The following is a 246,107-nucleotide window of genomic DNA, read 5'->3' on the forward strand; positions in this document are numbered from 1 at the left end:
ATTGATACATTCTGTACATATACACATGTTACACATATACACACGATACATATACACACATGAAACATTCTACACATATACACACATGTATGATACACTGATGTCAAGGCTTGGGATAGAACCCGGTTCTCTGGCTTGAAAGGTGAGTGACTTACCCACTGAGCTACTGGGGACTGAAGATGTGATGCATTATATACATATACACACATGATATATTCTATACATAGACACAGTTACGTGATACAATCTATACATATAGGCAAATGATACATTTTATACATATACACACATTACATGATACATTCTATACATATACACATTCTATACATATACACACATTACATGATACATTCTATACACAATCTATACAAATAGGCAAATTATACATTTTATATATACACACACACATTACATGATACAATCGATACATATAGACACATTACATGATACATTCTATACATATACACACATTACATGCTATTTTATGCTTATACAAACATGCTACATTTTAGACATATATAAACATATTACACATACATGATAGATTTATGCATTCCATACATATACACAGTTACATGATACAATCTATACATATAGGCAAATTATACATTTTATACATATACACACATTACATGATACATTCTATACATATACACACCTTACATGATACATTCTATACATATAGGCAAATGATACATTTAATACATATACACACATTATATGATACATTCTATACATATACACACATTACATAATTCATTCTATACATATAGGCAAATGATACATTTAATACATATACACACATTACATGATACATTTTATACATATACACACATGATACATTCTATACATATACACACTTGTATGATACACTGGTGTCAAGGCCTGGGATAGAACCCGGTTCTCTGGCTTGAAAGGTGAGTGACTTACCCACATGATACATTCTATACATATACACACATTACATGATACATTCTATAAATATACACAATTACATGATACAATCTATACATATAGGCAAATGATACATTTGATAGATATACACACATTACATTATACATTTTATACATATACACACACACACACACAAGATAGATTCTATACATATACACACATTGCATGATACATTCTATACATATCCACACATTACATAATTCATCCTATACATATAGGCAAATGATACATTTAATACATATACACACATTACATATTACATTCTACACAAATTACATGATACAATTTATACATATATATTCTATACATACACACAATTACATGATACAATCTATTCATATAGGCAAATGATACATTTTATACATATACACACATTACATGATACATTCTATACACATACACACCTTACATGATACATTCTATACATATAGGCAAATGATACATTTAATACATATACACACATTACATGATACATTTTATACATAGACACAATTACATGATATAATACACATAGGCAAATGATACATTTTATACATATACACACATGATACATATATACACAAGATACATTCTATACATATATGTCAACGCCTGGGATAGAACCCGGGTCTCTGGCTTGAAAGGTGAGTGACTTACCCACTGAGCTACCAGGGACTGATGATGTGATGCATTATATACATATACACAGAGGATACACACTATACACATACACACATTCTTTACATATAGGCAAATGATACCTTTTATAAATATACACACATGATACATTCTATACATATACACACATTGCATGATACATTTTATGCATCTACACACATGTATGATACACTGATGACAAGAACCTGATTCTCTGACTTGATAGGTGAGTGATTTACCCACTGAGCTACTGGGGACTGATGATGTGATGCATTATATGCATATACACACATGATACATTATATACATATATAAACACATTACATGATACATTCTATACATATAGGCAAATGATATATTTTCTACATATATACACACACACACACATTACATGATACTTATACACACATTACATGATACATTTTATACATATACACACATTACATGATACATTCTGTACATATACACATTTTACATTCTATACATATACACATGTATGATACATTTTATACATATACACACACATTACATGATACAGTCTGTACATATACACATATTACATTTTATACACAGATTACATGATTTATTCTGTACATATACACATGTATGATACATTTTATACATATACACACACATTACATGATACATGCAGTACATATACACATATTATATATATATACACACGCATTGATACATTTTGTACATATACACATGTTACATGATACATTTTACACATATACACGATACATTTTATACATATACACACGATACATATACACACATGAAACATTCTACACATATACACACATGTATGATACACTGATGTCAAGGCTTGGGATAGAACCCAGTTCTCTGGCTTGAAAGGTGAGTGACTTTCCCACTGAGCTACTGGGGACTGAAGATGTGATGCATTATATACATATACACACATGATATATTCTATACATAGACACAGTTACATGATACAATCTATACATATAGGCAAATGATACATTTTATACATATACACACATTACATGATACATTCTATACATATAAACACATTACATGATAAATTTTATACACACAAACTTACCCACTGAGCTACCAGGGACTGATAATGTGATGCATTATATACATATACACAGATGATACATACTATACACATACACACATTCTTTACATATAGGCAAATGATACCTTTTATACATATACACACATGATACATTCTATACATATACAGACATTGCATGATACATTTTATACATCTACACACATGTATGATACACTGATGACAAGAACCTGATTATCTGGCTTGATAGGTGAGTGATTTACCCACTGAGCTACTGGGGACTGATGATGTGATGCATTATATGCATATACACACATGATACATTATATACATATATACACACATTACATGATACATTCTATACATATAGGCAAATGATATATTTTCTACATATACACACACAAACATTACATGATACATTTTATACATATACACACATTACATGATACATTTTATACATATACACATTACATGATACATTTTATACATATACACATACATTACATGATACATTCTGTACATATACACATTCTGTACATATACACATTCTATACATATACACATTCTATACATATACACATGTATGATACATTTTATACATATACACACATTACATGATACAGTCTGTATATATACACATATTACATTTTATACACACATTACATGATATATTCTGTACATATACACTTGTATGATACATTTTATACATATACACACACATTACATGATACATTCTGTACATATACACATGTTACATTATATATTTTACACATATACACGATACATTTTATACATATACACACATGATACATTCTATACATATACACACATGTATGATACACTGATGTCAAGGCTTGGGATAGAACCCGGTTCTCTGGCTTGAAAGGTGAGTGACTTACCCACATGATACATTCTATACATATACACACATTACATAATACATTCTATACATATACACAATTACATGATACAATCTATACATATAGGCAAATGATACATTTTATACATATACACACATTACATGATACAGTCTGTACATATAAACACATTACATGATACTTATACATACATTACATGATACATTTTATACATATACGAGACATTTTATACATATACACACATTACATGATATATTCTGTACATATACACATGTATGATACATTTTATACATATACACACACACATTACATGCAGTACATATACACATATTATATATATACACACATTACATGATACATTCTGTACATATGCACATGTTACATGATACAATTTACACATATACACACATGATACATTCTATGCATATACACACATGTATGATACACTGATGTCAAGGCTTGGGATAGAACCCGGTTCTCTGGCTTGAAAGGTGAGTGACTTACCCACTGAGCTACTGGGGACTGAATCAAATTAGAATGTCTGGATAAACTGATCTGAGATCGCTGCATGTGTTGTGAAGGACAGATCTATCGATCCTCGAAATCATGATCAGCAGTGCAACGATTGGCTGACGGCACAGCAGCGTAATGACATCATCTGATTAATATTTAATTATCCATGTGAGCAAAATTACATCAAATTAGCAGTAAACGGCTTGTTAAATATGACACGCGATAACCTTCCACGTTTGTTGTGAGCTGCAGGCTTTACACTTTCATGCGTCAAGAGTATTCATCATGTATTTCAATGCAAATCAATGTATTTAGTTCTACATTTAGAAAATATTTTCTTTATTATTGTAGCCGTTTTTTTAATCGGTGTAAAGAATAACTGGTTGTTTATAAGCATTTTGATATTGGTAAAGGCGTCTGCAACTTTTGTGAAGCATCAAATCACTGGCATATTAACTATAAAAACATGTTTATGACTGCATAAATGTATTATTACTTTTAAAAAAAGTGACATATTGTGCATTTCTATTATACACAATTTGTAATAAAGCGATCTAAAAAGTTCATATAAATAGGTTTTCTCTTTGCACCACCAGGTGACAGTCTTTGTACTTTCATTTCGAGGTTGCAGATTGCATAAGTTTTATTAATATGTATAACTTTATTTATTTTATTAATAACTATAACTTTATATATATAGTTAAAAAATATGTACCATTTTCCCAAGTGTGATATACACACATGACACATTATATACATTTAGGCAAATTATATATTTTCTACATATACACACACATTACATGATACATGCAGTACATATACACATAATACATTTTATATAAATACACACATTACATGATACATTCTGTACATATACTCATGTTACATGATACATTTTACACATATACACATATTACATTTTATACATATACACACACACATTCTACACACATTACATGATACAATTTATACACATTACATGATACATTTTATACATATATATTCTATACATAGACACAATTACATGATACAATCTATACACATAGGCAAATGATACATTTTATACATATACACACATTACATGATACATTCTATACATATATGTTAACGCCTGGGATAGAACCCGGGTCTCTGGTTTGAAAGGTGAGTGACTTATCTACTGGGGACTGATGATGTGATGCATTATATACATATACACAGATGATACAGATGATACATACTATACACATACACACATTCTTTACATATAGGCAAATGATACCTTTTATAAATATACACACATTATACATTCTATACATATACACACATTGCATGATACATTTTATGCATCTACACACATGTATGATACACTGATGACAAGAACCTGATTCTCTGGCTTGATAGGTGAATGATTTACCCACTGAGCTACTGGGGACTGATGATGTGATGCATTATATGCATATACACACATGATACATTATATACATATAGGCAAATGATATATTTTCTACATATACACACACACATTACATGATACATATACACATATTACATGATACGTTTTATACATATATGATACATTCTGTACATACATTTTACATTCTATTCATATACACATGTATGATACATTTTATACATATACACATATTACATTTTATACACACATTACATGATATATTCTGTACATATACACATGTATGATACATTTTATACATATACACACACATATTACATGTAATACATATACACACATTACATGATACATTCTACACATATACATACACTCATGATACATTTTATACATATACAGACATTACATGATACATTCTATACATATTCACACATGATACATTCTATACATATAACATTTTATACATATATGATACACTGATGTCAAGGCCTGGGATAGAACCCGGGTCTCTGGCTTGAAAGGTGAGTGACTTACCCACTGAGCTGGTGGGTATGATATATATAATGATATATATAAATATGATATATATAAATATGATATATTCTAAACATATACACAATTACATGATACAATCTATACATATAGGCAAATGATACATTTTATACATATACACACATTACATGATACATTCTATACACATACACACATTCTATACATATACACTCTATACATATACACAATTACATGATGCAATCTATACATATAGGCAAATGATATATTTTCTACATATACACATTACATGATACATTTTATACATATACACATTTTACATTCTATACATATACACATGTATGATACATTTTATACATATACACACATTACATGATACAGTCTGTACATATACACATATTACATTTTATACACACATTACATGATATATTCTGTACATATACACTTGTATGATACATTTTATACATATACCCACACATTACATGATACATATACACATATTATATATATACACACATGATACATTCTGTACATATACACATGTTACATGATACATTTTACACATATACACGTTACATTTTATACATATACACACATGATACATATACACACATGAAACATTCTATACATATACACACATGTATGATACACTGTTGTCAAGGCTTGGGATAGAACCCGGTTCTCTGGCTTGAAAGGTGAGTGACTTACCCACTGACCCACTGGGGACTGAAGATGCGATGCAGTATATACATATACACACATGATATATTCTATACATAGACACAGTTACATGATACAATCTATACATATAGGCAAATGATACATTTTATACATATAGGCTTGGGCTTGGGATAGAACCCGGTTCTCTGGCTTGAAAGGTGAGTGACTTACCCACTGAGCTACTGGGGACTGAAGATGTGATGCATTATATACATATGCACACATGATATATTCTATACATAGACACAGTAACATGATACAATTTATACATATAGGCAAATGATACATTTTATACATATACACACATTACATGATACATTCTATACATATAAACACATTACATGATAAATTTTATACACACAAACACACAAGATAGGTTCAATACATATACACACATTGCATGATACATTCTATACATATCCACACATTACATAATACATTCTATACATATAGGCAAATATAAATTTATACATATATATTCTATACATACACACAATTACATGATAGAATCTATTCACATAGGCAAATGATACATTTTATACATATACACACATGATACATATACACACATTACATGATACATTCTATACATATATGTCAAGGCGTGGGATAGAACCCGGGTCTCTGGCTTGAAAGGTGAGTGACTTACCCACTGAGCTACCAGGGACTGATGATGTGATGCATTATATACATATACACAGATGATACATACTATACACAAACACACATTGCATGATACATTTTATGCATCTACACACATTTATGATACACTGATGACAAGAACCTGATTATCTGGCTTGATAGGTGAGTGATTTACCCACTGAGCTACTGGGGACTGATGATGTGATGCATTAAATGCATATACACACATGATACATTATATACACACATTACATGATACATTCTATACATATAGGCAAATGATATATTTTCTACATATACACACACAAACATTACATGATATACATATACACACATTACATAATACATTTTATACATATACACACATTACATGATACATTTTATACATATATACACATACATTCTGTACATACACACATTCTGTACATATACGATACATTTTATACATATACACACACATTACATGATACAGTCTGTACATATACACATATTACATTTTATACACACATTACATGATATATTCTGTACATATACACTTGTATGATACATTTTATACATATACACACACATTACATGATACATGCAGTACATATACACATATTACATATGTACACATATTACATGATACATTCTGTACATATACACATGTTACATGATACATTTTACACATATACAGACATGATACATTCTATACATATACACACATGTATGATACACTGATGTCAAGGCTTGGGATAGAACCCGGTTCACATACACATACACACATTCTATACATATACACTCTATACATATACACAATTACATGATGCAATCTATACATATAGGCAAATGATATATTTTCTACATATACACGATACATTTTATACATATACACATTTTACATTCTATACATATACACATGTATGATACATTTTATACATATACACACATTACATGATACAGTCTGTACATATACACATATTACATTTTATACACACATTACATGATATATTCTGTACATATACACTTGTATGATACATTTTATACATATACCCACACATTACATGATACATATACACATATTATATATATACACACATGATACATTCTGTACATATACACATGTTACATGATACATTTTACACATATACACGTTACATTTTATACATATACACACATGATACATATACACACATGAAACATTCTATACATATACACACATGTATGATACACTGTTGTCAAGGCTTGGGATAGAACCCGGTTCTCTGGCTTGAAAGGTGAGTGACTTACCCACTGACCCACTGGGGACTGAAGATGCGATGCAGTATATACATATACACACATGATATATTCTATACATAGACACAGTTACATGATACAATCTATACATATAGGCAAATGATACATTTTATACATATACACACATTACATGATACATTCTATACATATAAACACATTACATGATAAATTTTATACACACAAACACACAAGATAGATTCTATACATATACACACATTGCATGATACATTCTATACATATCCACACATTACATAATACATTCTATACATATAGGCAAATGATACATTTAATACATATACACACATTACATGATACATTCTACACAGATACACACATTACTTGATACATTTTATACATATACACGATACATACTATACATATAGACACATTACATGATACATTCTATACAAATACACAATTACATGATGCAATCTATACATATAGGCAAATGATATATTTTATACATACACACACATGATACATATACACACATTACATAATACATTCTATACATATACACATTCTATACATATACACACATTACATGATACATTCTATACACAATCTATACAAATAGGCAAATTATACATTTTATATACATTTATATACATGCTGCAGGAAATGAGTCTCCGCTGATGTCAAGAAGATGGCCAGAGAGGTTACTCCCCACCACAAGATACCTGTCTGCAAGGCTACATTTCTAAGTGTCCTTCGGAAGTTTATTCTTTAAATAGTTTCTGTGAATACCGAATGAGAGGATGATCAATTGCGCCTGGAAACGCAACTGGTGTGATTGGTTCTCTTTCAAATAATCTAGAAAAAAAACTTATGCTCATGCACCACACAGTCTTGCTGCTTTCAAGAGCCCCAGCACCGGTTGATTACGCTTTGACCATTCTTTGATCAGATTATTAATTGGACTAACGTTAACTGTGTGTGTGATCATCCTTTCATTATCGCACATGGTGTGTTTTTCACCTGCTTTCTTTTACTTACAGTCAGTTTTGTTAATATGGTTTTATAATCATTCTCTAACATAATATTGCTCAAACATGAGATTAGCTCCCTATTCATTTAACTGGTGATCTGGGACCTTCAGCCCAGACAGATTACTGTGCATATTTTAGGTAAATGACAATTATTACTTTTTTTAAATGTCACTTTTTTAAAGAAATGTTTTGTTAAATAAAAAGTATTAGTATACAGCTTGTCTTGACATATTTAAAATTTGTGGCTAAAAAATAATTATTATTTATGTTTGGTGTGGTCAGAGATACATTTGGTAAATCCTTTTTTTTGAGCCCTGAAAAGTGATGTGAAATAAAAGCTAATTGTAATTTGACACTATGAAACCATGACCCATTTGCTCATGCTGATTGAGCAAGCTCATATGCGACACACATAAAGTTAAATAAATGAGGAGGCATGTGGACATAACAAAATATAAATCAAGTAAATTTACCATGATAAAGTCAGATTTATGCATATTAAATATATTTTCCCAACAACATAATTGTGGCTAGTGAAATTGCTGAGTGGCTGGTAATGTTGCAAATCTACTATCCACAGTGGCTGGTGATCAAAAAAGTTCATGTCAAGCCCTGATTATTACAGTGAAATAATTTATTAAATATGACGGGACAAGGCGAGATTGTGTCACAGACTCGGTACAACAGAGACAAGAACTGTGACACCGCGGTTCCGCCCGCTTTGATCATACAGGTTTGATTTTCAGCAAACACCGTTGGAAGGAGCCGCCCTCCACTCTTTCTGTAACTAGCTACAAGTTGTTTATCTAACTAACTTAATCTTACTTATCAAACAAAACATTGATTCACTAGCTTTTCTTAAACGTATTACAGTAGTAGAATATAGCCTTAGGTGGATAAGGTGGAAAAAAAAAGTTGTTATGTTGCGTTGTGCACGTTCTGGCTAAAACTCAGAATCGTATTATTATTATTCAAACTTTGTATATATTATTCCATATATTTATGATGTATTGTTTTTTTTTTTTTACCAAATTAAGATGTTTGACAATGTTAAGATAAATTTGTTGCATTTTGGCATGGTTTTTGACTTATTTATGAGCTATTTATGGACATAAAATTAAATGAAAAATATCCTGGATTTGAAAATATTGTGTTCCTGGCCTTCACTGAGCTTAAGTAATAGTTTAATGTACAAAAATTGTGAATGAACTTGACTGTTGATGTCTTAAATAATAATGTCAAATAACCAACATTCCTCAAACTGGATATATCTCGTTTTGCAACGAAACTCTTTATATGTTTAAATCTGTTTTTCTCAGTGGGTTTTTTTTTATCATGTCTTAAAATACATTAAATCACACAATAACCACATTATTATTGTACAACACGTATGTCTGTCATTGAATGTGTGTGTGTGTGTTTATTTATTTACTTGTATTATTATTATTATTATTATTACATATTATAATACTAGACTATTATTTACTGTGTTTTTTAAATATGTGATCATTTTAATGTAAACTTTATAAATGCTTTTGCAATACATTTGTAAAACTTGTTATGCCAATAAAGCAGTTATTGAATTGTGTGTGTGTGTGTGTGTGTGTGTGTGAGAGAGAAARAGAGAGAGAGAGAGAGAGAGAGAGAGAGAGAGAGAGAGAGAGAGAGAGAGAGAGAGAGAGAGAGAGAGAGAGAGCATGAACGCCCCCGCGCGGTGATGTGAGGCAAACCTGTCTAGACCAGAATTACAGGACTGTGATATTGGACATTGCTGAAGTAAATTCAACTGCAAAAGTATAAACACACACACACACACACACACACACACACACACACACACACATATATATATATATATATATATATATATATATATATATATATATATATATATATATATATATATATATATATATATATATAAACATCCACTGCATATTACGACTATGTCCTCGCATTGAAGTCACGTAGCCAATCATTCCACTCTGAAGCGTTGTCAAGTAGACTGTACAACAGGCTGGGCTGCTCGCTGACTAACCCGATCTCGTTAGTTCACAAGGGTTTCGGTTGAAGTTAGTTACCGTTGGCAGTGCACTGACCTGACAGGCACACCTTCTTCCTCTCTTATCTAAGAGGGCGTGTCCGAAACGAGTCTAGTAAGCGAGGAATCACCTGAGCTCATTACAAGCAGCAACGCACAGGTGTCAAAATGGGCAAAGCAGCAGGACGCTGGGACTTTGAATGGGTGTATAATGAACAACCGCACACGTGGAGAAGAAAAGAAATATTGGGTAAGTTTCAAGTTATTGACAGAAATACACAATAAGTCAAACTAATTAAAACATGCTGATTAGATGTGATGTAATTTGGTTAACCGACTTATTTTAACTGAGTTTAAATATCCACTGAACCATCTGAGAGCGTGTTAGATTTTTTATCGTGATGCTAATATAAATAATACTCAAATGTCAGTTAAGCACTTTATCTTAGCACAATTAAGTGTCTTGTCACAAAACAAAACACTAATATTAAACGATGAATATGCTATTTAATGGATATAATTAGTAAAATCTTAGTTACTTCAAAAGCGTTTAATTTTGAACAACAACAACAACAACAACAACAACAACAACAACTACAGCGTTATTGCTCATTTTCGCCGGATGAAAGCGTGCGTCTTTAAGTTACAAGTCTGGGTGATCTCAGACAATGGCTTCAGGGGTGATAATTTGTAAAACGATTCCTGGCATCATAAGTGCGTCTTGTTTGGTAACAATTGTCTTGTGACCATAGTTCTAAAGATGTATGTCACGAGCTCAGTTGCCTTATAAAATACATTTATGAGCAGAGGCGGACTTAGTGCTTGGGGGCCCTAAGCAATTGCAGGTATGGGGCCCTTGCAGTTAAACTCAAAGCACTCTCTTTCTCTATAGATTTTTTTTTCTCTGTAGATTCTGGATTTATTTTTTTTAATTTTAATTTAATTTAATTTATTTTTTATATTTGGCAAATAAAGTCCATTGTACAAATATATTTTGAGTGGGACCTTTATATTTTAAATGTAAAAAAAAGTACAGTTATAGTAATTTGCGATTAGATTTTAATATTTGCATGTGCACTATGGAAGCAACGTTCCGCTATTCATGGGGGCCCCCTGTTTTGGAAATAAGTAATAAAAATGGGCTTAACCCTTTAACTGCCCCGAAAAAAAAAATGTAATGGCATTTTTTAACTCCTAATGTCATTAGTTAACACACTCTGCATTTTTTTGAACACATCCCATGTGTTGGTTTATTGTAAAGCACCTGAATTAATACATATACTATGAAAAATATGAAGTTTAAGACCAATTTATTCAAAAACAATCAAAACAAAATATTTTCAATACCAAGACATCTTTGTTTTGTTTTTTTCAGTATGCTTTAAAATATTTCAGATTCTCATTTCACATATTTGCTTGTTTGTTTGTTTTTACAATAAAACCAAAATTAAATGTACTAGAGCAACAGGGTTATGATTGTTTGATTTGTTTTTTTGTAAACCAGCAATGTTATATAGTGTAAACCTCTATTTAAAACAGACATTTTTTAAATTACTTTAACACTCGTTATTAAAAATGGTAAAAACATGATCAGCCATTTGGTAGACCAAGCAGTTAAAGGGTTTAAGGAGCGGACCATGATGAAATGACTAATTCTCCATCTGGAGCATCCAGCCCCTGACACAATCCCACCCCTCCACACCCCAAAAAAGCTAAACAAAACATGGGTAGGTTTACACCTGAACTCTTTAAATATTAATAATGTATTCTTCCATCATCTTCAGACTTTTCCAGACGGAATGTCGACACGGATACTATTTACAAAATATTACGTAGTATAGTATTACATTAATCCAAAAAAATGTGTATGAAAGAGTTCAAAACTGCTTGTTTTAAAGCAATTTTTACAACAACACTATCTAGGGTTGAACCGGCATCTGTCAGTGCAGTTTATGGTAATTTTATTTACACACTTTATGGCGTTTGGCTATTCATTACACAGGTGAACTTGCCCAGTGTTTAAAAGCGGTGCGTACACACTGTATTACCTCAGGCTCAAATATGACTCCCAGGAGCTGCAACAGGGGTTGTTCTTAATAAACCTGTTTGAGCGTTTCCGCGACAATAGGCAATGACGGGTGTGATCTTGCTCAGCAGATACTCAAGGAGCAGCAAACGGGGCATCCAAGTATCTCCACATGCATTTGTACATGAACATTATCAAACTTTAAAGCCTGGTGCTGTTGATGGCCACAGCTGTGCTTGTTTTGTATGGGCCATTTGTTTGACCAATATGTAAAAATTTAAAGGGGGAAACAAATACATGGATAATTTGACATCTGGAAGAAAAACCAGGAACATTTCTGTGTTTAATGATAATAATAATTTTCCTTCCTGGCTAATGTCATAATCAAAGAATGATTCACTTGCTAATACAAATTAGTAAAAAAAAAAATAGCAATGTGAACACTTTGCAAACAGACATTATTCAAATTGCATGAAAAAGTGTTATGGTAGATTTGCATCTGGGTCACATGTAATTTTACAGGTGAAAGTGGTCAGTGAGTCTCTTTGTGGAGCCTCTATGAAGAGATTCTATAGCAGAGGATGATGGGTAAACAGAGGGTTAGCTGGGCAAACAAATCTGCTAATTAAAAAAAACGCACTCTGCTAAGGGAAGGTCTCTCCCATGTGGGGAGGATTAGTAATTACCTAACTACCTATGCAACACTGCGCCTTAACATGTTTGGTTACCACTAGCAACTGTAATAATGTGATAATCTCTATTAATCCTTTAAGTATATACTCTCAAATTCGTTATTGCAAAAAAAAAAGTTATAATTAAATAAAGCATCCTATAGAAAATATTAATCTAAAAGAGTTGTGTGACGTGTACTCATTTATGCTGAACACTGTGTATACATGTATAAAAGTTAAATATTATTTTTCTCCTATTCAAAGTATTATTTTGAATTCTAAACATTTTGTTATCTCTCTCTCCAGCTAAGTATCCTGAAATCAAGTCTTTGATGGGTCATGACCCACAGCTGAAATGGGTGGTGTCAGGAATGGTACTCACTCAGCTCCTGGCGTGCTACATGGTCCATGAGCTCTCCTGGAAGTGGGTGTTGTTTTGGGCATATGCGTTTGGTGGTTGCATCAACCACTCTTTGACCTTAGCCATCCATGACATTTCTCACAATGTGGCCTTCGGCACAAAGAGGGCACGCTGGAACCGCTGGTTTGCCATGTTTGCCAATCTCCCCATTGGCCTGCCATATTCCGCATCCTTCAAGAAGTACCACATCGACCACCATCGCTATCTGGGTGGAGATGGCTTGGATGTGGATATTCCTACTGACCTCGAGGGCTGGTTCTTCTGCACTCCGGCCAGGAAGGTGCTCTGGCTGTTCCTCCAGCCTTTGTTCTATGCGCTCCGGCCACTGATCGTCAACCCAAAGCCCGTGACCAGGTTGGAGATGCTGAATGCAGCTGTACAGTTTGTGGTAGACATCATCATCTACTATTTTTGGGGTCTGAAGCCCATAGTCTATCTCATCTCTGGCTCTATACTGTGCATGGGCCTGCATCCAATCTCTGGACACTTCATTGCTGAGCACTACATGTTTACGAAAGGTCATGAAACGTACTCTTATTACGGCCCACTCAACTTGATAACCTTCAATGTGGGATACCATATGGAGCATCACGACTTTCCCAGCATTCCTGGAAGCAAATTACCTGAGGTACGATTTGGGCTTTATATCAATATTTTTATGGATGCATGGTAAGAAGTTGTAAATAATAAAGGTATAGTTCACCAATAACTGAAATTGTATCATCCTTTACTCACCATGCACTTGTTCCAACCATTTAAGTTTCTTTATTCTGTAAAACACAGACGATATTTTGAAAAATTCTTAACTTGTATTGTCTTTCATAGTGTTTGTTTTTCCTACTTTGGATGTCAATGGTTATTGGTTTTCAGCTTTCTTCTAATATGAATTAAGAAGCTCAAATATTTGGAACCACTTAGAGTAAATAGTGAGAGAAAGTTTTTGGTGAACTTTCCCTTTAATGGCAAATATTATTTATGATTATACAATATTTAAAAAAATATAACGTCCATATTTTCTTCCCAAACAGAATACAAAGAAACTTGCATTGACCTTTTATATTATGCACAATAAATTTAGTTTGTTGGATAAAGCAAAGGCAATCTTAATGCAATTGAGAAATGACAGCTAAATTAATTTCCACGTCTAACCAATAAAGTACAACCAAATATGGTACATTGCACATCCCTATTGACCTTTCATTTTCTCTGAGAGCCATTAACACAGCACCCTTTATCAACTACACACACAGTGCCTGCTTTTTATGAGCCTAAAAACAACATTTTTCACTTCTTTAAATGAGAAAAATTGTAGGTTTTACAGGATTTTTATAATGATTTCCAAGTCTTCGTAATGTAAGCTGAGAATTACTTGAAAGGTTACATTAGAAAGTGATTGCCACCTACTGGTCTACAATGCATGTGGTTTAATCATATTAACAAGCCCATGTGAATGAGAATAATTTTCAGAACACTAGTGTCTGTTTGCAAACTAAATAAAATAACCCTCAACACAAAATCCCTTTCGCTTTTACTACTTTGTTTTAGTGTAAATGCAAAGGTGGTCTATACTGTCAATAAAGTGCCATTACCAAGAAGAAACCCTATTTTTAATACACCTCAGGAAGTTTACTTTTCAGTCTACAGCTGAAGTGGAAATGTCATGGTAATGCCCTGCATTGATTCTGGCAGTTACTGATTAAGAGAAAGAATTTGACATTTAGTTCCATGAAACTAACAATGAATTCAAATATTTGCTTAATTTCCCCCTCAAATTACTACTTTGTCCATTTTAACTGTGTTAAGAGATTTTAGAACTCATAACTTCAGCATAAAAGAATCATGTCCTATCTTTAAACTGATTACCCATACAGTACATTTGTTTCTGTTAATGTTTAAACCTTGAAATAAGATATGACGACAGTCAGGAACCTGACCACCGCTCCACCCTCACTTTACACCTCAGCTGCTTTATTGTTCTTCATTCTTAAGACTTTATAGTTTGCATAATGCATTTCATTCCTAGACATTTCCCAATAAGTATTTGTTTATTTCTGGATTTTCTTTTTGTCCAGGTGAAGAGGATTGCAGCAGAGTACTATGACTCACTCCCTCAACACACGTCCTGGATGCGAGTTCTGTGGGACTTTGTATTTGATGACTCCATCGGCCCCTACGCCCGAATTAAGAGACAATACACACTTGGCAAAAAGGAATAAACTAGGTGTAAGACTACTAATCTAACCAAACATGCTACTGGGTATATACACAATATATTACACAAATCTGCAAATGAGACATAATTGCTATTTGCAGGCTCTTATTTGGGACTTATTCTAATCCATTCACAGTCGCTGCATTTCATTGCATCGCAACATCCTTACAATATCCAAAGATTAATTTCACACTATCGTGTTACAGTACATGATCTACTATTTGGGTGTATTAAAGCACTTCTCAAAATATGTGCATACACTCATTCATTCCTAAAACGTGAAACTTGATGTGCATCTTATCAAATACATGTACCAGGCCATTGCAGTTTTTGTTTGTATTGTCATTTATCACCACTCTGTTCTCTCAATTACTGCGTCTCAAGAAAAGAAGAGCCGAGATGGAATGGCGGACTTTAAAAAATGCCTTTATATCAGTGAGGCTTTTTTGAAAACAGAATGTTCAATTTTGTGCGCTTTTGTGACAAAGTTCATACTTTACGTTCTGTCGTTTGCACTGTGACAGTTTAACACTGAACATTATTGTGATGTTGTTGTAGAATATGTTTGTTTAGCTTAACTATTTCAATAAATCTCTTTCTTACAGCCTTACTCTGAAAGACAGTAGATTTCACAGGGGAGCAGAACTGTCTGTTTTAATATCTAATGAAAATATGAGTATTATTATTCATATTTAAAAAAAAATTGAACGAAACGAGACTTTATAAAAGGGGGAAAAGCTTTTAAACTTTTAATTACATCAATCTCACACTCTTACCACGTGTTTAATTCTCATTTCTGTGAAACATTAACATCAACTTAAAATCAGGATCAACCCAATTAAACCAAGATACATTGTACGTTCAAACAATTCATCCAATACTTTATGCCACTTCCAATAATTGCTCACATTTTCGTGTGTGTATATACTTCAATATTTCCATGTCCATCTCTTAAACTCATCGAAAGAGTATTTATAACCTTATTTATTCATACCAATGTAAAACACAATTCAAGTGAACTTCAGCAAAAAGGAAAAGAAAAAGTTGCTGGTCGTTCAGCACAAACGTGTCCAGCTTGTACTTAAAACCAAAGGATAAGAGGGGTAATATAAAATATAAAAGGCTGACAATAACTGTCGTGCAACTTTGTATCTCTCTTATTTAATATAATACAATAATAACAATGACCAAAGAAACAATATAAACTTAGAAAACAAAAATATCTTCATTAATTTCCAACTTGTTGACTTTAAAGACTTGAAAGAGCGAGAGCAGCAAGCTGCACAGTGGACTGTCTCAACGTTCATACTGGAGGAAATAGAAAATTCAGTGAGAAGGTCTATATTTCCATCTGCTCGTTCATTCATACACAGTCACTCACTTTCCTCAGCTTTTCTTTTGTCCTTCTTGGTAATGCCTTGTGTCTGTGCAACATTTCTGCAACTGAGGTCTCCGTCCCGTTGCAGACATGTTGTCAGAATTGTTTCACGTGCGCTTTCTTGTACTTCCCCGAACCTTCAGCCATTATCAGTCGTCGTCGTTGACATTTCATAAAACTATGTGGAGCCAATTCTCAGCAGTTCCCTTCTAATGGCTAAAAAAAAAAAAGATAACATTGTTAACATTTGCAAGATATGAAAAACTTTTTTTTTTAATAATCCTGGATTCCTCAAAACCTACCATCAATTATTTCCTCTTTTACTTTCTGCAATTCACGAACGACCTCCTCCAAGATCTCCTTGTGAACGCAACAGATTTTATCACTGTTAGCCAACCAGTCCGTTCTCATTTTTTTCCAGCGCAATACACAGTACAGTAGTAAAGCATGATATTCTCAACCAACCTGTTTCATTCTGTCAAAGTCGAATGACTCTGCGTCACTGGTGCTTCCGAGTGGTTTTGCCCTGTACAGTGTTCATCAAAAATATTTAAGCGTCAAGAGTTCACACTTCGATATTGCTTATTAATAATAGCAGGTTTAGCATGCTGTCAAGGGAGAGAAAACCCTGAGCTCTGAGACGTCTGGTCAATGAACATGTACGGGGATATGAGTTAGTTCTCGAGAGCTCTCCCTGGAGATGGGGTGGATTCTTAAAAAATGATAAGGGAGTAATGCTAGACGGGCTATTTAAAGTGAGTTTGGAATAATCCGATTGGCAAACTAATGATTACAGATGAGAGGCCAGCCACGATCAATCAGATCAAGTGCTCCTCTCAAAATTAGTTTGTGAAACTTCACGCGAATGATCAAATATTTACCTGCAAGTCAAGCTTAAACTTCTAGATAAAGTAACTATTAACTTTTTGATGTTTACTGATGTAATCTCAGAAGCTGTTCAAATGACATTAAAAAGGTTTCATGCATTATAGTTTTTAATGCCAATTTTAATGACTGTGGTGTTTTGGGGGCTTAAAAAGCTTAATTGTGAAAACGTTTCTGAAACAAATTGCTAATAGGAAAAATTCACAATAAAAAATTAATAACAAAAAAGTATCCAAAATCAAAACAAATCTGCTGCTTCTGTGAATAGAGACATCAGCCTTTAACTTGAAAAGTTTTTGTCATTAACATCAGTCATATTTATATAAAATATACATTTTGTGTCAGTATAATAATGGCACATTTGAGCAGCATTAGTAAACTTTTCACAAGACTTGACGTGTTTAACGGTCATTATAATGTTAAATCCTTGAAAGTGTATAATATTTAGATAAAAAAAACTGCATCAATATATGCATTTATGCATGCATTATCTCATTTTTGTTTCTAATTACACATTTAAAAAAAAAAATTACCGCTTATGCACGGTGTTTCTAATGCAGCGTCTATGGGGCTTAAAGTTTTTCTGAAAGTCTTGATAACACCATCATGAATTTTTTCTTTTATTATTTCAACAAATGGGACTGTAAAAAAATGTATTGCACTCTCCCATTGACTGCACCGTAAGTTTACCCAACTATGGCGACTTCTGCTGCTAAGAAACCCTGAAATGTGAAAAGGGTTCATCATAATTTTTTAATGATATGAAACATCCAGTTTTTTCTATTTAGAATGTGTTTTTTTTAAAGTTTTTATAAGAATTCTGTAAAAAATGTTATTGTATTTATTTTTGTATGTTATTATTTAGGGAGCATTTATGAAGAAGAGATCTGACAAGAGTCCGCTGCACACAATTTCATAAATGTCACATCTGGAGGAGAAATACATACTCATTCGTATTTTTCACACAAACATTTTTGTGAAAAGATCATACAACAAACTCAGAATAGTTTTTGCACAGCATCAATGAGGCCTTGTATGTGCAAATCCTTATTGTGTTTCTTTAGACACCAACTACTGGCCTGACAAACATGTTATAGCAATTTTAGTCATTTTGCCAAATCTGCGTGAACGGATTTTAACAGCGTTTTCCTTGTAGAGCAGAGCCGCAGAGGAAATGTTTTCTGATATTAGTACATTGTTGTCATAAATGTAGCCTCGTATAGGCTCATTTTCAGAGTTATTTTCTCTGTGTTTACCCTAAACATAACACCTATACTTTTCTAGTCGTCTGAGAGCAAGCAAAACCGGCTTTGTTTGGATTTAGGTCATTGCAGGCTCATGTTGCATGGGTTTTACTATGGCCTTAACATGACCATTTGTACAGCCAACCAAGACATTTAGAGAAAACCTAGGCTGGATTAAATCTGTTATTTCACTGCGATCCATCAAGGAATGCTTTAACAAATGGCAGTATTATAAAAAGAAACATCAAAAGCCAGAACACAAAGAACTCACTGAACAGGGTCAAGAATGTGATGTTTACTGAAGCATAAATCTGTGAAAACATACCTTGACACAGCTGAAGACTTGTCTGCAGAGTTCGCCCGTTCCCATGGCTTTTTTACTGGATCTGAGAATCAATATTTACATAAAGGATGATGCATCTGCTCTACGACATTGAATACAACTTGGAATTTACCTTAAAAACTTTTTTAGTTTTACTAATTTATAGTATTTTAATTTTGTAATGTATATTTTGAATAATAAGTTTGCAGTAGTTTGTAAAATAATTATGCAGCATTGTTAATAACAACAACAACAACAACAACAACAAAACAATGAATATCATGCATTAATATGTTCAACAAACATGTTTTGGGCAGACTGAAAACGCAAACTTTGAAAAATAAGATATAATATTATTGTTTCACTATTTTTTAAAGCATTAGTGAAGATACTTATTTTTAAAATTTTAGAAACAGTACTATACATTTAATGTAGTAAAAAAGAAAGAAACAAACACCTGAGTTTTGTCCACGGGAGGAAGAAGGGGATCCATTAGACTCTTCCTGCAAGAGAGATATACAGTACAACACTAATGAGATGTGATATAACACACAACAAACATAAAAAACTTATATGAACAGCATGTGTGTGTATTTTTTTTTGACAAATAATATACAAAAGTCCTACATTTTGACTGTCTTCTGGTTTCTCTGAGGCCTTCCTCCTACAGAACAACCATAGTAAACAATCAAACTTTTGTATAACCACAAACCACAGATCAAATGATACAGATCACAGATAGCAGGGCTGCAGGGAAATCTCCCATTGCGAAAATTAAGTTTTTCTGCAAAATATATTAAGATGAATACAATTTCACCAGATAATTTGAATAGCCTAATTTGACAAGAATTCATATGTTTAAACTCATTGGCATTAGTAAGGAGTGCATCTGTATTAAATTCCATAAACAAAAGCACAGGTAAAAGAAGATAAGATAAACAAAAATGATCAAGTGAAACAAACAGTGTGCTTTATGGTTTTCTGGGGAGTGGGAACTGTAAAATAAAACGGTATAATCTTCATTGTATAAATTACTCTATAAAATGAATCTTTATTAGAATTAAACTGTTACATTTATTGTGTTTTAGAAACTCTTAAAATGCTCACATGCATTAAAGGGGTGGTCCACTACGATATCATATTTTAAACTTTAGTTGATGTGTAATGTATCTGTATGAACATACACAACATCTCTAAATGTAATGCAAAGGGAGACACTAGCTTTTACAGAGTTAGCTTAGCAAAGCCTACAGCGAACAAAGTTTGGGGAATACATCCGGGTTAGTGAAATCACAAACGCTTCAGGTTACACGTATTCACCACAAGCTTACACCCTGTGCAGCAAAGGGGAGTGGCCAGAGGTGCTGTAATGTAGCAGAGAAAGCTAAAATGCCATCCAAACGCTGCTATTTCCACAGATCTTCTTCGGTTTCTGTATTTGGGCTTCCAAAGGACATGACACACAGAGAGAAGTGCTTACAATTTAATTTTAATTATGTTCCAGAGAATTATAAAAATATATAGCTAGCATTTGACAAAGGACAGCTTCCAGAACCGCTCCCAGTTCAGTACTGAAACTCCTCAGAGGAGCAGCTTCAACCATAATAGATGAAGCAGTGGATTATGAGCCACAACCTGGAAGTATTTTTATTTGTTAAAATTGATCTATTACTTGCATAGTTTCTAGTGTAAACAACTTTCAGAGTGACTAGGAAATATGTAGTTTTGATGTTAGCCGAGTAGCTGTATATAATAAAGTAAGATATATGAAAAAATAATGTAGTTTTTTACAAATGTAGCATGAAAACACATGACTTTGCATCTTATAAACACAACCAAGCTTTAAAATTACACAAAAAAGTCACCACCCCTTTAATAAACACATGCAAAATATATTATAATTTGATTTCATTATTTATTATTATTTGACTCTATCATGATTAGACTCCGTAGTGACTCTACAACTCCTATGTGTTCTGCACTGTGGCCAATTTTAATCCCAACTTAACATAGCACATAACTTGATGCTACTATTGCAGATGCACACATCACAATGTCAATGTTGAAACAGAATATCATGCAGCCAGAACACATAGTATGAAAACAGGACATGGATTAAGTCAGACCTCCTTGCTAAAAGGGCGTTCATCTCCTGCATTAAACCTTCTCCACCTCCACCACTGCCACCGCTGGAGCGACTGGCATCGTTCTTACTGTTGCTACTGTTGTTGCTGCTGCTGCTGCTTTCTTCTGGCTGGAGGAGATCAAACATTAAACAATCAATCAGCCATAAAGATCAGAGTTTCTACAGGTTTCATCAAGTCAAATTTAAGACTTTTTAAGAGCTTTTTATGATGGCTATGAATGAACTTTTAGACATAGACAAGGCTAAACGCCAAGGATTTTTTCTAATGGCCCAGTTAAAACATAAAAAATGTTCTTGAAAGGAAGATAAATAAACCATATTGGTAAGTAGAGTTAATAAATAAACTTTTGTTAAAACTTTTACTGAGCTGAAATGTCAGTGATCGGATGGGTGTTGGCTTGATTGGGTAGCTTTACACGGACAATGAAAAATTAAACCTGTTTAAAATTATTTAAGACCAACAACAGTAAATTTAGGACTTTTTGAGGGCAAAAAATTAGTTTTTGATATTTTTAAAAGTCTTTTTAAGACCTCTTGGATAAGACCTCTGAAATATACTCACAACTTATCACCTTAAAGATTATCACACCTACTGCTAAAACAATTATTGACGTTTGGGGAAAGAATGTGCCGCTCTCACCCGCTGAACTTTACGTAGCTTGGCACCGGCTAGTGCTGCGGCCAGACCTGACGGAGCAGGACCTCCACCAGCCGGCAGTGGAGGTGGCGTTGGAGGGGGTCCTGTGACAGGCGGCGGTGGTCCAGGTGGAGGCGGACCAGGCGGAGGTGGACCGGGAGGGGGCGGCGGGGCTGGTGGTCCCACCATGGATGCTGAGGTAGGGGGGTGAACAGGAGGGGCGGCAGAGAGCATAGAGGGATGACCTGGTGGGACGGGAGGACCTGCTGAAAGAATGGAAAGAAACACTGTTGTATTGTAGACTTAGGGGTTAGTTATTAAAATGCAGAAATGAAATTCACTGGAACAAGGAACATTTGTGTTGACTTAAAGGTGAAGTGTGTATGTTGTGTGATAGGAACCAGAACTGCAAACAGGTTTACAGGACTCTCACTCTGTCTGCTACTAGTCGAGTAAATGGATAGACCCGCCCTAGACTCACACCATCGATTCAGGAAGTATTGCAGAGTGGCTGGTTGGGATGATCAAACAAACACTGCAAATGTTTTGATTGCACTACAGTGTGTTTAGTTTCTGGGAAATCATACTAATAAGGGCTCAGCAGTAAGAACTTTTTATTTTTCTGCCGGCTTAGTAGAAACTAAGTCAAGAATGAACATTTACATCAAAACATTTCTGAGTTTCTTTCTTCTGTTAAACACAGAAGTGGGTATTTAGGAAAATGTTAAAACCTGTAGCCACTGACTTCCACTGTAAGAAAAACAAATACTATGAATATTAATGGTTACAGGTTTCCTGATTTCATCAGAACATCTCTATTTGTGTTAATCAGAAGAAGGAATCTCAACCAGGTTTATGAAAAGTGAGGATTGAGTAAATGATGATAGATCTTTTAGTTTTGGGATCCTTTTAACTGAACTAATGTTTGTTCTTAAAAAAAAATAATGAATATGTATTTTTGACAGCATATTTTTTTGTCAAATGTGATTAGGTATAAATAATTTAAAATATTTAATTTTAAATAATGTTTTCTTTAAAATGTGTATCTTATTATATACACTGTTCAAAAGTGTCGAGTCTGTAAGAGTTGTAAGAAATTAATGTTTTTTTTTCGGCAAGGATGATTTAAAATTGATTTAAAGTGTCAGCAAATACATTTTTTTTTATATACAAATGATTGTAAATTTGAAAGGAAATGACTTTCTCTTCATCAATGGGTCTTGAACAAAAATATTTAAAATAGCAGCACAATTTTTTATCATGATCAAATTAAGAAACGTTTAACATCATATTAAAATGATTTCTGAAGGACAATGTGACATTAGTTGTTTCCATCCAAAGATGCAAATTAAATTTATGTGCAAATCTGGAATATCGCTTAAAAGATGTGCAAATGAAGCAGCGTTTCCATCCAATGAGTCAAAGAGATAAAAATAGTCACTTCCTGATTAACTGGAACCAAATTTTAAAAGTAAAAACCAAATTTGCAGTGGAGAAGCTGCGTGAATCTTTTCCTTATTTATTAAATTACTTGCCCCTCTGAAGACAATGCTGACACGCATTTTAAAGACATGAGACCCTGAGCAAAGATGCTCTTGACAGTTCTGAAGGTAATTTATAATATAAAAACACTAATGCTGAACTGGTTAAAGCATTTTAAAATGACCAAAACAACATTTCAGATGTTTTACAATGTGCTCAGCCTGCTGGTTTGTCCATTCACACATATTTTTATCACATAATGTCTTATAACAAAATCACATGACCTTTTTAATGTGCATACTGGAATTTGTTTGGTAAACATAATACCATCGTAGTGTGTAGAACATATTTTTTTGTCAAATAAAAAGTTTATCTTACTTAAGTATGTGTACATGTTTTTAATGCACATTTTCAAAATTGATGCATATCTTGGCATTTCCATCAACTGTTTTATGTGCATACTCAAAATGCACACAAAAAATAGGTGGATAGAAACATAGCTACTGAAGTCATAAGTAATGATTGCTGAAAGTTAATTTTTCACAGAAATAATTTTTTTTTTCTATATTATATAACAGTAATAATCATTTACAAATAATATTTGTACTGTATTTTTGATCAAATAAGTACAGACTTGGTAAGAATAAGAGAATCTTTATGGGGAAAAACCCAAAACATCTGCATGGTGATATGTGTGTATATATATATATATATATATATATATATATATATATATATATATATATATATATATATATATATATATATATTGAAAAAGTGTTTATGAATTTACATAATGATTTTGTGTATATATATATATATATATATATATATATATATATATATATATATATATATATATATATATATATATATATATATATATATATGTATATATATATACACACAAAATCATTATGTAAATTCATAAACACTTTTTCTAGAAAAAAAAAATTGCATAGAATGCGAAACATTATCAATTGCCTTTTAGTTCTTGCATACTCCAAGGCATTAAGCAAATTTGACAAAGCCTCATCCATGTTAGCCAGCTAGATGGTGTTATCTTAGTGACAAACTGCCTGGATTTGCATTACAACACATCACAGAAAACCAAGCATTCAAACTTGCAAAGTAAATGTTCAAGATCAATGAACATTCAGTGCTGCAAGGTCTATAGGCCACTGTATCTATTGCCTTTTTCTGATCTTTCATTCAAATATTGTAAAATGACTTTGGGACAGTAGGTGGTATTTGTGGTAAAAAGTTCGTTTTGGTAATCTTTAATCAATATCTGACTATTTGTTTCTGCATTTGGAGTGTTGGTGCTTGTGTTGACATTAGTTTGAAGGCTTCTGCCACAATATTCTTGCCCCTACCAGCATGTAATGATTTTGCCAAGAACAAAAAACAGCATTTTTGTTCATACCTGTTCCCTACCTGTAAACCCAACCATAACTGTAATTTTTCCCCAAAATCAGAGAGGAATAATAGTATATCAGGATAACACTTGTGTACACTGTAAAAAAATATATGATCAACTAGTCCTGTAGGCATATGTTTTTAGGTCATTGTAACTTATTGAACTAAGGTAGTCATGTTTTCTAACTTCATTTTCTAAGTTGTGCAAACTGTTTTAAGTCAGTTTAACATAATACAGGTTCAATGACTCATAAGGTTAATTTGATTCAGCTTAAAAATTTAAGGCAACAAGGATTTTTTTGCAGAAACCTAACCGTAAGCCTAAACATTAATCAAATCACTTAATTCTGATTGGCTGATGGGAATTTTGTTCAAGGATCAACATAGATATTAATCCAGGAACATATCCTACTTGGAGAAATCAGGTTGGTGCCTTTTACCATTAGTTTGCTATGAGTGAATGATGTGCAAAAAGAAAGTGCCGCTTTCTACTCAATATTCTTTTCAGATGAAAGTACATGAACATGCTGAAATAAAAGTCTCAGCATCTTCCAGTTCATGTGGACATTAAAGGGGTGGTCCAGAGTGTATTTTTAAGGCTTGGTTGTGTTTATAAGTTGCAAAGCAATGTGTGCTCATGCTACATTTGTGAAAAATCACGTTATTTTTTTTATATACATTACGCTGATTATATACTGCTACTCCGCTAACATGAAAACGACTGTCATATTTCCTAGTTCCTCTGAAAGGCCCACCCTCAAGAGGCTCTGATTGGTCAGCTAACATAATGTGCTGTGATTCGTTATATGTCTCCTTCTCATATCTTTTGCTAGTTGGTTATTTCAGATGTAGAACTCACAGTAAGATGCCGTATAGAGAGACACTGCAGCTGAAGATTGTGGCTGTTTACAGGGGTTTGACTGATAAATATGAGTGCCAAGCAGCATTTCATGCATGTAATTGATAAATTTTAACACATAAAAATACATACAAGTTGTGGCTCACAATCCACAGCTTCGTCTATTATGGTTGGAGCTGCTCCTTTTAAGAGTTTTTAGCCAAATCCAGCTCTGAACTGGGAGAGATTCTGGAAGCTGTCCTTTGTCAAATGCTAGCTGTATATTTTATTATAATTCTCTGGAACATAAATGAAATTAAACTGTAAGCACTTCTATCTTTGTGTACTGTCCTTCAGAAGTCCAAATACAGAAACAGAACAAGCTCTGTGGAAATAGCAGCATTTTGGACGACATTCTAACTTTCCATGCTATAACATTACAGCGCCTCTAGCCAAGCCCCTTCACTGCACAGGGTGTGCGCGCGAGGTGAATGCATGTAACCTGAAGTGTTTGTGATCTCACTAACTCGAATGTATTTTTTGTAGTCCCTAAATTTAGTTCGCTGTAGGCTTTTCTAAGCTAACTCTGTAAAAGCCAATGTCTCTAACTAACTTTGAGAATATTACATTCAGAAATGTTGTTTGTTCACACAGCTACATTACACATCAACTAAAGTTTAAAGTATGATATCGTTGTGGACCACCCCTTTAAAACTGATTCATTCAAAGAGAAAAAGCCAATACGATCAAACATAAAACCAGGGATTAGTGTAAAGTGTGATGCAACTCTTAACAAATCACTTTTGAGCAAACACACATGAACATCACTGCAATGTACATGTATGTTTACTCATAAAATCTTAAATCATCCTTCCTCTATTCAAGAAAAGAATGACGGCAACTTTTGAATTAGCTTCTGTGATTCTGCGGCATGACACATACAAAAGTCAACAGCATCCCTAACAATGCAGACAGGCCAGTATTTGCATATGATTTTAATACAAAGATTGTCCTGTTCCCTTTTGAGATTAGCATATCATCGGCTCAGGTAAACTCAAAGGATGTGAGAAAGTCTTACGAAGAAAGTGCAAATCGGGGCAGCTGAAATACTTACTGCTGGCTGCTGCTGCATTCTGATAAACTGGTGAGGGAGACGTCTTGGGCGTGGTGTGAGAGGTGGGCGTGGTTTCAAAAGGGGGTGTGGTCTGGTATAGCTGCTGTGGGTGGAGGCCGGGGCCTTGGACTGGCTGGCCAATGAGAGGTGGAAGGGGGCAAGACGATTCTTGTATGGGATAATGTGGGTGCAGAGGACCTCCAGAAGGGCTTTGATACGGGTAACACTCCTCCGCCTGGCCATTGGACGACTGCTGGAGGTGCATTATTGGGTCCAGGTGGGATGTGTTAGAGGGAGCTTTGGGGCCATTATTTAGGGGTGGCAGGGGAAGGGCGACAGGCAGGCCAGGTTGCTTGACTGCCATTACAACTGGGGGCGATGCAGCGGGTAAGGGGGCATACATGTGGGCAGAGGACCAAGTGGCGTGTTTGAGGTCCTGCTGGGATGTTGGAGGGGAAAGAGGGATTTGTTTGATGTTGCGAGGTGGAGGGACCACCCCTTGCTGCACAGGGGAGAAAGCAGAAGCCAGAGAGGTGGATAGCTGGGAAAGCTGCTGGGCCTTTTTTTGAGGCGAGTCCACCATGTGGTAACCACCCTCCTGGAGAGGAGGGATGGCGGTATGGGCGGAGGATGCAGCAGGGTTAAGGTGAGCATAGGAAGGGGGCAGAGTGTTAGCCCGATATTGTCTGAGGTCATGCAGAGAGGTTTCGGACTGAGAAGCAGATGCTGACACTTTAAACTGAAGGGTGGAGACTGAGAAACAGAGAAAGAGACAAAACGGTTCAACACAAATGACAAACGAAAAGAGAGAAACGTGAGAGTGATGAAAATCAGGCATCAAAGTGTACAAAGGAAACTCAAAAAAGATGAAATAGGAGCAAAATATATGACTTTTTTAAAAAGCATGTCACATCATATGCCTTGCAAACAGGTGAATCTCACAAAAACTGTTTATTCAAACCATTATTCATAATCAGTGTCAAACTTGTGAGCATATTTTATAGTTATTCTTAAAGGTAATTGTCAAATACTCTGAAATAATCATAATTTACTCAAACCCATACCAAACCAATCCAGTAAATCCAGATCAATTTCAGGAGAAATAAAGAATTTTCAGGTTGCTAAACAATTCCTTTTTTTTATTTGAGGAAGAAATATCATTTCCACATGTATTTAAGACATTTCATGAGATTCACCAAAACAAAACTTACAAATATGAAAGATGGCTATCTCAGCTGAACTGATAAATGCTTAAGCAGAAACAGAAAGAGAGCATGTGTTTATGAGAGGGGATGGACAGTGTGAGCTGTTTGGACAGGGGATCTGTTTTGTGGCCAGAAAATTTGATATTCCTCAATGTTAACACTTCAGCAGACAATGAAGTCTGTAGGGTTATTCTCTGAGTGGTTGTGTGTGTGTATTTGAGAGTATGTAGTCTCATATCACACTGCACAGGGGTGCAGCATCTTCAGTCTACCTGCAGAGCCAGATGTTCGTCGTTCACGTTCCATCTGCATCTGATGCTGGTCCATCATTTGCCTAGAAATAAACAATTACTTGCGTTAAAGTTAGGCTAAATTAATTATCTCTTAGTCCTCTGTATGTTTCTGCTTACTGACACAAAAGCACGCTCATTGCAAAGTTTACATTGATGTTTCCATTTAAGCTCACATTCACACATGATCTTGAATGAATTTCTTTTCACTGTGTTTAACCCCATTTTACCCCATGTAGAGAAACGTTTCCCACCTGCAATTTAGAGGCAGAATTGAAACCGTTCTTTAAACAACCTTTTTATTCAGTTTTAACTTAAACATGTACCATGCAAAATGATGCAATGATATAACTGATATGCATATCATGTCCATCATATTCATTCGAGTGGAAAGATTTTTAGTCCAAAAAAGTCCATTCATAAACTTGATAGTGAAACAGCTATATACAAATCATATATACAGTATATATATACAGTATATATATACAGTATACACACACACACACACACACACACACACACACACACACACACACACACACACACACACACACACACACACACACACACACATATACACATTATATATACACATCATACAAATGATTTAATATTATATTAGTCTTCATTTGCTGGATTCATCCAATCAATGACACTGACACACACAGCAAATGATTTAAAAAGTGTGTTAATCCAGTGTTTAGTAGTGTACTGTACAATGTGAAGCGTCAGTTTATAGATGTGCTGAATTAATTGATAACCTTGGGTAAGTACGATCAGTGTAAAATATAAAGCAAGGTACCTAAGGTATTTGTTTACCTGATCTCATCATTTACTATTTCAAACATGAAAACCCCTAATGAGTTTAAAAATGCCAGACTGCTGCTCGTCATCTGACCACTAGATGGCACAATCTTATCTAAACTTATGTTTTGACAGCAGTCATGACCATCTTCATGACAGCAAATATGTGAACATTTCAAGTTTAAAATAAATCACATTCAATTCATCCAATTCATATGAACTAATTTCCTTAACACTTCTGACTGGCTTTTAGAAAGTCCTGTAAACTCATGTCATTGGTTAAGCCACTGTATCTTAGACTTTACAGACCTGAAACTTGCCTATAGCACTTATTCATTGTTGCTCTTATAGTTGTGTAAATTGCATCCTTGTCCTCATTTGTAAGTCGCTTTGGATAAAAGCGTCTGCTAAATGACTAAATGTAAATGTATCTGTAAAGTGTCACAGAGAAACTGAACCTTTCAAGGGAGTCATAAAACAGCATTATATAACCTGAAAAATCAGAAATAGTCTGTAATTCAGGCCAATGCCCAATGTTTTAAAGCTTGATAAAAGTGTGACAGATGCCTCAAAAAAAGCTAATGTCATCAGAGACTCTCTTCGCACCTCCTTTGAGCCTCGCCATCATCTGTCACCGGTCCGTTCTGACGATGTGCTCCTGGACCTGAAAAAAAAAAAGAAGAATGTTTAAATGTAACTGTCTTCAGGACCTTTCCCACTACTGGGATGGGACTAGAAAGGTCTTCAGCTGCATAAATATATGCCAGAATAGTTGGCGGATCATTCCACTTTGATAACCCCTGATAATTAAAGGACTAATGCCGAGTTCAGACTGCATGATTTTCAAAGTAGTCCTGTCATGGATGTTTTCATACACTGCATGATTATCTGGGGTAGCCTTCTATCGGTGCTGTGTTTACACTGTAGGATGGATCAGCGAATGGTGGTTTCACACTACATGACTTTAAAATAGGAAGAATCGCCAACAACATTGTACAAACTACGTCTCACAATGGGTGACATGGGTGCTCCTGCAAAATTTCCACTACTTTTTCCTCCTTTTTTTGGGGCCAAATAAACTAAAAATTTGTGCTTTTAACTTCTCCCCCAGCCTCCTGCTGGCCTGTAGGTATCCATACTAGTGGAGGCTGCTCTTTTATTGGCTGTAGGTAATCCCTGATGTTATTTTCAATCAGAACATATTTTACACAGCATGATTTGAATCACCGACAGCTCCAGATATTTACTACGGCAAATATCTCACGGGTGTCGGCGACTCATCTGCGATTCTCTCAGGTCAGATCTTTGATAGTGCATACTGTGTGATTGTTATTCACGTGAACAAGCACAGATATGCCTGTGTTTTCAGGCATTTGTCTGTGATTTTTCAAAACCTGTCGGCGAGTCAAAATCTGGGCTAAAACCATGCTGTCTGAACTTAAGGAAAATGCTGTCTGGCATAAGGAAAATGAATGAATGAATGTCTAACAGGAGATGTAAAACAGGATTTAGTTTACCTTAAAGTTCCCTGATGCTGTTTTAATGGTTCCTTTAAGGTCTGTTTTGTTGTTCTTTTGTAAGCTTTTCTACTTATAAAGTGGAGAAACAATCTTTCTTTTAAAACTTCTCCTTTTCTAAGACCTACAGTACTCTGCTCTGATTGGTCTTCTCAATCCGTTTAGATTGGTCTAAAGCAGAGTTGCCCAAAATAAGGCCCGCGGGCCAAAGTTGGCTGATGTAACCTTTAATTTGGCCCACCATCCCATCTGAGAGAAGAAGTGAGTGTGATGGGGAGGGTTGAGGTGAATGCTTTTAACACAGAGATCCTCATTTTTAATTTGACGTAACCTTTTTTGTTTGTTTTATTACTGAGCTAAAAAGCCAACTGACATTAAATGTTTCATTTAAATGTTGTAAATGAATCAGATTTTTAAGAAATGTAAATACTGTCACTCGATGGGTAGAGGACAATGCACAAAACAACGACAAGCAAATCAAGGCAAAAACTAGTGCAATTCTGTTTTCAATTAGATTATTTTGCTTTTTATTGTAATAAGTGCATTATTAAATGTAAAAAAAACTGTATTAGTTAATATAAAGCAGTGTTTTCTAGTCATTTCTAAACATTATTAAATAAACTAGGAAATTACCCATGGCAACTTTATTTACCTTCGACCCACTAGCCTCAATCAGGTTTGGATTTTGGCTCTTCTTAAGAAAAAGTTCAGGCACCCCTGGTCAAAAGCTTACCACACTAGTCAGAAACCAAACACACAACACTGTTTTTAAATTTAAATTTCAGCTCCAAAGACTTCCAGTATCCTAAGAAATTATGCAAACTAAAGAAAAGTAATTAATTCAATAGTGAAATATCAAAAAACTAACTAATCGACACAAACCTCCATCCCAAACAGGATTTGAGAAGGAAATTCCTTAATGGTAAGTTACAGCAAGTGTACAATAACCAACCACATAATTCTGCTGAGATTAATGAAAACGCCAGACTTCTGTTGAGCACTGAATTTTGTGCTTCAGCCAATTCCCTCAGAGACAACACAGTGCATATATGATTTAAGTAAGAAATTTATTTAAAAGCTTCAGCGATACTAATAGGAGTTGAATATCCTTTTCTTATATAGCCCTTTATACAATACAAATTGTGTCTAAGCAGCTTTAGAGAAATGCGCAAGAAAAGCAATAACAGAAAATGTATGTGCCGAGGTTTTATATCTTTTTTTGACTAAATATTAAAGTCAGATTTTCCCTCAAACCCAACACCCCATTACTTATAGACTTAGCACAGTCATTCCATAATGGTTATAGGGTGTTAAGGAGCTCTGCTAATAATGGTAAACATGGCTCTCGGGTTACTGAGAAGATGACTATTTACGTCATATGACATTCAGGCACTCAGTATGAAGCATGAGAGCTGAAGGGAAGAAGGAAGGCCCATAGTGTGGGCAAATCTAACGCGCTTGATAATCAATGGTTGCTAGGTATCATCAAACACAATTGAGTTTAGCCTGTCAAAAATCTGTCTGCTGTGAATATAAGGTGGCAAGTTAGAAAGCGGTTCAGTATGATGAGGTCTTTAAAAGTTCATTATTAAAAGTTAAACAGTTTATTAGTGGTGTAAGGATTACAAATCTCACGGTTCGAATCACGTTATGGTTTTTTTGTCACAGATAGGACCATTTTTTTGGTTCAGCCAAAAAGAGGAGATGAAAAATTTTTATTTACTTTCCCATTTATTACAAAAACAGTACTGCAAGACACTTCTGGTTTTAAAAAACAGAACTTAGAACTAGTAATTTTATTAAAATAAAATGAAGAAATAACAAGCTGAATAAAAATAAATAGTAAAATATTCAGTACTGTGAAAAATTCACTGTCACTCCTACTGTTGCTGATAACGCTAAATGTATGAATCTAACATTATAATTTGTACAACCCATATTTATTTTTATTTTCACTCACTCAAAACTTCATATTTCATTGCTGGATGTGTCATTTTTGAAGAATTATTCAGTGGCATATTTTTGACGACTGGTTGTCGCCACCTATTGATTAAATAATGTAATTGCTGCCAACTTTCATTTTTGAGCATCAAGTTAAATGCATATGATGGTGATTTTAATCTTAACCAAAAACATCAGTGATTTTATCTAAACTATAAACTGTTTTCCCAGTACTTCTGTATTATTTCACTGTTTGTAACTTCATAACTAACTCAAAAGACTAAAGACTGAATCTCTTTCTTGATTTTTGCATTTTTCAAACACAGAATTTGAAAGCAGCAATTGGAAATTAATTGTGCAGCTTACACTGAATGCATTCATGCAGGCTAACCAAGTAGTGATAGAAAACACTTTTAATGAAACCTACCACATCCCTATTAACCTACCACAACTTCTCCCGTCATCATTAAATATTACAGGAAAGCTTAAATGCTTTCATACATGTGATTTAAATGATGTGAGAGGCGATCTTTCAATGATTGTTACAAATTTAGGATTAATCTACAAGTAAAAAAAAAAAGTATTAATCCGCAGGTCATGTATGTTCCGAACCTTGGGTTGTGATCTGTACGAATCACCGATCAACCGTAATCCGTTACACACCTACTGTTTATACACATGGTTTTAAAGGTGTTTATACAATTGAAAGCTGACAAAAAAGAGCAACATTTACCTGTGTTTAACAGTGTGTATTAAATTGCAAGTTGTTTACAGGCGAATTCATAACAAGATTACAAAATATAATATAATGTTGGATTATAGCAGTTCATTTACACAATAATGGCATTTTGAAAATAATTTTAAAGCACAAGTGAAAACATTAATTATATAAACATTTATAAACAGAGTCATTTTCATCCGATCCATGTGAACGGGAGAACTTGTATGTGAAACTAACATAAAAACTCTTAAAAACATCATAACTCATCCATTTTACATCAGTTCATTTTTATGTAAACAAACTCTACTATTTTTTCAGGTGATAATGATAAACAACCGAATTCATCAGTCAATTCTCAAGTATTTAAAGCTGCAGATGACAAAACAGCAGCGAAAAAAACAAACAAACATAATCTTCAGCAACAATATTCTTAACTACACCCTTTTTACCATTAGCTTCTGTGAGGTAAGGATAAGCAAAAAGAAAGCCCCGCCCCTACTCAATATTCTGTCTCCGTTGAAAGAACATACTGAAATAAATCTCTCAGCATTTTCCATTTCATGCGGACTATAAAGTGATTTGTCTTATTATGAATGGACTTGAAAATTTTGGTTGTGTTACTGTAATGATAATCACAAATAAATACACATTCAGCCATCAGCAAAAACAAAATCATCTTTAAAAACACAAGCTAAACTAGAAAGGGATTAAAGAAAGTGCCCACAGAAGAATTTTCAGCTGTCTCCTAAATATCATCAGGGATTTAGCATTAAACATGGTCTCAATGCAATCTCAGCATTAATCCAACACTCAAAATCTTCACTTCAACAATGAAAAAACAACCATCAGCCATCTAGGAGAGAATAAGAAAAGTTTATTTATAAACAAATGTCGAGAGGATCACGTGCTTATGATTGTTCACAGCTGTTCCAACTTTAGCTAATGACTGATTATCCTATCGGACGATCCTTAACTCACTATAAATAACCAGACTTTACTGATCTCAATATATTCGTCTTGAAGAAAACCCCCCACCCAACCCTACTTTTCGTCCTTTCAAACGGGCGTCACGGTGGCCAGCGATTAGCGCTGTTGCCTCACAGCAAGAATGCCCCTGGTTTAATTCCTTTCCAAACCAGGCGGCATTTCTCTGCGGAGTTTGCTCGTTCTCCCTGTGGTCGCGTGGGTTTTCCCCAGGTCCTCCGGTTTCCTCCCACAGTTTAAAACAATCACTCTAAACAATTAATCCACAATATTTTAGCTAAACTCTGAGTACACCTTTCAGCATCCATATCTGACACTTAGCTACAATAAGGAAGAGGGGGAGTCATCGAGATCTACCTGAGCTCAAACTCCCCTCTCGCCTTGCAACGGGAGGGAGCCCAGGGCTCGAGGATTCTAAAAGCTCAGGGCTCTCTCCCGGGACAGCACGCCAAACTAGCTTTATTATCAATCATCAGCTAAGTGTGAACTCTTAAAAGAACATTAAGCGATAAAAATGACTAACGGAAGTAACCAAACTAGTAAAAGCAGCAGTTTGTGTTTTCCATATTACATTATTTAAACCTCAGGGCAGCCTTATTGATCATCAACAAAACAAACTCCTCCAGTGCACTGAAGGAATACCTATTATATAACAAACAGTAAATACAGTACTGCATGATTAATAAGCCAGAGAGTGACGTATGCGGTTTCTTTCAATGGTTCTTACAGGCTGAGTAAAAGAGAATGATAAATGAGACCTTTACACCAGCACTTGTCAGCAGGCTCAGTCTGAGTCTAAACAAGCTTGAGAGGAAGCAAACGACAGGTGGGACTCGGCTTTCACATTTAATGATGAAATGATCCATGTCCTTAAGGTGATTATAGGAGTCGAAGCTCACTGAAGCATGCATCATATCCAAAAGCATCATTCAAATTATTGCGAGATCCACATTTTAATGAGAGTACAAAAATATCCCTGTCATAACTCTCAATGTAATGAAATTATGCATACATACAAAGCTGAAAAGCTAGTGTGCATGCTGTTTTTACATCTACGAGGGAAAACACAATCAAAATCTGAACATCCACAGAAATAAGTACATTGTTCATGTGAAGCTGCTTTTCACATTTTCCCAAATATGCAATTCACCTGAGGTCCTGTCTGCAGCAGATGGTCACATATCACCTCATCCTAAATCACTGATAAACTTTATACCACATCTGACATAACTAGAGGTTTAATGGCACACAAAAACAATGGTTCAGATCACAAAAATGGTTCGGATTAAACTGTAAAGTTATGGGTTGGTATAGCTGGGGGAAAGCTGAACATAAATATTCTACTTGGTTGATAAAATTGCGTAACAAAACAACAACAAAAAAATGGTTTATTATACAAAGTATAGCTCTGCCTTTAAATAACTTCAATTGTATTTATAGTTTGCCTAAAATATACACTCATCGGCCACTTTATTAGGTACACCTGCTTGTTAACGGAAATTTCTAATTAGCCAATCACATTGCAGCATGGTCAAGACGATTTGCTGCAGTTCAAACCGAGCATCAGAATGGGGAAGAAAGGTGATTTAAGTGACATTGATGGTTGTTGGTGCCAGATGATCTGAGTATTTCAGAAACTGATCTACTGAGATTTTCACGCACAACCATCTCTAGGGTCTACAGCAAACGATCTGAAAAGAGAAAATATCCAGTGAGTGGCAGTTCTGTGGGCGCAAATGCCTTGTTGATGCCAAAGGTCAGAGGAGAATGGCCAGACTGGTTCGAGCTGACAGAACGGCAACAGTAACTCAAATAACCACTTGTTACAACCGAGGTGTGCAGAAGAGCACATGAACACATCAAATCTTGAGGCAGATGGGCTACAGCAGCAGAAAATCCCACCTGGTGGCACTTCTGTCAGCTAAGAACAGGAAACAATCCCCAATTCAATTGTGAGGCTACAATTCCCACAGGCTCACCAAAACTGGACAATAGAAGAATAAAAAATGTTGCCTAGTCTGATGAGTCTCGATTTCTGCAGCGATATGCAGATAATAGGGTCAGAATTTGGCATCACAACATGAAAGTACGGATCCATGCCGCCTTGTATCAAATGGTTTGTTTTTTTAATTGTAAATTTTCATCAAAAAGTATATAGTAAACATACATGAATATAATAAAAGTATAAAAAAAGTATTTATTGTTTGAATTTACTGATAAAACAAACTGTATTTGTTTATCAAACGTAACAACACAAAAAGCTTATTGATAGTATTAAACATGAAATGTTCTGTAAAATGTCTAGCGCAGCCTAAAAAACTTACATTAAATGTTTAATGTTGGAAGAAGTAAAAGATTAAGAATGTTTGATAGCTAAAACTACATAGTAATGCATACTGAAATGAAAAACCCATACTGGACATTTTAGACATGAGTATATGTTTACCATTACACCCCTAAATATAAATACTAAAACTTCAAATATTGAAAAGAAACATGACAAACATAGATCACTACAAAAAAGCTTAAATAGGTTAAATTATATAACAAACAAACTTTTAAATCTGAAGATCCCATACGCTTGTTTGATTTTTTATTAGTTTTGTTGCCAAAGAAGGGCAATTGTTGTTTCCCTGAAGATTCTTTTTGTTGAATAATTCTTAAAAGAACCAATGATGGTTCTTCAAAGACACATAAATGGCTTTCACAATTTTTACAATAGAACGACTGGGAGAAGTGTATTTGCCATCTTCACGTGAATCACGTCACAGGAACTGGGAACAATTTCAGTTAATGATTCACCATTTTGGGGAACTATATTAGCTACTAAATCAGCTCCAACTTTAAAGCAGGATCTAACCCATCACAACAGGAACTGCAGTAATGCAAGTATTAAATAAATAGTCATTTGCATGTCATATAAAAACACCAACAGTGTTACAATGCATACACATTGAAAAAGCTAATGTAAGTGCAATAATTTGTCTAGTGGAATAAACAGTGGAATAGCTTTGATGATATATTGTAGCCCTATAAATGGTCAGAAGTGATGCAGTCTCGCTTTTTTATCTTTCAACTTATACCTTATTTCTAGAGAATTATACTTTTCAGACTTATACTTTCTTATCTTTTTAGATTAGTTCTATCTCTATTACAATGAAACAAACAAAACACAATAAAAACACTGCTTCACACTATCCTCCAGTTGTTTTTTTGTTGAAGGTCACACTTGCAGACATTTAGTTCTTATAAATAAGCCCCATTAACACTAGAACTACGGAGGGTGTCATTTTGACCACTTTTAATTTTTGGAATTTAATTACTTTTTTAAAATAAAACCAATATAACTACAGTACCCTGATATTTCCTACATTTCATTTTAACATTGCTATTTTTTTAACATTACAAAACAAAAAAGGATTATGTCTATTTTCACCTTGAATGGCCACTACGCTCTAATTTACTGCATGTATTTTCAGCATCCATTGCTTATTCCCATGCCTCTGAATATGCATGCCTCTGTCACCTAGCAACTTTCTGCTAACAAAAACATAACTTTCAGACATGTCTTTCAAACTATCAAAACAACATTTTTACAGTGTTGAAAAAACCTGCTTGCTGGACAAAGTGAGATACGCATCTTCTGGGAAATTTAGAAACTACAAAAATTTAGGCAATATTACAAAAAAAAACTCTTCATAAAATATGATGGCAGACATTTAAAGCTTAATTCTAAAATCTCAATAGAAGATTTCAGTGTAAAATTGACAAGGACAAAAATTCAATTCAGTCTTAAGCAAATGGTCAGAATGACTACTATGGCCATTTAAAGTAGTCTCAGTATTAAGGTCCTATTACGCCCCATTCACACATCAGCGTCAACCAGGGCCGGAGTGGGACTCCTTTTCAGCCCTGGAGTTTCAAGCCTCAGACCAGCCCACCTCAGTTCACGACTGACTATATTAAAATAAGGTCATTTCCAATTCAGTTTCTAATTACACTATCACGTCTTTTTTATTTTTTGGAGAAAACAGCTGCTTTAGAACTTCAAATGTTCAACAACCCTAACAGTATTATATGTCTTAATAATAAAAATGAAAAAAATAAATTACTCAGACGAGGATCAAACCCGAGTCGGCGACGTCAGAACCTAACGTGCAAACCACTGGACCACAACAGCTGTACATTAAGAAGTGACACATCTGAGTTATATCATCAATAACCTGCAGGCTGCATCTTGCTCACGAGGCTGCGAGAAAATAGATAAAAAGAGCAGAGCTGCAGTAAAATAATGAATAAGAAGACTGTGGTCAAGTAAATAAATTAATTAATTAAAAAAGTGTGACTGCAGAGAGAAACAGATTCTGGAGCTAGGGACACCGGCCCTCGCGGCCAAAAAACGGACCGGCCCACCGGGAATTCTCCCGGTCCTCCCGATTAGCCAATCCGGGCCTGGCGTCAACACTTCCCATTCACTTTGCATGGCTGCTGGCAAGCATTGCTGAATTAAATTGTGGGTCCATCAGCGCAGCTTCAGCAGCTTTGCTTGCTGCAAAAGTTGGGAATTTCTCAACTTTTTAAGTGCCAACTGAAGCGTCAGCCAATTAGATTACTTTATGCAAATACTTCAGCACAGATCTGATTGGCCAAATTTAGATAAACAACAAATCCATAAAATAAGTGTTTACAAACTAATTTAGAGAGGAGCATGTGATATGATTGATCACAGCTGGTCTCTCATCTACAATTATTAGTTAGCCAATCAGATGACCAATTGGATCAGCTAATCAGATCCAAACTCACTATAAGTTGCCTGGCTAAAACTATTCCCTTATCTTCATTTTCTGTAGACACCCCCATCCACCCTATCTCCCCCTTTCCTCCTTTACCAGGGGGAGCTCACTAGAACTACCTGATCTTGCATGCCAAACCTGCTATTATTATCAAGCAATATCTAAGTGCAAACTTTTATAATGTAATTTTAATTTATCATACTATTATCGTGATGATGATAATTTTAACATATATTGTGCAGCCCTAGCCCCTGCAAATGTCAATTTAGAGCCTTTATTTTTAAAAGTGTAAATGAGATAACACTGGTTATCAGCAAACACTCCAAAAGCATAAATATCAAGCTCATTTCTATTAAAACAGATAATAAATATATACTATATTTTAATAAAAGTTTTCATTTCATGAGACTCCATCAGCACTACAAAACATCTTATGATCTACAGCAGTGTTTCCCAACTCTGTTCCTGGAGGCACACCAACAGTACATATTTTGGATGTCTCCCTTATCTGAACCACTCATTTCAAATTTTGTAGTCTCTTCTAATGTTCTGATGAGTTGCTTCAGGTATGTTTGATTAGGAAGAGGTTGAAAATGTGTACAGTTGGTGTGCCTTCAAGAACAGGGTTGGGAAACACTGATCTTCAGTAACTAAAGACTGTTTGTGGGGACAAAATCTATGTATATTCATTATACAAAAAGATAAATGTCCACTTGCACTCCATCAACCATTACTCCAATACCATCTAAGCATTTTCTGAGTAATGCATAAATGTTATTTTCACGATTGCAGAAGTAAGAAACTGCATTATCGAGCAGCTTGGCTAATGAGAAGTGTGTGAAATATTTATTTAAAAAAACATAATTCTGTGTTCTTTGGGTTCAACTATAATTCTTCATCTCATTTAAACTCTGCAGTGTCAGTGTGTTTCCAGAAAGCATACAAAACATATGATATTATATCTCTACTGCAGGTTAAGGCAGTGTAATATGATTTATTAGATTAACATGATGATAAATGGCTGCATTTGGAGTGTATTAAAAAGGCTGATGTGACTGATGCTGAATAAACTTAATGGATTCTTAGTTTTAAAAGTCTCTCGAGAGTAAAATCCAGAGCACTGGATGTGACTGTGAAATATGGGCAAAAGCTTGGAAGAGAAATGCTGAGCAAATCTTAAGATTACTTTCTGAGGAAATCTTTGGAGATTAAATATATTGTCAATATTTGCAGTGGTTTATGACGCACATACTTTATCTTTTGGTGTTTGCGTGCAGCAGTCGAGTCCCTTTGGACCACGTACACATACCCTGATGATCAGTGAGCAGAAATGATGATGTCCACTGAGATAACAAGTGGAAACACAGATATAATCTGATTGGGTGATGTAGCCGCTGGTCATCTAGTTAATAAACTCTGACATTTTCTCCTTATAATACAATGTTGCATAATATAATTAATACATATTATCTGTAATGTATTTTTTAATGCTAATATTGACTTGGGACAAAAACACAAGTTTAACCTAAATTTAAAGGTTTGATCAGGTAAACCTGCTCTTTAAAATACCAATTGTTAATTATAACTATTGTTTGTTTGCTGTTACCAGCCTCAACCACGGCGAATGAAGCTCTGCACAAGACTTTTGGCCAGCGGAGAAATTAAAATGGTCGTGCCCAACTGAGTCTGGTTCTCTCAAGGTTTTTTTCTTCACTCCATCAGGTGAAGTTTTTTTTCCCTCTCCGCTGTCGCCACTGTCTTGCATGGTTCAGGATTGGCAGAGCTACGCATAGATGAATTTGCTCTTCAGTGTTTGAACTCTCAGTAATAATTATATCACACTGAACTGAGCTAAACTGAACTGAACTGAACTTAAACACTAAAACCTGGACCACACTGTTCCAGTTACTATGACCATTTATGTGAAGCTGCTTTGACACAATCTACATTGTAAAAGCGCTATACAAATAAACTGAATTGAATTGAACTGTATTTATTTTTTTGTTTGTTTTGTCTGCTGCATACATTTAATATTCTAAAGCACTAAGCATTAAATCACTTCATAAGTTTAATTAATCATAATGATGTAGCAAATGTAAGTATCCTTCCTCAAATTCAGTTGTGTAGCAAACTATATTGTAAATAATATTTTACTAATGTTCTTCCACTTGCATTTTAACTGCACTGAATAAACATCCTTACATTATTATTTGTTATAAGAAACATTTTTGTTCAATGATTTAAAATTTTAGCCAATGCTGAGAATTGTTTTTGCTTTAAACAATATTTATCAACAGTCAAAAATTTTTATTATTGCAAATGCAAATGATAAAAAAAGCATTTAAGTACCAATAACAAAATTATTTAGCAATAAACTGACAATATCTTAACTTTGTTTTATTTAAGATATTGTCGGTTTATTGCTATTAAATGTTATGTTCATGTTGTCAAAATTCCAAATAATAAAAATAAGCCCTGATTCATAATTAATAAAATTCATTCATTCATTTTCCTTCCTTAGTCTCTTTATTCAACAGGGGTCACCAAAGCGGAATGCAACCCAATACTGTGGAATACCTTTACACACTCATCACACTCATACACTATGGCCAATTTAGTTTATTCAAATCACCTCCTGTATAGTGCATGTCTTTGGACTGTGGGGAAACCAGAGCACCTGGAGGACACATGGACACAGGGAGAAGATGCAAATTCCCTACAGCAATGGCAACTGGTGCAGCCGGGATTCAAACCAGTGTCCTTCTTGCTTTGAGGCAACAATGCTAAACCCTGAACCACTGTGTCGCCCATAATTACTAAAATAACTTAGTAAAAACAAGAATTGCTTTATTATTTTATATTTAATTTAACAATTTAACTTTATGTGATTATTATGGATTGTAATCTCTTTTTTTTATTTAAATTAATAATATTATTTATTTTCATTTCACTTAGTCCCTTTATTAATAAGGGGTCGCCACAGCAGAATAAACCACCAACTTATTCAGCACATGTTTTTTACACAGCGGATGCCCTTCCAGCTGCAACCCAACACTGGAAAACACTTACAGCCAATTTAGCTTATTCAATTCACCTATATGCATGTCTTTAGACTAGTAGGGGAAACCGGAGCACCCGGAGGAAACCCACGCAAACACGGGGAGAACATGCAAACTCCACACAGAAATGACAACTGATTTTTTGTATTTATTATTTTTACTTTAGAACTCTTTGTTTTGTGTGCACATCCATATAATAGCAGGGCAATTCATTAAATTATATTATATATATTTTTAGTATTTTAAATAACATTATTAATATTTTTGTTTATTTTTCTTGTTATTATTATTATTCATTCATTTTATTGTCATTTTATTAATCCAGGGGTACCACAGAGGAAGGAACCGCCAACTTATCCAGCACGTTTTTTTACGTAGCGGATACCCTTCCAGCTGCAACCCATCTTTGGGAAACATTCACACACACACACACACACATACACACACACACACACACACACACACACACACACACACACACACACACACACACACACACACACACACAATTTAGCCTACCCAATTCACCAGTACTGCATGTCTTTGGACTGTGGGGGAAACCAGAGCACCCGGAGGAAACCCACGCAAACGCAGGGAGAACATGCAAACTCCGCTCAAACCAGCGACCTTCTTGCTGTGAGGTGATAGCACTACATACTTTACCACTGCACCGCCATTATTATTATTATTATTAGTATTATAATAATATTATATTTTAGCTTGATGTGGCTAAATTTGATTATTGTTTTGAACCAGAAAATGTTTTATATTCTAATCTGAATTGTATGCAAAAAATAAATGAACGATCATAAAATCTGAATTTATATGATTTTATTTAAACAATATTAACAACATACTTTGTGTAAAGTAAGTTAGGAAACAGTTTTGTTTTGAACTAGTTGCACACAGTTGAAGTCAGAATTATTAGCCGCCCTTTTGATTTTCTTTCTTTTTTAAATATTTCCCAAATGATGTTTAACAGAGAAAGGACATTTTCACAGTATGTCTGATAATATTTTTTCATCTGGAGAAAGTCTTATTTGTTTTATTTTGGCAAGAATAAAAGGAGTTTAAAAAATTTTAAAGTCAAAATTATTACTCCCTTTAAGCTATATTTTTTTCGATAGTCTACAAAATAAACCATTATTATACAATATCTCATCTAATTACCCTAACCTGCCTAGTTAACCTAATTAATCTAGTTAAGCCTTTAAATGTCACTTAAAGATGTGTAAAAGTGTCTTGAATAATATCTAGTCAAATATTATATACTGTCATCATGGCAAAGATAAAATGAATCAGCTATTAGAAATAAGTTTTTAAAACTATTTTCTTTACTGCTGAAAAAAATCTTCCTTCCGTTAAACATAAATTGGGGAAAAAAATAAACAGGGCGGCTAATAATTTAGAGTGACTAATTTTGACTTCAACTGTATAATTATGCTATAATATGCTTTTGTTGTTAATAATACAAAAAAACATATAACATGTAACATTGGTACTGTAAAAATCGACATTTTTACACATTACAAAATAAGTTGATGCCAACTGTAAATCAAAACTCAGTATTAAATCAAAATATCAATGTTAACATCATGATATGTTAAAATAAATGTGGCAACCAAACAAACAACCCAAATCAGCCGAGCACTAATGATAACTCATCAGAAATAGTCCCAGCAAACACACTCGACCTCCCAAACCCGCACACAACACACCTCGTCACGAGCTACTGACCGGCACCCCGCCAAAAGCCACTGCTCAGCTTCCACAACCACATCCTCCATCAAAACCCCACTACGGCAGCCCATCCTAGCCTTCGCAACCCATTATTAACACACTTCCCATAAACAATACTCACTGCTGAGCTTTATTACTGTAGAACTGATCCTGCGGTTCGGCCCTGGGGAAAACTCCGGCCCAAGCATCGCTCCGCGCCCTGCTCAGATGCCAGCAAATCTAGCCTCAGATATCTACAATGGTGCACTTTGAGCTCCTCTAGCAGGTGGGAAGCGGTAATAACAGTCAAGAGTTTTTGACTTCAGGCAGGTAAACAGTAGCTTCTCTCTTCTTTTCTGCATGCTCCACTTCTAACAACATGTCTAATATGCCCACCCCGGAAAGCCAGAAACACTGAGACTGTTTGGCTCCATGGGTATTTTAACCAAGGCTGAGCACCAATGGCAGACAAGCCCCCCTCCACATACGTCTTATAAGTAGCAGCAGGCTGAAACCAGAGAGGCTCGAGTGCTGTTCTTAAATAAGAGTTATAGTACACTTGAGGGCCTTAAACAGACCTAAACAACAACATTTTCTGAATCTGACTATGAGTTTGTGTACAATAGTCAAGTGGATCAAAAATGTTTTTCAGAATTGTCCTAAGACAAGAACAGGTGTTAGCTGAAAGGTTTGATGGACTTTAAATGCTGGCTGCTTTGTATTTATATGCAGATAGTTTATTTGGAATATTTAATTGTAATTTGGGTGTAAATCTAACTGTTTGTCACTATGTTATGGTACCTAATAACATTCACTTTTCTGATTCTTATTTTAATGCAATTATGTGCAACATTTGTAAATCTTCTTAGAAAGATTAATTATTGTGAAAAGCTCAGTACAAATAAACCTAAATCAGTCAATTTAATATGTCCATCTGATATTAATTCTTTAATGTAGCGGTGTGATATTTGGGCATACATTATAAAATTTAGTGAAAGGAATGTGGTTTAAATGGATAGTTCACTAAAAAAATGTACATTTACACACTGTTTGCTCAGCTTCAAGTGTTTTCAAGCTCATATGAGTTTCTTTTGTTAAACACAAAGGAAGATGTTTAGACTAATGCAGAAATATATATATATATTTCTTATATATTTATATATTATATATATATATCTTAAATATTATATATATCTTTTTATATATATATAAATGGAGAGATTTCTTAACATTTCTAAACATAATAATTTTAATAACTCATTTCTAATATACACAGTATATATATATATATATATATATATATATATATATATATATATATATATATATATATATATATATATATATATATATATATATATATATATATATATATATATATATGTATATATATATATACAGTAAATAAATAGTATTTTTATTATTATTTTTTTAAACAAATTTTATATATTAAGAATTCATTCTAATCTCACGATTTGCAGAAAAATAATTGATTATTAACAATAATGAAAACTTTTGGGCTACATACTATTTTGCTAAAACTGTGATGGTTTTATCAGGATTACTAAATTAATTAATTACTTTTTAATAAATTAGAAACCTTTCTGGTGACACTTTACAATACAGGAAAAATACAGTAGGTAATGTTATTTAATGTATTTACTAACAGGAAACAACAATGAAAAATGTTGTACAGCATCTATTAATTATAGTTCAACATTTGCTAATGCATTTATTAATGCACTCTTAGTTAACATGAACAAAAAATAAATATTGATAAACAATTAACAAATACACATTAATGAACTTTAACAAATACACTTACAAATAATCATTAATGTATTTTCATTAACTAACATTAACAAAGTTTAATAAATACTGTAATAAAAGTATTGTTCATTTTTCCGTTCATGTTAGTAAGTACATCAACTAACATTAACTATGTGACCCATACGGTGCTTGATTTTTAAATGAATAATTTCCAGAACAAAACCAGGAAACAAAAGTTACCATGACTGATGTCTGCCATACAATTTCATATTTCCCGGAACATGACTTTACTTAGTCGTTATATCGAAAAAAGCATATTATATGATATTTAATTATTTTGTGCAATACAGCGTTATGGGTCAAACACTGTTAAAAAATAAATAAATATGTGCCTACAAACATACATCGCATGAAACATCACTATTCACGTCACTTCACTATTATGTGCCAAGCGAAAATGACTCACTCTGTCTAATATTCAAGAAGAGCCCCCAGTTATCTCTTCCATCATGTTTTCTGGCTGACTTGACTTGCTTTGCTTCCGTCTCCTGCTATTCTGATCCAGGGGCGTGCTTTCGATCAGGCTCATTATCAGATTTACTCGTGGTTTTAAAAAAAAATAATATATGCTTGACTGTCTCTTGGGCATTTTGAAAATACAAATAATATTTAGCCCGTGCCATTAGTTAGAATAAATACAGGAACGCAAAACACGAATATCTGACATTTCCGGAACAGGATCCGGCAAGATCCATTTTAAATTAAGCACTGGACCCATATTGTAAAGTGTTACCATCTTTGTTAATATTGTAATATTGTGTAAATATCTTTATTGTCTTTACTGTCACTTTTAATCAATTTAATGCATGTTTTCAATCCAAAATCCTGCTAGCCATGAAATCCAAAAGACTTGCAATGACTTTATATTTAAAAATCATGTCAAGCAAGTCTCTAAAAATGATAATAAACCGAAATGATCCAAATAACTCTACATAACAGTAATGCGTGAGACACAGTGGTAGGAAAAAAACGGGTTTATGTAAAAATTACCTGCATCTTGAGAGCCCAGGACATTGAGCGCAAACAGCATGGCAGTGGAGAAGGTGGTGGCCTCCTCTTTGCTGGCAAAGTTCAGCCCGTAAACTTGCCTTGCATCACGCCATTGGTGGAACGTTGGTGTGGCCTGGTTATATTTCAGACCCTTTACAATGGAGTAGTTTATAACGACCTGGAAGAGTGGGAAATGCACTTATATATCTGCATCGGTGACATTCTTCCTGTCATCAAACTTTTCAAATGCTCATATCCATCTAACTTATACATATATAATACTGTATTTTAAAAACCACCCTACTTCAAAAATAACACAACGTGTAATAAGGTCTGAATAAACTGACAATCATAGCATTTCTTTTTAAATCAAAATTCTGAAATTACAACTAACAAAAATTACTGTGCCGTTTACCAGAGATTCTGATCAAATGTTAACTGTTAAAGTCAAATATTTCATTTAAATGAATTATTTTTAAAAGTTCATTTGAATGAAGGATTCAATGATTCATGCACCTATAGTAGACATGACTAGTTTTAATGCTGTGTTTATTAGCATTTTTGAATGAATCAATTAAATAAATGATTCAGTGACTCACTCATAAATACTTAACTTCATCAGTAGATGAATCATCATTTCTGAACGATTGTCTTGAATGAATGATTCAGTGACTCACACATAACGGCTTCACTAGTTTCACAACTGAATGAATCAGCATTTTGAATGAATCTCTTGAATTAATAACTCTATGACTGCACTTAACCAGTTTCATTAATGGATGAATCTGCATTTTTAAATGAATCTCTTTAATAACTGACTAATTGAATTATTCATAAAAAGTTTTTATCGAATCACCTGAATAAATAGTTCAATGACAAATATCAATTGATACAATGTTAAACAGAGTCATTGAATTGAATTCTAAAGGTGCTTTACGCCATTTTGATTGCTATAGAGATTAGTTCTATTTTTGATTACTATACAGAAATTATGTGTTTGAAAAGATTAAAGACTGTAGCTGTTTCAAAATTCTTTATCCATAAACTTTGCTGTAACACTTTTCTAATTTTTAACAGCTGAACTCTTGTAATTCAATAGGATTAAGAGAGTGTGTTATGTCAAATCTTTAGTGACAAAACTAATCAAACATTCAATAAGTAAACAGTATTTCTGGGCAAATTCATTTACTGTACAGTCTTATGCAAAATATTGGCCACCCCTGATTATTTTCATTATTGCAAGCCATAGAACTGCTGGCCTTTTAAATCAGCAATTTCATGCAATAAAATGTAAGCCATAACAAGGGCAAAAATTTGGCCACCCCAACAGTATAATGACATCAATCTTAAGTACAGCCCCTTTTCACTGAAATAACAGCATGTAGACACTTCTTATAGTCAAGGATAAGTCCCTGAATTGTTGCTGAAGGCCTTTTAGACCAAGTCTATGGACTAAGATGGCCATTCTAGAACAATGTATCGTGTCTAATCTTGAATTCCTTGGTAGATCTGGAACTGTGCTTTGGGTCATTGTCCTGCTGAAACATCCGACCCTGCCGTAACTTCAGACTCTTGACTGATTCCTGAACATTATTCTTCAGAATCTGCAGATACTGGGTGGAATTCATGCGACCTTTAAATCACCTTTAAATGACAAGGTTTCTAGTACCTGTGCTTGCCACACATCCCCACAGAATAATGGGGAAGAACCTGTTCCATCATATTTTACAGTAGGGAGCAAGTTCTCTTGGAATGTAGATTTTTTCTGCCATGCAAAGTGCCTAAGATTGGGGCATCTGTCCACTGACTGTATATTTTTTAAAAATGATTGAGGCTTGTCCAGATGAGATAAGATAAGATGAGATGAGACTGTAAACATTTGAACCATTTTTCGCCTTTGCCTTTCAGATATTTTTCTTGGTCTAGTACATCTTTTCTTCACAAGAACTTTTCCTGTTGCTTTCCATTTCCTTATATTTCTTACTGTGGAGACTTTAAACCTTTGTTAAAACTTTTTGCATGCTTCTCCAAATTCATGTTGGATTCAATTATCCGAGTTTTTTAGGTCATTAGGGAGTTATTTTGAGGTTCCCATGTTGCTACTTTCAGGTTCACAATAGGGAGAAGCACAACTAACAATCAGCTATCTTAAATATCCTTTTTATGATTGGTTGCACCTGTGTTGGGATTGTTAAGGTTCGAGTCACTCAAATCATTTTTGTGTTGTAATCAATCAGTATTAAGTGACTACAGGTTTTGCAATCCACAAAAAAAAGAGAAGGTGCCCAAACTTCTGCACAGCCTACTTTTCAGTTTCAATTTAATTTCACACATCTCAATACTGCTACACTACGTACATCTGTCTGAAAAACATGACATTATCCAGCTTTCTCTAGAAACCGAATGGCATTTCACTGCGATCTTCTCTTATAAAGAAAGAGCACATTATTATGCAGCCACAAAGGGGTGCCCAGATTTTTGCATAAGACTGTATGTGATGGTATTTTAAAAGTCATGAAGAGCTTTTAAAATCTTAAAGGGGTCATAACAGCACCAGGATTTCCTCTATCACACACAAATGAAGATCTACAAGGAGACAACTTCTGATGCCTGTTTTGAACTGTAACAAGCAAAAAACTAGTACGCTTGAGCACCGGCCACACTTCTAAATTATTTTCCTTCCCACTGTGTACAGTAGGATCATATAACACACTCTCTTCTCTCTGTGATGTTGTGCCATGCTTATTTCTCACCTGCTGGTCCTGCAGTTTGACTCCCACCACGCGGAAGCTGTTGTTGACAGTGTTGTGGTAGATGTTGATGCGACTGAAGCCCTGCTGACCCGGTTTGACTGGCACCCATTTTTTGCTGGTGTCATCATAGATCATGACAGAGGCTCGGGCTTGACATATACTCTGTTCACTGTGAGGAGGAAACAAGGATGCTGGTTAACCATTTACTGTGCTCAACAGTAAAAACCACAATGGCAAATTACGACGAGACAATGATATACAGATGTCAGACTGAGGCCCCGTTTACACTAGTGCGTTTTAGTTTTAAAACGGCGTTGTAGAATGAAAACGATCCGCGTCCACACTCGCGTTTTACCCAGCATTTCTGAACTGCTCTCCGTCCACACCAAAACGCTGAAAACGCACAGCACGTGACCACACACACACTCTCGGGCAAGCGCTCCAGCATTTCTACCCAGATGAGAGCTCTGCTTCGGACTGCTCATCACGCATCTCCCGCTGGATCTAATCTCACTATATTTGCTAAACGTGATATTTCATTCATGTTGTTGTCTTTATCTAATGACATAGGCCAATTCCCTGACTTTGATCATTGGAATCTATTAAGTTACTTGTTCACGGGTAACATGTTTTGGTTAAGCGCAAAGATAAGTTAATGATTAATCCAGGTACATTGACTGATCGCTCGTCTTTATTTCCTACAATGTATAAACTTGTATGTTATACTTTTATAATTATCGATTATTAAAACTGATATTCAGCAAAAGAGAGGGTGTGTTTCGTATTTTCACTGAAATTGAAAGGAGGCAGTTGTTATCGGCTCCGTTTTGTTATAAATATCCACACAGTGAAGATGACGCTCATGCAGCACAGCACCTCAACATTTCTGCTGTCTGTTAAGTTGCTAATATTAAAAAGGAAATAGGCAGTTCCTTAAATCATGTTTACATTTTATTGTTGAGAAAGTTAAACAACGTAGCCAAGGTGATGTGAATGAAGTTATAAAGTACACTGTTCCCTTTGAAGATTTACCCGTGTCCTCGGTATGTTTTCCATATCAAACTGGGAAGGGGGAGACTGCAGCCTTGATCAAACTTGCGAAGTCTTAACTTACAAGAAGAGGTTGCGAGACTGAACTGTGTGTGGGCTACTTAATATTGAGGAAAAGCCCCAATCAGATAGGCGAACGTTTGCAGCCCCGCCTCCGTTTTTAGATGTCTCCGTCTTTCCCCATCCACACTGAGACGGAGCATCAGCGTTTTAGAATGAAAACGGCCTCTCCAGCGTTTTCAAAACGCTCCGTTTTCGGCGCTCGAGAACTCCGGCGTAGTGTGGACGGATGGCGTAACCGTAGCAAAACTTCTGCGTTTTCAAACTAAAACGCATTAGTGTAAACGGGGCCTGAGTATCATAGAGACAAAATTAATGTCAAAACTCGCAACTATCTGTGTGTGAGTGCATAATATTTAGAAGCAATCAACATCTGCATGAGCTTGCGATCGCAGAATTTAAAGCAAAATCAAAAATGATGCAAAAATAAAGAGTTTGCCATTTTTTTTTGCCATTTTCAGATTTTGAGCAACCTTACATTCATCACTTGGCTCACATTCAGCCAAAGCCATTTTGAAGTAAACTGTGTGCTCTAATGCAATCACTCAACATTTCTTTAACTGTGATACAAAGAATAGGAATGAAAAAAAAAAAAAACTGCTCAGTATTACTTAGTGGCTCAAACTGGGCCAAAATAGCATATGACCACAAATCTAAATAAATAATATTTACACAAGAGTATAATAATAATAATAATAAAAATAACAATAATGCACTTTATTTTTGAATGCATGTTTCTTAAACCCAAAGGGCTAAAACATAAAAACAGTACAAAATAAACTATTTACTTAAAAACAAGCTCAAATAAATGAGTCTTAATCAACTCTATAAAGTAATCAAAAGTTTTGCAAGACAGGAGTGTAACTTGTTGTAAGTTGGAGGCATAACTTATCAAGATCCCATTGAACCATGCGAGATGTCACAACGAGATGTTGGCAAGATGGCGGAAACACTTACAAGAGAACATTTTCATCAAGTGTTTTCATGAGTTTTCTCCAAATTTATCCACAATCAATTCATTTGATATATTATTATTTTCATTCATTTAGCAACTCTACTCGCTGACTTCATCTGCTTTGTTGCCCCCTGTCTTTGCAAACAACAATGGCGATGGGTCAATTATGAAAGCCTCCACAACTCACGGCTGTATATGTTAATATCTATGATGGTTGAGTTCCGGGTTGAGAAAGATGTAAATGAAAAAGCTCTTGCACTTATAATCTTATAAGCGTTTAGAAGACTACATACAATGAATGCATATCAACATAGTTCATTTCTCTAAATCTCCTAATTTTCTTAGTAAGACAAAATTGAACTGTTTAGTTTTTATGATGAAAGCTCAGTAAATTTAATTACGTTCGATAAAGCACAATGTAATGCAGTACCCTTACAATACTGCTTGAACAAACAAAAACATCATATTTATTAAGGAGATTTAACATGGAAACATTAATATAGAAATTCATTTTTGTTATTTAGAGTTCTTTGTATATCAAATGGAAAAAGATCAAGTGACACTTTAAATTCTCTCTTTGTGTTTTCAGGGTTTCCATTAAATAATGTTTGTTGAGGTCTAAAACAAAATCAATACCGTTATCATTTTTTACAGCAAGTCACAAAATAAATTCTGCAATATAAACATAGCCATAACAAAAATCACAAATTTTAGGCCACAAAAAATGTGACTGAATAATCAACCAACAACAGACTTAAATAATCAGCGATATACTACCCCTAGCTAGTCAGATACACATCAATTATAAAAAGGAAATGTTTTATAGAAATGCTGTAAAAAAAAAAAAAGTTTCTTCCAAAAAGACATAAATTAGCCAAACCCACGACGAACACTTCAAAATGTCCCTTGCCCCCTCGCTGTGGTATTACTGCACAGTAATTGCTCCAGTGATTTTGTTTGAAGACGGTGAGCGAGAGGCGGGTTTGTTTTTGCTACTAATTATATAGTGTAATAGGCAGCTAACGAGAGAAGCAGGAATGCAACTGTGTTGACTGCTTGATATGAGACCATGGTTTAATTAAAGACATGAGCTTCTTTAGGTCTCTAAATAGAAATCTTCTGTTGTCAGGGTGAACAATTAACATAAAGAGAGAGCAAAAAGTGTGGACTGTATAATCTTATCTATTGTTTAACTCTATTATGACACTTTTATTGTTGTTTTAATAGATATTATAATCATTAAATAATTTTTCTTCTTTTTTGATTAGTAATATGAATTACTAGGAATGGAATTTGAAAAACGTTAAAATAAATGTTCTTAATATTTAGATTTTTTTAACTCTCGCACTCCAGATTTTAAAATCTTGTTCAAATATTATCTATTTATAACAAACTATACATCAATGTAAAGCTTTATTATTTAGCCTTTAAAGGATGTATACATCTTAATTTCACAAAACTGGCTTAAATATATATATTATGTTCCATGTTAGTTTTTTTATGTGTATTTATTTTTCTCACCCTCTTATTTTCCTCAGTTTTACTGTGGTAATTTGAGTTTACTTGTTAAACTTTGTTGGCTTTAAGTAAATGCTTTAATTGTTGTTGTGTGATTCTAAACTGAGCCTTATGACAATTGTTTTAGTTTAACTTGTTTTTTTTTTGTGAAATTAGCTTGAGTGTTTTGCCCCCTTGAGTGTATAATTTTAAGTTTGTAGTTTAATTAGTTTAGATCAGGTGTCGTGTGCACTGAAGATATCAGGTTTCATTTTCATTATTTTCGTTGCCTAGTTTAGACGTTAGACTTATGGATTGTTTTGTTGATTTTTTTGATTTGGCTTACACTCATTGTTTTCCTTTAAAGAGAATATTGTAAATATTTATTTCTTTTTTCCATTATTATTGATATATTTTTTGTTTAAACCATTGAGTAAAAAGCTTAAATTCAGAATCGATTTCTGGCTTGATTTGTTGCATACATTGCATTTTTTTCACCAATGTTACAGCATCCCTTTTAAACATCGTAAACACATACAGTTGAATTATTAGCGCCTCTGTTTATTTTTTCCCCCAATATCCGTTTACGGAGAGAAGATTTTTTTCAACACATTTCTAATCCAAATAGTTTTAATAACTCATTTTCAATAACTGATTTTTTTTTTATCTTTGCCATGATGACAGTAAACAATATTTGACTAGATATTTTTCAAGACACTTCTATACAGCTTAAAGTGACATTTAAAGGCTTAACTAGGTTAATTATGTTAACTAGGCAGGGTATTGTAATTAGGCAAGTTATTTTATAATGATTTTATAATGTTTGTTTTGTAGACTATCAAAAAAATATAGCTTAAAAGGGCTAATAATATTAACCTTAAAATGGTGTTTAAAAAATGTAAAACTGCTTTTATTCTAGCTGAAATAAAACAAATAAGACTTTCTCCAGAAGAAACAATATTATCAGACATACTGTGAAAATTGTCTTGCTCTGTTAAACATCAATTGAGAAATATTCAAATGAATTCTGACTTTAACTGTATATATATATATATATATAGATAGATAGATAGATAGATAGATAGATATATAGATAGATATATAGATAGATAGATATATAGATATATATTGATATATCATTCATTCATTCATTTTCATTTTCACAGCTGAATGAACCGCCAACTTATCCAGCAAGTTTTTACGCAGCGGATGCCCTTCCAGCCGCAACCCTTCTCTGGGAAACATCCGCACTCACATTCACACACAAACTCATACACTACGGTCAATTTAGCCTACCCAATTCACCTGTACCGCATGTCTTTTTTCACAGTATGTCCGATAATATATATTTTTTCTTCTGGAGAAAGTCTTATTTGTTTTATTTTGCTTAGAATAAAAGCAGTTTTTAATTTTTTTTAACTTTTTAAGGTCAAAATAATTACCCCCTTTAAGCTATATTTTTTTCGATAGTCTACAAAACAAACTATTATACACTAACTTGCCTATTACCCTAACCTGCCTAGTTAAATGTCACTTTAAGCTGTATAGAAGTGTCTTGAAAAATATCTAGTAAAATATTATTTACTGTCATCATGGCAAAGATAAAATAAATCAGTTATTAGAGATTAGTTATTAAAACTATTATGTTTAGAAATGTGTTGAGAAAAATCTTCCTTCCGTTAAACAGAAATTGGGGAAAACAATAAACAATGGGCTCAAAATACTGGGGGGCTAGTAATTCTGACTTTAAATGTACAAACAAATATTTACTACATATGTGTATCTATCAATATCATTTGTCAGTTTATGTATTTTATTGTCAGTGATATACTATTTTCTGAGGGCACATATCCAGGAAAGCCATCTGTCAGACAGCACGTTGTGTGAGCAATAAACTTTTCTTTAACATCTTTAAACTTCTCTTAAGCGTCAAATACACACAATGGCAATTATTTATGGTGATTGTAAAAATAAAGTGCTGGATTTTATATGATCTGCACATCAGTTTTCAAGTACCATTTAAAAGTTAATTTAGTAAAATGAGTTCCCTTTAATGTATGTTTTTTTAAATAATCATTTTATGAACACTAGCCATTAGATTAATAGAAAAATAACTATTCATTCATTTTGCTATACTGGTGAATTGTTTTCTCAAAATTTAGACTAATTAAGTGAGTTCGGAAAAGGATTAATGAATACTGAATCCAATTTAAAACAAATTTTAAAACAAATCTCTAAGTCTTTCACAAAAGTCAAACACATCAAGCATCTGCAGATGTTTACTGAACTGAACTAAGATTCTCAAACCCTGATTGCTTTGGCTTCATGCTGGTGTGCTAAGTTAAGCTAGGCAGATTTCCACCCTGACTCCTTTATACTCCAAAACACACAGTACACCACCACACCCTTCTCCCACAGAAACACCCAATTCTAGCCACACACTCCTTACTGAAGAGCAGCTGCATGTCACCAAAGCAATCCTTACAACACCAAAACCAACCAATAAATGAATGCAAGATGAATCACACTCACCGCTTTTCTGACATTACACCAAAATCTGAAATTCACACTCTGAACTTGAGAAAACCAATACATGAATGGACCTTATGAAAAAGGTGGAAGATAAAAAACACATCACAAAGCAACAGGCATTAAGGAGAAGTGAAAGAAGGGAGTTTCTTTCATTTTGTTTTTTGGAAAGGATGTGTTTGTACAAACTCAGCTCAATTGAATACAGTCTCGTCACTGCATGTTTGACTTTCAATGACAATGTCAGGACAGACAGACAAACAAGAAAAACCCAAAACATTGACCCAAATATATACTTTCCACTTATAGTGGTCAAAAGTGGATAAAAATGTGTCTCCATCTTAAAATGCATTTTACTAGCAGGGACTAAGGTATTTCTCACACTACCAGACAATTAACTATGGATTGTTACTACAACTTGAAAAGCACACCACCAATTCAAATTAACAGAATTCATATTACATACAGTGCTCAGCCTATATGAGTACACTACTTACAAATATCTCTTTTAAATTCATATTTTAAATAGGAAGCTATATAATATTATATTTGTTCATTTACATTAGATTAGTCAGAAGCCAAATCTGGAGCTCATCTAAGAAAATAACTTATGATAACGGTTCAAAAACAAGTACACCAAAATGTATATGTTATGGAAAAATATTAAATAAAAATTTTAAAAAGAAGAAAAATCAAGAGAAGCAAAACAATTGAAAAGTTTTGCTGAAATTTTGTTGGTTGTCATTTTTTTTTGTTGTTGCAATATTTAGCTTGAATTTAATTATCATTCATTTATCTTCTTTTCGGCTTGGTGCCTTTATTAATTTGGGGTCGCCACAGTGGGATGAACCACCAACTTATCCAGCATATGTTTTACGCAGTGAATGCCCTTCCATCTGCAACCTACTGTATCACTGGGAAACATCAATACACACTCATTCACACCCACAACAGCCAATTTAGCTTACCCAAATCACGGAAACCGGAGCACCCTCCACACAGAAATGCCAACTGACCCAGCTGGGACTCGAACCAGTGACCTTCTTGTGTGAGGCAATTGTGCTACCCACTGTGCCACTGTGCTGCCCCTGAATTTAATTGTATCGTCTTTCAATTTCTTAATATGTTTGTTGACTAGGATATTATTTTATAAAATATATTTGTTTAATAAATCTGTCTTGTTTAAATGCACCAAAATACATTGCCTCTACTCACTGAGAAATTGAGAAACATGTCCATTTTCAAAATAGGATGTACTCAATTATGCTAAGCACTGTAAATGTAATTAATAAAATTGATATTGTAACAGGGCTCGCAAAATTTCAAAATCCCTGGCAACATTTTGGGCAGGAGCAATTCAAATTCAATGCAAATTCAAGCAGCCCAAACAGAAAAGACATAAAAAAAACACCTATATATACTAAATAAATTTATAATGCCATTCATTATAGGCTACATGTGTATTTTTGTTACTATATGTGTTATTATTGTCTTTATAACTAAAACAAATCGTGTGGAAAAACTGCTAGGTTTATCTTTTTATTTATATTTTAATCAACTTAGTACTAAAGTACCTGTTTTTTTTTTTTTTTTTTTTATACTTTATTTATAGAAGTTTTTGTAAGAACATAACACCAAATAATGTACATCATATATATATGTTGACAAACTTGTCTCAGTGTTATTACCTTATACTAACTAGAACATGCACCAAAACACAAGCAAACATAACAGCAATTTTACAGCACCATCACAAAACAATAAAGAAATTTTAGCCAGACTGATGGAATAAGAGACAGAATAGAATAACATGTAAAAAGGAAGTGGAGAGAAGAAAAAAAAATTACCAGAAAAAAAAAATATTACAGAAACATTAATAACCTATACATCTGAGGAAGGGGCCCCATGTTTTGTCATACAACTTTTGTTTGCCAAATCTAGAGAAGCGTATCCTTTCCAACTTGAGGGCAGAAACCATTTCAGCTAACCATTTAAAAAAATTTGGAGGTGTTGTGGATTTCCACTCCATCAGAATCACTCTCTTGGCCAACACCATGCCAAACATAAAGGAGAGTTGTTGATGTTTAGGCCAAGTTAGAGCCTGGTCTGACCATCCAAACAATGCTATTTCTACATCAATTTTTATGTCCATTTCAAAAGCCTGGGAGTAAAGTCCGAAGATACTTTTCCAAAATTCAGATACTTCTGGACAGGACCAAAATATATGACCATAGGTCCCGACTGCGCCTTTGCATTTATCACACAGAGGAGAGACAGAAGGATACAGCTTATTAAGTTTGGCTTTTGTATAGTGCAATCTATGCATCACTTTAAATTGAATGAGCTGTAGCCTTACATTTATAGAACAAGAATGAATACGACTCAATCCCTCCTCCCAGGTAGAGGATGAAATGTCAATTCCTAATTCCCTCTCCCAAGAATCTTTCAGATGTGCAGTAGGGACCGAGACGTGAGAAGAAAACAGATCTATAAATTTGGTCACTAAATGTTTCTCCATTGGGCACTGCCTCAAAAGCTTGTACAAATCATGGTCAAGAGAGACTTCCTCGCACTGTGGAAAGTTGTGTTTGATAAAATGACGCACCTGTAAATAACGAAAAAAGTGTGATTGTGAGAGTCCAAAAGTTTTATATAAGTATTCAAATGTGGCCAGTTTGTTATCTACATAAAAATCCTTTACTGAACGCAGTCCTTTGTTACTCCAAAAAGTGAAGATCTTATCAAGTTGTCCAGGCACAAAATCATGATTTTTGCAGATAGGTAAATAAACAGAGGGATGCTCGATCTTTAATGCCATTTTCACTTGATTTAAAATTTTAATAGAATTAAGAACAATAATATTCTTACATTGAACTTTTTTCAATGATAGAGCTTTCGACCACAAAATTGCAGCCAAAGAACTGTTGCCAACTGAACAAGCCTCAAACTGTAACCACTTAGGACATATATCTGACTGATCAGAAGCAACTTGATCACACTCATGCCAAAACATCATAGCCCTCATGTTAGCTGCCCAATAGTATTGACGGAATGTGGGCATTGCTAGCCCTCCCACTTCCCTAGACTTTTGCAAATGGGGTTTTGAAATTCTGTGTGCCCTATATCCCCAAATGAAAGGAAAAATCACAGAATCTAACAATTTAAAAAAGGATTTTGGGAGAAATATGGGTAAATTCTGAAAAAGATAAAGAAAACGAGGCAAAATAACCATCTTGATGGCATTAATTCGGCCTATTAATGATAATGGAAGAATCCTCCACTTCTCGATAGATAATTTTAATTTGTTAATAGCCGCTAGAAAATTTAATCTATAAATATCCTTAAAATGTTTGGGGATAATTAATCCCAAGTAGGTGAAATGATTATCTACAATTTTAACAGGCAGAGATTTCAAAAATCCAGAGTCCAAGCCATCTCCCAGAGGCAAAAACATACTTTTTCCCCAATTAACTGAATAACCAGAGAAGGAACCAAAAATATTAAGTGTTTCCATTAAATGTGGAAAAGCGGTGGATGGGTCATTTAAAAATAATATTAAATCATCAGCATACAAAGATAGTTTAACCTCGAATTTTCCACAGGGCATACCTCGAATCTCAGAATGGGTACGTAAGTATATAGCCAAGGGTTCTAGGGCCAGATCAAACAGCAGCGGACTTAAACAACACCCCTGTCGTGTTCCCCGCTGTAGCTGGAAAAATGCAGATCGATCAGAATTTGTGAGAATTGCAGACTTAGGAGCCAAGTAAAGCATTTTAATTAACCTGATAAAATTTTCACCAAAGCCGAATCTCTCTAGAACAGAAAACATATAACTCCATTCAATTCGGTCAAAGGCTTTCTCTGCGTCCAGGGAGAGGATTGCTGCCTTAGATTTTTTTGACTGATTGTTGTATAAAATGTTTAATAGGCGGCGTGAGTTACAAAAGGAGAACCTTCCCAAAATAAAGCCAGTTTGGTCGGAATGAATTAATGAATCCACATGTTTGTTTAATCGAATAGCCAAAATTTTTGCGATAACCTTTTGATCACTGTTAAGAAGACTAATTGGTCTGTAATTAGCTGGCTCAGTATCATCTCTGTCTTTTTTCTTCAAAAGACACACAAACGCTTCATATAAAGAGTCAGGAAACTTATTTAGCTCAATTGAGTGATTTAACATACGAAGCAAGAGAGGAGCCAATGTAGATGCATTTGCTTTATAAAATTCAATTCCATACCCATCTGGACCTGTGGCTTTTCCACTGGGAAGGGAATTAATTGCTCCCAGCACTTCACTAAGATCGAAAGGTTGTTCTAATTCCTTTTTAGCACTATCACTAAGCTTTGGAAAGTTCACTTTATTGAGAAAGCTATGTCCCAAGTCACTCATTACTGGACTGGTTGAAGAATAAAGATGCTCATAAAATTCTGTAAAGCAGTCATTGATTTCTTTAGGATGCGTTACCAAATCACCATTTTGAGCTCTAATTTGATGAATAGCACGACTGGCCTGCACCCCTTTAAGCTGACGAGCAAGAAAAGTATCTGCTTTGTCACTGAGTTCAAAATGTTTCTGCTTAAGCTTCAATAGTACATTAGAGACCTGATCACTCAGAATTGAATTATATTCGTATTTCAATTTTAAAATTTCATTAAGGTCTGATTGAGCTTTGGATTCTTGAAAAGCTTTTTCCAAGGAAGGAAGGATATTTTCAATCTCAAATAGTCGTTTGCGTTTTTCCTTTTTATGTGCAGATTCAAAAGCAATAATATGTCCTCTCAAAACAACTTTACAGGTTTCCCACAAACATGAGTCAGATACGTCTCCTTTATCGTTGGTCTCTAAAAATTGACTCAGCTGATTTGAAAGAAATGAGGTAAACTTTTTATCCATTAGCAAGTTAGGGTTAAAACGCCAACAATATTGGTTCTTTGGTAAAGACAAACTTAAACCTAGTGAGACGGGGCTATGATCCGAAATTAGAATGTTATGGTATTTAGATTGAACAACGTCTTTTATAATTTTGGAGTCAATAATAAAATAATCTATACGAGAGTAAGATTTGTGAACTTGAGAAAAAAAAGAATAATCCCGACCAGTAGGATTCAGTAATCTCCATACATCCACAAAATTCATGGACTTAATAAGACTATTTAGAACCCCAACAGACTGGATAGGAGAAGGAACACGAGCTGAAGAGCGGTCAAGATAAGAATCTAAATAACAATTAAAATCTCCCGCGATTACTACGTTAGTAGCATTGGTATCTGGAAGGAGTCCAAATAATTTCCTAAAAAAAGCCGGGTCATCAATGTTAGGGCCATACACATTAACACATGTGATTGGAACATTATTAATACAGCCCGATACAATAACATATCTGCCCCCTGGATCTGATATTACTGAATGAGAACGAAATGGAATCGACTTTTTGAAAAGAATAGCCACACCTCTTGCCTTGGAAGAAAATGTTGCTTGGTATACTTGAGAGATCCAATTTGCCCGCAGTCTTAACTGTTCATTAGCTCTAATATGAGTCTCTTGAAGAAAAATTATATCAGCTGATAAAGACTTTAAATGTGCAAACACTTTGCCACGTTTTATCGGGTGCCCCATTCCTCTTACATTCCAACTGACAAAATTCACATTCATATTTTGTTTCTTCTAACAATCATTATTATAACAATCAGAAAGAAAACATCATAAAACCCGTCCAGCTTATTTACATAAAAACTTATAAGTGCCGTAAACAATTGGTGCAACAAAAAAAAATGTGGTAACAGCCCCAACCCCATCCCAAACCCCAGTGCAGAACAGCATTTCCCCCCCATCTTCACGGAGCCAGCAAGAGGACAAAGCAAAGAGTACAAATCTTACCTAGGACTGATAAAAGAAAAAGCAGCCACACAAAAAAACTTAAAAAAGAAAATAGCAACCTTCAGTAAGGGAGAAAGAGAAGAAAGAAAAAAAAAACTCGAGAGGGTCCACTCTCTGCAAATAATGTTATTAGTCCTCTACCTCGCGTGTCATAGTCATTGGTCCATCAGAAGAAAAAAAAAACTATCAGTCTTAGTCTAAACATTCAGGCGTGATGGTCATAGAACTTCCTGACCAGGGATCAGATCGAAACATTAGGAAGTACATCCACAAATTTTTTTGCCTCTTCAGGAGATGTGAATGACATCGACTTTCCATTATGAGTCAACATCAATTTTGCTGGAAAGCGCAGCGACCATTTCATGCCAGCTGCGCGTAAAGCTCGCGTGATCGGACCAAAAGCACGGCGCTGCGCAGTGACCTCGGGACTGTAGTCAGGAAAAATATATATCTGGCTGCCCTTGTACTTCAGCGGGAAATTCTCCCTGCTGAGGCGAAGAATTAAATCTTTGTCCCTATCATGATGAAGTCTTGCAATAATTGTGCGGGGTCTTTGACCCGCAGATGGCTTTGGTAGAAGGGCACGGTGTGCCCGATCGATTTTGACGGGCTTTGGAAAATGTTCGTTGCCAAATAGTTCAGTGATCACGTCCGAGATGAACCGCGAAGTGCTGCCCTGTTCCTCCCCTTCAGATATTCCAACGAATTTTAAGTTGAGCCTTCGAGATCGGCCTTCCAAGTCATTCAGCTTAGTCCATAATGATTTGTTCTCAGCTTGCAGTTCCTGGCACTTTTTTTCAGTTTCTCCGACGCGTCGGTCCACCTCATTCAGTGCTTCTTCCACATCCACTAATTTTAGATTAAAGCCAGTTTGTTCCGACTGCAAATTAGCCATCGCCGCATCCAGTGTATCCAGCCGACCACTCAAAGCGGTCATCTTCTCGTCAATTAATTTCTTCAGATCGTCACCTTGCGAGTTTATTGCAGCCAGTATAACACTCACATTTGCCTGAGATAGAGTGTCACACGCGGCGATATCATCCCTGACAGCAGTCACGGTTTTTGAAGACTTTCTAGACGCCATGATCGAGCACGCGATGAATCAAGAAAAGTCGGTAAAACACCCAAAAAGTTACGAAAATAATTGAAATCTTACTTCGAACTATTAAGAGTAAATCCAAGATATGACTGATAGTTATTAAATAGAATAAAGACACGAAAGATGGAGTTATATTCGAAAATCAATGTTATTAGAGAGCAGCTCAAAAAAACTCGACTACTCCATGCTTTCCGCGCATGCGCCCCCAAAGTACCTGTTTTTTGACAACACCCATTAATTCAAACGCGTATTGATAATGTGGCTCCTAGATGCATGAAAATTACGTATAACATAATTAACCAATTTGTAAGAGAATGCAACTGTTGTAAATATTACTCAATGTTTGAGTAAAAAGTAGACCTTTCAAAAATATTCAAGAGTAAAGAGTGTTACGCTGTAAAAAGCTGATGCATTTAACGTAAATGTAACATTCTGTAGTGCATTTAATTGTTGCATAGCAGGCACACAAAGCCATACGACGTTAATATTAGGTTAAATTTTAAAATTTTATGTCTAGTCAGCATCTAAGGACAACATCATTTTGATGTCCAATAACAATGTCAAATGAAGTTGCTGTTTGGTAGAGTTTTTTTTTATGATGACGTCAAATACTGACATTTATTCGCCAGGTATGGCAGCTTAAATCCAACATCTGATAAACGTTGTCCACACAATTTCATGCTGTAACATCATTAGACGTTGATGTTTGGTTGATTTTAGGTTAGACATTGACATCGGCCTAACATCGGGTTCTGACATCAACCCAATATTCATTACCAAATAAAATAACGACGTTGGGGTACAATGTGAATCCGACATCATGTTAATGTCTTGTACCTGCTGGCTGTTTAAGCCCATTAAGGTCATCATATAGTAAACATCCATCATATTCTCATCAGTGACATGCATGTAAACACTCTCTGAGTCATTGCGTGTGAAGATTTTGGACATCTCGAATATTTTTACTTCTTCCAAACAGTTTGCTGCAATTATCATCCATGTCTTGAGGTAGTTTATTATGATTTGATTTATCTTGTGTGTGCAATTTGATTGGACAAGAAACACAGGACAGATTTTTCCAACAAGAAAAAATAAAGTAGTATCTGCATGTTGAATAAAAATAGTCGTGTAAAAGTACCAATACTGCATAAAAATGTTCTCAGGTGAAAGTAAAAGTTTACGTTTTTAAAACTACTTAGTAAATGATAATTTATGAGAAAAACTTTTCACCGTAATTCGAGTGTTTGTAATTTGTTACTTTACATCACTGGCCCCAGGATGTCAGGCTAGTTTTGCAAGCCTAGTATAATGTAAATTTTAAACCAAAAACTTGACATTGATACAATAAAAACGCATCAGCCAGCCTCATTCAACATTAGTTCCACATAATGTTACTCTTTAAAGAGTGAAAAAGCGTATTTGTAGATTTCACAACAACATTTCTGTTAATCACTGCTCTCAGTTCTTCATTCTCGGGTCTTTCATGCTTGCCTTACGACAGAGCCTATTTCTGGCACCCATCTGGGGTTAGAGAGCAGAACAGCGGCTTCTTCTCGTGCTTATGGTTTCATTTCTCCCCCCTAAAGCAAGTCTCAAGTAAAGTGCATGGTCTTTCGTCCGCCGATGATGCTTGCTCGTCATAAATTACATCCTGACGGCTCTTTGCTTCTATAAACATCCAATATATTTAGACTCTGGGCTATCTCAGTTTACTTCTCCTAATAACACATCATGCACGGCCTCTCTCTGTTACTATTTATGTAGGAAAAACATGGAAAACGGTGCCAGCGTTGTGTCGAAGGGAGCAGAAATATTCATTATCAAATAAAATCAGCATGCCAAGAGTTTCCAATAAAATCTACACTTCTGAAGGGTCAGAGACTAAAATTTCCTGCAACTGCAATCTATAAATATCAGAGTCAGAGACATACAAAACTTACAAAGCTTTAAAGTTTGTCCCAGAACTAAATAGAGAAGCAACTGAGCTGAGTTTTGATTTTCCGAATGTGAAACAGCAGAATGTATTTCAAGTGCTCTGACGACAGTCTTTTAGCAAGTTTGGCAGAACTTATATATTAGCTCAGTGTAGTAACCAGTTACAATAAATACAACTCAATATAAATCACCTGTAAATCATATTTATTTATTTATTTTAATGAGAGGATGCCAATATTTTTGTGCGTTCTTTTTGACATTGTCTTTTTCATATCTTGATCATGATGGCTGTGCTATTAAAATAGAATACACTTTGTTTAAAATTCTAAACTTTTTTAAGCTGCCACTTATGACAAATACAACACTTCATTATGTTTACAATACAAACAGTAGAGTATAGATTACAGATATTTTAGAAAATTTGAGAATCTCTGGTTCAGAGCTCAGGTCTAGAGCGATTAAGTGTGACATATACTCACACTTTAAGCTTAGAAAAACATTTAGGAAAAATCTAAAATATCTATATCCTTTATCTATGAAATGGCTGTTAATCAAGAAAGCAATTTGATGGCTATAGCATCTATGTCTTTCTAAATGTTTAAAAAAAGTACATAACATTTTTAACTTTAAAAACTGCATACTGGTAATGTTGATTTAGAAACATGGGACCGAATTCGAAGAGTACATGCATACTCTGCTGATGACGAAATCTGCATTAGCATATAGCATACAGCATATGCATTTATGGGACATTCTGCCAAAAAGGTACATTATCTGTCCCTAAATTAGAAATGTAAATACAATAAATAATAAATATTTCATCCCAAAAAATGTCTAAAATGGACTGATGGTTTATTTCTGAGAGTTGTTTTGTAAAAGAATATGTGTATTTATTTGGTTGCCAGATTTGTTTTCTTTACTGAAAACAATTTGCAAATGTACAAACAATTTCATTGTCCTTGTAATCAGCCCAATTGAACCTACAGCTTTAATAGTTTTGTAATGCCAAAGAACTTTTATTTAGAAGAATAAAAAAACGTAAGAAATGGCAAGTTTAAGTTGTTATCATTCACATTAGTGGCGCCTACAGTCATACGGCTGTACGCACTGTGCATACCTACCATAAAAGTGCATGAGTTAATGCCCCTTATTTATTTATGACAATTTAAATTGATTATTAAACAGTATACACTACAATATATTGACAAAGCAAGAAAGTAGAAGAATAAATAAAGGTGTGCAATTGTGTGTTTTAAAGTGTGAGTACTTGCAGTGGGAGAAGGGTAAAGAAATCTACTGGCTTTAGTTTTGCTGGTAAATATAAATAACGCTTCCCCACACGGGGTGGAGAGAGCAGTCTCATCCGCACCTGATCCGGGTCAACTCCAGGCCCAGCCAGTGGCTGAGCAGCCTCCTCACATGGAACCGCTACCATCCAAGGTGTTTTAAACAATTTTATCTGAATGACTGGCACAAAAAGGCAGACATCTTCATTCTCACAAAAAGTTAATGAGTTCTCTCACCCTTTCAAAAGACTTTGAGACGTTTCACCTCAGATGCTATTCGTTATTCTTGTTTATCTAGTAGATAACTGACCAACCAAAAATATATTAAAATTAGGATAGTATGATGTGCTTTAATTTTCTCGGTCTCACTCGTGGCAGTGGTTGGTGCTGGATATGTGCGTACCTTTGAATAAAATCCTGCAGGCGCCCCTGATTCACATCAATTGGTTTGAAAACATGAAATTATATATAATTTCATTTAAACATGAAATAAATACTACAAATACATAATACAAATAAATGTACAATTGTCCCCATGTTTCGGTCAGTCTTGACACATTTGCATTAAATTTAACATAAAATGTGTGCAATACACCTTTAAGGCTATGACTTGGAAATGACATCATTTGAAGGAGGAGAAGCTGACAGGGATCAAGGATGAGTTCTATCATTGAATTGTATGATTCTTTCTATGCTTGTTTTTTTTTTTTTTTTTTTTTTTTTTTTTTGAGGACGACAAGTTTAAAGGTCAGGCCCTGCCACAGTTTTTGTAAGTGAATTTGTACATTTCTGGTAGAATGTCCCTTATGCTGAAGTTTATGTTAACCTTTATGCAGCCTAATGAGAACAAAGATTTGATCACTGTTTCTAGAGATTTGACTTAAAACTTTTTGACTGAATCTATGGTGGCCTGCAGGCAAGAAGCTGAAATCAGGCCATGATCAGAGTCTGATCTGATGCTTTTACACCATCAAACCTCACCATGGGACTGGGTTTTCCAGCTATGAGCCCGTTAACAGAACCTCTCTCTAATGTGCCTGAATGTGAGTAAACTTGTGTGTGTGATTGAAAACCTGACCTTGTGAATACGCTACATGATCTGAATGTGGCTGAATATAGTTCACACGTCACAGGGTGTTTTCTGAGGGCTCATGGTTGGGGTAGGAAAGAGCCCAGTTTGAGTGAAATGATTGTTGGCTTGGTCAAAGCCATTGTTGGCGGACAGTGACTGGTGTGATCAGGTCTGCTGAAAGTGCTGGAACAGGCCAGACTACATTGTTTGTCCACAACACACAACAATGTGGTGAATAATAAGTATTATATGCCTTTCATTGTCACATGTGTTAATTCTAAACTGCTCTGCGCAACTATGGAAGTTTGATCTCAACACATAAGCTGGGTTTCCATCCTAACATAAAGCCAAAAAATAATAACAATAATAAAATAAAGTTAATTAGGTGCATTTCTGTCACATTGTTTGAGTGGAGTATGGTAACCTAGTAACCAGCAGTAAACAAAGCAAGCATAATAGAGAAATGATTGTAAATTTTTTTTTCTTCTGTCACTTGTTTCTTTTGCTAAATATTAAAATGTGCATTAGCAGGCTGATGGAATAACAGATAAAGTATCACAATTGCGAGTACACTTGTGGAAAATGCATGATTATATATATTTAAATTTGTACATTTTACATTATATTTTACTTAACAGTTTATATATAATGATTTGCACTTATTAAAGAGATGGACATGGTTTTTTAAAAAGATGGCCATTACTCAGGTATGCAGTTGCGTTGAAATAATGCTCAATTGGTACTAATGAACCCAAAGTGTGCCAAGAAAAAAATCCCCCACACCATTACCAGCCTGAACCAATGATACAAGGCAGGATGGATCCACACTTTTATGTTGACACCAAATTCTGACCCTACTTTCCGAATGTTGCAGCAGGAATTGAGACTAGGTTAATGTTTTTCCAATCTTCTGTTTCCCAACTTTGGCTAGCCTGTGCGAATATTAGCCTCAGTTTCCTGTTCTCAGCTGACAGCAGTGACACCCGGCGTGGTCTTCTGCTGCTGTAGCCCATCTGCCTCAAGATTCGATGTGTTCCTCTTCTGAATACCTCGATTGTAACGAGAGGTTATTTGAGTTACTGTTGCCTTTCTATCAGCTCGAATCAGTCTGGCCATTTTTCTCTTACCTCTGGCGTCAACGAGGCATTTGCGCCCACAGAACTGCCACTCACTGAATTTTTTTCTGTTTTTCGGACCATTCTCTGTAAACCCTAGAAATGGTTGAGCGTAAAAATCCCAGTAGATCATCAGTTTCTGAAATACTCAGACCAGCCTGTCTGGCACCAACAACCATGCCACGTTCAAAGTCACCTAAATCACCTTTCTTCCCCATTCTGATGCTCAGTTTGAACTGCAGAAGATCGTCTTGACCATGTCTACATGCCTAAATGCATTGAGCAGCTGCCATGTGATTGGCTGATAAGAAATTTGCGTTAACAAGCAGTTTGACAGAAGTACCTAATAAAGTGGCCAGTGAGTGTGTGTGTATATATATATATATATATATATATATATATATATATATATATATATATATATATATATATATACATACACACACACACACGCAATACACAATAAAAATACATATAAAATACATAATACAAACTTAAATGAGAGAATGTGAATTTTAGGAAATAAGCTGAAGGAAAGTAAGTGAGAGAGAAATATGTTTCAAATATTTTATATATATATATATATATATATATATATATATATATATATATATATATATATACATATATATATATATTGTTTTTTTGTGGAAAAATTAAATATACAAACTCAAAATATATTGAAATATATATTTGATAAATATTTTTATATCATATGTGAGATTTAACTGAATAAACAAGACATGAAAGTCCTACAGGAAAAATATGAAAGTAAATCATTAAATGATTTCCAGTCATCATTTGACTATTCACCTAACACAACTCACCGACTAATACATTTTAAAACTGTCGTTCATCATGTTCCAAGCTCAGAGTTCTTTCTACACTCTATGAAAGATGAACAAGTAAAGCTGTTATCGGCTTTAGACTCCCAGCTGATAAGCCGCCATAATTAATAAAAGCTGTGAAAAGCCTGGCATTTCCCATTTGGCTTCTGCCATCATGACACCCTGACTGAACCTGGTCTCAGCTCAACCAAATACGCAATAACCGAGAGACAGAGCCAGACTTCTTTTAATCTTATGTAAAAAATTACATTTTGTCTCAGCTCAAGGCCAAACACAAGGTCCAACTCTGCTTATGTCTGGTCACAAGATCTTCAGTGGCTCTTCTGCCCAGACTTCAGTGGAAAATAACTGAGTGTGCCTGAATTGGCTCTGAGCTGGCTGCATCTGCATCTGGACACATGCCTGGTGCGTAACACTCCTCTTCACCATCATTTGATCAGCATTTGATGAGAAACTATCAGCAGATATACACAAACATATGCACTAGATTCAATTACCTCCACTGTCTGCGTTCAGCGGGTGGAAACTAGTAGAGTTAATTGCACCAAGCACATACTGAGCTTTGTAAGGTGCAATCTAAAATAATTACAGAAAAAATAAGCACGGTTTGGTTTAAATGACTGACTCCTTTTAAACAGTCAAGTGTTGGCACTATTCAGTCCAAAATTAGAGGACAACCTACAGTTTCATCCATTTGAAAGTCAATCCTGTGTCCTAAGGATAACAAATCAGTTTATTTTACATACTTCATAAGTTGAGCACAGACACAGTACAAAAAAAGTCAATGAGATTAGAGAAAAGAACACTTTTTTACCTTTATTTAACCAGGTAAGTCAGTTGAGAACCAGTTCTCATTTGCAATGACGAAAAGCAGCAGTGACACAACACAATACCAATTTCACAAATGCAGATAATAACATCTAAAACCAAGAAAAAACTAAAAACAAGCACTGTGATCTTGTACTATTAACTTTTTGACTTTTTAAAGGATGATAGTGGAATAAAAGTGTTGAGCTTTAAGATCTGCTGCAGATGATTCCAAGCATCATTAGCAGAAAACTGAAAAAAGTTGTGACCAAAGTGCCAACTTTGGGTATACAAATGTTAATAAAACTACAAGAGCGCAGATATTGACATGTTTTCGGAATGTTAGGAAGTGATTGTAAATATAGTGGAATTTTCCCAATAAGAGTTTTGTAATTTAACAGAAACCAATGAATCTGTCGATGTGATTGAAGAGAAGGCCATTTCAATAAAGAGTACTGTTGACAGTGATGAGTATTAAATGGCCAACAAATGTGGGCCACAGTTGGTAAAGTGGCTCACATGTGTAAGTGCAAATGTGGCCCAGTTATCTTAAGACATATGTGTGCCAGTTTTGACAAATATTTGGCACAGTAAGCTCTGGCTATTGCAGCTGTGAGCCTAATGTGGCCCAGTTATTTGAAAACATATGTGGACCACTTTTGGCAAATATTCGGCACAGTAAACTCAAGCTAATGCAGCCGTTAGCCTATAGTGGCACAGAGAAAATATGGAAAATGTGGCCCAGTTTTCTTAAAACATGTGTGGGCCACCTTTGGCAAATATTCGGCACAGTAAGCTATGGCTAATGTTGATTTGAACCTATAGTGGCCCAGACAATATATGGCAAATGTGGCCCAGTTATCCCAAAACAAATGTGGGCCACTTTCAGCAAATATTTAGCAGTTAGCTCTAGCTAATGTGGCTGTGAGCCTAAAGCCGCCCAGAGAAAATATGAGGCCCAGTTATCTTAAAACAAACATGGACCACATAGACTAAAGTCACCATAATGGAGAAAAGTGTTTGCTTTAGTTGGGCTCTTAGCCCTGAACCTCTTAATATAAATTTTCTTTTGGACTACTGTAACTTAAGAACTTTGCTTGAAAAGATTATTCATTACAGCAAACAAGCCAAGTTAAAAAAATAAATAAAATTAAGTGAGGCACAGCCTGTGATGAAATAATATAATTCACTGATGTTAACAAATATTTAATTCATGATTAGAAGTAACGTAATAACATGCTTGCACATGCCACAAAATTATAAAGGTTTATAAGTTAAAAAAAATTATATGGTTCAACTTCTGCTTACAGAGACATCAATAATTAGAGTATGAACCTCAAGAATGCTGACAATTATAAAATTAACAAAACTCACAAACCTCACAAAAAGGAGACTTAAAGTGACAAAATCAACAAAGTCAACATGAACAGCAGAATCAACAGCGAATAATGAAAACTGGGGCATCAAAAAGCTCTAGAATGTATTCATACTGCAGTGCATGCTGGGATTTTTGTACCTTGCCACACCCAGCAAGTCTAAGGTGTGGGCCAGATCTGGGCCAAAATAAAAGCAAACTGTGGCCCAGAATAGGGTCCGTTCTGGTTTATTTGGTAGAATTCTAGCTAATATGTGGTATTGCTTTGGCTTATTTGTGGCCCAAATCTGACAAACAGGAGCAGAACGCCCTAAAGCCATCATTCTATTCAGTATGTGGTCCAAATGTAAGTAACTGGTGTGGGCCGGATCTGGGCCAGAATAAAAGCAACCTGTGGGCCAGAAAAGGGTCAGTTCTGGTTCATTTGGTTGAATTCTGGCTGATATGTGATATTGCTATGCCTTAATTTGTGCCCCAGATCTGGAAAATAGAAGCACACCGCCCAAGTGCCATCATTCCATGCAGTATGTGGGCCGGATGTAAGTGTCTGGTGTAGGCTGGATTTGAGCCACATGAATTTTGCTAGCTGGGAAGGCTATGGTTAAGAAACACTCCAGCCAGTGTACAGTGAAAGATAGTGAAGAAAAGCTCATCAAGATCACAGCAGAGACTATAGAGATGAGCTGAAGTTATTCCAAGCAAGGTGCTTTACACTTCATACTCATTTTTCACTTTGGCAACCTTCACATACTGTATTTTAGTTGTAATCATTCTTCATGCTTCAATGATTATATGGTTTTCCACCAAATATAGGGTTTCTGTTGAAGTGGAATGTTTTGTAAAACACTGTTCTAGCAATATGGTACAGCCACCACTAAATGTACTGATTGACAAAGATTACACTTTTAGGTCCCACTTTGTATTAAGTGGCATTAACTACTATGTATTTGAATCAAAAAATAAATACAATGTACTTACTATGTTTATAGTGTATTGAAGAACACATCTGGTGCTCTTGAGGTGGGATACGGGTAGGGTTAGGGACAATTTTGTGTCATTATGTGTAGGTTTAGGATGTAAGGGATAGTCAAAAGTGTCATTTAAAGTAATTACAGAAATTATTACAATATATAATGACATGCATCTATTTAATCAATCATAAGTACAATGTAAAACATGTATTTACACAATACGCACATTGTAACAAATGATTGTGCAAATATAAAGTGGCACCCATTTTATTTTCTGAATAAAAAAATAAAGTGTTTTTTAAGACCTTTTCTAATTCTAATCTCCATGTAGCACCTAGTTATTGATTAATATGCAGGTTAAACTAAGAAATGCAAATATTTTGAAGGGAATGAAACAGATACTTATCAGCAGCACACACTCAAAATTACAGTCAGGGTTATTTTCAGCTTATAGCAAAAATGCTACACAAAGTGAGCCCTGTAAATGTTTTTAAAGCGAGTAAAATATGGAAGTCCCCTGTTATTAGAGTGTGGGAGGATGGAGCTGAATCAAATGAGAGTTTGTCGGAAACTGGGGAAGCATTTCTTTAGCTTGTAACCCAGTAATCATTTTGGGAAGGGTGGGAACTGCTCTAAATCTCTGCCTGTGAGGAAACATTCCCACTCACAGGGAGCATCTGAGGCCTAACAAGCTGGATTACAGACTGACTTGCAGCAAGATCTGGACTTCTAGGCTGCGATCTAAATTACAGAGGATTTAAAGCCTCCTGCAACACAGTAATCTCAACACACAGTGAGTAAATGCCACTGAGCATCGAGGAACAAAATGATCTTCTTCAAAATCAGACCAACAGCCAATCGCTAGGCCTGTCATCACGATATCTATTTTTTGTTGTACGATATATATTGCACCAAAATATATTGTGATAAACGATATTATTGTCATTTTATACCACTCATTATATATTGCTAGAATGACAATGTAATATCATCACAATGCAAGTACACTCTTCCGAAGAAAATATATATTCAAGAATATTTAATTATAGTCATTTTAACAATTTAATAATTAGCCAATGGAATCAGAAAGTGAAAACGCATGTGCAAAATAAACAATAATAGGCGAGGTAACAATAAACAATAAAAAAAATAAACTATAAAAAGGTGAGGTAAAAAGTAACAGAGAATGCTTTGTCTGCAAACAGATCTGCTTTCGTTTGTAAGACACTGACATGAAAATATACTAAAGTCATTTACAGTAAATACTATAGTGTTTTTTAACCGTACTGACACTGACAGCTCCATGTCGCTTCAATCAGCTAAAATGTAGCTAGAATAGATTTTTTATGTCTGGCTGATATATATTGCATCACCAAAAATGATTGAGGTCATGTCCATGTGTTGTGCTATAAATCGACATGTTGATTTTTGTGGCAGGCCTACCAATCGTCAGACCTTCTATGGGTTAACAACAGCTAAACTAAATTATCTGAACTGTACTGTAGTGATTATTAAGACTCATTTGATTAAATAATTGATTTAAACATGTATTACCGTTCAAAAATCTGGAGTAGGCAGGATTTTTTAAAATGTTTTTTTAAAAAGTCTCTTTAATTTAATAGTTTAATTCAAAATACAGATAATTTAAAACATATGCTGTGTTTGTTAAATGTGTGTGTGTTCATTTTTATGATAATATTTTTTATTTTGTATGTTATTCATTTAATATTTGTGGAATCATTCAAAATAACTTTTAGGGTTATTTGTAATAAATATGGCATACAGACTTACTAGCCAATTAAATCAGCAGTCCTTCGTTTTGCCCAATCAGAATTGTTCAACCGATCTATGCAGAACGTTCACAATAGGCATGGGCCGGTATAAGATTTTGATGGTATGAAACCCTTGGATAAAAATATCATGGTTTTACGGTATCACAGTATTGTGCTCATAAAAAACAAAAACTTTTTCCCCCTTTGAACACAATATGTTTTATTTTCAGAAACATTTAAATTGTTTTGGAGCAGTAAACATGTCAAGCTGAATAATTCAAACTTCTGCTGTCTTCATTTATTTAAAAAATACAGATTTATTTACAATTTAAAATGGCATGTTCGGATATTTTTTCTGCTGTTGCCTTTTTTTTTTTTTTCAAAACCCCAGTTTACCTTAAAAACGGTTATCATCCTATGCCTAGTCCACAATAAAACAAACAGGAAAGCGATGGGATGGGATCTGCCACTTCAGAAGCATTAATAGACTAATTCATTCATTATATTTTCAGCTTAGTCCGTTTTTTAATCCAAGGGTTGCCACAGCAGAATGAAGCGCCAACCTATCCAGCACATGTTTTACGCAGCGGATGCCCTTTTAGCTGCAACTCATCTCTGGGAAACATCCATAAACACTCATTCACTACGGACAATTCATCTTACCCAATTCACCTGTACCACATGTCTTTGGACTGTGAGGGAAACCAGAGCACCTGGAGGAAACCCACGCGCACGCAGGGAGTACATGCAAACTCCACACAGAAACACCAACTGACCCAGCCGAGGCTCGAACCAGCAACCTTTTTGCTGTTAGATGACAGCACTACCTACTGCGCCACTGCGTCGCCTAGACTAATTCATATCAAAGAAAAACAGCACATTGCTAATATGGGAATATTTTGGTTTTAAAGTCACAGACACTGAACAAAAACAGGTCATTTGTAAGAGCTGTTGAAATTGTTGCCACGGCACGTGAAAATACAACAACCAGCACCTAATAAAGCACCACGGACAGCTATATGAGGAGCAGCTTGCGAAGAAGTCAAGTAAAAGTATTGCCATTGACACTCAATCTAGTCGCAAGCAAAGTACGATTTCAGAGTTGTTTGCAAATATAAGTTGATATTGCTTCAGTTCCACTCACCTTATTTTAGCTGTAAGAAGCTACAATACAGGTTATTGAGTTAAAGCTTGACTACAAAATTAAATCAAAATGAAATCGCAATTTTTGTCAAAATATTATTAATAATAATAATAATAATAATAATTAATTAATTAAAGTTATAAAAAGAAAAATCGCAATTAGATATTTTCCCCAAATCACACAGCCCTAGTGCATAGTTTAGTGTAAAATGTAAAAATAATTCCAGAATTGTAACTTTATTTATAATTCACAAATAAATTTTAAAAGTAATGAAAATGGAGAAAATGAATACTAAAATGTAATTTGATTTATTCAGTGGCATTTACAAAATAATGTGTCCACACACCACAAACACGAATGTGTGTCAGCTCCTAAAGCACATCACTTCACTTCAATATTGTATGTGGAACTTTCCCTTCCCCCAAAGGCCAAATCCATACACACACAAACACACACACACACACACATATGCCAATGCTACAATAGTAGAAAGCAGAGGAGATGGCCTAATGGTCTTTTTTGCCTCTGAAATAATGTGCTTAAGTACTCAGCTAAATGTTTCAGGCAGTCCTACGAGGTTTATAAAGCTAGATTTACCCTGAACATTGCTGTCATTCTCTAAGCTGCACGCTTTCAAATAAAGCCTACATTTAACCGTTCTCAAGGAGATATATTTAGGGTAAATCTTGCTAATTTCACATATGGCTTTTGGGGAGAAAATAAAGCCTTATCTGTCATACGAGAGAAAGATAATGTTGAAAGAATGTTCAAAATAAAGCTGGAGAAGGCTGGGCCGAGAGCTGATGCATGTCTTGTGTTTTACTGGAGGTACTGCAGAATCACTCTGCACATCTCTTCATGAGAGCCACTGGCCTGAAAGCGAACATCTACCCCGCAGCATCTCTTTCTTTAATAACGGCATAAATTAAACATGCGCCCTCACAGAACATCTTCACCGAGTTTCCACATGAACCACAGCCCTTCATAATAATTCATCAGTGAGCATCGTTTGTGCAGCAAATACTTCAAACGCTTTACACTGGGTCACAGCAGGGATGGTAGAATAAAATAAAATAATAAAAATAAATAAATATTAATAGGTGGTTCACTCCGCTGTGGCGACCTCTGATATATCAAAAACTAAGCCAAAGGAAAATGAATGAATGAATGAATGAATGAATGAATGAATGAATGAATGAATGAATGAACGAATGAATGAATGAATGAAAAAATAAAATAGGTGGTTCGTTCCGCTGTGGCGACCTCTGATAAATCAGAGACTAAGCCAAAGGAAAATGAATAAATGAATGAAAAAAATAAAATAAAATAGGTGGTTCATTCCGCTGTGGCGATCTCTGATAAATCGGAGACTAAGCCAAAGAAAAATGAATGAGTGTATGAATGAATGAAAAAAATAATAATAACAAAATAGGTGGTTCATTTTGCTGTGGCAACCTCTGACAAATCAGAGACTAAGTTAAAGGAAAATGAATGAATTAATGAAAAAAAAATAGGTGGTTCATTCCGCTGTGGCGACCTCTGATAAATCGGAGACTAAGCCAAAGAAAAATTAATGAGTGTATGAATGAATAAACTAATGAAAAAAAAAATAGGTGGTTCATTCCGCTGTGGCAACCTCTGTTAAATCATAGACTAAGCCAAAGAAAAATGAATGAATGAATGAATGAATAAATGAATGAATGAATGAATGAAAAAATTAAAATAAAATAGGAGGTTCATTTCACTGTGGCAATCTGATAAATCCGAGACTAAGCCAAAGAAAAATATATGAGTGTATGAATGAATTTATGAAAAATAAATAAATAAATAAAATAGTTGGTTCATTCCGCTGTGGCGACCTCTGACAAATCAGAGACTAAGCCAAATAAAAAAGAATGAATGAATGAATGACTGAATGAAAAAAATTTAATAAAATAGGAGGTGCATTTCACTGTGGCGACCTGATAAATCCGAGACTAAGCCAAAGAAAAATGAATGAGTGTATGAATTAATGAATAAAAAAAAAATAATAAAATAGGTGGTTCATTTTGCTGCAGTGACCTCTGACAAGTCAGAGACTAAGCCAAAGAAAAATGAATAAAGGAATGAATAAATAAAATTTAATAAAAGAATATAGCTGATTTATGCTGCTGTGGCGGACTCTGATAAATCAGATACCAAGCATGAATGAATAAATGAATGAATGAATGAATGCTTGATTGAATGAATGAAATTAACATAACATAACATAAAATAAAAAAAAAAAAATAAAATGACAAGAGCATTTTAGATTCAAGTGCTTATTCAACAGGAAAAATATTTCAACTTTTAAAAAAGAGGAGAAAATCCCATATACGTATCTATTGACATCAAATCAGCACTTTGGTATTTATCTCATTCATCTGTCAAACACTAAATTCATTCAGTCTAAACTAGCAAAACTAACAACTAAACATGGTAACAAATCTATGAAAAAGTTGAATGTTTTATGACATTATTGAAAAGGATAAACCAAACAGTAAAAGATGACAAATCAAAACAGACTACATTAAATATTGATTCACTTGAAACAAGGATATACATGAATTGTGCCATCCACAAAATAATTATTTATTTAATATATTTAATATTAATCATCTTTAATGTTTGGTCTCAGAGGGCAACTTTGAAGAAATGGGCTTTTAAGAAAATATATTTAATGTATTTAATATTAATCGAATTTAATGTTTGGTCTCAAAGGGGTGCTTTGAAGAAAATTGGCTGCCTATACAGTAGAGTAAGTGAACAAAACATCATTTATCAATTTGTCTTATAATAAGGGCCTATGGGTAACAATGGTATGGGTAATAAGGGTCGCAATGGTATCAACAATGATCAGAGAAATGTTTTTAAAGCTGAACAAAGGACTTCAATAAAATGGCTCACTATTTCAAAGCACTCAAAACTCTGTGTTTGTGTATCTGTGTGTGTGTGTGTGTGTGTGTGTGTGTGTGTGTGTGTGTGTGTGTGTGTGTGTGTAAATGTAACTGTATAAATGTAACAAAAACTCCATAAAACATACATTAAAAACAGTTTTAAAAAAGGCTTTTTTCATTTAAAACATAATATCCTGAATCCAATTAGCAAATCGCCAAATATTGCTAAACATGAAGTGTCTGTATAATGTGTGATTATAATAATTTGCTGGCTTTGTATTAATTAGGTCGATAAGAGACAACTACTCTTTCTTACAAATTTATATAACTGATCCTGGATCCAGTGAAAACCATTTTTGTTGCACTATGAACCAACTTCTACTTTAAATTGAAGCCTTTAGAGAGTTATAGGCAATGACTAAGCATGATAAATATTGTAAAAATCTGAAAAACTTTAATGTTTTTAAGCATGATTTCAAAATTAAAGCTGTAGGGGAAAACTGAAGTCATTTATGAATTATTTTAGAAAAGAAACCTTTAACCAAACTTTCTGAAGCAAAATGCCAATGCACATTTCAGATCCCCAAAGTAATATCCACCTGCACTGTAAAAACGCAATTCATAAAATTTACGGTAAAAAAAAATCCGAGTATAGCTTACTGTTCAAAACACTATAGATACGGTAAAAGAAATCAAAAAGTTATACTTTAAAGGTAAACTACCCTATCTCTAGGCCCACACGGAATCTGCGCGCGCAGAATTCCACACATTTTCTGCAGAATTCCGCAGATTTCTGCAGATTTTTAGCCCATCAATAATTCTGTTTATGTACTTGAGTAAATGTGTGTAAATCTAAATTCAGATGGTTTTAATTAATTACAGTAATGTTATTGGCTAATATGAAAATGTTCATCTGATTTATGTACAATGCAGTTTGTAAAGTAATATTTTCTGTCTTTTAGTAGATATCTTATATGAGACTCTTGCTTTGTGCAACCAAATAAAGTGAATCTAATTAGATTTGCAATTTAAACATTAAATAAAAGTTTAAAATGTAATACTTTTTATTTCACATATTAAGTTTTTAGTTATTATACTCCCAAAATAATTCCGTTGATGACGACAACATTGCCATAGCAAACTGTGAGATATGTAAACTTGAGATTGCAGGAGGTAGAAAGGAAAAGGCTACATTTAACATAACAAACAAACAGAGTTGTTGAATTTTAAAATAAGGCGAGTTAAATGAAAAATAAGGAACATCCTGGATCTGTTTCTTCGCTCTTCTTTATTCTTTTTTATGCATTGTAGAAGTATCGGATCGGGTTTCGGTATTGGTAGATACAAAGGCATAGATTCGCTCTTGACATTGGTGGGGACATACATTCCTAGAGGGCATGCCTTGAACAGCACAAATTCTGAATTTTGATTGATTGAACAGCCTTTGTTAATAGTATTACAGTGGACTCGCAGAGAACTTAACTTCTTGCATGTGTAGGTTAACATTATTTTGAAGTCGATTAAAATATCAGTAGGGACATTTCAGTAAATGGTGAACACGTCCCATCCATTCATGGCAATTCTACACCTTTGGGTAGATACTAAAAATCCAACGACTCGGACTCAGACTTGAGGGCAATAAACCTGATCTGGACATCCCTACAATAAACATTTTTCATCAACATTAGATCTAATATTAAACTCTAACCCACATACCTAAAGAGGAAAAAAAACTAAATCGAACCAACAGTAATGTCAACAAAACAACATAAATAGGGAAGTGTTATGCAGGGAATTCTGGGGAAGTTAATTCATGGTTATTCAAAGTATATACTAAGAAAACTTATTGCTAATCATTTTTTTTTACCATTGAAATCAAGGCCATTTTTTCAGTGTGTCCATAGGCAGGGATAGGGAACTAAAATCTGCTGCTTTGACAAAAGTCTGCCAGATAATGCAATTTGCATCAAATAAATGGTTCTCGGTCCAGGAAATATGAAGTATGAGTAAACGTTGTTCATTTACTAGTTTACCAACTCTACAAAGCAGGTTGAAAATTGTTAAGTTAAGCCATTTTTATTTATATTATGAGTTCTCTTCTTGGACGTCCTGAAGCCAAAAATTGTAAAGATGGATCAGTCATGTGAGAGAGCTTTATATTGTATACACAAACACTTTCGTTCAGTTCGTTCCAGATCTAAACATAAACAAACGCCAACTGATGACATTTCTTCAAGCCAAAAGAAACATCTTCAGACATGTTCTGCAATCAGTGTAAATGTTTTCAGACCTCACATTGATGTGAGCATGAAATCCCACTGACCTGATTTTGCATCCACTGGTGTGAAGACCAGAGTCACTGTGGCTCTGAGGTAAGCAGAACTGGACAGAATGAGCATCCATCTCTCAAATGCTTCCACAAAACAGATCCTTACTCTACGTCTGATCAAACCGGCTTTAATTCATCTCAAACACACAGACGTGATGTAGTACGGCACAACAGATGCGTGCTTCCAACCAAACAAGCTTTAAATCATCTAGGGGAGCCAGTCCAAGATTAAATAAGCATTTTCAAACGTCCTAATCCCATCATATCCTCAAAAAAACAAAACAAAAACGAAAAAAAAAAACAGGCAAATGACAATCTGTGAGGTTGTATGATCTCAGCTGATGTCACAAAGTGAGGAGAAAATAAAAGAGATGAAGAGAAACATGGACAGTGAGTGGTCAACAGTAGGGTCCACTAACTGACTAACACCCAGGACAGGTTTTTCTGCTGTGAGGGGATGGCCTGACAGTGGATGTGTGTTGTTTTGTCTAACCCTGAGGGGGATTACCTCATGACGCCCAACCCCCCACCCAGCTGTGACAGAGCAATCGAAAACGGCACAGTGCTCCATAATACTACCGCTGCTGCCGGTACCCACGTTTTATGCAGTATTTCTAGCTAAGGAAGCAAAGCTAGAGGTGCACTTTTATTTTGGCAACCAAAAATAAAACTAAATTTATTTATTTTTCGGCAGAACCTGTACTGGACAAGTAAAATTGCTGACTAAAATACTGCAATGCATGTCTAAAATACTGTCTATTTTGTTTTAGATTAGAACCATAACTTTAGATTTCCTATAAAGCAGCTCTCCTCTTGTTCCTGTTTTCACTTGTGTCAGACCTTGATGGACTGAACAGAAGAAGTAAGATGGTTTTTGATTCAAAGAAGGCAGATTCTTAAAGCAATAGGTGTAATATTACACAATTACCACAGTCCATTGGTAGTTCAAATGGTGTTTCAAGCCAGCACAAAACAAGGCTCTTAGGGAAATCTTTTCTTTTTTTTTTAGCCAAGCAGCTAGTTTGAACACCATAAATGAACCACAAATGACCTTTACTTTGGCCTGATTTTGTTTGAAATCACGTCATATGGTTTGTTATTCGACTTATATTGATAGACTATACCATACTGCCAACACCACCAACACTCACAACCATACTGCCAACACCGTTTTTCCTGTGAGTCTCCCGTATTTCAGACTCATCACCTGCCACCCTCCCGTTTAGTTATTTTTCCCGGAAAACTTCTGTAACTTCAACCATCCCCCCAGTCCTCAGCATTTTGGTACGGCCTGCTAAACTCCTGGGTCGCCAACATTGGCATAGGCTCTGATCACAGTGGCCGCCCGAAACACGCTTCATAGTACAGTTACTAACACCGTACCCACAGTAGCCAGTTCTCAACAGTGGTATTCAGGCCCCGTTTACACTAGTGCATTTTAGTTTTAAAACGAAAGTTTAAAAACGTTTTAGAATGAAAAAGATCCACGTCCACACTTGCGTTTTACCCAGCGTTTCTGAACTGCTCTCCATCCACACCAAAACGCTGAAAACGCACATCACGTGAACACACACACACTTTCAGGCAAGCGCTGCAGCATTTCTACCCAGATGAGAGCTGTGCTGGTCGGACTGCTGGATTTAATCTCACTATATTTGCACTGTTCCCTTTAAAGATTTACCGGACATTTCCTCGAGGTTCTGTTTTCCATATCAAACTTGTGAAGTCTGAACTTACAGGGAGAGGATGCGAGACTGAACTGTGTGTGTAAGCTACTTAATATTGAGGAAAAGCCCCAATCAGATGGCGAATGTCGGCAGCCCCGCCTCCGTTTTCAGATGTCTCTGTTTTCCACCCATCCACACTGAGACGGAGCAGCAGCGTTTTAGGATGGAAAGGGCCTCTCCAGCGTTTTCGAAACGCTCCGTTTTCGGCCCTCAAAAACTCCAGCTAGTGTGGACCGATGGCGTAACCGTAGCAAAACTAACCTAACCCTTACTGCAAGACCGTAATCTATATGTTGCGGTGCCTGTGTGGTTTATGTTATGTCGGCAAGATGAGTAGGCCTTTAAAAATTCAGAAACTCACATTTTTGAACAACAATGCGCTATTCGACATTATGATCCTAGAAGTCCTGTTGCACAGCATTTCCCAGTTATGAGACATCCTGTCTCTACTCTACATTACAGATTAGGAATTGAAGTTGTGAAGTGTCCACGTCGGGTTGGATATCATAATAAATTGCTTTTCCAACGTGAAGCCTTTTGGATTTTCACTCTAGATACATGGTCTCTAAGAGGTTTAAATGAGGAGTTTGACATTCTTTAATGTTTAATTAGGTGTTTGGGTAACGTTTTTTGGCTATATTTTGTTGTATTAATTTGTATTTCCTTATTATATTCTGCTTTCTTTAATTTGTGATGTAATATTATTTTTAAATTTTTTCTTGTTGTGACATAATAGCAAATCATGTGATCCAGAAGTGTACAAAAAGGAGCAACTTATTGTGAGGAACACTGTCTGATATAGAGCTGTGTGTTTGAAACGTTACATGCTTTGTGTCAGCCTTTTTTAACTTAATAAATTGGCATTTTTAGAGCTTTGGTGTCGCTGCCTTTTTGAATATATATTTTGCCAATGAATAAGTGCAATAATATTTTTGCTTTGTTTCTTCTTACAAAAAAAAAAGACAAATTCTGTAATTTTGACAGTCTTTGATGTGGCATGAAAGATCACTGTTGTCACCACTAGTAGTAATTGCATAAAATAAAAGAAATAAAAACTTACTGAAATGTCTTGTTTCATTATTTCACTTATTCAGTGTCTCAACTGCAGAAAGATGTTAATAAAACAGCTCATAAACAACATAACATTTCAAGTACATCAGAAAAACATATGCACTGTATTTCAATAACTCATTTTTTTCTTTAAATTTTCAAACTTGTTTAAAAAATAAGACTAAATCTGTAGGGCAAACAAGTAGCTACAGGCACTATTCAATAATTATATTTAAGGAATTGTAGGAGGAATAAACTTATTTCAATAAACAAGCTGTTTTACAAACTGTTTTGTGTGCAGTTTAAATGTTTACGTAACCATGCTGATATAAAATCACCAAAATCTGCATGCTTTAACAGATTGGATTTTGAAAACCTGAATCAGATGATGGATTTCGTGACAGAATTTGACCTGAAGTGAATAGATAATTTGTTTTGCTGCTTAGGATGTTTTTTTAAATTTAAGATGAATTTTGTCAGACACATGATGGCTCTGCATTTATTAGAAAATGTATGTGACAGGTCACACAAAGGACAGTCAGCCAGGCTGCCACTGACACACATTCAAAGACAAACCAGACGACATGCTAAAAAACATACTAGGGTCAGCATTTCATCACACAAGCTTGGCTTTCAAAGAACTGACAAAACGGGAGAATTCAGCACTGGAGAGCAGTTCCACTTTAAATGATGACACAAGATTTTGCAGTTTACAGTGATCTTAAAGCTTGACTACTTAATGCTGGTTAGCATTAGTATTTAGGATGTGGATTATATATATATATATATATATATATATATATATATATATATATATATATATATAATATATATATATATATATATATATATATATATATATATATATATATATATATATATATATATATATAGAAAATTATCATAATGTATTAACTAGGGCTGAACAATATATTGTTTGAACATTGATATCGCAATGTGTAATAAAAACATCACACAATTTGTTTATTTATTAAAGATTTAAAGATATTAATTATTATTCTTTAGTATTATTTACACAATGCACTGTAAAAAAATATTTGACAAAAAGTCATGACGACAAATATTAAGTTACTTGAACCTACTTTAATAAGCTAATCAGGTTTAAACTACATTTTACAAGTTATGCAAAGTTTAAACTTAATATTAAGTCAGATTAGTTTGATTGATATAAGTTGAGATGACTGCAAAAGCTCACTTGATTTAACTAAAACAATTAAAGCAGCAAGTGTTTTTTACAGTGTGATCGATGACCATTTATTCATTTCTTCTCGGCTTAGTCCCTTTATTAATCTGGGATCGCCACAGCGGAATGAACTGCCAACTTATCCAGCACGTCTTTAAGCAACAGATGCCCTTCCAGCCGCAATCCATCTCTGGGAAACATTGATGACCATTTTATTTACATTTGATTGTTCAATTTCGTACTTGAAACTGCAGAAAACCATAAAGTGTATATACTGTTTATTTAATTTTGCTTATTAATTATATTCTATGCAGATGCACTTAATAGAAAAAGACAAAAAAAAAACACTAAATTAATGAAATCTTTTCAAATAGGGGTGCTGAAATCATCTGGTTAAATTATACACAAATCGGAATATATACTGCAGCAAAATCAAATATCACAATATTATATTTTTCCTGTTTCGTGCAGCCCTAGTATTAACCCTCAAATATATTTAGGATAAATAATGGGTCCTAATAGAGGGAGACGATAATCAGGACTATTAGTTATTTTATTCAATTTATTGCAGTTCGAAGCAATAAATTGTTTAATAAATAAATTTAGGGATGCACCAAATTTTTGGTTATTTCAGTTTTCGACCAAAAAACAAACAAACACAAAAGTAACCTAAATAAATACGGTGCTAGCATACTTTACTGAGCAGCATTGCCAAGCAGTGTTCAGCATGCTGATTTCACTCTCCCTTCAGCCATTGTCACTGTGTTACTCTGCTTTCACACAGGATGCGGAAAGCGATGTGCTATGAAACCCATTAATTTCAACGGCTGCACAAAAGCGGAATTTTCAAAGGATGGCACATGCTCACTGAAAAAGCTAAGTCGGCTCAAACTGACACGCCAACCAGACATTATTTATTATACTTGTTCTTGCTGCTTGCAGTAGCTCTACTGTGTTGCAATTCCAACACTGGTAAAATTTAAAAATTTTACTGAAAATAAAATGTGGTTGTTTTATTGGTTTGTGTCTTTTAAAATTTGTAATGTATAACTCAAGTTCATTCTTTCATTGTCTTTTGGCTTAGTCCCTTATTTATCAGAGGTCGCCACAGCGGAATTAACAGCCAACTATTTCAGCATATGTTTTACGCAGTGGATGCCCTTTCGGGTGCAACCCAGTACTGGGAAAATTATTCAAATTATTGAGTTCAATTGAAAAAGTCACATTTTTAATTTTAAACAAAATTACTTTATGTTCTTTATCAAAATAATAAACAATTATTTAAAAGCATTAATGGTTTTTGTAAGTGCATCCAGAATTTTCGGTTTTGGGCCAGAGCTTTCATTTCAGTGCTTTCCTTGATATATAAAATATAAAGAAATAAATCGGTACAATAACAAAGTAAAGGCAGTTCATAAATAAACCTGAATACAGCCTCTGCTCATGAAAGAGCTCCAAGATTGATACAAAAATGGCTTTTTGCAGTGTCCAACTTGTACGTTACATACAGTACCAAAATGCTCTTCAGATACTCTCCATCATCCCTAATCAACTAAATCAACCATTAAACAATCTTAAAATAGGCTAAAAATTTCAGGTTTTTATCACAACTGAAAAAGCTGCTTCTATGAGTGACAAAACTCTTCTCTCCTAGATAAGCCTTGATATTTCTCTATAGGCAGCAGTTTCCTTGGTTATGATGAAAAGCCAAATGTCCCGCACCCTTCCCCCACCCTCTGGTCATGATAAACCAGGTGCGGGACACTCCGACTAATCCTTATCCTTAGAGGAAAATACTGAGAATTACCAGTGCGATAGCAATCAGAAACCAAAATAGGCTTGTATTAGGTTACACTCTTTTTAAAGAGGCAAATATAGAAAGAAATCAGCCCAAGACTTAGAAAGAGGAAGGAGCTGTTTAGTCAGCCTAGTTTCAACAAATCTGTTTAGCCTGGTTACTATATGCGTATGGACTCTAATAACATTAGTTTACCTAAAATACCCACACACCACTATCAGTGCCATCCAACATGCTGTCTATGAAGCAAAATAAAGAGCTTTAAGGGAAAAGTTGAACACATGTTTGCTTCAGCTTTAGATTCAAAAGATCCCACATTTGGACTCAACCACACAGTTGTCCCTACATGGCACGCGACTCCAGCTGGTGTCAACTGCCTGGACTTATTCCCAGTTGTGGGACATCACATTTTCGTTTCCTGAAAACTGTCTTGCCAAACTCATTTCTGTTCCAATGTAACTGTATATCTCCATTAATCTAAAAAATCTTAAAGACATCTCTTCTACATGCACATCCACAACATCCATATGTATGAATGCATTATATGTGTAAATATGTAAAACAGCATTTCAACCTGAAAACAGTCTGCAATACACAGGTCTAACAGCGCTATAAAACAAGACTCCAAATCCCAACCCAGTGTCCTGGTTTCTTATTTAAACCTGTGCCTATTTTCTGCTTTTCCTTCTAAAATGCTAAATGACTCAACAGTAAAACATGGAGTGGGTTTGGGACTCTGTAGCAGTTGAACCCAAGCATGTTTTTGTAGATTAATAAACTCATTCCACTGAGGGAACAGCTGCTGGGGAAGAAAATCTCAAAGTTAACATAGTTAAAGACCCAGATTGTTTGAATCTATGAAGCTTTTTTACCCCTAAAGCAAACTTGAAGTAACTCAGAATCAGTAAGTAATAATAAAATCCATACGGGACAGATTCTTACCCATAGTCATCAAAGGAATACATATCGCCAAGTTGAAGCTCTGAAGACATCAATGTGAAAGAAGAGTCCTTATAGCCAAATGAAACACAAACATAACAGGGAAAAGGACGGGGGATAAGACTGAGAAAAGTCTGCACCGCCTCATCCTCTCAGCTAGGTAAAACACAGAGCTCGCTCATTTCTGAGACACGATAATGCTAGAACAGGGAGTGTGGGACAGAAAAAGGACGTGAAGGAGGGAAGGAGAAGAAAACGAGAGGATGAGAGCAGGAGAGAGAGAGAGAGAGAGAGAGAGAGAGAGAGAGAGAGAGAGAACCAAGCATGTGACAGATATGGACCAGTCACCTTATTCTGCTCACATCCATTCTTATCCACTCAAAGGATTGGAAGGCGGTCTGTGCCTTAAAGGAGTCTCTCTACACCACAGAAATACAGCCACATGATCTCTACGACACGCACACGCGCTCATTCATGCAGCCGGCTAGAAGAAGCAAAGAGACTGCTGGTATTTCTTTGAAGAAAATATTTGTTTTGAAACCCCCCCGAGACCTTTGCTTGTCTTTAGAATACAAATTAAGATATTTTAGATGAAATCTGAGAACTCTCTCTTCCCTCATAGACAGAAAAATACCAAAAAATATCCTCAAATTGTGCCTTCAGTGGTTCAATCGTAATATTATCAGGCTATGAGAGTACTTTTGTGTGCACATTACACAAAAATAATGACTATTCATCAACTTTTTCTCCTTAGTGTCAGTATAGGGTGCACATTAACGAGAGCAATATGCCCTTTATGACTAAATTACTCATTTTCTATTAGCTAATGTCAACAAAGATTAATAAATATTGTAATAAACATATTGTTCATTGTTTGTTTATGTTAGTAAATATATTAACTAATACGAAATTATTGTAAAGTGTGACCAAAATGTTTTATTTAAATTATCTTAATTAATCTGAACGCATTGTCATTGGAATGAATCTTTATTAACCAAATGGCCTCTCTGATATCAGACTTGTCTGTCTCCTGAGCAAGCATGCATCTTTTTTAAGAAGATAGAGATCTTTACGGATGCAGAGTTAACCATACATACTGACATTAAGGGTGCTTCCACACTTGTAGATGAAAAATAGGGATTAAAATTGGTACAATGTTTATTTTTGTTCTCAGTGCGGTTGCTTTCTAACGGAAAAGTTCATAAATGAACCAAAACAGTTCAAACAAGTCACGTGCGAGTACACTCTCCTCACATTGGTCAGAGTTTTAGGGTTTATTTTTTAGAGTCCCGTGGGTTCTGCTCAGCTGTTATACGTTGTTATTTTAATTTATGATGATTAGCAATACGACATTATAAGCAAAAAGTTACACTTTAATTTTGACACCCACATACATCATCATCAGAGAGGTAAGAATTTCTCATACAGAGACTCATTTTAGATGTCAAGTTTTGTAGAAATCTATCCATTGAATCAATCGATCTTCTACTAAAAAAAAAGCTAACTAGAATTATGCGTTATATGCTTAAACTTTAGAGAGAAATAACAGTTGGAGAGTTTGTTTCACCTCATCCAGGCAATCTCGGACCAATTGTTTTCAGGATTTCTGGATTCACATACAGTATGCCAAACAAACTGCGCTAACTGAGCATACAAGACAGGTTCCGAAACAAAATTCTAGGTGTATAAGCACCCTGAACTTTTCATGTTTAAGTAAACACTATTTTTGATTACATTTTGTTTGGTTATGCTTTTAAGATTTTGACTCTGTTAAAAAAAAAACTACAAATTGGAAAACATAGATGCAATAGAGTATGTAATCTTGCTGAAACTAATTTTATAAAATTGGTATTGAGAAAACTATCCAGTATCAAATTTAAAGTACTGGTATGAACATTTTTGAACGATACTAACTCTAGTCAAATGTATTTGATTACATTAAGTTATTTTAAGGTATTTAATAATCAATAATAAGTCCCTAAAACTATCATAAGTGTAAAAAAAAGAAAAGTTGTTGCGTCATACCAAACCATAACGTTCATTTTACCTAGAAACTGCAGTCAAACGTATGTTAAAGTATGTTTTTGTGATTACACAAACATGTAGGCTGAAGCACAAATTTTTAAAGAGCCTGTGTTAGTTAAAAACTTCAAGTAAGTGCAGTGGAGAAAAAAAAACATTTATTTTTTCAGATAAGCAATAATTTAAAGGCTGATAATGAGACTTTCGAGAACCACATAAACACCGTGGCTCAATAAGACACAAAGTGGCACGCTGTAGTAAAAATGTGTTTGTGCTGGCAGATGAGCCTTTGGGTTCATGGAAAAATGACAGAATAAATCACGGCAGCTGGATTCGATACATATTCAGATCAATTGCGCAAGTGGAATTACTACCAGGAAATACACTTGCTTCAGCTCAAAATTATCAAAAAACATCCTCACAAACAACAGCAAACAACCTGAACATAGCTGAAACTAAGAAAACATGAATGTTATTAATTACATTCAAATTTACCCGAAAACAGAACCTTCTAAATACTGTTCACAGAAATGAACTCATATACGCAGAATAAACACAATCCATGCGTCTGAGTCTGTACGATTCGCCAGACCAACAGATCTCATACCCCGAGTGTATTAGGAGCTCATTTCATACACTCACTGCTTCCTGCCGACATGGGAGTGAATGCTTTACCCTTACCATGATTACCACTAGTACTAAAAATAGCCTACATTGTGAAGTAAAGAATTTTTGCTTAGGGAGTCAAGGGTTGAATAAATCATTCCACTCAACCAGTTCCTCAGTTTCCTGCTGGCGAGAATGCAAGCCGGTCCAGCACAATTTAAGACTTCCTTCTAGTCCAGACAGAGGCAGAACAAAGCAAAGGGAAAGTGGACTTAAAGGCATAGTTCATAAAAAAATGTTACTGCTAATTTACTCACCCTCAGGTTATTCAAGATGTGGATGACTTTATTCTTCAGTATAACATTAAAGAAGATTCCTAAAGATACACTGAGGTCTTGTGAAGAAAATGGTTAGTCTATGTGCATGTAATAGGTGATGTCATACAGAATGCTTATATATTATTTGGACTGTTGCAATTAATGAATCACAAGTGACCACAGTCTCAGCTAAAAATCTTATTTAATGTTGTACTGAAATAGCCAATCAGCTAGACATGGCCAGGGGCTGAAACAGCACATTTTCATTTTTGGATGATCTATGAAAAGCTTAAAATAAATGCACTTATATGAAGATAATGACAAACGTATGTGGACCTTCTTGCCGTTGTATGCAATTGACTCTCTATGCAATTACATGGAACTCAAAGTGTAAACAAGCCTATATTTAGTGTACACAATTAGTGATTTGCCTTAATAAGGGACTAAAATTAATTACAGAAATCAAATTTGCATAATCTAAAAAATCCCGTGCTGCTTGGTCTAAGCATGTAAGCATGTTTTGATTTCATCAGGCAACCAATTTAATAAATGGCTATTTATTCATACCATTCATAAAAACTATAAATCTGTTCCAAAATTAACTTTATTTTAGGATTACAAATATAAATACAACATGCTCGGTGCTACTGTAATTTAATTTTCTAAATCACAATGAACATTTTTGTTTCTAAATCACAAAGCATGAATCTGGAAATCTGAACACACCCAGTGAAAATCCACTGCATGGGTGAAATGAGACATGCGCATTAACTGCTCCGGTTGCTTTATGAATTCAATAAAACGCTTCACGCTAATTCCCACGGACAGTTCCGTTTAAATTTGTCATGGCCATCGGAGTCTATGCTCAGCATCTCGGTGCACTGAATAACCGTCACACACTTCAAACACTGTCCCTCTCTGCTGATGTCAGCAGAACAGAAACCAGGTGAAGAATCTGCACACTCATAACAGCTCGTGCTTTCAGTGGCTGTGTGCCAAAACCTGTAAGTTGACTACCCAGAAAGCATTTCTAAGAATCAATTTCTGGGTGTGTCCAAATGATCGCTGGTGCGTGTTTATTAGCGAATCAGAGCTTTGAAACAATTCTTTAACTCAAGGAATCTTATTATACTTATAATATCCACAGTAGGATATGAAGGTTATGACCATCTGTAATTTGAATGTGCGAGACTACCGGTTTCATCCTACCTGAGATATTTTTAGATTTCTGCTGCTTTATATTACAAACTAGTAAAGCCTATTATTTTAATGTATTGCCATACTTGTAACTACATGGTTTATCGAGCAAATAATTAAACATGTAGCTAATGAATCTGAGGTTGTGTGCATTCTATACTTTTACAATACAAATAATGTGGATAATATAAGTACTGGGACATTTTACTCATACAATGACAAACATTGATAACGAAGTTGAAATAATCATTTAAATTCTAAAAGAAAATGTAAGTCTACCCACAATAATAACACAGTAACAATATCATTGGAATCACTTTAGGAACAATTATTTTACTAGTTGATAAATAATTATATTGACAGCCTATCAGAATCCGTTGCTAAAAATGTATAATTTAAAGCACACGTGTATTGTCTGGCATAGCCTTCGCACAGTTGCATATCCTTTGCCGTGGCTGACCTCTCAAAAAGTGTAACTACACTTTGTATCGACGCATAGCGCAAGTCTTGGTCGGCTTGGTATCGGTAATGACCGTAGGCAGTGCTTAGAGCCATGAACTCGATGGAGTGAGTGCTTAACAAGTATCAAGTCTCGTGAAGAAGCTCCAGATAGAAACTTTTATTTTGTGTTTACCTTATGATTAAGGTCCGCCAGTTCACACCTCTGAATGAGCGAGATTTAGCTTGCAGCATTCAGAAAAAACACCCGCGAAAAAGCTCGACAAAAAGGAACATAAAAACTCTACCGCCAGCTAGTGTTTCGGACGTGTTATTGCAGAGCAACACAAACAGCACACAGAAGTATAGATGCATGGCTATGCACAAGGCAGGTGTTGTGGGTCACGCCAATCACTCGACGCAAAAGTATAAATCCACCTTAATAAACAATTTACCGTTTCTTTGGATGCTAATGATTAAGTTATTGAGATTCACTAACATTTTTTGTACTTAATTTGTAGATTTTCAACAACGTAAACTGCACAGCTACTTATTTTAGCATTTATTTGATTAATGGTTCACATAAAAAGCTTTAACATAAAATTACCTAGTCGCCCTCTACTGGCATAATGACAAAACTTCCAGACGAGTGAACAAATCTTTTAGTGAACTGACTCAAAAGATTCTACTCAATGAATCAAATCACTGAGAGCTCACCCCATATGCTGTCAGTGTCTTGGGCGCACACAAGGTATGAAACACACCCAGTGTCTGCGAGTGTCATGTGCTGTGTAACATAATATATAAACACACAAAATGAAACATTTATAGATTTATACATTTTAGCGAATGAATGCATATATAACGTTACATGCAGTGTCAACAGAATGGGCAGCTTACCTCATTTTCTGATGATGTCCGAAATATGTAATAAATAATTAAAAGATGAGAAAAAAGAAACTCAGCAAAACCTCATAGGCGAGCCGCTCTATGTAAAGCTATCGGCGCATAAATATGTATGATATTGAGCTTAAATACAACACGTGTACTATTGCATATAACAATGGTCAGCCTGAATGTTCAATGCTCATCCAGCGATGCACAGCCGGTCTTCGGATCAGAAGCAATGCAGATGTCGGGAAAGGTCTACAACATATCGCCCAGTGTCACCACAGCTGGATAAAACATATCCCATGTTCAGCTCATGGTCGCGCCTACAACATCGATCTGAATTGCGGTCTGCAAACGCGCACTGGAGTTGCCATTTTCCTCAGTGTTATGACAATGAGAAAGCAGCTTATAGGGATAATGTAAAAACACAGGCAGAACAGCGATCACTTGTGGCCAAAATGCCGCACTGCAGCTTCCTCCGGGCCCTGCCTTTCTCCTCGTCGGGTTACTGTTATTCCTCCTCTTCCTGTTATTCGGGCTCATTTGGTGATGTGGTATAAGCAGGCGTAAACAAATTACCTACGTTCGGTGATAAATGATGTTTGTGAATACGTGTACTGCTCTGAAGGGCATCACTGTGAGAAGCGAGAAGGGTTTATGACAAACAGATGTAGAATGTTTTGCCATATGTCTTCAACGTTCTCTTGTTATGCTTGGATGGTTGTTTTGTGATTTTTCTGGCTGTTGGGTAGATTTTTTTTTCACAGGTCATTTTTATTTTCCCCTGCCATGATGTTATTTGATATTTAATCATATCAGTCACTTGGTAGGACATTTTGAAGTAGACATTAGTGAAATAGTGTGAACCTCGTTGGTTAGGCCTAATGTAAAACTAAAGCACATTTTACAATATTGGTACGAAAAAACATTATCAGATTTAGACTGAAATTGAAAGAGTCAAAATATGTCTAAAACATATGTACACTACCTGTCAAAAGTCTTGTCACCTATCCAAGTTTTAGGAACAACAAATAACTTGACTTCTAGTTGATCAATTGGTATCAGAAGACATTTTTTTGACCAAAATAAGATAGATCATGCGTTGATTTTTTTTTTTATTAGGATAAATAATATATTTATTGAATATTTAATTAGGACAGTAAGGTCTGACTTTGCTCAAATAGAAGTATTGTCACATAACAGAAATAATGTAGGGTATAGAATATAAAGTCATGGTGCAGTGGAAAAAGAATTAATATTGTGTATGACTTCCATGACCTTAGAGCACAGGTGTCAAACTCTGTTCCAAAAGGGCCACAGCTCTGCACAGTTTAGTTCTAACCCTAATTAAACACACCTGATCAAACGAATTCAGTCCTTCAGGCTTGTTCGAAACCTACAGGTAAGTGTGTTGGAGCAGGGTTGGAACTAAACTGTGCAGGGCTTCGGCCCTCCAGGAATTGAGTTTGACACCCCTGCCTTAGAGGATCTCTGCAATGACTTAAATAACTTATTAATAAAATCATCTGAAAATACTCCCACAGTTCATCAAGATTCTCTGGATTCATCTTCAATGCCTCCTTCTTCATCTCACTACAGACATGCTTAATAATGTTCATAACTGGTGGCTGGGCTGGCCAATCCAGGAGCACCTTGACCTTCTTTCAGGATCTTTGATGTGATGGCTGAAGTATGGGAAGGAGCACTGACCTGCTGAGAATTTGCTCTCGCCTGTGGTTTGTAATGTAATGGGCAGCACAAATGCCTTGATACCTCAGGCTTTTTATGTCTTACCTCCATTCTGAATGTAACCCCAAACCATGATTTTTCCTTTACCAAACCTTACTGATTTGTGTTAGAATCTTGGGTCCATGCGGGTTTCAATAGGTCTTCTGCTGTGTTTGTGATGATTGGGATGCAGTTAATCAAATTCATCAAAAAATCTACTTTCTGCCACTTTTCCAAATGATCAACTAGAAGTTCTTATTTGTTGCTACATCTGGGATCGATGACAAGACTTTTGTCAGGGAGTGTATAGCTTAGCAGAAAGATAAAAATTGCTACAATAGTAAATAAGTTGCTGTAAAATTTGAAGCAATCCTTTTTACAATGTACAGTACACATAGATTTGTAACAACTGCAACAACCAAGAAGTTATTCACAAAGAATACATCAAAACACTCAGTGCTGTAAAACATGCAAGTGTATAACAGTCATGCACATCCCTTAAAACAATTGGAATATAAGATACTGTTTAGTCTGTAAGTGAGTTTCTACACACACATAATATTGAACAGTTGTTCTGCACTGCACATGCGGTTCTGGATGGACACGGTGCTAGCAACAATGAATTTGCTCTTCAGTGTTTGGACTCTCAGTAATGATTAAATCACACTGAACTGAGCTAAACTGAACTGAACTTAAACACTAAAAACTGAACTACCCTGATCCAGTTACTTTAACCATTTATGTGAAGCTGCTTTGACACAATCTACATTGTAAAAGCGCTATACAAAAAAGCTGAATTGAATTTTCATTAAAAGACATTTAAGTTTTGAAGCTTATTGAATCATAAGTTTAATAAACAATAATTTTTTTCCTGTTTTTATTTTTTTATTATTGCGTTTATTTTGTGCTTTTGCATCCCAAGATTCTCTTTAGTTCTGTAGCTGATTGTGACAAAACAATTCTGCCAGTTCAAAATAAACAGAAAATGCAAGCACTGGGATTTGTTTATTTTCCTGCTGTACTGTAGCTGTATCAAATTGTGACCCTAAAACCAAAGTATGCATTAAACCCTGATTTCAGGGTACCGTTGTAGCCCTAATATTTACTAATGGGAACCATCTTATAAATCAGTACCAGTATTTTTCTAAGGTAGTTCCTACAGGATAAAGTCTAGTACTTGTATCTGTACACTGGTTTATAGTAATACTTGTAAATCGTAAAATATACCTGTATCTAAATGTGCTAACCAGTATTCTTTATATATGAAATGTCTAAATTGTCTAACAGCAAGAAGGTCGCTGGTTCGAGCCTCGGCTAAGTCAGTTGGTATTTCTGTGTGAAGTGTTTGCATGTTCTCCCCGTGTTGGTGCGGGTTTCCTCCGGGTGCTCCAGTTCCCCCCACAAGTCCAAAGACATGCGCTGTAGGTGATTTGGGTAAGCTACATTGTCCGTAGTGTATGTATGTGACTGAGAGTGTATGGGTGTTTCCCAGTGATGAGTTGCAGCTGGAAGGTCATCCGCTGTGTGAAAAACATATGCTGGATAAGTTGGCGGTTCATTTCGCTGTGGCAACCCCTGATTAATAAAGGGACTGAGCCAAAAGAAAATGAATGAATGTCTAAATGATCTGCCATATAGAGGGACAGAGTCAGTGCCACCGTTGCCTATTTGTAGCCTCACCACTGATTCATATACTTTGGTTTTGTAATAGGCTTCAAATTCTGCTGGTGCTTCCATTATCTTTTACACTTTCCATCCAACTTTTATCCAACAATCCAGTCAAAAACAAGCTCATATTTAACAGAAGAACTAAACAAAGTTTTCTTTATTTTGCCACACATCTGACAGCGAATATGGAAAAACAAAATTAGGTTAGACAGTGACAAACTCGTGCATGCTTAGTTTTATTAATACTACAGTCATTTGGTGGTAACGGTTCCATCCTGTTTCCCAAGCAGAGGTTATGAAAATGGAGCTCAACTCTAATGTAAATGTGCACTACATTATGACGTTCAAGTTAAGCTAGTTGATGCAAACAACAGAGTGAGGATTGAACTAAACCAGTGATCAATGGCCTTAATCTGCAGTACAGTCACTTTTTCATCCTTGATGGCTGATTAAGTATTATTTTTATTTCTATTAATTTAAATAGAGAAAACAATAACATGTATTAAATAATCAAAGGACAATTCCGTCATCATTTACTCTCCCTTTCCTTCCCTTTCCTAAACACAAACGAAGATATCCTGAAGAAAGCTGGAGACCTGGAAACATTGACTTCCGTATTATAGGTTTGTAATGATTGCAGGTTTTAGCTTTCGTCAAAATATCTTGTTTTGTGTCCAACAGAAGAAAGAAACTTATAAAGGTTTATAACAACTTGAGGGTGAGTAAATAGTGGGGAATTTGGGTGAACCACCCCTTTAAAACGCGGGAAGGTAGCTGCAGTCCCCTTACTTACCAGCCGGTGGCAGCAAAAGCTAAATAATAATAATAAGATAAGGGAGAGAGATTTCAGTATAAAACAATGTTTAACGTGCAATTGTTTAAAACACAGGTCTTTTGATACTGTTAATAGATGTTACAGTGTTAGGATTGGTCAGTGCTTTGATCATATACTGAACTTGGACAAATTGTTCCTAATATGTTCCTTCATGTGCTTTGGCATCACATTTGTCCATTAGATCGGCTATTTTAGTTGGTTATTCAAAGCAAAAGAGAAGGGTTTTCCTCCTAATCCATCTCTTTAACAGCCTAGGGAGTGGGTGAGACAGTCAAAACAGAGTCACTTCAAATATCGGTGTCCTGAGATAACAATTAAAGGCGAATAAAACTGAGACTCCACTTTAGTCTGTAGTCAATGGCCCCGCTTTAGCTTTGCCAAGCCACTTGTTCCCAGAAAATCAAGAAAGTTCAATGTGGTGGTGGTCATGTTACACCACACGCCATTGCATTATACTCATGTCCTTTCCTCCGGTGGAGACTAAGTGGCTGTCGTCAAACAGGAAGTTAACATTGGTGACGTGGCTGCTATGTCCACTGTAGATGTGACTAGGCGCCTGCAGAGAGAAACAGGACAATGTTTTATCCTTATTTGTCACCCGGATGAATCATAACAATATTTATAAGATCTAGAAGTGTTTCGTACCCTGGACTGAGAGCAGGGGAATGAAAAGAGGTGAACTTTGCCAAAGTCGTCTCCGGTCACCAGCAGTCTCTTTGCATATGAACTGCACACAGCATTGATGTCGGTACCGTCTGAGCCATCTGGCCACAATCCTGATGAATAAAACAAACACTATATATATTTATGACTGGACATTTACATCTTCATATACAGTAAAAGGCACTTTGTGTAGTTACAGTATAGACGTGCTGATATATATTTAAAGTTAAATGCGTGGCTAATAACTTTATAGGGATGTATTAATTTATTAACTGTATTAGTTTAGTATTATTATTATTATTTTCTTTCACTTTCGTCAATTGGTGAAGTTTATTCCTGTGGCCACTGGTTTGGGAATTGTGGAGCTGCGCATCGATGGATTTGCTCTTCAGTGTTTGGACTTTCAGCAGTGAAATTTAAACCACATTGAACTGAACTAAACTGAAATTCAGCTCTGAAAATTGGACTGAAACAGTTTCAATTTACTAGAACTTCTATGTTAAGCTGTTTTGACACAATCTATATTGTAAAAGCGCTATAGAAATAAAGATGAAAATTGAATTATTATTATTATTTCACACCGCTAACATTAAGCTTACCAAAAACATGGAAGCCCAGAGTACAAGTGAAAGTGGCCCATTCAATATCCCGAGTGGTTTCCACACTCACAACTTGCTTACACACAGAGGGAATCCCTGAAAGACAACAATCATTAACTGAATTTATAATGTGAATTATTGGATTTCATAGAGAAGCCAGTTTAAACAAACAAAACAAAACACTTTGCAAATACATGTCAGCTTACACCAGGGGTGGCCAACCCTGTTCCTGGAGAGCCACCTTCCTGCAGATTTCAGTTGCTACCCATATCAAACACACCTGAACCAATTAATTAGGACCTGAACACCACGTGATAATTACAGGCAGGTGTGTTTGATATGGGTAGCAACTAAAATCTGCAGGAAGGTGGCTCTCCAGGAACAGAGTTGGCCACCCCTGGCTTACACTAACCCTAACCCCAACCTACATATAATCTATTGAGAATTGGTTGGCATGTAGATGCAATGTAACCTAAAATCCAAAAACATATTAAAGGCACCATCAAAATAAAGTGATACCTAAAACAGACATTCTTATCCAAACCTTTATGGGTTTTATTAATCTGAAGATATACTAAAGAAAGCTGAAACCCTGTAACCATTGAATTCCATAGTAGCAAAAACAAATACTATGGAAGTCAATAGTTTTACATTTCCAGCATTTAAAAAAATATCTTGTTTTGTGTTAAAGAGTGGAAAGAAGCTTTGAAACCAGTAAAGAGTGAGTAAATAATAATTTTTCAATCATTTTTCGTTTTTTTTTTTAAACTATGGTGAACTATCCCTTTAAACTAAAGCAATAAAAGATTTGAAGAATCAGATCTTGGAAAAATTGCATATATGAAGATGCCATATTTTAATAAAGTCTAACTTAAAGACACAGAAAAGTATGTCACACTTTGAAAACAGTGCAGGTATTTGTATGACAAACTAATATTTTTATTAGAGGTTTTATTTCTGTGTCTTGACTAAACTACTGTCAATAATTAATAACACCTAAAAAACATGCTAAAAACATTGTATCAGTCCTTACAGTACAGGATCTCATAGTCCCCTGAGTTGGATACCAAGTACTGAGAATCCACAGACCAATCCAGATGGGTGATGAAACTTGAATGACCCTGTGAGCAATAACAGACAGTGCAAACAAAAACAATTTAATTTCAGAAGGCAGAGACATTGAATAATGGTAGTTTTGTTTTAAAGTTTTTTTTTTTAACATATGATTTATAAAAAAGCTAAATAGACTATAACATAAAATAAGAAAAAAGAGACGATTAACAGAATTAAAACAAGCCTACATTTAAAGCAAAATAAAAAATAATACATATATAAAATGTAATAATAAAAATGTAATTTGAAATATTAGGTCATTTAATAGTAGTGGCTCAATTAAGGAAATGTATTTTCAAGCATACAAATAATGTATACTTTTAATGCTTCTTTCTGATGACTCTAATGACTGTAATATATACCATCATGATTTTTGTAAATCATACATTTTTATCATGATTTACAGGCATGCAGTATTTACAGCAAGAATGAAACCTTAAAGTAGACACTACCATGTATATAAAAAATAATTTGACGCATCCTTTGACCAATATAATAAGTCAGCTTTTTGATGTGGGATCTATTACAGACATTACTTATACAAAAGCCATATTGTTGCTTTTAAACACATACTTACTGAGCACTTTCCAACTCTGCTGTATTTCTTGCCATTTTCTGCCACAGCATAAATGTAGATGTAGTTGTCGTGAGACCCTATTGCGAGGAAATTACCATCTGGAACAAATAACCAGGGTTTTTTTTCAACTTAATCAATTGTTAGAGATTTAAAAGAGTGCAAGTTCTTGGCTAACATCCTAATGTTTTCCCAGCAAACAGAAAAAAAAAGCTGCAGGGAGAAGTAACTCTAACCTGGAGAAAAGCGGATCACAGACAGCTGTTCATTCCCATCCGTGTGAACCGTGACGAGATCCTTCGATTCAGTATCGAGCACCAGCCACCTGCAAATAATCATAATGAGTAAAAGCACAAGATTAAAAACACACAGGTCTGAAGAAACACACATAAATATAGCTGCAGGCAGGGATTATTGTGCTTAGAGGTCAATAGAATTCATGTAAAAAGATTATTTAATGTTTAGTAACCCATAAACACTTAAATCAATGATGAAAAATGCAAATATTAGCCATTTCAGGTGAATTAGCAGACAAATTCAGTATTTTTGATCTTCATGATTGTCATAGCACCACCGGTTCTCCAATTCCATTTAAAAAATGTCATGATGATCTATCTATCTATCTATCTATCTATCTATCTATCTATCTATCTATCTATCTATCTATCTATCTATCTATCTATCTATCTATCTATCTATCTATCTATCTATCTATCTATCTATCTATATATATATACTCAAAGTTTTGGTTTTAAAACAGCGTTTGTTAATTTTTTACTTTATTTATTTATTTATTTATTTTTTTTAATGAAAAAGCTCCTTGTCCTTTTCCATTTTTACTGTTTCAGTTTCTACATTATACAGCCTTAAATGCATAGTACGTGATAAATTACAACCACTGGGTCTGCGCATATATTGCCTGCATATGTACATGCTGCCTACAGGATGTGCAATCATCATGGGTAATGATTCATTTTCAAAAGTCACCATTTCAGTCCATTTACCCTGAAACGTAACACCAGCATTCACATAACAAACCAGGGTCTTTATAATATAAAATAAAACGCTCTGTTTCCACATGTCGAAGATGCCAAAGTACTGTGGACATAAATTTAAGTTTTAAATGTATTTTTTAAAACAAAAGTGCAGCTAGTGTAAATGGCGCCTCATACGGTTGCAACTGTAGTAGCTCCACCAAATTGAAAAGTTTTGGGGATGTAAAGTTGTTTTATAAATTCTAAATTGAAAATTCTACTATTTTAAATAACTTGATATTTAGACATAACTGCACTGGATTTGATTGGGCAAAAAAAACTAAAAAAAAAACTAGCAGTAGCTTGCAAAGAGCTACATGAAATTAAAAAACATCCTAAAAATCTCAAAATGGCGAAAAAAGTGCATACTAGAAATGAAATCTTAAACAAAGATAGACATTATATTTGCCTTGAACCAAGGATTACAATGATGTAAGAAACTAGACTGGACAAGAAACGTTGCAGTTAAGACTGTTCATGTTTTGACCAATGTGGTGCCCCCTATTGGCCCTATTCTTGTATCTTTGCATGATCCCTTTTAGAGAAGAAAAAAAATCCTAACAATCAAGAGCTTCATCTTGAGCCATTATCAGGACTCTTACAGAAAAAAGAAATCTTAGACGGCTGAAGAATGCCTATGGAACAGTGCTATTGTATTCCTGTTTGGCATTAGCATAATAATAAGTGTTTGGCTCTTCAGTGTAACACTCTATTAGACCCCTATTCCCGAATGGAAATGATGTGTCAGGGACCCCGTTGATGAAAAGAAATGGCTGTCCTCACCTGCCTGTCTGCATTCCTACAGCCACCGTCGCCCCAGAGGGGTGAAATCCAGCCGACTGAGCTGAGTCCTGAACGTGAGATGAGAAACATATAGATGAGATCAATCAAACATCCTGTCAACACAAACTCACTTACATCTCGGCCTGAGGAACTGCGGGGCTTGTTTCATTTTAGCTGCAGTAGTAACATGACTTTCAATAACAGGAAACTGATGCGTAAGCTATCAGATGACATTATAGCAATGTAAAAGGATGCTCACCTCTAGTGTCTTGGTCCAGATCGGCTGATGGGAGTCTGAGTCCCACAGGTAGATGTGTTTGTCATGGCCACAGGTGAGGAACTGGTGCTTCAGAGGATGGATAGTAAGGCCCCATAACTCATCTGTGTGGCCCTGGCAATCAAACAGACACAAGACGCAAATTAATTTTGTTTGAAGAGAACACTGAAGAGAACAAACATTGCTTCTTACCATTTAATTTGAATTTGCTAAAGATTTAGTTTTAAAGTTATTATTTATTAAAGTCAAAGTCAGCTTTATTGTCTATTCAACCACACGAACAGGACATACAGAGAATCAAAATTGCATTCCTCTTAGATCCTAAGTGCTTAACATATGATATTAACCCTTTGATGCACTACATGGGTCTAAAGTGACCCGTCTAAGTCTACATTTTTTCTATGTCTATTTTATAGCTTGTGCATCAAAGGGTTATTACAAAAAGTAGAATTTGAAAAAGAAATTACAATAGATACAATTACACAAATAATATAATCTAAAAATATAAGGAAAAATAATTTGTAAACATTACAATTGCACTTAATGGCACATGGCAAGGACAACATGGCACATTTATTTAATAATTCAATTATTATCTAATTAGGAACTTCAAAATCAGGGGTGGGGCGATGCAGTGGCGCAGTAGGTAGTGCTGTCGCCTTACAGCAAGAAGGTCGCTGTATCAAGCCTCGGCTGGGTCAGTTAGCATTTCTTTGTGGAGTTTGCATATATATATATATATATATATATATATATATATATATATATATATATATATATATATATATATATATATATATATATATATATTTGAACTACTTTAATAAAAAACTACTTTAATAAAAAAAAATCTTAAAACTGTAATTAAAAAAAGAAAAACAAAACAGCAAGATTAATTTACATACTTTTTAAGGATTTTAGATTGAACAATGATTAATAAAATAATTATCAATAAAAGTTATTCTTTTAATCAATGTTATTTTTAAAAAATGATCATTGTAATAAATATTAAAACCAGTGTGCGAATTATCATTAACATTATGATTTAAAATACAGAACAGAGGGAAACATTTCTCACTATTAAGAAGAGTTGACCACCTATACATCTTGTTTTGACCTCCTTCAGGGTGGATCAAGGGTTAATGCCCCTGAAACCCCCCTGTAATTCACAACCTGATTAAAACTGATAAATAATTATATAAATTATATTTATATTTATATAAGTATCTTACAATCTATATTTGTCATAAAGCAGCAGTTGTCACTGTTTCCTATTTTCTCTCTTTACAATGATATGTTAGTGCCATTTCTTCGTAAATGTTTTGTTTATAAAAAGTTTGATGAGTATAAGATGTCAGCAAGTCTCTTATCCAAAGGTAAAAATTAAGAAAATTAGAAAAATATTTATGCAATATCCAACTTCAAACAGTACATATATAATTATGCCATACTGTAATAATAATTAAAAAATACATTTAAAAAAGTTAAAATAATTATATGCTGTATATTATAAATCTTTTGAAAGACCCCTTGGAATATTAGTGACCTTACCTGGGTAATGGGTATGAACTCTCCATCCAGACTGCCTTGTAGGACATAGTTTTTGGTGGTGCCAATAAGAACCGTTTCTCCCCGTCCCTCAGCCACAGTGCGAACAGGGCCATATAACTCTGGCACCTCATAATAACACACAAAACTTGGGTTAAATTGTGACCGCCTGCTTGACCATGGTAATATACAAATAAATAAAAAAAAATCCTTACCTCCACTGTTTGAATCTTCTGAAAATTTTCATCCCATGATATGAGTTTACGATCCTTCCCACCCGAGACCAACGTCCCATTTCTCAACATGCAAAGTGCAAAAACGCTGGCTTCATGTGCTCCCTGAATGGCCAAGCTAATACGGTTAGACCCTGTCAAGCATGAGCACAAAACCAGCATTACATAAACCCACTGAACCAATCCAGCCATTAAAGGTGTTCACAGTCTACATGAAAAGATTGTATTGATTTGTGTTAAAGGGCACCTATTTTAAGATTCAAGAGAAGTCTTTTGTGTCTCCAGAATGTGTCTGCAAAGTTTTAGCTCAAAACACCCATCAGATTATTTATTATACCTTTTGAAATGTTGGATTTTTTTTTTTTTTTTGCTTTGAACACAATGTAGCTGTTTTTGTAGGATGTGCCTTTAATGCTAGTTCTCCCCACCCACCATTCTCATGTGCCTGTCAGAGTGTGCTTTATTCTTCGGCTGCCTTAGATAAACAGCACAGTGACAGACAAGAAGGAAACAGATCTCACGTAACGTTTGTGAGAAATACTACAGTATGAACTTTCCCAATAATTATTTGATGTATTTGTTGTGGCGTTAATTAGTCAATGAGAATGAGGAGTCACACACAATGTAGTTATAATGTTCACACACACACACACACACACTCAACGTCACTTTGCAGTAGGCCTCAAAATGGGAGGGATTTGGATGCTATTTTAACATAAGAAAATAAAAAAAAGAGACTTGTTGTCTTTATATAACTCCAATATGACTGTGGACACACTATACCTACACACAGTTCTGTCCAAACGGCTTACAAAAGATGATTTTCATCATAGGTGCTCTTTAAAATAGAACATAATCTCTCACCTATGATCACTAAATTAAGAAGCAGTAGGTTCACCCTTAGAAAACACAGCTGTACAACACTCATTCAAATGAATTTACAGAGTTCCATGAAGGTAGACTTCTACAAATCATTAATATCAATCAATAAGTAACTCCATAACAAGAACAAATGTTTTATTCATTTACCTTTGCCCCACACAAGTATATTTCCACTCGAGTCTCCAGTGATGGCGTCACCATTTTCTGAAAAAGTCACACACAATACAAACTTGGGCTTCTCTTGTTTCTGCAAGAAACATAAATATAACTTTATTTTTAAAGCAGAAATGCAACAGATGTATCACATTAAACACAGAGCCAATACAAGCATTTTATACAGTCTACAACTACACAGTCCAAGTGAACTGTTTAGACACACATGACTAAATCAGACCCAGAGTGTATACAGGAATCAGAGAGTGAAATTCACTACCCTTTAAGACCTTTTTAAAGACTCTTTCAATATATTTAAAGACCTTATAACCACTTTTCAATCAAAAAAACTGGTGTTATTTTAACTTACAGTATATTTACAAAATATTAATGTAAGAAATTAATCTAAAACTAAAGCTTTATTCATATACTGAATAAAAACATATTCAATCTAGCTACTTCAGCAGGTTGGCGTCTATAAAAATGTAGAAATAATGGTCTTGCCTTGGTTACTGCGATAAACAAAGCAGCATGATGTCAAATCTAGTAGGAGTTCATTGATTTTATAAACTACACAGCATCTTGATATTCACAGATTTAATTCATGCAAACTTAAGCATACAACCATTCATTGCATCATCAAATTTGATTAAAGAAAATGTAATACCTTGCAAAATAGCATTTAATCCTTTTAATACTTTTTAAGGCCCTTAATTTTCTCTACATTGATTTGTCAACTTTTAATACTTTTTAAGACCTCGCGGACATCTTGCAGACCTTAAAGAGACATTTCACTCAAAAATGAAAATGCACTAGTAATGTAATACTTCCATGTGTGTGTTTTTGATCATAGAAGCATAAAACAGTCGCATTAAAGGATGAGCAGATGTCTCTACATTTTACCACATGGCACTCATGATGCACATGCACATGTTTTTCCGAATAAAATAAAAAAAAAAAAATCTGATTTCATAAAAATGGTCTTGTGGCTTATGGGAGATTACCTCAAAAAGACCCTGCTTTTTCACAAGAGACCCCTTTTCTAATGACCAGAAGCACAGATGTGATTTCCCACATGTTACAATTATATTAGCATCTGTCGGGTGGAAATCAGCAGCAAACACTGACTCATTGGAGCACTAAAAGGGGAGAGAAAAAAAGACATAGATGCGCAAATCAGGTTATTTCTGCACTCCCAATGCTGACCCAATGTAGACAATGCTAATAAATCTATGCTGAATACTGAAGCGCTCACCTTGACTTCAGCGAGTCTGTCTTCCCTCTGCCAGTCCCACACAGAGAGCATGTGGTCATTGGAGTCATCCACAACACACAACCAGCTTCCACCGTTCTGAATGTAATGAAAATTTTTTTTATAACACTGAAGCTCATTTTGACAGATAAAGTTGAGGTCAGAATTATTAGTAACCCTGTATGTTTTTTCTCTCATTTCTGATTTTTTCAAAACATTTCTAAACATAATGGTTTAATAACTCATTTCTAATTACTGCTTTATTTTATCTTTGCCATGATGACAGTAAATGATATTTTACTATATAATTTTCAAGCCACTTCTATACAGCTTAATGTGACATTAAAAGGCTTAACTAAGTTAAATAGGGTAACTAGGCAGGTTAGGGTAATTGTATAAAGATGGTTTGTTCTGTATCGATCAAAATTTAGCTTAAAGGGGCTAATAATATTGACCTAAAAAGGGTTTTAAAAATGTAAAACTGCTTTAATTCTAGCTGTAATAAAACAAATAAGACTTTCTTCAGAGGAAAAAATATTATCAGACATACTGTGAACATTTCCTTGCTCTGTTAAACATCATTTGGGAAATATTACAAATATTTTGACGTCAACAGTACATTTAAACTGAGCAGGCTACAGAAAATACCTAATAATTCAGGTCTGAAGGGGTTAAATTAAATTCAATTCATCTTTATTTCTATAGCGCTTTTACAATGTAAATTGTGTCAAAGCAGCTTCACATAGAAGATTATAGTGCCCAGACAATAATAGCAAGGCAAGAAATTAGTTTATTTGTACCTCATGGCAGTAAAAATGCCTGTGTATGTACTATTAATGAGACAATTGATTTCCCTTTGACAAATAAATGCTGGCAGGAGAGCTGGGACTGACTGACAATGCATTTTACGCCTGGTAACAACAAATATCTATAATGCCTATGACCTTAAGTTTTTTATTATGTTTGATTAAATGTTACCTATCTTGCCTATCCTGTAGCTGTTTGTGAATTTAAAAGCTGTGCAAAGTTTTGTTGCTGTTGTTAATGTCTTTGATTTTTTTTCTTTTGTTATGGTGCCACTAATCAACTCCGACTGAGCATCAGGAGAAGAAGCAGCATCTGGAACATGATGTAAAGCTCAAATCTAATTGAACAACCAATTTCTCTGTGGGGGGACATGGAAAATAATTGACAGACTGGTTGGAAAAAATATGCCTTGTCATACTGATTTATAGCAAGAGTCTTTGTTATTGTGAAAGGGCCTTAACACTGTCAAACTGTGTGTTGACAAGATGAAATTGCATTGATTTTGACTTTTGGGTATGATAATAGTTTTTTATGGTTTACTGTGGTTTGGAAAAGTCACGGTTTTAAAAACACTAATATTTTCTGCTATACCGTTTAAAGGTATATATGTAAGTTGTTGTTGTTTTGTTGACAAAGACTATTTAATTTTATTTGTTTAGAGCAGCAGTAGCAAAGAAACATCCAAATCAAGAGCTACTGGTCAGCCCATGATTCAACAAACATCTTTAAAAAATCACTTGCACACCAACATCCTGTAGACCAATAGACCTGAACCATGCAGTGGCTTACTTTATATCCACAGAAAAGAAAGATATCCAAAGATAGCTCTTTTAAGTTTTAAAGAAATGTATGTTTTTTTTAACTAATGAAAATAGCAGAGGTCAATGATTTATTTTAATTATTTAGCCTGACATGTTTACTGCTCCAAAATATTATAAATGTTTCTCAAAATCAAATATATAGTTTTCAATGGGGGAAAAAGGTTGCTGTTTTTTACCCAGACATTTAAAAAGAACATATTGCAGAGCTTTAATCATAATACTGTAAAATAATGTGATATTTTTATCCAAGGTTAACGTACCGTCAGAATCTTACACCGGCCCATGCCTACATTTGTCTAAACATCCTCCATTTGTGTTTTACACACATATTAGTGTATGAGTATATTGCATGCTTGGCTAGTAAGATCGGACTGCTCTACTAAGGCTTACACATTCGCAGTGAGTTTATTTGCACTAAACAGATTTTCTACAAGATAGCAAAACTAAACTAAAATGGCAGAAATAGAACAACAACAAACTGCAGAAGATAGTAGAAAACAACAGACATGTTGAGAAGTACACACAAGTGGATTAATAGGAATCGTTTAAAGATTTTAAAGTTTAAAGACATTTTATGACTCATATGTTTGTAGAGGTAAACTGGACAAAGGTTAATAATTTTTAGAACGCATTTGCTATCTAAACATGCTATCTAATGAGGTATACTTTAAAAAGCTGATGATTTAAAGCTGAATCAAATTACATTGAAATGGAGGACATCTGTAATTTCTGCAATGCAGATAAAGACAATCTTTTTTATTTATTTTTTGAATGTAATGTTGTAAACAGTTTTTGGTAGGATCTAGCAAAATATATTTTTAAAATAACAAAACTTAGTTATTATTTCACATTAAAATATATAATTTTTTTTATAATGAAAACACATTTAACAAAAGTCTAGAATATATTGTTCATTTCTTTATTTTATTGGCAAAATTTCACATACACAAACAGAATTTGCTAAGTCATCTCCCACATTAACAGTTTTTTGTATCAATTTTGATTTCTTTATTTCTACTGTGAAATTGTTGAAAAGCAAAAAAAATCTGAAATATGTATCAATTATTATTCACTTTTTTTGATTCCCCCGTTAATTCTTAAAATCATTGGATGTTGAAATGCTGTAAACTATGCTTTGTGTATTTATTTGTATTTTTTGTTTTACATTTGTTTATTTTTTACCATTGTTATATTAGTTTTTTTTGTGTTCACCTTTTATATTGTGTTGTATGTACAGTATGTTCTTGATGGTTTGTACAATTAAAAAAAAGATTCAAAGCTGATGATTTTGCTGTGGCACATAATAATCTTCATTATTATCATCAACAGAAAGTCTCTGACTCTTACCGATTTTGAGAAGGAGAGACAGACCAGCGCTCGATCAAAGAAACCGCTTCCGAGGATGTGCAAAGTGTTCAAACTCACAGAGTCCCACACGCGCACATGAGGAGCCAACTGCTGCCAGACAAAATCACAAAAAATCACACAGATTACATTTGATCATTTGTTACGACAGACTCTTGAGGCACATGCGACAACATTCAGATTTATTATGACAGGTTTAAGCTTATTATATTAGCAATGAGCTATTTCGGTTATAAATATGTGAGCTGAAACATCCGTCTTACTTTTCCATCTGAGGATGTGCCAGCCACTTGTCCTGTTGCTATGGTGATTTTATCAGGATGGACAGCGAGGCTGCGGGGAGGAGAGAAGAGGTGAAGGATGTAGAGGCGATGACACAGCAGACAGGGCACATCGCACATTTATACATCACAACACAATGACTCAGAGCTTCATGTGTCACAGTGCCGGTCATAAAAACACTGGAAACATTTTTATTACAGGTCGTTTGTTACTGTTTTTCAAGGTCTTTGAGTTACAGTGAACATTGCAGTGACATGCTGCAAAGTCCTGCAAAGAATAACAAACAGTATAATAATAGAGATTATTGTGTGATGCTTGGGTCTTTTCTTTCAGCCTGAAATTGGAGGTCAAGTGGAAATGTTTACTTTGTCTTATTTACTTTGTATCATGTTATACTCAATTGAGTCTTTGAGGCCCAGAAGTCACAGATGACATACATGCTACTATTTGATGGTTGATGGCCTCTTGTGTTAACCAAGTATTATTGAATTTTTTTTTATTATTTTAACGCATTTTAAAATGCAATGTGTACTGTAGAGTAGTCAACATTTAAAGTGGAACATCATCTATCATCAAAGTTATCCTAAAACTATTGAACACCCATTATTGTCTTAGGACAATTTTTGAAAATGTTTTTGATCCGCATTAAATGTTGACAACTGTATATATGACTAGATGTATGTGTATATTCTGTATGTTCATACTTTACCTGACAAAAAAAGTCTTGTCACCTATCCATTTTTTAGAAACAACATATAATAACTTGACTTCTAGTAGATCATTTGGTATCAGAAGTGGCTTATTTGAAAGGCTAAGGCCTCTAGATTAAGCTTATTTTACCAAAATAAAATACAATCATCCCTTTATTTTTAATTATTTGATTAGGACAGTAAGGTCTGACTTTGCTTAGACAAAAGTCGTCACTTAACAGAAATAATGTACAGTATAGAATATAAAGTTATCGTGCAGTGGAAAAAGAATTAATATTGTGTTTGACTCCCATGAGCTTGGAGGACTGCATCCATACATCTCTGCAATCATTAAAATAATTTCCTAATAAAGTCATCTGGAATGGCAAAGAAAGCATTCTTGCAGGACTCCCAGAGTTCATTAAGATTCTCTGGATTCATCTTCAATGCCTCCTCCATCTTACCCCAAATATGCTTAATAATGTTCATTTCTGTTGACTGGGCTGGCCAATCCTGCAGCACCTTGACCTTGTTTTCTTTCAGTAACTTTGATGTGGAGGCTGAAGCATGAGAAGGAAGCGCTTTCCTGTGGTTTGTAATGTTATGGGAAGCACAAATGTCTTGATACCTTAGGCTGTTGATATTGCAAGACTTTTGACAGGTAGTGTATATATGCTTTATTATTATAATAATTATTGTTATTATTATTATAACTTTGTTCAAAATATTTAAAATCAATGGTTTTGATTTTTGGGTATATTTCATTTATGTATTTTATGCTATAATAATCTAAGTGTTTCCCAGAGATGGGTTGCGGCTGGAAGGGGATCCGCTGTGTAAAAATGTGCTGGATAAGTTGGCGGTTCATTCCGCTGTGGCAACCCCGGATTAATAAAGGGACTAAGCCGACAAGAAAATGAAATGAAAATAATCTAAGTATTGCTAAGCATCTTAAAAAAACAGAGCATCTACTTGAAAATATGAATCTTTTGTAATACTGTAAATGCCAATACATTCTTTTTAGATATATTTAATGTATATATTCTGAATATAACATTACTTGCAGTGAAAATATGGTTATGTCATTTTGTGATGTCCTCATTATAGTGTTACATTATATTAAAGTATTGACTAATAATAAAAAGCTGTGTACTACTGTAATTACACTACATGGTTACAATGATGGTGAGGTTTAGCGTTAGTTTGGTATATGTAATTATGCATAATTTAAAGCTATTACTATAATAAAACATGAAACAGATAAATTGTTCCCAAAAAAACTTTTGAACAATTATAAAGTAATATTTTCCATGACTAAATACAGAAATTTTGATCAACAAATTAATATGAACCTGAAATTTCAATTATAAATACAATGTAACAAATTTTATTACATTTTATGTGTAATGCATGATTATTAACTAATTCTGAGCTTGTAAAATGACCTTGAGGTCTCTCATACATACCAAAGAGACAAAATACAGACTCAAGGATGGCAATGGAATGAATAATAACCTTCAGAGACATGACTAATGATAAATATACTGTAGAATTGCACATCAAAGCAGAAAATTAAACAACATTGCTCAAAAATTCTTTATTCAGCACAGGCTTGAAAAATATGCCGCTGCATATCTGAATAATAATTCAAGCAGCTGCATGTTCTTTAGATATGGCATCTTTGATGAAGAGATACTGAATGTAATTTACTGGCCTGATGTGTGAGATCATAGTAGGCTGTGCATTTAAATGAATGATAATGTCAAACAGACCGAAATATAAGTCTTACCACTTGATATCATCAGTATGTCCAGTGTAGTGTCTTTGCAGTTGCTCATCCACATTATACAGCACCACCACAGATGCAATGAAGTAAACCGTTTCCCCCGTCGGGAGCAAGTACAGGTTGGATCGACAGTCGCGGCCCCGGTAACCATAACTGGGTTATAGTCAAGGTCAATACCTACTGATGAGCTTAATAACCTCAGATATAAAGGGATGTGTCTCAATCTGCTGTTTCAATCTGCTTAATGTAGGTTGTGAATCAGTATATCGTAAATGTGCATTTAGGAGCTGGTAAGATCAGAACTGATTATTTTTTATGTACTACACCACAAAACATGGTTTTCTCAGCCAATTAAAATGTTATCACTTGATTGAAAGGGTATTATGAGTGGTTATCAGCTGATAGATATGGGCCAGTAGGGGCCTTCTGCGCCAAGATGTAGATGTAGAAGACATTTATCATCATCCACATGGGTTATCAGCTATAGATCACATACAGCTGCAGCTGAAAGTTAAAGAGAACTATTTATATTATTTCTTAAATTTCCCATCAAGACGATGCGGTGGCGCAATAGGTAGAAGTCAATTTTATGAAACTATTAGAACTACCATATTTTATCCATAACCCATGAGATAAAAATAGTATTTAATAGTCACATAAAAAACACATTCAAATAAAAAGCCTTCAGGCTTTAAATTTTGGTTGCAACATAGGCTCATTCTAAAAACGTAGCCCTATATACATTTCTGACGCTGTTCCTTTTTGCACTGAACACTTACCTCTGTATGGACAGCTTTCCGGCGGTTACAAGTTTGTCCATGTATGTTGGCAGACTTGAGACGCAGAAAAAAAATGACTACGAAGACAGGGTTTGAGTCCGGTGAAGAACATTTCCAGAAAGTAAGACAAAACAAAAGCCATAAAAATGGAATAAACAAGTAAATAGCATTGTGAGAATGTGGTAAAACGTGGTAAAAATCAGACATGGGCTTTTCTTTTTGTGAATTGCTTTTTAAATTGTTGGGTTTAGGGAAATTGGTGGACTGGTAAATATGTGCTTTTAAAATTACTATTGGTTGGGTTTAGGGAAGGGAGAGGGTGGGTCAGTCGATCAGTCAGTCAATCAGTCAAACAGTCAGGCAACAGTGGCCTCCAGTGGATTTACGAGAGAACAGCAGGTGCAAATGGCACACACAAGAGAAAGTTCTCAAAAACTCAAAGAAATCAAAAAGCATACACAGCGCCCTCTGGTGTATTCGCAAAAACAAAAACTCCTGGGACGTATTTGACGGTCTGCAGAAATGTATATAGAGGTACATTTTCAGAATGAGCCTGAATTGTTTTTTTTCAAAGGATTGCGACCCCTGGTGTGTTATCTTAGATTAATGTCACAACAATAGTGTCAGCTGCAGCAGATTTTATAGCAGCAGGTTAAACTTTCTGACACATTAATGGCAATCAAATACATTAAAAATAAAAACAGGCCATGACTAAATATTGAGGATGATCTAACACGACTAAATATTGAGTGGTGGTCTCCAAGAATAAACCAAGAATAGACCTATGTTGAAAACATTATGCTTATCAGTTTCATTAGGTGAGGTAAATATTAAATTAAACTAAATAAAAAATGATTATTAATTTCAGCAGAGGCAACGGCGACGCAGTGGTGCAGTAGGTAGTGCTGTCGCCTCACAGCAAGAAGGTCGCTGGTTCGAGCCTCGGCTGGATCAGTTGGCGTTTCTGTGCGGAGTTTGCATGTTCTCCCTGCATTCGCGTGGATTTGCTCCGGTTTCCCCCACAGTCCAAAGACTTGCAGTACAGATAAATTGGGTAGGCTAAATTTTCCGTTGTGTATGGGTGTTTCCCAGAGATCGGTTGCGGCTGGAAGAGCATCCGCTGTGTGAAACATGTGCTGGATAAGTTGGCGATTCATTCCACTGTGGCGACCCCGGATTAATAAAGGGACTAAGCTGAAAAAAAATGAATGAATATTGCAACAGACGCAATAATTTTAGGCAGATTCTAATTGATGGTCCAAGTGCAGGGCTTGGTGCTGGGACTTTTTTTGAGGTGCTGTGTAATATTAGTGCACCTGCTACAGTCATGGTATGGCAGCAAAGTTCCTTGATTCTAACACTAGAATGAGAGTATAGCTCCAATGCATATTGGTTTGTAGTGTGACCATGACTCAACAGTATTGCGGGCTGCTATGCGTTCATGCTGTTCATTAAAGTGCTTTTGATTTCATTCTCAATCCTGCAGCTTCTCATGTCATAGGACATAATCCTTACTTTGGGGAGTGAACGTTCCAATATACTAGAAAGACTGTGTAATTGTGCCTAATGAGGCAATTGAGATGCACCCTGTGAAAAAGATAAAGTTCTTTGGAACATTTGTGGAGAAGTGCCAGCTGACCCCTTAATATTTTACATTTGCTAGGCTCTGGGTATAATAAACGTCTTAATTTTGCCGCACAAAGTCCTTTTCAGGGAACATTCCAAATGCATTGTGGGTTAGAGCTGAAGAAAATATTCCACTTTGGCAGACTGCAGTGCTCAGCAGATCCAGAGAGAAAACCAGAGTACATGATTAAACATCCTATAGTAACCTAGAATGTGAATACAGAAGTACAACACAGCGAACATACATTATCCACAATAATCTCGCAACATAAAAGTGACCTAGAAACCATATCCATCATTTAGCTCTGGCATTTTAACCAGCTCATTTTCTAGGCTATAATAAATCAATGGGTAATTTAATTTTACAGCTATGAGCGTTCAGAATCAATCTATATTTCTTCTTTTTTTCTTCGCATGCAGCAGCATTAAAGGATACACCCAGTCTAGCTTCAGTTTTTTAGGAGGCAAGTCAGCTTTAGTTTCCAGGCAATAAGTATCCACCAGGTCTTTGGGCATGTACATGGTGATGGGTCGTCCCTTCAAATACATTTTGACATACCCTTCATCTAGAAAAAGCAACATAGATTTTCAGAAGAAGAAAACGCATGGGTCACTGAAGGATCCCTGTCACATCTGTTGTGGCTTTTATTACCAGATTTCGACTGAGCCAGATGAAGGCTCAGCAACTTGAAAGAATGTAATACTTTTGTTCAGAAAGAATGCAAAAAATTTGATCAAACATGACAGTAAAGACATATTAAAAAGATTTCATTTTCAAATAAACACTAACTTCTTATTTATCAGGAAAATGAATGACAGTTTTTATTATAATATTAAGCAGCAGTGTTTTCAACAATGTTAATAGGTACTGTATTTCAGGTTTTCAAGGATGGTGTGACACTGCAGACTGGAGGTATAATGCTAAAGAATCAGTTTTGAGTCACAGAATAAAATTATACTTTTATACACTGTTTTTTCTTTCCAAATGTATGAATATTTCACAATATTATAGTTTTTACTGTATATCTGATCAAATAAATCAAAATCAAAAACGAAACCTTGCAATACTTTAAGTAACATTTATCACTATTAACTTGTGGCTTATTACCTGCCTAATATTACGATACTGACTGTTTATTATTATGAATAATGTGCATATTCGGCATCATATTATTTTAATTCTCTAATCTTACCACACCTGTCAACCCTCCCGTTTTTCCTGGGACTCTACCGAATTTTACGATTCTATCTCACTATCATCCCGTAAAGGTATTTTCCTGTATTTTCTCCTGTATTTTTCAATCCAATATTTTTCAAACTGTCAGACAAGCTCCATAGCGATAAATAGATGCTGTTTCCCAAATGTATTCTGTACACTTGATTTAAAGCGGAGCGAAAGTGATTTTGGGTGTGTGTTTACACAGACATATACACATATTAATAATATTAATATTAATAATAATAATAATAATAATAATATCTAAACATGTCGATCTTGGTGGGTTTTCTTTTAAACAACTAATTTTGTCTTAAATGAGAATAAAAGTTAGTAAAACAATTGAATGCTTTCATTATAAATCTGTGCACTTTTAAAGTGACAACTCTCAAGCAAAAATTCAGAATGAGAGATTAATTCGCTGCTCTCTGAATAGGCTAAACTATTTGCTAATTTATTAGCATTTTTTTCATACCATTTATTTTATCCTTAGTAAATATTAATAGTGATAAAACATATTACTGACCCTTTCAACTTTTATTTACAATGAAACAGCTCCAGATGAACATATTTAGTAATTTTGGGAATTTTATTTTATTTTAATTCTTTTGAAGGGGGAGGGGGGTGCCCCCTATTTTCACATCCCAATGTTAGGAAGGTATGAATCTTACTCAATACCTAAATCCAACTACCACTATGAATGATCAGTAAATTAGGAGCTTATTGAGCTAAAAGTCTTAGTTAATGGTTTCATAATGAAAATTGTACTAATAAATAAAGTGATAAAACATATTTTTGACCCCAAATGTTTGAATGATGAATTGTTTGTATGAAAATGTTAATCCAGAACAAAATAAAAGCGTATGCCAAAATAAATATTAGGAGAAACTGCAACATTACTGGTTCAAACAATATAATGCATTTTATCTTCAGCAAATAATAAAATAGATCAGTGAATCTGGAAAGGAAATGTTTTAATAGATTTTTATTACATACAGTATTCGAGATGCGTTCAATGTAAGTAAAGACAAACAGTGCAAAATCAAATGCAGAAGCATGTGAATGCAACAGGTCCATGAGTTAATGAATTAGTAATAAACACAAAACAAAAATAACAGACAGGCCTGCATGCAAACACAATGGAAAAGACAAAAATACAGATGATAACGCACACTTGAAAGAAAATGAACCTATTTAGAAGCAAAAAAAAGATGAACACGCAGCTCAACAAACATAACCTAAATCAAAGCAAAGTGACACAAAATCAAAACAAAAAGAAAGAAACAGAACACAAAACTCCTTATAAACACCAGGTCACGTCTATTATTACAGCTGTTGGGATTAGTAACAGATCTGAAAGTACTGGCTGGGAGATTTGACTGGGCTCCTGTAAGTGGGCATTTCTAAGGGTGAGTGGACAGGCTGAGATGTGCACTTCCTCAGAGGAAGACTAAACGGAGGGATCTTTCGGTATCCGAGTCGGGCCGCTCTGTCAGACAGAATCTTGACCTCTGATGGGGTGTTGGTGGACTGCGAGGGCACGGCTGACGATGATTTGGGGGGTTCGGCGGATCTGGTCCTTTTGGACGGCCGGTGCAAGTAGATCTGCACAGTTACTGGGTGAAGTGGTCAAATTGGACAGGGCAGGAGCGGGACAGGGTGGAAAGGTGGGATGAAGTATAATCATGATCATGCATGGCCTAAAATTGTTAGATTTTTATCATAATAACAAGACGACAAGGCTTCCACAAGACTAAAAGACATATTCACACCAAAGAGAGCCTTCCAAAGATGTATTTACTTAATAATATAAACTGTGGTCCATTGGAGATAAAAAAAAAATAAAATAAAATACTTGACTGCTCATCTTGGAGCATAATTCTATAAAAGACAGAACGTTTTTGTGTTGTTGATGTAACTACAGCATTCATTTCCAAAATAGTTATTGATCTTGGTGTGAACAGGCCTCAAAAAGCACACTGCAACCATTTTTCATAATCAGTATTTCATCAATATTCAGTAATTTACTGTATACTTAACCTTTGTAACGGCCTGGTTAACCTTTTGTCCATAGGCTACCAGTAAAACAACCAAGAAATCTGTGGTGTCACGAACACAATGTAGCCAAAAAAGTTGTTAAAAGATATTTTATTACAGTGGAAGTTAAAGGGTTAAATACAATCAATTTTAGGCATAAGCAAATATGGGCTCCACAAACACGGTTTAGCTTAAGCTAGGAATAGTCCTTCGCTAAATTAGGTAAAAACTTTTCAGCTTGCGACCCCCAAAATTACAATTCCAGTGATTTGGGACCCCCACTATACTCGGAGGTGGCTATAAACATACAAGGCCCTATCATACACCCGGCGGAAGGCACAACGCAATTATTGTTTGCTAGTTTCAGCTCGGCGCAAGAGTCGTTTTGATGTTTTGCATCAAGCTGTTTAAATAGCAAAGGCATTTGCGCTTATATGTGTGCCCATAGGCGTTCTGGTCTAAAAAAGGAGGCGTGTTGAGGCACATTGCTGGCACGTTGCTATTTTGAGAACTTAGACGGTTCAAAAGACCAGATCAAAGCTGGTCTATTGTCCAGCGCAGAGCACATTATTTGTGTGCCTCGCTTGAACTTTGCTTAATACACAAAGAATGTACAGCAATACGCAAATATCTTTACAAATGAAAAATAAAGGATTAAACTATTACAAAAAATTATTATTTTATAAATATAAAATACAATATAAATATACATAAATATAAAAACCACTGCCTTCATGCCTTCTTCATCTCTGGAAGCTTTTTCAGTCTATTCATAACAATTTGCTTTTGTAAAATGTTTCATCAGTAATCATTATTAGCAGTATTATTTATTGAATGCATATTTATATTTGTTTAATTAAAAACAAGCTTAGATTTGTCCACCTGTCAGGTTTTAGACCATATGGGGCATAGTATGTGTATTTGGGTAGAACTCATTTTTTTGACCACACTTTGTTATTATTGTTCATTTATTTGTTTGCTGGAACTGAATTTAGAAATAGTTTTGAAACAAATATTTGCGCTTAACAAACAAAATTAATTATGTATAGGCTAATATATGTCTGTGCTTACAACACTCTTCCCTATCCACGAGAGTGTAAGTGAAAGTAAACAATGAGGAGGCTCATCTCTTATTCTGTCGCTGTAGATGCTCTGTTTAACTGTTTTCTCTCTAGGGAAGTGTTCTTCCACTTCCAAGTGGAAACTTACTTCTGCAACTTACTATGGCACAGCGCACTGGCTCTTAAAGGGAATGTAAGATGACACTGTGATTGGTTTATTCTCAAAACACACATATAACTCATTAAGAGAATAAGTTCAACCGAGTAAGACCATGCTCCATGGCACAAAGGATTGTCAAAATAGAGCCCATAAACATTGCACACAATGGTGCTCACACACCAGTAGGAACTATGTGAGCTTATTGACAACACAAAAAAGTGCAATCATATAATTTTTATAGTCATTATTAATTTCTTTACTTTAATATTAACCTTACTTAATGAAAATGGTGGGCAATGTTTACAGCACAAGCCTATTCTTGGTTTAATTTTGAAGACAATCTTTGGAGACTTGGAAATCGTCCTCTATGTTCAGTCGTTAGCTTGATTTTTAATGTACATGAGTGCCTTTAAGGTGACACATAGAGCTGTAAAATCAATCTGCTGCAACTAACGCTATTGCTGTGTCATTAATCTAGCATAATAACCCCAGGGGTTGCAATCCAATGGAAAAATAATGGAAAGGCTAATGGTTTTTTATTTACTATAAATACTATTTTTATTTTTTGCAGGTTATGGAAAAATATGGTAATTCTAATAGTTTAATGCCATATAGGATATTTTTGAATATCAGCATGCGACACCTCCTCATTGTCACTTTGATCCCCATGTTGGGAACCACTGAATAGAGTAATTAAGCAATTTTTTATATAAATGACGTATATGATTGGTATGCATCTTGAAACTATTTTATCACACTGACACATTTTTTGTTTAAGTCATTGCAAATTATTTTACTCATACATGCTATATTAAGTCTAGGACTAGGCTTAAGCCTGGTCTCATGTGACAATTTTCAGGCATTTTTTATTTTCTTTAATATTTTCTTTTTTTTCCTATTTTTAGCAAAACATTTGGGATGTTTTGCTTTAGAGAGAACTTTTACTACTGAAGTGTTATCTTGAATTAGATCAAGTGATTAAATGCAAACCCAAGACATGATTTTAGGCCAAATCTATCAATAAGCTAAAAAATAAATATCTTAATTTAAATCCGTAAGTTGAACCAAAAAGATAAAAATGCTGATTATGAAAATGATTTTTTCAGTGCGGATAACAATGGGTAGAGAAGGCACATGGGATACTCCTAAAGGAAAACCATGAACTCTAGAAACAAACTGATATTTTTTTTATTTTTGCGTTTATATGTTCATAGTATTTTGTGTCTGCATAACAAATGCAAATTCGTCATTCACCGACTGTTGCATCGTCAATGAAGAATACTTTGTGTTTGACCTGTGTGACATTTAACTTGTGATTTATGATAAACACCAACGTCCAATTTCAGAGAAAAAACAGAAAAGCTTGTTGATGCAGGATCAAAAATGCCCTTTGTGGACTGAAGAACAAAAACATGTGTGAAGCAAAAGGCAGCAATAAACTACTGTAGTAAAAGGCTTTCACTGTGATGCTGTGTGTCTGCAGGAGAGCGTCATGTCCCTGTGGTGAATGTGAAAAACAAGAGCCACGAGCAGTGAGCAAAACACCCAGAGCTGTCACAGGGAAACAGCACCACTGCAAACAACCACAGCTCTGTGTCACACACACACAGTGCGTTTACTAGGAAAGGTGGTAGATCTGGAGGAAGGATTTGAGCCTCTATCACACAAACACACACACATTTGTCTGATCAACCCTCATGCAAGACCGCTCTGTGGACTCTGTGGAGTTTTATTGATTATTGATTTTTTCTGATTATTGTACCATCTGGAGTCACTGGAAGATCAGTGTTAACTGTGTAGAGGGACGTTATTTAATTTTTAAAGTAGAAACAGACAAATTTAAAGGAAACAAATGTAAAGGAAAAGTATCTTAAAGACCAACTGAAATCAAAGATTTGTGCTAAACAAAAAACTTAATTTGTGACAAAACCACTCATAAAGGTATTTTTTTGGAAGCTGAGAATTATACAAGTTCTTTCCACTGATTTATTAGGATAAGACAATATTTGCTGCGATACAATTATGTAAACATCTGAAATATGAGGGTCCAAAAAAACTAAACATTAAGAAAACTGCATTTAACGTTGTTTTTAAAAAAAAGTACTTAGAAATGCATGTTACTAATAAATAATAAAAAATTATATTTTAATATATTTATAGCAAAAAATGTTACAAATATCTGCATGAAACATGATCTTTACTTAATGATTATTAAAATATAATTTTAAAAAATTATTTTAGGTTTATTGGAGACCCTGTAGTATCGAGACCCAGAAGGGACGTGATGGTGAGGGGAAAAAATGGGTGAAAAAGAAAAAAAACTGGGTGGGAGAAAAAAAACAGGAAAGTATTTACTTTTAAGTTTTTGCATTCCCTCGCAAAACTGTTATTGCACAAAAACTTCCTGTTCACTTCATACAAGTCAACCCTCCCGTTTTTTGCTGAGATTCTCCCATATTTTACCATTTTATCCTGCTGTATTTTACCATATTTCTGGAATACTTTGAATCTGAAAACACGCTGAAATTAGCATAAAAGTGTCTGCATTCACTTCTTTTTCTATTAAAGTTGTGCGTCAATCATCGACCTTCATATGCAACCTCTGAATCAGTGAATGCATGTATTGTATAGATGCTCCATATGGTAAACTGATCCCAGATCAGCTTCTGTACACACCATTTAAAGTAACACCTATGCTATCAAACAAGTGAAGAGAAGCAAATGTTGCTTTTGTTTTGTCTTGTTTGATAACAGAGGTGCCACATTAAGAATGCACAGATCTATAATGAAAGCATTACTTTAGTGACTGTTTGTGCTCATTTAAGAGAAAATTTGTTGTTTAAAATAAAACACACAGGACGGACCTGTTTACATATTATTAAGTGTATTTGTCTGTTTAAACACACACCGAATCCCAAAGTGTCCTGCTCTTTCGCTCCTCTTAAATGGGGTGTACAGAGCTGATCAGGGATCAGTTTATAATACGGAACGAGTCTGTCTGCGCTTATACATGCATTCGCTGATTCAGAGGTTTTATATGAAGGCCGATGATCGGCGCACAGCTTTAATGGAAAGAAAGTGAATGAAGAAATTTTTATATTCATTTTAGCGTTCTTTTAAGAAATGTGGGAAAATACTTACACTAATGATAGGATGATGGCGGGATAGAATGGTAAAATATGACAGAATCCCAGCAAAAAACAAGAGGGTTGAGATGTTGAAGTGAACAGGAAGTGTTTGTGGAAAACAGTTTTGCGAGGGAATACAAAAACTTTGAAAACATAATTTTCCTATCACTCAGGTTTTTTCTCCCACCAATTTTTATTCCCCCCTCCCCAAGTTTTTTTTTCTCCCACCTAGTTTTTTTTCTTCCACCCATTTTTTTCTCCACCATCACGTCCCTTCCGTGTCTCCGTAATTAGGTGTCATACAAAATACAAAGACTACAACCAAGTTTTCATTTAATGACTAAAAAGCATTAATAGTAATAACATTGTTATTATTACTTTCAAAATATTTTCAAATAAATAATAATACAATTAAATATTAATAATAAACTTTACTATATTCACAATTGTTAATGCACAAATACAGTTGTACACTTCTTATCAACACTAAGCTTGTAATAAAAAGGTAAATATATCTGATATTTTAGGTAGTTTACTGACGCTGACACACAGTCATGATTCTGCAAAGGTCTCATCAATGAGATCTCATCTTAAAACACAAATATATATGAAAACTAATAGGTGATTTCATGCGGTCTTTAAAGAGAAATGACTTAGAAACTCCAATATATCTGGCAGTTAAATACTGATTCTTTGTCTGCCAGCTGTATTCACATTAGTATGCTGATATGTTATTACTGTCAATATATAATTATTTTATTTAATGAATTTTAAGTCCACAGAGTAGCTCACGCAAGCGTCAGTTGACAAACAGTGCCTACCTTTGCAGTGTGTCACACGTCGCATCCCTTCATGAACGTACAGAGACAGAGACAGTGACGTAAGATGACAAAAGACGACTGAAGGAAAAGCAGATCTCTGCTCAAGATCACAGACTGACAGATCTGAGAAATCACTCTACAAACTCTTCCAGGAGACTCGTTTCATTCACCAGCAAACCTGCTGCTGGTTCATTTCCTATCCTACTATATACAATTTTAACTTGTGGAACTGTTGTATTTAAGGCTGAGACACTGCAGATAAAAACTTTTCTTGCAGCTGTCGATTTTGAGATTGCTGGCTTTTTGGCTTTTCATGAAGTGGCTCTTCATAAAGTCTTATGTGGTTATACACACAGCAACATTTTGAGCATTTTTGCCAGGTAATTTTTCAGAGCAATGTTGCTTAATTATTTTCCTATTTCAAATGGGCAACGATATTGTATCTGTAATCCATTGCCCTAATTAATTGCCCTGTGTCTCACTTTGTTGGCCATTTATGGCATCATTTCCCAAGGTTGCCCAGTAACATTGCTCAAAAAGTTGACCCGTGTGTTATCAGCATAATGGAAAGAAAGCATTGAAAATCCACTCTAAATTTTCTTTTATTGCACTTCATCCAATTGTGTCTGCAGATTTAAATTACAGTTCATGTTTTTAAGGCTGTTCTCAAAATGAGTTTTCTTTTCCTGCACTGAACCATAAATCTTAATTTTAAAGCACTTACTCACAACAAACATCATTTGGTTTTTACAGAGGGATATGTTTGCAAAAAAAAAAAAAATGAAAATGTACTTTTGTTTGACTGATCACATTATTTTTCTGTATTATAGACTTATGAAAAGAGATTCCCAAAACAAGGCATTTTGAACCCGACTTCATGCAAAATTCAGGACATGTATGTCAATGATAGCAACTTTAATTTAATAATGATCTATTTGCATATTTAAATAGTAAATTTTAGAAAACAATGCAAACTATGCAAAAAACTAATTAAGTGATGGGGAAATATGGTTAGTTATTTTTCCCTATTTCTCCTGCAGTGTCTCGCCTTCAGTGTTTTAGGACAGTTAAATAGAGTAACTGGGTCAAATGTACAGTAAGGAACATGCAGATGTTGCCTTCAGGAAGAAGAGCTTGTTTTATTCTGCACAGACAGAACGCTCTGCTTGTACACCAACACCAGATCAAATCCGTTCTGACAATCTCAATAACTGCGGCTCAATTCCTTTCTATTCTTTTCCAAAAATAAAGCCTGAGAAGCCCCTGACCAAAACTGTTTTGATGTATAATAGAGGAATAGATGGTGTGATTTCTTTGCTTAAGACCTGTATGTATGTTATATGTAGAAAAAAGTAAAATGTTAAATTATATTATATTATATTATATTATATTATATTATGTTATGTTATGTTATGTTATGTTATGTTATGTTATATTATATTATATTATATTATATTATATGTCTAGCTCAGTTAACAAATTAACAGTTTTAAAAATGCAAAAAAGAATGTATTTATATTATTTTTTACATATTATATTATATTGTAGGACTGTATGATATAGGAAACATCTAACATTAGGTATTTTGTTTTGCCACAATATGCAGTTGAAGTCAGGATTATTACCCCCCCTTAGAATTTTTTGTTCTTTTCAAAATATTTTCCAAATTATGTTTAAGAGAGCAAGGAAATTTTCACAGTATGTCTGATAATATTTTTTTCTTCTGGAGAAAGTCTTATATGTTTTATAAAAAAAAATTAAATAAAATAAATAAATAACATTTTAAGGTCAAAATTATCAGAACAAACCATTGTTATATAATAACTTGTCTAATTACTGTAACTTGCCTAGTTAACCCTAGTTAATTACCCAGTTAAGCCTTTAAATGTCACTTTAAGCTGTATAAAAGTGTCTTGAAAAATATCTAGTCAAATATCATTTACTATCATCATGGCAAAGATAAAAATAAATCAAATATTAGAGATGAGTTATTAAAACTATTATATTTAGTAATGTGTTGATAAAGTCTTCTCTCTGTTAAACTGAAATTGGGGGAAAAAATAAACAGTGGGGCTGATAATTCTGACTTCAACTGTATATTGCCATATGAATATAATTTCACTAGATGATTTGTATAGCTATTTTTTTGGAAGATTTCATAAGTTTAGATCAACAGGGATGACAAAGTCTCTTTCTATACAGCGCACCTGAATAAATGATAATAATTTAAATGCAAAAATTAATAAATAAACAGTGCTTTATATATATATACTAACAATATTTATGTACAGAAACTGAACCATTAAAATGTTAAATAACATGGTCAATATTGTATAAAATATTTAAAAAATAATAATATTTAATAATATCTTTATGTTTTAGTCTTTAATAAAGAATCTAATCCTGCATTGTGACTATTGCAGACACACACTTTGCGATGTCGATGCTCAAACGATACATTGTTCAGCCCTATTAAATTGTATTAATTATATTATAATAGTAATTAATAATAGAAATATTAATAACCAAAATAATAATAATACAATTAGGTAAACTTACACAAACAAAAAAATTAGAAGAAAAAAACATTTTTGGTGTTGATGATGGGAAAAAAATAAATAGCGATAGGTGAAATAAACTGAAACAGTGAATGCACATCCAGCAATTTCACGACAATGACCTTCATGAGCCACGACTGGACAGTGCACAAGATGAATTCGGCTTTCTTGAAATTGGTTATGCCTAAATTCACCACTATCCCACAGTAACATCTGTCCACCTACTAATTGAGCTGCATTTCATCTAAACAAAAGAACTTCTGGGCGGTCAGCCATTTATTTTAAGCACATCCTCTTGGCAAATGTCTGTACTTTCTGAAACTTCCAATGACTGAAAAAAAACATTGCTTTATTTGCAGCTCTTCCAGTCTTGGTTCAGAGACACACAAACTCTATTAGAAGTGAACAGCACACCAGACACTTACCTGCACTGAAAACAGGCTCTCTCTGCTTGCTGTAGGATGACAGAGAGGAAACACATTACAATGAGGTTGAGCCAAAAAGGAAAGTTATTAATTAATTGTTTTTAATTAATGTAGTTGATTTTATTCCCATACGTTTCTGTGGTTTTCTTGCCGCTGGAATTGCTCCCAGTGGATCCGGCGCGTGTGCGGTTGTTTTTGGAGTCCACACCACTGTCCTTCCTGTTGTTTGGACCGACATGCTCAGATGAACTTGTTCTCTTCACAGTGCTGTGGATGATAAAATAAAATGATTAGTCACATTTGTAAGGTATTTGGTTGGTTGTGTGCTGACCTAGTTTAGTTTGACCTAGGCCGAATCCAAAATTAAATTACAATCTATAACATATATACACTACTGGTCAAAAGTTTCATGCGTTCTTTTTAAAGAAAATGATTGTTCATCAAGTCAGGATTCACTAAATGTTAATAATTTTCAAATTGTTAAATATTTATAAAAATAAAAAACTGCTTTCTTATTGTATGTAGTTTTAAGTGAAATTATTACTCCAGCCATTATTGCCTTTATTACTATTAATAATAATAATAATAATAATAATAATAATAATAATAATAATAATAATAATAATAATGTGATTTCTGAAGGATCATGTAACTGAAGACTGGAGTAATGAAGCTGAAAGTTCATCATCAAAATCACTGGAATAAATTGTTAAATTAATTTATAAACTACTTTTACCATTGGATAAGCTTATTTTTAAAATATTTTTAAAAGTTCTGACCTTTTGTGTGTATGTGTATGTGTCAAAATGGTCCATTTTTTTAAATCACATGAAAGCTGAATAAATAAGCTTTTTATTGATATATGTGATAGGTTTGTTAGGATAAGACTATATTTGTCTGGGACACAACTACTTGAAAATTTGGAATTAGGGGATTAACAAAATCTACAATTTGAGAAAATTACTTTAAGCAATGTATGTTACTAATCAAAAGTGGAATTTTTATAGAGAGAAATTTAAAAAATGCTTTCATGGAAGATGACCTCTGCATAATATTCTAAGGATTTTTGGATTTATTTTTGAATTTGGGTAACATGAATGTAATCTGGACATACTATATGTACATTGTTGTACTTTTGTCTACTTTTTGAATTCAGACATACTGTTTTTCAACAACAATATAGTGGAAATGTATGTGATTTCAGATGAAGTCCTTTCTTTTTGATCTCAGTTTTCCCACCATATGTTTGTTATTATAGGTTTCATAGGTTTTGTGTCAACTTGATTTCAGCTGTTGATTCCTTATTCTTTGTGTATAAAAATGCACTACACCTTGTGACAAAATTTGTTTTAACAAGTTGAACACATAAACATATGAATGAATGCTCAAGTGAGGAAATATGGATTTTCTGTACGCCCAAGTTTCCAATTCATGTGCCTAGCGGTGAGAAACATGTCAGAAGTTACAAGTATCTGTTTTGAATGCATGGAAAAAATTATTATATATGATAAAATATATGATGATTCATTCAAAGACTATCAATGTACTATCAATGTTCATTAATGCTACTTCATATTTAGGAGGAAAGAGCAATACTTTTGAACTTTTATTATTTTATGAATACATGTTTTGATTACAGATTATTTTAACGTTCACCTAATAATTCACATAATTACTGAAAAATATAAATAACTATGTACTTACTAAAATAGTGTACTTACTATATGGCTAGAGTTATAATGTGGGTAAAGTTTAGGATAAGTTGCATGTAGATAAATGCATAATTAAATGCTAATATTATAGTAAATACATGGAACAAGTGACACAAACACTTAAAATGTAGTGTGATCCATGTTTCAAACAATACATTTCATTGTAAAATTCTTCATTTTAAATAGTGTTCATTTATTTTAAACAAAAGTTTAACTTTGTTGGTTTGATTTTTAAAAGATTTAAACTGCCTTATAAACAAACTACAAAACATATTAGACATTTGAATAAAATTTACTTCCAAACTTCATGCATTAGATTGCAATATTGTGCCTGTTTATAGACATATACTATCTTTTACAAAACCTAATTTCCCTACAATAGATTGTACTTCAAACAGGAAGACTAAATGTCAACATTTACACAGAAAAAAAAGGAAATGGCACTGCAGAGATAATACTGGCAACATCCCAGCTGGTAAAAATGGACACCCGGACCAACCTTCTCCAAAGACACACAGCAAACACACACGAGACCAACAAACATTACATATGCTAGAATAAATGAATTTCATTTGTTGCGCTTGTTCCTCCGTGACACGTTTAGGCCCTCATCTGCTGTGTCTTTGTGCATCAGACAGGGCTGAATTGAGACTGGGTGCCCTTTAAAAGTTGTCAACAAAAGAAAAGAGCCCATCAGCAGTCCACTGGTTGCCAGGCTCAAGTCTAATCCAGACTGCGAGGCTAAAGTTCATCTGGCCCAGCCATTGGCGGATGGTGTTGTTATCCCGTGTTAAAAAGCCTGCAGGATCTCCCTGCTTTTGTGAATAATAGCACTTCAGGCATGAAAGCAAGCGGGTATAGAGTTAGTCTATGGACAGCACAGGGCTCTCGCTTCAAGGCATGATGGGAAAAGAAGCTTTACAGGCTGTATGAAAGAATGCCTGAAGAGAAGCTTAAAAAAAATAGTTCACAAAAATTAAAGCAAGCTTATCTCCCCGTGCAATGGGGCTTCCTGTGGGATCCCAAAACAGCTCTGAATGATGGTTTGAAAACAGAGCCTTTAGCATTTTATTATCAAGTGTATCACTAGACCACAGCACTTTTGAGGAGATTTCAGATGCTTAAGGGGGAAAAAACGCTCACCTGTAGGGTAGCTTTAGAAGAAATCTGGGCAGATGGGAAAGTGTAGAACATGCAACAGACATAAGAGGTCTCACAGGATGACAAACACACACAAACAAAGACACTTTGGGGAAAGCAGCTGGGTTGGCGTCTCATAATCATAAACTTATCTGGTTCATTCATTAATTCTTCAGCATGATGTGTTCACTTATTAAACTAAAAAAAACATTGCACAGCTGGAGAGTGACTGTGTTTGTTTCTGAAGAGACCTGGATTGCAGAAGCATTTTTAAAGAATACTAGAATCCATAAATATAATAATAATAGCAATTAGTTTTTTTTTAAAGATTTTTTTCTTGAGCATGATAGTGAAAATTTTAACGCACAAAGGGCCCTACCATACACCTGCTGCAAGACGCGTTTGCCGCGATTTGTCGCTATTTTCAGACCAACGCAACCCTAAATTTCACATTTTACACTACGTTGTTTCAATGGCGAATCCATTACCGCCACTTTGTGGACCCATGGGTGTTTCGATCTAAAAAGGCAGTGCTGTTAAGGTACATTTTTGTTGCATTGCTATTTTGATTACCTGAAATTGTTAGGTCCAGTGAAGAGCGCATTAGTTATGCATCTATGAAGGTCCAAAAGCTTACACATTGTTTAAAACACACGATGTACAGCAATACACAAATATCTTTACATTAAAAAAATTAAAGGATTAAAATGTTACAAAAATCATTACTTTCTACATAAATATAAAAAACACTGCCTCTATGTCTTCTTCACCTGAGGGGGCTTTTTCAGTTTATTCAGTTTATTTGCATTTGTATAATGTTATTATTATTAGCAGTATTATTCATTATATGCTTACTTAAATTTGTTTGAATAAAAACAAGCTTAGATTTGTCCACCTGTTGGGTTTTGGAGATGTATGCATCATCATACGGGGCATAAGAATAGGACATGTCTTTGAATATAACTCACACACTTCTTTATTATTGTTCATTTATTTGTTTGCTAGAAATAAAACTGAATTTAAAATGTTTTTGAAACAAATCTTTGCACTTAACAAACAAAATTAAATGTCTTCAGTGGAGTGCATACAACCCTGTTTCCTTATCCACGAACGTATTGTAAAGGAGCAAAGAGTAAAAGTAAAGTAAAGAGAAAGTAAAGAGGGCTAATGGAGGAGGCTCATTCTTTATCCTCGCGCTGCAGATGGTCTGTTTAACTGTTTTTTGCTAGTAAAGTCTTCAGTTTTTCCACTTACCAATTCTGCCATTTATATAGCAAATGCGCCATGACGCGACACAACTGACTCTTAAAGGGAATGTGAGATTAGACTTGGGGAGCAAACTGTATTTTTCCATCCTTAAAATAGCAAAAGTGGATTCAGACACGCCCTTATTGATTTTGCGCCAAGCGTTTTAGACTTTGTGCCTAGATTGTTAGAGCCCAATGACTGTAAAAAGGTTTTTCTTTTTCATTTTAAAATGTATTCCTGTGTTGTCAAACATTTATTTTCACCAACATATACTCAGGAAAAAAAATCCTATTATTTACTGTGATTATTTTTTTGTGGAAGCCATCATAAGTTTTTCTCCAGTATTCTTAAAAAAATAACATCAAAATTGTTAAGCATTAAAAAACAATAAAATCTATTAAACCAACCAAAATCCTACAATTCTTAAACCTTTGAATAGAGAAAAAAAGCAGGAATCTAAAAATAATCTATGTAGTATTAAACCGCAATTACAAGAAATTGCGAGATGTGAAGTCACATTTAAAAAGAAGAAATTCCAATGGCTTGTTCATTTTCATCTAAGTCGCACAGCACTGCGTCCTGTATCACATTTTGAAGATCTGTAAATGGCTGGTTTTCTTTGTTTGCTTATCATAAACTGATAAAAAAAACATTAGCTGACCTTCAAAAGACAAAACCCTGCACTGTTATCTTGTGTATTTAAATGCACTAGAAGAGTCTCACTATTGTGCTAAAGGTGATCCAGCACTGTACAGCAAAACAATACAGACAACAGTATTTCATATCAACTCTCAAAAGAAAATACTAAGAAAGTATTTTCACATCCTCCAAATGAATAAAAAAAAGATTTGTCAGCTTCTGTGAAATCTGCCAACTCTATTGAGCAGACTAGCTTATAGAGTTTCTGCAAATAGCATCAAGTTGTCCAGACTGCTAATCTGGATTGAAATCTGGACTAATGTCACACAGTATTCCAGCTCTAAGAGTCTTACCTTCTGGTTGCTGGTGAGTTGTTGTCCTTCTTGCAGTTGGAGGGTGATGGCAGTGTGCCACCCTTCTTAGGCAGGACAGTACCGTTGTTGACCGTGGGTCTCAGGGGCAGGGCTGCGATCATTGGTCTTGCTGAAAGATGACAAGACACATAGCCAGAATTATTAACAGCACTGCACTTGAAAGATATTTGACAAAAATATTTAATAGTGAATTTAGATTCTCATAGACCCCATGAAATAGAAATTTTCAGTTGAGTTGATGATTTTCTTATTGAAATAGGAGATTTAAACAGGTCACACAGATAGATGTTTTAAAGACTTGTTTTGTTTTAAATGGACAATTTGTATGGTTACATCATAGACTATTAGGCTGTGTTTCATTTCAGAGACTGCATCCTCCAAAGGAAGTAAACTTCGAAGTCCTTCGAAGTCCACATAGGTCAAATCGAGCGTTTTGAAATGAGACAGTCTAGCCTACAGAGGACAGATCTCCTCACATAGCCACCATAACCGCAGCTGTTAATGAGGATTAATACAATTAATAATTGACTTTTGCTCAAAGTGAATTTAAAACTTATATTAAGCAATCTGAAGGCAAAACAAAGTTTTCAAAATCTGGAAATACATTCCTTTTGATCCATATATGTACACACAAAAATGTAAACGTCTCTAAAATCATTTTTTGGTAAGACATTTCATACTCTTTGTTTTTTTACATGACGTGTTTAGATATTAAAGTAAAAAAAAAAACCTAATTCATATATTTAAAACTGTAATGCAGTGTTTTATTTTAAAAACATCCTGCCTTTATCAGCACGCAATGAATCTGGGGACTTTCAAGATCACAAAGGATCCACCAGTTGCGTCATTGAAGGCAAACAAAGCACGCATTTTGAGGCTGCATTCGGAAAAGCCTTTTTTTAATTTTAAATAAGATGGTATTCGATGACGCAGCACCCTTCGAATGCATCCTTCAGAGGATGCAGCCTCTGAAATGAGACACAGCTATAGTTATAAATTATCATTTGATGCTACTTAGTTGAATATGGTATAGAGGGAGGGACATTCTTACTCTAGATAGCATCTGATTGAACAACAATCTTTGTATTGCAGGATGAGTCATAACTACTCTTCGTCTATTTTACAAAATATAATATATCTTTGAGGGGTGAAACAGTGGCTCAGTGGTTAGCACTGTCGCCTCACAGAAAGAAGGTCACTGGTTCGAGCATTGGCTGGGACCGTTGGAATTTCTGTGTCAAGTTTCTATGTTCTCCTCATGTTCACGTGGGTTTCCCCCACAGTCCAAACACATGCGCTATAGGTGAATTGAATAAACTAAATTGGCTGTAGTGTATGTGTGTGTATGGATGTTTCCCAGTACTGGATTGCCGCTGGAAGAACATCTGCTGTGTAAAACATATGCTAAATAAGTTGGAGGTTCATTCCGCTTTGGCGACCCCCATGATCGGGTAATGGCCGATGGGAGGAATTTGGCCAGGACACCAGGGATTACACCCCTACTCTTTACAAAAAGTGCCATGGGATTTTTGATGATCACAGAGAGTCAGGACCTCGGTTTAACACCTCATCCAAAAGAGGGTGCTCACTGACAGTATAATGTCCCCTTCACTATACTGGGGCATTACGACTTACAGGTTGAGCACCCTCTGCTAGCCTTATTAACACCAATTCCAACAGCAACCTACTTTTCCCATGTTGTCTCCCATGCAAGTACTGAACAGGCTCAGCCCATCTTAGCTTCAGTGAGTAAACGGTCTTGGGCTACAGGGTAATATGGCTGTGGCATATTTATAAATAGAAAGATTGATAGAATGCTCAAAAGAACATCTCTTATTTGAAAAACGTAACAATGTTATAAGAATGTTAACATTTTTTATATGCACTTACAGTTATTATCTGACCTATTTAATTAGTATTTGCCGAATAAATCTATTAATATCTACCAGCAAAAATTTACTGCGCCCAAACTTGTGCATGGAGGTGTATGTATTAAATATTTAACAGACGACATGGTATACATTTCCAGATGTCAAATTCAATCTATACAGAAAGATCCGGAATAAACCCATGACCACAGAATTACAGAGTATGTTTCTCCTGCTTTCATTAAAATACATTTGTGGTTTGCAAAAGTCTTGGGATAGTGAATATCCCTTTGTGCAACTCACACCTGCAGTCTAACTAACTGCTGATGGAAAAGATTTTGGAAGGCCTTTATTTACATTACCCTACGAGTCTGCATGATTAAATATTCATCACAGCAGGGTTTCTCGAATGTGTGATAAATGTGTAGGCAGCGGCACAGAGATAGAGCAGAAAAAATAAAAGAAAGAATGAGGCAAAAGCGCCAGTAAGAAATGGAGCAGGATTTTTTTGTTTCAAAGAGATCAGCCTGCATGGAGCAGCAAGGATTATGCAGAAACAAAGCATGACTCATCTTGCATACACTTCAAACGGGCAGAGGAACTGATAAAGTGAGTCAAAGTACTGCGAAAATGAGTGCTTCTTTAACAGTTTAATGGTGGAGCTTCAGACCCCGGGTTGACATTTGGAAGCGCAATTTTGTGCATTGCGGCTAATAAGCAAAGCAGAAAATCTTTTAAAATCTCAGACATGGTAAAGAAATGTGACTCTAATTACACACCATTTCCTACAGTTCAAAGGATTATGTGGATTAAGGAAAGCTTTGTTAAACAATCACCAAAAAATCAATACACTTAAGGAAATGAGCCTCTTTTCATCTCCAAAATTAAGCACAATCTAGGTTCACTTCTGATGGATTTTACAATATGGATGCAGTCTGTTAGATTTGTCAGTTAGCATTATGTAATTAGGGATGTTTAAGCAGCATGTTTACAGTGTTAATCTCACTAAACTCTCTAAACACATGTCAGGGCTTTATGTCACACATGCTGGAGAGAAATCAGGGATGCACAGTATATCAACCATCACAAGGAATCAGCTATTATGTATGTGTTTTAATTGGATGCAGTAAGTTCCACTCTTTTCCTGAGGCAAGTTTAAGAGCTCTTGTTCACTTTATCAATTATGTGTTTCTTTTCAAACTCAGACTCAACTTTATAATCTCGTTTAGGGAAACTAAAATGACAGCAAAATGCCATAACACACAGGCCACAAAACAAATTACCACAAAACATAAAATACAAATTTTTAGATGTATCTCCCTCCCTGCTGGACTCATTTAATGACCTAATGGCCACTATAATAAAAGAATTTCTAATTCTGTTTGTCCTGCAGGAACTCTAAAGACATCCTGATGGCAGCTGCTGAATACAAAGTACACTGACTGATCCGGGGTACAAAAGATACCCTGAGCTTTCTTTACAACATAGTTACAGTAAATTGCCATTGGACCAGTTTGGTTAAAACTGTCAATCTTGCCTGCCACCTTCACATGGTTACTCAACCTGTTCTTATTTGACAGAATCAGAGTACTGTAAGCTAAAATGCAGAAAGATAAAACAGATTCAATAAATTGCTTAAAAAACAGTCAACAATTTTCTGATAGTTACATCCATGACTTAAGTTTATAATTCCCACATAAATTTTTACCTAAAGTGACAGTCCACAAAAATCTACTCATTTCATGATTTACTCATCCTCATAATGCTTCTGAGCAGGGGTCTCAAACTCAAATTGGCGGGAGGCCATAGCAGTCACTGATAGTTCATAGGAGGGCTGTTTTAACATTTAAGCACAACAAAAAATGGAAATCTGATGTAATTGATGCACTCAGACACTCTTCCCCTGAATATTACAGCTTTTTCTTTTTCCTTCTTGTACATATTGAAGGGGTAGTTTAAATTTTTATGAAAATACTACAAATTATTAATAGGCATAATAATAAGAATTATTATGTCCAAATCAATTGTTGCTTAACCAAAAGTTTAACAGATTGTGTAATGCAGCAGAATGCAGTTTGGGTAACTTTATTGACTTTACTGGCAATTGTTCTTCTCAATATCATTCTTTTGTTGTAAAACTACAACAAAGAGGGGAACAGTATGTATATATTCACATTTACTTAAACATGTTCAATTTAGCCAGCTGTAAAAATTTTCTAATGCACATTTTTATACAAATCTTAATATGCATATGAGGAAAATCTATTAACGAGACTATTTAAATCTAATATTAGCAAAATTATCATATTTGCACAACCAGCATAACGTGTAAGCCATGAAGAGGTGTTTTTACAACAAAATATAGGTTGTATAAAACTGATTATAATCAAACGACCTTTGAATATTTACAAAAATAGAGACATATATTTCAACGTTTGAGTCAGGCCCAGAAACAATCTGCATGCGTGTTACTTAGAGAAACCGAAAGTAACCCGAATATATAGTACAGTACCTTAAATGTCCAGTAGGTGAGGGTCCAAACCAGAAGTGTATTTTTTTAACTTCCCAAGTTCTGCTGATTGACACATGTGCCGAATTTTTCTTGCCAGTTGTAATCATTTGTTTTGGTTCAATTTGAAATTTCCACAACCCTGGCAGAGCTCAGGGGATCAGAGTGAGTGCTCCAAACTTGGCCCCACCCTGATCCAACCAGAAGCGTATATGCCACTGCACAACAATGAATGATAGTTATTCAAAAATATATGTTTCGTTGAGCCGAATCTCGTTACATTTTGACGTCAGTTGCGGGCCGGAGGGGGGCGACAAATGGCCCGCGGGCCGGCAGTTTGAAACCCCTGCTCCTTACTTTCTAATGATCACAAATTAGATATTTTAAAGCAATGTTTAAACCAAACAGTGTCATTTTATTTCCCAAATGACTTTTGTTTATACAACAAAAAATTAATGGAAATTAAACATTTGGTTAGCACAATTTTGTACCAAAATATATTCTTTTACATTCCACAGAAGAAAGAAAGGCATACTAGTTAGAAACATAAAGGTGAGTAAATATTTATACAATAACATTTTTTTATGAGCTATCTCTCAAAATAAATATATTTCAAATGGTTTTTAAATGAAAAAGTTTTTGATATAATACATTTACTGTTAAATCATAATGGTTATGATCCAAAACACAAAAATCATTCAAGTAGGGTTAAATGCAATAATGAATAAATTAATTTCAGTACATTTGAAACAAATCTGGTAGGAACTAAATTGAGCATCTCTAATGAAAGTCAGTAGATTAAGCATTAAGCGCCTTTGTTACATAACTCATGATTTATTCAATGATCTTGATCGTTTAAGTAACAAATGGAGTCACTCAAATACTTGCTTTGTATAACAGCATGTGAATAAATATCAGACTGGAAATTACAACATCTGCTTTGCATATTGATGAATACACAGTGTATCAGCATGCTTATCTTAGAAACAATAAACAAACAAAATATCTGATTAAAATTTAAGATGACACACATTTAGTATGGACTAGCAATACAAAAATATATGATCAGCAAGTCATGCCAACATTTAAACTGATTTATTTCTATACAGTTGAAGGCAAAATTATTAGCCCTCCTGTGAAATGTGTATTACAAATATTTTCCAAGAGATCTTTAACAGAGCAAAGGCATTTTTCACAGTATTTTCTATAATATTTTTTTCTTTTAGTTTGGCTGGAGGTCTTAAAATAAAATAGAAATTGTAAAGTATATACTATATTATTAGCAGAAATGATGTTTCCCCGATTGGCTACAGAACAAACCCCTGTTTTTAAAGACTTACCTAATTAACCTAACTTAACCTATTTAATTGCCAAATAAACCTTGTCAAGTCTTTACATTTTAAGCTGAACACTAGTATATTGCAAAAAACCTAATAAATATTATGCAATGTAATCATGGGCAAAGGCTAAATAAATTACTTACTAGAAATAAAGTATTAAAACTATTATGTTTAAAAATGTGTTAAAAAACAAACAGCACTTGGAAAATGTTGCTTTACAAATAATTATATAATATTGACTTCAACTGCATAAATTTATTTTTTTTAATTTAAGTGGAATTACTAGTAAAATTATTGCAACTTAAAAAATGTCAGTGGAGCTAAAATTTCTATTAGTGCATCCCTAAGTGAAAATCCAGTCCTTATTGTTCATGCATTTCTGATGCAGTCAAAACAAACTTCCAGTGGCATGATTGAATGCTGCTCTCTGTATTAGTGAGTAACTCCTGACAAGTGAGACATGAACCCCAGCGCATACCTGACTTCCCAACACTGCTGTCAGAGGAGGGAGAGCTTTTCCTCACTGCTGCTTCTGAACACACTCACAGTATGAGAGAACAGGAAATAGGAGGATAGGAAAGCAGAGAAGATATATGGAACGAACAGCAATTGGGGTAAACACTAAAGCTGCAGCATGGATGGGATGGATATGAAAACAAGAAATGGCACAATTCTCAGTAGAGAACTGTATGTGATGCAAACACTTAAGATTCTAGCAAAGCTGTTGAGGAATAATAGCAAGCTGAAATATACCACATATACACATCACCAGCAACTTTAATAGGCAGATCTGTTCAACTGCTTGTTAATGCAAATACTGAATCAGCTAATCTCATGGCAGCTACTTTGTACATTTATGGCCCGTTTCCACGGAGAGGTATGGTACAGTTTGGTAGACTTTTATGGCCATTTCCACTGTTAAAAGTTACCTAAAAGCGGACCGTATAATACTACTTTTTGGGTACCCTTTCGGGAGGGTAACTAGTATAAACAAAAAGAACCAAAAGGTGGAACAAGATGTGCAGCTGAAAGCTATTGGTTTACAGAGATACGTCACTACCTTATGAACAAGCAGGAAAATAAAAACAATGGAGACCAGAGAGAGCCCAAGTCGGAGCACTCACTCTGGTCCCCTGGGTTCTGCGATTGGCTGGGGAAATTCCAAATACAAAAAAAAACAAAAAAACATTACACTTGGCTTAAACTTGGCAATGAAAATTCGAGACATGAAGAACCATTCTTCTGACATCCAGTCCTTTCAGAAATGTACAGAATGAAAGTGAGAGTAAAGCACAAAATAACAAAGGAAAAGCTGGAAAAAACAAAGGAGCAAAGGATTCTTTCAGCAACCTAAAACTCGAACTGTAAAATATGGTATAATCCTGGGAAAAACAGGAGGGTTAATAGGTATGAAATTTTCAATCCATCTTTCCCAGGTTTCACATTTTGATGAGCTGTGAACAGATCAGGTATGCTCTTGTGTTGACTTAACCCAGAGCTAATTCCTGTCCCATTTTCAAAATAAGAGTCCTGCATTCATAAGGAATATATTAAGCTTTGCTAGTAAAACAGGGCTAAAAGAAGCCAAAAGAGGGTCTACCTTGGTAATGTCCTCATAAAGTTGCTGGTGAGTGAAAATAAACAGTGCAATCTGGAAACTCTAAGATTTTCTTTTGTGAAAGACATGTATGGTACCTTTGGTTGGTCCTTTCTTGTTGAGCATGGCTTGCTGCTCCTCTGAGATGTTCAGTCTCCTCACCACATCAGCCAGCGCTGACTTTAGCAGCTGAATTTCATCCTCCTGCATCTGAACCCTTTGCTCCAGAGAGGCGATCCTGTCTGTCACCTCCATACTACTCGTTGCCGAGGCACTGTCATCTAGAACACACATACAAAAACATTCAAATATGAGGAACAGCAATGCTAAATCTGGAAAGATTTTAACAGAACAGCTGTATCTACCAAATTATAACCAGATTAGTAATTATCAGTGACTACATTTACATGGACATTAGTAATTTAATTATTTACCTTAATCTGAAGAAGAAAATAATATGATTTAGGTGTTTATATGAGTTGCTTTTTGAATGTTCCTTTCATAATCCCGTTTTACATGTTATAGCACATAATTCGATTAAGGTTCATTGCATCACCACACTATCCACGTTTTCTCTTGAGATTTATGTCATTTTGTGTCAGTTTCATATCACATTTTTTTCATGTGTTTTTTTTTTATTTGTCTACTCTTACTGCAGTTTGGCACTTGCACTTACATTTAGGAACATTTCATGCACCCCCCGTGACAAACAAGATATTGGATGCGAGTATGACCTGCTGGAAGAGTGTAGTTTTAATGGAATATAATAATACCACATGCCACATGGGAAAAAACTTCTGTGTCTGTGTTCCTTCACTGACTCTGTAGATGCAGAGAATAGTGTCAAACAGCTGTGTGTGTATAGACTATCCTGTCACAGAATGTGGCGATATTCTACATGACGGTAATAGTTTGATTAAGGTGTTTACATGTCTGTACTGCACTTCAATAACATGACTAAAATCAACATACTCCACATGTCTTAATTTGATGTCTGTTAAATTCGATTATGACCTTAATCAGATTAACTTAATCAAAAATTGCTGTTTACATGCTAGACTCTTAACCAGAGTATTGTCTTAAGTGGCTAAGAGAGCTTAAACTATTTGCAAGTTAAGAAAACACATATAGTTGAAGTCAGAATTATTAGCCACCCTTCAAATTTCTTTTTAAATATTTTCCAAATGATGTTTAACAGAGCAAAGAAATTTCACTATAGTTCTGATAATAGATTTTCTTCTGGGGAAAAAATTTGCAATTTTTTTCGGCTAGAATAAAAGCAGTTTAAAATTTTTAAAAAACATTTTAAGATCAAAATTATTGGCCCCTTTAAGCTATATATTTTTGATGGTCTACAGAATAGACCATCCAATACTATACTTCATAACTTAAATAATATTATAATATTATACTTCAACTGTAAGAAGCAAAAGTACAATCAAATGTTCTGTGCAGCATAAATATTTTCTCAAATGGCACTAGGTTGATTGAAATCTGCATTAATAAAAGTCAACGAAAACAAAAAATGTCAACTAAACATCCCTGACATCACACACCCCACTTTGTTAATAATAATCCAGTTCATTCCAATTTATGTATACCCTAGGTGACTGTCAATTTGAAGCTAAAAGCCTCATCCTGGAGGACCAGCAGGGTGCTTCTTTAAAAAGTCAGCGAGGGATGGCCTAACATGTCCCTCTTGATCACATATAAACATGCTGATGGTTTATAAAGCACGCTTGCCTAACAGCTGCTGACCCAGAGAAACACTGTTACTATCTGTCTTCACTCACACACACAAAAGGGCAATTAACTGTTTGCTAGGTGATTAGACTGCTTTGTAAAATCTGTGGCATGAAACATTTATGAAAGCCAGTGCTTTTAACCCTTCCCTGCAGATAGCATCTTCATTAATTATAAACTGAAAGGAAGCAGCTGGTAATTAAAGCAATAAAAAAAGAAGTTAAAACATGGTGCTGTGTTTTGAATAAGATTTATGACAGACATTAAATGATCCGGATGTGTCATTAAAGACTTGGTTTAAATCACACAACATCTGTTGAAATCTTATGCATTACACATTATTTTTAATTTTGTTTTAGCTCAGGTTGTTATTATAGAATATAAGTTTAAAGTGAGATTCATTTAATTAATATCAGTTAAATCATTTGTATGCTTGACTTGTAGTTAACAAACATTGATAAACAATGAACAATGTCTGTCATTTTATTTTAAGGTATAATTCTTGCTATTTACAAAATACACAATTTACAAAATTTTTCAGCTCAATAAACTACTAATTTGCTATGTGTTTAGGTATTAATTCAGGATTAATGATGAAGAATGAGATCACACTTTAGTATTAATAAACAACTCATAATAACCTTAATAACAGGCAGGTAATAAAACTAGAAGGTATTAATGTGAATAGGTTTTTAAACTTTATGGTCATAATATCATATTTGTAAATTAACATTGAGTATGTTTACATGGACACCATGATATAAACTGTGATTTTTGATTAATTTAATCCAACTAAAGTTATAATTGAACTAAACAGAAATCCGATTAAGACGTGGAGTATGCCGATTTTAGTGTCTTTATTGTCATGTAAGCACGAAATCATTACCATCATGTAGGACTTGCCGCCACATTTTGTGAATGGATTTTCCATACACACACGGCTGTTTGGCTATTCTCTGCCAGTACCGAGCCAGTAAAGAACCACAGACACACTGCAAAATGTGGAGTTTTTTTTCCCATTCGGCATGCAGTATCAAATTCCATTTAAACAACACTTTTTTTTCCAGTCCTTAATACTCCTCACATCCAACACCTCAGTTTGTCATGGGGGCATGAATGAAATGTCCCTGAATGAAAGTGCTGAACTGCAGATAAAGCCGAAAATGTTTAAATTAAACACCCAAAATTAAATGAAACTCCAGAGGAGTGTGGATAGCGTAATGATGCAATGATGTCAATGGTTTATGTGCTATAACATGTAAAATCAGGATCATGAAAGGAACATTTAAAAATCAACTCATAATAACATGCTTATGTAAAAGTAGTCATTAATCTAATTAGGTAATACATTAGGTATTAGAAAACTATTAAAGAAAAACAACATTTTAAAGCATCTATTCTTTGTAATAACACTTTTAAAAAATGTTGGGTTCCACACAATTCATTCAAGTTCTCCCAATGCAAATAACTAAATAATTCAACCTAATTATTTTACAAATTTATGTTGATTGAACAAAAAAAACTTTTAAGTTAACTTTTAACTCAAGAATTTTGTTGTTTCAGCTCATTTTACATAAGTAGTTTGAACAAGCAACATATTTTTGAGTAAAATTAAACCAAGTGTTACCAGAATCTAATTGATCATTTACACACACAAAAATGTATTCATACACAAAAAAAAGTAATGAATCAAGTAAAATTATTTGACACAAACAAAAAATTTAAGATGAATATCACTGTACAAATGCAGTGCTCATTGAAGTTAATACAGTAACTGACAACCTTTATTTTAAAGTGTTACAATTATTTTAGTGATTATTCTATTAGCAGTTTATTATAAACATGGTAATATATTATGAAAAAAACATGAATTAAACAATGAATAAAAGCAGTATGTTAATAATGTAACTTTTTTTCCTTTGTTTTCTATTTCTTAATGCATTACCAGCATTTGCTTATTGAACTATCACTAAAAAGTCTCAGTTATGAATAAGTATGGGTCCATATAACATTCGAATTGTATAATAATCTTGGATTTCACGGTATTATGATTACTGCTCTGAAATATATTCTTTTTAAATGTCTGGGTAAAAAACTTTTGAACACAACATATTTTAATTTGGGAAACATTTCAAACATTTTGGAGCAGTAAAGATGTCAGGCTAAATAATTCAAAAGAATAATTGACTTCTGCTGTCTTCATTAGTTTCAAAATCACTGATATCTATACAATTTAAATGGCATCTTTGTAGATATTTTCTGGGAGATACTATTGTCCTAAAAAACTTGAAACAAAAATGTAAATAATTTTTTTTTTTTTTTACATATATCATAAGAATGGTTTTACAGAAAATTTTGGCAGTATTAAAACCTTTACTTTTCCAGACCACGGTATACTGTGAAAATAGTTATCAACCCATGTCTAGTTATGAATTCATATTCAATAAAAATAATTTAAAATATGAATTTATACAGCAAGCATGACCTGAATTACAAAAAGCCATCTTTTAGTTATATCAGCTTGAATAACTGGCAGATAGGAAGCTCCAGGCAAAAAAATGGATAGTTTTGAAACTGAAATTTAGATAAGTACCTTCCACCACAAACATTCAATCGCTCAATGTTTCCTTACCCCAGCAAAGCTGTATAATTATACACACACACACACACACACACACACACACACACACACACACACACACACACACACACACACACACACACACACACACACATCAGCTCAGCGCATTTAATGGCCTCCAGCCATTCCACTTAAAATTCAGTTGCTCTCGCTGCAAAAACGATCATAGTCATTAATGTTCAACGGTGATTAATCGCCTCCTGAAGATAAGTCTCTTTATGCAACACTATTTCACCCTGTCAGGATATTCAGATAACCAGTAGAATTTTTACTCACCTGTACAAACTCCCAAATCTTACACATCTTGGAGTAATAATAAAAACCCATCCGAAAGTGCAACATTCAGAAGGTTTTTCTAGATCAGTTTCGTTATTTATTAAGCCTTTCTGCTGTTTGAGTTCATTATGTACAAAGGAGGATACAATATGAACACACACACAAACACACACACACACACACACACACACACACACACACACACACACACACACACACACACACACACACACACCAAGAGCGAGACAAAACCTAATAAAAAATGACTACTAATAATTAGAGCCTGCAAATCATGCTGTTTGCATAGAAATTGCTTCTTTGATGGATGAAATTAATCATTGATTGAAGCCTTCCCGTGGATTCATCTTTTCAAAAGCTCCATAGGGAGATCATTCTGTCTCTTCTCCGAATGCAAAGCCAGTTTTCAATCGTTTGAAAGCCACTGGTGGCATAATGCTAATAACCCGCACAATAAATGACTGTCACATTTGCTCAATGGCCTGAAAGTGCTTCCTGTTCATTTGACAAATGCACAAAACACAGCACTCAACAAAATCACACCTGAATCTTGTGTAAACACACACTTAAGCGCATATTTAATTATATTCCTTCTACTCTAGTGCTCTCCATTGAGCCTCTGAGCTACGCATGAGTGCAGGTGAGCATTAGAGAGCGTGTGCTTTGACCACATTAAACAGCATTAGAGGGCATCTATCAGTGAAGCGTGAACAGACACAAATTGCAATTCTTGCTGCTGTTCATTCTGTAAAAAACAGCAGGATTGGCAGGCGTCCATATCTCTTAATGTGTTTCAGAAATCACAAGATGAAGAACTGCTCAGACGGAGGATGCACTTCCCTTGCCAGTGTCTCTGTATCTTTGTCTTGCTCCCATTTCCCCTGAATTCAATCTCGCTGTGTTTCATTGTGATTGGATTGGATTGGACATCAGCCCATCTCTCAGTTCATGTTCTGCTGGAAATGACTGCGCTCGTTAGATAATGTAGCACTAATCTCAGATAGATCTCTTTCTAACTACTGTTCGCTAACACCACACAGCTCATCTTTCACTATTATCTGGTCAAGATCACACCAAAAAGAGGGTTTAAAGCATAATGGAATTTTTAACACCTTAACAGTGCATAAACATTACAATAGAACTGTCCTCAATATATTGCCAGGAGACAGTGTTATTTTGTCACCTTAGAATTATAAGCTTCTATCTGACATTTTTGTCAAAATTGAGTTAATGACTTTCTTATTAAATGACAACTTATTTACATTATGGGATGTTTTTTGCTGGATAAATTGGCAGTTCATTCCGCTGTGGTGACCCCAGATCAATAAAGGGACTAAGCTGAAAAGAAAATGAATGAATGAATCACCAAGGACAACAGTTTCTGTCAATCTCTTAAAAAAAAAAAAAGTCAAATAGTAGTTAAGAGTAAACTAAGTTGTAGTTATAGAGTAAATTAACAGCACATTTTCATTTATGGATTTAAAAAAAATTATTTTGGTAAGGCGACAACCTTTCTGGCCACAGCTCATTATGTATCATTCAGAATTTTTCAAATGATGTGAAAACACTTTACAAACTGGAAAACTTTACAAAAAAAGTGTGCTTATCATTCTAATTTAGTCTCAAATAAGCAACATTTCTAACTAAAAAATGTAAACAAAACCGAAATCTAGAAGATTTACAAACACATTTAAAATGTAGCTGCAATACATAGTCTAAATAATGGCAATAAAGCAGCACTAAATCATTTAATAACATAGCATAAATCTCTAATTAAAAAACCATAGGGGAGGGTAAAAAGTAAAAAAATGTACTGAAGTACATTTTGCTAAAAAAAATGTAATTTGGTCTACTTCAAAATGTCATATTGAAATGAATGTCATTTGGCATCATTTGCAAAATTTGCTAGCAATTGTTTAGTGATTTTTCTACCACATTTAAAAGAAAAAACTATTAAATGATTTACCCTAACCGAGAATAGTATCCAGTAAGACTGTCTTCAGTCATATCTTTCTGATTAATGAGTTGATTGATCCAGCTCATTAAAATCATTAAAGTCTGAAATGTCTGAGATGGAAAAGAATGTCAGAGCTTTAAATGAAAGGATGGTATAGTCAGAAATGTTTTTGCTTAATTGACCAATTGAAAGGTGCTCATTTTGATGATCAAATGTGTACCTTTTTTACTGAAGTAACAGACATGGGACTTTTTTTGTCAAAGAAATTAACCATAAATGAACATTACTAGTCATGCATTGATTATTTCAGACAAATTCTAAACCCAGACTGCATTGCACTAATTTCAGTGGTTAAAAAAATTAAGAAATTTATTTCATAACAAAAAATACAGATAAACAATTACCCACTTAAGTTAAATTCATGTAGTCAGCTTAGCAACATGTTAACAGCAAACATAAACTGACTGTATGACTGATGAATTCAGACAAATAAACAAGTTTCCAATACTTCAAAATGTCTCGTTTCATTTTATGTTATTTACTATTTTTTTGTTATCATTTGCAAATTTTACTAGCAATTGCTTTGTGTTTTTTTTTTTTTTACCACATTTAAAAATATATATTAAAAGATCCACCCTAAGCGAGAATAATATCTAGTAGGATTGTCTTCAGTCATATCTTTCTGATTATTGAGTTGATCGATCCAGCTCATTAAAATCAGCCTGAAATGTCAGAGATGGTAAAAAAGTGTCAGAGCCTTAAAAAAATTATTGTATAGTAAGAAATGCACTGTAAAAAACTCAGGGTTCCATACAATCCATTCAAGATGTCCAACACAAATTGATAAATTTAAGTAAATTGAAGATAAAACAATTAAGTTGTCCCAAAAATATCAATGATTGTGTTGTTTCAGTTGATTTTAAATTAATAGCTTGAACAAGAAGCAAAATATTTTTGAGTGTGGTCTAATCAGTGGTTTACTGTACAGCTCAGAAGTTTATTTATTTTGTACATTTCTAGGAGCAGTTTAATCCCATTTGGAAGTCCATGCTGTCCTTCCTAATAGCACTGAATGTTTTTCTCAACACTTTTAAGAAACACAGCCACAACTGATCTCACACAGACAGACATGGCCACCAAAAGACAGATTGTGCTATTACTGCACACCAAATGAGCTGGAAACTGGACCAATTCCCGACCTACTGCCCTGACATGCATCCTTTGTTTTAAATCCACTGTAAAGAACTGAAATACAAGTTGAAAGGCCTAAAAATGTAAATCCATGCCTCAAGAGAGTGCAAACTAAGCTGCAAGCAATATATATAAATCTGCTATAACCAAACAACAGGTTAACAGAACATATAATATATTAATAAATAATATATATATTAAATATATATATTTAATTAAAAATTAAAATACAAAAAGCACAAACAAATGGAAAATGAATCACAAGCTATCAAGGATAACAGTTAATTAACAGATTTTCGTACTGTGTGTGATCATATATACACACATAGACACAGATAATGACACTTACAAACTGAAAAACTTTACAAAAAATGATGTGTTTATCATACCAATTCAAGTAAAAATAATTTCTATTTCAGTCAAAATTTCTAAATAAAAAATAAATACAACCTAAGAATTCTAGAAGAATTACTATACATTTAAAATGTAGCTGTAATACATAGTCAAAATAATGTCAATAAGGCAGCATTGAATCATTTAATAATAAAGCATAAAACTGTCATTAAAAAGATAGAAGGGCAGGGTATAAAGTGTTGGTGGATTATCAAAGCAAAGCGAACTCTCTTTAATGTCTCCCTTAAAGCGATGTGGCTGATTAATAATTCATTTCTGGTCTCTCTCTGTGTCTGAAACCGCTAGCTGACTCACTCAAACCCTGCGTCTGCCTATAAATGAGTCGCAACAGAAGCAGGGTGCAAAAATTTGTAAGGATTATCATTACGCTGACAGTGAATCTGATCATGTTTCTCCACTTTGCAGGCTCGTCTATCCATAAAATAAAGACAAATCCAGACTTATCACATATCATGTTTAATGCAGAATATTGCAACGTAAATTTCTAAAGGTGTGGTCAAATTTACACTAAAGGTGTGGTCAAATAGTCATGACAATATTAGCAATCCACAAAAATAGTAATTTCCACAAGTAGATTTTGCACAGTCATCACATGCATTTATTTAGTCTACTGACCAAATGTAAGGTGCTCGTATTGATAGTGACTTTTTCTTTTTTGGTCCTACTTTATATTAAGTGGCCTTAACTAATATGTAATTACACCGAATTTGTTACAATGTACTTACTAAATACATGCTTTACATTGTACCTATGATTGATTACACTGTAACCCACCCTTAAACCTACTCATACCATCAAACCTGTCATGCATCCCACCTGAAGAGCACCACAAGTGTTCTGCAATAGATTACAAATACAGTAAGTACATTGTATTTACTTTTTGGTCACACTTTATTTTGATGGTCTGTTTCTGATTCTCATTAGATTATGAGTAGACTGTCAGGTTGGGGTTAGGGTTAGTGTAACTTGCAAAGTACTTGCAAAGTTTCTTATAGTCAGTTAAATATCTGTTGAAGGAGCAGTATCAACAGATCTTAAGCAGACAGTCTACTAATACTCAAATGGACCGTCAAAATAAAGTGTTACCTATTTTTAGTACAAGCAGTAGTTATGGCTACTTAATATAACATGGGACCATTTTTTTAAAGTAACAGAGACAGGACATTTTTGTCTGTAAAATTAGCCATAAATTAACATTACAAGTCACTTGAATGAATTCAGTGATAAAACAAAACTGAAGAGAAGAAACGTGGATTATAAACATTACTTAATACCAAAAATACAGATAGAAAAAATGAACCCACTGAAGTTAATCAAATTATCTAAACTTGCTAAAAAAATCCCAAGAATTTAGTGCAGTCAGCATGGCAAGAACACAAACAGCTAGCATAAACTGACTGTATGAAAAAAAACAAAACACAAATATACAAATATATAATTTCAAATATAAGCATAAATACAGACACACAAAAAGATGCAGTTGTTATAATTTTGTTTAAACACTAACAACATATTTGGACTGCACAATATATCGTTCAGCATCGATATCGCAGTGTGCTAATCTGCAATAGGTACATCGCTGTATCTGCAATGTTGAGTTGGGATTATAATTTAAATATATATAATATAATTTGGGCATAAGAAACTATCAAATTTGTATCTTCAACAAAGATCAATTGTATTATTTTTTTACAAGGAAGACAGTAGGCAATATTTGAAGTGGATCAAAAAAAATTATCAAAATATGATTAGATTCAGTTATAGTTATTTAGTTATAGTTTTATGAATAGTTTAGGATGACTTTGATTTTTGTGCTGGATTTGATCCACTCCAAATATTAACTATACTGAATATGAGCAATATCACACAAGTGCTATGTATTTTTATATCTTACTGTCCCACCAGTGATGATATACAGCCAATTTGCACTGCTACGAGTGTGATTTTACATTTATACAATAGTTTGAAAGGAAAATCAAACACAGAGAGTCTCAAAATCCTTTTGTAAGAGGAACTACTTTCTTTCAGCATTCATTCACATCTGCAAACAACTATAATCTTGACTAAAAAAAAACTAAAAAGTTCATTATGTTGTCTCACAGCAGCAATAAATTTTAAAATGTAGTGTTCTCTACTTGTTGCTGTACTGTATGTGGGCCGAGTAATTCACAAGAGTGAAGGGTGAAGAGGCGGTATGTGTGCTGTTACTGGCAGAATATCGCATGGCTATCAGCCAATCAGATTCAGAACTGTTCTATAAACAGTGTTTTTTTTTTTTTTTTTTTTTTTTTTTTTTTACAATTGATTATTTTATTGCTGCACCTCAATACTTTTAGACTCTGTAATTTAATTTATTTTATGCATAAAACCTCTCGATCAAGGAGTTATTCTCAAACAGAATTGTTTATCTTAAATCATCTCAGGAAATTTTATTCAAATCGCTATATATATATGTATATCTCACTGAAATACAAAAAAAAAATCACAATGTCAGTTGCTGTCAATATTGTGCAGATCTACAACATATATTTCTATTATAAATTTAATCAAAATATATAATCTAATCTAAAAATAAATATATCTATATATGTAAAAATTAGTCAATTAAAATATGAATAAATAAAGCTAAATGAAAATGTATGTAAATCTACATTAGCAATACTATAGTTATGTTTGCATACTCCAAAATACAGTCTATATTGCTAATAAGCTAACGTGTAAACAAAACGCATCTGCTCTCAGTGCGCATCAAAGTGAATCCTCCCGGAGCTTTTCACAAACAATCCTCATCAAGAAGTGGCCTTTGAGATCGGCCTCTTACATAAAGAGTTCACGCTGAGAGGCACAGCGAGGCCTAACAGAGACAGTGAGTAAAAGGTTTGTGTGTGCTTTAAGAGGATTACAACTGCCTGCTTTCCCAACCGCTTTGTTTTTGCAACCTGAGGTCACAGATCCAAGGTCAGTTCATTGAGGTCACATCTGGAAACTCTGTCTCGAGGTGTCAGTGATTCTGAGATGATGACTGAACTCTTATATAACAAAGCTGAAAACTGTCTGCTGTCTAGGCATTTCCCAGATAGCAGGTACATAATGAGGAAAAAAGATGGCCTTCAGTAAATAGGACTTAGGAGGTAAAAATAGACTCAGGAGATCATGATCGTGACCTCTGGTATGGAAAGAATATAGGAGAAAGAGAAAGAAGGGAAGAGCCAAAATGTCCCCATGAGAGAGACACAATTTCAATCCATCTGACATCAGCAAAATCTCTTCAGGTCAAGCTGTATTCAAGCTAATAAAGCCAATGCATATGATCTTATTTAATCCCTCATCAGAGTTTCATAATTGAGACCTCATATTTACTGGTTAACATAAGTTGTAAATAGTCAATGTCAAGTGCATTTATCCATACTGTAAAAGATGGCCAATATCTTATAGTTTGCAATCCACTTGTAAAATTTCTGCCCACGATTAAAAAAAAGACTTACCATTATAATAATGATAAAATGTACAATCGGTCTGTAAAATCTATTATTACAGTAGCATATGTGCAAAACATTTTGCAAAACTTTTTGCATTAATGAGACTGTTTGCAGTAGATTGGGGATCATTCTTAACATCGGAGCACCAGAAAGTCCATTTCTTATTTCATATACTTTTAGGTTAAATTTCTTCACATGGATTTTTTTTCATCTACTTTTTATTTTTTGCAAATCATGTCTTCTGCTCCTGCATTTTTAGAAGAATCCTGACACAGTGTTAGGTTTTTTTGCCCTCGAGTCCAAGTCGTTTGATTTTGAGTATCTACTGATACCGAAACCTGATCCGATACTTATATAATACATAAAAAATAAATAACGAATAAACATAAAAAACATAATCTATACTTATATAATACATAAAATAGAATAAACAGTGAAGAAACAGTTCCAGGGTGTTCCTTTTTTATTTAATTCACCTTATTTTAACATTTAACAACTCTGTAAACAAACAGAGCACATCTTCTGTGCAATCAGGTAATAGATAACATAAATTCTTCACTTTTGGATTTTAACGCAACATTAAATAAAAAAAATTAAAAAAATCGAATATAAAACGAATAGCTTCTCAACTTAAAATACCTGGCAGACATGTAAAAAAAGTGCCACAGTGTTTGCAAAGCCAGTATTGTGCTTTTAGGAACTGCATCTAGGAACATCTCTACCTTGTGAGGTTTAAGCCTGTTTCTGTTCTCATCAAGAACGTTTGCAACGACACTAAAAGTCTCTCAATATCCACAGAGCTGCACGTGGCACTGAGATAAAGGGGTGCAACTGCAGTCATAGAGGGAAACTGATTAGCATGTTCTTTGTAGTACTTAAGTGGGCTTTTTTTTTTTGCAATCTCAATTTTACATATCTCCGAGTTTGCTATGGCAATGTTGTTGTTATCAACTTTATGATAACTCCAGACGGCAGATATTCTCACACTTTCCGCTTCAAGTTGTTATACATAAATATATTTGAGTCCTGATCAGGAGGTAACGTCCAATTCCAATCGAATCTGAAACCACGAAATTGAGGCCCAATTTCTGATCATGTGATCAGATCTGGACATGCCTATTAAGTGCACTGACATGTAGCACCAAGGAGCTCTCATTGACCTGAGTTCAATGCCCAGCTTGAGGTCCTTTGCCGAACTTTCCCCTCTCTCTGTTTTCCATGATTTTCTGTCAATTCTCAAAGTAAAAAACAAAAACATATATACAACAGTCCTGTCTGGTTCTTGAATCTGAAATTCTTTCTATATCCTTGTGTATTACTCCATCCACATTCAGCAACAAGCAGAGGCTCTACAGTTTGACAACAATGTTGGGCAACAATGCACTTTTAGGGCTTTTTTAGTCGAGAATGTACTTGTTTAGATTGCAACTATGCAGTATATTTATGAGGACAGTGCCTATTTTTAATTAAATATTTATAATTTCCGAGAGACAGCACGTCAGCCTGTCATTGAGCAGACCAAAGATGGTTGACATTGTCCATCCACAAGACGGCGACAGAGACCACATAATAAGCCCTTACAGTCTCCTGTTTTCGCTATTGCAGACTAGTTCATTAAACAGGAAGAAAGAAGAAATGCCTGCATGTGTTTAGCGTTTTTCCTATTCCAAAACACAACAGTGTTCTGGTAGTGATTGCATTGCTTTGGCTTGTTCGGTGTTTATTATTGTGATCTCTCAATTGTCACAGAGAAATGTTGGGAAATCTCTGTAGACTGATGGCATTTCATGCTGTTCAGACTTATAATCTTAAAATGTCAGCAAAATCACCTGCTTTGTCACCACTTTACACATTACCACTAGAGAATTAGACAAATACTTGCTCTAAAGTGACGTTGGTGAGTTACAGTAGTACCAGCTTTGGCTGTTTTGACATCAGCTGCAGATGTAAATGAATGCCAGAAGAAAGTAGTTCCTCTAACAAAAGGGTTTTGACACTCTCCGTGTTGGATTTTCTTTTTGATGCACACAATTATACCGTCAAACTGTTGTATAAATGCAATATCACACTCATAGCAGTTTGATATGGGTGTATATCATCACTGGTAGGAGACGAAGGCATGCCTCCCACCAGTGCCAATACACAGCCACAACGCACAGCTACTCGTGAGATATTGCTCATATATATATATATATATATATATATATATATATATATATATATATATATATATATATTAGGGATGTAACGGTATTGTAAATACCGTCATACCGCAATATTAATTTTTTTCGATATTACCGAAGTCGCATGACTCGGTAAAACTATAGGTCTTCTGAGAAAATTTGCTCAGGCGAATGAAGCAAACGGGAGGTAGCTGAAACTACATTTCCCATCAGCCCAGGCGTGGCCATAATCCTTTGCGGTCTGTTGTCGCTACAGATCCAGTAATGCGGAAATGGAGTGTGCTGCTAGTAGCGGAGATGAAAAAAAGATGGAAATGATCAAACCTAAAGCGGGTGTTGTCGCCGCGCGCGTACTGAATAGCGGTGTTGTCGCGCGAGTTCTGATCAGCTGTGTTGTCGCGCGCGTATTGTAAAGCGCCGAGGGGGGGTTGAGCACGCATACTCAAGAGAGGTGTTGTCGCGCACCTACTGAAGGGCTGGATGGAGGTTGTGTCGCGTCGCGGGGGCACTTTTGATCGTTTTGGAAGGGCATTTTCTATCCAAGACTAAAAAGGGCATGTGCACTGCACAGGTTGAGCCCTATGTGTGCACGTGCCTGCAAGTTGGGGAATACGACTAATAGCAGTCATGGGGACTGCAGAAACACAGCACACTGTTTAGATTGATGCAGACATTGACTTGTACCGCAAAGAGACCTCTATCTCACTCATGGTTTGTCTTCTCAAGTGGGGGAAAGACAATGCACAACGTTACCCACTGCTGTCAACATGGGCCAAGTCATATCTCTGTCCCAGAAACCTCAGTCCCAAATGAGAGGGGTTTTTTTCTGTTGCAGGGGACATTGTAAATACCCAAAGATACCAGCTTTTAGATTATAGTTATATGATAATTTTCCTTTAAACCCATCTCTATGTAAGTAAGTGAGTGAGTGATTAAATGTTGAATGTGATGAGTTTTCAACAATACTAAATAGAAACTTTATTTTTTTACATGGTTTAATAATTTTTTGTTATTAAAATTGAAATTAGTGTTTCAAAGCTTACAGATAGATGGCTAATTTGTATGTCATTGACACTTTTGGCACTTTTTTGGAGTATTTTCAAAAGTTTTGTTTTTCCTGTAAATGATTCAATAAATACCGTACCGTGACATTCATACCGAGGTATTACCGTACCGTGAAATTCTGATACCGTTACATCCCTAATATATATATATATATATATATATATATATATATATATATATATATATATATATATATATATATATATATATATATATATATATATATTATTTTTTTTTAAATAGTTGCTTATGTTGCAGAGTTAGAATGTCACAGATGTCAATCAAGTGCATATTAAAAATAACAATTAAAACTGTGATATGGATTCACACATGCATGTTTAATTTCATCCTGTATTTAAAACTACTCAATCTTAAACTAATTCAATCTTCCAGGGAAATGACAGACCTCTTACTACTGACAAATGTCAGACTCAGACTTCTCATTTTGTCTCCTTGAATCCAGTCTGGATCACATATAGATCTGCCTCCACCCAATCAACATCCAATGAAGTCAAGCCTCACCAAACAATTTTTTTGTCTTAATTCTTTTTTTTTTAATGCAAACAGACTCAAGAATGTGTCATACGAGAATGACTCCTTAACAAACACCACTACTGAAAGTTTGTGGGATATTATAAGATGAAAGGTCTTGCCAAATGGCTTAATGGCATATTTATGGATATCTTTCACATCCTCTCTCATGCAATGCTTTCTGAAAAAAAGCCTACAGAAGCTGTTAGCACCGTGACAGCACCTTGTCAGCATGTGCAAGACAGCCAGCAGAAGCTATATGTGTGTTTATGTGTGTGTTCATTAATCACAGCAGCCTCCGTCCCTATAGAGAGACTCCAGACAGGACTGAGTCGGTGACAAGTGATGCGGAGATGCCCACAGTGTCGTTCCCTGTTAATCTCCTTCAGGCAGCCAGGGAGGCAGAGAAAACAATGTTGTGTGAACCACAGAGGCAGTGTGTTTACACCCCCGCTGCCACCCTGCTCACTGGCTCCAAACCAAAGGAGGGGGGTATTTTAAAGACGACGCCGCTCGAGCACCAAGCTTCGCTGTTGAGATGCAGAAAGTGGTCGGGCTAAGAGAGGATTAAAGGGATATTGAGCCAATCCTGATCAGCGGTTATCCTTGTACTCCAGAAGAAAGTGTACAGGCTTAACATGCTCGGATGTACGGGTGTCTATGAAACTAATGAAAAAAGAGCATGTGTGTTGTTTTGGGCGCAAAAAAGCCAAATGTTGGTGGCCTTCAAATAAGTTGCAAGCCAGATATGTTAAATCCACATGGGCTGGAAGCTGCGATTGTTTTATTTTTTTGTATTGTGACGCAGTTCCCAGAGAAATTAAATATTAAATGAGAAAACAGTGGGCGTGGCTTGTTTTTTCTACCGCGGGCTGAATGGATGTAGTAAAGTAGGCGTTTCATTTAGAAAGATTGGGAAATGGGTTTAAGAAGAGCCAGGCCCATACCTAAGACATACATAATCTGAGAATATAACTGAAAACAAACAGAAAGTGTATTTTACATTACAAGGGCAAACATTGTCTTTCTTAGGCACGTTTGCACAAATACATTTTAGTTTTAAAACAGCATTAAAACGATGGTAAAAACGATCCACTTCCACACTGGTGTCTCACCTAATGTTTCTGAAAAGATCTCCGTCCACACTATACCTCTGAAAATGCACATCATGTGACCACACACACCCTGGCATGCACTGCAGCGTATGCGGATGTCTAAGCTTCAGGGAGATAGCGAGTGCTTTGAGCACACCTCCCCAGGTGAAAACAGCGCAGGTAAGAGAGTTAATCAAGGATCTTCTGCTGGATTTCATCTGACTATAGTTGTCAAACAAGATATTTACTTCATCTTGTCTCTATGTAATATATGTAATCTATCTTTTGAATCTATTGCCTGTTCTCAGGTAACGTGTTTTGGCTGAGTCCAAAGATAAGTTAATAAATTATTTTACGTAACCGCGTACACAGATTCTGTACATTTGACTAACTGCTTGCATTTATTTGCTATATTGTATAAACTTATTGTACGTTATACTTTTATAATGGCCATTAATAATTAATAAAACTGATGTTTAGCAAAGGAGAAGGGGTATGTTTTGAAGAAAAAGAAAGAAGGCAGATTTGTTATACGGTCCGTTTTGTTACACAGTAAAAATGACGATCATATAAATATGTAGCTACAGGATGCTTCAACGTTTTTGGTGTCTGTTATTATTTCATTAAAAATGAAAATAGGCAGTTCCTTATATAATGTTTTCATTTTATTGTCAAGAAAGTCAAACATTGTAGGGTGATGCGAATGACCTTATACAGTACACTGTTTTTACCCAAACTGTCCTCTGAAGTTTGTTTTCCATATCAAACTTGCGAAGTCTCAACTTAAGGAAAGGTTGCAGACAAACTCATAAGGTTAGTTTTGATTTCATTTGTACTTTAAAGAGATGGCTCATTCAAACATTCAAAAGGCTTGTTCACATAAACATGGTAATAACAGATATTAAACATATTTCTGTCGACATTGACAAACAATTAAAAACTGTTTATTTTTTTTATACTTTTTGTTCGGCACTACCACTTGTAACCAGCAGATGTATTCAGTGTAATTCTAGCGCATCTGACCAGGGAATCTTTATTTTAAAATGTATAAATTTAATCAAATTAACTTAATAATCATAGTAAGTGTAGTGGAAATAACATTTTTCCCCAGCATTTTCAAAGAAAGGATCATAAAGACTAAAAGTAGCACTAGAAACTTGAGGTGCTCTGAGGTGCTGAGTGTACTCTAAAACTGACAAAATTAGCGTTTAGAAAATATAAAACTGATAAAAACATGTAAGGCTTGCAGTTTGTCACTCCCACATAAATGAATCAACGATTTTTCACATCACCTCATACTTCAGTTTCTCATCAAATCTTGACAAATCAAATGCTATCCAGTACCTGGCATGCCATGCCCCCTTCAATACGCTTCTCATGTGCTTTTCAATTGATGCGATTAAGCTCAACCACTCTCACTGGCAGAGCTGTGATAAAAATGAAATGCAACTGTTTTTTTTTTTAAAGGGGAGGAGCTATTCTATGTCCCGCACTCTCTTAATTTTTCAGTTGAAATTATGTTTAACTTCCAAGTATTTTTAGCATTCTTTCCCAAGCAGTTGATTTCTAGACAGTCATTATTTTTTAGAGATGGCTTATCAAGCAGTGCTTCTGCACAATGTCAAATTAACCCACATGCTCCTAAAACTCAGTTTCAACTGACTAATCAATAAAAAAGCCTACTCGCTCAATTACAGATGATCTGTCAAACACAGGGAAAGAAAACACAAAAACATACTCTTCTGTCAGCCTCTGAAAAGCCTCTGTTCACCCTCAAGATCATATGTGCAGGCCACAAAACACATTAACCCATTCTTATTCAAACCAGTTGAGAAAATAAATCATGGTATTGTACAATTGGAGGAGTTAATATGAACATTTTCTGAGGGGAACTGGCTTTAGAATAGTTTACATGCCATTTTCTGTTCATCTTTCTTCTTGAAGATACATAAGTGTTTTTGTGTTTAATAGTAGAGATGCTTTGCTTACAGTCATAACACATAAAACACAATATAACTGTTGTTTATAATGGACCTTTTTCACAAGACTGTTATGATGGTTTATCAGCATCTTAAATCCTTAAAAGTTTTTAATATTTAGATTTTTTAAGAACATGTTCATATTTATGTATGTATTTATGTATGTATTATATTATCTTTGTATCATAATACAAAAAAAAATACCCTTTATGCAAGAGGTTTCTAACACAGTGTCTATGGGAGGAGAATAAATTTGTTGTTTTCTCTTCTGGCTGCCATTATTAGTCTCCTTTCTTTCCTTTTTCTGAAAGTCTTGATAACACCATCGTGGATTTTTTTTTATTATTATTATTTGTTAAAAAAAAGCATTTGTTGTTCTCTCCCATTTGCTGCGCTCTAAGTTTACCCAATTATAATGTTGCCACATGCTGGGAGAGATGTTCCTCTCCTCTCACCTGCTCCTCTGCTGTTTCCTTCAGGTATTATTTAGTAAAAAAAATTAAATAAAAAATAGTTTTACAAAACTAAAGTCAGACCATGAAGATTTTGCTTTAAATTGAAAAATTCTACAATCTAATTTATATTAAAAACTGCTCATGCTGCATGTACACTGCAACTTTTTCTGGATCCTCATTAAAATGTAGTGGTTGAATCTAACTTTTAAATCAAAAGAGAACATGCAAAGTACTTTGTATATATGAAGAGATTTATTTGTTTGTGCAACTTATTTGATGATCTTTCATTTTTTTTATTTAGTTTTGTAATATTTGCATTGTACAAAGAAACATGTAGCAATAGGATTTATGCCGAGCTCGTGTTGTTGTCATACTGTTAAACTTCTGGTGACCTGTTATTTTGAGTGTTTCTCCATTTTATACGATTCTTTTTACAGCATCGATGTTGTAATGTAATTAAAATACAATCAGTTAAACAGACTTTGGCATTCATTTAGTTGCTCAAGCGTAAAACCATACGAAAAGCCGTTTACTCACTTGAATCAGAATCGGCAGGCTAGCGCAGAAGCTCCATTAATTAAACTGGGGTAAAATAAATGCTCATATTATAAAGACATGGCAGGGAAAAAATTTATTTAATGCAGTCCTTCTTGTACAATCTGAGACCCACTTTATATCGGATATTACTCAGCCAGTGGAGATTGCTGATTTTAAAAGAAAACAGGCCTCAAACTCATCAATTTTGCATTGGCATACAGTTTACCGGAAGCGCTTAACCTAGGTTACTGGCAAATTAAAAGTCCTATTAGCATACTTCGGCATTTACTCTATAGCCTAATGAAAAACCTTTTCATGTACAGTGTAATGTCTTCAGTCTCATTTTGCATAATTGTGAGAAAATCGAATCATGAAATCAAAACTGTGATTAGAATTCAAAATCAAGAATCATGTTTTCAGTAATCATTACATCCCTACCGAATGCTGTATTTTAAAGTGGAAAAACAATTAGGCAGACTCAGCATTGATATTACAGACTCTAGCTGTAAAGAGTCAGATTAGTGCTATTTCAGTGACTCTGACTGGGATAGGCAGAGTGATGATAAAATCAAAACACTACTGGCTATATTTAAAAAAAGGTGGGGGGAGGGGTGACAAAATATGCGCCACCCTGTGTCTTTATGTATTTAGCTTGTCATTACATCACAAATCTGCACATTTCAAAGCACTGTTTTACAAGTTCTTGCTTTTTTAATGCATAGGCTAAATACATATAGTGTCAAATGACATCAAAAAAATCTTTTGGTTCAAACTACAAGTCAAACATTTGAGAAAGAAACTTCTACAGGTGACAGTATCGATAGAGTAAATGTCTAAAGTAAAAGTAAAAACAGTTGAGGAAGAAACATCTAAAACATGACAGCATTGAGAGTATCGAGTATTGTATCGAAGTTGAAATTCCAGTTTAGTGACAACACAACAGCACACAGAACTCTCCAAACTACAACAACAACACACATATCTGTCTCCATGCCTCTATCTGTCTCTGTTCACCCTGAGACAGACAGTCACCACAGAGATGAGAAGACAAAACCGACCTGGAAAAGGCACGCTGGAGTAGAGCAGTAAACGCTGGTTGTGCTGATTCATGCTCTCCTGAGAAATGGCACAAACGGCAGGGAGCAAAACCAAGAGAGGCGACTGAGGATTTTGGAGGAATCGTGGAGGCTCTGACTCACAGAGCAGGAGAAAACTAGGACAGCATTAACTCATGGCTGGCTCCGCTTTCCCGCTTCTGACACAATGCTCTTTTCAGTGAGAGAGTGAAAGCCTGGCCTTTCTTCTGCTGCTGAACTCAAGGCATTGTGTGAGCGCATATAACAAACGGCCCAGAAGAGCGGGAGGGTGGGCGATTTAAATAAACTCAAGTGTTGTTCTTGGGCTGGGTTTGCGGATGCTGTGTGGTAATGACACTGAATGTTACATGCGGAAAATCATATGTCAAGCCCCTTGCACTGCACAGCTGAGCTGATGGAAAAGAGAAAGCGTGTCAGTGCAGCTATTGTTCACTGAAGCCGAAAAAAGAAATCATTGGGAATTTTAGGTAAAAAAAAAAATACAAAAAGACAAATATAAGAAATGTGCAACTAACTCAATTTAAGCACAATTTTTTAAAGTACTAAATAACTAACCAACTCTAATAATGAGCAATTTATATTTTCCATAATATTTAAGCTATGTTAATGCTGGCTAATAAAAGTTCATCTTAGTTCACATCAGTTGTGACAGAGTAATATTTTAGTTTGTATTTCTTGTTTGATTCAGTTTTATTTCGCAAACTTTCAGTTTGAATTTTAATATAGTAAGTATGCCGTGTTTTTGTGATTTACAGCTCTTTATAATGAATATAAAGTTAATGTCAAACTAAATACATAAAAAAATCAATGAACTGATATAGATTTTATCTTAAAATGCATAACATAAATGTTCAATGTTCAATATCAAGTATAGTCATTTTGTTTATAAGATCATGTTAACTAATGGAGTTTACTAATGTTAACAAATAAAAATGTTCATTGACACAGAAACTAGGATAGATCTGGAACGTGTTAGATGTCATTGTTATTTTTTTAATTAGAACATCATCATCATTATTATTATTAACATCCCTGCTGCCGGCGACGCAGTAGATAGTGCTGTCGCCTCACAGCAATAAGGTCGCTGGTTCGAGTCTCGGCTGGGTCAGTTGGCGTTTCTATGTGGAGTTTGCATGTCCTGCCTAAGTTTGCGTGGTTTTCCGCCGGGTTCTCCGGTTTCCCCCACAGTCCAAAGGCATGCGATACAGGTGAACTGAGTAGGCTAAATTGTGTTTGAATGGATGTCTCCCAGAGATGGGTTGCAGCTGGAAGGACATCCGTCGTGTAAAACATGTGCTGGATAAGTTGGCGGTTCATTCTGCTGTGGCGACACCTGATAAATAAAGGGACTAAGCTGAAAAGAAAACGAATGAATGAATCTCTTTTGCCATCATCACAGAATACTACATTTGTCATCACTAACTTTAATATTATTATTAATTTTTTTCTTTTTTATTGTTTTTAGCATTATTATGACTAATTAATATTTGAGCTAAATACTTTTTAGATTCTATCAATAATATTCTGACAGTTATTGCTGTTTATATACATTGGTATGAAAACTTTTGACAAGCCTGTAATGACGTGTTGAACAGTCATCATAATCTTAAATCTTTGAAAGTTTTTAATATTTAGATTTTTTTAAAAACATATGAACATTTATATGTATTTATGTATGCATTATATCATCTTTGCTTTAAATTACAAAAAGCAAATTACTAAATGTGCGAGGTTTTTCTAATGCAGCGTCAAAGGGACAGGTCAGAAAATGTGACGTTTTTCTTTCCTCAGGCTGCCGTCATCAGTCTCACACCATTTTCTTTTTCCTTTTTCTGAACGTTCTTATAACATTATCGTGGAGTTTTTTCTTTTATTATTTGAGTAAATAAGATTATAAAAATTGATTTGTGAATAGGGTCTATTGGTATTTTAATTTCTGTTCTAATGCTGTTTATGAGTTGTATGTTTAACTGTATGTTTTGCACTCTTAACATAATGAAACTTCATAAGACATCTTTACTAAAATTATTAACACTAAAATAAATATTAATAAAGAAAAAGTATCAACAAATATTCTAATTATTAAACCTAACTACAATTAAATATTCAAATATAAAAAGGTACATGCAAAACATTAACATTTTATTATTTTTATTATTAATAACAATTATTATTAATAATATTTTTAAAAACACTGATATGTGATTATCAGATATTTTCAGCTTCCTGGATCCTTTTATAATGTATTCTAAACAAAAGCACAGGCTTGACTCTAAGTGATTTCCCAGTGGTGCACTTTTAGTTACACAATTTCCATCTGATAATAGACACTCTAACAATAAATACTGAAAAATTCAAGCCTATAATCTCAGAAAGCCTTTTGAGTTAACTCTGGTCTGCACCACACACACTGTACTGTATAAGAAAAAGACATGCACCATGTTTTGCCATAGAAAAGCATTAGCATATTTTACAGCAAAATTTGAATAATCCGGTGTGCTTGACACCCCCACAAAGACCTCTTTGTTTTGAAAGCCCTTGAGAGAGAATGAATGAGGGGAATATTCCAAAAAATCCTCCTTAATGTACAAAAATAGCACAATGGTAAGGCTTCAGCAGGATGAGTGCTTTTAACTATGTTATTATTTTTGTAAATTCATTGAAAGTCAAAGGGGGCAAAATAATATCAGATGCCACAACATTCATTAGCCTACATGAACACACCTTTCTCACAAATAGTTTTATTGTATACTGTCTTTTATTATTTGTTTCAAGGAATGTCAGGTTTGGAAAAATGTAAATGTAAATAAATGTAAATAAATGACAAAATGTAAATTGTGAAGTGAAGAAATACTTTAAAATTGATTTTTAGTTTTGACATTTTTAAAATATTCATAATAAATTATTCCAAATATATTAATATACTACATAGATATTCCAGCAATATTCACAAATACAAAATATTAAAAATAATTATAATAAAAAAATACATTTTATTTTATGTTATTTTTTATATATTTAAATGTTTGTTTTAATAAAGTCAAAAACACATTTAGAAAGTCACATAATAATATGATTTCAGCAATTATAGTAACATGTTTCTGCCACTGAAAGCTAATTCTAAAAAAAAGTTACAGCAACAGACAATTTAGCCTATACCCAAGTCACCTATAGCCTATGTCTTTGGACTTTTGGAGGAAACCGGAGCACCCGGAGGAAACCCATACGAATACAGGGAGAACATGCAAACTCAACACAGAAACGCCAACTGACCCAGCCTAGGGTTGAACCAGAGACCTTCTTGATGTATGCTTGCCACTTTTTTTTCCATCTGTATGCAGTTATTCTCTAATTTTAAGCACTTACGTATCTAATGTACTTCACCTGGTTTTTGTGTAAATATTTACTTTTACTTTTGTTAATTGATTTAGTGGATGAGGGGTTAGGGGATCTGATTAACAATGGACAATATATTTGTTTAATTATATTTATTTTGTTTTGTCATATAAAAAAGACCAATAAAAAGACTGAAAATGAAACAAAAAGTTTCACTTGATTAGCATGTTTACTATATGGTTGAATCAAATGCATCTTTGGTGGTCCATCTTTCAAAAACCTCAAACACATTGACTGACCTTAAACATCTGACCCCAAGCATTTATGAAAGAAACAAACATGCAAGAGAAAAAGAAAGCGAAAGTGAGCGAGCAGCACTAATGGCTGTCTCAAATAGAAGGCCAGAGCAGATGATGGTGTCAGAATTGTTATCAGCAGTGTAATGGCAGATAAAGAGCCAGAGCAAGTCCATCAGGGCTCTGCCACATAACAAACAACAGTCATGTCAATACATTTACTGGAAGACCACTTTTAGCCCTCACTCTGCAATTTTTTATTTTTTTTTTACGAGAACACAGCTTGATCAATAACAGCACAAAAGCCATCATACTAAAGGAAATCAATGGCTAGTTATGAAGTAATCAGCAGTGCTTGAAGAGTTATGTTCTGTGTATCAATATTTATCTGTCAAATGCAAGTGACAGCAAGTGTCATTTCAATGAGAAAATGACAAATAAATGATTCTTCCATCTGTGGCTCTTTTTAACCACATTTGGATTTCCTCCACTCATTTAATTGCTGCCAAGGTTGTTCAGAGCTCATGTCTAGAGTAGAGATATGATTAATTAATCAACAATTTAAACTTTATCTACAGTGGATTAAACATCGATGTCATTATACTATAAAAATGCTCGATTTTTTTTTAAGGGATGGTTCACCCAAAAATTTAAATTCTGTCATAATTTACTCACCCTTCACTTGTTCAAAATCTATTTGAGTTTCTTTTTAAAATAGAACACAAGATTTTTTGAAAGACTATTTCATTAAAATATTCAAAAACACTAGAACCATGTTATTGGCATGGTCACCAAGTAGAGTGACCACCAGACACACCAGAGGGCACTCTACACATCACACCTGCCACTGAACTGGACTACAAAACCCATTTTGCCCTGCAGTCACACACCAGTTTCAGCTCAGCTCTTGATTACACACTCAGCTACGGAAAATTTACACTGATTACACACATTACACACATATTTAAGACACTTTTACACACACATCACTAGTGATGGGCAAAGCAAGGCTTCATGAAACACTAAAACAGTCGAAGCAAATGTGTCAAAAATTCAAAACATTTCGATAACCATCTCTACAATGACACCAAGTGGTCATTTTTTATGTAAAGCTCTGGAACCGAGAAACAGTTACACAAATTGAGGTATTAAACCCCACATTGTAGTTATAACATTACCTAACTGATTTAGGGAAGTGGTGAGAGGTCCAGACTATCATGCCAAGATAATGGGTTTGAATTCATGGTCATGCAGCTATAGATGATAGTTTTTAAATGCTCTGTTCTTGTAACGTGTTTTGTTTTAACAATGGTGTGACATCCAAATGAACACTTTGTGAATGAATATGTCTTTATGGCGAGGGGGCGGCGCCAAGAGCATGGGAACGGAGTGAGGCAGCCGCGTAAGTGGATTCACCTGTAGCGTGCACCGGCTTCGAATCCTACGGAAGGAGGTCTGGACTATAAGAGGAGAAACGATGGCAGAGGAAGACGAGAGAGGACCAGGCCTGGACAGATCATTTTACTTTTGTTTTCAGTTTGAAAACCGTGAGAACTGCCATCCGTTTGTTTTGGTTTAGACAGCAGTCTCCGTGAGGAGCTGCCGTCCCTTTTATTAATAAATATTTTTAAACTTTGTTGGTTCTCTGCCTTCTTCTTCCCGGCGGCCAGAGGGCCGTAAACTTCATTACAGTCTTGTTTTGGTCAAAAAAGTAACAATATTAAAATACATCAAGTCATAGTTTTAGTGAATTGTACAAATCTGGATTTGAACCGAAGCCATTTGCAGCACAGTTACTCTGTGCACACGAGATTGACAAAAAATTCTAACCCTGTCAGTCAAACACAGATTCGCCAGGTCTCCAAACACTCCTGAAATGACCAATGCTTTGAATATATTCAGTCACATGACCTGGTGTTTTAAAACACTGTAGTTACGTGGGACTTGGGTGTTTTGGATCATGCTTTAGTGCAGTTTCGAAACACTTGCGCTTCGGGATCTCACATCAACCATCCCTAGACATCAGAGTGATGCAAAGTCTTGTTTTATGTATGGATATGGCGTTTCTTGTTCCTAGACCGGCCTGCCTGGTTTGTTTGACCATATCTTGTGTTGCCATGTTAAAGAAACATAACCAAAGACACTTTATTATGTTTTGCGCTTTATTCGATTGCACAAAGCAGCAATATAACAGGACCGTATAAGTTATTTAATACGATAAAACATTGGTGCTTTTTCTCCAAGTGATCACGACCTAAAGAATTGTAAGCTTCAACTGTGGCATAATAAAAGCTTCACTGCTTTCATGTTGCATTGCGCTCATCTCTCATCAGCAATTTTTCTAGTGCGCTAACATATTTTACCCTGACAGCTTTCAGTCTTACTCTGCTTCATTCTACCACCATGATAATAAGTTTTGAATACTTTAGCTTATCCATGAACATGATTTCTGCAGAAGACTCATGGGATGACTCATAGGTAATTAAGACCATGTTTCCACACTCCACACAAACTTTGTTTGTTGTGAATATGTGCCTTCTAGTTGTGAAAATACGGTGCCTTTAAATGGTTCTATTGACCTTATACTAACCTTTTATTTACAGTAAAAACATTTTCCTTTGTGTGAGCATGCTCAAGTTTTGAGTGTCATATACACATTTATAGTATTTATACAATAATAGACTGAAGTCACTGCATTATTAATTATTATTGTTTTTTTTGTGCATGCAAATTGATATTCCTTGTTTATAGGCATTTGTTGTTCCTCCTCGCCTTAAGATTTTTTTGTTTGTATGGTAACGTGAGCAGGCCTTTAATCCTAATCCTGCTGCACATGCCTCCATCAGTGGCTCAGAGGATAGCCAGTAAGAAGAGAGCTTCGACTGCCAAGAACACTTCTCTGGCAGCGGCTACTGAATGACACAACCACAGTTAGAAAAACACTGGGACGCCTGCGAGAGTTTTAGATGCCAGAACACCAGATATCCTGCTACTCAATTTGCCAAATCTACTCATCATCATCAGAGTTGAAATGAGGGAGGACATGAGGTCACATTCCCTCCAGAATCCCTTAGGAAATAAACAAGGTGATGGTCACGTTTTTGGCTGAATGAAAACAATCATTTAAAGGGTAGTGTTGAAAGGAAACTTTGATCAAAGCTGAAGATTGTGTTCTCCTTAGTTCACCCTGTATGAGATATGAATGTAATGTTGTTGATTGTCAATAGGGCTTCACACATTGGAGAAATCTGATATTGCGATATTTTATTTTCTTGCCATAAATATTGTGATATGAATAGAGTTTGAAAAGCACTGTTTGATGGTTTTCTGAGGAGTTTAACAGTGTTCAGATACAGAAATGGAATAATCTCAATGCAAAAAAATATATATTGTCTTAATACTTTGTTTCATTTCTAATCCAAATATCAAAACATTTTTAGAGTAAGTAAAAATATTGTTTTGTTTCCAACGTCAAAAGAAGTCAAAATTAAGAGTTAAAACAAATTAAATTATCTACCAGTGGGGTGGGTAAAATAATTTTTGCTTTGAAATGTAGATTTATGGACTAGAAACTATTTTTTTTGCATAAATCTTATAAATTTCGTATAAATACAGTAACTGAATACAATTCTGTAGCTCTTGGTCAACTATAATTCAGGCCCAGCATTGCGTATCCTGTGATGTGACTATTGAGGACACACACATTGCGATATCGATGCCGAAACAATAAATTGTGCAGCCCTAATTGTCAATGCAATGAAAGATAAATCTATTAAGTTATATCAGTGTCACGCAATGGGGACTGATTTTATTGAAGCATGAGCATACATTACTGTTATCAAAACACTGCAGCATTTCTGTGAGTAAACAAAGTAATCCATCAAGTCAAGCAAGCAATCAAGTCAAAAGATTATGGAAGTAAAATGATACCAAGTGAAATCTTTTAGTAATATTCAGTTAAAAATAAGTATTTATTATTTTACAAAATTGGTTATTGTTGAGCAATTCCACAAAAAAAGTACAATATTGATAGAAAATCCTATAGTGTTTTGAACAATACTATAGTAAAAGTAGTTTTTTATTCTGTTGAGGTGATTCAAGTTGCTATGGTAACACAACAACTATAGCAATATAAACAAATTACCCATCCTACAATAATCCCAATTCAACTATAGGGTATTTTACAAGACGCCACTGTTTACAGTGACTATAGTACACTACAGTATTTATTACAGTTTATCAATTCATCACAGTTAATACAACAGTATAATGTATGCACCCCAGATCACCAGTTGTACTCTGTGTTTCAGCTGCTGCCATTAGGGCGTCATTTTAGAGTTCCTATTTGCAGGACAAACTTAGATTATTATTTTTTTATGGTGGCCATTAGGTTATTATATGAGTCCAGCAGGGAGGGAGATGCATCTAAAACATGATGTATTGTGTGTTTTGTGGTAATATTTGGTAATGTGTACATGGAACTTAACCTGTGTTATGGCACCTTGCTGCAATTTTAGTTTCCCTAAACAGGATAATAGAGAGTCTGAGTCTAATGTAGCCTTTATTAACAAAAAAGTTAACAATACTATAATTTTAAAAAATACTATAATTTACTCAGTATAATACACTTTATTAAATTATGATTTAAGAATATTCTAGTATTTACTATAAATTGCATATTTTTTTCATCTGAGATCATTTGTTATATATTCAAAAGGAATTTCAAATGCTTTACTCCTATAGTAATACTCAAACTGATTAACATATAAATTAAAATATAGGTGAAAAATTACCTTAATTTCTTTAAAATGTGTGAACAATACACACACATTTTAATTGCTTTATGAAGGTATAAAGCAGAGGTGCCAAAACTTTTTCTTATGAAGGGCCAGAAACCAAACTTGACTGAGGCTAGTGGGACAAAAATAAATAAACAAAACGAGGGTAAAAAAACACGGCAAGACAAGGCAAGGAAACGCGGCGTAATGTTCACAGTTCAGTAAAACAGTTTAACAAGACTCAGCAACTCTGTGTGTTTGCTGTACGAGTAGTGCTGTAATCAGTCCATGAGCAGCTTCAGCTGTGTGAGTGTTTGCAATTAGACAGGATCTAGCCCAGGTGTGTGAGTGGTGCATGGCTGGATCTTGTAGCTTGTTTGCTGGCAGATTTGAAGTTCTCCAGCGATCTCCATGGGCTAGATCGCTGGAGACTGTGACATTCACTTTTACAGCATTTTTTTTTTACATTTTATAATGAACGCATTACAATAAAAGAAAAACAATTTTAATAATAATGCAATTACACTGGCTTTTGCCTTGATTTGCTAGCCGATGACTTCTGCACAGTCCTCTATCTATCAAGTGACTACTTACATTTTTAAAAAATAGAGATTCCTTTACAAGATTTAATTGAAACATTTAATTTCAGTTGGCTTTTTTGTACCTCAGCAATAAAACAAACAAAAAAAGTTAAATTAAAGTTAAATTGTCAAATTAGACATGTTAATCACTGTGTTACAGTCATTCACCCCAACCCCCTCTATCATTCTCACTCCCAGATTGGTTGGTGGGCCAAATCAAAAGGTTATAATGGGCCAACTTTGCCCCGTGGGCCCTACTTTGGGCATTTCTGGTATAAAGACACAAAAAGATTATTTGAATAGTTGTTTTCATTTACCACTCAAAGGTTTTATTTACCACTCAAAGTATCCATATTTTCTTAAGAAACCCATGAGCAGTCAAGTCTGAGGTTAGGAGCTCATCTAAGAATCTAATACCATAATATCTGCCTTTGCTGACCCACTATCCTTATATTAGTGTGCTTGGCTGATCAGGAGCTCGTGAAGCGTTTAAGAACAAATGACTTCATAGCAGATTCAGAGATCCAGGGCTGAACACTGTAGTGTCGGATGAGCTCAGATTTCCAGCACACCCTCATTCAACTACCCACAATCCTGTGCTCCAATACAGGCCAAACTCACAGTCACTCACTGGGCCAAAAAACAAAGTCGGTGCTCTCGTAAAGCAGAGCGTGTTTCTTTTCATTTAAAAAATCATGTGAAACATGACATTTAACTGATGAATAAGGCATATGCTAAATGCAAAACACTACACAACTACACAATCGTAGCATAACTTTAGTGTAAACACAACCCAGCAACCTATGATGATCTCATTAGCCACATGCTAAATCCTCAAACACATGACAACATAAACTAATGTCCCTCTAATACTGGATTTTTAAGTTGGAGTATGAGGTTTACATGAGATTATGGAGTAAACACATTGTCTAAAATATTGTCTAAAAAATACTATTATATACGAATAATTAAAAAAATATGATTAAAATAAAATGTATATATTAATATTATATTATAAAATATAATAATTCAAATGATTATTTGATATTTAATATAATGAATAACAATAATAACAATATAATTATTATATTATATTATATTATATTATATTATATTATATTATATTATATTATATTATATTATATTATATTATATTATATTATTGTGGCATATTAAATAGCTAAAATCAATCATTTTAGAAGCTAAAGTGTATTTTTAAACCAAAACCAACAATAAAATATACAGTATGACAAAATTATATTAATTTTAAGATACAATATTAGTAGTATAATCCAATAAAATATATTGAATTATTATTATTACTATTATTATCATCATCATACTAATTAGGGCTGGTTAATATATCGTTTTAGCATCGATATAGTAATGTGCACATTCACAATAGTCACATCGCAGGAGTGCTTTAAAGTTACCAGGAGCCACAGCTCAGAACACAAAAGAGTTTAGGGTTTCTGAAAGAGTTTATTTAGCCATAATGAAGTGAAAATGTATAATTTGCACGTGTTTTAGACCAGTGACTGTGTAAGCATTCAGGTTGGAGTTTAATGTATTCAGGGATAAACATTTGTACTGTTTGTGACTTTATTAAAGATGTAAATATTAAATTATTTATTCAATAAAGACTATACAGTGTTATTTTATATTTTAAGATTACATTTCTGTACCTGAATACTGTGATGTAAAATATTTCACTTCTGTCTATCCAATAATAATACAGAATAATCCCCAGAATAATGCCAATTCTTCTTAATGACTTAATTGTTTCCATATATATATATATATATATATATATATATATATATATATATATATATATATATATATATGGTAAAATTCTATTCATATCACAATAGAAATTGCAGCAAAACAAAATATCGCAATATAAATTTTTTTTTCCAATATCATGCAGCCCTATAATACTAATATTTAATTGTTGTTTTGTTTTTCCTTTGTCTGTTGTTATTATTGAAAAATACTTAATATTTACTATTAAAATATTACAAAATTCTTTAATTAAATTGAGTATGAAATGACGGCAAAGCTAATTTAAAAGATAATGTACATTAACAAGTTTGCACCCTGCGTCTATTAACCAAACTAATATTGCACAAATAATATACAACAAACTGATTTATGAAACAATAGTAACCGTTGATTCCATGAAATGAGACTGGACTTATTTTTGCTGAAATTTTTATAATTTGGCATCAACATTCATAAACGCATGCAACAGCACAGAATCACATTGTACATAAGATCAGAGAGAATTCAGTGCTGTGCTGATGTCATATGAGGTCCTTTTATGCAGGAGATTAATGGTGTTTGACAGAACAGTGACACGCACTTCTATTCATCCTGAAACAAGGAAATCCCTCACTAACCAACACATCTCTTCTCCTCTTCTCCTCTTTTATCACAAGCCTCGAAGCGCCAGCCAGCCATCATACACATGACTACAGATCACAATCAACTTGGCAGAACAACCAAAACACCCACAACAGGACAACAGCTCAACAAATTACAATCGACATCCTCATTCTTTAACCTTAAGACTCGGGTTTCATTTTCAGTGCAGTCTGATGTAAGAATGAGTAAGAGATTTTCAACTAGAACAAATTTGTATGTCGCAAAATAACAACTAACAAACAACTTTAAAGATAGGAACAAGTGATAAAATATTGTTAAAACTGTAAAAAATGTATAAAATTATTTTTTGGCATTGATGGTTCCACGAAGAACCTTCAACACCTGTGGAATCTTTATGGAATCTGTGGTTCTTTAACCCTTTAACTACCCCACCAAGAAAAAAATGTTTGGATTGCAGTTAACACACTCAATGCATTTTTTTTAACACAGTCTATAAATTCTAAAATATCAACCTCTACCAAATTGTAGATATGTCTGTTTATGGTGATTTTTATTAATATTTGAACATTGAATTATGTTTAAAATTCTTGTTTATTTATTCTTTATATTAGATTACGGTTTTTATATGGTGGTTTTTGGGAATCTCTTCATCACTTTTAATCAACCACAAAAAAAAAACAAAAAAAAAAAACATATCCCTCAGTAAAAAATACAATAAAATAGATTTAAAATGTTTATAAAACATAAATAGTTTATAAATATAAATAGTTGTAAAATAGATTTAAATGTTTAAATAATTATTCAGGTCATTAAAATGTGGTTCTTTGAAGAATTTTATTTATTTATTTTATTTATTTATTTTTTTATTTTTTTTAACCAAAATGGGCTTTTTATTATACTGCTGCAAAACCCTTTTTTTGAAGCTTCATTTTTAAGAGTATACACTGTACAAAATGCTGGGTTCCACACAATTCATTCATGTTCTTCCAACACATATTGATAAAGTTAACTTTATAGTTTTTACAAATTTAAGTGGATTGAACATAAAACAATTAAGATGTCCCCCCAAAAACACAAAATAATCATGTTGTTTCAACTCATTTTAAATATGTAGTTTAAACAAGCAGCAAAAGTCTTTTTTGAGTGTATTTAAACGTTTCAGGTGCTTAAAACTCTAATAAAATCATAAAAACATAAATTTTTTGTAAAAACACCTGCTTTAGAAGTACTAGGCATGGGCCTATAGCCCATAACAGTATGTGGTATAATTATCTGCAATCTAGCAATCACAGATCACTTAAAACTACAAATCTGCCAATAAATGGACTACAAGATCCAGTCATGCACTGCACACACATACACACCTGCTTTAGGTCTCCGTTGATTAGACTCACACAGCTGATGCTGCTCATAGACTGATTACAAGGATTATAAAGTCAGCACACAAATAAACAGAAGTTGCTGAGTCCTGTGTAAACTGAACATTAAGACGAATTTCCCTTGCCTTGTCCTGCAGCGTTTTAGACCCTCGCCTTGTTTTGTTTGTTTACTTCTGTCTGCTGCCTGCCTTTTGACCATCTGTCTGTTTATTTGACTTTGACTCTGGATTGCCTGTGTATATCTGTTTGCCCCTGTGTTGACCGTTGCTTGCCTGACCATCTCTGTATAATTAACCCTGCGTTTGGATCATCAACTCCCTTTGTGTCAGCATCATTTTATGCAAAAGTATGATAACCTTGAATAGAAATATCATGGCTTCACAGTATTGTGATTACACCACTAAAATATATCTTTTTAAATGTCTGGTTAAAAAACTCAAACTGTTTTCCCCTTGGAATGCAATATATTTTATTTTATGAAACTTTGAAAATATTTTGGAGCAGTAAACATATCAGGCTAAATAATTCAATTGAATCATTGACTTCTACTATCTTCATTTCAAAAACAAACATTTCTAAAAAGGTGTGTTTGGAGATCTTTTCTGCTGGAGATACTGTTGTCCTAAAAAACTTAAAACAAAATGTAAAAAAAAACTAAGTTACATATACCATAGCAAAGGTATATCAGACATTTTTGGCAATTTTAAAACCTTGACTTTTCCAAAACGCAGTATACCTTGAAAACTGTTATCGTTATGCCTAGGAAGCACATCACCTAAAAGCTTGTTAATAGTATCAATGCAATCAAAATGCTCGATTGCAGCTTAGAGGAAAGAACAACTTTGCCTCAAACTAGACTGAAGGAGGACACAGAGGTTAAGAGAGTTCCTCAACTGAACTTGAAAAGATAAAGCTCACAAGACGGACAAGAAAACAAGTGATGAGTTTACCATTGCAGAACTGCAGCAGCGAGGAGGTGTCATAGAGACTGCTGTAGCTGGAGAAACCGTCCTCCATTCTCGTCCTCCTCCTTTCTTCCCTTTCTCCGATAACTCCCTGTTACTTTCGCTGGCTGGCCACGGCGGCTCTCTGTCCATTCAACATCCAGTCTTCTTGTGGGGTCAGACTGCCAGTGTCAGCCACCATGACAACCCATTCACCCAAGGCCAACTCAAACAGTAGAAAAAAAAGAAAGGAAGAACATAAAATTGCAGGTCTTCTTGTGCACTTTCCCTTCCCTGGTTTTCCTGTTTGAGAAGAATCAGCCAGGGCTTGAGCTCTGCGAGGAGTGTGTGCGAGAGCTGAGAGTGACTGACTGTTTGTGTAATGTCCAGGACACTCCGCTCAGCTTAAGTCTGACAGTGCTGAACAGACCAATCAGAGTGCAGAGGGTGGAGCCACTCTCTAAACATAAACCCTCCCCCTCCAGCTGACTGAGACGCTGCTCTGATGCTGAATAGGAAACAGAAAGTGAGCCAAACAGAAGGTGGATGGAGTTGTAATAAAAACAAGCTGGTGTGAATTGATATTTAAATTTTGTAAATAGGTATTATCAATACAATGTATGCTTTGTGAATTTAGGAGACCGTATTCAGAAGGGTAGCTGTAGTTAAATCATGGAGTAAAGAGGATTAAGGATAAATGGGTGGGGATCAATCTAAGCTTTCACGTTTCATGGACGCTGACCTGTAAAACACATTTCAAGCTGTTCTGTTATAGAAAATTATATCACAAGGACTGTTTTTATATCTAAACAAACCAATGTTAAAAAATAAGAAAATGAAATTTACTTATCCCAAACTTAAGTTTGATTAATTGAACATTTAACTCGATTACAATACAAGAACAATTATATTATTGATTTATTTTTAGTTTTTGCCCTCATAGTTCACTGACAAGTTTTGTACAGTAAATATGCTCACATATTAGTGAGAGATGTTTGAATGAAGGGTGCATTACTTGACTTTAAAATAATTGAAGTAAACAATCTACTATCTATGATTATTTATTAAACATTAATGCTAAACAATTGAAATTTAAACACACATTGCCTAAAACACAGCTCTCCGTGCCACCCACCCTCGTCATGATACCAAACCGACCAATCACAAAGCTTATGCTATGTATCATTGTGACGTGTAGTTACATTTTGTTGAGGTGTGCAGGTGCATGCCATAGCTGCATTGGACCGTACATGTGTTCTTGGTAGAAGTATATCAGAATAATAAAATAAGTATAAAACATAATAAGTATAAATAAGCCTTGAAAAAGTGGGGTCATGTGACTCCACACACGATAGGGAAAGCTATTTTAAAAATTGACCTGGAAAAATGAGATTGATTACAGGTTTGGAATGTTGATTTCGATTACTTTTCGATTAATTGCTCAGTCCTACAACAACATAGTAAAAGGTATTACTGAGAAATAATATTACAAAATCTGATCTTTAAATCTGACCTCTAATTGTGAAACCACCAGAAAGTGCTTTCCAATATCTGAAATAATGAGGTTTTTGATTAAACATCGTAGATTTTTTTTTCTCATTCACTTACACTTTTTTCTAAAAATTGCTCATTTTTGTCAAATATGGACAAATAGGACAAACAGTTGTGTTTAAAAAAGTTACATTTAAAAATATATATGTATTACTGGGGCTAAATATTTCAAAATGTAATATTACTAAATTTAAATAAACAAAATAATTCACTCTACAATGATGGGTTGTATTATCCCAACACTGGTTCAAATATGGACAAATACATTTTTTAAATGAAATTTAAATAAATTTTTTTAACCCAACTGTCTAGTTTGTCCATATCTGGTTTAGGGTGCACACTAGGCTATCTAAACTGTCTCCAGGCATGTTTAACCCCAATTTCCCGATTCGTTAGACAAGTGTGAGTGCTCCGAATTGGGCCCAGGCATGGTTCTGTTGGCCAGCCCTGGCGCAGTTGGAAGAGGTGTGCCAGAGCGTAGTTCGGTTGGGCTTTTAAGGCACTGTTTCACATGGATTTATCAATCATTCTTACTTTTAAATGAACACAAACTGTCATAGTTTAATAAAGATACAAACCCCCGCTGCACCTACAGCAAACCTAATATGTGCAGCATGATGACTTACACGAACATTTATAAATGTCAAAAATTGGTGAACTTTTCAGCATTAATTTGACATTACATATGTGTCATTACATTTCAAATGACTTAAAATAATACAAAACATTATAACTACAACTATCTCCATTGTACGGAGCAAGAGCGATTCGCTCCTGTTAAACTGAACTGTCACATCACTGATGACGTAAACGTGCTCAGGCTCGAAAGGTAAAATACAATGTGAGTGCAGGTCGAGGGGGAGAGGGGAGTGGGGACAATCGTGCCTTGGAACGATTCAAGACAACAAGTGTTGCACCAAAACAAAACAACCAAGCATTTTACCATTATAACTAAAGAGAATAGAACAAAAATAGTCAGGTGCTATAAGTTAGTTTTGTCTTGCTACATAAAAAAAACAGACATGGGCCGGTATAAGAATCTGATGGTATGATAACCTTGCATAAAATATCACAGTTTCATGGAATTGTGATTACACATCTAAAATATGCTCCTTTAAATGTCTGGGTAAAAAACTAAAAATTTTCCCCCTGGAACAGAATTCATTTCATTTTGAGCAATACTAAAGAAGAAAAGAAGCCTTCTCTCATGAGGAGGAAGGTTTTTGGGGAATTTTCCACATATGAGAAACAATACATGACCTCACACTTTCCAGACTTTATTCCATATTCCAAACAAGCTTGTAGCGTAAAATCAGAGCTCAGCTCCGACTCTTCAACCCTTATCAGCCGTCAGACAGACAAAGCTGTCTGGAAGACCATCAAAGAGACACCAAGGTTGGCAGACATAGAATGAGGGAGACTTCTGACTGAGGGTCGTCGCAGGGGAAAACCTTTTTAAATTATTCAAGAGGCACATGCATACAGTGCAATATGCATAAAGATGACAGCGTGGCCTATATTTACACATCTCCAAACAGAAACAGTCAAACGATAAAAAACGAGACAGAAAAGCCGCAACAGCCTCTTTACAGATTAATCTCCCCATCCCCCAATCCAAAATAACAGCAAGTGGAGGAGAGCTGTGTCTTCAATTGGATTTCTGGGTTGTCTGTGTTCAATTTGGCCATGGCTTTACCTCAGACGCCGGAAAAATTAAACAATCATAGGAGGCTGATTGGATGATTTTCATGTCATTTATGGTGTTTTTCTTGTCTGGATGCCAGCAGTGTTTTTTTAAATCTGGCATCAGAGAGTCTTTAGTGTTTATTCCTGTGCCCCATAACAGCGCTGACACAAACAATTCTGTCCGTCCTGCTGAAGATCAAATCAAGGATTAGCCACATCCAGTTTTTTCCTGCTTTTGTCATGTGATGTAGTTTCTTCCTCTGAATGTATTAATATAAAAAGGCCTTTGATGGCGGTTAATTATTACTTTTGGTTTGGATGGCAATTTTGAATGTTTTGCACAAATACACTGTAAACCCAACAGTCAACTTTATCAAATTAAATGAGTTTAGTTAACTCAGAATTGACTGAAAGTTCATTTTACTCATTTGAAAAGAGTTTTGAATTCAGTGTTAAAGGTAATGAGTTAATTAAATACCTCATTACATCAACTTAAATTGAATAAGTTCACAGTACTCATCTAGATAATTTGTTTTAACTCAAATGCTTTGTAGAAATCTGTTTCCTCAAACAGTTTGAGTTGCCTTAACTTGTTGGGTTTTGCAGTACACAGTTGGTTTGAGTTCTCTTCATTTATTGGGTTTTCCTGTGCTCAAATTGCTTCGTTTACTCAAATGGAGCAAGTTCACAGTACTCATTAGGATTAGTTTTTGAACTTAAATGATTTGTTGCAATCGGTTTCCTTAAATGGTTTGAGTTACCTTAACTTTTGGGGTTTACAGTGTAGTGTTTATATTATAATTACATAGACGAGCATGTTCATGCAAGATCTGGTTTCATATAAAAATTAAAAATATAAAATAAAATAAACAATTTACCAATAAATAACATTTATTGTGTTGGTTTGGGCTATAAATGACATTTTTTCATTTTTTAAATGAATTTTATTTAATTGAAGCAACCTAATTTAATTTAATTTAATTTAATGAAAACTAATTAAATTATATTATTAGATTTATCAGTTGATCTGATTTGTATTTTGTCTTATTTTATTTTCTCAAATCAAATGAAATCCAATCCTCAAAGTCACATGCACATGAAATAAGGTGGCCAAGCAAAACTAACATAAATGTTTCTCTCAAATTTCGATATTGTGTTTTTAATATTTATCATTTTAGGCTTAATAACAGTATTAGTACAATAGATGTATCTACAATCATTTTTTGGTTTATTTTTGCCATTGGCTCCTTGCATGTTAATGGTGGCCCAGGGCAAACAGAGGCAGATCTGGTCCAGTGGTGAAGCTGTGAGATTACAGAACCCCAGAGAGACAGATACACAGCAGGGGGAAGGGGAATAGGCAGGAGAAACACTTCATCATCCCTCTGAAAGTCTGGCATCCCTAGGGTGGAGCAGAGCAGTGCTACACCCTCCCATTGTTCTTCAATTATACAGGTTTTACCTCAATCACATTACAAATATACATGCACATGCATAAGTGCTCTATAAAGACGTAATAAAGTGTATTTTACACCCACTATATTTTATTCTAGATTTATAGTTTTGATTGTTTTATGGTACTTTATTTGAACGTTTTAATATTTCATTTTGTTTCATTTATTCATTCATTTTCTTCTCAGCTTACTTCCTTTATTAACCAGGGGCCACCACAGCGGAATGAACTGCCAACTTTTTCAGCATATGTTTTACGCAGCGGATGCCCTTCCAGCTGCAACCCATCACTGGGAACACCCACACATCCTCATTCACACACATACACTACGACAGTTTTAGCCTACACCCAATTCACCTATAGCGCATGTTGTTGGTCTTGTGGGTGAAACCAGAACACCCAGAGGAAACCCACGCCAACACGGGGAAAACATGCACATCCACACAGAAAGGCCAACTTATGGAGTCAATCTAGGGCCATATATACTTGCAAAATAAAATAAAACTTTGCAAACAAAAAATAAAGTATTGAGCAAAATATAAATAAAAAAGCAAATCTCCAAAAAATGCAAAGCAAAAATTTATTTTTAAGAAATAAACATTCATTTTGCTAACAAAAATAAAGAACTGCAAAGGAAAAAATAGAGATAAAATAGTTTAGAGAAATAAGAATGTAATTTGCAAACAAAAAAAGAAGAACAGCAAATAAATATTAAACAGAGCAAAAAAAAAAAGTTCCCTTGACTTCACCCCCTTGTCAAATCAGGGTCACAAAGTGAAACGTCCAGAAACGTGAAGTGCAAAGTGAAAACAGCATCCCTAGATTGACTTCATACCAACTGACCCAGCCGAGGCTCGAACCAGCAATCTTCTTACTGTGAGGTGACAGCGCAACCCACTGAGCCACAGTACCGCCTTAGTTTAATTTGACTTATTTTTTATTCAGCTGTTTTTAGTAACATTATATATTATTTTATACTTTTACTTTCGTGTCTCATTTTATTTACTTGTTTTATCAAGCAAAATAATTTATTATTGTTTAATTATTGGTTTTATTTTGTTTTATTGTACTTCACTAGGTTTTTAGGGTTTAAATCAAGTTATGTTAGTCTACTTTATTTAGTTTTTTTAATGTTCTGTTTTATTTGTTTGAATTTTCAATAGGATTTTGTTTTATTTTATGCTTTATGTCGCATTGCTTTGAACTGGTAGCACAGTGGGGAGCACAATCGCCTCACAGCAAGAAGATCGGTGGTTCGAGCCTCAAATACTGTCGGTTGGGTTTAGGGCGGGTCAATCTGTGCTTTTGAAAACACTAACGGTTGGATTTAGGGAAAGGGGTGGGTGGAGTAATCTGTTAGTCAGTCAGTAAGTCAGTCAGTCGACAGCGTCTCTGGTGGATTATCGTGAGAACAGCAGGTGCGAATGGCACTTGCAAAAGAAATTTGAGATCTGAAAAAGCATACAGGGCGTCCTCTGGCGGATTTGCAAAAACAAAAACTGCAAAAAAACGTAACTCCTGGGACCTATTTTGCGCTCTCCAATAATGTATACAGGGGTACATATCCATAATAAGCCTGAGGTATTTTAAAGATGCTGAGATTCAAACCCTAATTGGTAATACTTTACAATAAAGTTGTATGAGTTAACATTAGTTAATGCAGGAAACATGAATTAACAACAAACAACACATCTATTTAGTTTAACTTATTAAAGTGTTGGTTTCTGTATTAGTTAACATGAACTAATAATGAACAATGAGCTCATTCTGCATTACTTAATATTTGATAATGTTAACATAGAAAATTAAGTGTAATGTAATGGGTTAAAACTCACACATTACTATATTGGCAAGTTTAAATTAACAAAGATTTTGTATTGCTAAACAAATGTGATGTTCATTGTTAGGTCATAGTATCTAATCCATGATTAACAAATTAGTGTATGTGTAAGTAAACATTATTAAGCTGTTAATGTTACAAAACATTAACATTAACAAAGATTAAGTAATGCTTATCATCAGATGTGTTATTCACCATTAGTTCATATCAACTAATGCATTAATTAACGGTAACTAATACAACCTTATTGTAAAAAAGTGTTACCCAATAATTTTCCCGTTAGTTTACAAATGTGAAACTACAGTACGTGGTCTTACAAATCAACAAATGCATAAACCAGCTTTCTTTGACATTTCTTTCAAGCCTTTTATGTAACAGTAGAGTAACAGAGCACAATAATCTGCCTACTGTACATGAAAAATGGCCTTAATGCTCATAATCAGCTGACATTTTCCTCCTCCAGTAGTACAACAGCATTAAAAAGCAAGTCATAAGCAGTGTCAGGAGGTTGTGCTGTTAATCTCAGGGTAACAGAGACCATTCATTGCCTGAGGTCCAAACTAAAATAGCAGCTGCATTTTTCTCTGCTCCAACGTCTGTTCATATTTTAGTCAAATTTGTATGAATCACATATTCAACAAGCGTGTTACAACATCTTACACGTGCAAGCATCCTATTATATAACAACAAATTATTATATACTGTTAATGAATAATGTGAAGAGATGACATACAATAATTTCTACTGGCAATGACATTTTGTACAGGTCAATTATATACAAACAAGCCCTGAAAATAACTAACTGACTAAATAAATAAATAAAATGGATGGATGGATAGATGGATGGATGGATGGATGGATAGTATTTGATGGATACATAAATGAATACTGGATAATCGTCTTTCATTATCATTTTACCGCTTGTTTTAATAGCTAAAGTTTTGCCACAATGCTAAGGCGATTTAACACATTGTTAGCATGTTTTATACTGTTGTTTTTTAACATGTTTTAAAAAATGTTGCTAGCATATTTCTTACATATTTTATCATGGTCGAAACATTGAGCATTGCTAGCATGTTTTAGCATGATTACCACTCTGCTGGCACATTTAAAGACATTATTTACCTTACTGCTAACATGCTTTAGAACAGCGTTTAACACACTGCTAACAGGTTTTAGTACACTTATACCATGTTTGTAACAAGATTATGCACAAAATTATACACTGAAGTAGTCGTTTGGCACAGAACATATACTTTTAATTCCAACCACTAGCACTCTATCACGTTTTAACATTAATATAATGACACTAATGCTAATACTCATTTGCTAGCTAGAATATAAATGATTCACACATTTATACTGTTTTAATACACTGCTTTACTAACATGTTTTTAAGATCACTTTCTACAAGATTAGCTGTTTGTTTTAGCACATTTCACATAAATGTTACATATATGTTATTTGCATAATTTGTCACACTGCTAACGTTTTAATCACCTTGGCTAACATGTTCTGCGCGCTGCAAATACCACACTGCATCACAATTCTAACATTGTTTACCACACAACTAGCATGATTTAGCACAGTGGCAGTGGACAGGCCAATTTTTCAGCCAACACAGTTCAGCACCATGTCTCAAACTTAACCACATTTGCTTGCATATTTCTAGCATGATTTTCCAGACTGAACTGAAAATTAAGCTCTGCCATGAAATAAATATGGAGCATTTAAAACATATGTAAAAAGTAAACTGAACTGTCATAATATTTTACAATATTAATATTTTACTGCTTTGTATCAACTAAACACAGATTTGGGGATCATTCAGAACTACAAAAAGAAAAAAACTGTGCCGACACTAACATTTTGATAAGCAATGCAAACAAAAATAATATAATTAGTTGCGTTGCAACAATGAAGCACCAGTATGAATATTCAGTAAGGTTTCTCAAGTTCATAATTCTCTATCCCACATTCATTCTTTCCCCTAAACACGGATCATCTGCTTTTAGGATTGAAATAGCTCTTAAATTCCTCTAGGCACATCTACAGAATTAACTGAAAATCCAGACAGAAAACTACAGAACAGCACACAGACAATGTGTTCAGTAAGTGCTCTAAACATCATCGGTTCACATCAGCATGAGTCAAACAATGCTGAACAAGCCACGGTGACATCATTTAAATGACATCATACACAACTATGATTAATTTGGCAGGCGAAATAGTACCAGATGAGTGGAAAGAATAAGTTCAGCAGAATTAAGAAAGAAAGAAAAGTCTGGGCCAAATGAAATCAGCTTCTAGGCACCATTACAAAAAGAGCTTAATGGTTTCATCTTTTTACAGCAATTAATACTGAATACATTAAATAAACAGTAGCTGGGAAAGCATGATCAATACAATGAGCGATAGATACTTTCATTTTATGTTTGGTTTAAACAAAAAAAAAAAAACTGGAATACATTAAAGCCTTCCTGTGGTGAAAAATTGTAATGCAGTTTTCATCAGTCAACATTGCTTGACTTTCTCCTTAAAACTGCAGTATACCATTTGAAATTGCTATTGTTTCTGTAATGATGGATGTAACTACATGAGTAGGATCCAAATGCAATTTAATAGCATTGTCAGGCAGGCACAGTTCAATACAGGTCCAGATGGTAGAATAACAAGATTAATGACAAATGTGTTTGGAGCGTGTATAGTCCTATTGATCAGTCCTGAACAGCATCAGTTTTGTGTGTGTGTGTGTGTGTGTGTGTGTGTGTGTGTGTGTGTGTGTGTGTGTGTGTGTAATAAAGAGCTGAAACTGGTGTGTGACTGCGGGTCATGAAGTGATATGTAGTTCAGCTGAATGAAAGGAAGTGTTCTCCAGTGATCTGCGTGGGCTACATCTCTGGTGATCATAACAAAGTGTTTCTTCTGGGATTTTTTCCAGCTGTGGCAGCAGGCCTTTTTTACACCAATCTACCAACTACCTGTGGCATTATTTTAATGACAAATGTCGTGTGCGCAGCATTACAAGTGATCGCATTTATGTAATAGCCTTGGAGCATGCGAATCTCTGTGCTTGTGCGCCGATTTCCTCTGCTTGTGCACAAAACTTCCTGCACGCCCCCTCAAATATACGCTGCTCAAGCGCAGATCTTCTTGTGTGCTCTCAAATAAACGCTGCTGAAGTGTGATTTAGTGCGTTTATGTAACAAGTATGTCTCCAACATTTATAAGATTTGCTAGGAATATTTATGAATGTCTCCAATAGACCTACAGAGTAGCATTAATGCGTCCTGAAGTAAAGTGAAACAGCTATACGTTGTGATTACTGGCCTCACACATCACGCACCTGTCAGTCAGACAGGTCAGTAGGGCTGCACGATATATCGTTTCAGCATCGAAATCGCGATGTGCGCATCCGCGATAGTCACATCGCAGGAGGGTGCGATGCAAAAAAAAAAAAAAAAAAAAAAAATTACATATATATTATGGGTGGAGCCGAACCGGAATACGGTATTCGGAAAAGCAGGAATAGAGTGTTTTTACGAATACTTAAGTCAAACAATACTTGATAAATTATTTGTATTTGGGAACAAGAAAAACATTATATCAAAAAGCTGCGTTTCCTCATGAGACCGCACTGCATGCCCGCGTGAGTGAGTGAGTTAGTGAGTGAGACGTTCAGGAGTCGGTGGGCGGGGTGGGGCCGGGGTAAGGAGACTGAGCAGGCTGCTTCTCTATACAGCAACAGAGAAGGCTTGGCAGAGCGAAAAATACTTTTCTGCATTACTATTTTTGTTTATTTTATCATACTAAAATAACACGTGACAGAAGTTCACTCAAAAGTGAATGTTCTTTCTGTTATTAATTACTAACACTCCCGTCATTCCTACTACTTTCAGAACATAAATTTTGATATTTTACCATATGAAAATGCAAAGCAGTTATGAAAACTGAGAAATTAAAGCAATACAGAGATCTGGTCCCGCGTCAGGTCAGGGTGCACCTGTAACCTTAAAAACGCAGACGCGGCGGAGGCGCACTAAACTCACACAGGAAAGAACTGGGCATTCAATTCATGTTTTAGTGAAATAATTCTTTAAATACAGCTCTTTTGATCTCTAAAGGGGAAAAAAGCAAAAGAAATTTGTCGTTAAATTAATTTTAGCAAAGACGCAACTGCCTGTCATTTTCACATTCGTTTTTCAGTTAGGGATTTGGTCTATTAGAGTAACCTAATAAAATTGTTTTGTTGAACATTGTAGTCTACACAATAATCGATATTATAGTTTATTATATACATTAGCTATTATTAAAACTAAACTATACAATTGATAGAACAAAACCCTTTTTAATGTTTGCTTTCATTTTGACACCGCTAACAGTTGTAATAAGAAACATCACATTATGCAGAAGCATGCAGTCTCAAGTTAAAAACACCTTTTGAGTTTAACGATGATCAGCCTGCCAAGTCAAGTTTACAGTGTCATAAATGAAATGGGTAGCATGAGTAAAGGGGATTTGCCCAGCACACAACCTCATGCGCTGCAGGTAGGCTGAATGATAATCTTTAAAAATATATAGGCTATGCAATACAAAACTTTAAACATTTAATTATTTTTTAATGAAAAGAAAAGAAATCAGGAGAGTAAAATATAATTTAAACCACTGGTCTGGCGCTGATACTTTATTGTTTGTATCCAGAAGAAGGGGAAAAAAGCAGATGAAAACCTGGCTGGGGAGACGGCGATAACATATCAGTTCATCAGCAAAGATCACGACATGATTGTGAGGCGTTTATCATACAACGCAGTTCGTGTTTATAATCATTAGTATTAACTAGTATTAATTCTCTCTCTAGACTTAGTTTTAGGGCTTGTTCTTGTCGGCGCAATATAGCCTCGGCTTATTGCACGTACGAATCCGATTGTGAAGAATGATTAAGCGCTTGCATTTTTTATTGCATCCTTTTCGCAAGTTATTCATTTGTTTTGTTTTTTAAGTGGTGGGAACATTATTTACTGGCAAACATGTTCCTCGATCTCGTACATCAACAAATAATGTAGCCTACTTAAGTTAATTTACCTTTTATGTAAAAATTAAGGAATAACCGAATTTAATATTAATAAATAAAACATCCGTATAAACGTACATGTTTATTTTTGAACTTTCGTTAATAAAACAACACAAAACTGTTTATAAATATTGTAGTTAAATATTAAATTACTTTAACTGCTTGAAACTGTATAATAATAACAATTAAACGTTACATTTTTAAGAACTTAACAACAATTCTAAATGGCACTTTACTAATCAGTGTAATAATAATATAAATATTAATAATTATAAGTAAAAAGAAAATATTAACCTAGTAACAATATAAGTCAGATGTTTAAAAAAACAGCGTAGTTTCTCTCCACCTTTTGTAGTCATATTTTAAATTATTTGCCAGAAAAACTAACATGTTGACTTTGTCTGGTTTAAGTGAAGAATGGGGTTATAATGTTTCCAGCAATACACTGTCAGACGGTGTGCTTGTAGCGATAATGCACAGACAGGCTACTTTTTCACAATCATGCGAGAGAGGGCTTCTGCTTCTGTTCCGCCAGGTTTCTCTACTCTGCGGAGCGGCGCGTTCTTAACTAGTTACCAAATAGTCTATGTTCAATTTCTCGTCAATGTCTTCCATTTATCACTTTCTCTTTTGTATCTGGCCATTTTTGCAAATGCCTCTGCCATGCCTGGCTGAGCTGGGCTTCTGCGTTTAGAAGACAGGAGTTGATTAAGCCTACATGGCTTTTTTTCCCTCACCGTCAATCGCCACTAGCTTGCATGGTTCGGGACTAGGGTTGTAACGGTATGAATTTTTCACGGTATGATAATCGTCTAAAACAATACCACGGTTTGACGGTTTCGCGGTATACGGTATGTTACAAAATAATAGAACAGTGAAGCAAATTTGACTTTTTCCATATAATATATTTTTAGTTACTATAAACACCACCACTTACAATGAACAAATAAAAATAAGAAACTAATAAATAATGTGTCAAAGTCCAAATAAAGTCCAAATAAACATGGTGCAAATCCTTAGTAAAAAATAGATATAAATATTTACTATACTATAAATAGTTACATAACGAAACTAGATTCAATATGGAACATCCTTAGGTTCTATGTGCCAGCATGGATTTGGATGTGGTTGTATGCAATGCAGACAAACAGCTGCATCTTCATTTGCGTCTTTTGAAAACAGCAAGAGCAGCAGTTCGTCTTTGCTGTGTCACTGTTTTGTCATGTTTCTGTGCTGCTGTGCATGCAAAAGTACTTAGTATGAGAATTATTTCATGCAAAACTTTTTTTTTTTTGCGTTTTATTTAGCCGCGCATGAATGTATGCCTTTCTCTCATTCCGTGTTGTTCAAAAAGATTGGTCCACAAACAAAAGCGAAACCTATGCTTATTGGTTGTGATATAGCGAGTTTGAACCAATCTGGGCATGGAGGAGGGACAATGCATCAATGTATCATGTCTGATTTGTCCGGAGACACAGTGACGAGCGTTTCTTTGTCAAATCAGCGTTGTCAAATGTTGATGACGTAACCGCACTGATTCCGGAGCCTCTGAAAGTCCGCGTATGAATCGGATCAGCGGATCAAAAGTTATTAAACATTTAAGAGCAATACTTATTTTTAGCCGCTGGCGGCTGTCTCGGTCTTTAATGGTTAAAACCGTTGATATGCAATTGTTCATGGTATGATAATCGTGCACGTTCAAATCGTGGTAAACCGTCACACCGGTATATTGTTACAACCCTATTCGGGACCCGTGGATCTGCGTATCGATGGATTTGCTCCTCAGTGTTTGGACTCTCAGCACTCAGCAGTGAATATTAAAACACACTTTACTTAAAACCCCCATACAAAAAGCTTAATCCAAATTGATTCGTTCACCTTTCTCGGTCGGCACGAATCCAAAATGTTCCCAGATGTAAGAGTTCGTTTTCTAACAAGATTCATGGTTGAACTTGAACTTGCTGAATCGCGCCTAATGTTATATTCTAACTGATATGTAATACTTGGCAGCATAACAGTAATTTGTGTTTTAAAGTGCGTGACTTCACGTACTACGGCCGGTGGCAATGGACAACCGAGGTGGCAATGACCACCGCGGTGACGCGGTTTTCATGGTGACCGTCACAGCCCTAGTTTTAAGTAAATATATATATATATATATATATATATATATATATATATATATATATATATATATATATATATATATATAAAATATCGCAATATATATCGCAGGGGGAAAAAATATCGCAATGTCAATTTTTTCCAATATCGTGCAGCCCTGCAGGTCAGTCAGCACATAACCTTAAAGGGTTAAACAAATGACGCACAGCGGTTACAGAAAAGTTCGCTCTGTTATAATTAACCTACCTTTTACGTTTTGGTGCGATTATCACCCGCTATTAAAGAAAAAACAGGACTGAATGATTTGAATGAGTAGTTGTAATGTGGCGCCCCGCCATGGAAGAATGAATGTAGCGTAAACCATATAATAACCAATAATTATACAATATTTACCACATTTGTTTTTTAATTAGACGATAACCCAAAAAATGCACATAATCACTCAGTTGCGCTCATGGACCACAGACTATGAAAAAATTTTACCGACATATAAATGTAACATTAATCAATATATATATTTTTATAGTGCATGCATCTATGATTTTTAGAAAGAAGCTATATTTAGGACTGCAACAACGAATCGATTAAAAAAAATCGATAACAAGCATGACGTGAAAAATTCAAACTGAGCTTTAGTGCGTTGGCTGGCACTCAGCCAGAGAAAGACGTGTCATATTATCACAGTTATGCAGTGTTTTTAACCAACCAAATGCTTATTTCATGTTTTAGACATGTAAATACACACAAGTACTAGTAAAACAATACATTTAGAGTTTGTAAAAAAACACAAGAAAGTCAATGGAAGTCTAACAATCCATTCAAATAAAATTTATCAATGTGTAATATTCATAGCAGATACACGTTATTGAAAGTAACAATAAAGTTCAATCTATTCCTCTCCCAGCTGGTGAACCACTTGCTTGCATGTATTTTGGAAGCAACTGGTGAATTTATAAATTAAGTCATGCTTAAAACTTCTGTTTGAGATTATATCTCATTAAGATTATTTTTCTTATACCCCATCGGCAAATAATTTGGCTTGTTTTAAGCAAATAATCACTTAATTTTGAGGTGTTTTTTTTTTTTTTTTGGAAAACAAGACATCATTTTGTAAGCAATTTTATATGTCAAGTATGCATCTTGATTTAAGATTTTTTTAGATATTTGGATTAAAAACAGGACCATTTTTTATTTTATTATTATTATAAGAGCTCATGGATGTTTGTGCACCTTCTAAAGATTTTAATTATGTTATTGAATAAAGGGTTGGAAATAAATGCTTTTTTTTATCCGATTCAAGAAAAATAATAATCGACAGATTAATCCATTATTAAAATAATTATTAGTTGCAGGCCTAGTTATTGCATTATCAAGATAACTATTACAAGGTTTGACTAATAGGAAATGTATATTAATAATAAAATAACCTGTTTTGCTGGACAGGACAATATTTTGGTCAAGATATATGACTTTTTGAAAATCTGGATTCTAAGAATGCATAAAAAATTTGAGAAAAATCACCTTTTAAATTGTCCAAATGCAATGCATATTATCAAACCAAATTAAAGCTTACATATTTACATCAGATATCCTGATAGAACAAGATCACAAATGTCATTATTACACAGCAGTTTGAAAAAATGTGAAGTTAAAAAGATTCTTTTTTCTGTTTCGGCAATGAAAAAAAGTTTATAACATACCAAATGAATCTGTTTCTGAGTGAATCCGCTAAACCTATAATTTAATGATCCATTCATAAAGACAATCACATACTTTGTTTCTAAATGAATCAGACATTTTAAATGAATCATTTAAAAACCTCACATATTAAGACAGAACCTGTTGCCACCTAATGGTGGTTTTAGCATCAACTATTTATCATTTACTACCCTAAACCTGCCAAGGTACCAGCACAAAAACACACTCAGCAAATTATAATCAATTATCATCATCATTCAAAAAAACTATATTAAATTCACCCACATCTACATCAAATCAATTCTCATCCAAGACCATTAACTATCGCAAATATTCACAACAAACAAACACACAAGTCCAGTTCTCTCAGATTCAACCCTACACTCAGCATTTCCCAAATTTTTCCAAGCACTTCTGGCTGGTCTAGACTCGATCCACAGCTGGTGAGGGTGTGGACGGGGCATCCAGCCATGCAGACTCCCCCGAGGCGTTACTCTCCTCAAACCCCGGGACCACCACCTGCTCCAGACCCTGCCTCCACACAGCCCCTGCTTTCTGGATGAGGGACCAACAGGCAGAGGAGCGTGACTGTGCACCCCCTACTACTCCCATTCACATGATGATGATGATGATGTCATAAAAGCTTACATCAGCACTCATAAATTCACTCCAGCATCTTGTTGACATGGCTATATTGCACACGAGCTACAATCCACAGATATGAGTCTTCAAGATGAATCATGGTGGCCAAATAGAATCAAATATTCCAAATTTGAAATATACCATAAATATACCATTTAAATATACCAAATTTGAACATATTGTGCCAATATAGTGGCTCAGTGGTTAGCAATGTTGCCTCACAGTAAGAAGGTCGCTGGTTCGAGTCTCGGCTGAGTCAGTTGGCATTTCTGTATAGAGTTTGCATGTTCTCCCTGTGTTTGCGTAGGTTTCCTTCGGGTGCTCTGGTTTCCCCCCCAGTCCAAAGACATGTTATATATAATTGAATAAACTTAATTCTCCGTAATGTTTGTGTGTGAATGAGTGTGTATGAATGTTTTCCAGTACTAGGTTGTAGCTGGAAGGGCATCCGCTGTGTAAAACACATGCTTGATAAGTTGGTGGTTCATTCCGCTGTGGCAACCCGATTAATAAAGAGACTAAGCCGAAGGAAAATGAATGAATGATTGAACATATTGTGTCTGTTGATGGTGGTAACAATAGGAGGGAAACATCTTATAGTTCTTACCACTTTCAAAGTTCATTGATTACTTTGATTTCTTAAAATTGTTATTCTTTGATGCCAAACATTGTTAGGATTTTAAATAAAAAATTATGAATCATTCGTTTTATTTTCTACCGTATATATCGCTTCCTACCACGATATCACTATGTCTTAGTGCTTATGTAGTCTGGCTTAGGTTGTGTGTATAGTTTAATTATGTATAGTATATGAATAGTTAGTGTAGTAAGATTACTGCTCCAGTATGTTAGTCATGTATAGATTTAAAATAGCTCTTACGTCCAGTGTTGTGCTCATATTTATGAATATGTTTATTTTTGTAGCAGTGTGGTAATGAGAGACGCCATTTCATTCCACTGTATGTCCACACAAGTAGCAGAATGACAATAAATATATATTGTCAACTATACATGTATATTGTCAAATATATCAAAACTCAAATGTAGTAAACTGATCAAAAGTTAATATAGATAACTTTTAATGGGATTTTGTCTGGGTTTTTTTTTTAACCCTCAGATTCAACATTTTTAAATAGTTGTATCTCGGCCAAATATTGTCCTATCCTAGCAAAGTATGCATCACTAGAAAAAAGCTCTTTTTTAACCAACTAGACTGGTTTTGTAGTCCAGGGTCACATATTTGTTTCATTATCTTAACATTTTTACTGAGGTTATTTCAGGAATTTAGATTATATCTCTCCATAATTCAGAAAAATGAAAAAAGTGAATGTGAAAATGAAGTGACATGTGGCCTGCCCGAGTAGTGAAGTGACCCATACTCTGAATTTGTACTCTTGCATTTAGCCCATCCAAGTGCACACCAATGAACGCACACTGTTAACACACACCCGGAACAAGATCTCTAACCTCAGTCATGGTAATAATGGTGGTGAGAGCACTGGTTACTGGTTACTACATTCAATGTGTGTCAGTAGCATTCTAAACTGCACCTTTGGATACAAGCCCAACTAAATACAAAATCATTTTAGCATTATATTTAGCAACTTTATTTTAAATTGTGAATTATTTTAATGAAATTGCTAAATAAAATGCTATAATCAAATAAATTGTTTATCCACAAAGATATGACTAAAACTGTAAAGTGTGTGTAAATAACTATTCTTGAGGTGGAGACTGTGATGGCAAAAGACACATTTTGAGGAGGCGGCCTTTAGAGTTTGCCATAATTGCTTTCTACAAACACAAACCAATACTGTAGTAAAAGAAACACTTAAACATGTCATTTTTCTTTCAATTAGACAGATTTTTTTAATGAAAAGCCAAAAAAGCCCCAAATCTTACAACTGAAAGGTATATGACAAGAAAAAACATGTCTCGTTTAAAAATCAATATATGTCAGTTGTATGACGTGTGATTTAACCGTTCATTCATCTGTTTTGATTATATAAGAGTATGTTCTCCTGCTTGCACTGCTCCATATCTTGTGAGGCAGGGAAAACATTAATCATATCTGACGTGGCTGCTGAACACACGGAGCCCCCTTCCATCCCCTCCCCCCGTTACTATATTAGGAAGAACATACAAGATGCTCTTTAAAGACCGCTATAACAATGCAGACCTCTTTCTGAACACCGGTAGGTCTATACATTCATGTACATCACCAGGGTTTCTGCAGGTTACACCAAGTTAAATTTAAGACTTTTTAAAAAAAATTGAAGATCAGTATGAATACATTTTTAGATCTATACAGGGCTAAATGCCAAGGATTTTTTATTTTTTTTTTGAATATCCCAGTTGGAAAAGATTTTCAAAAATTGTAATTTTATACATTTAATAGTACAATAATTTGTTCAATAGTTTGTTCAACCAATAATTGATCTTATTCACCCATGACCCACCCATAAGTAAGCTATAAAAAAGCATGCAGCCTATTTTTGATTACCTGATGAGTGCATTAACAGCAGCACTTACTGATATATTTGAGAAATGATGAGCTCCTATTGTACAGTGTCAACCATGTGACGGAACTCGTCGTGAAGTTGGGGGAAAAATTAAATATGCTAGACTTGCTGCGTCAGTGTCGTGAGGCCTCGCAGACATAGTATCGGTTGTCGTGAACAATGCCACATTACATGAGAAGAAACGATTGAATCTTGTGTCACGACGCCCATTTGTCGTTTATGATTTTCCCTGCGACACCCTACATCAAGAAAATCGTGCCTAAATCGTGTAATCTGACCGGGGCATTAGTATGCAGTTGTAATTAGTATTTTTCACAGATTAACTAAATAATCACACAAATAAAATTCCAAAAAGCAATCTATTAAATGAAAAAACCCATTACATATAATACCAATTTATCAGGCATTCCTAGTTATTTTAGAAAAAGGTAACAGTATATTCCTATTAATTGGTGTATCGAGACTTGTTAATTGTTACAGAATATCTAGAACATGCAATTATATGACAACTTCAATGATCCAACCAATTAAAGATCAGCGTAAAACAAAGGGTTCATAAATCACATTTCTCTAAAAGGATCCTAATTAGATCTAACAAAAGCTTGAGTGTTTTTTCTCCACAGTGGGATCATAATGCTTGCTTTTACTCTGACATTACATTGCCAGTCTTAGATAGCCAGGTTTACTCTGGCCGATCAATATACTATCTTGAATAACTCACTTAGTGTCCACCAACACTAAGAGACTGAAATCGCATTACGGATGGTGATGCTCCTCCTCACACCAGATGAGTGAAGTCTGTCATATTACACACATGCGATAGAAAAAAAAAATCCTGCATTTCCAATTTAATGCATGAAAGACAACCGTACTTTATAATCAAAATACACAAATGCAATATAAAAAACATCCTGCAATTCCAATCTAATTTATTAAAGATATGTGCCATGTGACATAATCATACGGATTATGAAGTGTTTTCAGCACAAGATTTTCTACGTCTAAAATCACTTTAGCATTTTCTGAATGCAGGACGAGGCAGTAAAATAATGAGATTAAAAAGAAAGTTGCTGGATGTTTAATAATCCTTCACTTCTGTCAGATCCCAAAAAGGAATATTTTAAAATGACAGTGTGCTATTTAAAGCCTGTCATGCCATTCAAGACTACAATAATATAAAAAGCACAATAGTACAGAGTACAATAATCTATAACCATGTCATGTATTAGCATGCCACACAGTTAAACTAAACCTAACTTAAATTTCATCATTATTTACATATAATTCTGCTTTGTTGTGAATTATCTGACCTTTCAGCAGATGGGCGTGTAAACTATTGCTGTTTTGAAGGGTTCTGGCGACATCTAGTGGTTTGGTAATAGCAGGTACAAGCAAGAAACTTCTTCAGTTAATAGTCCATTTTTAGATAAATGCGCAAGCATATTGTTGTAAGTTAACAAACAACGAATGTTTTCTCGCTCATGTACGCTTTTGTGTTTGTAGACTTGAAATAAAATATAAAGTATATAAAGTAATAAAACAGACTGTCGCTAGGTTAGTTGTATGTCTACAAAAAAGCAACAAAAAAAAAAAAAAAAAGCAGTGCCATATTCTGTAATTCTCGAAACAACATCAATACTTTCACTTCATTGTGGTTTTGATGGCATTCTTTGGTGAAATTACATTCAACGTTAAATGTTATGAACAAAAATGACCCCGTGTTCATGCTGCTCAAGGCTAATAGCTAACTAGCATTTCTCCAAAATATAAACAGCAGCATCATTGATACGCAACAAAATTGCTCATCTATCGTACTTAACACAAGGAAATATAAAAATACGGCTTACCTTGATTTTTATTCTTTTTTTTTTTTTTTTTTTTTTTTTGCATTTTCTCGGATATCGTGTCACATTCAATCTAGCCTTTTAAGCAAACGCTTTATTGGCCAAAACAAAGTTTGTGGTGAAAATGGCGCCAAAAGTAAGGGACGGGTCTTTTTTTAAATAAACAAGTACATTTTAATATAAATAAGTATTTTTCACACATACAAATTTTATACACTTCCCTTGTTTTGATGTAAGTTCATGTTGTATTTTGCTCAATGAAACTTGTGGACAAGTGTAAAACTAGACTATTTGAACAACATTCAATAGACAAAATAAAATAAGTAATGAAGACTTGCAAAACTCAACAGTCTATGGAATAGAAAATAAATTAAAAAGTAATTTAGTTTTCATTCAGTTTTATCCTATTTAAATATAGTCAACTGTATTGATTTTGATTTTGAAATTACACACACAGTGTAGGCTATATTAAATCTGGTTATATGAGATTATTTATGCAGTGTAAAAAAATGTTCAAAAATCAATCATTAGATTTATTCATATTTTGTAGGTGGTTATAAAAAATATTTCAGTTTGAGTCTGAATTTAAACAAATAATTTAAGTTGAACATTACTAAATTTAATTTGCTTGTTTAAATTCAGCCCATATTGTTTGCAACAATTTTGCAGAAATCTTTTTTTTTTTTTTTTGTAAGTGTGCCCTTCACAGTACATTTGCAGCACTTTAAGATTTAGTCAATAGAAAACAAAGCCTCCTTCACAGAGGCCCAACAATTACACAAAATGGGTTCATTAAACTCTGAGCTTCATTAAACAAAGAAGTTCTTCACAATTATGAAAGGGATTCCAAAGTGCATCCTAATTAATCAGTTCTGTAAACAGCTCAAGGTTATCTGTTTATGTGTCTCATGACTGGAAACTACTGCACAACTTCTCTCTGGAGATTCAATAACTAAACTTTAGGCACAGGCTACTTTAAATTGAAGATATATGAACTCATTTACAAACTATGACATAAATGGGAAACCACTAATGTGGGCTGCACAAATGATCAAAGACTAACAATAACTGAATTATCTCTTCTAGCAGTACTAATATAGCAGAACAAATTAACTAATGTACTGATAACAATGTCCTGTTGAATCTATAGTAACTTACTGGCAGCACTAATCAATTACAACAAAAATACTGTATTTACAGCACCATTGATTTTACTGTACATGTATTGAAAGTATTGTATATTTGTAAAATACAGTAATTTCAACAATGCAACTGTAACAAAGCATTTGTCCTACAGTAAAAACACAGTTCACATTACAGTTAAATACTACGTAATTTACAAAAATCATTTACAGGGTAGGTATAGACACTTTAGCTTATCTAAACCGATGTTTTGCGAATATGTGAACACCATCATGTGCCAGAACAGAGCCTTGGCAAACACAAAAGCAGCAATGACTTATTACATGTGACTGCTGATAACACCCACAGAGATTTGGAAGAGAATGCACTGATTTCATTCCCATAATAAACCTTCAAAAGATTAAATATTCAGCATAGCATATCCATACCTGGGGGCAAAACAGAAGCACACTAATTTGCCATTTATGCTTTTTAAATTTGAGTTTGCTATATCAAATCACAAAATACAGGCATTTACTACAAACTGCAGCGTTTTTGTTTAGAACAGGGGTGCCCAAACTCTGTCCTGGAGGGCCGGTGGCTATGAAAGTTTAGTTCCAACCCCAATCAGACACACCAGGGCTAACCAATCAAGCTCTAATTGGCCTTTCTAGAAACATCCTTGCTGGTGTGTTGAGGGAAGTTGGAGCTAAAATCTGCAGGACACTGGCCCTCCAGGACCGAGTTTGGACACCCCAGGTTTAGAACCATATCGTCCAGAAGCCATTTATGCTAAAATGCTTATTTGTGTGTGTGTGTGTGTGTGTGTGTGTGTGTGTGTGTGTGTGTGTGTGTGTGTGTGTGTGTGTGTGTGTTTATAACATGATTTTTTTTTACAAATCAATAACTGTGAAAACCACCTCATTACACATTTTCCTAAGCTCAACTATCAAATACACAGACTTTCAACACTCAACTAAGAACCTCCTCTAAGAACCTTTCAGCAACAGGTTATTAGTGTTCATTCATTTTTCTTCAGCTTAGTCTCTTTTTTCATCAGTGGTCGCCACAACGGAATGAACCGGCAACTTATCCAGCAAATTTTTTTACGCAGCAGATGCCCTTCCAGCCGCAACCCAGAACTGGGAAATACCCAGACACACTCATTCACACACATACACTATGGCCAGTTTACAGGTAGATCATGCAAACTACACACAGAAACGCCAACTTGCCCAGCCGGGGCTCGAACGAATGACCTTCTTGCTGTGAGATGACAGTGCTAACCAATGAGCCACCATCCCGACCTAAACTGTTATTAATATTCTTTAAAAAAGACATCTTTGTCAGTACTTTAGTGTAGTTTATTTGTTTACTGGGACAATGTGAACAAATGTAGATTGTTGACAAATCATTAAAAAGTCACACCTAAAAATAAACAAAGCATACTTCACCTTTACTTTCTTTATTGTCCACATGTGGAAATTTATCTGGCTTAACCACACAACCACATCAGCATTCACATTACACATATCACAGAAAAACAAGCAACACAATATCTTCAATGTCATTACATAAATCAAATTAAAAACTCAATTAAAACCCTATACGTACTTATTTAAAATTTTTATGGCAGTCGACACAAAGGACACATACATATTTTTCTTTACTTGAGGCTGCCTAAAACATCTTTTTGATGGCAAGAGCTGAGATTTTATATTTAAAGGATGGAAACATTATCATGTGCATTATAGCACAAATATTGTATATATCTATATAAATATACAAAGAGAAGTAAAAAAAAAAAAAAAAGGACATAAGTGGAAAAAGAGAGAAATAACAAAGGCGATAAGACAACAAAGCCAAGGACAAACAGTACAAGAAGGTCTACTGTCAAGAATACAGAACTTGCGTTGATACTGTTGATTTGTCAATAACCAATTTTAACAAGAAACTGAAAAGAACGAAGAGTCCTCTAATTGTTGGTGGGATGGAGTTTCATTTCCTCGCAGTATTCACTAAAGATACAAACTGACTGAATGTGCTTTTACTTTAATATAAAAGTTTCAAATATAAAAACAACTATTTGTGTGACAGGGTCTATATATTTCAGAGTGTTGAGCAGTAGAAACACCTGATAAACAATACTGTTCTTCCACGCCAGGAGGGAGAAATCTATTTATATCTGATTGTTTTAAAGAGACCCAGCCAGTGATCAGACTTTCCTAGACACTCTATGTGAAGGAAATGATCCCTTCTTATGTTTGCATGTTATAAATGAACTGCCATGAAGACGCCAATGACATCACAGCACTGTTATAAATAACCATGTTCAGCTGTGATGCATGATCCAGATAAATCCTCTACTATAACACACTTCACAACAGAGCTGAAGCACATGAGTAAAATGACAGTCTCTGGTCAGTCTGAGAGCAGCCTTATATGGCCAAAACCTTTACACTCTCATCAAGCAGAATATCAGAACATATTTGCAGGATGAGCTGTCCGCGTGGAGCCAGGCCAAAAGCAGGATAAACCCCAATTTCCCTGACACTGGATACTCACCCATCGGAAGCCCTTCGCAGTCTGACATTGTGGAAAATCTCTCTCTGGGAAAATCTGAAAGGAAAAAACAAGTTGCTCTTTGAGATTGCGGACACCATCAGACTCCTCTCGGCTTCTGTCCTGCTGAGAACCATGGGATGCAAAGAATGCATATCGAGCCCTCGTGGCCTGGGCCTCTATTGGAGGATAAATATGTTCACACCCTCCCTCCTGCCTCTGGAGGAGATCCATTTAATCTGAGCGGCCTGTGTTACACTCAGAGACTCCATTCCTGGATTCAAATGCTGCACTCTGGTTATTTTGAAGCAGATGAGCCGGTCCAACTCTGCTTTTACCAGTGGATGCCAATGCGTGAGAGACTTTTGTGACTGTGGGTTTAATACAATGACTTGTGTTGTTGTTGAAACAGTGTCACATGTGCATTCAAGTTCAGACATTATACATTATTTTAAAAATACTGTTGTTTCAAGATATTTTATCCTAAATGATTATTACATTTTTAACCCAGTTGTTGGGTTTCTTTTTATATTTTAACCAAATGTGGGTTAAAACAACACAGGTAATCTTAAATAACAGTTTTTTGATGTTTTATAGTTTAATTATATACTAAAAAATACTTTTTGATGTAGTAAAATCTAATAGATTTACTCAGATAATTTTTAAAATGTAATATTAAATGTCGAAGAGTGGCTCAGTCGTTAGCACTGCAAGAAGGTCGCTGGTAAGAGTCCCTGCTGGGTCAGTTGGCAGTATAGAGTTTCTGTGTGGAGTTTACATGTTCTTCCTGTGTTAATGTGGCTTTCCTTCAGGTGCTCCAGTTTCCCCTACAGTCCAAAGACATGCGCTATATGTGAATTGAATAAACTATTGTGACTGTGAGTGTGTATGGATGTTTCCCAGTACTGGGATAGATGCTGGAAGTGCATCCGCTGTGTAAAACATATGCTGGATAAGATTGTGGTTCATTCTGATGTGGCAACCCCTGATGAATAAAGGGACTAAGCCAAAAGAAAATGAATGAAAATAATTAATTGTCGAAAATTACAATTTTGTAAGTAAATATCATTGCAAACCCAGTAGTTTTAAGTACATTTTAATAATGGATATGTCATTAAGGATGTGTAGTTCCCAGCAAGCTTTGCATGGGATTGAATTGAGAGGAGAATGTTTGGAAAATAAAATTAATCTTAAATTTGAGAGAAAGAGTTGTCAGAGTTTAATTTTCATTAGTTTGAAGATTAGAAGAGTTGTGTGTAATTTCTTTTTAGTTTTGAGGTTACCATCTCACAGATGAGTTGCACTCATGCTTTGGGTCTTGGCATATTTACTATTACAGTGTTTTTGGATTGCTTAAGCACTTTTTCAAAACACCTTTAGTGATTTTCAAAACAGGGCCAGTGTGTTCAAAAAAATACACACAATTAGCACAACCACACAGCCAATTAGCAAAACACTACAGATCCTTTGAATAATTAAACACTCTCATAAAAACTATACACTTCTGTTTAAAAAACACAATTTTTTTACCATAAGAAACACACATTTTCACATTTACTATACTCTGTTTGAACGAGTTACACTCTGCTGTGATAAACCTAAAACACTTTTAGCACTTCTACATCCCTATGATTAGAGTAGGCTACCATCAACAAAGTACAAATATAAAGTAAATTCACCAAAAACTACTCAAGACCAACGCTGCACACTGAAGAAACTCATTTATTCCTCAACATGTCCAACATGTTGGCATAAGGATTCAAAGTACTGTAACACGTCACTTTGCGTATTGAACTGTAAGTTAGACATTTTCTCTTTGCCTAGCTGAATCTGGCAAAGAATTATCAACATTGCAATATTGTCCTTAGCAAGACACCTTGGAAAGAAATGTCTTGAATGTAGAATCTCTGTATTGCTGCTACCTCCATCTGGTCACAGGCCTCCTCCATGGCTTGGATGAGGGGTACCTCAGCCTGGAGATGGAGATCATATACCTTCCACCACTTTGCCGAGAAAAACTCTTCTATAGGGTTAAGGAATGGAGAGTGTGCTGGAAGATATAGGGCGGTGAAATGTGGATGTTGCTGAAACCAGTTCTGAACCAGAGCAGAACGGTGGAAAGACACATTGTCCCAGACAACAATGTATTGCATATGATCGATTTGATTTGCTGCTGTTATGTTGTGCAATTGGTCCAAGAATTTAAGTATATGTGCTGTGTTGTTAGGGCCCATATGGTCATGGCAGTGGAGGACCCCATTCTTTGTAAAGGCTGCACAGAGTGTTACTGTATAATTCCCCCAAGTTGCCCTGGGACATTGACTATAGCCCTGTGGCCAAAGTTTCTTCCACTCCATGCTCTCGTCAGGTTAAACCCAGCCTCATCTACAAAAATTAACTCATGCTGCATCTCCTCTCCATCCATTCATAAAACTACCTGAAGAACAATGTCAGGCAAAAATGTGCAGTTCAGTTTCTTTTGGATTGGGTGCCTTTTGACAATGGTTCCTAAGGGGGTATTTGATGCTATCATTTTCTCGCCAAAAAGCAGAGGGACGTTCAGAGAACGTCACTGCTCAACAGAAGCCTGATTTGACAATTGTCATAAAAGCCAGAGGTTGTTTCCGCTCAGTTTCGAACTGTGGACCTTTCACGTGTGAGCCGAACATGATAATCACTACACTATGGAAACTAGCACCTATGCAGTAATCAGATACCGTTTTGGATTGAGTCCCTTTTGACAATCGTTCCTAAGGGTGTATTTGATGTTATCATTTTCTTGCCAAAAAGCAGAGAACTGTTTCTGCTCAGTTTCGAACCTAGGACCATACGAGTGTTGGGCGAATGTGATGACCACTACACTAGAGAAACCCCTCTTATCCTGTTGATGAGCAATTTAGGCCTGCAAAGATAAAACAAGGGGTCCGCGTTTGTCGATCAAGCGGAAAAGCATACTCAGTGTGACAAGCTCCCTGCCGGTTTTAGCATACACATCGTTTGCCTCGTTTGGAGCAAGGACTTTGCAGCGAGAATCATCCAGTGAACAGAGAGCCAACTGAGAATGTGCATAAAAGCAAATCTGCATACTTCCCCCCAGTTTCTAACAGGAACCCTTCCGCATGCAAAGTCATAGTGATAACCACAGGAGCACCATCTTGTGGTGCCATTGCAGAGAGTCTGTTCGTTACTTTCCACAATGTTATCATTCACTGTTCCACGCTTTTCCGAGTACACCTGACCTCCGGTAAATATCCCTCTCTCTAAAAAAAACAAAACTCCTACTCCAGCACTAAATTCTCTGAGTACAAACAAGTCACTTGGAATAAATAAAAAGCACTTCTCGAATTCATTGCCTCATCTTGTTGAATCGCTGAATAACTCCTCTATTTTAAGTCGCTTTGCGAAAAAGTGTCCGCCAAATGTATGTTTCCACCCAGTTTCGAACAGAGGACCTTTTGCCTGTGAGGCAAACATGATAACCACTACACTACGGAAAGTTACACCTATGCAGAAAGCAGATACCCTTTTGGATTGGGTGCCTTTTGACAATTGTCCTAAGGGGGCATTTGATGCTATCATTTTCTCGCCAAAAAGCAGAACACTGTTTCTGCTCGATTTCGAACCGTTGACCTTTTGCACATGAGGCGAACATGATGACCACTTCACTACAGAAACCCCACAGATCCTTTTTATGTCCTCACAGCGCTTTTCAGAAAAAATGTTTTCAGGCAACGTCAATGTTGAACAGAAGCATGATTTGACAATTGTCATAAAAGCCAGAGGTTGTTTCTGCCCAGTTTCGAACTGCAGACCTTTCAGGTGTGAGGCGAACATGATAACCACTACACTACGGACACATGCACCTATGCAGAAAGCAGATACCCTTTTGGATTGGGTGCCTTTTGACAATCGTCCTAAAGGGAAATTTGATGCTATCATTTTCTCGCCAAAAAGCGGAGCACTGTTTCTGCTTGATTTCGAACCGTTGTCCTTTTGCACATGAGGCGAACATGATGACCACTTCACTACAGAAACCCCACAGGTCCTCTTTCTGTCCTCACAGCGCTTTTCATAAAAAATGTTTTCAGGCAACGTCAATGTTGAACAGAAGCATGATTTGACAATTGTCATAAAAGCCAGAGATTGTTTCCGCCCAGTTTCGAACTGGGGACCTTTCGTGTGACAAAACCAGGGCAGGTAAACACTGAGTAGAATTCAAAATTCTAGCCTCACAGCGCTTTGCAAAAAGAATGTTTTCAGGCAACATCAGTGCTGAACAGAAGCATGATTTGACAATTGTCATAAAAGCAAGAAATTGTTTCCACCTAGTTTTGAATTAGGGACCTTTTGCGTGTGAGGCGAACGTGATAACCACTACACTACGGAAACTTGCACCAATGCAGAAAGCAGATACCCTTTTGGATTGGGTGCCTTTTGACAACCGTCCTATAGTGGCATTTGATGCTATCATTTTCTCGCCAAAAAGCAAAGCACTGTTCCTGCTCGGTTTCGAGCCATGGACCTTTCGTGTGTCAAGTGAACATGATGACCACTTCACTACAGAAACCCCACAGTTGCTTTTGATGGCCTCACAGCGCTTTGCAGAAAGAATGTTTTCAGGCAACGTCAGTAATGAAGAGATGCATGATTTAACAATTGTCATAAAAGCTAGAGGTTATTTCCGCCCAGTTTCAAACTGGGGACCTTTCGTGCATGAGGTGAACGTGATAACCACTACACTATGGAGACTGTTACCAATACAGGAAGCAGATACCCTTTTGAATTAGGTGCCTATTGACAATCGTTCCTAAGGTGGTATTTGTTGTTATCATTTTCTCGCCAAAAAGCAGAACACTGTTTCTGCTCGATTTCGAACCGTTGACCTTTTGCACATGAGGCGAACATGATGACCACTTCACTACAGAAACCCCACAGGTCCTTTTTTGTCCAAGCGGACAAAGCATACTCAGTGTGACAAGCTCCCTGCCGGTTTTAGCATACACGTCGTAGCGAGAATCATCGAGTGAGCAGAGAGCCAACTAAGAATTTGCATGAAAGCAAATCTGCATACTTCGCCCCAGTTTCTAACAGGAACCCTTCCGCATGCAAAGTCATAGTGATAATGACAGGAGCCTCCGGTTGGGGTGTGAGCACAATCTTGTGGTGCCATCGCAGAGAGTCTGTTCACTACTTTCCACAATGATATAATTCACTGTTCCACGCTCTTCCGAGTACGCTGAATAACTCCTCTATTGTAAGTCGCTTTGCTCAAAAGAGTCCGCCAAACATATATTTCCGCTCAGTTTCAAACAGGGGACCTTTTGCATGTAAAGCAAACGTGATAACCACTACACTACGGAAACCACATTGTTGTAGCTTCAAGTTTTTAAAGTAATTTTTATAGAACTGTCTTGTGCGGTCTGAACTGTTAAGGGCCAGCAAACGCACTGGCCACCTGCTCATGCACAACAAAGCTGAAAGAAATCAGAATTTAAGCAAGTTTGCAACAGAACCAGGGTAGGTAAACACTGAGTAGCATTCAAACTTCTAGCCTCACAGCGCTTTGCAGAAAGAATGTTTTCAGGCAACGTTAGTGCTGAACAGAAGCATGATTTGACAATTGTCATAAAAGCCAGAGGTTGTTTCCCCCCAGTTTCGAACTGGAGACCTTTTGCGTGTGAGGCGAACATGATAACCACTACACTGCGGAAACTTGCACCAATGCAGGAAGCAGATACCCTTTTGGATTAGGTACCTTTTGACAATTGTTCTTTTGAGCGCATTTGAAGCTTTCATTTTCTCGCCAAAAAGCAGAACACTGTTTCTGCTCGGTTACGAACCGTGGACCTTTCGCATGTCAAGCAAACGCGATGAACACTACACTACAGACACCCACAGGACTTTTCAACAAGCAAGTTAGGCCTCTCAAGATAAAACAAGAGGTCTGCGTTTGTCGATCAAGCGGACAAAGCATACTCAGTGTGACAAGCTCCCTGCCGGTTTTAGCATGCACGTTGTTTGCCTCGCTCGGAGCAAGGACTTTATAGCAAGAATCATCCAGTGAGCAGAGAGCCAACTGAGAATGTGCATAAAAGCAAATCTGCATATTTTGCCCCAGTTTCTAACAGGATTCGTTCCGCTTGCAAAGTCATAGTGATGACTACAGGAGCCTCCGGTTGGGGTGTGAGCACCATCTTGGGGTGCCATCGCAGAGAGTCTGTTCACTACTTTCCACAATGATATAATTCACTGTTCCACGCTCTTCCGAGTACGCTGAATAACTCCTCTATTGTAAGTCGCTTTGCTCAAAAGAGTCCACCAAACATATGTTTCCGCCCAGTTTCGAACAGGGGACCTTTTGCGTGTAAAGCAAACGTGATAACCACTACACTACGGAAACCACATTGTTGTAGCTTCAAGTTTTTAAAGTAATTTTTATAGAACTGTCTTGTGCGGTCTGAACTGTGAAGGGCCAGCAAACGCACTGGCCACCTGCTCATGCACAACAAAGCTGAAAGAAATCAGATTTTACGCAAGTTTGCAACAGAACCAGGGCAGGTAAACACTGAGTAGCATTCAAACTTCTAGCCTCACAGCGCTTTGCAGAAAGAATGTTTTCAAGCAACGTCAGTGCTGAACAAAAGCATGATTTGACAATTGTCATAAAAGCCAAAGGTTGTTTCCCCCCAGTTTCGAACTGGAGACCTCTTACGTGTGAGGCGAACGTGATAACCACTACACTACGGAAACTTTCGCCAATGCAGGAAGCAGATACCCTTAAGGATTAGGTACCTTTTGACAATTGTTCTTTTGAGCGCATTTGAAGCTTTCATTTTCTCGCCAAAAAGCAGAACACTGTTTCTGCTCGGTTACGAACCGTGGACCTTTCGCATGTCAAGCAAACGCGATGAACACTACACTACAGACACCCACAGGTCTTTTCATCAGGCAAGTTAGGCCTCTCAAGATAAAACAAGGGGTCTGCGTTTGTCGATCAAGCGGACAAAGCATACTCAGTGTGATAAGCTCCCTGCCGGTTTTAGCATACACGCTGTTTGCCTCGCTCGGAGCAAGGACTTTATAGCAAGAATCATCCAGTGAGCAGAGAGCCAACTGAGAATGTGCATAAAAGCAAATCTGCATATTTCGCCCCAGTTTCTAACAGGATTCGTTCCGCTTGCAAAGTCAAAGTGATGACCACAGGAGCCTCCGGTTGGGGTGTGAGCACCATCTTGTGGTGCCATCGCAGAGAGTCTGTTCACTACTTTCCACAATGATATAATTCACTGTTCCACGCTCTTCCGAGTACGCTGAATAACTCCTCTATTGTAAGTCGCTTTGCTCAAAAGAGTCCGCCAAATGTATGTTTCCGCCCAGTTTCGAACAGGGGACCTTTTGCGTGTAAAGCAAACGTGATAACCACTACACTACGGAAACCACAATATTGTAGCTTCAAGTTTTTAAAGTAATTTTTACAGAACTGTCTTGTGCGGTCTGCACCATGAAGGGCCAGCAAACGCACTGGCCACCTGCTCATGCACAACACAAAGCTGAAAGAAATCAGATTTTACGCAAGTTTGCAACAGAACCAGGGCAGGTAAACACTGAGTAGTATTCAAACTTCTAGCCTCACAGCGCTTTGCAGAAAGAATATTTTCAGGCAACGTCAGTGCTGAACAGAAACGTGATTTGACAATTGTCATAAAAGACAGAGGATGTTTCCGCCCAGTTTCGAACTGGGGACCTTTCGCGTGTGAGGCGAACGTGATAACCACTACACTACGGAAACTTGCTCCAATGCAGGAAGCAGATACCCTTTTGGATTAGGTACCTTTTGACAATCGTTCCTTTGGGAGCATTTGATGCTATCATTTTCTCGCCAAAAAGCAGAGCACTATTTCTGCTCGGGTTCAAGCCATGGACCCTTCGCGTGTCAAGCAAACATGATGACCACTTCACTACAGAAACCCTACAGGTCCTTTTAATGGCCTCACAGCGCTTTGAAGAAAGAATGTTTTCAGGCAACGTCAATGCTGAACAGAAGCATGATTTGCCAATTGTCATAAAAGCCAGTGGTTCTTTCCACCCAGTTTCCAACTGGGGACCTTTCACGTGTGAAGCGAACGTGATTACCACTACGCTACGGAAACTTGCACCAATGCAGGAAGCAGATACCATTTTGGATTAGGTACCTTTTGACAATTGTTCTTTTGGGCGCATTTGATGCTTTCATTTTCTCGCCAAAAAGCAGAGCACTGTTTCTGCTCGGTTACGAACCGTGGACCTTTCGCATGTCAAGCAAACTCGATGACCACTACACTACAGACACCCACAGTTCTTTTCAACAGGCAAGTTAGACCTCTCAAGATAAAACAAGGGGTCTGCGTTTGTCGATCAAGCGGACAAAGCATACTCAGTGTAACAAGCTCCCTGCCGGTTTTAGCATACAAGTTGTTTGCCTCGCTCGGAGCAAGGACTTTGTAGCAAAAATCATCCAGTGAGCAGAGAGCCAACTAAGAATGTGCATAAATCAAATCTGCATACTTCGCCCCAGTTTCTAACAGGAACCGTTCCGCATGCAAAGTCATAGTGATAACCACAGGAGCCTCCAGTTGGGGTGTGAGCACCATCTTGTGGTGCCATCGCAGAGAGTCTGTTTGTTACTTTCCACAATGTTTTGGACCGTTCGCGTGTCAAGCGAACACGATGACCACTTCACTACAGAAACACCACAGGTCCTTTTAATGGCCTCACAGCGCTTTGCAGAAAGAATGTTTTCAGGTAATGTCAGTAATCAACAGAAGCATAAATTACCAATTGTCATAAAAGTCAGACGTTGTTTCCGCCAAGTTTCGAACTGGGGACCTTTAGTGTATGAGGCGAACGTGTTAACCACTACACTACGGAAACTTGCACCAATGCTGGAAGCAGATGCCCTTTTGGATTGGGTGCCTTTTGACAATCGTTCTTAAGGTGTTATTTAATGTTATCATTTTCTCGCCAAAAAGCAGAGCACTGTTCTTGCTCGGTTTTGAACCAAGGACCTTTCGCATGATAGGCGAACGTGATGACCGTTACACTACAGAAACCACACAGGTGCTTTTAACAGGCAAGTTAGCCCTCCCAAGATAAAACAAGGGGTCCGCGTTTGTCGATCAAGTGGACAAAGCATACTCAGTGTTACAAGCTCCCTGCTAGTTTTAGCATACACGTTGTTTGCCTCGCTCGGAGGAAGGACTTTGTAGTGAGCACCATCTTGTGGTGCCATCGCAGAGAGTCTGTTTGTTACTTTCCACAATGTTATGGACCGTTCACGTGTCAAGCGAACATGATGACCACTTCACTACAGAAACCCCACAGGTCCTTTTAATGGCCTCACAGCGCTTTGCAGAAAGAATGTTTTCAGGCAACGTCAGTAATCAACAGAAGCATGAATTACCAATTGTCATTAAAGCTAGACGTTGTTTCAGACCTGTTTCGAACTGGGGACCTTTAGTGTATGAGGCGAACGTGTTAACCACTACACTACGGAAACTTGCACCAATGCTGGAAGCAGATGCCCTTTTGGATTGGGTGCCTTTTGACAATCGTTCCTTAGGTGTTATTTAATGTTATCATTTTCTCGCCAAAAAGCAGAACACTATTTCTGCTGAACAGAAGCATGATTTGACAATTGTCATAAAAGAAAGAGGTTGTTTCCGCCCAGTTTCGAACTAGAGACCTTTCGCGTGTGAGGCGAACGTGATAACCACTACACTACGGAAACTTGCACCAATGCAGGAAGCAGATACCTTTTTGGATTAGGTACCTTTTGACAATCGTTCCTTTGGGCGCATTTGATGCTATCATTTTCTCGCCAAAAAGCAGAGCACTGTTTCTGCTCGGTTACGAACCGAGGACCTTTCACGTGTTAGGCGAACGTGATGACCATTACACAACAGAAACCACACAGGTGCTTTTAACAGGCAAGTTAGCCCTCCCAAGATAAAACAAGGGGTCCGCGTTTGTCGATCAAGCGGACAAAGCATACTCAGTGTGACAAGCTCCCTGCTGGTTTTAGCATACACGTCGTTTGATAAATCAAATCTGCATACTTCGCACCAGTTTCTAACAGGAACCGTTCCGCAGGCAAAGTCATAGTGATAATCACAGGAGCCTCCGGTTGGGGTGTGAGCACCATCTTGTGGTGCAATCGCAGAGAGTCTGTTCACTACTTTCCACAATGATATAATTCACTGTTCCACGCTCTTCCGAGTACGCTGAATAACTCCTCTATTGTAAGTCGCTTTGCTCAAAAGAGTCCGCCAAATGTATGTTTCCACCCAGTTTCGAACAGGGGACCTTTCGTGTGTAAAGCAAACGTGATAACCACTACACTACGGAAACCACATTGTTGTAATTTCAAGTTTTTAAAGTAATTTTTATAGAACTGTCTTGTGCGGTCTGCACTGTGAAGGGCCAGCAAACGCACTGGCCACCTGCTCATGCACAACACAAAGCTGAAAGAAATCAGAATTTACGCAAGTTTGCAACAGAACCAGGGCAGGTAAACACTGAGTAGCATTCAAACTTCTAGCCTCACAGCGCTTTGCAGAAAGAATGTTTTCAGGCAATGTCAGTGCTGAACCGAAGTATGATTTGACAATTGTCATAAAAGCCAGAGGTTGTTTCCCCCCAGTTTCGAACTGGAGACCTTTTGCGTGTGAGGCGAACGTGATAACCACTACACTACGGAAACTTGCACCAATGCAGGAAGCAGATACCCTTTTGGATTAGGTACCTTTTGACAATTGTTCTTTTGAGCGCATTTGAAGCTTTCATTTTCTCGCCAAAAAGCAGAACACTGTTTCTGCTCGGTTACGAACCGTGGACCTTTTACATGTCAAGCAAACGCGATGACCACTACACTACAGACACCCATAGGTCTTTTCAACAGGCAAGTTAGGCCTCTCAAGATAAAACAAGGGGTCTGCGTTTGTCGATCAAGCGGACAAAGCATACTCAGTGTGATAAGCTCCCTGCCGGTTTTAGCATACACGCTGTTTGCCTCGCTCGGAGCAAGAACTTTATAGCAAGAATCATCCAGTGAGCAGAGAGCCAACTGAGAATGTGCATAAAAGCAAATCTGCATATTTCGCCCCAGTTTCTAACAGGATTCGTTCCGCTTGCAAAGTCATAGTGATGACCACAGGAGCCTCCGGTTGGGGTGTGAGCACCATCTTGGGGTGCCATCGCAGAGAGTCTGTTCACTACTTTCCACAATGATATAATTCACTGTTCCACGCTCTTCCGAGTACGCTGAATAACTCCTCTATTGTAAGTCGCTTTGCTCAAAAGAGTCCGCCAAATGTATGTTTCCGCCCAGTTTCAAACAGGGGACCTTTTGCGAGTAAAGCAAACGTGATAACCACTACACTACGGAAACCACAAAATTGTAGCTTCAAGTTTTTAAAGTAATTTTTATAGAACTGTCTTGTGCGGTCTGCACCATGAAGGGCCAGCAAAAGCACTGGCCACCTGCTCATGCACAACACAAAGCTGAAAGAAATCAGATTTTACGCAAGTTTGCAACAGAACCAGGGCAGGTAAACACTGAGTAGCATTCAAACTTCTAGCCTCACAGCGCTTTGCAGAAAGAATATTTTCAGGCAACGTCAGTGCTGAACAGAACCGTGATTTGACAATTGTCATAAAAGACAGAGGATGTTTCCGCCCAGTTTCGAACTGGGGACCTTTCGCGTGTGAGGCGAACGTGATAACCACTACACTACGGAAACTTGCTCCAATGCAGGAAGCAGATACCCTTTTGGATTAGGTACCTTTTGACAATCGTTCCTTTGGGCGCATTTGATGCTATCATTTTCTCGCCAAAAAGCAGAGCACTGTTTCTGCTCGGGTTCAAGCCATGGACCCTTCGCGTGTCTAGCAAACATGATCACCACTTCACTACAGAAACCCCACAGGTCCTTTTAATGGCCTCACAGCGCTTTGAAGAAAGAATGTTTTCAGGCAACGTCAATGCTGAACAGAAGCATGATTTGCCAATTGTCATAAAAGCCAGTGGTTCTTTCCACCCAGTTTCCAACTGGGGACCTTTCACGTGTGAAGCGAACGTGATTACCACTACACTACGGAAACTTGCACCAATGCAGGAAGCAGATACCCCTTTGGATTAGGTACCTTTTGACAATTGTTCTTTTGGGCGCATTTGATGCTTTCATTTTCTCGCCAAAATGCAGAACATTGTTTCTGCTCGGTTACGAACCGTGGAACTTTCACACGTCAAGCAAACTCGATGACCACTACACTACAGACACCCACAGGTCTTTTCAACAGGCAAGTTAGGCCTCTCAAGATAAAACAAGGGGTCTGCGTTTGTCGATCAAGCGGACAAAGCATAATCAGTGTGACAAGCTCCCTGCCGGTTTTAGCATACACGTCGTTTGCCTCGCTCGGAGGAAGGACTTTGTAGCGAGAATCATCGAGTGAGCAGAGAGCCAACTAAGAATTTGCATGAAAGCAAATCTGCATACTTCGCCCCAGTTTCTAACAGGAACCCTTCCGCATGCAAAGTCATAGTGATAATGACAGGAGCCTCCGGTTGGGGTGTGAGCACAATCTTGTGGTGCCATCGCAGAGAGTCTGTTCACTACTTTCCACAATGATATAATTCACTGTTCCACGCTCTTCCGAGTACGCTGAATAACTCCTCTATTGTAAGTCGCTTTGCTCAAAAGAGTCCGCCAAACATATATTTCCGCTCAGTTTCGAACAGGGGACCTTTTGCATGTAAAGCAAACGTGATAACCACTACACTACGGAAACCACATTGTTGAAGCTTCAAGTTTTTAAAGTAATTTTTATAGAACTGTCTTGTGCGGTCTGAACTGTTAAGGGCCAGCAAACGCACTGGCCACCTGCTCATGCACAACAAAGCTGAAAGAAATCAGAATTTAAGCAAGTTTGCAACAGAACCAGGGTAGGTAAACACTGAGTAGCATTTAAACTTCTAGCCTCACAGCGCTTTGCAGAAAGAATGTTTTCAGGCAACGTTAGTGCTGAACAGAAGCATGATTTGACTATTGTCATAAAAGCCAGAGGTTGTTTCCCCCCAGTTTCGAACTGGAGACCTCTTACGTGTGAGGCGAACGTGATAACCACTACACTACGGAAACTTGCACCAATGCAGGAAGCAGATACCCTTTTGGATTAGGTACCTTTTGACAATTGTTCTTTTGAGCGCATTTGAAGCTTTCATTTTCTCGCCAAAAAGCAGAACACTGTTTCTGCTCGGTTACGAACCGTGGACCTTTCGCATGTCAAGCAAACGCGATGAACACTACACTACAGACACCCACAGGACTTTTCAACAAGCAAGTTAGGCCTCTCAAGATAAAACAAGAGGTCTGCGTTTGTCGATCAAGCGGACAAAGCATACTCAGTGTGACAAGCTCCCTGCCGGTTTTAGCATGCACGTTGTTTGCCTCGCTCGGAGCAAGGACTTTATAGCAAGAATCATCCAGTGAGCAGAGAGCCAACTGAGAATGTGCATAAAAGCAAATCTGCATATTTTGCCCCAGTTTCTAACAGGATTCGTTCCGCTTGCAAAGTCATAGTGATGACTACAGGAGCCTCCGGTTGGGGTGTGAGCACCATCTTGGGGTGCCATCGCAGAGAGTCTGTTCACTACTTTCCACAATGATATAATTCACTGTTCCACGCTCTTCCGAGTACGCTGAATAACTCCTCTATTGTAAGTCGCTTTGCTCAAAAGAGTCCGCCAAACATATGTTTCCTCCCAGTTTCGAACAGGGGACCTTTTGCGTGTAAAGCAAATGTGATAACCACTACACTACGGAAACCACATTGTTGTAGCTTCAAGTTTTTAAAGTAATTTTTATAGAACTGTCTTGTGCGGTCTGAACTGTGAAGGGCCAGCAAACGCACTGGCCACCTGCTCATGCACAACAAAGCTGAAAGAAATCAGATTTTACGCAAGTTTGCAACAGAACCAGGGCAGGTAAACACTGAGTAGCATTCAAACTTCTAGCCTCACAGCGCTTTGCAGAAAGAATGTTTTCAGGCAACGTCAGTGCTGAACAAAAGCATGATTTGACAATTGTCATAAAAGCCAAAGGTTGTTTCCCCCCAGTTTCGAACTGGAGACCTCTTACGTGTGAGGCGAACGTGATAACCACTACACTACGGAAACTTTCGCCAATGCAGGAAGCAGATACCCTTAAGGATTAGGTACCTTTTGACAATTGTTCTTTTGAGCGCATTTGAAGCTTTCATTTTCTCGCCAAAAAGCAGAACACTGTTTCTGCTCGGTTACGAACCGTGGACCTTTCGCATGTCAAGCAAACGCGATGAACACTACACTACAGACACCCACAGGTCTTTTCATCAGGCAAGTTAGGCCTCTCAAGATAAAACAAGGGGTCTGCGTTTGTCGATCAAGCGGACAAAGCATACTCAGTGTGATAAGCTCCCTGCCGGTTTTAGCATACACGCTGTTTGCCTCGCTCGGAGCAAGGACTTTATAGCAAGAATCATCCAGTGAGCAGAGAGCCAACTGAGAATGTGCATAAAAGCAAATCTGCATATTTCGCCCCAGTTTCTAACAGGATTCGTTCCGCTTGCAAAGTCATAGTGATGACCACAGGAGCCTCCGGTTGGGGTGTGAGCACCATCTTGTGGTGCCATCGCAGAGAGTCTGTTCACTACTTTCCACAATGATATAATTCACTGTTCCACGCTCTTCCGAGTACGCTGAATAACTCCTCTATTGTAAGTCGCTTTGCTCAAAAGAGTCCGCCAAATGTATGTTTCCGCCCAGTTTCAAACAGGGGACCTTTTGCGTGTAAAGCAAACGTGATAACCACTACACTACGGAAACCACAATATTGTAGCTTCAAGTTTTTAAAGTAATTTTTATAGAACTGTCTTGTGCGGTCTGCACCATGAAGGGCCAGCAAACGCACTGGCCACCTGCTCATGCACAACACAAAGCTGAAAGAAATCAGATTTTACGCAAGTTTGCAACAGAACCAGGGCAGGTAAACACTGAGTAGCATTCAAACTTCTAGCCTCACAGCGCTTTGCAGAAAGAATATTTTCAGGCAACGTCAGTGCTGAACAGAAACGTGATTTGACAATTGTCATAAAAGACAGAGGATGTTTCCGCCCAGTTTCGAACTGGGGACCTTTCGCGTGTAAGGCGAACGTGATAACCACTACACTACGGAAACTTGCTCCAATGCAGGAAGCAGATACCCTTTTGGATTAGGTACCTTTTGACAATCGTTCCTTTGGGCGCATTTGATGCTATCATTTTCTCGCCAAAAAGCAGAGCACCGTTTCTGCTCGGGTTCAAGCCATGGACCCTTCGCGTGTCAAACAAACATGATCACCACTTCACTACAGAAACCCCACAGGTCCTTTTAATGGCCTCACAGCGCTTTGAAGAAAGAATGTTTTCAGGCAACGTCAATGCTGAACAGAAGCATGATTTGCCAATTGTCATAAAAGCCAGTGGTTCTTTCCACCCAGTTTCCAACTGGGGACCTTTCACGTGTGAAGCGAACGTGATTACCACTACACTACGGAAACTTGCACCAATGCAGGAAGCAGATACCCTTTTGGATTAGGTACCTTTTGACAATTGTTCTTTTGGGCGCATTTGATGCTTTCATTTTCTCGCCAAAATGCAGAACACTGTTTCTGCTCGGTTACGAACCGTGGAACTTTCACACGTCAAGCAAACTCGATGACCACTACACTACAGACACCCACAGGTCTTTTCAACAGGCAAGTTAGGCCTCTCAAGATAAAACAAGGGGTCTGCGTTTGTCGATCAAGCGGACAAAGCATACTCAGTGTGACAAGCTCCCTGCCGGTTTTAGCATACACGTCGTTTGCCTCGCTCGGAGGAAGGACTTTGTAGCGAGAATCATCGAGTGAGCAGAGAGCCAACTGAGAATGTGCATAAAAGCAAACCTGCATATTTCACCCCAGTTTCAAACAGGATTCGTTCCGCTTGCAAAGTTATAGTGATGACCACAGGAGCCTCCGGTTGGGGTGTGAGCACCATCTTGTGGTGCCATCGCAGAGAGTCTGTTCACTACTTTCCACAATGATATAATTCACTGTTCCACACTCTTCCGAGTACGCTGAATAACTCCTCTATTGTAAGTCGCTTTGCTCAAAAGAGTCCGCCAAATGTATGTTTCCGCCCAGTTTCGAACAGGGGACCTTTTGCGTGTAAAGCAAACATGATAACCACTACACTACGGAAACCACAATATTGTAGCTTCAAGTTTTTAAAGTAATTTTTACAGAACTGTCTTGTGCGGTCTGCACCATGAAGGGCCAGCAAACGCACTGGCCACCTGCTCATGCACAACACAAAGCTGAAAGAAATCAGATTTTACGCAAGTTTGCAACAGAACCAGCGCAGGTAAACACTGAGTAGCATTCAAACTTCTAGCCTCACATCGCTTTGCAGAAAGAATATTTTCAGGCAACGTCAGTGCTGAACAGAAACGTGATTTGACAATTGTCATAAAAGACAGAGGATGTTTCCGCCCAGTTTCGAACTGGGGACCTTTCGCGTGTGAGGCGAACGTGATAACCACTACACTACGGAAACTTGCTCCAATGCAGGAAGCAGATACCCTTTTGGATTAGGTACCTTTTGACAATCGTTCCTTTGGGCGCATTTGATGCTATCATTTTCTCGCCAAAAAGCAGAGCACTGTTTCTGCTCGGGTTCAAGCCATGGACCCTTCGCGTGTCAAACAAACATGATCACCACTTCACTACAGAAACCCCACAGGTCCTTTTAATGGCCTCACAGCGCTTTGCAGAAAGAATGTTTTCAGGCAACGTCAATGCTGAACAGAAGCATGATTTGCCAATTGTCATAAAAGCCAGTGGTTCTTTCCACCCAGTTTCCAACTGGGGACCTTTCACGTGTGAAGCGAACGTGATTACCACTACACTACGGAAACTTGCACCAATGCAGGAAGCAGATACCATTTTGGATTAGGTACCTTTTGACAATTGTTCTTTTGGGCGCATTTGATGCTTTCATTTTCTCGCCAAAAAGCAGAGCACTGTTTCTGCTCGGTTATGAACCGTGGACATTTCGCATGTCAAGCAAACTCGATGACCACTACACTACAGACACCCACAGTTCTTTTCAACAGGCAAGTTAGGCCTCTCAAGATAAAACAAGGGGTCTGCGTTTGTCGATCAAGCGGACAAAGCATACTCAGTGTAACAAGCTCCCTGCCGGTTTTAGCATACACGTTGTTTGCCTCGCTCGGAGCAAGGACTTTGTAGCAAAAATCATCCAGTGAGCAGAGAGCCAACTGAGAATGTGCATAAATCAAATCTGCATACTTCGCCCCAGTTTCTAACAGGAACCGTTCCGCATGCAAAGTCATAGTGATAACCACAGGAGCCTCCGGTTGGGGTGTGAGCACCATCTTGTGGTGCCATCGCAGAGAGTCTGTTTGTTACTTTCCACAATGTTTTGGACCGTTCGCGTGTCAAGCGAACACGATGACCACTTCACTACAGAAAGACCACAGGTCCTTTTAATGGCCTCACAGCGCTTTGCAGAAAGAATGTTTTCAGGCAACGTCAGTAATCAACAGAAGCATAAATTACCAATTGTCATAAAAGTTAGACGTTGTTTCCACCAAGTTTCGAACTGGGGACCTTTAGTGTATGAGGCGAACGTGTTAACCACTACACTACGGAAACTTGCACCACTGCAGGAAGCAGATGCCCTTTTGGATTGGGTGCCTTTTGACAATCGTTCCTAAGGCGTTATTTAATGTTATCATTTCTCGCCAAAAAGCAGAGCACTGTTTCTGCTCAGTTGCGAACCGAGGACCTTTCGCTTGTTAGGCAAACGTGATGACCATTACACTACAGAAACCACACAGGTGGTTTTAACAGGCAAGTTAGCCCTCCCAAGATAAAACAAGGAGTCTGCGTTTGTCGATCAAGCGGACAAAGCATACTCAGTGTGACAAGCTCCCTGCCGGTTTTAGCATACACGTCGTTTGCCTCGCTCGGAGGAAGGACTTTGTAGCGAGAATCATCGAGTGAGCAGAGAGCCAACTAAGAATGTGCATGAAAGCAAATCTGCATACTTCGCCACAGTTTCTAACAGGAACCCTTCCGCATGCAAAGTCATAGTGATAATGACAGGAGCCTCCGGTTGGGGTGTGAGCACCATCTTGTGGTGCCATCGCAGAGAGTCTGTTCACTACTTTCCACAATGATATAATTCACTGTTCCACTCTCTTCCGAGTACGCTGAATAACTCCTCTATTGTAAGTCGCTTTGCTCAAAAGAGTCTGCCAAATGTATGTTTCCACCCAGTTTCGAACAGGGGACCTTTCGCATGTAAAGCAAACATGATAACCACTACACTACGGAAAATCACAATGTTGCAGCTTCAAGTTTTTAAAGTAATTTTTATAGAACTGTCTTGTGCGGTCTGCACCGTGAAGGGCCAGCAAACGCACTGGCCACCTGCTCATGCACAACACAAAGCTGAAAGAAATCAGAATTTACGCAAGTTTGCAACAGAACCAGGGCAGGTAAACACTGAGTAGCATTCAAACTTCTAGCCTCACAGCGCTTTGCAGAAAGAATGTTTTCAGGCAACATCAGTGCTGAACAGAAGCATGATTTGACAATTGTCATAAAAGCCAGAGGTTGTTTCTGCTCGGTTTCAAACCGAGGACCTTTCGCGTGTTAGGCAATCGTGATGACCACTACACTACAGAAACCACACATATAATAATAAACGAACACAATTCACCATTTCTAACAAAACACTGTAAACATGTTTCAAAATGAAATAATTGTTCAAAACTCTAACACATGTTCTCTTTCAACAGAAACATTCAGTCAATCAGAACACACTGACAATAAAAACACTGTCATCAGCTGACTTTACAGAAACTGCATTAGTTTATGTGTCAGCTCTGCTCTTATATTTGAAGTCTCTCTACAGTTTTGTTTCGTTCGGTTTAGTAAATGCAGGCATTTTCTTTCTTTTACTGCAAAAATTCTATACAAAAACAAAGAAAAAAATTGCTTTATAAAATTTACAGTTTATCTTAAAAAAATACAGACACAGAATTGCTGCAGTATAGACTCTATTTGCAAAAGGACATCACTGCAAACTGAAAAAGCACCACAATTATAATAAAATAACAAAGTAATTTTTTTATTTTGCCTGGTCTTTTGCCACATGTTCTCTTCCACATTACACTTGATATCTTCTATAGCCCGGCACGGTAACTGTGGCCCTTTGATCTATTATGTTTTTCCTATCGCGACATCCCCAGTAGAGATGCGCAGTTGGCGGTTATAGCCGTGGACTCCACGGATAAACCGCGGATCGGGCGTATGACGTTACGAAAAAATAATATTTTAATTAAATTCGGGCGGGTGGCGGGCGGTTGTACTGTTTGTATAGGCATAGCTGGCGCACCAATGAAAAAGCCTAGGACTGACTTCAAAGAATGGGAGGAGGAATCGGATACACTAATTCTGGATGAAGTACAGAAGTATTCCTCTACAAACTTCCGTATAGACGGATCAGCAGAGGAAAATCTACTTCCTTTTGGGAGAAATAAGGCCAGTCATTCCCACGACTACAGCACCTTTCCAAGAGAACTCTATGCATTTCAGCAACAAGTGCTGCGAGCGAGCGCTTCTTCAGTGCAGCAGGGCGCATCATATTGGCTATGCAGGCGCTCCCGTCTGAATCCTGACACTGTAGATGCTATTTTATTCCTGCATTGTGCCAAGAAAAAATCAAACTAGACCTAAGGTCAGGCACATTAAACCAATTAGCCTATGTTATTTAGGCTACACATATGTTCAATATAAACTTTTGAGTTCGGTCAGCTGATAATTTTACGTTCATATTGGTTTAGCCTATTCTATTCTAGACATGTTGGCCTCGCTTTTACGTTTCGAGGCTAAGGTTATTTTGCCAGAATTTCTTTGTCGCAACTGGCGTAGTATTTCGTTATGCTTCAAGTTTGAGGGGAATGGGGATAATCCTAAGTCCATGGGTTATTGGGGCACTTGTCATACATGCACTTAGCCTAGTCAGACTTTATGTTCGCTCAAAGAGGGATGGCAAATCTATTTTTCTAATTTAATTTCTAATTGTTGGTGTGACTGAGCCTACAAGGCTTAGGCACGATATGACGTTTTTATTAAAAAAAATTTCAACTGTTTGCCAAAGCATGCGACTATAGCCTATGCCTACATTACAGTTTTTTACAATTGCTATGACACTTTTTTTAATACATTTAACAAGTTTCCTAAACTCTTAACACGGTTAGCACAACATTCGTCTTCGTGGGCTATACAATTAACACATTTCTTGTTGCTTTGACACAAAATGCATCCAGTTAACATAAATTTAAAATGCTTGAACTTCTTTTACACACAAACTCAACCAAAACCAAAACAATGTAATTTTACAGTCTAATTTAACAATGCTTTCACACAGTATGTCAGAACAAATAACATTATTTTCTAAACAGAACCTATATAGGCTAAAGCCGCCACAATAAACAGCTGTTCATATTGTCAATTGAAACACAAATATATTCCCTGTATATATGAATGTATACACACACACACATATATATATGACAGCTCCCATATGAACATGATTCCCATCTAGAAAGCACACTCATGTGTTGAGATTTTTCAAATCACATGATCATACTGTATGTTCTAAAAAAGGTTTTTGAAAGGAACAATGAGCACATTGCAGAACTCCATCACCAATACGTCCACATAAGGTTATGCAATACAGTGATTACTTTATGCAGTGTGTTTTTCAGTAAACGACTCTATAAACCTGGCGTTCATTAGTACATACATTAGCTATAGTACAGTGAACCATTTACACTGTGTCAAATTACTTTTAGAGAGTCATGAAGTTGGAGGTCAATCAAATACCACATGAAAATATCTATGTTGACGAGACTGGCTTCAACTTGGTGAAAAGGCGTCGCCGTAGGAGAAACATACAGTTTTTTACAATTGCTACGACACTTTTATCAATACATTTAACAAGTTTCCTAAACTCTTAACACAGTTAGCACAACATCCGTCTTCGTGGGCTATACAATTAACACATTTCTTGTTGTTTTGACACAAAATGCATCCAGTTAACACAAATTTAAAATGCTTTAACTTCTTTTACACACAAGCACAACCAAGAACAAAACAATGTAATTTTACAGTCAAATTTACAAATGCTTTAACACAGTATGTCAGAACAGATAACACCATGTTCTAAACAGAAATTATATAGGATAAAGTCAAAGTGAACAGCTGTTCTAATTGTGAATTGAAACACAAATATATTCCCTGTATTTTATTCAATTGCCAATGAGAAACAGCATATTGCGGTTATATAAATAAATAAATAAATGTATATATATATATATATATATATATATATATATATATATATATATATATATATATATAAAACTGCAATATGAGTCTCTCATATATATATATATATATATATATATATATATATATATATATATATATATATATATATATATATATATATATATATATATATATATATATATGACAGCTGATTCCCATCTAGAAAGCACACTCATGTCTTGTTTTGGTTTTTCCAATCACATGATCATATGTTCTAATAGAGGACTCTAGGTTTTTGAAAGGAACAGCGAGCGCATCAAAAAACTTTGTCACCAATATGTCCATGTAAGATTATGCAATACAGTCATTACTGTACTTTACACAGTGTGTTTTGCAGTAAACTACTCTTTAAACCTGGAGTTCATTAGTACAAACAGTACATATACAGTACAGCATTTGCATACACTGTGTCTAATTACTTTCAGAGAGTCATTAAGTTAGAGGCCAATCAAGTACCACATGAAATTTTCAAGGCTGGGGATGTCGACGTAGGAAAAACATAATAGGCCAAAGGGCCACAGTTACCGTGCCGGGCCTCAGAAGATATCAAGTATAATGTGGATGAGAACATGTGGCAAAAGACAGGGCAGTATAGAAGATTACTTTGTTATTTTATTATAATTGTGGTGCTTTTTCTGTTTGCAGTGATGTCCTTCTGCAAAAAAAGTCTGTAGTGCAGAAATTCTGTGTCTGTATTTTTTTTACATAAACTGTAAATTTTATAAAGCAATTTTTTTTCTTCGTTTTGTATAGAATTTTTGCTGTAAACAAAAGAAAATGCCTGCATTTATGTAACCCAACGAAACAAAACTGTAACGAGACTTCAAATATAAGTCAGAGCTGACACATAAACTAATGCAGTTTCTGTAATTTTAGCTGATGATAGTGTTTTTATTGTCAGTGTTTTCTGATTGACTGAATGTTTCTGTTGGAAGAGAACATGTGTTAGTGTTCTGAACAATAATTTCATTTTGAAACATGTTTACAGTGTTTTGTTAGACATGGTGTAGTGTGTTCGTTTATTATTGTATTTTGAAAAGTAGTTTAGAGGTTTAGTTTATAATGTGTGATTTTGAGTATGAAATTAACTGTTTTGCCAATTGTGTGTTTTAGGTGTGTTGCTGCGTTAAGAGTTTAGCAAACTTGTTAAATGTATTGAAAAAACTGTCATAGCCATTGTAAAAAACTGTAATAACATAATGAAGCCAGAGAAGAAGTCGGGTAAATGCAGAAGACCAGGCAGAATAGAAAATTATTTTGTTTTTTAATTATAATTGCGGTGCTTTTTCTGTTGGTATATCTTGCAGTGATGTCCTTTTGCAAATAAAGTCTGTACTGCAGCAATCCTTTGTCTGTATTTTTTTTTTTTACATCAACTGTAAATTTTATAAAGCAATTTATTTCTTTATTTTTGTATTGAATTTTTGCAGTAAAAGAAAGAAAATGCCTGCATTTACTAAACCAAACAAAATGAAAATGTAGAGTCTTAAAATATAAGGACAGAGCTGACGCATAAAATAATGCAGTTTCTGTACTTTTAGCTGATGATAGTGTTTTTATTGTCAGTGTGTTCTGATTGACTGAATGTTTCTGTTGAAAGAGAACATGTGTTTGTGTTTTGAACAATTATGTAATTTTGAAACATGTTTGCAGTGTTTTGTTAGACATGGTGTAGTGTGTTCGTTTATTATTGTATTTTGAAAAGAAGTTTAGAGGTTTAGTTTACAATGTGTGATTTTGAGCATAAAATTAACTGTTTTGCCTATTGTGTGTTTTAGGTGTGTTGCTGCGTTAAGAGTATAGCAAACTTGTTAAATGTATTGAAAAAACTGTCATAGCTATTGTAAAAAACTGTAAGATATTTATGTTAATATTTTTTTACTGCCTGTTGTTTCTTTTGGCATATAAAATAGGCAATGTCTAATAGGGATATCAGTAAAGGTTCATCTTGTCGCAGAACTGGTGTTGTTTCCGATTTCTACAAGCTCAATAACATCCACAGCAAAAAATAAAAGATAAATAAATTAAAAAATAGTCAAAAAACTGTGCCCATTAATTAGATGTGCAAGGCAATCAGGTACGTTTTTGAGGTTGCTATGGACAATTACAAATGTAAACATTATTAGGCTATAATGTAAATGACTTATTATTCTATCTATTTACTAAAAAATAAAGTGAAATAGGCATTTAGTAGTAGACTAAATAGCAGCATGTTGAAATGATGTGTCAATGCGTTTTCTATTAGGCTACAATAAAAAAGTTGTATAGTACAGTGCGTTTAATTTAGGCTATTTATTTACTTTTGTCCCTGTGCGCCGATTGGAGACGGAGTTCACTTCTGATATTCTGAGAGCTCGGGTGCTTCTCATTTCTTATTTGTGCATCCTCGTTTCCTTTCCTTGCTTTCTTTCCTCGTGTTTCCACCCCACCGGGATATGAGGGAAGGACGCAAGGAAAAGACTCAAGGACCGAGGAATCGAATCAAGTGAAAAGACACGTCCTCGTATCTTTAGCGTCACTTCAAAGCGTCTTCAATTAATGACTTGCACGTTTGGATTAACTGCATGTCTACATTAAAGTCATTCTCTGTTCTATAATGATCAATAAAGAAACATTCATTTAATAATAAAAAGGAATAAGCCATTCAAATAAAGAGCCCAATCAGCAGATGGCTGGCGGGTGCGGTTTTAAAAATTGGTCAAAAATGTTAGTGCGGATGGATGGCGAACGGATGATGAATTTTGTCATGCGGTTGCGGATGAAATAATAGCCCATCCGCGCATCTCTAATCCCCAGCCTCGTCAACATAGAAAATTTCATGTGGTACTTGATTGGCCTCCAACTTCATGACTCTCTGAAAGTTATCAGACACAGTGTATGCAAATGCTGTACTGTATATCTACTGTATGTACTAATGAACTCCAGGTTTACAGTTTTTTACCATTGCTATGACACTTTTTTCAATACATTTAACAAGTTTCCTAAACTCTTAACACGGTTAGCACAACATCCGTTTTCGTGGGCTATACAATTAACACATTTCTTGTTGCTTTGACACAAAATGCATCCAGTTAACACCAATTTAAAATGCTTGAACTTCTATTACAGTTTTTTACAATGGCTATGACAGTTTTTTCAATACATTTAACAAGTTTGCTAAACTCTTAACGCAGCAACACACCTAAAACACACAATTGACAAAACAGTTAATTTTATGCTCAAAATCACACATTGTAAACTAAACCTCTAAACTACTTTTCAAAATACAATAATAAACGAACACACTACACCATGTCTAACAAAACACTACAAACATGTTTCAAAATGACATAATTGTTCAAAACACAAACACATGTTCTCTTTCAACAGAAACATTCAGTCAATCAGAACACACTGACAATAAAAACACTATCATCAGTTAAATTTACAGAAACTGCATTAGTTTATGTGTCAGCTTTGCCCTTATATTATAAGGCTCTCTACATTTACATTTGTGTTTGTTTGTTTGTAAATGCATTTTCTTTTCTTTTTTTACTGCAAAAGTTCAATACAAAAATAAAGAAAAATTTTTTTTTATAAAATGTACAGTTTAAAAAAAAACTACAGACACAGAATTGGTGCAGTAGACTTTATTTGCAAAAGGACATCACTGCAAGATATACAAACAGAAAAAGCTACACAATTATAATAAAAAACTAAATAATTTTCTATTCTGCCTGGTCTTCTGCATTTGCCCGACTTCTTCTCTGGCTCGGCATGGTAACGATGGCTCTTTGGCCTGTTATGTTTCTCCTATGGCGATGCCTTTTCGCCAAGTTGAAGCCAGCCTCGTCAACATAGATAATTCCATGTGGTACTTGATTGACCTCCAATTTCATGACTCTCTAAAAGTAATTAGACACAGTGTAAATGGTTCACTGTACTATAACTAATGTATGTACTAATGAACTCCAGGTTTATAGAGTAGGTTACTGCAAAACACACTGTGCATAGTAAAGTAATGACTGTATTGCATAACCACGTATTGGTGACGGAGTTCTGCAATGTGCTCACTGTTCCTTTCAAAAACCTCATAAGGCCTAGAACATACAGTATGATCATGTGAGTTGATGTATGTGTGTGTGTGTGTGTGTGTGTGTGTGTGTGTGTATATATATATATATATATATATATATATATATATATATATATATATATATATATATATATATATATATATACATACATACAGGAAATATATTTGTGTTTCAATTGACAATATTTACTTTGGCTTTAGCCTATAAAGGTTCTGTTTAGAACATGATGTTATCTGTTCTGACATACTGTGTGAAAGCATTGGTAAATTGGACTGTGAAATTACATTGTTTAGGTTTTGTTTGAGTTTGTGTGTAAAAGAAGTTCAAGCATTTTAAATTGGTGTTACAGTTTTTTACAATTGCTGTGACACTTTTATCAATACATTTAACAAGTTTCCTAAACTCTTAACACAATTAGCACAACCTCTGTCTTCGTGGGCTATACAATTAACACATTTCTTGTTGTTTTGACACAAAATGTATCCAGTTAACACAAATTTAAAATGCTTTAACTTCTTTTACACACAAGCACAACCAAGAACAAAACAATGTAATTTTACAGTCAAATTTACAAATGCTTTAGCACAGTATGTCAGAACAAATAACACCATGTTCTAAACAGAAATTATATAGGATAAAGTCAAAGTGAACAGCTGTTCTAATTGTGAATTGAAACACAAATATATTCCTTATATTTTATTCAATTGCCAATGAGAAACAGCATATTGCAGTTATATAAATAAATAAATAAATGTATATATATATATATATATATATATATATATATATATATATATATATATATATATATATATATATATCTTTATTTATTTATATAATCGCAATATGCTGTTTCTCATTGGCAACTGAAAAAAAAAATATATATATATATATATAAACTGCAATATGAGTCTTTCATATATATATATATATATATATATATATATATATATATATATATATATATATATATATATATATATATATATATGACAGCTGATTCCCATCTAGAAAGCACACTTATGTCTTGTTTTGGTTTTTCCAATCACATGATCATATGTTCTAATAGAGGACTCTTGAGGTTTTTGAAAGGAACAGTGAGCGCATCAAAGAACTCTGTCACCAATACGTCCATGTAAGATTATGCAATACAGTCATTACTGTACTATACACTATTACTACTGTACTATACACTATACACACTCTTTAAACCTGGAGTTCATTAGTACATACAGTACATATACAGTACAGCATTTGCATACACTGTGTCTAATTACTTTCAGAGAGTCATGAAGTTTGAGGCCAATCAAGTACCACATGAAATTTTCAATGTTGACAAGGCTGGGGATGTCGCCGTAGGAAAAACATAATAGGCCAAAGGGCCACAGTTACCGTGCCGGGCCACAGAAGATATCAAGTATAATGTGGATGAGAACATGTGGCAAAAGACCGGGCAGTATAGAAGATTACTTTGTTATTTTATTATAATTGTGGTGCTCTTTCTGTTTGCAGTGATGTCCTTCTGCAAAAAAGTCTGTACTGCAGAAATTCTGTGTCTGTATTTTTTTTTACATAAACTGTAAATTTTATAAAGCAATTTTTTTCTTCGTTTTGTATAGAATTTTTGCCGTAAACGAAAGAAAATGCATGCATTTGTAACGAGACTGTAACGAGACTTCAAATATAAGGGCAGAGCTGACACATAAACTAATGGAGTTTCTGTAATGTCAGCTGATGATAGTGTTTTTATTGTCAGTGTGTTCTGATTGACTGAATGTTTATGTTGGAAGAGAACATGTGTTAGAGTTTTAAACAATAATTTCATTTTGAAACATGTTTGCAGTGTTTTGTTAGACATGGTGTAGTGTGTTCGTTTATTATTGTATTTTAAAAAATGGTTTAGAGGTTTAGTTTACAATATGTGATTTTGAGCATAAAATTAACTGTTTTGTCAATTGTGTATTTTAGGTGTGTTGCTGCGTTAAGAGTTTAGCAAACTTGTTAAATGTATTGAAAAAAGTGTCATAGCCATTGTAAAAAACTGTAACTGGATGCATTTTGTGTCAAAGCAACAAGAAATGTGTTAATTGTATAGCCCACGAAGACAGATGTTGTGCTAACCATGTTAATAGTTTAGGAAACTTGTTAAATGTATTGAAAAAAGTGTCATAGCAATTGTAAAAAACTGTAAACACAAACTCAACCAAAACCAAAACAATGTAATTTTACAGTCCAATTTACCAATGCTTTCACACAGTATGTCAGAACAGATAACACTATGTTCTAAACAGAACCTATATAGGCTAAAGCCAAAGTGAACAGCTGTTCATACTGTCAATTGAATCACAAATATATTCCCTGTATATATATATATGCGTTAAGAGTTTAGCAAACTTGTTAAATGTATTGAAAAAACTGTCATAGCCATTGTAAAAAAACTGTAATTGTACAGCTCACGAAGACGGATGTTGTGCAAACTGTGTTAAGAGTTTAGGAAACTTGTTAAATGTATTGAAAAAAAGTGTCATAGCAATGGTAAAAAACTGTAATGCAGTTTCTGTAAAGTCAGCTGATGACAGTGTTTTTATTGTCAGTGTTTTCTGATTGACTAAATGTTTCTGTTGAAAGAGAACATGTGTTAGTGTTTTGAACAATTATGTCATTTTGAAACATGTTTACAGTGTTTTGTTAGACATAGTGTATTGTGTTAGTTTATTATTGTATTTTGAAAAGAAGTTTAGAGGTTTAGTTTACATATATATATATACCTTTATATATATATATATATATATATATACCTATATATATATCTTTATTATATATAATAATATAATTATTATATTTATATATATCCTTAATATTTTAATTCTTTTTTATATGTAAATATATTTGCGTATTGCTCTACATCTTGTGTATAAAAGCAGTGTGTAAGCAAGGCGCACTCTGCGCCCGACTTTAGACCGGGTTTGTTCTGGTCTAAAGAAAAGACTATTACAGTTTCTCAAAATATCAACGCGCCAGCAACGCGCCAAAACACGCCTGCTTTTTTAGACCAGAACGCCTATGGTCGCACATATGAGTGCAAATGCATTTGCTATTTAAACAGCTTGGCGCAAAATGTCAAAATGACTCTTGCGCCAAGCTGAAACTAGCTAATAACAATTGCGTCACGCCTTGCGCCATATTATGTATATTAAGTATTGTGATTTTTTTTATTGTTTTTTCGATTTAATTAAAAATGAAAGTATACAATTTGTTAATTTTCTTTTTTTTTCCAAAGAAGAATTCAAAGGGTTCACGACTGCTGATGTGGAGTCTAGCTTTATTTAAAATTTGGACAATTACACTGAACAGCTCCTCCCTTTATTTCACAAAAAGGGAGGAAATACAGGATGCAAAATCTGTGATGTAATGAAATTGCTGGAGCAGGAATTCATTCTTTTTATTTTCAGCTCAATCCCTTTATTTTATTATTATAATTTTTTTGTGATTATTTATTTATTGCAGAACAAAGCCAGCATACATATCTAGCAACAACTATATACAAGCCATGGTTTGCATAAAATAAAAATACATAAAGAAATTAAAAATAATACTAATAGTAAAATAAAAACAATAAAATAGGAAATGAAAAACAATACACAGAAAAAGAAAAGCTCTAGGGTGAGAATTAACTAATTATATAAGACATTTTCTCAATAAAAACAGACCATGCTTTGATTGTATGGGGTTTAGCTCTGTTATTTCTTGCTGTTGAAGGTTCTAACAGCGCAATATTTTTTAGTTCAATAAGCCTCATTTTATCCGCTGGGAATGTGGGTTCATGCCATATTTTAAATATAACCTTCTTGGCTGCAGTTTGTGCAGTATGAAATATCCTGTGTTGGGAAGTGTTTAAGTTTAGATCATAATCATTATTCAATAAACAAATATTGATATTTAGAAATAAACACCTCACACAATTCTGAGATAGTTTGAAATACCTTACCCCAAAATGTACTGATAAGTGGATATTCCAAAAACAAATGCATTAATGTCCCCACAGAGTTTGAATTACACAATGTACAAAAAGGGGTAACCACTTCATGTGGTGTAGCACAGAGTTGCATAAGCCTTGTGGATCAGTTTATAGTGTATAAGTTGATGGGCAGGATTCTTAGACATCATCTGGATACTTTCCCATATCCAGTCCCAATTCAGTTGGTAAGAGGCCAGTTCCTTTTCGCATATTGTGATGATGGAGAGTGCAACAGAGTCATAGTTAAGCAGTTTGTTATAAATGCATAAGATTGCTCCTCGTGACTGAGAGAAATTCACACAGTCCCACAATGGATGATTGTCCAAATTACAGTTCCACGGAACTCCATAAGCACGCATTGCACTACTCCGCCTTAAAAACAGATAGTAGGAATTTCCAGGGAGATTGTAACCTTCTTTTAAATCCTGGAAAGACCTCAAGCCCTGGTTGTCAAAGATATCGCCCAACACAAAAATACCTTGATCTGACCATGGCTTAAATATAAAGGGCTTTCCTCCAGATTGTAAATGAAAATTTTTCCAAACTGGGATTCTTTTGTAAATTTGTTGCCACATCCAATGAATTTGCAAACATCATACCAGATTTTAAGGGAGTCAACCACTATTCTATTCTATTCTAATCTAAACGGCGGGCTAGAACTTTTGCGTAAACCTTTGTGTCTGTACAGATTAGTGAAATCGGCCTGTAACTAGAGCAACTAAGAGGGTCCTTCCCTTTTTTCAAAATCAGGGAGATAAGGGCAGTATTCTGATCTCTGTGATAACAACCTGTATCTATTGCAAAATTTAAGGAATTTAGAAGGAGTGGTCCTAACTAGTCCCATATCACCAAATACAACTCTGGGGGTAGACCATCTAGGCCCGGGTCCTTTCCTTTATTGACTAGAGCTTCTTTTAATTCACTTAAATCAATTGGAGATTCTAAAAATTTCTGTTGCTCATCACTTAGGCAAGGGAGATTTGATTTTCATATAATTTCAATACTTTGTTGATCCTCTACCCCCACCTCAGAATTGTAAAGATGCCCATAGAAGTTCTTGAATGTAGCATTCACCTTGTCCAGAGCACTATGCAGGATGCCCATACTATCCTTATTGGCTGTTATTGAAGACATTGCCTCGTTATGTTTCAGCCGTAAAGCTAATAGTTTAGTGGGTCGTTCTGCGGTTTGGTGCGATGGATCAAAAATTCTGCCTTTCTTAATAAAATTGCCTTGCAATCAGATTTTAGATTTCCTAAAATCCTGCTCTTCTGTTCTGAAAAAGTTTCATTTAAGTCTTTCTCTATTATTTCAATTTGTTTTTCTAAATAATTTTATTCTTTAGTTTTAGATCTGTGCTCATAGGCAAGGAAAGGCAAGTTTATTTATATAGCACATTTCATTCACAGTGGCAATTCAAAGTGCTTTACATAAACAGGAATAAAAGAAACAAGTATAAGAAAAATAAAAACAAATAATAAAAATGATTAAAAAAATAACAACATAAAAACATCAAATGTGATATAAAAGAATAAAAAAGAAGAGAAACACATAAAAGTGTGATCTGTCGGACGTTGCACAGTGCTCATAGGACGCAAATGATATACAGTTCTCTCTCAGAAAACACTTGGTTGTTTCCCATAAAATCTGTGGATTAACCGCTGAACTGGAGTTTTCTGAATGAAACATGGTCAGATTATCTCGTAACTGTTTCACCAAATCATCTTTCAGTAGCAGACTTGTGTTAAAGCGCCACCTTTTTGTCCTTTGAGATCCTGTAGGGGGTGACAAATTACAAATTACTGCCGTATGGTCTGAAACAGCATAGGAAGAATACCTGTTATTTACACTCTGAATAAAATATTTTGATATAAGCATATAATCTATTCTCGTAAAGGTCTTGGGTCGGGAAGAATAAAAGGTATAGTCCCTACAATTTTCATTCTTCATCCTCCAGATATCACACAAGTCATTACACAAAACAAGCTCATTTAATGCCAGTGTAGCCTGGTCACTGTGTACCTGAGCGGAAAGAGACTTATCAATAGAGGGATTGACGACTGCATTAGCATCCACACCCACCACCAGATTGTAGTCACCAAAACTGAGGAAGAGCTTGGTAAGCAAAGGGGAAAAAATTGCATCAAATTTATTTAGAGCATAGACTGAAACAAAAACTATTTTTTAATAATTCCATGATCCCAAAACATAAGTGATCCAACCATGATCATCGCTCCCTGATTTCTCTATTATAAAAGGAAATTTATGCTGAAGTATTAGCAGTCCTCTCGAAGCGCTATAGCGTAAGTTGAGGTGGCTATAATTTTAAAATGCCTATTTTGACAACGAGCAACATCTGAGGCCCTGAAGTGGGATTCTTGTATAAGAGCTATATTGGCTCTCTTACGATGTAAATAATCCAGGCATTTTATTCTCTTTACCGGTGAATTCAAGGCATTGATATTCCACCATATCACAATGATATCATTCATAACGGAACGACATAGATTAAACACTTAACAGATAAACTGATCATTTTAAATCCATTGATAGCACACATGTAAGACATCAAGAATGTCACCCCAGTGAACCATCAAATTGACTATATAATAAGAAAAAGCAAACCCTGATAACAACAATGTAATGATTAATTTAAATAAAAACCAAATGAAAAAAATATCAATGGCAGCCTGCAGAGAGAAAATACAGTCTCTCTTACCTACCTGGAAAATAAACAATTTCGAGGCCATGCGCTCGAGCTGCGCGGCTAAACCCAGGAACCCATGTTCCGCTTAATCAAATGTCCAGATCAGAAAAAAAACATACATTCCTACCTACTCGAAATATGTAGTAAGCACCCTTTCTATGAGGCAAAATTTAGTCAGTGGATGGCGTTGTCCGCTTTTCTCCCATTGGAATGTCAGCATTTGCCGATGAGACGAACTTTTCCAGATCTGTGGGGGTTTTGAAGAGAATTTCCTCACGGAAACACTTTAACCACCGCTCGGTATAACAAGAAGGAAGTACGCGTTCAAACCCAATCACCTTCCCTTGTAAGGCCGGCAGCCACTTAGGAATCTGGGTCTGCAAGAACTGAATTGCATTGCTGCTTTCCGCACCTTCAGGTAAGCCCACCAATCTTAGATTATTTCATCCTTCCTTGTCTTCATAAAGCCATAGCTTCTCCTGTAGCCCCTCCACATGCAACGTGTTGGCGATCGAATCCTTTTTAATATTGCGCACTGTGGTTTGCATGTAATCCAGTCTGTCGCCGACCACTTTGACATCATTTTCCAGGGTGTTAAGACGTGTAGAAATCCTTTTAATTTCCTCCCAAACAATCGCATACATGCTTAGCTTTATAGCGCACAGTTGTTTTTCGAGCATCTCGGCAATGGCGTCATGAAGGCGTTCGTCATCTTTAGATTGTTTTCTGGAGGGTGAGTGTAGCAATTCTCGTTTGGATGCCATCTCTGACACCTCTTAACAAAAACAAATTCTTAAAACCTCAATTTAAATCTCCACAGGAAACTTTATACCGCAAAAGGACATCTGAAGCGGAGCGCGTTTTACTGAGCAGCCATCACCGTCCGTTGCACATCAGCTTAGTACCTTTATTAATCTGGGGTCACAACAGCAGAATGAACTGCCATTACACATTATGTACTTATCCAGCACATGTTTCTATGCAACGGATGCCCTTCCAGCCGCAACCCATCTGTGGGAAACACACACACACTCATTCATACTAAAGACAATTTAGCCTACCCAATTCACATGTACCACATATCTTTGGACTGTGGGGGAAACTGAAACACCTGGAGGAAACCCATACAAACACGGGGAGATGCAAACTCCACACAGAAACACCAACTGACCCAGCCAAGGCTTAAACCAGCAACCTTCTTGCTGTGAGGCAACAGCACTTCCTACTGCACCACTGCATTGCCTCTGCTTACCTTTTTTAGCATTGAAATCTTAGATGTTCACTAGCATTACCATGCAGTGCTTTTTAAAATATTACAATTTATTTATATATTTGTTCTATTTGCACTCACAGTGTGGACATTCTCCGAAATGTGGTGATATTGATGTCTGATTGTGTACCTGTCTGAGAACCCTGAGAAGCTGATTACACGTTACCTAGTTTGTGAATGTAGTTAATTTTGTTCATTTTCAAATGACTTGTAGCAAGTTAGCCTACCCAATTAACCTGTACTGCATGACATCTTTGGACTTTTGAGGGAGAAACCAGAGCACCCGGAGGAAACCCACGCCAACACAGGGAGAACATGCAAACTCCAAACAAAAACACCAACTGATGCAGCCAGGGCTCTAACCAGTGACTTTCTTGCTGTGAGGCAATTGTGCTACCCACTACATCACCGTGACACCAAGTAATGTATGTTATATTTATAATATTTTGTTTTCTTTTTTGGTGGTCATAAATGTTTGACAAGCACAGCTTTAAACGCTACTTATAGGAATACTCTTTAAACTGTTTTTGAGCAGTTGTTTCTATTAAAACAGTACATTTTTTTTTACATTTTTGCAATTTTACATTTTAAAACAAAAACTGGTTAAAATATTGTGTTACACCAACCAATAAATTTGAGCAAAACCATTTGATAGAATACTCAAAAAGTTAAGCATCACCAACTAAAGGTTTTTAGGTAATATTGCTTTAAATTTAATGTGAAAATTGCTTAAAATGGGGATGCAAAAATAATGCACTATATTCTGCACTTACTGTTAACATATTAAAGGGGGCTAACTTGATGGGGGTGTTTGAGGGGGTTGACTCGCTACTGGTTAGCATCATAGCGTCATACACTAAAAACATTTGCATGCTGTTCAAGTAGGCCTAAAGCGCTTTTGAAACCAAATTTCCACAAACATTTGTAAGACGTTGCTCATATCCTTTGATTTTCTTACTTTGAAAGTGCCTGTTTGCACAAAGCAAAATTTAAAATCTTCTCCAGTACCTCTCCAAAACTGCTAAAGGCACACAAAAATCCCACAACATTTAGTGTAAAGTAGTTGAATCAACAGACATGATACAAATTCAACTTCACAACTGATCTTTTAATAGATCTTTTGACTTTTCCAGATTTGCCTCTCATCATCATCGCTTGTATTTTACCTATTAAAGTGTTTTTCACTGTAGGTTACAGTAAATGATGGCAGTGTTTGACTTGTGTGTTTGCTTTGGGGGAGTTTCTTTGAAAACACTGAAGGTCAATCTCAGGTCTCCTTTAACACCTCTGCAAGTCTTGCTCAGAGCAGCCATATTATTGCTTCTGTGCTCTTTGAGCATTGTTCAGTCTTCAGTTACCTATAGTAAGGTCATTGCTCTGAATCGCTTGTGTTTGGCTCGGCTCTCAGCTGGGCTTCTGTAGACCCTTTGAGGCCTCCAAATGCTTGAATTCTTGTTTCCAGAAGAGCACAGGGGGGCTCAAACTCGATCTTTCCAAACCAAACTTCACCCCCATGTCAGAAACTCAACCCCCACAGAAGAGTTGGGATCAGTCCTGCTTGTTTTCTCAGAGTAATTACAGAAAATTACTTTTACTGCCCTAATGTACTGCCGAAACACACAAAATTGGTGCCCATTATCACAAATTGATCGTAAAAAGTCTGAGAGTCACGCTAAATAGTGTTTAAAGAGGCCCTGTACACATGACAGAATTTACAAGACTGAAGATTGTGTCTTGATGTATTAAGTGCAATGTAAAAAGAAAATAGATTTTACACCTCAGACGAGACCTAAGGCTAAACACTGCAGACAAAAGGCTATTTTTTAAAATGTATGTGTTAATTTTGAGATTTTGTGCTAATAAAAATAAACAATGTAAAGTGTACTTTTAAATGCTTCTATTGTCGGACTTTACCAGTTTGTGTGTGCAGTACAAGTTTTAAAGGCCTTTTCTACACTTTTATTCATATCAGCTGTATATTCTAAAGGTTTTTAATGAGGGGTGTGTTCTCGATTATATCTAACTTATTTTCTCCAAAATTGAGAATATTTCCTGGCTGTTCACATTTTTTTTCATGAAATATAGAGTGATGAAAAGAGATTACTTCTTAAATCTCCTCTGTAAAAACTCTAATGCACTGTAAAACCCTAAATGTTAAGGTAACTCAAACCATTCGAGGAAACCAATTGCAACAAATCAAGTTTAAAAACTAATCCTAAAGAGTACTGTGAACTTAACCCATTTGAGTAGACGAAGCAATCTGAGCACAGTAAAATCAAATAAATGAAGAAAACTCAAACTAACTGAGTACTGTAAAACCCAGTAAGTTAAGGCAACTCAAACTATTTGGGGAAACCGATTACAACAAACTATTTGAGTTAAAAAAAAAAAAACTAATCTATATGAGTACTCTGAACTTTCTCCATTTAAGTTGAAATAATGAGGTATTTAATTAACTCATTATCTTCAACACTGTTCGAAACTCTTTGTACATTTGTAGAATAACTTTTAGTCAATTTTGAGTTAACGACACTCTTGTCATTTGATAAAGTCGACTGTTGGGTTTTACAGTGTGTGTATAATAATAATAATAATAATAATAATAATAATAATAATAATAATAATAAAAATAATAATAATATAAAATGTATCATTGTTTCACATTTATTTTCACTAATGAGATTTAACATGAACAACTTTATTTTAATTAACCTTAACAAAGAAAAATAAATACCATAAAAGTGTATTATTCATTGTTTGTTCATGTGTGTGAATCGTTTATCTCACTAATGGAGCATTATTTCAAAGTATTGCTGAATCTTGAACCTGGCTTCAAGCAATGGTTAGATTTTGTACTACAAATATATGCTAATTAGTGTATTTACTTTTTAAACAACTTCTAATACAAGTAATGTTTGCCGTTTTAATGCAGTTAACCAACCGGGGGAGCATGAATGATAAATATTAGTTCACCTGCAGGGTCTTGCTTTAAACTTGTTCAGCCTGAACTTCCCAAACAGGACTGACAGAGAGACAGTTTTGTTACTCATTAGTCCATTTGGCTGTGATTTGCATTTAATTAATATGCCTGAGATAATTGTACTGTCTCTGTTGTGATCATGCTGACTAATGAAGTGTTAATGGGGCCAGATTTAACAGTCTCCATGACTGACTCTCCTTAACTGTTTTATGGATATTGGGGTAATCTGCTAATTACAGTACAGACTCACCACATTGTGTTTGCGGTTAAACGTTTTTATGTAGACTCTGGTAAAAAAAAAAAAAAAGACTCTTGAATAAACAAGCTGTAATTTCTTTACTTTGTTGTATGTATTGTATAGTACATCACAGACATGTGATAATCAGTAACAATATGATAATGTAAAGAACAGGAACATCTGGAGCAACTTGATATGTACAAGAAAATACATCAGTTTTGCTTTGATTCTGTACAATTTTATTCTGCTTTATTTAAGCATTTTATCTAAAATTGTTGAATGCTTAAAATAAAAGAACCATTAAACTTTATTGAAATAAGTTAATGAGTTAGCTATTTTTTGACCTTTTGATCTGAAAATGTTTGAATTCAAGGCATTCTTTATAATATCTTGGCTGATTCTGATATTTTGGTACGCTTAAAACTTAATTGATTCATAATAATAAAATATATAAAATGTTATTTTAGTAAAATCTTTAAATATGGTTATTAAAATATTTAAATTAATCTTTATTTTGTAAAATAGATACATATTTGCTTACTTTAACTTTGTTAATAAATTCTGTTAAACAGGTTATAAAATGTTGAATGACTGAAATATGTGATTTGGTAAAAACCTTAATCTTGATTAAAATATTTTGTTAAAACATAGAAATATAAAAAGCAGCTATTTTTCATTTATATTAAATAATATTTATTGAAATCTATATATTTTTTAAATATATCATTCTTAAAACTGCTATACTGAACTATACTATACTTTGCTGAACTTAAAGCTGCTATACTGAACTATTTGACAAGGCTGCCACCACACTAATTCAGTTTGTTAAAATGTTTATAAATACTTATTAAAATTCTTATTATTCTTTCATATTTGTTACTGGATAAAAGTTTCATCATAGCTGTCAGTTTTTCTAAAATATACAAATGAACTCGAATGTATATCACTACTAATATTAACACTGAAATTACACTGCCTTGCTTGGTTTGGGACTTGTGGAGTTGCGCATCGATGGATTTGCTCTTCATTGTTTGGACTTTCAGCGGTGAAATTTAAACTGAACTGAACTAAACTGAACTTCAACTCTGAAAACTGGACTGACACAGTTTCAACTTACTAGAACTTAAATGTTAGGCTGTTTTGACACGATCTGCATTGTAAAAGTGCCATAGAAATAAACATGAATTGAATCGAATTGAATTGAATTGAATTGAAATTACACATTTTGTACAATACACTTATTTTTGCAGACACAACAATTACACTTGGCATTCCAGTGAATTCACGTAAGCTAAATATTTATTCAAACCATGACCTCTAAATATAAGTAAATACAGTCCAAACATCACAATGGGAAAAACAAAGAACACAACTCAAAGAACATGAGCTGTGATTTGCACCAAAAGGTTGTTGAGCTTCACAAAATGGGAGGTATAGAAGAACAAATATGCTAAAAATGCCATTTCAGGCAAATAAGTAAGTAAGTACAGTCAACTGAAAGGCCTACAGATCAGTCCGGAAGAGTACAAGTTTCCATCTTGCCAGACACATTGCTTAGAGGCCAAAAAAAGAAAAAAATCTCACAAATCACAGCTGCAGAAGTTAGAATGAAAGTCTCCAAAGCCCAGCATCAAGCTGTCATATAAAAACTCAACAAACTCATATTTTTTTGGTTGTCATTAATACTTTAAGCTAACTTTCTCACTGCCTTCTTTTCTCTTATTATTAATAGAGGGAACAGTACTTTAATGTGGAACCACAACATCAAATGATTTATCGCAGCAAAAATCTCTGCTGAGTCAGAGACATGAGCTAAGCATGTCGAGAAACAGATCAGAAAGCCCTCAGAAACAAAAGGCTTCCAGACTTTGATTTCTCCAGCAGCTGCTAGCATATATCCAGAGCTATCTGTCTGCGTCTCCAGGCCAGCCCAAGTGATTTACAGAAGCTCCATGTCAGTCCACTATTGTCGAAAGCTGACCTGTGGACCCTCTATGATGAATGGCCCTCACTGTGGAGCGACTTCAAGGCATTTGAGGAGGAGGAGAAAGCGTTTACTTTAAACACAAAGCATGTGAAGCTCTGCATGTGGGAGTACAAGCTGATATCTCAAGAAATGCTGTCTTTCTGAATGTGAAATGCATAAACAAAAAGAGTGAGGGATTACCTGAAAGGTGCGGTCAGTGAATGGTTTCATGATAATGTGAACCTCAGATTTTTTTTTATCTGAGAAAAGATCAAAACATGTGAAACGTTAATCAGTCCCAAAAACATATTTTTTAAAAAAAACTTAAAGAGAGAGTTCTCCAAAATAATGAAAACCTTGTCATCATTTACTCTCCCTTCACTTCGGTTGAACACAAAAAAAACTGGTAGTGACTTCCATAGTACATGTTTTTTTATTTTTATCAAAAGGTAGAGGTTACTGGTTTTTATCATTCTTCAAAGTATCTTCTTTTGTGTTTAACAGAAAAAGAAACGGGCTTGAAATCACATAGTAAAAAGCGAGTAATTTTTCATTTTTGGATCACGCATATTCATGGTTGAAGCACGCATATTGAATGTTGAATCACACATTGGTTAATTATGTACACCTGTGTACTGTTTGGTTCCTCATTTAGCCATATATTTAGGCCTCCAGTTTGATTAATTTACATGTTTGAATGTAAAAAAAAAAAGTTGCTATTTGATTTCTGTAGTTGCTCACCAGGTTGTTCACCTGTGTCTTGTTTAGAGGTTAAATGGCCCGTTTCCACTGAATGGTAAGGTACGGTACGGTTTGGTACGCTTTTATAGTCGCTTCCACTGTCAATAGGCGTACTGAACTGAATTGTACCACTTTTTGACACCCTTTCGAAAGGGTACCAAACACGAGAAATGGTAATGGTAATCAGCTTAATGCTGATTGTTACAGACATACGTCACAAGCTCGTGTGGAGCTAGCCAGAATGAAAACAAAGGAACCACCATGTTTTAAATACACAGCCAAGGAATTAAACCGTAATACTATATGCATATAATTACGAGCCATGGATGACCCAAGCTCAAACAAACCTTGACGTTGTCTTGATGTACAGACACAAAGCCAGGAAGAGCAAAATCTGCCTTGTCTTGTCGTTGTTTTTTACGAGGCCGTCTAAAAGTGCGAGCGGTATTCGATTTCTTCAGGGAGCTCGCGATCATGTCTATATTTTATATAACGAACTTCTTGAGCTGATGATAATAATGTGTGCGTGATTATTGAAGTGTCTCCGTCATCTGATCCATTCAGAAAGAAAAGGACAAACGCGAGAGTGAAGCGCGAACAACCAAAGGAGAAACCCGACAAAACACAGGAGCAAATTGTTTCAGCAACCTGAATCATGAACAAATTGCCATCTTTATCGTTGCCTTTTCGATTATTTTGATCTCAGAATGACAGAATTACTCTCTAATAACTTAGAGAGCTTACATGTGCAGGTGAAGATTACAGACACAGATGAGAGGTTTGCACTGACTGTGGGCTATGTTGCATGTTGTTTTTGAACCTCAATAAAGACTAAATGTATGCTGTGTGTAGTTTTTCTGTATTTAGTAACATATTGGAGTCTGTAAGGGGCTGTATGTGTTCATATACATTTTATTTATTTATTTTATATAATTAAAGATATTACAATAGGTTATTTCGCACTGTCATTAATCTGCAGTTATTAGCCCCTTTCACACAGTGATACCGGTAAATATATGGAAAATTTCCGGAACGACTTTACCGGTAAATTCCAAAAAGCGCTGTTCACATAGGCGAGGACGTTACGGAAATTTTCCGGAAAAGAGCATTCACACATCCATTCCAAAATACCGGTAAATTCTGACATCATTAACCAGAAATGACCTCTAAACGGCTGCGCTTGTGTTTGTAAACATTTGACTACATCACAAACTCAGTGGATGGATTAGTATTGTGAACAACTTCGATGAAAACATATAGAGAAACATTTTCGCATTCTATTCGTCAACACATCAATCAATGTTGATTAAAAGGATTAAAAATATATAACGTACATTTAATAAAAACCACTTAAATGCACAGTATTTAATTTTCACCACTAAAAGGCGTGTATTTACAACAAACAAAACTGTAGATTTATGACACCATGAGTGTGGAATCTTGGGAGTTGTGGTCTTCATCACACTGTACATGACCCATGAAGAAATCATTTTCATGGATTTTAAAGTACTGAACACTTTTTATCATGATGGTATGAAAGCTGTCAACTTTAAACTGAGAGTGCTGAAATAGTTCCTCATGAAAGATGAGTATGACGTTGCATGAATTCAGGAGCAAAGCTTTTATTTTTCCACAGACGGTCAACTTTTTCCAGTTCTGCTCATGCTCATGTGCAGAAGAAGCAGCGTTGTTTTATCCTACTAAATACATTTTAGAGTTCTGTAATAATGCTGCTTTGTGCAGTCAAATAAAACACAGCATCATAAAGCATATTTGGTGTTTCCTTGTTATCTATAAAAACCAAATAAATCAAGGTCACATGACCTCATTAGTGTCACAGTCACCAGCAATGTGGCAGCTGCAGATTGCTGGAAAAATACTGGAGAAATACATACACACCACATTACGAACTACAACTCCCAGCATGCACCACACACACACCAGATCCTGTTTCCCACTGAACACACACACAGCTGGTAACTCATCATGGACTGATATCCTGGACTATTTATAAAACCACACTTGTACACACATGGCTGGGTAGCATTACGTAGCATTTTCCTTGTTTTGTTAGTGGGTTTCCACTAACAAAACCCACTTTGTTGGGTCTTTCACTTTGTTTAACAAAGTCAACTTTGACAAACAAATCCCTTTGCTTATTGATTTTTGCTGTTAGCCACCTGAACCTATCTCTTCGCCTGTGACTCGACTACTCTTTTGGATTGCCCTGTATGTACCTTTGCTCCTGTATGTAAGCTTGCTCCTGTGATTGACCTTTCCCTTTCTGAGGATTTTAAATATGGACAATGCATTTGGATGCTCAACTCTGTTGCCAGTATCGTATGTGACAATTAACATGGCGACACAGGATGTCACTAGTTAGTTTCTCTGGATTTAAACATTCTTAAAAACTTTGAGGAAAATCGTCACCTTAGTTATAAGGTTCTATCTGACATTTTTATCAAAATTGAGTTATTGACATTTTCTTATTCAATGACAACTTATTTACATTATGGCATGTTTTTATATAAGTTGTTTACATTTAAAGATTTTTTTCATTCAAAAACAAATGTTACATACATACTGTTTGCTATGAAATGGGAAAACTTCAAAGCTCATTATGTCAAAATCACTCCAAATGCAGATAGAACCATATAATTCCAAGGTGACGAAATGTAAGTCAGCAAAATACATAACACTGTGAGTGTTTTTTGGCTATTTTAACAAAGAAAAAAAAAATCTTACATATTGTGCCTTTAAGGAAAACAACCTTAAAAGTCTCTTGGGTCTTATCCTTCTTTTTATTTTATTTTAATTTCATATGATTTGCAGGGTTTTTTCACAAATGTACTAATATTTGAACTGCACTAATGCATGTTCAACAAAATGAAGTGAAGAAAACTAAGTTAAACCCTTTAAATCATTATCTATTATATTGATTTCAAATGTAAATACATTTAAAGAATGGTTTTGACAGTTCAGTCCTCCTTATTCAAGACAGGAATAATCTTGAATGACTTTTACCAAGACATACAAAATAGCTGCCTGTAGGCAAAATCAAGATGGTTTTAAAAGTACACTCTAGAAAACCAGGACGGCTGAAGATTATCCTGTATTAGCTGAGTCAATCTACACACACAAGTGGAAGGAGAGAACTGAATCCTGAAGTTCCTCATGGCTTTACAAACACAAATGCAACATATTCTAAACCACAAGTTCTGGCTTGTTTTTGGGCTGCATATCATTTCCAGATGGAGGTCATGAATAAGAGTGATAGAAATAAGTTGAGTGAAACAGGAAACTAAAGAAACAAAAAATGGCAGGGAAAAAGCCGGGCGCAATAACAATCCACTTCAACGTCACACAAATGCACGGCTGTCAGGAACACAAGGCCTCTCTATGAAACACTAGCATAAGGATGACAGGAATCACTATGTATCCTAAAAACAAACAGCAGAAATGTACGTTTACCAACTTGTGCTGCAATGTGGGCGATGCAACTGTGATTCAGACTCCAAATCCTGAGCCAAGACAAATAAAAAGGGAAAAGAGAGAAAACTGCCAACATTCACTTTCATTCTGGACATTGTAAAACATATGTAGTGCTTCACAAAAAGCGCAGAGTGTGTGTTTTAAATGCTGTAGTGTTTCCATCTGTGCGCTGTGATGCATGGTTTTGTGAGATCGGCCAAAAACAGCCTTACAAGTCATGTCTGCCATTACCCTGTCAAAGCACAAGCCAAGAAAAACACAGCAGAATACAGAAACGTAATTGTGGGATAAAAGGTTGCAAACACCATTTAATGATCATTGTGCTTTAGAAACACACTAGAAGATGCAAACCTGGAGCTTTAGCTATGGCTTTAAATGGTAATGACAAGTAAGAATATCACTAAAATAAAAATAAAAATTTATTACATATAGTTTTGTATTTGAAAACCTGGAGTTATTGACTACCATATTATTATTATTATTTTATTTTTATTTTTTTTTTACTGTGGAAGACAATGGTTATATTTCTAACATGTTTCAAAATTAATCATTTTGAGCTCAACAGAAAAAAAAAGAAACTTAAATTACTTCATGGTAAGGAAGCGGTGCACTGTAAAAAAAAAAAACACCAAATGTTTTGAACATTTTCTTTTTTTAGATGAACAATTACTTTAAATAATTTTTAAGAGGCTTAAAGGGCATCTATGATGAAATTCGTTTTTGTAAACTGTTTGGCCAGAACTGTGTGCAGGTATAGTGTGTCCACAGTCATACTGGAATGATATAAGCAAAATAGTTCCACTAAACTCAATCATCAATCATCATCAAATGTGATCAAGATACAGTTTTACAAGTTTAAAATGTTTTTAAAACAGTGCATGTTAATGAATTACAGTGATTTACTTATTAGCACAACCTAATGTCAGAACAATTACAAAAGAAGACGCTTTAAGTTTGTGAATGTTAAATCATGTTTATTATCCATGCTTTGTGTGTGTGTGCATGAACTTTGTATCAACATTGTGTGTGACTCATCGCAGAACAAATACATGAAATAATCATTGGGAAAGTTCCTACTGTATTTCTTACAAACGTAATTTCAGATCTGCTTCCTTCATGTCTGTCACTGCACTGTTTATCTGAAAAGATTTAGGCACACTTTGACAGGCATGTGGATATGATGGACAGGGAAAACTAGCATTAAAGGCACAGACAAAAAAAAAACAGCTATACAGTGTTCAAAGCAGAAAATTACAAACTTCTGAAATGTTTTATAAATAATCTGACGGGTGTTTTAGACTTAAACTTTACAGACACATTCTGGAGACACAAAAGACACATCTTGAGTCTTGAAAAAGGGAAAAAATAGGTGCTCTTTAAAACATAAAAAAATAAAACCGTTTAACAAGTTATGATTGACAAAAATTTGCTGTCTTGACTAATTAATCATATAATAATTGTACAGTGTATATTGGAATTATATTAAAAGAGATTGATACAAAGATTAATGATTAACATTTATTTAGAAAGCTTATTAAAAGTAAGTACAATCTCTCAATTATTGCTTTAACTTTTGTGAAAATAAAATGTCAAAATATGTGTAAAGTAACATTTTAGTGTCATCCGGCAAAACCTATTCATTCATTGATTTTCTTTTTAGCTTAATCCCTTTATTAATCTGAGGTCGTACCAGTGGAATGAACTGCCAATTTATCCAGCAAATGTTTTACGCAGCGGATGCCCTTCCAGCTGCAACCCCTCACTGCGCCACCGTAATGAAATAATATTTCATTAAATATTATGATGTACAAAAATGGCAGTTTATGAAATAATAATAATTCATTTACAAGAAATAACATAACTATGTGCTAATATCAATTATTATGAATACTTTTATGCATTAGCATTTGGGGCGAGGCAGTGGCGCAGTAGGTAGTGCTGTCGCCTCACAGCAAGAAGGTCGCTGGGTCACTGGTTTGAACCTCGGCTCAGGTGGTGTTTCTGTGTGGAGTTTGCATGTTCTCCCTGCCTTTGCGTGGGTTTTCTCCGGGTGCTTCGGTTTCCCCCACAGTCCAAAGACATGTGGTACAGGTGAATTGAGTATGCTAAATTGTCTGTAGTGTATGAGTATGTGTGGATGTTTCCCAGAGATGGGTTGTGGCTGGAAGGACATCTGCTATGTAAAAAAACTTGCTGGATAAGTTGGTGGTTCATTCTGCTGTGGCAACCCCAGATTAATAAAGGGACTAAGCCGACAAGAAAATGAATGAATTAGCATTTGGGAGAAAAATGCTAATTTTTAAAGGTTTAATATTTTATTGAATTAGTTTGTCCTATTGTTTATCATTATCAAATCAGATCATTATCACTCTGATCATTTTATGTTCCTCCAAAATGTCCAAATAAATTTTAAAATGGAAATGAAAAACATGCCAATTAACTGCATGTCAAATCTATGTTTGAATATTTTATTTCTCCCAAAAAACAAAAAAAACAAAACAAGAGAATCACATCATTGCTCCAAAATCACTTCACCCATTTTTTTCCATAGTGAGTAAACTTGAGTATAATTCCATCAGCGCTGATTTACTCTGCATTAGGTCAAGTGTTTGAGATAATGTAAAATAATTGTGTAAGATCTTATCAGATCAGTCAAACCCCAGGAGCTGGAGGAGAATGCAGGAGGCACAATGAAACCACAGCAGGGCTTATCTGTGCATATCTATGTAGTCAGCAATGCCAAACCCCTAACTAGGGCAGATGGCAGCCCCATTCGTGTGCTAACAGCAGATTTACTTGAATTGTTCTTAATGCGCCTTTGTTTTTGGGCTTCTCCATGAGAAAGGGGCCCCAAACAAGCTGCATTTACATGTAACAATTAAACTATAATGACCCTGCGAGTGATTTATTGGCATGCGCTGGAAAGGGTTTTTGTGTAAACTTTGTGCTTGGAGGTCAGAAACGGCTGCCCAAATGCAGGCAAGGAAGAATGGGAAGACCGACTGTTTATTTCTCACCTGAGAAGTGAATTAACAGAAAGCGCCAACTGCATTGAGATGGTAATGCAATGCAGTTAATGCAAGAGTTTCAATTAATGTATTAAAACAGTTAGCTGATGTGCTAAATAAACGGAGTAAATAAGTCCTTTACCTAAACACTTTGGCAAAGCAAGTTTATTTATAGCACATTTCATAGACAGTGGCAGTTCAAAGCGCTTTGTTTATCTCCTAAAAGCCATTTAAATATTTAAGGGAATTTCGAAAGAAAAAAAAAAAAGGGGGGGGGGGGGGTGGTATTTAAGTAAAAACCGAAGCATTTGGAAAGAAATGTAAAAAATATTACTAGCATAAACTTATTTTAGGTGATGTATTCTGAATACTTTTTATTACTTTTAAATTACTTTTGACATACCTTCCCTATTTGTTGATATTTCATTTTATTTTGTCCATAAAAATGAAGAAGCATGGAAAACACACAAAATTATTAATTTTAAAAATAAATGTTAATAGAAATAAATGTCCATCATGCGATTAGTATAAACTTATTTTAGGTAATGTAATCTGACTACCTTTAGATTACTTTTAGGAACCAACTTCCTTATTTGTTGAGAGTTATATTTTATTTGGTCCGTAAAAAAACAAAAACAAAAATAACACACAATTGTATGACTTTTAAAATAAATGTTAAAATTAAAGAATAAATAAATATCCATATTAATCATGTGATTAGTATAAACTTCTTTTAGGCAATGTATTCTGACTACTTTTGGATTACTTTTAGATAACTTTTGAGCCAACTTCCTTAAATCTGGATATTTAGTTTTTTTTTGTTTTTTTTTTGGTCCATAAAAATGAAGCAGCACAGATAACATATAAATTCATGACTTTTAATGTTAAAAGAAAATATGTTTAAAAATATCCATATAAATTATGCGAACAGTGTAAACCTACTTTTGGTAATGTATTCTGACTACTTATCGATTACTTTTGACCCAACTTCTTTCTTTGTTGATATTTGTATTTTATTTTGTCCATAAAAAAATGAAGAAGCACGAGAACACACAAATTCATGACTTTAAAACTTAAAACAAAATGTGAAAAATATATTTAAAAATATCCTGACTACTATATCCTGTATTCTGTACACTTTTAGATTACTTTAACCCAACTTCCTTATTTGTTGATATTTCCATAAGCATGGGTCATAAACAAATTTACATCAAACTGTTTCTATGTGGATATGCAAACTGCTAAGCCAAAAAGTAGAATATCTTAAAAAGTAACATTTTAAAATAAAATTTACTACATCATTTAAGCCACTGGGTCAATGTGTAATCAAGCAATCCATAAAATGTACTTGTAATCTAATTATGAACATTTTAAGACAATAAGTATTTACAAGTATTGAAGCTGATTACAAATTGCAGTCAAAATAATTGTAAATTATTATTATTATATATTTTTTTGCTTTGTATTAAAAACAAAATCAAACAAAAATGTACAACAACTTCAATATGATCATGATAAGGTCAAAAAATAAATCCAAATCAAAGTTTAATCTGTTCTCTGAACGGACATGCACACTGTATACTGTATGAAAATAGATGTAGGCTTTTAATCACACAGTGTATAAACAAATATCAAATAGTCTGTCATTACAAATTACACAATGAAAATTGTAGTCATTTAGATTACTTATTTTAGGTAATGTATTTTTTTGGATTACTTTTAGATGACTTTTGACCTTCTAACTTATTGAAAAGCTTTGTTTCAATTTACTTATTATACGAAAAGACACACACTAAATTTTCTTAAAAAGTAAAATAAAATTTTAAAATTGTGAATTTTAATTATAATTTAACCATCTAATACATAAAAAGTAACTGCAGTTTGTAATTAAAAGCCTTTTCAAGTGTCAACAAGGTATGTATCGTTTACTGTGTGTGAATATGCAAAAAATAACTGTAGTCTGTAATAAAGTGTATTTTAAAAAAGCTATGTAATCTGAGGGTGCTTTCACACTTAGACTTTTGTTTTGGAACTTGTCTCGTTTATCAAGTTAGCTCGGTTAGTTTGGCATGTGTGAATCCAGCAATTGCGCTTGGATCTGGGCCAAAACAATCGGTCCGAGATCGCCTGAATAAGGTGATCTTGGCTCAAGTGAATCGAACTCTGGATCGGATCAACTGTAGTGAGAAAGCAATACGATCCGAACCAGGCTATTTCACAGTGTATTATAGATATGTAATAGGCAAATATGGCTATAAGAAAAGATAATTATGAGTAGGGCGGGATGTCATTCCTACCGGTAAATGTGCGTTTCATGACAAATACAAAAGTGAAAACATGCTAACTATTAATGAGAGCTGTTTATCCATTAGGAAAATTGACTAAACTGCAGTCTTGGTTTATCTGTTTTTCTCTCTATAATGTAAAGCCTATAATGCATAAGCCAATTG

The 246,107-nt window shown here is 35.2% G+C and overlaps 3 protein-coding genes and 16 non-coding genes across 58 annotated transcripts; 1 reads left to right on the plus strand and 18 right to left on the minus strand.

Moving 5' to 3' along the window:
• The first annotated feature begins 11,552 nt into the window (after positions 1–11,552).
• Positions 11,553–18,053, plus strand: degs2 (delta(4)-desaturase, sphingolipid 2). Its single transcript, NM_001163366.1, is given in 3 exon segments — positions 11,553–11,852; positions 14,606–15,348; positions 16,793–18,053. Coding segments are annotated over 3 exon segments (969 nt in total). The 5' UTR covers positions 11,553–11,770; the 3' UTR covers positions 16,937–18,053.
• Positions 17,652–94,237, minus strand: evla (Enah/Vasp-like a). Of its 15 annotated transcripts, none has more exons than XM_073927465.1 (14): positions 93,842–94,213; positions 51,004–51,172; positions 48,251–48,428; positions 31,303–31,360; positions 29,875–29,936; positions 28,398–29,150; positions 23,548–23,807; positions 22,888–23,015; positions 21,389–21,425; positions 21,219–21,264; positions 20,765–20,825; positions 18,776–18,836; positions 18,613–18,670; positions 17,652–18,526 (listed from the first exon to the last, which is right to left on the minus strand). In XM_073927465.1, exons 1-14 carry the CDS (start codon positions 93,844–93,846, stop codon positions 18,489–18,491), a joined length of 1,914 nt encoding a protein of 637 aa, XP_073783566.1. In that variant the 5' UTR covers positions 93,847–94,213; the 3' UTR covers positions 17,652–18,488.
• Positions 94,238–97,356: 3,119 nt separating this feature from the next.
• eml1 (EMAP like 1) lies at positions 97,357–198,832 on the minus strand. 26 transcript variants are annotated; one of them, XM_073927514.1, is made up of 24 exons: positions 197,643–198,832; positions 139,261–139,443; positions 138,044–138,097; positions 131,828–131,957; positions 126,868–127,002; positions 126,736–126,764; positions 123,753–123,779; positions 115,766–115,895; positions 112,928–113,077; positions 110,431–110,500; positions 110,150–110,257; positions 107,178–107,273; positions 106,927–107,061; positions 105,917–106,016; positions 104,870–105,021; positions 104,658–104,783; positions 103,089–103,220; positions 102,830–102,897; positions 101,249–101,337; positions 101,016–101,113; positions 100,359–100,446; positions 99,326–99,421; positions 98,709–98,839; positions 97,357–98,619 (listed from the first exon to the last, which is right to left on the minus strand). In XM_073927514.1, exons 1-24 carry the CDS (start codon positions 197,668–197,670, stop codon positions 98,494–98,496), a joined length of 2,481 nt encoding a protein of 826 aa, XP_073783615.1. In that variant the 5' UTR covers positions 197,671–198,832; the 3' UTR covers positions 97,357–98,493.
• Positions 198,833–201,955: 3,123 nt separating this feature from the next.
• trnav-cac (transfer RNA valine (anticodon CAC)) lies at positions 201,956–202,028 on the minus strand. Its single transcript has one exon. It is a non-coding gene; the product is annotated as a tRNA-Val (tRNA).
• Positions 202,029–203,966: 1,938 nt separating this feature from the next.
• Positions 203,967–204,039, minus strand: trnav-uac (transfer RNA valine (anticodon UAC)). The gene has a single exon. It is a non-coding gene; the product is annotated as a tRNA-Val (tRNA).
• Positions 204,040–205,003: 964 nt separating this feature from the next.
• trnav-uac (transfer RNA valine (anticodon UAC)) lies at positions 205,004–205,076 on the minus strand. Its single transcript has one exon. It is a non-coding gene; the product is annotated as a tRNA-Val (tRNA).
• Positions 205,077–205,355: 279 nt separating this feature from the next.
• trnav-cac (transfer RNA valine (anticodon CAC)) lies at positions 205,356–205,428 on the minus strand. Its single transcript has one exon. It is a non-coding gene; the product is annotated as a tRNA-Val (tRNA).
• A 1,227-nt stretch (positions 205,429–206,655) lies between these two features.
• On the minus strand, positions 206,656–206,728 carry trnad-auc (transfer RNA aspartic acid (anticodon AUC)). Its single transcript has one exon. It is a non-coding gene; the product is annotated as a tRNA-Asp (tRNA).
• A 604-nt stretch (positions 206,729–207,332) lies between these two features.
• trnav-cac (transfer RNA valine (anticodon CAC)) lies at positions 207,333–207,405 on the minus strand. Its single transcript has one exon. It is a non-coding gene; the product is annotated as a tRNA-Val (tRNA).
• Positions 207,406–207,511: 106 nt separating this feature from the next.
• trnav-aac (transfer RNA valine (anticodon AAC)) lies at positions 207,512–207,584 on the minus strand. Its single transcript has one exon. It is a non-coding gene; the product is annotated as a tRNA-Val (tRNA).
• A 720-nt stretch (positions 207,585–208,304) lies between these two features.
• Positions 208,305–208,377, minus strand: trnav-cac (transfer RNA valine (anticodon CAC)). Its single transcript has one exon. It is a non-coding gene; the product is annotated as a tRNA-Val (tRNA).
• A 966-nt stretch (positions 208,378–209,343) lies between these two features.
• Positions 209,344–209,416, minus strand: trnav-cac (transfer RNA valine (anticodon CAC)). The gene has a single exon. It is a non-coding gene; the product is annotated as a tRNA-Val (tRNA).
• A 2,012-nt stretch (positions 209,417–211,428) lies between these two features.
• Positions 211,429–211,501, minus strand: trnav-uac (transfer RNA valine (anticodon UAC)). Its single transcript has one exon. It is a non-coding gene; the product is annotated as a tRNA-Val (tRNA).
• A 964-nt stretch (positions 211,502–212,465) lies between these two features.
• On the minus strand, positions 212,466–212,538 carry trnav-uac (transfer RNA valine (anticodon UAC)). Its single transcript has one exon. It is a non-coding gene; the product is annotated as a tRNA-Val (tRNA).
• Positions 212,539–212,817: 279 nt separating this feature from the next.
• Positions 212,818–212,890, minus strand: trnav-uac (transfer RNA valine (anticodon UAC)). Its single transcript has one exon. It is a non-coding gene; the product is annotated as a tRNA-Val (tRNA).
• A 975-nt stretch (positions 212,891–213,865) lies between these two features.
• On the minus strand, positions 213,866–213,938 carry trnav-uac (transfer RNA valine (anticodon UAC)). The gene has a single exon. It is a non-coding gene; the product is annotated as a tRNA-Val (tRNA).
• A 279-nt stretch (positions 213,939–214,217) lies between these two features.
• trnav-cac (transfer RNA valine (anticodon CAC)) lies at positions 214,218–214,290 on the minus strand. Its single transcript has one exon. It is a non-coding gene; the product is annotated as a tRNA-Val (tRNA).
• Positions 214,291–215,516: 1,226 nt separating this feature from the next.
• trnav-aac (transfer RNA valine (anticodon AAC)) lies at positions 215,517–215,589 on the minus strand. Its single transcript has one exon. It is a non-coding gene; the product is annotated as a tRNA-Val (tRNA).
• Positions 215,590–216,378: 789 nt separating this feature from the next.
• trnav-aac (transfer RNA valine (anticodon AAC)) lies at positions 216,379–216,451 on the minus strand. The gene has a single exon. It is a non-coding gene; the product is annotated as a tRNA-Val (tRNA).
• Between the last annotated feature and the right edge of the window lie 29,656 nt (positions 216,452–246,107).

Source organism: Danio rerio, chromosome 17 (assembly GCF_049306965.1).
Source record: "Danio rerio strain Tuebingen ecotype United States chromosome 17, GRCz12tu, whole genome shotgun sequence".
Classification (NCBI taxonomy): domain Eukaryota; kingdom Metazoa; phylum Chordata; class Actinopteri; order Cypriniformes; family Danionidae; genus Danio; species Danio rerio.

Bases quoted from the DNA above. Each gene is read 5' to 3' on its own strand.
- eml1 (XM_021467227.3), bottom strand. From the start codon at position 173,597: ATGGAGGACGGTTTCTCCAGCTACAGCAGTCTCTATGACACCTCCTCG. The intron at 131,958-138,043 runs GTATGCGCTGGG...GTCATCTTTCAG, and splicing joins CAGCAGTGTTGGGAAGTCAG to CAAGACCAATGATCGCAGCC. The intron at 100,447-101,015 runs GTAAGTATGTGT...TATTGCTCACAG, and splicing joins GCAGAGTTGGAAAGTGCTCA to GGTCATTCAAGTTTCATCAC.
- evla (XM_005158792.6), bottom strand. From the start codon at position 81,717: ATGGATGCTCATTCTGTCCAGTTCTGCTTACCTCAGAGCCACAGTGAC. The intron at 29,937-31,302 runs GTGCGAAGAGAG...GTTTATTTCTAG, and splicing joins GATGGCGAGGCTCAAAGGAG to GCAAATGATGGACCAGCATC. The intron at 18,837-20,764 runs GTATGTTTTCAC...AACACTGTACAG, and splicing joins AAGTCTTCAGCTGTGTCAAG to GGCAAAACCACTCGGAAGCA.